This window comes from Porites lutea, chromosome 4, assembly GCF_958299795.1.
Source record: "Porites lutea chromosome 4, jaPorLute2.1, whole genome shotgun sequence".
Classification (NCBI taxonomy): domain Eukaryota; kingdom Metazoa; phylum Cnidaria; class Anthozoa; order Scleractinia; family Poritidae; genus Porites; species Porites lutea.
The window spans coordinates 5,448,039-5,678,038 of NC_133204.1; the positions used below are offsets into that span (position 1 = coordinate 5,448,039).

General features: G+C 39.0%; 9 protein-coding genes and 1 pseudogene across 14 annotated transcripts in view; 2 read left to right on the forward strand and 8 right to left on the reverse strand.

Moving 5' to 3' along the window:
* The window catches only part of LOC140935411 (transient receptor potential cation channel subfamily M member 7-like), a 6,924-nt gene extending 5,259 nt beyond the window's left edge, over positions 1 to 1,665 (reverse strand). Inside the window, exons 1-3 of the mRNA XM_073384963.1 lie at positions 1,054 to 1,665; positions 924 to 950; positions 386 to 575 (exon numbers count right to left, since the gene is read on the reverse strand). Of these exons, the coding sequence (XP_073241064.1) occupies positions 386 to 575; positions 924 to 950; positions 1,054 to 1,262 (426 nt within the window). The 5' untranslated portion in view covers positions 1,263 to 1,665. The remainder of the gene's footprint in view (positions 1 to 385; positions 576 to 923; positions 951 to 1,053) is intronic.
* A 968-nt stretch (positions 1,666 to 2,633) lies between these two features.
* Positions 2,634 to 8,760, reverse strand: LOC140934064 (uncharacterized). The gene is made up of 5 exons (XM_073383747.1): positions 8,569 to 8,760; positions 7,780 to 7,980; positions 6,316 to 6,526; positions 5,499 to 5,522; positions 2,634 to 3,046 (listed from the first exon to the last, which is right to left on the reverse strand). Exons 1-5 carry the CDS (start codon positions 8,758 to 8,760, stop codon positions 2,769 to 2,771), a joined length of 906 nt encoding a protein of 301 aa, XP_073239848.1. The 3' UTR covers positions 2,634 to 2,768.
* A 7,399-nt stretch (positions 8,761 to 16,159) lies between these two features.
* Positions 16,160 to 28,203, reverse strand: LOC140934065 (uncharacterized). Its single transcript, XM_073383748.1, has 3 exons — positions 28,196 to 28,203; positions 18,118 to 18,497; positions 16,160 to 16,573 (listed from the first exon to the last, which is right to left on the reverse strand). Exons 1-3 carry the CDS (start codon positions 28,201 to 28,203, stop codon positions 16,185 to 16,187), a joined length of 777 nt encoding a protein of 258 aa, XP_073239849.1. The 3' UTR covers positions 16,160 to 16,184.
* Positions 28,204 to 40,549: 12,346 nt separating this feature from the next.
* Positions 40,550 to 47,531, forward strand: LOC140934066 (gamma-aminobutyric acid receptor subunit beta-like). Its single transcript, XM_073383749.1, has 10 exons — positions 40,550 to 40,554; positions 40,876 to 40,938; positions 41,569 to 41,658; positions 41,764 to 41,906; positions 42,742 to 42,809; positions 42,997 to 43,217; positions 43,792 to 43,874; positions 44,704 to 44,844; positions 45,590 to 46,002; positions 46,594 to 47,531. Exons 1-10 carry the CDS (start codon positions 40,550 to 40,552, stop codon positions 46,963 to 46,965), a joined length of 1,599 nt encoding a protein of 532 aa, XP_073239850.1. The 3' UTR covers positions 46,966 to 47,531.
* Positions 47,532 to 56,261: 8,730 nt separating this feature from the next.
* Positions 56,262 to 77,039, reverse strand: LOC140935416 (uncharacterized). Of its 2 annotated transcripts, none has more exons than XM_073384967.1 (22): positions 76,716 to 77,039; positions 74,482 to 74,547; positions 71,822 to 71,953; positions 70,418 to 70,453; positions 69,375 to 69,469; positions 68,770 to 69,030; positions 68,300 to 68,372; positions 67,498 to 67,600; positions 66,657 to 66,739; positions 66,298 to 66,396; positions 66,129 to 66,201; positions 65,258 to 65,375; positions 64,199 to 64,261; positions 63,411 to 63,462; positions 63,008 to 63,079; positions 62,389 to 62,420; positions 60,595 to 60,676; positions 60,195 to 60,317; positions 59,163 to 59,261; positions 58,472 to 58,563; positions 57,854 to 57,961; positions 56,262 to 56,988 (listed from the first exon to the last, which is right to left on the reverse strand). In XM_073384967.1, exons 1-22 carry the CDS (start codon positions 76,899 to 76,901, stop codon positions 56,865 to 56,867), a joined length of 2,172 nt encoding a protein of 723 aa, XP_073241068.1. In that variant the 5' UTR covers positions 76,902 to 77,039; the 3' UTR covers positions 56,262 to 56,864. The 2 variants fall into 2 exon arrangements, with proteins under 2 accessions (XP_073241068.1, XP_073241067.1); XM_073384966.1 differs by having other exon boundaries at positions 70,418 to 70,462.
* Positions 77,040 to 88,245: 11,206 nt separating this feature from the next.
* LOC140934068 (uncharacterized) lies at positions 88,246 to 92,222 on the reverse strand. Its single transcript, XM_073383750.1, has 5 exons — positions 92,147 to 92,222; positions 90,737 to 90,904; positions 89,934 to 90,119; positions 89,157 to 89,204; positions 88,246 to 88,325 (listed from the first exon to the last, which is right to left on the reverse strand). Exons 1-5 carry the CDS (start codon positions 92,220 to 92,222, stop codon positions 88,246 to 88,248), a joined length of 558 nt encoding a protein of 185 aa, XP_073239851.1.
* A 1,481-nt stretch (positions 92,223 to 93,703) lies between these two features.
* LOC140934000 (probable methyltransferase-like protein 25) lies at positions 93,704 to 101,317 on the forward strand. 2 transcript variants are annotated; one of them, XM_073383688.1, is made up of 10 exons: positions 93,704 to 94,158; positions 94,976 to 95,870; positions 96,579 to 96,685; positions 97,669 to 97,698; positions 98,355 to 98,393; positions 98,774 to 98,808; positions 99,186 to 99,285; positions 99,506 to 99,580; positions 100,376 to 100,447; positions 100,736 to 101,317. In XM_073383688.1, exons 1-10 carry the CDS (start codon positions 93,709 to 93,711, stop codon positions 100,817 to 100,819), a joined length of 1,887 nt encoding a protein of 628 aa, XP_073239789.1. In that variant the 5' UTR covers positions 93,704 to 93,708; the 3' UTR covers positions 100,820 to 101,317. The 2 variants fall into 2 exon arrangements, 1 of the variants encoding a protein (XP_073239789.1); XR_012165103.1 differs by lacking the exons at positions 98,774 to 98,808; positions 100,376 to 100,447; positions 100,736 to 101,317.
* A 2,612-nt stretch (positions 101,318 to 103,929) lies between these two features.
* On the reverse strand, positions 103,930 to 166,566 carry LOC140935419 (acetyl-CoA carboxylase-like). 4 transcript variants are annotated; one of them, XM_073384969.1, is made up of 72 exons: positions 166,438 to 166,566; positions 166,227 to 166,317; positions 164,526 to 164,711; positions 163,550 to 163,669; positions 161,630 to 161,711; positions 159,878 to 159,976; positions 159,232 to 159,341; positions 158,738 to 158,848; positions 158,560 to 158,612; positions 157,941 to 158,097; positions 157,654 to 157,767; positions 157,112 to 157,171; positions 156,921 to 157,012; positions 155,681 to 155,750; positions 150,023 to 150,186; positions 149,525 to 149,675; positions 147,212 to 147,315; positions 146,295 to 146,376; positions 145,540 to 145,610; positions 144,893 to 144,967; positions 144,485 to 144,550; positions 143,621 to 143,705; positions 143,463 to 143,506; positions 143,131 to 143,221; positions 142,661 to 142,729; positions 141,386 to 141,532; positions 140,662 to 140,781; positions 139,528 to 139,628; positions 138,561 to 138,649; positions 137,760 to 137,887; positions 136,906 to 137,019; positions 135,987 to 136,100; positions 135,354 to 135,443; positions 135,068 to 135,124; positions 134,840 to 134,901; positions 134,216 to 134,264; positions 133,706 to 133,815; positions 132,518 to 132,635; positions 126,091 to 126,210; positions 125,492 to 125,551; positions 125,047 to 125,088; positions 123,315 to 123,455; positions 122,110 to 122,187; positions 121,201 to 121,287; positions 120,902 to 120,970; positions 120,712 to 120,803; positions 119,863 to 119,974; positions 118,811 to 118,897; positions 117,857 to 117,925; positions 117,241 to 117,309; positions 116,694 to 116,768; positions 115,679 to 115,738; positions 115,371 to 115,442; positions 114,439 to 114,576; positions 113,846 to 113,887; positions 113,632 to 113,710; positions 113,384 to 113,481; positions 112,357 to 112,467; positions 111,814 to 111,880; positions 111,100 to 111,176; positions 110,484 to 110,604; positions 110,274 to 110,370; positions 109,993 to 110,089; positions 109,776 to 109,902; positions 108,752 to 108,938; positions 108,372 to 108,493; positions 107,954 to 108,033; positions 107,507 to 107,572; positions 107,292 to 107,392; positions 106,419 to 106,488; positions 106,037 to 106,164; positions 103,930 to 105,266 (listed from the first exon to the last, which is right to left on the reverse strand). In XM_073384969.1, exons 2-72 carry the CDS (start codon positions 166,308 to 166,310, stop codon positions 105,113 to 105,115), a joined length of 6,834 nt encoding a protein of 2,277 aa, XP_073241070.1. In that variant the 5' UTR covers positions 166,311 to 166,317; positions 166,438 to 166,566; the 3' UTR covers positions 103,930 to 105,112. The 4 variants fall into 4 exon arrangements, 3 of the variants coding, with proteins under 3 accessions (XP_073241070.1, XP_073241072.1, XP_073241071.1); XM_073384971.1 differs by lacking the exon at positions 164,526 to 164,711; XM_073384970.1 differs by lacking the exon at positions 159,878 to 159,976.
* Positions 166,567 to 204,695: 38,129 nt separating this feature from the next.
* On the reverse strand, positions 204,696 to 205,696 carry LOC140935142 (uncharacterized; annotated as a pseudogene).
* A 10,084-nt stretch (positions 205,697 to 215,780) lies between these two features.
* Positions 215,781 to 225,287, reverse strand: LOC140935420 (short transient receptor potential channel 5-like). The gene is made up of 11 exons (XM_073384972.1): positions 224,949 to 225,287; positions 224,093 to 224,314; positions 223,079 to 223,307; positions 221,672 to 221,885; positions 220,575 to 220,943; positions 220,396 to 220,422; positions 219,726 to 219,915; positions 218,987 to 219,133; positions 217,300 to 217,408; positions 216,877 to 216,974; positions 215,781 to 216,730 (listed from the first exon to the last, which is right to left on the reverse strand). Exons 1-11 carry the CDS (start codon positions 225,162 to 225,164, stop codon positions 216,662 to 216,664), a joined length of 1,890 nt encoding a protein of 629 aa, XP_073241073.1. The 5' UTR covers positions 225,165 to 225,287; the 3' UTR covers positions 215,781 to 216,661.
* Positions 225,288 to 230,000: the final 4,713 nt, after the last annotated feature.

Sequence of the window (230,000 nt, forward strand, 5' to 3'; positions counted from 1 at the left end):
TTGGGACTTGAAGGGTTAAATAATGGAGACACGGAATATAATTCTAATTTTTACGTCTCTGGCCAAAGCCCTTCGAGGTAACCACACAAATAGAAGCTTATTACGCTGAAAGGCGGTTTTAACTTTCAACCCTGTGACCAATTCCTATGGTGTGACCATTCAGCAGTAAACATTTCACATGAAACTATTTTATTAGTTTGTAGCTCTAACTGCTGAGTGTGTTGATGAGATCCTACGGTGTTGCCATTCAAATTAAACCTCTTCAGCAGTACTGTTACACTATTATATGGTCCTGTATGTTTTTCAGCGTTTTCCAAAACGAATTTTGGATTCGTCCGTGAATTTTGACTGGGTCTACTGACGGTTAATAACGGTTTATACTTACCTCCACTCTTTGGTAAGTGTTTGATAACAGGGCAATCATCATGTTCATAAGTAGAACACCAGCCACCACCAGATATATAGCATATAAGACTTTACATAATGTTACTGTTGCCTCGTCAACGGAGTTCAATGAATCTACTTCCGCCACTCCAAGTAAGGACCAACAAAGGTGTTTTGCTGTCAACCACCAGCTGAAATGTGTAAGGAACAAAAAAGATTTGTATTTTCGCCAGACCTACTTTTTTAAAGAAATTTTATTTTGGCTTAAAACTCGATCAGTCTTAACAGGTTTTCTAACTCCCCTGTCCAAAGCGGTTTAGTTTAATTATATTAACTTCGCGTCTTTGCATAGTATTTGCTCAAAACGTTATATAAACATTCTTCAAATAATTCGTTACCTTGTTACATAAATTCAATATTTCCTGTTCACTCCTCGCAGCCGATGACTGTTTTGTCCGAAGATTTATCTCGCAAAAAAGAGGCCAAAATATCTACTTCGGAATACACAATTTATTTGATAGGGAAGGAAAGCAACTTACCAAGATTGTCCAGAAGTTTTGCAGACCCTGAAAATAAAACGATGAGATAAGTGTGGATTATTACCGAACAATACAATTTCTTTATTGTCAGACGAAGGATAAAATGTTTAATTTTCAAAAGCATACTTACGGGTCTGTCCCATTAAATCTCGTCTGAATAAAAGAAATTTCCGTCATGTAAACTTTAGTTATGGCGAATGAAAATGCCAATATTGCTGCTGCAAACTGCCAAAATATTGTGGCAACGTCACTGATGATGCTGAACAAAGCTATTTGAATAGTTCCAAGTCCTTTGACTGTCTCCATCACCTGTCCAAATACTCTGAAGGTAAGAATCATTGTATTGAGGCCGTAAAGGTAACCACTAACGGTGAGAGCTCGATTGTTCACCACTGTCGTAGTAGATGACGACCACACGGCAATCTTAAGGAAAAATGCGCAGCTGTACACAATAAGAGTGGCGAGGTCCAAACAGTTCCAGCTACTCCTGTTGTGAGGATTGAGAGAAAAGTAAATTAATAAGTTTCTCTGAGGTTTTTGTGCATCAACTGAAAAGATAGCGTTGCTTGCTATTTCCGGGGCCGACTAGGAGAGAAGCTTGGGAACGAGGTTGGGTTGCTGGTTACTTGCTATTCGTCAATAGACTGAATATGCTCGGTTTGATATTGCTTCAAGTCCCAACTTGTCTTAAAATCATGCAACATAATTATCTCTGAAGAAATACAAAAGACAACACAAGATAGGTCACCCAGAACATAACATGACTCTTTAAAAAGGAAATATCATTTTATTTCTCAAAATTTATTTCCTTATCGACCTTAGTTTTTCCGACAAAAATTTTTGCATCTTCTTCGCTTGAAAAAGGGAATATCCAGCTTTTGGATATGGGGACGGGATCCAGGAATTTTTTTTAGGAGGGGGTGCACTCGTCTCTTGCTCTACTTCAACACCAATAAACCACATAGTTTTTTTTTGCAGAATACCAGTTGTATTAGAAAACCACAGGTCATCTCGAGGAGGGGGGGGGGGGGAGGTGCGCACCCCCTGCACCCTCCCCCTAGATCCGCCCCTGTTTTAATTGAGAGTTATTTATTTTTATGTAAGTAATTTGTTTTTGCTGTGAGGAATTAGTTTTAATGTGAGTAGTTTGCGTTTGAAAAGTGTGATTTCATAAGTGAGCTTACGTTTTTTACAAGCGCAAAGAAAAAAAATCTTGAGCAACAAGGAGAAACGATATTCCTTTTTTAGCGAGTGAAAGTGTCATTGAGAAGAGATGTTGTGCGTTTTACCACCAACGTTTAAACCTGTCTTGCAAAAAAATCTTACCAGCCCAAGGTTAACTTGTTTTGAAGCAAATGACATAATTCCTGTGTATGGCATGACTCCCGCGTTATTTTATCCAATCAGAAGTCAGTTTTCACGCAACTTGCAGCATTAACCTTTACATGGTGCAAAACAGATTTGAACATGGGTGGTAAAACGCGCAACATATCGTCGCTTTTCAACACGTTCCGCAGCAATGCTGCAAAGCAGGTTACACGTTTTTGTTGCCCCTGTTGCTGTAGCTTTACTTGTTGTGTGTGATTTGCTTCTGGCGCCATCGATTTGTTTTTTTTGTGCCCTCATGGGTAGTAGAACGAGGAAACTAATTTGTTTCGTCTACTATCATTAACGGCAAATGTTTAGATCATGCAAACAACATTTGATTCAGACTGGCAGTCTCTTTTGTAAATTGCAAAAGAAAATGAAAACTCTGCTAGCGGGAACTTGAAGATAACTCTCGAACATACGACAAAACTACACAGATTAAAACAGTCTTTCTTTTCAAGCGCCGTTTGAATTTACTTACCTGGTGTAAACCTCAAAACTTTCTTTCAGTCTTTGATTCATCTTCAACTCGCGTTGTTTGTACCGTTTCATGTTTATGTATATGGCACGTAACTGTTGAATCTCCAGTAAGGTTCGACCCATAAAAAAGACCATGATGGCCCACTCTAGGCCAGTCATCTCGATACTGCTTGGGCTCAGACAGACGGCGAAATGGAGTCCTAGTAACGCCAGATAGCTCAAAGTGTCACGGACGAAGATGAAGTAAGGTGTTGTAAAGTAATCGCGATAATTCTCTGAAAAAAAGTAAATATTAATATTAAGGTGTCTCTCTGTAATGTATTAATTTCTTGTTTCTTCAGTTAAACTTAACATGAGGTAAATGTGGAGAAACTGGCCTTAAATTTGACCAATTAGTTCATAACAATGTTACAAAAATATTGCTGGCATTCCACACCAAATACAGTGGAACCTCTCCTTTGGGAGACCGCTATTCAATGGACACGTACCCCCGTTCAGGGGACACAAAATTTGGTCCTGCAAAAATGTTCACATAATCTTTATATTTGTTACCTCTACTGAAGGGACACCTCCATTCAAGGGAAAGGGACACTTTTTCTGGGTCCTGAAACCCGGCTTTAACCTCTGTTCAGGGGACACCTTAGCAATCAAAAAGTGACTAGCCACAAAAGCCGTTGATAAGTTTAAGTGTTCATTAGTCACAATGGCGACAGCTTTCAAAACATAAATTAACTCACTTAAGGTGTTTCTATACAGTTTTTCAAAGGCCATACCGATATTTTTCAATCGCCTTAAAAGTAGTTTTTTCCTTGTCCGATCGCTATAAAATTTTCACCAGTAATTGGCTATGGATTGAAATTTGTGAAAATGTAGTTTTAAGTAAAATCGATATTACTATGACAACAGTAAACAAAAAACTTTGAAATTGATAAAAGCCGAATTTTGTGTGAACTAGACCTGCTACTGAAAATCCAACACTAGGAACTTAAAGTTTGGTGTTTAGCAAACAATCTCCGTAAGAAGTAAAAAATTCTGTATGTTTGAATTCGAATAAAACGAAAATATATTTCAAGCCTTAAATTTTCAATAGCCGTGATAGGTTATGTAATAAAAACGTTATAAATGACTCAAATTATTCTTAAGTAGCGTCAGAATGATGCTTACTATCATATTTTGATGCTAGGAAATTTTGGTGTACTTTCGTTCACGCGATATTGAAATCTAACCTGTTTTCTCACCACCTGTATAAGTGCAACTTCATTCAGAATTTGGACTTTTAGCGCTTTCTTGTATATCTCCGAAACGACTGGAACGAATTTTTTCAAAATCTCTTCACATAATCTTCATAATGTATATAAAAATGTTCGAAACTTTCATTAAGATTGATTCACTGCAACACCTTCAAATTTCAAGACAAACCTATCCGACGAACCGGTCAAAAATCTGCGCTACAACATTCACTGTTTTGACGTTATGGTAATTTTTCCAAATTAATGCGGACAATACATATATCCATGACTAGTACATTTCAGTGTGAGTATTGCCAATGTTTTACATTCAAAAGATGCGATAAATTCAAACTAAAATGTACTAGTCATGGAGGTATGTATAGTGCGCATTATTCTGGAAAAATTAGCATAATGTCAAAACAGTGAATGTTGTAACGCAGATTTTTGACCAGTTGGTAGGACAGGTTTGTCTTGAAATTTCAAGGTGTTGCAGTGAATCAATCTTAATGAAAGTTTCGGACATCTTTATATACATTATGAAGATTATGTGAAGAGATTTGAAAAAAATTCGTTTGAGTAGTTTCGGAGATATAAAAGAAAGCGCTAAAAGTCCAAATTCTGAATGAAGTTGCACTTATACAGATGGTGAGAAAATGGGTTCGTTTTCAAGATCGCATGAACGAAAGTACACCAAAATTTCCTAGTATCAAAACATGATATTAAGCATCATTCTTACGCTACGTAAGAATAATTTGAGTCATTTATAACGTTTTTATTACATAACCAATCACGGCTATTGAAAATTTAAGGTTTGAAATATATTTTCGTTTTATTCGAATTCAAACATACAGAATTTTTTACTTCTTACGGAGATTGTTTGCTAAACACCAAACTTTAAGTTCCTAGTGTTGGACTTTCGGCAGCAGGTCTAGATCACACAAAATTCGGCTTTTATCAATTTCAAAGTTTTTTGTTTACTGTTGTCATAGTAATATCGATTTTACTTAAAACTACATTTTCACAAATTTCAATCCATAGCCAATAACTGGTGAAAATTTTATAGCGATCGGACAAGGTAAAAACTACTTTTAAGGCGATTGAAAAATATCGGTATGGCCTCTGAAAAACTGTATCGAAACACCTTAAATCAACGAACTGCAGTTGTGGGAATTCAACAACTTATACATTATCTAGCTGCTTGAAATATAGACTGCTGGAGATTCCCTGGCCTGGGGGAGCAGACGCCTTTTTGCGCTCTAATAAAAACATTTTCTTTGTTGGTTAATTATCAACAAATCCCAGCCCAACCTCCATTCAGGGGCTACTTTTCTTGGTCCCAAAGGTGTCTCCTGAATAGAGGTTTGAATGTATTCAAAAGCGAAAGGCTCTTCATTTACATCTCAAGTGGGCTTTAATTTTCTTCCCTCAATCACAACTAAACAATCGGCAAAACTATATAGTCGGCTAGAACTTACATATATTGAGAAATGCATCTTACCATACAAATCCTTTTGCCTTGGTTCTAAAACATTCAAAGTAAAAAAACAAACAAACAAACAAAATAGGGTAAGACCTTTTGACTCCTTTTCGCATCATACATGTATCCTTATGGCTCCAATTGTTCAAACTTTGGATAACACTATCCATTTGTTCAAAAGGTGGATAGCTCTATCCACCGGATAAATCACTATCCACTGGATAGCGCAATTGGTTTCCCTTACACTTATCAGAAGGCCCCAGTTGTTCAAAAGTTGGATAGCTCTATCCACCGGGTAAATCTCTATCCACTGGATAGCGCAATTGGTTTCCCTAATATTTATCCAATGGATAGTGATTTATCCGGTGGATAGCGCAATCTAGCTTTTAAACAACTGGGGGCCTGATAAACTGTCACTAACGTTTTAGGGAACCGGAAACCAATTGCATTATCCACTGGATAGAGGTGGATAGTGCATCTAGCTTATTCACCTTTGAACAACTAAGGCTTGAACTCGTTACCCAGCCCTTGGTTCCCCCTGAATGACCTTGGCGAAGTGATGACGCCATGGCCAATAAACGGAGTACACAAGAATTTCGGTGTGGGGGGGAGGGGGGGGGCGGGGGGGGGGTCTCCAAAAATATTTTTTTCGGCCCGTCAGTCCTCAGTTTGGTCTAAAAATAAGGGGGGGGGGCAGGCCCCCGGGCCCCCTCCCCTAGATCTGCCACTGGTAATTCTCGGTAACCAAGTTTGCAAGACATGAAAATCATGCTTTATTATTTTATGTGATCTATGAAGAGCCTTAAGACTAACAGGGAAAAATGAATAGAAAACTCACCCGGGGGATGTGAGCTTCTTCCTCTCGCAATATGAGCAATAAATAGCACAGTGAAAACAACTGGAAATAACACCAAGTCAAACAAGCACCAGACGTCAAGAAATATCCATATCCATCGGGCAACAGTGAAATAAGAACGGGTCCAGATTTTACCAATATCACCATACCATCTGTTGTTTTTCATATTATTAATGACTGGATGGGTAAAAAACTGCAAAAAGTGGTCAAAAACAACTTTTAATGTCTAGTCCTTGCACGGCACTTGACACTACAGCTGCCCCCGCTCTGTATATTGTCGGTCAATAGTATTCTTAGTCGTTGTGTAGCTCTTTGAAATATACCGATTCATAATGAAGATTTTCACACATATTCCATACAATAGGTGAGAGAAAAACAGGAAACGTCCCATGCATTGATTCAGTTCAATTTACACAGCTTTGATCAAAGAGAATAGTTTACTGTAAGCCATAAGAAAAGATTTAATTAGAAGTTGGAATTTTTCGCTATTTCTCTTTTACTTTTTACATACAGTTCATTTTATTTGCCGGAAAGTAAGCCTTAGAAATTCAAAGGTTTGATCAATTCACGCTCACGCGTTTCCAATCAAAGATTTGTGAACTTGTGTCTGGCAAACTCTCCAAGTTTTCAGATATATACACAGTTATACCCACCGCACTTAACCAGTGTCTTTTGTTCTTTCAAAACAGCTGCTCCACAGAATGTCACCGATAACACGTAACGGAAAAGAATATCGAAGTATGACTGTAGAATAAATGTCACAAAATCTACCTAAGCGGTCTCTTCGATATTTTCTGTTTTACGTCACCCTAACCATCTCTTACTTGCGGGCGCGAAGAATAGAAACGTCATCATAACCCAACGATGCCATGCGGCCCCTGTTCAAGCAAATCGAGAGTTTTTCTGGCATAGTCTGACTGTATATTTCAACTGTAAGTACTTTCCTTTAATATACGCGCGAACTACTAGTCAGAGTGCCTCCTCAGGATTTTGCCTTCTGGGCGAAATCCCTGCGGGGGCAATAATACTTATCATCATTATCATTATCATCACGTTCCCCAAAGGCGAAGAGCCAATTACGATTAATCTGAGCAGAGTTGATGCCAATTTACCATAATCATATTCAAAAGCTGGTGGTTCGCACCCTAGCACTTGGTCAGAGCCACTATCAGAGCAAAAACCCGCAACTTTTTGCCTTAAATTACTCCTACATGTCTGATTATGATGGATTCGCTCCAACGAAGAGCCGGGAATCAAAAGGTCAACCTTAAAAAAACCTTGAAAAAAGACAATGGAGGAGTTTTGTGTGAATAGATAGCACAACAGATCGAAAGAGATGATCAGGCTTCCCAGAACAAAAGATTCGCTAACTCATCAAATTCTACACCACCTCGCGGTGAGGTATTTAGTGGAATACAGTTTAAAAAACCTTGCTTTAGTGCGCACCTTTTTTTGCTCAAATGCTATAGCATTCTCCATCACATCATCAAAACACCTTTCGAAACGCCCACGGAGCCCGAGGTTGATATCAGACTTCAGAGGATCGATCAGACGGTTGGTGAACTCTTCAACTGAAGACGCCATATTGGCTACATCATCTACATTTGGTAGATTTCTACTTTCTAAACGACGAAGTTCATAGCTCACCTTGGAAAAAAAAGCAGGTAGCCGGTGTAAACAAACAAACTAAGCAAACAAACAAGCAAGTATACTTTCTTGCAGCTCTATAATATGGGTCTTTTAACGTAGAGTGCATACAGTGTTTCGTCAAGGGTTCATTTTAATTCAAATTAAAGCGGTCGACTGCATAAACGTTCTCAGACTCGTTACTAATAATTCCCTTTGAAAAACAGTACCTTGAAGGTAGTTTGGAAATTGTACGCCATTTTGGCACACGTTTGTTCAACGAAATTCAAGATTTTTTGAACGGTTTGTCTCGCGATGAAAAACACTTCTTAAAGTGATGATTTCTTTGCTGAAAAAGTTTATATGTTACTTCAGCGCTTTAAATCAGTTTGTTTTTAATCTCTGAGCGTCTTGTGTTATCTCTATCTTGGTGAGAGACGAAAGAAACAACAAGAACAGCAAAACAAAAACAAAAACGTGACGAAGAGGTTACTACTAAGATAGACTTGTTCACAAGTCAGAGAGAGCATAAAAGGGGTCTCATTGTCTTGGGACACCAATATGGCCGCCGTTACGTCATGTGAAAACACTCTATATCGATAAACTCACCTCCATTGACATAAACAAACAGTTCTTCTTACATTGTGTCAGTGCTTTGGCTGTTATCTTTTTGTTGATTTTTGTAAAGTCCTCTTGTTTTAATGCATCTCTTAAAGATTTCTCAAAATCTGAGTTAAATTCGGGTAAAAAGACAATGATCAATATCATTATCAACCGAATAACGTTCCTACCATAAGCCATCCTCGGAGACCCAGGGGCAGATAGTGGGGGCGAGAGAAAGTCTAAACGGGCGGGAAAATATGGCACGAAGAAAAGTAAAGAACGGCGAGAAGAGCCCCTGGGGACAATGTCTTACCAGACCAGTTCCAAACTATCGCGGTCGTTCTGGCTTCTGTTGGAACTGGTCTGGTAAGACACTGTCCCCAGGGGCTCTTCTCGCCGTTCTTTACTTTTCTTCGTGCCATATTTTCCCGCCCGTTTAGGCTTTCTCTCGCCTCCAGTATCTGCCCCTGGGTCTCCGAGGATGACCATAAGCCCGCGTTGGATTCGAGGTAGGCAAATTACCAACAAGGCGTAAAGCGCAGAGTAGGCTACAACCAATTTCTTATCCTTCGAGCGTTTTCACTCAAGTGGCCAGCATCTATGCAAATTCTTTGGAACAAAAAAAAGTGTTTACACAAGAAAATAGTCTAACTCACAGGAGTGGGAACTGTTTCTCGAAGGTCCCGGTAACTTTTCGGCCAGCCCGAAAAGCTGTTTTGTCTTTGTTGTGTTTGCATTCAGGATCAAAGTTTCAATTATTTTGAAAATATTACAATGAAACTATCAGTTAAAGAAGCAAATTTGACTGGTTTGAGCTAGGGACTGTGCTACTATTCAAATGTGGTTAGGTTTAACCCAGGATTAAGCCCAGTTTTAAGCAAGGTTTTATTGTCTAAGAACATGCATCTCGAGCTTGCAAAAAACTGTTCAGCTTTCACTCCCAGATACGCTAATGATAACACAAATATTACTCTGAGCAATACATAGGAAGGTAAAATACAAAACCTGAACAAAATTTTAATCCTGAATTTGCGCTTATCGACCTTGGTTTTCATTTTAAAACTTGTTTGCCTTCCGGCCCGAAAAGTTTCCGGGTCTTTCGAGTAACGGGCCCCTGGTTTGGGACACCCAGGACCGACCTTTCATCACGTCATGTCGTGTAAACACGCGCGCTCTATAGAATAGTTTTTGTGTTTATGTAATTTTCAACCTTCGCTTTCTGGCAATTTCATTTAAATTTACAAAACATCCTCTGTAACGGCCAACGTTCGATATATTTTAATTCTAACATGACTCCGAGGCTTTAGGGACAAAATTGCCAATATAATTTTTCACGACTCCATTGTCTTGAAATTCCCATAGGCCAGTAGAGACTTGAGAACAAAGAAAACCTTATCAAATATAGAAAAATGACAAGAAAACCTTGGAGTCATGTTAGAATACTCGGGTTGACACTTGGTGCGGGAGGTCGGCGCACTTATTTTGATTGAATTTCCATATAAGGTCAAAAGTAGGTATAATGGCTATTATTAAAAACTGAATCATTGGATAATGCAATTCTAGCATTTTCATTGGCTTAACCGTTCTGGTATATGAGCTATTATACCATGCTCTCCATATATGGTCGGTGTACGCGTCAGTTTAAAATTGGAAGCTAGCTGAGATTTTTCTTCGCGAAGGATAGAACGGCGCCCGAAGCAAATCGTTTTAATTCATTTCTTAGAATACTAGAAATGCAATTTCATCGAAAGAAAAAAGACAAAAACAAACAAAAAAGCCACAAGAGCTTGTTTGAAAGTTTGTCGAAAAACACATGAAAACACATGGAACTAAAGTACTTTGACAAGCTACGAAAGAAGACAAGTGTTGTTTCTTCATGATCGCGAAGCCATTCGCCGATCGAGTCACTCGCCGATAGTTAACTGCGGCTTGTTTATCCGACATCAAGAATATAAGTCACAAGTAACCAGCTACAAATACAGGCTATGCAGCCATTCACTAGAGCAATCGAGGCGGCAGTATAGCTTCTTTTCTCGTTCAGCAAAACCAGCTTGTGGCTTCAAACAACTTCATAACAAGCGACCGAGGTAATAGTTTTTCTCCGTTGTTCTTACTTTTATAACTGCACCGAAAATCCAAATCACAGTAATTTCGACGGCTGTCACTTAAAAACTCTTTTCCTTCACATTATCTGCCAGGTTTTTTAGCTGTTCTGCTGTGTAAAATCCTAGAATCCCGATGAGTTGTTAAAAAACTAATGTTCATCGCTACAATGTTGTGATTTTTCATTCATGCAGTCCAGGCGAATCCGTTCGCGCGTTGACAGTTTTGATAGACGTGTGACTGATGTGAATAGCCGAAGTCCCTTGTCTTTTCCGTTTTGTTCTAGTCGGGGAGATTCAACGAGATTTTGTGGGCGTTTTTCATAAAACAATTATTCCACTCGCGCTTGTTGGATTAGACTTTCTCAAAGTCGTTCGCATAGATTTCTGGTCTGGTGTGGTAGGACCCGGCACGAGCTTTCGCTCGCTCGCGCTTCGCGCTCACTGTCGCGCTACGCGCTCAAAAGCTCGACTTGTGAGCAAGTCTATTGTTGGATATGAGATGATTATAGCCAACGAGGCGCGTAGCGCCGAGTTGGCTATCTATCATCTCATATCCAACGCGCCCTCGTTGAATAATTGTTAAATAACTGGGATTCAGAGAACCAATGAGAAAGCTAGAAATTCATTATCCGGCCGAAATTAAGAATATCAATAATCACTGTGATACCTGGTATATATTTAATCGATTTACATGAAAAAAGATCAAATTGTAAAAATTAATCAGCCTGAGTCGTTTACTTCATTGAGAAAAAGGGTCAGTTTTGAAGAATAACACAGAAAGTGACATTTCCTCAAGATGAAGCTTTAGACAGAGCATTTAGCTTGTTAATAACTGACTTTTTAATTTTTTTTTCCTCGTTTTTGTTTTTTCTTTCTTTCTCTTTTTCTCCCGTAATTGTAAATTGTAGTGCATTATTTCTCTCTCACATACCTTCAATTTCAGTCAGTCCCAGTTCAATTCCTGATTCTGCCATCATCATGCATCAGTTCAATCGTTAGCCTTTAAAACAGCAAAGGAATATCAACAAATCCATTAAGGTGTTCTTTGCAATCATCAGTGTACCGTTTTAAACCAGATATTTGTTGCGGTATGGACCGAATTATCAAAGCAAACAAGCTCGCCTAAAGCAACACTCCGGCTCCAGCTGAAAACGTTAAATGTTCGCCACTTGCACATCTCCCATAATACACCTTGTTTATCTCCCAAAATTTTGCATAACCTTTGCTCTTAGGTATTGGAGTTGTTCCAGGAGAAATTGAAGACAATACTTGCGTAAAAGTTTAGAAGCAAACAAGGTGTATTATGGGAGTTGTGCAAATGACGAATTGGCGAGTAGCAATGTCACCTCCTGCTGGAAGGGATTGGGGTTTTTCGCTAACACTTGGCTATGCTGACATTTATTGTTGTTTAAATTTATTCAGTTTGCTTTTAGTTGTATTCTGTTCTCTATAATTCCTCGCGAAGCCCCACGCCGCGAGGTTTATAATCTCGTCTCGCGAGAAGTGGGCGTGTTTCCCACGAGCGTCACAAGGCCAGCGTTATTTTCTCTTATCGAGTTTGGTTGGTGTCCGCCTTGACGTCATCCAGAGTAGTGGCGTCAAAGTGCATCATGGGTTTCCAGGCAACCGATTGCCATCAATGACAAGTGCAGACAGCACTGACATGTTTTATTCATGAAGAGCTGACGGGGTTTTTTTCATCTGTGAATTATAACAATGTTAGCCTGAGAAAACAGCCGACATTTGGCGACGCTACCACTGGTTTCCTTACCAAATGACGTCTGAGAAACGAGTGCTGAAATTCCATACTGATGATGCGTCACTACCCAGATCTGGGTAATGCTTCTGATCTGATTGGTCGTGCCGCATCACAAATTTATTTCAACCAACCCGCGCAGGCGGCTCCTGACCCGCGTCATCAGTATGGAATTTCTGCGCTCGTTTCTCAGACGTCATTTGGTGGCGAAACAAGTGGTAGCGTCGCCAATTGTCGGCTTTTTTCTCAGGCTAATTACCAGCATTTAGTTGTTGTTTACACTGCAGCATTATCTCCCACCATTGCCATCCACCCACTACTACTGACACATTTCACAATTAAGCAAATGCAACTGCATATTAACCAGCAGTTATCAACTATCACCCCCAATTCCTTTTGACCATAATTACACATGTAGGAGGGTAAAATGGGATGAACACGGGAAAGGACCTATGCAGCATTCACTACCTGCTTCCTTAACAAGTCTTACAACAGCAACCCTACATATTTAATTTTTAAAGCCAGAGCAATGGGTTCAAATTTAATCCACAGGAGATTAAGTACATGTCAGCTTTCAATATTAGACCCGCCCTTCCCAGTTACATAATTTACTCCATTTCTCTGCCTCCCCCGCGTTACGCGAGGTTCTGCGATACGTGTATTTCTAGTCTAAGTTAGGTGTAAACAATTCTTGAAAACAGAAAATGTTTGAAAAATTTATTCTTTGTTAGTTAACCTTTTTAGTTTCCGTTTTAGACTTAATTGCCAGTTCAATTTTAATTTTGCTATGGCAATCCATCACACTTGTGTTATTAAATAAACGATAGCTTATGGTAATGATATGACGGTCACGCACCGAGAATCAGACAGAATTTGTCAATCGTCCGATGTTTATGTCTGAATAAAATGTAAAGCCAGCAACGTATGAACAATAATGAAATCTTACTTAGTAATAATTTCGCGTCGAAAATAAGGTCGACTACCAGGACTCTGATCGATTGGAAAATTGCGGTACAAATCAAGCCTAAAATTTTCGACGTCGTGAAATGAGCCACGTTTGCAAATCGAGTCATGCCTCAAAAGTGTAGGCCTAATTCCTACTTATCATAAAATCTAACGTTAGTTCTTATCTTCAAAATTAGCAGCAATAGCTGGCCAGGTTTGCGTTTTCCAGTCTGTTACCTTGTCTGTATGGGATCGTCTGCTAGTCTTTTGATTGCTTGTTCATGAAGACTCTCACGATTTCACATCTGTTGTATAAGATCCCGTTTAACGCGTAGACGGAAGCAACAAAAGATATTCCTTAAAATTTTCTCCATAAAGTTGAACTAAATTGTTCAAATCGACATGAAAATCCGGGCTTGAATTGAAATCAGCCACGCAAGACAATTTAATTGTCGATTCAGCGTGGCAAAGGGGTTTTCCGTGACGCGCGATGGGTTCTAAATTATCAGAGGGTGTTTCGTGATCGGGCCCAAATTAGAAGCTTGAGGCGTGATTGGGCATAGTGGGGAGGTGCGTGATTTACTGTTTCCATAAAGCGTGACGCGTGGATTTCGGTGATTGGTGAAAACCAGAAGGAGATATTACAGTCATGACATCATTTTCTGGTTCTTTTTCTAGTTCCTCAAGCTCGCCTGGTCTCCTGTCAAAATCATATTATAACCTCTATTCTCTAGCCTGTTCCTGCTCAATAGCTAAACGGATGGCAAAAAAAAAAAAATAGTGCGAAAAACCGCCGTTTTTCGCTCGCTTTTTCGCTGCTTAGTCGCTTTTTTCACTTCTCGTTTGCTTTTTTCGCTCATCTACACTGAACGAGAGCCCGGCACAGGCTATCTATTCTCACACCAGAAAATAATGGATAAAATCGTTGATATTTGAACAACACCAGATTTCAGAGAACCCTTTTGTAAAATTAAGGTCATTCAATTAACCGTTAGGGCGCAATTCTACCAAAAAAGACGCTGAAAACATTTATGAGAGCTGAATCATTCAATGGGTTGAGATATTACAGTGTTAACGAATACTTATTGTCTCCCTCACAGAGACGTGCGTGGTGGCCTGAAAAAAGTCACCTTGATGCGTGATAGGTACTTCCTTTTGCCACCCTGTCGATTATGTACTATGCCAATACAACTTATCCTCAAAACTTAATATATGTTTATCCTGATTAATAGCTTTTATAGGTCAAGATCAAATGTCTTTTAATTGATTGCTGCGTACCACAGGTAGCCCAAGCCCGAGTCTATTGATCTCGGTAACGGTACGTAATTACAGAGGGTCGTGATGGCACCCAAAGACCCAATGTATCGAGATATGTAAAAGGTTTTCTCTATGCTTTAAAAGTCTGTTTGGTTAATTTGGAGCTGCCCTAAGAAATATTCGTCTTTTCGGATGTCTTAGGGGAACTTTAGTGGTCTGGAAAAGTTTTAGTTTTTTTCGTCTCATACGAAACTGTTAGCTACCCTGTCAGATGGCTCCGAATGAAAGTTGGAGGAAATGGAGTAGCTGTACTTTCATAAGATATTTCTAGGAGACGGATTCTCTTTATACCGAAATTTTCAGGAGGCCTTTTTCAGGCTTAGCAAACGTGGCAGTATCTTGGTTATACTTTTTTTTCTGAAATCACCCATAACCCCCTCCCCCCTCAAAAGTCAAATGGTCGGTCCCTTAGGGCTTCGTCGTTCGTTCCTTCCCTACGTTGGGGAGGATTGCGTGACGAGCCGAAAGAACGTCTGCGTGGGAGGCTGGCTATAACTGCGTGGCAGTAGCCTCCTACGCAGGCGTTTTTAGGGGAGCTCGTTTTAAGGGAGGAAAGAAATACGAGCTCCCCTAAAAAGGCCTGCGTAGGGGACTAGCGTGGCAGGCGTTCGAAAGGGAAGGGGAAGGAAATTTGGGCGCGACACCGCGCGCCTTTCGCGCTTCTCGTGCGCCCGGAATCTCCTTCCCGTTCCCTTTCAAACGCCTGAAAAGGTGCTTGGCCTAACGTGGTACAGAGTCAAAGTAGCCGCGAAATTAGAAACGCGCAGCCTCAGTCAAAACTTAGTGTAGCACCTTCTTTAAAATTAACAAACCTAGGGAAAATTTTTTTTACGGTTAACTCTTTTTACCCTTTTTACTGCTAACGGTTGGAATTTTTCAATTTTTAAGGCTATCGACTAAATTTTAGGCCGTTTTACGCTTATGGTTAACCCCATGGAGACCATCTTCTAGTAATTTGTTTGATGTTTTGTGTTTTTCATAGGTTTCGGGTCGATCTGGGGCCATTTCATAAGGTTATATTTCCAACAGTTGTTACATTCAGCTGTACGTTAACTGCTGTTGGAACCGAAACCTCAGAGCAACGGCAGTACTAAAACTCGTTAGGATCGCGCTGAGACGGCCAGAAATGCTAAGAACACCATGAATAAAACAAGGAGACAACCGTAAGAAGTTTTAATGTATTTTTAATGCTATTTCTTACCCCTAAATAACGATAGCTAATATCCCCATACAAACCCTAATTTTTGTAATATTTCTGTGAAACAACAACGATTCGCGAGTTTGGGGTATACCTGTGGCATGGCCTTATTACGTCAAATCATGAAAGACCTACGTAAATAACTGATGTTTTATTACAGCAAATACAAAAACCATGATTACAAGCCAATCACACTTATTATCTAATGATTAGGTACATAACAAAACTAGAGTATTATTTCTAATATTTTCATGAATACACTGATGTCCAAGTTTTATTTTCAAAGACTTTCTTTATAACATTACCCTGATTGATTGGTATATGTTTCCGTAGTCATGCATGGAATGATGCGGATCTGATTAAAATCCTGCATTCGCCGATCTCCATCATCAAAAACCACGTAGTATACAGCCTTCTGATAGCAATTGGCAAGGCCTGTTGGTCTTTTGTAGGTCACCACACCAGGGTAGTACCGTGTCCTCCCCGGCCAAAAACCAATGACGCGCTGCCCAGGCTTGATATGAGAGTAACATGGAAGTTTATCAAGGATCACTGCCGTGCGGTCTATCTTGTAAAGGGTGATGGTATCTCCATCATCGTATCTGATAAAGACAGTCGAAGAGTTTGCCCGTGCAACAAATCCACGATAGTAAAGACCATTTGTCCAGCGAGCAAACACTCTGGCGCCGACTGAAAGTATCAGAGCAATCGAATTAGAACCTTGATAAGAAGCGCAGCTGTTTATTGGGTCGGTATGCAGCTTAATAAACTTAAAGGCAAATATTCACCTCACTATGCATGTAAAGTACTGTTTTTAACTTGTTCTTACGCAAAGAAAAAAGTGGTAAAGCAGTCTCTGAAAAACAGCTTGAAAGTGGCGAAAAAAAAAAGCAAGACTGGAACTTACAAAAATTCATCATTCTCATTTGATGCTTTCATAGTGTTTATTTACCTTTCGGGGGTCTCGAAACTGAAACTCACTGAGGGAAAATATTAAGTAATAAAATTACGAAGATAGATTATTAATTCGAGTTTATCTCTGGGCAAGGACAACCATTTGGTCAAGGAGGAATTCACGATTCACGAAAAATAAAAATAGGTAATCACGTATCACGAAAACCGTGACCCCGGTACGACCTTCTTATTCAATACTCCAGTCGTCAGTCCAGTTGTGAAAGGGGCTGTGACACGGCTGTCTAGTTCATTTGTTTATAATAATCAATGCCAACAACGCCTCTTTTTTGTCATGGAACTTGAGACAATAGATTACAAACAACAAAAATTACTGTTATGCTAACAAGTTTTCCGAAAAACCAGAATTGCAGTCCGTTTCAATCTTCTTCAAAATTGTCGATCTGTGCCTTCTTTTGTATTTGCCGTGTTATTTATACCTTCTTTTCATGTTTTGAACAGTTTATTTAAATGTTTGACTCCATCTGGTGACGGTTTCCACTGTTTGAAAAAAAATACGTGACACAGCTCCTTTAAATCCTTTTCGGAAGGCTAGGGTCGAATACGACCCATATGGAACGATATTAATACATTCCTCCCTGAATACATTTAGCTTTCAGTTTAAGTTAATAAATTGGTAAGCAACAATGTCAGCTGAGATATATCTTTCCAGTGATACCTCGTTTTGGATATTCTGACCAATCCTGACAGAGTTACGCGCACAAAAGAGGTAACATTTTGAGGAAAATCCACTGCCAATTTCGCTGCTTACATACTACTCTTTGAAAATTAAATTTGTCCCTTCCCTAAAAAGTTAGCCAGCCACAATTCCATGCAAAAGAAGGAAGATAAAGCGAGCATCAAAACTACCAATAAAGAAGAAAAAGAAGGAAAAAAGAGAGCGAGAGAGAAAGATGGAAATAGAGTCGGAAAAAAGTCCAAATTTTGGCTTTTGCGCATGCGTGAACAACAAAAAAGCTGTTTAATTACGTCGGGTTAGTCGGAAAATATGCCTTTTTTCTTGCAAAACTCTTTTTAGCCATTCCTATGCTAATTAGCCGAAAACCAGTCCAAAAAAGAGGAATTGGTGAAAAATAAGGTTTTTTTCGCTACTCGCCGGCTTTCCGAAAAGGGTTAACACTCAAGTCAAGATGGCCGTAAAATCAGACGGCTTTTCCTTCACCTTTCAGTCATTTTCTGTGCTGCTCAGTTGAAGGGAAAACTGACAAAATTCAGCGGTTTTTTAACCCAACAATATTCTTAAACCTTGCCTCTCCCCTTACCCTCATGAGCTGTCTGATGATCCGGAAATTTCCTCAGCTGATGTGCCTGGTAGTAATCTTCATCGTTGTCATCAAAGGTAACCTTGAAGGGCCGGGAGCCAGAAACTATTTGAGACACATATCCTATGTAGTATTTATGACCCCCTTTCCACGTGGCAACCACATGTTGCCCTAATTTCACGCGACTGGGTTGTTGATCAGGAATTACTGCTGAAATATCCCGGACGGTGTGAGTGATCCTGTCTCCGTCATCGAACAAAACATGTATCAGTCCATTTCCGGTTGCCGAAACCTTGCCAGGATAATAAAGGTTATTTGTCCAACGCGCAATGATTCGATCATTGACTGAAATGAATAGCCAAGGACAAATAAGATTTTGTCTTTAAAAATCACATGGTTCTTACTTAATTAAGGTGGCCCGATATGGTTTTCAAGGTCAGTACCTCCTCAGTTTGGGCATGAACTAAATCGTCATTAACAAAGATTTGGAAAAAATACCCCCACAGCTGTATTACCGTAGAATTCCGAAAGTAACGGCCTCCGTTACTTTCGAATCTAGCAGGTAAAGGGGGCCGCTACTTTAGGGTAGCCGTTACTTTCGGCGGGTAGTCGTTACTTTCGGATGGTTAAAAAACTAATTACTAATATAAAGTCGTTTCAGAAACGTAACATGAACTTAAAGGTCATTCCGTTTATGTATGTTACTACCCACATGAACAAAGCGACAATATTAACATACAAGAGGCCCTAAATGTTGGTACTATGGGGCGAAAGGTCAGTTATAGGTGCATTAAATCCCGGTTTAACTCAATCATTTGACTCTTTTGACATAAATACAGCTTTTAAATCATGCATAATTTAAGGAAGGATTCAGATAATTTTGAGATCGAATCACAAATAACTCTTCATGTTGTTTAGTTCACACACTTTCGCATATACGCATATACGGTACCAGCCAGAGTTCAAAGATTTTTTACTCGTTCTTGTTAAATCATGATCCGTTATTATGAATGGCAAAGGCTGATAGTTGACTTTCACCAAAAATAACAAAACGGAGACATTTTTTCTCGTTCCGGTTACGACATATGTTACGTTAAACACTCTTTAATGGTCCATGGTCCCTTCCGCTTCGTCACCAGTCACTGGCATGTCACTCGCGTTTCGCAGTCGCCTCTGTGTAAAAAACGAAGCGCCTGAGGGGGAGGCTGGTAACTGACCGATAGAACATTAAACACTTAATGACTGGTCCCGAGGGAAACAAAATTGACTGTTTCCCGAAGGACCAGTCTTTAAGTGATTCGTTATATAGCTGGAAATTTTGAGGCTGGAAATTCATTAAACCTCACTGTATCGACGGCCGTCGGTCAACATTCGCGGGTAATAGTGCACTGTTACCCTCTGACGTCATAGATGCAACCACGATGTAACCAAAGAAACTCCTACAAAGCACTCGTATTTAAGCCTAAGCTAGTGTAGCCTCCCACGCAAGCGTTTTTAGTAGAACTCGTGTATCGTCTCTCCCCACAATCGCCTGCTCAACCGAGAACAACATTCCTTTCCAAAGCTTAGCCAATCACATCGTACTTTCCAAATTCTGGAAAGTTGACCTTGACCGCAGGGTAACCCGATAATTACTCGATCGATCTGCATGAAACACTGGGAAAGCTTTACAACCTCTAAAAAATGTTAGACTCAGAGCAGCAAAAGTAAGATTTAGTCAGATTTTAGAATACTTCGTGCACTGCATAACCTTAGCGTAAGAAAGAAAAGAAGGAAAAAGGTAACTCTAGGGTCACGTTTTTACATTACCACGTGGTTATGAGTCGTGTTTAGCCTGTCGACACTTTATTTCACAACTGTTGATTGGTCACTTACCACGCGAATAAAACAATGGGAAAGGAATGTTGTTTCCGGTTGAGCAGCCGTTTGTGGGGAGGGACGAAATACAAGCTCCCCTATTAAAAAACGCTTGCGTGGGAGGCTAAAGCAAGTGAACCAACACAGATTGCATAATAACTCAACGAGTCAAATTACAGAGCACAACAATCATTTCTAAATGGCTATTGGTGGAAACGTAAGCTTATTTTAAAACATTAATTACTTTCAAAAGCTTCACATAACGGCCTCTTACAGGTTGACTAATTACAACTTGAAGACTAAATACAATTATGACCTGACAAATAAGTTTACGCTCAATAATTCAACAGGCCGCCTACGGCTTAGAAAAGTTAAGTCTAAAGAATAAAGGATTTCTATATTGGCTTTTTATATCTCAATCAGCGAAAGCAGAATTGAACAATTAAACAACAAGAATAGATCCTTTCTTTACAAAATGAGCGTGTGCCTTGTTTTTTTTTTGGTCTTTGACTAATCATATTATTTGCTGAAACGATTTTCTCCACAAGAAAAAGAAGCCGGAGGAAATGTAATTTGCCTTAGGCCTTTTACTACCCACCTGTTGTTTGCATCCATAAAAAAGGAACTGTTAAGTGGTTGTGGACATTAAGCTTCCCTTGCAGAACAAAACTTGACGACAGCGTAACGGCTTTCCTCGTAGCGTCAGTTTTTAACAGGACCATAATACATCAACATGAACAGAGTAAGTATACATCGCTTAGTAGGGTAGGCAACGCCGATTTTATAATTAAGGCTGGGCTTGGTTCTTAAAAGGCCGATTAGCGATAAACCATGGGATTAAAATTTTTGTTTCGTTTTTGCATTTAGTCAGTGTTTAGGTCTTTCTATGTATTACTTAGAGTAACATTTTGTGTTATTATTACTGTATCTCGGAGTTAGGGGAGTAAGCTCGAGTTGCATGAGCTTAGGAGAAAACCTTCGGCTTAATCCTGGGTTCAACGCTACAGTTCTGTGCGATGTGCAGCCGAGAAAACTAAAAGTAACCAGACGAATTAGCAGCACTAGGATATAGCGTACTTTTCCAAAAAAAAAAAATCATTTTAAGATAAGAAATTAAAACGATCCGTTTTCAATTGAAATGAATGTCATGGTTCAGGTGGATTACCTTTAGTTTCAGTTTTCTACTTTACTCAATTTTGAACACACATATTTTTTCAATTTCAGCAATTGTTCCTTTCTTTTATTATTATACTGTGTGGTCCCAGCCTGTCATTTACCAAACCGTTTTCGCAAGTGTCATTTCGTCAAAACCACCCCTTAGTTCATCAATTACAACACGAAGATTCTCAAAGCGATGTCCTTCAACCCGAAGAGGACATTGACGAAAACATTCAGGAATCTCCTATCAGACACGCTTCACACAATAGAACCAATGGGGACGCTAGTAACCCGTGCTTCCACTTCACAGAGAGAACGTGGGATAGCTGCAGGCAGAAATATGTCTACAAGGCCCATTGTCATGGTTCGCACGTTGCCTGTTATAGAGCGATGGATCGAGGTTATAGTTACCCCGCCTGTCAAGAAGTGTTTGGCTTTCCACAAGCCAAATACAAATCAAAATGTGCTAAATTGCCTATAGACTGCCAATGTGCTGCCTGAAACGATTACCACATACCATTAGATATTTTTGTACTGATGGATAACTGTCGTGGTTGTTAGTATTTTCTTGTTTCATGCTGTCATTGTTATTTTAACCGTTGGCTGGTTTAAAAGAATGCTAAATATGTGAAAATAAAGAAAAATATATTTTATGGTTATCAGAGACGATTGTCGCTCTAAAACTAAAATCGGTTGCTGAATAAATATGAATAAGCTTGTATTATCATCGTTATTATTATTATAAACGAAATGCTTTAGCTCTGGTGGACTTGTTGTACCGACATCACACCAAGGGAGCGAGCCACACCCAATGGCCAAAAGTCCCTTGGGTTAATTCTCCAGTCCTCCATCAACTCTCCAACTGCTGGTTTTCGGTGTCATGCCATTCAAAATAGATCCAAATAAAAATCAAAACCGTTCAATAGATAAAGTCCAGAATCTGGGAAACGAAAGGAGGTAAATATGCAAAGACCCTCGCCAAGATTCAGGTCAGAGGAATATTTCGTATACGAGATACCCAAAGAAATGTTTTCACAACATTAATAGAGATTTGTATGGAGACGCCATGTTGGTGCCCATCCGGATGGGCACCAACATAGCGGAAAGAAACCAACAGAAACATTACTGTTACCGAGTTTTGGTACAAAGGGTGAATTTATTCTTCGAGGAACTCATAAACATTAAAGTAATAATTTTTCTAATACATGAACTGTTTAGATAGCAAAATTCCCTGAAATAAGTGAGTTTTTTAACCTACATGACAGCTCTCTTGGCCGTCATGTAAATGCCGCGTCACGCAGAAGCTTAGAAATTCAATCGTACTCTATCAGAAAACCAAGAACCCTTTTGAAGCGAAAATTTGTATGAAATTAGTTTTCAGCTGCTCTAATACATCGTGAAAGTGAAATCTCGGATAGCCTGTAAACAGACGTTGTTTTATTTTTCTCTTGAATTCGTTCTTTTCAAAAACATCGGCGAGCTCGCGAGCGAAGAGTGCGCGCGAGAAAGAAAAATAAAGAAGGTCTGTAGACATCTTTGGGAAAAAAGAGGTTTATTAAGCCCCTCCACCATGTCAACGCCTCATCATTATCACCTCCGCGTTCACAGTTTCAATTAAATTGGACCAATGGATTTGGAGATATAAATTGCTTATGTAATTGGTTAAGTATTTACAGTCAAACAACAACATGAATGACACTCCGGGTCGCGTGTTTATTGAAGCATGTCTTCTTAGACCCTTCTTAGATTGCTTCTCCGCTTCTACGCCGAAAAAGCCGGCTAAAAGAGGTTGCTTTTCCTGGGAAAAGCAAGTTTCAGTTGCTCCCAAAGATGTCTACAGACCGTCTATTTTCTTCTTCCCCAACCACTACCCTCTTGCGCTGGCGGTCAATAAATCCCCTGCGGTTTATATTTTATCACCCTCGCTCGACGGACTTAGCAATTGTGCGAGTTTTGAAATTACGAGCCCGATGTGTACTACACAAACTCCCGTATTAAAAATTAATCGTATCAATAACAGAAAGCGAGAATCTCGAGACTGGAGTATTTATTGGCTTAAGTTTTTATCACTTCAGTAACAGCTTCAAAGCAAAAACATGGCTCTCAGTTTTTAGAGAAACCATCAATCTTTATAATAGAGCTCAATCTGCTTGGACTCTTTCATTCATAAGTACATTTTCTTAAAATTTAAGCTGGAAGCTTATTTAAGGCTGGAAAACTTACTCACCGAAGTTCAGTTTTTTTCTTGGTTTTGATTTGCTAGCATGGACTTATTAGCTAGCAACATTTGATACTCATTTTTTATTGGCAGTTCAACTTTCCAACAATTTAACCTGTCTGATTACCAGCAGCTTCTAATCAGAGAGATCAAATTTATTGGACAGTTCTGATGCTGCATCAGCCAAATTTAGCCATATAAAGAAGGGCTATTGAGAACCAATCAGATGCGACAATTTCGTTATTGACACAATTATTACATTTTTATCACTCCGCACTACCGAGCTTAAAATTCATGATTTGTATCAGTATGCAGTTCGCATATCACACATGATACATATGAACCCAGTAAATGATCTTGCTTTTTATGAGTCAGCTCTTCGTAGCTTAATCAATAGAGCACCCATCCGGGTGTTTTGGAGGCCATAGTTTCAAATCCTGTCTAGCTGAGATTAAAGATTTTTTAATCGACGCGGTTATAAAACAAAAACGTTTCCGGAAAAAAGTCTTAAAGCGGAGCTCTCGCGCGCAGCAGAGCACCATGGGTAAGAAAAAATGGCAACCTATAGTTCCGAGAAATTTTGGTTATCACGTTACCATCCGTCATCCGTCCGTCAACCCCTACATGTAAGCCGATGTTAGATGTCACATTTACTACTTGCACGGCCACCCGGACTTTTAGAGAGAAAAGACAATAGCAAAGCCGAGTCTTCTCGACTAAACTTTGATGTCTACGCTGACAGAGAAAGAGCTAGCGGGAGAGATAAAAACAAAGGGGACGAATTTCGCTCGAAGAACAACATGAAAATTTTATGGCGGCGGTGAGAAAATGAGATATGCTAGCTAGCAAGGTGAAAAACGAGCAGCGGTGAAAAAAAGGAAACGAAAACGAAACGACAACAACAACAACAATAAAGCAAACAGGAATACAAGCAACAAACTTTTTTGTGAGCCAATACGACACCCCTTTCACATGGACCACTGAATGCACTGTGTTTACCACCCTCCTCCTCCCCCCCCCCCCCCCCAAAAAAAAAAATTGTTAGTAACCATTCTTTCCAGTTTCTCCTGGATATTACAGTCTCCCCAGGAGAAATCGAAGACAATGGTTATGCACAAGGTGCATTATGTTCTATGTAAAAATGGTGAATTTACTCATTTATGCTTGAAAATTTCGGGTTTTTTGTCTTTCCAAAGTGACATAAAATTCAACCTTTTACTGTAGCAACTTGACGTGACATTCAAAAATGCCTCTAACGTTACTTGGCTTACTTGAACCATCGCTTTAAGAAACGGATTTTCTGGACTGGAACTTGGCTTCGCTCTAGATTGTTAATTTACACATTTAATATTTTTTCTCTTTTTACATCCGGCAGGATCTCTAAACGTCAAAGCTATGGTGACGTGCGTGGCTAAAATTTTTTTAGGGCCTGAAAGATTTTCTTGTTTTAGTTTTGACTGGTCACAGCTATGTTCGGAGGTTTCTCCTCACTGGTTCATTGCACAATTGTGTGAAAATCTTACCTTCATGATATTTCTTCCAAGACGCCCACCTGTAGCCGTTTTGGCGGAGAAAGCTTCATTATATGTCGTCGTATTGTCTACTTGTTTACTCAGCTAACTTCCGACCCAGTCGTTGTACGACCCCGAGTATTGGTCAGGCTCCGGGAATCGAACCCACGACCTCCCGCACTATGAACTCTATTTTGGATTTAAGAATGTTGTTCTTTGCGGCCCAGGCTGAATGTCCTAATTTTTCTGACGATTTTAGGCTGAAAATATTCTCGAAGTAGTCTTGATTATAAATCATAGCTTATGGCATTTCCGCTTTGGAATGTATTTGGGTTTCAATTACTAGTGTTTTTGCGTTTAGTTAAAGGAATAATTTTCTTCGGTTAAGTTACTAACATAAACTGTACGTACTATATTTACACTGTCAGATTTTCAAACACAAATTTAATAGAGTCCTTTTCAAACTCTCAGCTCTCAGGTTTATTTTAAAACTTCCGCAAATTTCAGCCTCGACATTCCTATAAAATAGATTCTTGTAGGAACTGAAAAGAGTGTAGTCAAGCACTCTACCGACTGAGCTAATCCTACCGCGGTCAATTAGAAGTGAAGTTAAGATGGCGCCGCGAAGTCTGCGCACGCGCGAGGAACAAAGCCTTTCGTACATCATGTCTATTACTTGTCGCACTACTCTAAAACGGCGTATAGAAATCACTTTCACAGAAATTCAATAACATTGGATTGTTTTAGTTTGCTACATATTTTAAAATGTTTTTAAATCTGTTTTATTCGGCAAGAACTAAAACAGGTAATAATATGCTAATATTTTCGGTTACAAATTAGGAACTTTTGATCACTTTTGCATTTTGTATTTTCAATTTGTAACCTTAACAACACTGTTCGGTGCTGTAATCAAACTTTTCAGCTATCTAAAAGACATCAGTTGTTAGTTATTCTAGCATGTGCAGAGTATTTTTCGGTGCTCAAAGATAAAAATGAGATAAATATAAGACGTGAATGAAGATTTTTAAACAAAAACTGGAACTTGTCATATGTCGTATTCGAACTATATTTACAATTTAAACGAAAAACAAACGGAATTCATTGTCATCACAATTAGGATGATTTATTTAGTGTCAGTGTCTAAAAGTGAAGAACAAATTAAAGGTCTGGGGTAGTTATAATTATGTTATCTGCGTACCCTCAATTTAAGTAGTCTTTTTATCGTATCGGTAGGTTTTTTAATTCTTACCATCCAGATGAACACATGCAGCGGCAGTAATTTCTTAAAAGGACTATTGTAAAATTTATAACGGCATTGGAGAATTTCATCAATCAGTTAGACGCTGAGTTAGACGAAACAGTGAACAAGGTAAATAGATAAATACGTTTATATTTGCTTAAATACGAACTGTAGAAGGTCTTTATTTCCAGTGCTGACGGTCTCCGGCCGCGTCATTGAAAAGAGCAATGGATTGAAGAGACTTTCTCTCAAACGTACCTCAGATGAGGTAACAAACAAACAAAGTAATGAATGAATGACCGCAAGTGAATAGCCAACATGTACACAAGTTACTGCCCAGCATCGTTGTTAACTGAATCCATTTAAAATTCAGAAGCTTCAGTCAGCTAATAGACCAAGGTGCTTTATAGAAAAAACAAACTGAACGTTTTGCCTTTCAATAATCAGGGAAGTGTCTGTTATGTCTCAAACAGGATAATAAGTTCGTAATCTCTGCGTTGTCAAAATTAGTGAATTTGTTTCCTCTAAATCCAAACAAGCCAACAAGCCATACTACTTACATAGAGACGTCCGCGTATTAAATAAAATCGTACTTCTTTAGCATTGCAATATGATTATAACCCTGAATTGATTATGTTGCTCATTTGTCTCTTTATTCTTTCTTTTACCCATTCATTTATTACTATTTATTTATAAATTCAACCGTCAATTTTGCGCTCATTAAAGTTATTCAATTTCAAGAGCAATTCCAGTCACTCGGATGTGCCTCGGAAAGAATCGTCTCTCCGTTGCTACTTACGACTATTGTACTATATGTTTTCTTGTCACTAAAATAAAAGTCAGGGATTGGACATCATCGCCATACTAGTTCAGTTTCGTCAAGCTTACAGGTTGAAACAAGTTACAAGTTAGTCTATACGTTTTTAAACAACCGACTTTTTAAAGTGCGTGGGTTAAAAACATTTCCCGCTAATTTTCTAATTAAAATTCACCACACTCATTCAAAAAGGCTAGCTGGATGAGGCCTCGCTAATATTGTTTTGACAAATTTCTTACAAATTCTAAGTTTAAACACAGCATGTTACTGATAGACTTTATCATGAAAACATGTCTTAAATTCTTTGTTCTTTGTCCACAAGGCTTCTTCCTTGGAGATCAAAACACCTTTTGTTTTCTTCACTCACTTCGCCACCTCTGTACGAAACAGCCTTTCAAAGGAGTTAAGCTAATGATTGTTGTCCCTCTGCCGATCTGGGATTAACTACACAACGAGTAAAAATCGGGTATGGAGAAAATTTAATATGTTTTCATTGAAAAAGTGTTTCATGAGATGCATATGTTAAGTAAAACGAAGAGAACCAAATGATTGTAACAAACAAAGGATGCAAGTCGCTGAAAAGTAACGTTATGTGCAACTTATTATAATTATTCATCCAACACACTCTGAGTAAGTATAGTTTTGTTTTTAAACACTTAGCGTACAAAACTTTCTTTGCAACCTCTTCAGTTCTTTGAATCTGTATGTTACGCAGACCAAAACAACTGGCCTAAAAATTAACTAATTGAAACGCCGGCATGCAAGATCCTTCCTTAAGCCTTTAAAAATGTTTTATGTTTTAGATGCAAATTTGGATACAATGGGAATTCTTTGCTGCCAGTGAGCAGAAAACGCCACTCGATGATTCTTCAAACACTGAAAAATACCACATTAATTTACACAACCGAGTTTGGCCTTCTGGCTGTGGTCTGCTAAATGGCAAACTTTTCTTCCAGACTTGTCCCTCAAATGACAGCATTCTAATTTTCTTTTAGAAATTACAAGCGTAGTGCTTCTGTGTTATACATGAAGCGCGGGTTTCATTTGACAAAGGGATAGTTTTCGCACGAAAAAAAATACCTTCAGTGGCTATTTTATTTCGTTTAACTTCTCTTCAACCGTGAATTTAACATAACGCCATTGTAATGCTTGATTAAACTTTAAAAAGTCTGTTAAGTTCGAATGTGCAAAATTTTGTTTGATTTAGATCTAGCATAATTGTTCTAATCCACAGCATAATTTTATGAAATTCAATAGCGTCTGCGTTAAATACTCACCTCGCCATTGTAATACTTTTCAAGGAAAATCAAAGTGCAAATTACCAGTAATTTAAACTTCATCATCCTCAAAACAAAAATAAATTGTGATTTTTATTTTCCTTCATTGGTATAAATAAACAGATACGAACCTGGCTGACTACTTTACACTAAAACGATTGAACAATAATAGCAAGACGTTCTCATCAGCTGACCATCGCGGAAGTCTTTTTATTACATTTGTACAATTCACTAGTTTGAGTTTTTTGGTAGTGGTGTGTATGTGTGTGATACCGAAGAGTACAGTGTCGATGTTAAGTTCGTATTAACAAAATTAATACATTTCGATGGCAATTTCGCGAGTGTTATAAACATTTCGGACCGACCACTGATGGAGTTTAATGTACTGAAACCTTCACAATACCTTCTCCTGCTGGTCTATTCTGAAACTTTCTAGGCCAAAGGATTAGAAGCACAACCCCTTCAAAATAGCAAACACGAAAACCTTACTTCCATTTTATATTGAACACATTGAGTGCTGATTCTTTACTTGAGGCAGTCACACCATATTCTTTTTGATATTGGATGGTTAATTTTATACAATCAGCTGAAACTCGAACTCGTCATTAGCCTCTTGCCTTGTTTAAATTGCTTTTAACTACTTAACACATTCCTCCTAAGTGTAAGGAAAACGCATTCTTTCTGTAATATTTAGCCGTCTAAATATAACAAACTTAAAGATCAGTTAGCTTGCCATCTAAAAAAAACATAGATTTGTTAACTAACATGATAATAAGAAATGTCTTTCAAGTTCTTGCAAGAATTTCCACCTAATATTCTTAAAGGAAACAAAAGATATTCACTAGTGTATAACATCTCTCAAATTGCATTATAAGCTTTTCAGGGTTATACGGCTGTCTGGTAAATATTTAATTTAAACAGTACAAAAGGATTGTATTAAGTATGAAGTTGTGTGAAAATCCTATTAGCAAATCACAGCAGACAATGGAAAGAACGTATGTCATATTGTACCATTGTTGTCAGTCAACTCAGCAGGGGGCAGCCTTGTATACCGCTTGAATGCAAGCCTGGCTTGAATGGAGTTTATTTTAAACTCCACCTCCTTTCAGCAAAACGTTCAGTGTACCTGAAATATCATTAACCTCTGCCAGTTCTAGACTGCGAGCAGTCTGTTATTTTTCTTTCCAAAGATACTCCACGAGTAACCCATAAACGCGAGTCGAGAGAGGCGAAGCCGCGAGCCGCGCGATAAATTAAAAGAAGGCGTAAGCCCCGGGGGGGGGGGGGGTACTGCCATATATGGGCTATATAGGTATGTGCCGCTGTGAAGGGTATGGTTTTCAAGCAGTTTACTCTAGGATAGGGTATATAAATCAGAGCGTTTGGCTCTAGAATAGGGTATCATTTTTCAGGAAACTGATCAGTTGGTTGAAGATTTTATCTAGACTAGGTACACAGCTACTCTAGGATACGGGGATTTGGGGAGTTTACTCTAGTATAGGGTATCATTTTTCAGGAAACTGATCAGTTGGTTGAAGATTTTATCTAGACTAGGTACACAGCTACTCTAGGATAGGGGGATTTGGGGAGTTTACTCTAGTATAGGGTAGCAAAATTCAGCTGAACTAGCTCTGGTAAAGGTTAAGGGTTCCAGGCTCCCAGCGGCACATCCCCACCCAGAAATTCCTAAAGTGCCCCCCCCCGGGGCGTAAGCCCGGGAAGATAAAATAAGAGACTGTCTTTTCTCGCATGCTCGTCCTAAAAATCTCTTACTGTGACGTCATTATTTGCAATCGCGCTGGCTGGGATAAGAACTGGAGGTATTTTTAAAGAAAAGTCTAGTCTGTTCGAACAGTATTTCATTGCTTCTCTAATATAGCATATGGGAATCATCGATTTTAAATCTCAGTTTGAAGTAATTCATCAGTTGACTGTGCGTTGCGCTGTTATTTGATGTCTGAAGTTTGACAGCTTTCTCATTTGTCATAAATCGGTTAATATATAAATAATTGGGTTTGTTTTGACACCTTTGATTGATTCTACATCATGCGTACTCTTGGTGCTGTGCCCCAGGGAGTCAGCCTATGTTTTCCTATGCTCACAAATGGTGTGGGCCGGGTGGGTAGGGGTGATTCTGACAAAGCCTGTCAAAGGTCAGGGCCGTAGCCAGGAAGAAACTACAACCGAGGCGAACACACGGTCCGTTGTACGAAATCAGCCGTATGAAATCTTCTAATATTATCAGTCTGATAAAAAAAATAAAAATCGACAGTATTTGGTAAAATTTTACCGAGGCGAGTGCCTCGGTTCGCCTCATACTGGCTACGGCGGTGAAGGTGCTAAGGAGAGCAAGTAAACTAAAGGTAAACAAATTACAGGTCACTTCTCTTTTTAATCTGGACAACTAGAGATTTTCCTTGATGTTTTTTCTTGCCTTTTCTCTGCCAGCTCTAATATTGAACACTCAGTGCAGGAACCTGTAAATATTTCGTGAAAAAAAAGCTGCGTCATGAATTTTTGGTATTGCCGCAAAACCCTAAAAACACATTGGAATTCAAGAAACCCAAATTCAAATCAGATCTCAGCTATCACAACTGTTTTTCTTTTACTTTCGATGGCCAGGATGCATATGAAAACGGATGACAACTAGCAAAAATATATAGGGCCAACGTTTTCAAGTTAAACTCCTAGCGGTCGAAAAATGTGCACTAACAGACCATGTTTTGTCTTTCCTGACGCCCTCTTCCCTTTGTTAGAATCATTTGGTATCTTTCTTTTAGACTTCTAAGATCTTCTAAGTAGGAGAAACCATGACTGAAAATACTTAGTTTACATAGCTCCATCAATAAGCTAGTTGCTCCATTAATAAGCACTGCCGACTCAAGTGTACTATCGATGAGCACAACTTTATTAATAAACTGTAAACTGCATATCTTATCGTTTAACAGGTTAGATGGTCCAGAAAGTCAGTAACGTACATCGGGCTTGTTTGACCTTGACACAGACTTTGTATGTAATTGGCTTCAGGTATGTTGACATGCACTATCACGCTATTTATATATCGTCAATTAAGTATCTTTTCTGATTAATATCTCCTAAATTTCAAAAAAGCAAATATATATTATCATGATTATATTATCGTTGCAAACCATATGGTTTCTAATTTTCACAGCTTTTGCAAGTTATACTCTTGACTTACTTTCCCTTCACGACAGCTGACAAAAATCAGCTCCTACAAACTTGGCTTTTTTTGCACGGCCAACAGTGTGTTGCAGAGAGGCAAATGTTTTAGGGCGGCTTTTAATGCAGGAATTTGAGTTAAGAAATAATAGAAGTCAAAACAAGAAAAAGTCTCTGTTTTAGGGAGTGTCTGTTATGGGTCCCTTTTCAATTAGAGATGTTAAAAGAAATAAGACTTTAGAGTTAAGAAGAAAACATCGTCATAATGGGGTTGGAGAGGGATTTGTTATCTGATCGGGTTGAATTCAGTAAGAAAATTTGTACACGAAATGGAAACTTGGTACTAGAAGACATCGTTGCTCTAGAGAGATTTATTTTATCTAAGGGTTTAAGTTTTGGAATGTAGTTTGGCCCTCGCCGGAACCTCTATATGGACCTCAGAGAGTTGGTCACTGGTTACTGGGTTTGCCGCGGTCAACACTGAGACTTCTACCTGTAGGGCTCTTTAGCTGCAATAAGAATTGTCACTTAACATTTCCAGTTAGGGATCTATTAAGAAGTTGAAAGTACTATTTCCGACTTAGTTTTAACTGCCTTGCAGGTTCCAAAACGTTTGACTTTAAATAAGTGGTTGATGAGCATTGTTTTAACTTAAAGTTACAAGAAGCGGGTCTCTGTGTCTAAAACAAATTATAGTCTCAATTGGCGAAAAGGAATCCTTCCTACAAAAGTACTGGCCATTATACTCCACTGCATACCATATACTACTTCATTATACTCCACTTCATACCATACTTGACATAAATGTTCCCAATAAGCGTGGGCAACTATTAAATAAATGATATTTTCTTTAATTCAATTGTTAACGCTTGTAAAACTTTGGTTTCGATTATTCGTTAAAAGTCATTTTGAATCACTATTTCTTTTGTTCCTTTGTTTTTCGTTCGTTTATTTCCATTTTAAATATGTTTGAAAAGAACGATGGATATTCAGAGTCCAGTATTCAGTGTGTAACCAAAGAGCAAGACACTGATCTCAAAACCATTGGCTAGAGTTTCGTCCCTGAACGAAATATGAGTGAATGTTATAAAGCTAATCGCAAAGTAACAAGAAACATTTCGTCTCATCTGCAAAAAAATGAGAAGGAAAAAAGAATGAAGCATATCGTATTGAAAATTTATATTATGCCAAGTATGATTTTTTGACACAGGTGTTTGTATGACTTTGCAATCACTGAAGGATATACAACTTATTGTAAGCTGAGATTGCTGGCAACTCCTAGAGAATACCTATTGATTTCACTTTTTTTTAGTGAAGAATCGGAGAATCATATGCAGTCTGTAAAATTTTATTTCGTGAATTTTAGTGTAAAGTTAGACCAGCGTATTCAAAGTCTGTTCGAGAAAAATTAATGCAGTTAGCCACAATAAAACTTTAGCTCTGCGTTGTTTGTTCACGTTTCTAGTTTCCTGCAAATATAATATTATGGCTCTCACAAGGCGGGTTTTTCTAACGTTTGAGCGACTGTAGAGCAACGAAGCAAGTCAGTGACTACATGCACTATTTGAACATGTTTTTGTGAGGATCTTAAAACGTCTGAAATAATTCCTTTTAACGAACCATTGTGTCTTGTAATATACGGCCACATGTGATCCCTCAGAAATCGCCGTTTTCCAGAGAGAGTAATTTGTGAAATTGTTTTTTTTTTTTTGAGAAAGAAATACCAAGATGCAGGCTCAACGTACAGAACTTGATATAGGGAATAAGTTTGTCCTCTCACCCGATAGCTGAACGTGATGTTTTAAGACGTCTTTCCACAAAAAGTTAAAGAACAACAACTCCCAAAATATAAACGAATTTCCTTTGCACCAAGGTCTTATCAATATTTTAGATGTGTTTATACTTTTAGTTTATTTGACTGGAAGCATTTTATCTTGGTAAAAAGATATGTTATATTTCAACATCCAATTCATGGAAATGACTTCAATCGATCTTGATGACAAAATATGTGTAACTTCAAAGGCAGCCATGCTGTTACAAATTTGCACTAGGAAAGACCCGTTTCTCCTTCTAAAATTAAAAAGAATTCGAACCACCTTATCTTTTCCACTTAAACGTTATAAGTATTTCTAGACTTGCACCATGTATCTTGGGCAATCTTAAAGCAGAGTTGTGATAATGAAATTTTCATCATAACTTTGTGTTGCGGTGTCTTTTGAAAAGATTATCGTCAATTTTGAGAACAATGCGTCAGTCGAGCTTCAATGCAGAACCATAACTCTTCAAAACAACATAACAGCCTTAAGGTATACAGAACAAAAAAGGTTTAAACATAGTAAACTATTTTCGAATTTGCTTATCTGTCTCTTGATGCTTTTCAGTAAGTTCTCTATACATGTGGAAATATTTACAGACATTAAAGTTGAAAGGAAGGTCAAGCTCGAGCTATTCAGTTAAATTGCAACTTTTCTTAAGCAATTGTTGAAATCTTTGAAATGATACTTCACGGATCAAATAGTTTCGAGAAAGCGCAGAAATTTAATTAACAATGGCATTATCTCCACTTGATATCTCCGCAACCCGTGTTTTCCTTCGGCTGAGAAAATATATTATTGTTCTTCTCGCTAAACCTATGGTGTGTAAGCGTGTACAGAACATCCAATTCACATTTATCATAATTTCGCGTTAATCTTCACTTATAAAGAGAACCTAATCAGATCATTCTTTTTGTAATTAAGTGTAATCTAATTAAACTCGTATAAACACAGTTTATGACTTAATTTGAGGGAAACGTGCCGCAGGCAAGCTGGCAAAAAACCTGCACTCTTAATTTCTGTGTTGAAATCTGTCGAAGTTTTCTTCTATAAGCGTTTGTCTGGACGTCCGTTTGGGACGGAATTCAGATGGCTGGTAGCACCGTACCCTTGAACCTGTTCCAGGTATGTCATGTCTTTGTTAAATTTGGCTTTTAAACTGCTATGGATTTTTCAACGAAACAATTTTGTCTAGTTTTATTGCTGGCGCTGACCACCGATACGTCGAGCGTAGCTCAAACTTGGGCAAAACAGTCATAAACCAAACCACTCCGAAACGCGCCCTTTAATCGATTCACATGCGCCTTAGGTGAAAAATATTCTTTATCCACAAGCAAGAAAAGAATAGTTTAACTATCTTAACCCAAGCCATTTTAAACTTAATATACTGCTTTTTAAAAATGTAAATTCATCGTGTTCGATTGACCCATATGTGGTAGTTGTTTCGTGTTTTGTGTGACCCTTCTTTCCAGTTAAATCCAGTTTCTCTTTCTTTGGACACCTCAGTTTATAAATGAGATCAGTATTTTAGGTGATTTTAACTAAATCGCTCATAGTAGGCCATGGCATTCCGACGTACCGGCTTTTAAATCAATCTCTCAGAAACGTATGCTGTTTAGATGTGGAATCCACAGAAACCAACATAAGAAGGATTTGATTATCGTCGAACTGCTAACGAAGTTATATTCGGAATTGTATATTAGAAGATTTTAACTTGCCATAATCTTTTTTTAAAGTCTCGAGCACGTATTTCTCATGAAATTTTAAACCAGGGACTGAAACTGTGATCGTCAACATATCTGTCAGCAGTTCAAGTTAAATAAAACACACACTGAGTTGCGACTGGAACAGATTATAGTGGCCGCAGTAAAAAGAGCTTGCTTCTTCTTTTCCAGGATATTCTGTTGCATGACCTTTAGTCGGGCACTCAAATATTCACCTAAAATATCCAAAACGTACCTAATCAAATAAAGATTTCCCATAAACACGTACTAAAAGAGAAGTATTGGTAATTCTTGGGGCTGTGTTTGTTGACAATATTTCTGTAAACATTTAAATTAAACAATTTACGATGTAAATTTTGTGTCGTATACCAGCATTATTCTAAGGACAAGCATAAGCTGTAATGTACTTTTTTTGGCAGGGTTTGTTTTAAAGTTGAGTAGATTTATACTGAGCACACAGTTTTAACCAGAATGCGAAGTTATAGAAGCAAAATGCTACATTTAACAAGTAAGATTATTTTCTTTCACAGATTAGTTCGGAATGTTATTTTATTTTGTCGTATCTTCTCGTCTGCGGCTACTCTCAGAACACCCGGCCACTGAGCTGAAACGTTAATGTGCCTGTTGTAAGTAAGGTGAATTGAGAATCTTCCTTTTGTTATAAAAAAATCGCTTTCGTAGAAGTAAAAGGACTAGTAGTTAATAATTATAATAATAATAATAATATTTAAAAATACTGTGGTTACAGCAATAATAATTGCAAAAATGTAGTGTATATTGCTTATGGAATATGCTAGAGGTACAGAGGACAAGCGATACAATGGAACCTCGCTACATCGAAACCACAAAACGAATACTCCAGTTAAACGAATGATTTTCTCTGCAATGTTACTACACAATGTATGCCATAAGACCTCAATATTTTCATGAGATCATGGGCGCGCTGTATTTTGTGAAGACGTAATAAAGAGGAGAAGTGTGACGTCACGTTACCATGGTGGCAAAATTTCTCGATCTCTGCAATCTTTCTTGACAGAAACGGCCATTTGCATTGTCGAACGATGGAAGAAAAGTTTGGGCTACCGTTTTGCTTCTGAGTGCAATCATCACAGGAAAGTCATACTTGTCAATGTTGTCCCCGTATTTGCGGGACCACGGTTTGTTGAGGTCCAGACATTCTGCTGCCATGGCAACGGGATGTAGCGACTTCTCCGCTCTATTGCAGTTTTGCAATAGGGAGTTGAAAATACGGAGACTACGCAGCCTCGTTCCCAGTCGTCCTCGGCGATTTCGGATGTGACGTCACCTGTCAAGCTTGTCGGGAAAATTCGCATATCGCGCTCGGTTCCAAGCCTCCTCTGGTCACTCGGATAGCTCGAACAGGCCTGGGTACGAGGCTGGGAGGCTACGGACTACGAACTACGGCTGGACGAGCGTTGTCCTTTGTTTGTAGCACTGGATTGAGTCGTGCAAATATAGAACGTTAAGATTGCGCTACAAACAGTAGATTACGAGAGAAGAGGCGGAGAGGGAAACAACACGCAAAGATTTTCTTGTTTTCATCACAGTTCACAAAAATACAAGTCAGTTTTGCATGTGATCTTATCTTTAGAACAATGAACAAATTCTTCCATACTTGAAGGAAGCAATTACGTCGGGTGAAATTGGTGAACAAAGTTTTGGTTACACAGGTTTTATTTTTTTCGCAACTGAATACTTATGTCAAATATTAAAGAAATAGACGGAAATAGTAATAGCTCATTTATTAGATTTAGAAGATGGACTTCTCCGACTACTGATCTGATGTAGTTTGAAGTATTGAAATACCGAGTTTCGATTGTTTCGAAGATGTTTACATCATTTTCATTCAGCAAATGCTATACAAAAACTCGCATAAACAAAGGTTACACAAGTAGAAAGACACGCCAATCAGTTCGACCAAACATTGACACTTTTCAAGTACGAAGAGAAAGTAAATTGGAAATGAAGAAATGATCATCGCAGTGAACGCAATTTATGCAATTGCGTAAAGAAGCCTAAAAAAAAAATTCAGGACTTCAACGGGGTTTGAACCCGTGACCTCGCGATACCGGTGCGATGCTCTACCAACTGAGCTATGAAGCCACTGACGTTGGGAGCAGGTCAATTGTGGGTTCATATGTTCCCGTGAAAGAAATGAGTGTTAATGATATATGAATGATTTATCTGCATATAATTACCTCATGATTTCTCTTCTCCTCGGCCGTCAATCTGAATTCTGCGTATAAACAGCTAAGCTTATTTAAATATGAGGTTGAGCTTAGCTAGATAAAAATGTAGTCACAACAGTGGATTTAAAGCGTACATCTGAGCAGAAATTAGACACAACTTACATATTTCGCTTCCCTCTCACTTAAAGCAGGTGAATTGAAAACTTTTTAACGAAAAGACGAGATTCTTGAATTACCGAGACGGCAAAATACGTGCAAGATGTTCTCCGCAGTCCCTGCTACGCGAAACGGTTCAACAACTCACCGTAGCCGCAGCACTACGCGGGAAAAATGAACAGTCACGTGGTTTTGATCATGCTTAGTAGCATGTTTAACCGTAGTCGTAGTCCGTAGTAGCCGTATAATAAACTCCCTAATGTTTAGGCAACGTTCACCGTAGGTGCCCTCGAGGAAGAAGGCACTAGAGAACCAATTTTAGTGACCACGGGTTTCAGTGAAAACATTGGTTGGTTTCAGTCGAGTGCAGAAACTCGCCATCACATTAATGTGAAAGAGGGCTTAACATTGTTTTACATTTCTTAAGTTACAGTGAAAAACCACTCAGCCCCAAAATGTATTATGTCAGTTCCCTGATTTTCTATTTACCTAAATTCAGGCAGGATCTACGAGATACATAAAGCTACTTTAAAGGTTGTTTTCAATTTTTACAGCTCATCTGGGTGAAAGTAAAACAAATTTTATCGTGAAGGTGTATGTTTTAAAAATAGAGCAATAACACGACTTCTAAACTCATCATAGTTGCTCCGTTATCAAAAACGTCTTGATGAATGTAAGAAAAAAGTCAGAAAAAGCCACAGTTGTGCTGAATTACGTCAAAGTCTTAAAAAACACCCTTGTAAATTTTGACGGATCGGTTATTGATCAGTGTAACCAGATTCCGGTTAATGAATGCGATCTGACCATGGCTGAAGTACGCACAAAGCTTTTCTCTTGCTTTTTTAAGTCTCTATTCGCTTGTGATCATAATAATACATTGGTACTGATTAGAATGATTCTGGTGTCTGGGATTTCAGTCAGTTTAATATTAATAGTTAAGTCTGCAGACGAGGAAAACCCTGGAAAGCTTTTAATCCAAAAGAGTAATTAGTGTATAAATTAATTGTTTTCTTATCTAGATATTAACCTGTGCATGCATGTAGTTCATGTTTTCACAGGTCGTTTGCATCATTTTTTTACACAGTGCATTCAGAGCTTGTCCAGTTAACTGTCAGAGATAACCTTTAGATAAAAATAGTTTCAGAAATATTTATCTTTAAAAGAAACTTTACATGTAACGAGTCCTTGGAAAACATTTGTGAAACACACCGGTAGGCAATCAATCAAGTAGGAAAACAGGGTATATATGTATGGCTCCTTTACAAATGATTGTCTCTAGAGATAAGAAAGATAATTATGCCCAAATCCTTTCTTTTGAAATGCCTGCTTATTGCGATAGGGATACTTTAAAATCAAATGGCCTGTTAGCCAATGACAAACCAAACACGACACTGGGGGTTTGACTGTAGTAAACTCTTTTAGTCATGGTTGGGATGCCATTATTCGGGACTTTCACGAAAGCCAAGCTATCTTGTATTCTTCGGTTAGCCGGTCTCCACGCTTTCCTTGGGCTCTTGTTGACCCTGGTAAGTTTCTGCTTGCATTAAATGAAGTAAACATAGGCCAGCAGAAGTGAGTTCTGTGGTTATCATTAAACATCCCCGATTTGCCCACACGAAAACGTCGTCTTTTTTCTTGATTTCTCTTGGCCGCACAAAAGAGAGCAACTCCAGTCTGGACATCAAAATGATAACTTCATGAATGTTTTCAGTTTGGTTTGTGAATGTCTGATCTGTGAGTGGCTAGCTCTTTTGCAACTTAAAACAAATTCGCCGAACCGATCAGTGATATCATTATGATAGTAATCCGGCGTAAAAGTAAGAAGAAACGTAAGTCTTTCTCTCATTATTGGCACTATTTACGCATCTGGGTTTTGCTTTTAATACTAAGGCCTGATTCCATATACTAAATTGATGTATCTTCGCACATTGTAGAAGTAGAGCTGAAGATACTTTAGATTCAAAAGGGAGGATTCATTCTCTATAAGTAAAATCCTTGTAGAAATGCATGTGCAGTAACATTCCTTGTTATGATAATTCGATGACAAATATGCCTAGCCACCTATAGTAAATCACTCCCTTGCAGGGCTAGTTTCATTTTTCTTTAGCTCATTTCTCTAGTGAATTGTTTATAGTAGCCTCAAGCGCAGAACCTTTTTTATTTTTTGACTGAAATATGTCAAGTTGCGCTTCTCTTTTTAACTGCTGTAGGATAAGAAGTGGAACTATCCAATAGTTGACTCTTTTTTATGGCGATAATGGTCTCTAGTCAGTCCCCGGCATGTGTTTTGTGACACTCAAATTAGATTGTTAGGAAACAATGAACTTTTAAGCCAAAATTTTCGTCCTAGATAGTGGAGCGGAAAAAAATTATGCTAGCTGATTTGCAGCTCATGGGGCTTGTTCTTGAACCCCAATATATACGGAACACTAAATTGTTATTATTCTCTTAAAGTGTTAAATAGGCTTCAATTGCCTTGAAACCCCGTATTAAGCGGACACCCGTCCATGTACCCATATACCAAGCCCAACATATTTGTGAAAAGCAAACCTGTATGGGCGGCCTATCAGCAAAGTTGACGTAGGAGGTCAGCTTAATGCATTTCACAGTCATCATCATCTTTCTACTGAAAGGCAGGTGACCAAACACTTTTTTCATTTCAATCCGCCCGGTCTGAGGTCATGATCGGCTGTTATTTTAATTTAGGCACTTGAAGGTTCTCTTCGTATCTCCCAGTTGACGTTGCACGTGTAGATAGGAAGCTACGGGGCTTGCCGTCCCCTTTTTCCTACTATGTTTAGGTTTACGCAAAGCAATACGTTTTAGCATTTTCGTCATTGCACATAATAGTTGAACTTGAGCGCTTGGTGTGCGAAGGTTTAAATCTTCTTGTTTCTAAACCTCTTCATCACTTTTCTTGAGCTTTCCTGTTTGTCACTGAATTAAGTACTAAATGGTATGTTTAAAACCTCATTAACGCTTTTAATTTTTTATTTGTATTTAGCTTCTGATGTAAGCTTCGAGTAAAAGACCAACTGTGAAGATGTGGCGGACGCAGACTTTCATTCAGGTGTTATTTCTTCTCCAAGTTTTCTTTTGGAATTCGTTGGTGGGAGGCAGGTAAAATGTTTTTGTACTCATATCCGCACATGGAAGAGCTAACGGCAATCGTTAATTAGAAACCACAAAAAGCCATAAGACGATGTTTTTCAGAACCTAAAAGTATCGGATTGTGGTCCTATAGAGAACTTAAAATATTCTGCATTCAACATGCTGTATTGCTTATAGATGGTAAAAGTCATGTGTAGTTCGATACTATCGCTTAAAACAACAATCATATGGGACGATTATCCAAGACTTAATTGTTGCCATGCAAGCTTTGTGAGAAAAGATAAGAAATAGGTATCTTACTGAGCACAGCGTTGAGTAATTTTTGTTTTGCTGCTTGTGAGTTTAGTATCACTTTTTTTTACGAAAATATACCATTTAAGCCGATGCTAAAACTAAAAAGTGTAGGTGTTTGCTTATGTTGTTATAACTTGCGTTTTTTTCTGTCTATCGTGTTTGCAATATTGTTTTTTTAACCGTTTTTGCAGCTCCGTACACGAAAATCACCAAAACAACACAAATCATGAATTTGACGTCCATTTAAGAACCAGGTACATAGGACTAACATTTGAATTTAAAAGGAAGCTTTGTAACTCTTTTAGAAAATATTCAACGTAATATTCACTGATTTTAGTGGCCTTCATTGAAGAAGTGTTATATTGACAACAGCCAATAAACTTAACCCAGATCAATTTAGGTTTATGGGAAACTGCCCACCTCCCCCCCCTAACTCAACGTTAACATTTTGTGTCTCTCTTGGGGCAAAATGTTAGGTTTCGGGAGGGGTAGGTGGGCAGTTTCCTAGAAACCTAAATTGATCCCTTAACCCCTCACGTCCTAAGAGTGGCCAAAATTCAGCCTCGTACCCAGGCCTGTTCGTGCTATCCGAGTGACCAGAGGGGGCTTGGAACTTCAGCGAATTTTCCCGACGAGCTTGACAGGTGACGTCACATCCGAAATCGCCGAGGACGACTGGGAACGAGGCTGGCCAAAGTTAATTTTCTCCTTGGAATATCCATACATTTTGAACAGAAAAGGCTATGAGAATAAACAAAACGATCACCTCAGGGAAAATGCTTTGTTCTTTTACAAATTCTCTCGTCAACCAGTTTTTTAAGGGAATGAATGGAGATCAGTCTGGAGAATTATTTGCTTACAAAACATAGCGCACACTTTTCCAGGAAGATCAACCGAAGTATCCACCCAAATTCTAACCTGACAAGAATAATTCTAGGAGATGTAGCCCCGCCTTCTGATGTCTTAGAGTTTTCGTAAGTTTTTTCAATTTGTATGATGTTTCTTCATTTTTCGCTATTTTCTCATTTTATTCTTAATATACATTAATAAAATTATCCTTTCGTTTTTAAATATTCCAGTGACGACACGGATTTTTCCGAAGCAGATTTTCCAGTTCTTCATCGCCTTTACGGAAACTACACCGCGGCTGGCAGGAACGTGTCGCGCCTGTTGGACGCGGTTTTTAAAAATTATGACAAGAGAATTAGGCCTTTTTACGAAGGTAAGCGCCTTTCCGTCCTGATTTTTTCATAGCTCATCTTTGTGGATCGACGCTTTTGTGAACCATCTTACGGGTAAAAGATCTACGGAGTAGACGAGTAACCGCTTTGGGACAGTAAAGCAGTTGGAGCATGACAGACCGGCCTGCCAAGAGCTAGAGTGACCTGCCTCTAATCATTTTAAAACAGGCAAGCGTAAAGAAAAGGACATACTCAATGAAAGTGTGTGTACTATTACCACTAGTAGTAGCAAGAGAAAATAATGTTACAAAGAGGGAAACGCCCAGTCTAGCCCTTGGGATATGGGAATTTCACCAAAGCTATTTTTAGACCAATTAAACGGCTGAAATTAATCGGAAGTTGGTTACGAAGAGGTCCACAAACTTTTATGAAGTGTTGTCAAGAGAGGATAATGGGAAATTACCCTATTTGTGTGTCGCCATAGAGTTCTAAAGCCGGATGACGTCATAAAACTTAAATCTGTGAAACTTGGGTCATAGCGTTTAGACCCAAGCCAAATTTAGAAGGATTTGTACGGAGTTGTCAGAGCATAACTGGGCTATTGCTAGTTTTTGGCAAGTAGGCCTCTTGGGTGTTTTTCTTTCAGAATATCGTGACGAATCCCATAATTTCACAAATTTAAGTTTTATGACGTCACGCTCAAGTACTCTATTACAATATTCTGCATTGTTTTCTTTAAGGAAGTCGCGCCCAGACTTGGTGACGTTAAAATGTGCGGACTTCCCAGGAATTAGATTTCCGTTTAATTACAACCTCTATTCACACATCCTGGCTAACGCCCTGGGTCTCAAATCTAATACACACATTTCATTTCAGTGAAACCACTGGAACTTGGAATAAACTTGCTTATTCTTTCATTTGGAGAACTGAGTGAAACGAAAATGGTAAGTTCTGCTAGTATTAAAAGATGCAATCTGAATTATAAATTAAAATATTTCTTTGATGTCACGATTTTGACAATTGCCCAGAAGTGCCTGGTCAGCACAAGTATCAGATCGGGGCTACACTATAACTACCTAACTATAATACTATTTAGTACTGTAATTTTACCATTAATATTTTTCTGTTTAGGAGTTCTCGGTTGATTTGTACATGGGGCAGTTCTGGCAGGATCCTCGACTTGGCTTTGGTCTTAACAAGACCATAATTCTCAGTGGAGAGGCAACAGAGAAGCTATGGGTCCCAGACACCTTCATTGTAAACTCTATCGACACTAAAATTCACAAGTTGATAGCAATTAACAAAAAAGCCTGGATACATTTAGGAAATGGGACCATTATGTTAGTCTTGCGGTGAGTTTGTAGCGCAGTACAGACGTACTGATGTAACCAAGTAACTTAACGTTTTTGATCGTTCAGATATCGCATCACTGTTTTAGAAGTTTTATTATTACTTGCAGGTAGGCAGATTTCTAGACTCTTATGCTGAATCCAAAATGAGTTTTAAAAAGGAGTAAAAAACATGTAAAAAAGAACAACAACAACAAAACTAAACGCAAGACAACAACCAGTACCGGATCCAGACCTTGAGATAAGGTGGGGCCCGGTCTCCGAAAAAGTTTTTTTCGGCCCTTCGGACCTCAGTTTGGTCTAAAAATATGGGAGGGGGGGGGGGGGGGTGGGTGGGCCCCCGGGCCCCTCCTCTGGATCCGCCAATGACAACCACAACAAACAGAACTTTTTTCGTCGTTGTTTTTTTGTAAAATTTGATGAACGGTAGCAATCTTAGCTTTAAAGCATTTTGGTTAGCTTTTGCAATTTTTTTTTGCTGGATCTAACATTCAGGAGGCCTTCTTTAATGCTCCATCCCTATGGTTACGAAAAAGAACATTTCACCTTTTTTTTCTAATTTTGGTCTGGTTTGCAGATACACTGCTCGAAGCTCTTGTAAAGTGGACTTGAGGGATTATCCCTTAGATGAACAAATTTGCCACTTGGCCTTTGAGAGTTGTAAGTACAATTTATCTAAAATACAGTCAAACCTGTATATAAGGGCCCTGTACTGATAGCGGTCACTATGTATATCAGTTGCCTTATATTTTCTGCAAAGTTGACCTATATATATATATATCGGTCACCCTGTATATAACGGTCACCTTGCCATTTCCCAAGGGTAACCGTTGTACACAGGTTTAATGGTAAACAGTTCTTGATCTTTGAACTAAATACTGTCATTTCACTAACTACCAGAAATATACTGTTTCTTGCGCAGGAAATAGACCTTGCATAATTACGTTACCACTGAGTGTTTTTAAGTCCACGTCCAGACGAGTCCGGATATATTTTGTACACGATGTCGGCCTTTCGTCTACTCGAACTCCAGTGAATACTCTAAGCAAAACCGCATGGGAGTGGCTTATGGCCCAATCCACAAGAATCCGGGTAAAAGAAATCATGCGGTTTCAAATATGTCCGATTCCTATGGAAAGGGCCTTAACGTCACAGGCGAAAAACCGTAGGTCCCGTCTAACAGCACTTTCTCTGATTGGTTCTTGTGGGACGTAAAAAAACCCATTCGAAAAGAGTAGGGGTCGTAGACCCCGGTGGTGTGGCCCACCTTTACGGGTTGTGGGATTGGGTAGAGATAGCACCTCGCATGGGACCTGAGTCCCGTTCGTGCACATTCTCTCTGTGAGCAGGCCTGTGTCCAGAAAAGCTAGAGAATAAATAAATAAATAATCCTGCCCATACAATGGAGGAGTAACCGGTCCTTACCATACTCCTCCCGAAAAACCTATTGGAGACCCTCTCTTCCGGCTAATATACTTTCCTGTTTCAGTTTCGTTCGAAGAAAAGGATTTAAACCTCACCTGGCACAGATCAGAGGTCGGAAGTGACATTTTCATTTATGACCAAGAAATGGCACAGTTTGATATTTTGTCTGCCAAACGGTATCAAAAACATAAACTTTATCATTCTGGTGAGTATTACGTGAAAAAACTCAGGTAACTATCAGCGCGCGAAACATAGAAAAGTATCATTCACTGGCTTAGATCCAAGAGGGTTGAGGGAAAAGGTACTTCATTTGGTTTAAGAAAAGGCTTAGCTGATGTGATATGTAAATGGTTAAAAACCATAGCAGCTATGAAATCTCTGAAAAGTCTGAAAGAAAATGCATATTACACAAACTACACGATTCTCAGCCACATAAAGTTTTTTTTTACAAAGTTTTTGTACATAAAATATTGTTTATATGCGTCTATAAAAATTTTGACCCCTTATAAAACTTGCACACAAGGGTTCTGAAGTAACGCCGAATGTTCCCTTAATTTGTAAAACCCATATCTAGTCGCTACTGGTACACTGATGAAATCAATACGTATGAAATGCTTTCGCGCCAACCTTATCTTAGGCGTTCATTGTTTACTCTTCCTTAGCTGGATTGAATTAAGCTTTTCAGTTTCCTTGATATTCGAGGCCACTTGGCCAGTGACTTCCACGGATGGTTGATGATTACCCTGCGAGCAGGCACTCCATTTAGGGGATATCGAGAGAGGTCACTCGCGAGCGGCACGTGCGAGATGAGACGCGAGAGATCTTGCTCGCAGGCTAGGTGATGATGCGTCATACGCCCAAAATGTTATCGATTGTTGCTAACGGTGCGCGAAGGCATTTATAAAAGATTATCTAATCCTTACCACTTAGATTTTTTCTTGCCTCTTTAGAAGCGTTCGCTGGTGTGACGGCAACAATCCGTTTCAGACGTCGCACGATGTACTACATTTTCCAAATGTACATTCCCTGTATCTGTGTTGTTATTCTATCCTGGGTCAGTTTCTGGGTCGACGAAACAGACGGATCTGACCGCGTGGGACTAGGCATAGCTACAGTGTTGACTATCAGCTTCATGCAAGGCGCACTGAATGATAACGTGCCTCGCGTGTCCTACCTCAAGTCAATCGATTACTTCTTGCTGGGCTCCTTCGTATTCGTTTTTATGACTTTGATTGAATATGTGCTGGTGTTAAAGCATTCGAGGAAAAAGAAGAGGAGGAAGAAGGAACTAGAGATAAAAACGCTAGAACGTGAAAGGAAGCGGCAAGAAGCTCTCATGATTACCGAGGATGAGGATGAGAAGGTAGGATGTGTAACTATCTGTGCTGTAAAAAAAGCTTCCGTTGCATATGTCCCCTCAATATTTCTCGATTTTCTGTTTGTTAAATTGAAAAAAATAATCAGGCGAGAGAAAATTAAACCGTCAATAGCAACGGTATCTAATTTTCTGGTTCCGTGGATCGCTCAGTTCTTTTACCTTTGACGCGATGAGGAGTTTATAGCATGAGATAGGGTATCAGATCAACATTTGTGAAATACTGTACGTGTTTTCTGGTTAGTTTGACACTAAGTAAGCAAAAACTTCCTAAGGTTCTATGACGGTATATTAACTGACTTATTTCGTATTGATTTTTCAGATACGTAAAACCACTAGTCTAATAGATACCAGACCTTCGCGCCTCTGATGGTAAACTGCACGATTCGCAACGACGATTTTTAGCACAACACAGCCGGCGTTGCAATGCTGGAACAGTGTTGCAACCAGTTGAAACGATGTAGCAACCGATGTTGCTACGCTGTGTTGCGCTAAAAATCGCCTCTGTAAATTGCCTTGGTAACATCATTAAGATCCTCTAGATTTCATGTTCTTTTAAATACTCTTTCTTTTTTCAAGGTGACTGTAACAGTGTCCATTGGTGACAAAACATATGACTTTTGTAGCGGAAGAGAGAAAAAGATCACTGGTGAACCAATCAACTGCGCGAATCACAACAGTAATGCGCGCACAGTGAGGATAAAAGAACCAGATGACAACATGAAAGAGAATCGGCGAAAACCTGACAGAACACATTTGAAAAAGCTTCAAAGAAGACCGTCTATGATTAAGATTATTAAAAAGACCATCGAACCGGACGGTGAAGAGGAGATAAATTATCTGGATCGCTATTGCCGGGTCGTGTTTCCCATCTCATACGCAATTTTTCTGGGAGTCTACTTTGGGATTTATACAGTTCGATGGGAAAATCTAATGAGTTCAGGAGACTAAACTAAAAGTTGATGAAGAATTGCGAGTATGTATTGAACGAAATTTGTCATTGGGTCAGAGCAGATCAGTATTTTCCTCTCTAAAAAAAATGTCAAACTCCGCACGCGCCAAACATTGTCCGCAACAACTGAACATGAACAAAACAACTGTTTCCTCTAGTACGCCAGGAGCCGATAACTAGTAATCGGCGTCCTGACTGCGCGTGAGCAAACCATTGTCCGTTATGTAGTTTTCTGCCAATCTCGTACCCAGATCTCTTGTCGACAAGAGATCAGGATATGAGATTAGTTTTCTGCTGGTGACGTAATGATTTCTAGTTCAATCAAAACTTCATTTGAAAAATTATGCAGCTTTTGGGCCAGGGCAATGTTTTTAGTTGATTCAGTTTAGTTTCCTAAGCTCTAAAATCTTTTGTAGACAAGTCGCGTCCCATCCGCTTAAGCAACTATATAATGATTTCAAAATACCAATTTTAAACTTAATTGGCTAAATTTTCTTTGACCCATGAAAATCCAGTAGGAAATGTTTTTCCCACTTTCTTTTCCTACATATTTCGATAGAAATGCCTCCATGCTCAAAGCCACATTTTACAAGCTTAACCCTGCAAAAAATTTTTCCTTTCAATCATGCTCTTAATTTGTTTAGTTCAACGCCGGGTAGGTCCGGGTAGACTACACACTTTAGTATTTAGCTGAAGATTTTTTTTTTTGTCCTTGAAAAGTAGTGTAGAGAATCTTGTTGCCGACTGTGAATTAAGCAAATAAAGGAAAACAAATTACAGTTTGTGTCTTCGACACCTAAAGAACGCTGTTTATAAATTAAAGGAGATAGCTAGTACTGCGGCATTACGGAGTAACATGGGATTATTAAATTCCTTGCTATCCATTTGCATGAAAGACTTGAAAGAAACCTATAGCAATCACCTTTATCTAAATTACCGTATTACCCTCATGCCCAGTACGCATTATGCAGTATTAGGGGTTAAGAGGCCTTTGATGGGGTTTGGCAAGACAGGATAAAGCTTTATCCCCTCTTGGCTTTTGAAGAACTGCAGCCACTTTTCTGAGCTCAGTAGTTAATAACTGTTGACAATTATCAAAAAAAAGACAAGAACATGTTTATAAATCTTAGTTTAAAGCGTAATATGAATAAATTTTATTTCTCGGAATGACTGATGTCAGTCGTACTGATCGCTCTTTAGTCCTGCGACTATAAGTAATCACTGATTGAGGATCCGCGTTCGTCTCTTACGCAAACGAAATCAAGTCGAAAGGAGTCCAGCTTCCGACGGCCGAGAAGCCCCTGATAGAATTAATAGGGGCGGCTAATTTGCAGTCACCTGTGATAGCTCGAAAATTTCTGCCTTAGTGCCACAGGAACACCAGATTAGGATGCGCTCTGACGAACGCGACAACTGAGGAGGAAAATGCGTTAAAAATTCTTTTACCGTTGATGCGATTGTCTTGACAAGCAAGTTCAAAGAGGGGCCTGGTTAGAGGCAATTTGAATTCTACTCAAGTCGGCTGAAGACTCCAGTGACTGAGAAAAAATTCCAATAACTTTAGGCCTAGGCCAAACCTCGAACTTTTCTTGAGACGAACCATACACTAATTTGGATCGACCTAGTTAAGTTAAGGTTGTCTCAGTGTTGGGTCAGACGTGGAACTTAAGACTTCTAAGGCGCGTCGATCCGGAACAATCAACAGAATCAGACCAAAAAGCAATTTTAATAAATTTTCTCCCGAACGAGGCTAAATATACAACAAATCTCAATTTATTAGTTTAGTCCGTCGCATGTAAAGGTCGACGTTCGTTCCGGAGACGACCTTCAGACGTTCTATCCGTCTGAAGCAAACGATCCAAACTCATTCAGACGCGGAACTTAACTGAGCCAGACGTGGTCGCACTAGAGCGAATTCTATTTGTTTTACCAAGAATTGGGTCAACATTGGAGTTTTTGCTAATGCGACCGCTGCGGGCAAATTTTGGAAAAATTTGCCAGAGGACTGAAAAGATCGAAGATGCCGACAACCTCGTTAGCGAGAGACGGAACAGGTAGGAGAGGACCCGGGAAACGAGGTTGAGATGCCGAAGTGTATTGGTGGGGCAGGCAGATTTTTCCGATATCGCCCCCCAAAAAACAAAAATCCATAACATGTAAAAGAGTCAACTGCGTGTTTATTTAAGGAATTTGATGCACTGCTATACTTTCCGGGAAAGCGAGCAAAAACCTAGAAAAAGTAATGAGGTGCATTCGGAGCTGCTTTCGGAATATAAAATCCTTCGGAATAGTGTGATCGTAGTAATGTACTTCAAACCACGATTCAGCAAAGCGAGGTGGTGTCCAAAAGAGTAAATGGGCTCTGAAATTGTCGTTTTTCGGCGCCTTCTTCGTTCGGCAAAGCGCAGAATGACTTCTCGGCTGTATCAGTAAGCCATACAGATGCAAAAGTATCAAAACAATTTCAGTTTATTGTCGATAATTGAGGTACGAGATAAAAAACATCGAAAGAGCTCGAAAGCGCAGAGAGAACAGCAATGTTTTTCAGGCCGCCAATTAGGTTGCTGAAATCGTGCGGAACGAAATCAAATCATTTCATAATGTAGACGTTTTATCAATGTCTACACGAGAACTTAGCCTTGTATGTAGCTTCATGAGCGGAACACAAACCAAAATAAATTGGTCGGTGCCATTTTTTTGGGTCTAATCGCACCGACCAAAAAAACAAACAAAATAAAAATTCGCTCTAGTAGTGCGAGCCCCTTGCCTAAGTTTGGTTCGTGTCATAAAAAGTTCGACGTTTGGCATAGCTAGACCTTAGACTCGAGAAGTCACAAATGCATTCATGTATGACTGTTCATTGCCGAACCTAGGGTCTATTATTTTCCGTAAATTTGACTAAAGGTTGACTGATAACTGGGCTGCAACGTCCTCCACTTTCTCACCTGGTAGGTACAAAACGCAGGTCACAGCTCACAAGGGTAAATTAAAGGTCACCGTGCTTCGAAATATAAACAACACTAAAAGTGTCTCCTAGCCCTGCTATGCTGAGCGAGGTGGCGAAGAAGGAATACACGCCCGACTCCATTTTTTTTACTGCCAAGAATAGGCCACTTCCGAACTCCAAAAACCCTCACTTTCAAAATGAGGCTAGGTGCACAACCTTTCTTCTGAAAATGAGTTTTATTTGCATGAGAATGAAAAATGATTTCCAGATCAAAGGCTGAGCACCTACCCTCGTTTTGAAACAGAGGCCCGGGGGAACTCTGGAATAGCCTACCGTAAAATTCCGAAAATAAGCCCCTCCATGTATAAGCCCCTCCAAATATAAGACCCCCAAACCGGTAACGCAAAAAACCCTCCGTTAAGGTGACTCGACCCAGTTTTTTTTGGGGGGGGTACCATCCTACTTTGAAGCTCTCTGGTATCCCCACCTTTACTTTTATCGTAAGTCTAACACATAGAATGGATAACATATAGATCAATCTACAATATAACGTAAAATGTTTGGCGATCGGAGTAAATGTCACGTGGTTATAATGCCACGCCCCTTTGAGGTCTGAGTCGAAAATCTGCTTTTGCCGGCATTTTTTCGTGAAAATCTCTCGGCTACACATAGTGCGCATTAGTGCCTTGCGCTGAACAGAGATTCACCAAAATCGCAAAGACCCAATTCGAGAAATTCAGCGGTTTCCAAATTTAGGTCATAATTTATGCGAAAATGATAAGCAAACTTTACACGGATTATATCTAATAAACTATGAGATTCATCTCTTTATTTTGGGCATCGTTATAACAGATGGGTCCTTGCAAGTCAGCAAAACGCTTTAGGGCCTTGTAAATGCGCGCGATTTCAAGCAAAGCAAACATATAGAAATTATAGTTTTCGCTATTTGTTGACGTTTGTCAGCGTTTAAGAGTCCTTCTCACGAAAAAAGCATTTTCTTAAAAATTCGTAGTTTTTTTTCCTTCAAATTTTTTCAGGGCCACAATTGATTAACTAACTACCCGGACTCTGAATTTCATGGTCATTGAAAAACTGTGACATTATCTTCTATAAGCCCAAACTTGAGTAAACATTGAAGATTTTTAGCGTTTTGGCTGAGTTTGTGCTTTGGGAGTTGTCTATTATTTCTAGTCTGTCATTATACAGCATTCTTGTTCAGCACGCGTGCAAAGACCGCGCTTGGCTGACTTCCGAATGCTCACCATCCTTCGGGGGGATGAGTGCGGGCTCATTTTCCCGAACAGCGGCTGGTAATCGAGCCTAGATTTTGGTGAAACTCTGTTCAGCGCAAGGCACTAATGCGCACTATGTGTAGCCGAGAGATTTTCACGAAAAAATGCCGGCAAAAGCAGATTTTCGACTCAGACCTCAAAGGGGCGTGGCATTATAACCACGTGACATTTACTCCGATCGCCAAAAATTTTATATTATATTGTAGATTGATCTATATGTTATCCATTCTATGTGTTAGACTTACGATAAAGTAAAGGTGGGGATACCAGAGAGCTTCAAAGTAGGATGGTACCCTCCCAAAAAAACTGGGTCGAGTCACCTTAAATCGCCCCTCCAAATATAAGCCCCACGGGGGCTTGTACTTGGAAAATTGCCATCAAATACAAAGTATAACAAAGCAAAAACGGTAAATTTACTTCCAACTATACGGTTAGCCCAATTGATATTGAAACACAAATTTCCCTCCGTAGATAAGCCCCTCCGAATATGAGCCCCTCCAAAAATAAGCCCCTCAAAAAGGGCCTTTGAAAAATATAAGCCCCGGGGCTTATTTTCGGAATTTTACGGTATTACAAAAGCACACTGTCATCCGGGAACCCCCGAATACATGACGAAAATACATAGATCATAATCCGAAATAGAGTTTGACCTGTGTTTTGTACCTGCCATTTCTCTGCCCTAGATCTTTCCGTCTTTCACTTCATGCAACTTGAGTGGAATCATTGACAGCCAGCGCACCCTGCAACAGACAACGAAACAGCCGTCCACGTCCGTTTTTACGGCAGGATTAAGATCTCGAGTTAGTGTCCATCCTGACAGGGAGGTACGAGAAGAATTTGCATTAGAATAGTATATGTGTTTTACATTTACCTAACCAGAGCATCAGGCTTGTTTAGTGGTGGGAGAAAGGGAGAAAACAGCGAAAGGAGGAGAGATCAGAAGGCCATAGGACACCTCCTCTTCCCTCCTCGTCTTTTCAAATTTTCTCGCGATAACCCCTAAGCCTGCGTTGGACGCCTTATGAACGGCGGTAGCGCTCCCATATTTCTTATCCACCTGCAACGCAGGTTCAATCACCCCTAACCCCTAGGGATAACCTGGTACTACCCGACATAGTTTAGCTTTACGAGCAATTAGCCTGCACAACAGGCGCTTTATGAACGCAGCATTTCACGTGAAATGCTACGTTTGCATCACTTGGCTCATAAGGCGCCTATTCTTTGTACATTTATCTTTGTTTTTAAATGCTTTGAATAAACATATGTATGTATGTCATGTATTTATGTATGTAAGACTAAATGATGGTAAAACTGAAACGGGTAGACATATTTCACAAAAAAGAGGATAGATCAAGTATTCCATGATGCTCCATGTCCATTTCAAAATGAGGGGATCATGTGTTCTCGCCACCTTGATAATGTATTTGGAAACATTGCATTGTGGGATATGTGATTTACCCTCCTTTATTTTATGTTTACACTTGTCTTAACCAGATGGCTCTTGCGCATGCACAAAAAATATATCTGAGAGGGCCTCTGTTTACACTGATTTTGGGGCGGTTTCTTTAAGGGGGCAAATCTGCACTGCGCGGATGCTCAAAGTGAATTGTCACATATTGCTTGGGTGTCTGCACCACTCTTTGGAAGGTGTTCCTACTATATTGGATAGCTTCTCAAGTCAACATAAAAACCTATCTGAAATAGTGTAGGTAAAGTCTTCATGTTCAGAAATGGTGGTGAATTCTCAACCTTGTTCCCAGGGTTCTCTCCTACCCGCTCCGTAGGGCGGGTAGGAGAGAACCCTGGGAATGAAGTTGAGTGAATTCTATTCAAAGGTTATTTTCTTAATGCTCCAGTTCGGCTAGATTACAGAATACCCAGCCCACTAAACATCTAACTTAAAAAAACTGCTCAAGCAAATTCAGCCATCCACATTCCTACATTGAGGGAGTGTGGGACTGCGGGAGGTGCACTAGTATATCTCGCTCTATAAGCACACTTGTTACTTGAAATTGACTGTGGGAGCACTAGTTGTATACCCACATCATATTCACTTTTAAGCAACTGTGGGAGCGGGGGACTGCAAAAGCACATGTTTTACTCACTTAGCCATTATCGAACATGACTGTGGGACTGTGGGAGCAGTTTTTCAAGTAAGAGAGTTAGTGTACCAGGTATTCTATCATAATTCTGAAATCTGCAGGGTAGGCATTGATCGTGCTTACTATTCAAAGGTTATTTATAAAGACTCTACAAAGTGGATATCCAGACACCAAGTCACTTAATACGGTATCTGCCTATCCAACCACTAGTTGACCACCACAGTGTTGGTTGAAAATAATAAATTGGTTATTCTACAATTCAGGTCGCATTTATCCTTAATCTATTTACTTATGATTGCTACATGACCCTACATAATATTCGAATTTTGTCATAGTAATTGCGTGACGAATTCATTAATTGATTGCAAGACTGCGTGACCAAAGTTCACTAGCGCGGGAAGAACAACCCACCAAATTAGGGCGGTGAGAACAATAAACACGGCTGACGAAATACTATATCCCGCCTGATCCACAAATCCTCTCACTGTTCGATTAATCAAACTCCCTGCTATCAGAATGAGTTGAAGAAGAATATATAGCACAGCTTCAATTATCTTTTCTACGATATGGGCCGCACCGTAGCAGATATCAGAAAACACGCGGGCAACTAACATCAGTATAATCTTGATTACATCGCGAATCGTCTCAAATAACACCTGTAGTATAGTATGCATTGCTTTTCCAATGTACTGCACTACGAGTAGATAGAAATTGCAGATCATGTGAGAAATGATTCTAAAGATGACGCGTGATAATTGCAAATGAGTTGTCGGACTTTCTTGTGACTCTTTCGATTTCTTTGGCGCCATGTTAGCTTGTAGCAAATAAATTCTCCCTATATATATGTATACGAAGTCTCTCCTTAGTTCTGAGGCGTATTTTGGTACTTCAATTTCTCTTCAACCTCTGCAGCACCCCGCACAACGAAGTCGCCGAATCTAAAACGAGTGCACGCTTCCAATTTCGACGGCAACATCATTTTAACAGTTCTAACGTATCGTTGGTTCCTTGTCTTGAATAATTTGGAAGATAAAGTTGTTTCCAAAGCTTTGTTTTCTTCCTTGGAAAAGTCAGTAGTAGCTTTGTATTAGTAAACACAAACCAAACTTCTAACCAAATACGAGGAACAGAAGACGATCTATTGATGGCGTGACAAAAGTACTGATATGTAAATATTACAATTAAAATATTTATGAAATTTGATCATGGTAGACTCCACGTACGTTTGTCTTACATTTATAATACGCAACAACAGTTAGTTACGACCGAATTTTACCTTTCAGAAAATAAGAAAGAAATTATCCGATGAAAAAGATAGGCCACCGCAAAGCTCGCGATAATGAACAAGTAACCTACAACTCCAATGATTTGCTGCAATCCACGAACTAGCACTCTACCTCCATTGTTTATGATCTGAAGAATAACACCAAATAAAAGGTTAAATAATTCTTCAACACTACGCATTGTTACCCTCACAATAGTTAGTAATATTTCCTCTGTGAATCGAATAACAAAGTTGACAAACCATCGTAGAGTTTCACTTAGGAGTCGCACGACTCCAAACAATATAACGCAAGCCAAGTCTTTGACGATGAAAAGGACGGCAAGAGATCCTCCGACGATGATTCTCACCGCGGACAAAATAAAAGAGTTCCTTTGATCCTGTTTGTCATCAACAAAAACTTTAACTTTTCTCTCAGGCTTTCTTGCTGATTGCATTGATCCTGTGTAACTACTCAGACGTGCTTTTCCGTTGCAAAGCATTTTTCTATCTTCGGATTAAATTCGCCACGTATTAAACGTCGCGGCGTCTGCTTGAAAAGAACCAACAATCAGTTTCGAGTGACGTAATTTATGACTTCATATACATGTGGAAGAACAGAGAAGAAGAAGAATTAAACTAACGTTTTAGGGAAGAATGCCTTCGTGAAAGGTCTAGACGGAAAGAGGAAGCTTAATTTTGTAGTCTCCTCCGCAGCCCTTAGGGCCGAAGTCACGCAATGCTCCAAGCCCTCACGCGGCTCGTGACTGATAAGCTGTCACGACACCCCCATATGACGTCATTATAAATAATAATGTGATCATTTATCAAAAATCCGATATAATCCAGAAAAAAGGCAAACTCGGCGAAGCGGGAGCACTTCCTCGCTTCAAAAAGTATACACTTTTATGAGGGTTATATTAAACAACTTAGACATGATCTTGAGAAGGCTATAATCAGGAACGGGGAAACGGGAAAACGAACTATGGAAACGAAACGTAGCTTCAACTCTAGCCCTATCAAACCAAGCCAATTACCCATTCTCTGTTGTTTCGTTTTTTTTTTTAATTGTTCCGTTCCCCGTGCTCGATGCCTGCTAAAGTAACATTGTGGGTGGCTCCTTCTAAAATCAAGGGCACTCAACGTCAATTTTAGGAAAATATCTGTTCGGAATACGATTTGAAATCTAGAATTTTCGGAACATTTGTTGTCAAATTTCTTGCTTGCCTCCCTCTCCTAAGATTTTAGAACATCTAAAAAATGGTACAATTGCCCATTTTTAACGGATTTTTACCCTAAAAAGGTCACCTAGAATTTTCGGGAGCCTTTTTTCTGGTTGAAATTTTCGAAAAGGTAAGTTTTTATCCCTATAATTTTCAGATCACTAGAATTTCAGCTAGAAAATCCTAACAGATAAAAAATTTATAGGGGATAAAAATATGCCTATATCTACCATTTAAATAATAAAATACGTTCAATAATGCTTTGTTTAAGTGGTTTTGAACTATATTCTCGTTGAGTGCCCCTACTAAAATGTTCTACAATTGGTATAGGATTTAATGGAGCAGAAACCAATCGTAGAATTGCACACATTTTAGGCATCCTACTGTAGCAACTACTATAATTTGCAGGCTGTCCACTTTGAATTCACCATTATACGTAAACCAAGACAATACACGTATTAACAGTGGCATTCCATTGATAAACACGATTTTTTCATTCGAACATCTCCTATTTACAATTTTTACAATTTAAATATATTCTCTTTACAACCAGAAAAGACAATTCTAGCTACAAAAATTTGAATTTTAACTAGTGCATTTTTGCTTTAAGAGCATGTCACTATTTCATACTCGGCACAGTATTTCACACTTCTCTACAGTAAGACAGTGGAGTAAAACTGTCGTCGCGCTCTCAGTTGTTGGAAGATGATGATGTTGATGATGATGATGATGACGATGATGAGGGAGATGATAATTATGCCAACAATGATAAAAAGGCCCGAACTGTTACTAACTGCCTATTCTCTCATTTCTAAGGACGCAGGATAAAACACGTGCATTTAGTGTGCAGAAAACATTGTCGTCGACCACTGCCGTTGTATGTGTTGTTCAGTCCAGTGTCTTCACAAGCTTCTGTACAGTCGAAGCTCTTGACAATGCCAGCCATCTTGCATTGTGGGCAGAGGTAAGTGGCCGCCAGTTCGACTGTGTTAGGTTATTTCGTAGATGCAACTGCTAAAATGAAGCAAGACATGGCAACTGACGTTCATAGGTAAGCGATCCATAGAAAAGACTCATGAGTTAAAATCCCAAATTCGAACTCTGTGATCAAAAGAAACGCTGATTATTCTAGTGGAATCCACGTGAATGCAGTTTACATTATCCCTGTGGCCTTTCAAGGTCTGAATGCAAGAAGCTCTGGAAATAAAAACAACAGATATTTTGTCAGTCCATCCATGATTTCCTCACAGAATTAGAAAGATGTTTCCTGTCACCTATTCGTCTACTTATCCATTCACCCATCCATCAACCGTAAAACCAGTCAATTAATGACAAAATATATCGTCAGTCGACACATCACGACGGTGGAGAGTGTTTTCTACAGACTGTATTTCATTTTTTTTCAGTGCGATGCACTATTAACCTTTATGCATTTTTACGTCAGACAAACAAATTTCAACACCACGCTTTGTTTTACAATTGTAAATTTTCAAAGTCTTTACGTAAATGAATTCCCACAGCAGTAGATCTGAAAGAATAACTATGCACGAAGAGTGATAATGCAAAGAATGCTGTTCACAAAAGAGGCGTTGTGGTGAAACGTGCTCGTCTGACGTAATAATGCATAAGGGCTACTGAGAAGACACAAGACAGTCTACGTCAAATAAAGTGTTAGAAAAACCCAAAGGAGTATACTTCATTAAACAGGAACTGATTCATTAGTATCCATGATTCTCTTTGGCCACAAATGAAGACTAGGAAAATGACTGCAATCGTCTCCAAAAAGGGCCCATTGCTTTAAAAAACTGGGATCATACGCTAAATCCGCCAGCATCTTAGCGTCTGTATCATGGAAGATCCATTTTTCCTCAGGGGAGGGGTGAGTGTACACAGACTTGTGAACATTTTCGAGAAAGGTAGCGGGGTGGGGGGGGGGGGGGGGCTGATAGGCACTTAACAAGACTTGTGGAAATGGCTTTTTTACGTCATAGAGTTTCTCCAACCGCATTACAAATAACTTTAAAATAATTTTAATTAAGAAAGATAAAAATCATGTACTTACTGTTCAATATCCCAGTACTTTATCAAGCCGTCTTTTCCAGCACTCACAATTAATCCCGCCTCTTTCCTTCCATTCACCATCATAAACTTTAACTTCACAGATTCAACCCTAAAGAGAGCAAATGTTTTCACGACCCATGACTTCAGCGCTATTTGATCATAATCCTAAAATTCTTTTAAATCAAGTTGAACACTACAGCTTGAATTAAGTTAGACAATACAGTCAACTCGGCTCTCAAGACGAACACCTTTGGGGCAGTGTCTTTCTTAGAGAGATGTCCACTGATCTAGACAGTCAAATAGAAGGCGGATAAAGAACTGTCGGGAACCAATGTTAGGTGGCCGTCTTATTTCATTGCCCGTCTTAATTTAAGAGAGACTTCTCTGTATAATCTAATTCAATAAAGGCTGCTTTGGCAATTGGGCATACAGAACTCACTACCATGATTTGCTTGAGTAAGCATTATAGAGCGACCGCAAAATAATAGCTTACCAGTGAGCAACTGCCCAATACCCAAATCAACCTTTATTGTTGAATCAGGTATTTTATATGTTCTGTCGGCATTCTCTTGCACCATAACCTTTCATCTTTCTATGAGCAAAAAGCACAGGTTTCTACCTGTTTTTGTGTCCACTGAACTCGTTTATACAGGAACCAGTTTCTAAATTCCAAAGCGACACCATGGTTCCCGATCCCACTGCCAGGTGTCCCTGATGGAAAACATACATTAAAACAAATGAGCAAAGAAGTCAAGGAAGTTTAAACCAAAAAACCTTAACTCACTTACTAGCCAGTTTAAAGCTTACCATCTTTGCATGTAATCTATATCGCCACGTTTAAACCAATCTGTTCTGCTCATTTCATCAAACACCACAGCACCTAGTCAGGTCTGCATCAGCAAGCCTTCGCAATTTTGACAGTTCTGGTCGATGCCTTTACAATAATTCACCCAGGTTTGAGCAAGGACCTTGATAAGTCGCAATATCATTACAGTAACCAAGAGAAACTCACAGAAAATTACGAAATATTTGTAAAATCTGGATTGTAGAGGAAGGCGAATTATAATAAGGACGTCCCAGGACTCCCGGTTTCTGAAAAATCGTTTCTCTCAGCTATTTTACAAATGAAAAAGTTCATGGACTGTACAAAAGTATATTCACTCCCGGACGTACCGTGTATGTATATGACTGTCGTTATCCAAAGGGGGTACAAAAGGTGACCGGCTCAGTGGTTAAACCCAAGAGGCGTTTTCTTAGGATTGAATTCAATTCCTTGTAACGGTCCTAACGAATCCCTTACGGTCTCTCACCTGATCATAGCTAACAGTAGTCACCGTCGAGGCGGATGACTGCCCGATATTAAATGACGAAAGACAAGAGCCCGTGGAAACATCCCAAACACGTACAGTCTGAAAGAGACAAATCATTAGATCCAAGAGACCATGAGATGCTTGTCCAACCGATTTCGTTCCCAGGGTGCCTCTTCTTTCTGACCCTGGGGCGAGAAAGAGGGAACAGGAAATGACTCATCCACGGTCGACTTTCATAGTCCCCCTTCTCTCTTCGTGCGGTTGGGTATAGAACTGGACACGAGGCAGGGACGGAAACAAGAAGACCCTGGAAAAGAGCTTTCAGCTTGTCTTCGAATGGTGTTTGGAAACGTCCTAACAACTGAACTACTGTCAACTAAACTTCTCTAAATGAAAAAAAGACTGGCGAAATTGTTCTTATGATAAAGTGGCATTTTTCCAAGAACTGCTAACATAAAGAAACAACGTTTTCTGCTTAGAAAATAAATATCTTGTCTGGTTACCACGTTGAAGGTTGAAAATCTAAAGAATTTTGATGAAGGCACCATGAAAGGCCCAATCAGGGCAACAGAAAGACTGGTAAAAGTGTTGTGGCGCTGCCGCCACGTTACAGTCTTAAATACATTAGAGAAATTAAGATTCACGGTTACGCCAAACGGCAAACGCGAATTTGTACCACGTGACCAAGTTTTTCCCTTAATTGTCGTTAACTGTTTATTACTTCAACTAAAAAATGAGTAGTTTCACGCCAGTTTTATGCGTAGGAATTGTTCTGGACAGTTTTTATCTGCTTATTTTCTATTTTGAGAAATTCTCAACTTAGATCTGACGTTGGCCGTTTGGCCTAAACGTTAATCTTAATCGCTCTATGAACTATGAACGCGTTTGAATCCCATTTTTTCCACGGCTTATGCACTCTCCATCCACATTTGAAGGTGCAGGTCTAAATAACTCCCGCAATCCCTGAGCGGATTTATATCTAACCTACTACATTTGACAACTACTACGTTAATAACAACAAAATACACATACTCTATCGCCAGATCCAGTGAATGCTCGTTTGCACTCGTCATCCAAATCAACGCAGAAAACACAGCCATTGTGTCCCACCAAAGAGAAGAGAGGTTTGCATTGACGAATGTTCCAGATTTTACCCTGGAAGAGATGATGAATGAAATAAAAAGTTCAACGTGGACTTATTTATTCCAACTAAAGTCAGTCAACAAAGAAAAACGTTTGACAAAACGTTGGCATCTTGTTTACGATTAGCGGTGTGCCTTCGTTCTCAAAAATTGCGCTCAAATGCCAAGATGCAAAATATGGGCAAGAAGTGTCGGGATGTTAAGGTTATCAAAGAGAGTGGGTTACGTTTTTATGAAAACCTGCGAATTTGCAAGTGTTTTTTCGAGCTAAAAAGTAACTTTATCCTGACCGTTTTGTCGCTTGATCCGCTGACAAGAAAATCCCCTTTTCGTTCGATTGCCCAGACTGGACCTTCGTGCCCTATTAGTATTCTGTGAACAAAAAAGCACAAAATTCACAGACTGTTATAATCACAACATCTCGTTTAAGCTTCTTCTCCTTTGCACCCTTTAGTCTTACTCCTTCCACCTGAAGTCAAAATGTAATAGTTAATTTTTCCTATTTGTCTCGCTATATTTCCAAGGTTGTATTTCAGTACTTAGTATCTCGACAATGTGTGATGATGGGAACTGACAAATAAACACAACTTTAAACTCTCTGGGTTACAAAGAACCTTTACGTCATTCTTCCGGCCTCCGTTGAGCAAGCGCGAGACAGGGACAGGGTACAACTTGGGCACACGAGATGGGAAAAGTGTGAGGGCAACGCGTAATTCATTCACTCGAGCTGTGGAAACAGCCTCCAATTTTCTTCCAGGGCTGACGCTGTTACGCCGCAAAATGTAACAATTGACGCAAAATGTAACATTAACGCGAAATGTAACAACTTTTGACGCGAAATGTAACATTAACCCGAAATGTAACAACTTTGGACGCAAAATGTAACAACTTTTTAACGCGAAATGTAACAACTTTTTGACGCAAAATGAAACAATATTTTTAACGCGAAATGTAACAAGCAAAATGTTACAGCCTTGAAATAACTGAGAAGCTAGGACATGAACCTTGTAGATAATGTGTAAATTGTCTGGTGGTTACAAAAACAGTTATTCATAAAGTTTTCTTATGTCAAATAAACTTACGAAAGGTCGTAAAACAGGTGATAAAGTTACAAGTCATGTATAACCTTGGAATAGTAGTATGGACAATAACAACAACGCTAACTTATTGAACATAACGTAAGTCAAAAGAAAATTTTGAACGTAGTGAATAACATAGATATGAAATTTCTCATTTCTTACCGGACTTCCATGGCCAGTAAATGTGAGAAATTTCATACCAACCCAGTCTTGCTGTCTCAAAACTTAACCATGCCAACGCCCATTTAACATTGTTGATTATCTCACGCAGTCGGATGACTCCTCCACTACACTTTCCTTTTAGGGAAAAGGGGAGGAGGTGGGTAAACAGACAACGTCGGATAAAAACAGAAAGCATCTTCACTCGATGAAAGTGTGAAAAGAATGATCAGTAATCGATATTCGCCTCGATTTCATACGGGCTCAACTCCCTAGAGGGAGTATGCTAAAAATGTACCATCCTAACCCATCTAATCCGTCATGGATTATGTAACGCCAACTTTCTTTTAAGCGTCACCCATAAGTACAGAAAGATATACTAAACAACAATTCGTTGAACTGTTTCAGGATTTAGTTACTATTATCGAAAAACGTTTTGTAAGTTTATTTGACATAAGAAAACTTTATAAATAAACTGTTTTTGTAACCACCAGACAATTTGCACATTATCTACAAGGCTCATGTCCAAGCTTCTCAGTTATTTCAAGGCTGTAACATTTTGCTTGTTACATTTCGCGTTAAAAATATTGTTTCATTGTGCGTCAAAACGTTGTTACATTTCGCGTCAAAAAGTTGTTACATTTTGCGCCAAAAGTTGTTGCATTTCGGGTTAATGTTACATTTCGCGTCAAAGGTTGTTACATTACGCGTTAATGTTACATTTTGCGTCAATTGTTACATTTTGCGGCGTAACAGACGCCCTTGCTTCTCGCTTCTCGCGTCTCACGCCGTTCTCACGTTAAGCGTACGTCATTGGTCACCACTGTCCACACTTAGATGACTTACCTCACACACATATTTGTCCGCAGACTCCAAAGCTTAAAAGGAAACACAACTTTGAATTATTGAACAGCTATTGGCTCTAACGCCTAATTGCCTAATTGTCATTGTCCCTATATACATCGGCTGCATTTTAGTAACCACTTTTGGGGAAGAAAGATTGAGACTGTTCCTCAACTACTTCTTTGGAAACCAAAACACGGCAAACGCTTAAGGGGTCGCCCATGCAGCAACAACATTCACTGACCAACTAGAGAGGCTAATACCGGTCTTTGGAGTTTCAATTATGGAAAGGTAAGATAGAAACCTATTTAAACGATATAGCCCTACCATGGAAAAGCGCGCACACACACACACACACAAGAAAGAAATCTCTCTACATGGCTAAAAGCATATCACTGTTCTAGATAAACTCCCTTCTCAGGTTAAACCAGAATTTCGTTTGTCTCCTCAGTATGAGTAATTAGGGGTAGGAAACAACAGAAAATTCTGATTCAAACTAGGTTGAACTCTGGTTTAACCTGAGAACAAATTTCACCTATGCAACCACTGGCCCGATCACTGTTATAGTTCTGCTTAGCTAGAACACCAGGCAGCAATGTCCGTTATAAACTGAAATCCTTACCCTGATCGTTTTGTCGTATGAACTGCTTATTACAATTGTACTAGACAGGAACCGTAGACTCCAGATACCGCGCTACAAAACCAAAAAAACATCAGTGATGCTTACCATCTGAAAACATAAAAAAACTGACCAACCAGCCGGGGTCAATCCAAGAAAACGTTAATACGAGTAATGTACAGGTTTGGCTATTGTTTCAGACTCTAAAATAATAGTTACACTTGTGATTGTAATTGCAGAAAGTTTATACGAATTGATTACAGATTTTTTTTTCTCTCGCAGTGAGCGTAAAGATCAGTCCATAAATCATTTATACGTAGGCAATACGATCCCTAAAACAGTGATACAGTAAGAAAAGTGTATGTGGGTCTCATGTATAGTCAGTAGGTGCAGCAAAATGTCCTACCGTATGACCTTGAAATGTCTGGACCAAAGCTCCGGTATTGGCAGACCAGATTCTGTTAAAAATATAATTTAACAGTTACATATAACTAATTTTGACCTAAAATGTAACCATACTGTCATTAGACAATTATATATCATTTTAAAGAAACGTTTGTCAAACAAAAGACCCATCAAGTACAGAGTAGAAAGCCTTTTCGGTCCGAAGCTCAGCGGCAATAAACGCACTTGGCAAAGGGTTGATGTTCGAAAAAGAAAAGCCGAACTAAGCTTTATAAGTAATATTATACCAGTGACAAAGAGTGTAAAAAGATGAAAAATAAAGTAAAATAAAATAAATACACAAGTGATCCGTTATAGCCTTATTTGACTCTACTGTTGTAAGGTATAAAATGTCTGATCATTATAATATACTCATCTTAACTCTTGAACTTTCACCTTTAATAAAATCGCTTTGCCCACATTTCGTTCTTATCTTTAACCCACAGAGGGTTTGTGCGACTGCACTGGTTTGGAGATTCGTTCCCACGGTTTTTTTAGGAGGGAGGGGGGTGGGTTAGGGCTTAGTCAGGAAGCGCAAACTGATAGATTAGCTTGACTTACTTCCTTTTTTCATTTTTTCCTTACTTCATTTTTGTCATTATAGATTCGTTAGTTACCATATCGATCTATGTAAGGTATTCTGACGGCAATGAACACGCAGCCGGGTTCATATTAAGAGCTGCACCCCTCAGCCAGCTCACTCCTGTCACGTCGAGTCATGAAAATAAATAGGAATGTTAGTTTGCTTACTTTATTGTTCTGTCGAGGCTTCCAGTTGCAATGTAGTTCTTGTAAGCGCACACGCAAAGGACACTACAGAGAAACGAGACAACTAAAAATTTTACAACTCAGATAGCGCTCAAACGTCACATAGCGCTATCCAACAGATATATCACTTTCCAGTGGACAAGTACTAAGGGAATCAATTGTGTTTTCCACTAGGTAAAGATTTATCCAGTGCATGGATAGATTTATCCACCTTTTAAACACTTGGGGCCTGATCTACCTTTCCTTCGCGAACATAGCTGTCAGCTTGCTTCTCTCATAGTGCAAAATACAGGTCACAGGTCACAAGTGCAGGTCACTGTTCTATTGATAAATAACTCAACTAAACCGTTTTCCCTTAAGCAAAAACTTTATTTCAGATTGTGATTAAGGTTAGGAGACAATTTTAGTGTTGTTTATTTACCGGAGCACGGTTACCGGTACTCTAACTCCTGACTTGTGACCCAACTTACTTGTGACCTGTGACCTGCGTTTTGTACCTGCCGTCTGTTATATCATCAACGGAAAGCCTAAATTTTCGTCAGTGCATATTCTACAAAGATGTAACACAAGGTAATAATTAAAAAATAAATAAATGATTGTAGTGGTCGACTGCAGGGCTGTCACGGCTTCCTCTCAAGAAAGGGGTGGTGGATTCGTCAGTCTTACTACCGTTCAGTCGTTTCACACGGAAAGAAACAAAAGGCAACCAATGATAGTTATCAAATGATTGTTCAAAGAGTGCGTTTGAGTAACTGGAAATGACTACCTTGAGGTAGTTTTTCTCCGTGGCAATGAAATACATTTTCAAGCGATCAGAAGACTGGGACACTGTACACTTCAAATTGATAACAAACAGTTGTGTTGGTTCTTAAGCGTCTCGACGGCTCATCTCCACGTCCTTGTTTACATCCTCAGCCCAAACCCACCATATCCCCTTCATTTTTCATGGTAAAACAACCACCTTCATTCTTTTAGTTAACAGTTTCTTTTTAGATTTAAACAAAAGCTTTACATGTAGGCTCCCTAGAACAGTTTACTCACTTGTGCTTATGACCGGCCATGTCAGTGACTTTACAGCGGCCATTCGCCCAGTTTCGCTTCAAGGTCAAATTATCTCTGAATATGTCCTTCCATACTGCAGGCATGCTCAGAGGTACACCTTTAATTTTGTGCAAACAAATTCATATTTATATGCATTCTTCAAAGCATCTAACAAAAGCTAATCGACTGTAACTTTGTAGCTAACATGGCGAGAGAAACGATTGTTCTATTTTTCCTCGAAATATGACCAATATTCAAAGCACGGTTTGGGGGCGAGATCATCGCTCATCGCTTCACAGATTTCAGCCAAAGATGAAAAATAAAAGTTGTCAACGACACGCAGTCTACGTGTAACATTTTACACTCAGTTTTCGAAAATTCGCGTTTATCTTCTCGTATATTTTTGCGTGTAGTTTTTACACGCGTTTCGCGCGTGTATTAATCCTGTGATTCGCGTGTAATACAGCAGATTTACACGGAAGAAAATGCATTCGTGTGATGCTGCAATTCCCGTGGCCTGTACTGCAAATTATCATTTATTCAGACATCCCGCCTGAATGAATTTCCCACTCCAGAAACTATAAGGGGAATGGGCACAAGCCTTCGGCGCAAATGATTTCTGGAATCGTTTAGGTGGACTTGAGCGTTACTTATGATTGGTCGATAGTATTCAAGGCGACCATTAACCAAATATAAGTAACGATTGTCAACTCAAACGATCACATGTATCGTTGCGTTGAAAGCTTGTAGCCAATCTCCTTAAAGGTTCTGAAATGGGGAAGTGAACATTTTTTATCTCTCGGCAAATTGTTCATTACAAGCTTCGAAACAAAACAGAACAAAACAAACTGACACTTTATTCAAAACTCACCAACGTAGGTTTCTTGACATTTGGCCTGCCACAGCTCATCTCTTGATGCAAGGCGACGCCAAGTTTTACTCACCTGAAACAAATCAAGTGTAACTCACGCTACTATTTTTTTTTCACTGAAAACATCTGGGAAATTTCAAGATGCGTTAAATACATGTACTATCTTTACCTGGCAAACTATCAGAAGTTCCTTGGGAACTAGATAAGACAAAATGCGGATAGCTAACGGCTCCGGGAGCAGTGAAATGAAATCTCGATACTGTTTAACCTGCAAAGTAAGTACAAAATATAAAACAGTGTAAGTTACACAAAAATAATTCATTTATTCATTCAAAGAGTTAAAAAAGTCGCGGGAATAAAATAGGTGATCAGGTTCATGTAACGATGAGAAGAGTAACCGCTACCGCGGGTAATCCAATTCAAGCTCTGACTTACTGAGCAGATGGTCTCTGAAAGAGACTGAGGATCTTAAAGAAAAACACGACTACCAGTATTATTGATGTAACTTTAATGTACTGTAAAACTTACAGCAAGAAGTCCAGAAAGAAAGTAAAGTTCGCTTGGCTCAAGAACCCTCAAGAAAAGCTGAAGGAACTCGTTTTTCTGCCAACCTAGAAGAAAAGTGAAGATTACTTCGGAAAATCATGGCGCTAAACAGCTAAACGTATTTAGAAAGCAAAAACAGCTGAATTCCACTCATAAGAAACGTATTTTCCTTTTTGAAGGTGACTTTTTCAACCACGAATTATAACAGCTGCGGAGTTCACTTTCAACCGTGTAGTTTGATTGTACTTTTAAAGGCAGGACTTTATGGCAAAAAAATGGACAGAGGTAAACATGATAATACAGCATAAATAGCTGTTACGTAAGGAAAAGAAATTTGGGGAGCTTGTGCCTTTATTTCTTGAAAATGGAGCAGTATGACCACTTAGCTAGCATCCATTGGTCCAATATTGGAGAGATTAAGCTTCACGTATGCGCGAAGCTGACGAACGTCAGATTCAAGTTGAGAATTTCTCAAAATAGAATATGAGTAGATCAAAACAGATCGAAACAATTCTTATATTATGGATAAAAAAATGTGTGAAACTACTGATTTATGTGTAGAAATAATGAACAGTGAGCGACAAGTAAAGGGGAAAATTGGTCACCTGGTACACATTCGCGTTCGCCGTTTGACGTAAACCGTGATGCTTAATCTCTTTATTCTTGCGTCTGACTTTTAAACTTCTCAATTAATCATAATAAGCGTGAAGTGTGCAAACTGGCTGTGCTAATTTATGACTTGCTGAATGCAAAAGTCGTTTAATTCTTTAATATAAGAAAATCAATGAATTCAATCTGAATCAGAAATTTTACAGGTGCTTACCGCTCCACTGCTGTTCAAACCACTGAACAAGACACTGAGCGTTCTCCGGAAACGAACCCGAATACAAAGCGGAGCTAGAATACTGCTCGGTTTTAGTTCGAACCTGGAGGACAAAAAAGTACGTGTAAATAGACTAATACGCACTTCACAGCGGGCAATTCTTCTAGTTCTCAGAGCGACCAGTTCAGTTAGCTCGCTCATGGACTTCACCACACTAGATAACCTGTTCCAGGCGTTCAGATAGTAGAGCGCGGCGGTCAGATGGTGGGGAGCAAACGCAAACTCATCCTTGATTCAACTGCGCCGTGGCAAAGTATTAAAACGTACATTTTTCACGTATTCATTCCTTGTTAATTGATAAAAATTCGAAGTAGGAGCAGCAAAACAAATTTTTTATGTCCTTCAAAGAGTCACTTTTAACACCATTTTACATGTACCGGTTTCCCGGTACAGGAAGATCTACCATGCCGTTTGAATAGTGGAATACACAACCAATTACGTGGATCAGAGTAACTAGCTTCGTGACCAGTAAACACATAATTACATCTGTACGGCGAAGCCAAACGTCGAACTTTTCATGAGACAAACCAGAGTCTAATTTGGGTCGATTTAAATTAAGTTAAGATCGTCTGATGCGTCAGACGTCGAACTTAGGACGCGTCCAACCAATCAACTGAAACAGACCAAAAAAAAAATTCATAAATTTTATCCCGAGTGACACTAAAATTAGAGTTTGCTTCGTCTCAGGAAAAGTTGTTCGTTTGGACTAGGCCTTATATACATAAACATGAATGAAACTTACATGCCTACGTTGACTCCACGTTGATTTTGTGAAAGATACGCTGGGACATGACTTAGATTTATACAATCTTTTCCTGTAAAAAAAAAAAAAGGAGTCAGACCAAGGCGTGATTTTCCAGGTTGAGTTGGTTCAAAACATGTTAGCCAGAGGATTTGAATTTCACAGTGTCTGACGCTGCAGGTGTACTTGGGTGCTCTCTAAACACTGTAGTTAAAAGCCAATTTCTTCTTGGCAATTTTAAACTAGGGACAAAAATTTATTGCTATTAGTTTACTTCAAGCCAGGTTTTTATTCAGTGTCGCTCAACACAGCCCGAGATCCGAGACCGGACAGAATCATTCGTAAGGTGAACAAAAAACTACTTTTGAGAAGACTTGCTAGGGAATTCCAGGTCCTCCAATCACCACAGGATAAGCTTTAAATGCAATCGGCCCCCTGAGCCTGTTGTGTCCGCTGGGCGACATGCTTACCATGACGTCACATCCTCTGCTTTCTCGCTGGTAGTAGTTGCGGGGTTTAGCACGTCTTTTCTGTATTCATTCTGCATGTGGCGTCTCACAGCATGGTGGTAAGATGTTTTGGTAGCCCCACCGGGTGGGGCTGATCGACTGCCAGCAAGTCGCCCAAAGGACCTCTTTTGGCTACCAACACTAGAAATACCAGGCAACTTGACGCCAAAATATGTTGTCTTTGACTTCCACGATCCCCTAGATTCTACTCTTTCAGGAGAACTGTGAATCAAGAAACAATCGTTAGAAGGCAGTAAAATAAAGTAGACGCGAATGTCTGTACTCATTTGGTATATTTATACATGTACGCATATTCACTGTGTAGGAAGACTACAGCAAAGACTACAGCAACAAATCTGTTGACGTAAGGCGTTAAATAGCTAAGGCTTGATCTTGAATTTCTTAATTTTGCTCGATTTTTTGAAACCATATACGTTTGAATTACAGGCAAAAGAGCGTTGAGGACAATGGAAGGGAAGAAAGGAGAGTTCGAGCCTTTTCTTTTTTTCCCATCGTCCCCCCGCGCGCTAAATACTTCTTTAAAGCTACTTAAAGCATATACTTACATTGTTCCCTTGATGGTTTCTCGAGATGGAGCAGCGCGGGAGGGAGATTTAACGATTGGTAAAACAGCTTCACACGTCCAGTTCTTCACTTCACCCTATTCGACAAACAAGAAATTTATTTTGGGCCTTTTTTAAATAGATCGAGAAAACGTTATCAACATTGTGCATTTCAACTTCAAATCTATAGGCACTAAAATAACTCAGGTGAATAACTAGAGTTCGGAATGGCTAAAACACCGCCGTGCAGCGTAGGTCACTTGGGAAAGGGCTGGTTTGCACAGCGGAAGGCCAAGGGTTCAATTCCAGGGCTTTTATACAGAGACTTCTAGGAAACTTGTACATGTGGTATTTTTTTCTCTCTGAAACGATTAGAGCTTCCTGGCGTTGACCAAGTAATACTGAATGGCGTTCCGGTCTGTAGCTGGGTTTCGCGGGATACTACAACTTACCATAAATCAAGTAACAGTCGGCACCAAGGCGGCTGAAAATGGCGGGAACGTTCGTGCCTTCTACTTAACTTTTCGAAGTCGAAGAAAGAATTGAAGGTAATATGATTGTGTTAAGTTATTAACAGAAGCAAATAACCCCGATCGGGGTTATATGCTTCTGGTTACTGAATGTTTCTACATTTTTTTTTGAAATTTTGTTGTGCATAATGTAAAATGTGAAATGTATTTTGCGCCAAATGGTCAAGAGTGCAGCACTCAATAAACTCTAAAAAAAAGAAAAAAACCGTGAAGAACATGAAAACAAAACAAAGCAAAAACAAGTTGTAAAAAACAGGCTTCATAGATTCCTGTAGTGTTAGACAAGTTATAAACTAAATAAAAATGAACATTATAAACTACATGTATATTTATCTGGGACGACGGTCATGGATTTAGGGTATACGGTATATTGGGGTGTAGAATTTCCTTCGAATATGTAACCTTCTCCCACAAAATAATTTAATTGGTAAAAATGTTGAAAAGATGTGTTAAGCATTATGCATGAGAACTATTATCAAAATATATTGGTTAATAATATTTATGCATGTATCTGACCTCATCATGTAGGATAGCACTTTCAACTCTGTGCAGCTTCCAGGCCTGACAGAAAACCAAAAAAAAGGTAATTTAAGCATAAATTCTTACAATGTAGGTCTGGAACTTTAACAGTGTCTCACTGTCTACACACACACCCTGTACCTGCCTACTTCCTACCGGCCCTACTTGTAGTGAGGTTGTTTTCTACATGTATAACATGTACATGTGTGGTTCAGCTTTATACTCTTTGGTTTAAGCTAAATTTTATTAATTCCCTTAATTCCCCTTACAGGGCTGTCATTTAGAGGTGGGGGCTGGGATTTCCCCCGGTTACTATGAACAAGGACCCTGGCTACTTTCATAGGCAAATAGAAGAAAAATAGAAACAAAAAAAAACTCCCTAGCTGTTTGATTCCCTGCCTAATTGTCGTATTTATCCAGCAACTTGAAATCTTGGTGACAGCGTTGACCTTAACTGATACGTCCACATTTTAAAATATTATACAGCTATTTCGAGAAAGGTTGTCGGAAAAAGTGCACGCGACAATCCCGAAAGGCATTGTGGGTGGTTTTAAGTTCACTGTTCGTTAAAGAAATTTGAAAGAATTGGTACGAAAGGCCTTGGAAATGTGTTTGCGTGTGCTAAAGGAAAGCAACAAAAGTAGGTTCGACAGCTACAGTCATCAGAAACAGTGTATTGATCATATCCCATATTACCTTTCGGGATTGTCGCGTGCACATTTTTCCAACAACCTTTCTCAAAATACCTGTAAGCAATTATTATATTATGTATTAAAGGAAAATCAACTCAAACCAATGTAAGAGAAGAAGAGTCCACTTGAATGATCATGCTCTCCCCAATCTCTGATTTTAAAAGAATTTTATATAGTACTAGCACTGATCTTTTAGAAATGTCTTTACAAAATGGGATATGATCAGGTCTTCACTGAAAAATCCTGGCTGCCTCAATCAGGATAGAAATCTCGTGCCTTTTTGACCCAAAAAAACCTTGGCAGGTAATTCAATGATCATTTTTCTTACAGCATATGCGTAACTAGTCATGTAGGGTTAAAAGTCTGGACAATACAAAACATCATTGCTTTTAAAGAAATTTGGAATCATTATACGTTTCCGGGACCTGCCCACCTACCCCTCCCTTAAGCCAACATTAACACTTGCCTCTCACTTAACATTATGTTGGCTTAGGGGAAGGGTAGGTGGGCAGTTTCCCAGAGACGTATAATGATCCACAGTTTATCCCTCATGTATGTTACAGGTTAAAATTAAATTCAGGTTAAAATTTTTTAATCTAAAAGTATCTGGATTCTCAATTTCCTTCCTTTTGCTAGCCCTAATTCATGGATAATTTAAATTAGGGCTAGGAGACAAAGGAAGACCTACATGTATAACACCTATACTTACCCTGTATCGAGGCTTTCCAAGCTTCTTATGAACTTCTCTGCAGAGGGGTGTTGACACAGGACTAAATGAGCTTCTTGGAAATGCATTAAGGGAGCTGTACATAAAGTCTCTGTGTAATGTTGGTTCAACCACCTAAATGGATGAAACATGTGAAAATGTAATGTACACTAATGATTGCATTTTGATTGAATGTCTTGCAACAACTCATTATAAAGAAATTATAATGATAATTATGCATCTTACATGTCATAAAAAAGACATCAGTTTGGGCTCAATTCCAGTCACTCACTCAAGTCCAATTTTCCTCCCTGAGAAAAGCTAACACTGGGGACATTAAGTATCCAAAACTATTGTCTAACAATCACTTCTACCAGTATAACTAATATGGGAGTGATCAAAGGTCTGCATGTTGTATGTGCATCAGCTTAATCTTCCCCTTCAGTCCAGACTCACATTCTTGTTATTGGGTTGCAAAACTATATTTTGACATTGCTTCTCTCTGTCATAATTACCTGATCATTGTAAGTAAACAGTAATTTTAACTTTCACTAAGTTGTCTTTCACGTTGACAATGTATTTTAAGCAACATTAATTGTTAAAACAAGAACTAACAGAAAAAGCAAGTTTTACCGCAAACATGATTGACAGTTTAGATTCTGTCAATCAGTCAATCAATAATCTTTATTTATACACGATAAGTATTAAAGCGACGCTTCGCTTGTGGGGTCGTGTCTAAATAATTAAATAAGATAACTAATGAATTAGAAAATAAATAGGATATACACCAGCTAAAATCATATAGCTACTTACTACATACAAGTCTAAAACGATAAAAGCTTAAAATTCTAAAGTACAAGGTGGTACTCTAGTATCGACTAATTATTAACACTAATTATACTTAAAATCTTCCTCCCTTCTGGTTAATGTTTGAGGGGAGATACAGTCGAAATCTAGGTGTAGCAGAGTCTTTGACCGTCTTGCCATAATCGCATATTTCTTAACATTCTCTATATCTTCATTGAGTTGAGGAACCAACGTGTTCCAAACTATTGCTCCTCTACGAGCTACAGAGTTCCTCATGTAGTTGGTGTTAAAACGAGGGACATCAATTTTCAGTTTCTTCCTAAGTTGATATCGCTTGATGTTATCTGTATGGGAAAGGGAGTTGAGTGGAATCTACTTAAGCAATAGACCACACTTTCTATGGGTTTACCGACGTGATAACCCACGCGGGATGTTGGGAGAACACGAGAAAAGCTTGTAAATCATGAGCCGAAGGCGAGTGATTTACAAGCTTTTCAAGTGTTCTCCCAACATCCCAAGTGGGTTATCACGCCGGTAACCCATAGAAAGTGTGGTCTATTGCTTTTATAAAATAACGTTTAGTAGAATGGAGTATTTTAGGTAAAAAATATGGTTCTAGTACCGTGATCAAGTCACTTCTTCTCTGTAAAGTCATCATAAGCCAATCATGACTCACGACTTTAATAATAGCGTTGAACTTTCTCAAAACTCAGTTCAGTCAAACAACAAACAGCAGCACTTCAAAACAAGACTTTTTGCACTCATTACATGATAACTTATGAAAGCTGTTTTACAGGAAAAGTCAACACATATTCATGCGAACGTACAATGAAAGAATACGTTCATGGTTTGTTTACTACAGAAGCAGAAATTAATTGAACATCAGACTGTACGCAGCTGTATTTTGTTGAGTCGATCCGTAAGAATTTCGTTGTTACAGACGGAACTGGCAGCTATTGTAATAGAGGACTTCATTCACTTTTAACAAGCCGCAGTGGTTTAAGATCTGTTTTCTGGACTTTATTATGATCAAGAAATGCTGCGGTAACGACGTGGCTGCATTTGCGAAGTTGTCACATGTAACTTTATACGCACATACAGCGACCGATGGAAATATGTCAGTGGTGGAGTAAGGTTTCTTTGCCGTAGCCACATATTCACGTTAATATTTGTCGATTCGTGAAGTGAGGTGGTTTGAGGTAGGTTATGGCATCGATATCACCGAATAATTTGTGCAAATGTTGGAAAAAACCAGCCCAAAACTCTGATATCTTTCATCATCGTTGGCAGCTTGGTACAACTTACAGCGGCTGATTTTGTACCATATCTTGATCATAGATCTTTTTTTGGAACAATTTTTTTCATTAAGAAATTTAAGTTTGAGATAAAATAAATCAAGAATGCTAAAACTATCCATTTTGTAGCTTGTTGGCACATGGTTAAGTTTTCCTAGAGACTTTCTACACCAGAAATTCACACAGTTGTTGTCTTTCTCTGCGATTTGGCATCGTCGTGAAATGTAAACTGTTTTCCAGCTTTGTACTTTATAACTTCTAAAGCTATGGCAGTAGCGAATTGTGACGCTCAGTAATAAAATGTGGAAACCAACGCTTTTAATATTAAGAAGGGCTGGGTAAGTAACTTGTTCTATTTTTTTGCCTTTCTAAAATCTTTGTTTGCAGATCAATAGCCGGTTTTGTTTATGGCTCGGGGTCCGGATGCCTTTTTCTATGGGTTTACCGGAATAATAAACCATAGGTTTTTGACCAATCAGATCACGCGTACTATCTCAGTTATTTTATAACGCCAAATGGTCATTGCAGAAAAATTACTGCAGCCACTGTCTCTCAACTCACCGTCCACAGGAAAGTGATTTGTTCTTGATCACATCGGGGAAGAAGAAGATCAATCAAATTTCGTCTCTGAAAACCACAAAAGAGCAAAGTGAAATTACTGTATGTAAGTGATGCTGTTTACCCTTTCACAATATTTGAGCATGTACAATGCTGGTTCAACCTGCATTGTCCATTAAAATTTCTGGTATGTAAATGTACATACCAGGTTAATTCTTTTTTAAGGGAGGCGGCATGGTCAAGCGGTTAGAACATTAGACTTGCAATTCGGAGGCCCCAAGTTCAATTTCTGCCCTGACAGCTATTTAACAATTATTCCTCAAGCCCGAATGGGCTCTGACTCAATAGCCCATGAGACCAAAGGCTGAATGGGCTATGGACTTAGAGGCTATGAGGGCGAGAGGAATAATTGTTTTAGTAAAATCCAACTAGTTGGTCAAAAATATCGAGACACAACAACTTTAGCTAGCAAAAATGTGATTCAGCCGCCATTGTTTTGGTTTTCAAAGCCGCCACTTTTCGCTACTAGTGGGCTATAACATATAGCCTAGTAGTAGCTCAACCAATCAGAATGCAGCATTGATAATAGACCACTAGCTGGATTTTACTAATGTAGGTTGATTTGTTCTTGGTCCACCACGCTTGTAAATAGCCAGCTGGTTTGCCCTCGGCCAGTTGGGATTCTTAATCCGATTATGTTTAATTTAAATTTTTTGTCTCAGGCTTCTGCTCAGCCTACTAGCATTAGTGCTATAAATACTGCCAAGGGTAAATAACAGAATTTTTTTAAAAATTTATTTATTATTGATATTAAAAGTTGTCACATGAGCGCTGTCAGTAAGGGCTGGTAGCCGGCCAAAACCACTGGCTAGTTACCCATTCTTAGCCAGCTATACTTTCATCTCCTTCAACCGTAACTGCTAACAAAAAAAAGCACCATTGAGTAAAACTGAAAAGCATCTGTTTCCTAGATTTGAATGACATTGAACGCATACTTGGAAGGTTTAGGTCTGCGAAACATTCGAACCCTGCAATTTAGTTGTGGAATGCCTGGGACATTTTGATGGTATTGTTCCCAGTCTTGCCTGTATTATGACAAAAAAACATGGTGCAAGTTTCAAAGCTGCCTACTATTTATTATAAGCCTGCTACTTAAAACTTTTTGAAAGCCCTGCAGATGTCAGGCACACGAATTCACAGTATCTGACATTAGGGTCAAATTGTGCCAGGGGTAACATTTACTTTATTAACCCAGTCATTAGATAAAATTTGTATGTAAATCATTATGAAAAGAAACCGTAGCATCTCTCCAAGTGGTACCTGCAGTTTCCATGGAAACAGAATATGTCAGTTAAATTTCAAGTGCCCTTTTAATATTCTAGACTGATGAACATCAAAGATAAAAAATTGTGTCATTTTGCTATTACTGCAGTGTTATTAACAGTACCAAATTGTCTGTTTGTGGAAATGATGAAAGAGAGAGATAAGAAAGATTTGAGCCATCGTGCTCAAAATCCTTTAATCCTTCTTTTGAATTAAGATGTTGAACTGACCAAGGACAAACAAACCCTAAAGACAGCTGGCTTTCTGAATTCTCTGTCACGGGTATTCCTTGATGGTTATTGAAATACTTAGGCAACACTTATAAACAAAGTGGTATGAAGAAACGTCCCAATTGTAACACTAGTTATATAAGTTAGAATAATAGAAAAGGTCAGGAAACCCCATTTAGACCGGCTTATTACTGAGGTGTAAGAAATTAAATTTTTGTGAGCATTACCTTGAGTACAGAATAGTGCTTTTTAAAGCCTTTTTGAAAGCATTGAAGTCGACATACATATTGAATAGTTTAAGTTTTTAAGATAAAGGATCCAAGCGAAAACTACAGCTGTGAATCCATAGCAAACTGCAGAAGCTAACCGTGTAAAACTAACATTAACAGTGTCTGATATCTGTAATTAGCTTCCCTTTCTTCAGAAAAAAATAGAGGTTTTGCAAAATCAACTTCCTCAAAATTCAAATTAAAAAGGTTTAAGAGTGCTATGCAGCTAAGAAAAGCTGCTTAAACATAAGTATAAAAGTAAACGCAAAAGTCAATGAGGGCATAATTTACTGTAAACAAATACTCGCAGTCGGTCGGCATGTAAAATAAATAGCGAACTTCAAAAAGTTTTCGGCATGGCTGCAAGGTCGACGAGTCAATCTTTGTTAATTAACACAGTTTTATCTTAACTTACCACTTGGTCGCTCCATTTTTCCATCCATTGACAGAGATAATCCAACTGCTGTTCAAACTCGATCGTACTAAGAGGTCTGTGCTTACTAAAACCGTTCAGCATCGTCAGTGATTCCGCCAAGTCCGCGGTGTCGACTCGCGCTCTGAGATGCCGATGTCCTCCTCCATTTTGCGACTTTTTAGTCATAGATTTCTCCAAAAGGTCCTTTCTTTAAGACTTTTTTCATTAAATTGGTCATAATATTCAAAAAATGGAATGAAGGATGCCAATTTTTAAGGGAATTACACCAATTTACGAAGAGGTGCTTGGTTGGCAACCACGATTGTTTCCGTTCAAGTCGAAAAAAATTATGCTAATATATGCATCGGCATGTTTCTGCCGGAAGTAGTAACTCATAGGCACGCAATACTTGCAAAAACAATATTCCTGAAAACGGGAAGGTGTCCTTTCGCCTGAAAGTCGACTAGTCCGAAGTTGTTTAGCCCGGACGTAAGTCGATTCGCTCATGTTTATTTGTCGTTCTTTAAACCTGAAAAAAAAGAATATGCGTGTAAAGATAGCGACTGCACATGTGGATCAAAAATTTTTTCCTCTGAAACTTCTCCCCAAACATATAAAAGACTTACGTACTGGCGAAAACAACTTCGGCCGAATCGAACGACCACAATTCCCTACAAACCCTGCAGTATGGATAAACTCAGAAAAAAATTAATTGAGAGAGATTAGAGATTGGTTATAGGTGTGCAGAAAATTAGTCACAGCCTTTATTCTATTCACATCAGGTGTCCTCATATGAATGGAAATCTACTTGTAAATTAAAACAACACAAACATTTTGTTAAATGTGAGCTCAAAGACTGAGGCCTTAGCTCGTTTTCGGTCAGCAAATGATGAGAAACTTGTTGATCTAAATGACTTATTTATTTAACGGGCGTTATTCAAAAAAAATATATAAAAAATAAAACACCTTTGTTGTGAACGGAGAAATCACAACATTAGATCTAAGCCTTTCATGCAATTTAGTGTTTCTAAAGAACAATTACTCTCAATACCAATCAGAACTGAATACACTTCAAATAAAGCTTACTAATCAGGTCAAGTTATTTTGGATACGAAGTCGCGGACTGATGTCTACAGAATTGTCACTGATCCATTTTATGATAGCAGGCTAATTTTATGAATGAGGGATTGGAAACTTGTCAAAGCAAATGGGAGGCTTGTTCTTTGAAATTCGGTTGAACAATGAATCACCCATATTTTGCAAGTCTTCTTGAAAATTATCGCCGACGAATGGGCATGGATTCGAGTGTGTTGTCAATTCGAAAGGCTTTGTTGGAAAGTTACCAAAACGAATCGTATAAATTGAGAGAGCGACAAAGACATGCTATGGCCAAACAACGCAGAGAACAAATAGAAAGTGACAGGATCTTCAGAAATAGGATGAAGGAAATAAAAGAAAAGGAAAGAGAAATTAGCAAACGGTATGAGAATTTGAGAAAACGCAACGCGAGAAATACTTCAGGGCGGCAGAATAATGACTTCACGAAGTACTATCACAACTATTTTGACGTAATGGAAGGAGCAACTTTGGCTCGTAAACCAAGCGTTTATCTGGAAACCGACAGCGAAGTTTTTGGAAAAAATCTTGCTAACCAAGAGGCTGCAAACATGGTTACCAAAGAGGACACAGATTCATTCTCGGCTGTTATTACAGGTTGGAGGACCGAACGTTCAAAAGCCGCAAAAAATCGCCGAGGTGAACATCACATACAGATACCTCTTGAAAAAGATACGCTGACAAAACCAGCACTCGAAAACTTCAGCTTGGAAACCGGCAGATTTTTATCCCATGTACAGAAAAGCGAAATGCAACATTCGAAACCACCTTCTCCCAGGGGCAGCATTTTTGCAAACAGACTAATTGAATATTATCGAAATGGAGAGAGTTTCGAAAGCCACCAGAAATTTCATCCAGTGGTTGAGAAAACAACTAGAACCTCTACGAATGCGAAACGAAATGGGTCGTCTAATGTTACCTCGCCAGGCTACGACATCTTGGTCATAGATAATGAAGACGATCGTGTCTAACTCCGCAAGGATACTGACTGAAAAAAAAAAAAAAAAAAAAAAAAACTCTGGTCGTACCGTTACTTTATGCAAATTCACTTTGCTGACAGAGATATGCCAGTTTTTGTAAGGAATTTATCGTAATCCGAACATTCGTTATAAAACCTCACAAAAAGATGACTTCGTCTGAGATAGCAAGTAGTGGAATGTTTTACATCATTAAAGCCCAGGAAAAACTTATCTTCACACTGTAATAGCGAGCCTTGAATGTGTCTCTAGGAACTAACTCACGCAGATCATGTTTTTACCAAACGGAATTATCGAAAATTAATTCCTGCTGCTTTAACTATATATTACTCAATTTTTTGGGGAATTTTTCATAAACAAAGGTCATGTTTCAACTTCCTTTTTGAAAAGCATTTCGCATTCCTTTTTTTTCTAACCTCAGTGAAATGCATACTGGAGCATGCCTGTCAGTATCAGCGCTTTGTCGACCAAAAGCTGTTGTTGTATTAAAATAGCACTAAATTTAATAATTCAACGCTATCGTCTCATTTAATATGATTGCGCTCCGCAAATAAACGAAACCCTAAACTGGTTTTTCATTCCATTGCACCAATGTTAGCTGATTTTTTGCGTGAGTTTAAAGAACCCAATGACACGCTTCAGAAAGAGAATATCTGGAAACGTAAAATTCATTGAAAACAAATCGACCAAAAGCAAAGGTAACATTTTTCTTTATTTGCTTCTCATTTTCTTATGAACAGACCGCCGTCTCGGCTCAAGAGCGCAAAGGCATCGGACTCATAAAGCTTATTAAATACATTATACTTTGGCGAGTCTCAGTCAAACGCTTTGAAATCACACTGAAACAAAACAAGAACAAAAAGCTCTCCATCTTTGGTCTTTGGTTTCTGAAGCCTATGACCACGCTACGTATTCCTGAATGCTGCATTCTGGCTTTAAGAACTGCAGTATTTCCAGTGGTGATCATGTTTTTCTTTTGCGGTCATCGAAAATATCTACCGTTGCCATGCTAACAACCTCTATCTCTAAACTCTTGCCATGTTGCATTTTATCATGAGTATACATGTATAAGACGATAGTGCGCTGGTCCGGAAAGTCTTGTCGGAGATTAGTAGAGTCCAGTAACTATGGTAGAACTGACACTCCTGAAACGTAGAACATCATAAATGAATATGTCACTTAAGTTATTTCCATGCAAAGCACATTTAGTCCCCCGAGCAGGAAGAAAAATTTCTATAGTTGTAACTACCCATTTGTTACGTTTTAATTAAAACCAACGACTTGGCAAGCGACCTCGAAAGGATCACCAAAATTAGCATGTTTAAAAAAAAAAACGAAACCGAATGACTTTGTTTTATAAATGCATTTGCTTCGCTATGGTCTTCTCTCTGAGTTTGTTTTTTAAAGTTATAGATAATATTTAAATGCAAACTAATTTTATCTCGATTTTATTATAATAAATCATTTTTATTTGGGTCAAATTATTCTGAAATTATATTTCTGTTGTGACCAAAAAGACCAGTTTTGATTGAATAGGTCTACCACGCAGTTAGAACGGGACAAAAGCCACGTTAATGATCGTTCATTGTAACCTAGCCTCGAGACCTATTAGTATTTCTTGTATAATAATCAGATATTTGTTTGTTCGGACGAGTCTTAAACAAAGCTGGAGAAGTAAATACAACCACCGGCCGGTGGTCCATACTTGACGTAAACTGCTAAAACAAAACCTGGATTTGCATGTCATTTAATAAACCAAACAAATATTGATGTACATATCGGCAATATGTGGAAATGCGTTTTCATTTCTCCGAACACTCTATTCTACTCGTCCTCGGAACCATTATGCTGTGCTATCTAATTAGATGTCGGGATTTTAAAAAGCTGTTTCTATGTGAAAAGAGTTTTATCTGCCGATGATAGAAATTGCTTCTGCGAGCGTCGCATACTCGTTGGTGATATTTCTTGTTTGTTTTGTCCTGATGGTACTTTATTTTTGTGAATGTGGCCGTAATCGTGGTGAGATGCCAACAAGCTCTGGACGCATATTAATGGTTGTATCGGTTGATGGTTATAAATCGAAGTTACTGACTCGAAGCGAAGTGCCTTGGCCAATTAAACAGGGTTTCTGTAAAGGCCAACTGAAAGCATCGGTAACAGGAAAATCAGAGGAAAGGACTCAATGTACAGAGTTTAGAAACTGTCAGATAGAAAACACTGGTGATAATGAGTCAGAAGTCAGTCAGCCTGACAAAATATATGCGAGGAGCTTACGGTAAAACTGTGATACACAACTTATTTACCGACTTGGAGAGTGCGTTAATCAAACTAAGATCTGAGCAATACTATTGTAATGGTCATCAAGGACACCACGGTTTGCTACGATTACGTATACCCCAGTCACCTGATCATGAACAAAAAAGATCGGTGCTTATAATTACTTTTAGCAATGCAACGGAGACTTTTGCCTGAATTTATATACGATTTATTCATCTGTGTAATTAGTATTTCGGTCAAGGATGCAAAGAGCATAATTATATTGGCCTGTACACATCTATACATCAGTAGACGCAGAAAATAAGAAAAAAGTATCACGAGAAGAACTGATTTACGTGCCAGGCCAACTTGCTTATTGAATGAAGAGAGTTGGGATATTTAAGATGAAAAAATGTACTGAAGGTATTGTTATCAAGTACGGCAGAAAAAAGAAACACAACCGGAGCTCTTTGAAGCCAAGCGTAATATATAATGGAGAGAACAATGGATTGTACAGCCTTTAACAACCTAAAGACAATAGTGAGAGACTTTAATTTTCTGTACATGCTTCATATGCCAGTGCATGTTGTACGGACGCAAATAAGGATGTAACATTGCAACAATTACAATGGTGTCCGGGCCTCCTCTAAGAAAGGTCGCCCTGTGGATCGATTCTCGTAAGCGACCCCGGGCCTCCTGTAAGGGACCACTGAACCTTCGCATTTCGGGTGGTCGCTTATGGGAGGTTTGACTGTATTTTAATACAGTCAAAAAACTAAAAGACAAAGAAAAGTGCCACTCGATGGATGACAGTTGCTATTGGAAGAACACTACTATATGTTAGAATTGACTTTCCTTAACACTGAAACAAGGAAACTGCCGAGGAAAACTCAGATCAATGTACGTTTGAGGTTTTAAATGTTTTGAATGAATAAAAAAGCAATCATCAGATTGGGCTTTCGAATGATATGAAAAATTATACAGATAATGGATGGTCTTATTCTTCATTTCATACTCTGCCTCATCAAATTATATTTAATAAGAATCTGCGAACAGGCTGTACGTAGGCCCTAAAAAGAAATTATTCTTCCAGACAGATGAAAAGCGAAATAAGAGTATAGAGTTCAAAATTAATAAAAAATGTTAATTACTTTGTACAAAATTTCGCTAAGTTATTGATACACCTTCGCTTAGGACATCGAAAGTGAAAGAGGTTGTTCTTAGATCGACCAATGTCTAAAACGTAACGGGCCCGCTTAGTCTCTGATCGACTCGGCAGTTGCCTAACGATAACTTGGTTGACAGGCGAGATAATAATCGACTGGTCTCAGTTTCAAATAGAAACATAACAACTATATACATTTAGAGCTGATTTAATTTCCTCGCGATATACTGTCAAGGAAAAAGAGATTGAACTATGTAGAGCAAACTATTGTCCAGTCTATGATTGTCTAATAGCCGTATGTAAGCTAGTACGCTTGCAAGGTTCACGTGCGCAAATGGAATAGCGGCAATGTATGAAAGGTCGCGATTTTTACGTGACAGTGGAAATCCATCCTAGACTTTTAGATCCTCATGTTAATAAACGTCTATTAACATTAGAACATTTCTAAAGGTAGTGCAAGAATCCTTTGAAAAAAAAAATGAACAGAAACAACAACAACAACAACAAAAAACAAGACACAAACCACTATATCTAAGACCGTTGACTTCTAAGGGAATGGCGTTAAAAATTAATCGTTTATGTATGAAACAGGGTATAAACTGTTTTTTTGCACTCTGGAAATAGGGTATTGTTTTTTATCGTTCTTTCTCACCATTGAGAGAGCGATTCAGAGAAAGTCACACAGTTTGGTCTGAAAAAGGGTATAAAGAATGTCGCACATCTCTAACCGAATTTTCTAGGGGTTAACCTCACAGTTTTATCAACTGATCTAATGAAGTAAATTTGCCACCGTGAAATGATTCAAAAGCTTAGATTTTTGCAGCGTCTTTCGTCAGCTTTTGAAATTTTTACTACGATGGAAATTTGCTTGTAATCAGTTCAGTTAAAAAACCTAATTTGTTGTGTTTTACTTCCCCCGGACACTGTACCACACTTTCATTTGAAACTAATCCTTCTATCACTGAAAAATTCTCGTTTTAATTAATTGCTACGGCAGTATTTGTCCATTGTATATGTAATAAGACAGAAAGATACCTTTGGGACCAGTCAAATTCGTTGTCAAGGGTGACCCCCATTAAGTCCAGATCAGAATATTTAACAGATAATTCAGGCGAGATTGTTGTCAAAGGAGTTACAACGATATTGAAAATGATTTCATAAAAAATCAGTACGGAACTCTTTCATTGGTGAACTTAAAGAATATTTAGGTGGGTCGTTTTATTTATCATCATATAATCCAAGGCATTACGGCAAAATTTTTCAGGCGATACGGGTTTTAGTCTATTAAATCTCTCCATCTGACCACTTTCGTAAGTTTCTGCTGTCCGATCAAGTACGACCATCTTAAGCTGAGACGTTTTGTTTAAAGCTGGATACATCACTCAAAAACCAAGTGTATCTTACACAATCAATCATTTTCCCTGATCAACATGCTGGACGGTTACAAGGGAACCGATCGCTCAAAAGTAAATTGTAAAGTCTGCGAGAGGCCATTTGTTTCTTAAATACTCACGAAACCTTTGTTTTCTATTATTTTAGGTTGACTGAACTAAACAAGCTGCGTTTCCACGCTAAACTACGATGTAAAACGCCGTTTCTGTCCACTATATATACCACTGAAGAGTTGCATTGGATTGATGCGATAATTTAAAGCTCGATGCAGTTCAATTCAAAATGGCTTCTCGGTGGACAGCGATGTATTTTCTGTTTGGATTTGTGGGATTTGTGAGTTTATACGTCTTTTGTTTCATTCGTTCCATTCTTTACCGAAGCTTACGCGCATATTGTGGGAAGTGTTGTGGGCATGAAGATGATGACTTTGAACGTTACGTGAAGCTTCAAGAACAGATTTCCCAAGACAAGCAAAATACTTCCAAATCTAAAAGAAATCACCAAGTTCCCCAAGGAGCCCAGCAACTGATCTGATATGTTAATCAAGCTACAAGTTGCTTTCTTGTTTCTGCGTTGTAAACACTCAATAGAATTTGTCACCAAATGACTGCAAATGTGGCTATCCCGATTAATTAGAAAACCAGCAAAAACGCAACCTTGTTGGAAACTTAAAAAAAGTGAGCATTTGGCTGGCCTTCTTCGCGACAAGTATGTTGCCAAGAATTTCCACAAAACTGCAGCGCCATCTTCAAGTTCTGTACTTGATGACATGTAGATAATGCAATTTATTCAAATGTTTTATCTTGTGCTTTTTTTTATTCATAAGTGTACTGGCGTAAAGTAGTGTGCATGCCAAGATCTAATTGGAAAAAGTATTGGTATCGATGCATGCATTATAGTCACTATACCGTAGTTTAGTCTTTCAATCGCGGTTGTCAGCAGTTGCACCCATTTGTGCCATTCATAGTGTGATGTTTCACCCTTCGAAAGAGCTCTCATTCAACCGATGTTTTAGGCTTAATTTAAGGATCTGGACAAAATCCTCGTTTTGACAATTCATGCAACCTCTTCGGCTATACTCACTCATGAGTTATTTTAGTTTCAGTATTGAAAAGAAAGCAAAATTTGAAATAACTTTTTTCAGTTTTGTTAGTGTACGCCATGCCGGTTGAAACGCAGACTTAGAGCAATTACCTTATGTTACTTTAAAGTAAATCCTAGTCGATTCTTTCCTCGTTATACGGTACTACTTTATGTCCTCTGGGGGCAGAGTGTTTTAACCTTATTCCAGGAGCCGAGTATTTTCTTGTTCTTGGTCATGATTATAGATATTCAAGTCTGCCAAAAATAGTGAAAGTGGCTTTTTGAGCTAATTTATACCCCCATGTAACTGACTGAGTTTTACAAGGGGTGACCCACTAGATCCGAAGAGCACGAAGTTGCTTATTTTTGTGCCCTGTTGTTGATTCTGTCACTACTATAACTCGTCATTTTAAAAGTCTACTGCAACTAACTGTGAGGGATGTTGAACGATCCTCGCACTGTCAATCAGTCGAGGATCAAGCAACATAAAAGCTAATTTCCATCCGCAAACTTTAACATCTTTGTCAGCAACAAACACTCAGGTGAACACGTTTTGGCGCTACGTGGCGCTCTTTGCTAAAGCCAACAGAAGACCCGTAATTTACTGTTCTCCCTTTACAACGATTTTTTTGTGTTATTGATCTGTGACAAAGTAAACAACGAAAAAATAAATTTGGTTAAGGTTGACTAGCTATTGACGTCAGTGCGTGTTTTTGTTCTTCTTATAATTAACAAGTAGTTGATAAGGGTAACTACGAACTCTTTTATTACTTTAGATTCCATTGTAATAAAAGGTGTTAAAGCGATATTGACTTTTATTTCATGGAAAGTCAACACAGCCGGTGCTAACTAGGTTTCCGTATTCACCCAGTGACAGAGGAAAGATGAACTGTTGAGAATACGACTCTTCAAGGCTTTGACAGCGGGGACAAAAACCGAAAGAGAAGGTTTGCGCTGACAAATTTTCACATCCTCAAGATACTAGATTTCCACCTACATTGTGTGTAAATGTGCATCATTTTTATTTCAGCCTCAAAATCCATTCAGCTTTTACCTCAAGAAACCCACAGAGTAATTGACCGCTTTCAGATTGTAATTGACATCATCTTTAAAGTCAGTGTTTAGATAATTGGATGCAATTGGATGTGAATTCAAGATGGCGTCCCGCGAGACCTCGATTTATTTTCTAATTGCATGTTTAGGATTTGTGAGCTTATATGTTTTCTTTATGCTCTGCTCGGTGGTTTGCCCATACTCAAGGATACGTGTTTTTTGCCTGGAAAGATGCTGTGGCTATGAAGAAACTGAGATTGAACGTTACAAGAAATTACAAAAGCAACGCGAGGAGATGAGAGAGATGGAGTGCAACGCTAGAAGAGAATATCCAGTTTGACACGGAAGTTATTTGATGTGATTTGCAAAGCAAAGGCTCTGGTCACTTGGAAATAACGAGCTTAAAGATATTGGATTTTTTAAAACATATTAAAAATTAAAAAGCTATGAACATGAAAAACTTCAAACCTACTATCATGTGCTAACGTAAACTTCAAGTATTCTTCGACAAGTCTCACGGCAAGACGTTCTTTTTACTGTCTTTCACCGCGACGCCGCCATTCTGTATTGGTACTCATCATACATTGGCTGTTGTCAATACTTCTCCTGGACTGTACTTGAAGGTGCATCTTTTAAAAATAACTCTGGCTGTAGCCGAGCCAATGAATAAAAAAGGTCGGCTCTGAATATTTACCACGATTCTCCTAGTATTCGATGAAGTTTATGTCACATATGGTTCAATTTGTTCAATTTTTCACCTCATTTGCACGCTCATGTGCAAGTTCATTACCGCTGGAAAAACCCTTTTCATCACGGCTTCGACCTAATTTCTCTAGGAGAAATCTTTTGCTTTACATATATACATATATACATATATACATAAAATGAAATGACGAAATTCATATTGATCATCAACTAAAAAGTGCTCAATGGGTTGACCAGAGCTTTGAATAGATACGTATACTTGAACTAGGTCAAAACCATTTACCATATATACATATATATATTTCAGCAAATACACCAAAGTCAATTCATGATGTGTGATAACACCTAAACTTGTCCGTTGTGCATAGTGGGAAAGAGCCCAATGTTTTTCTTCAGGGTAACCTTTTCAAGAGCTATAAAAGTAACAGTTAAAAGCCGTCTGTTTGAGTGTCATAGGTTATGTAGCTATACTTGGAGGCAGCGTGGCTGAGTTGTCAGGGAGCAGACTCGTACGACAGCTGGGGACGCTAAGCACTTACTAGTTAAAGCCTTTCTAGCTCTGCCTACATAGCTTTGTTCATGTTACCCTGCGAGCAGAGTTTGCCTTCTGGCATGGCTTTTAGCATTATTTTGTAAAGTCGTTCGCGTCGCTTCGTCAACCGCGTAGTCGACAAGCGGCGCGAGAGAGTTCGTAAACGCTAAAAGCCATGCCAGAAAGATACCTCTACACGCAGGATAGTTTCACGGTTGTCTCTAGCTCAAATTATTACACGTGGTCGGCGATATTAAGTCAAGAAGTAGGCAAAGCTAATAACACTTTATTAAAAATGCTTATTGCAATATATCAACATGACAATTAACGACCGAGTTCAACTGATTACTGTACAAGATTATATGGAACAACCAGTATCCTGTATCCCTCTCATCATGTTTCCTTATTTTCCGGCGTCAATCGAAATCGCATTTTTTTCAAACTTCTTACCGTTTACTTAATCAACCTACGCCAGTTAAGTTGTGCATTGAAAGCTATTAATTCAAGCTAATTCAGGAAAGCCGGACCTTATCTAAGTACAAAGAGTGAAAGACAAATAGTCGTCCGCAAATAAAGAGTCTTTATTTACGTCATTCGTAATTTAAAAATGAAAATGGCCGATTCGGAAATTTTCCGTCACGTCGTAGTCGTGTATACGTAGTGACGAAAAAGCGTGATGGGCGTGCAGGTAGTTACAAAAACTCGGTCGTTTCTCAGTTGACGTTCTCCCGTCACCGTCGCCATCGTGACAGGCTGCTCCAGGCGTTCAGATAGTAGAGAAAGGCGGAAAATGAAGAGCAGAGAGGAAAACAATGCAAAATAGAGGGATGGGGAAAAGGTGGTTTACTTCACCCTCCCTTCCTACCACCCTCGCTATTTTCCTGCTCATGATTCTTTGAGCCGTCCCCTCTATCTGGTCGTCTGGAACAGGCTACCATCGTACAATTGCAATTGTTTTAAGTGCTGAGTAATACAAGATTGATAAAGTTGTTTCTTTTTTCATAGTTATAATATAATGTAGCGCCATTTTCCTCTACACATTGATAAACACCCTGGAAGAAGGAAAAGAAAGCACTCGTAAAATAGTTCCTGTCTTGGTAACTTAAATCTAGGAAAACTACTATACGCACTCTCGTTTGCTTTATTCAAACTCAATTTAATTTAATACTGGTCTACAGCAGTGGAAATACCGGGTGAATATTTCAATATTTTTTCGCCAAAATAATTCTCATTTTTCTGATGGCAAACAATTCAGTAATCGTCATCCAGATAGTAATCAGTGGCGTCTTCTGCTTCGACAGTCTGTGGAGTTGGAGTGGAAGAAAACGGCCCTTTGAAAAAACAAACAAACAAACAAACAAACAATAAAGGAGACAATGTCAGAACAAGTAAAAACCATTTCCCACTGACATTCTACCCAATCGGATGGAATTTATTCCCGGAGACCCAGGGGCCGAGTTAATTGGGACGGAACATTCAGAATCGAGAGCAAAATCATTGCAGACCAAGTTTACTTGTGGAGTTGTGGAGTGAGAGAGCTTGGACACTCTAACTAGTTCCAGGTCTTCCAGGGCGATTTGCAATGCTCGCTTTTGATTGGCCAGAAAATATCTTAGAGACTTTAGGGCTAATTAGAAATGCATACGGGGAATTTTAAGTTTCTGGAACTGTCTCTGCCCAGGGAGACTCCCAGTTTTGTCCCACTACGTCGTGGACTAAACGATTGAGAAAACTAGTTTTTTCATACATGTCGTTAACTCTATGAGATATAAATATGTAGCCTGTGCCAGGCTCTCAGATAGTATAGTGGGGACGTATTGAACGAGCAAAGCGAAAATAAGACGCGCGCGACTTGGGGTCGGAGGCGGCGGGAAAAATGACGCCGCCCCGTCTCTCCCCAGCCCCCGCGCGTTTTCTTATTTTTGAACGACTTTTCACTTTCACCACCATCTCGGAGCCTGGAACAGGCTAATAAATATGAGAATAATGAATATGGTCAAACAAGGGAAACTTTATGAGGAAATAAGATGAACCCAAGAACCTGCAGTACACCAGGATTCTAGATCTATTTTGGTTAGTTTGGCACCCGATATCATACCGTGGGGGAGTCGGTACACACGTGAATATAACAATGACATACAACTTTTCCCCATCATGCGTACCTGTCGAATTAGGAGGCTGTTTGGTTGTCCCAGATCCACTGCACGAGGCTAAAAAAATCGAATAATACAGTTAGTACAGTAAACAGACATATTTTTCTCGCAATTGCTTTTAGGAATAATTTCAAAGAACTAAATGCCTAAGAAAAAAAAAATTTACTTTTGAGTACATGAAAATGGACGGAAATGCCTTTTTTTCAGTCTTGGTTCTCCAAGGAGGAGCTTAATTAAAGAGGTCAAAAAGTGGGGAGATACAGGTAAGCCTTTTGTTTGCGCCCAACAATACCTTGTAATTGCTGCTGGTAATAGCTGTATGTCGTAACTGTTTATCAGTAAGCATTTGTTCTTGGCTTATTAATAGAAGAAGGGTGTAAAACCAACTTAGACTGTAAAATGAAAGCTTTTTTCTGTAAATATTCAATTAATTTTATAATTCAGAAGAAACATAAACATAAAAACACCGTCTGTATTGTACTGTTATTTAAGCGGTAAAGGCGGTTCCTTATATCTCATGATTATCTTTAAGAGGGTCTGAATGGGGTTTTGTTTTTAGTGTTATTTGCCCATTACTTTTAGCGTTTGCTGTTAAATTGGTCAATTTTTTAATGAGTACTGTTTCCGTAGAAAATACTGATAAGTATTTGAAGGGTTTTTCGTGATATGGGCATCCCCTTCTCATATTACCCTAGTGATTTGGGTTAGGGTCACGGGGGATACCCGAAACTGTAAAATGGCAAGGCTTCCTCATTACCTGAACGTGTGGAAAAAGCTAAGCCATACCTTGCGAAGTATTGCAGACTTGAAGCCCGCTAACCGGCTCCACACATGACGTGCATGCTCCATCACAGACGTTACTAAAACCAAAAATGTTTTCGGACATCAGGCGTAGAGCAAAGCCGTCAATGCAATTCTTGCAAGATCCGCTGGCGAGGCACTCTTGGCAGTTGGAAGAAGGTGTTCCACAATCTAAAATGACAAGCGATGATATGATTGAAATGTTCTTTCGAAGAAGAGTGAGAGGGGTCTAACTCAACTGAGGCCAAATTATAATCGTAAACGACAACAACATCGACAAAAATAATTTGAACGTTCAAAATATACGCTTTGACTCGCTAGGAGAAGAACGAAGCCCGCCCGGCGGTTAGTTCAGTCGGAACAGCGTCAGTCTGATGAGTGGAAAGTCGCCAGACCATTAACCAGGGTCTTTGAATATCTTTGCCCCATTGTAAGGTAATCCAAGGCATTCTTGGGTTCTATATATAGATTCCCCGCTGTGAATTCCGGATTCCAAAGTGCAGGAATCCGGATTCCATAAGCAAAAATTTTCCGGATTACGGAATCCGGATTATCTGGTAAGATAATGTTGGTGTGATTTAGACCTTGCCTCTGCGGTTCAGTTTGACGTCACTGACGTAAACCCCTTGACCCTGTCTCCATCACACCTTCGTTATCAATTCGAAAGGGACGCAAAAGCACCCACACTTCAGCATACTAGTTCTACGCCGCATGTCACAACTAATATAAGGTGCACACCTAACCCAAACCTCTTTAGTTTTCTCCTCGTCAATCTAATTCAAACCTACCTTGTATTAAATCACAAGCGTCAGTCCTGAGGACTGGGTCCCAGACCTGGACTCCATTTCCTGGACACGTACTCACACAGAAGCGCCGGGAGTAAATTCTGCTTAAAGCGTAACCATCTGCACATCTTCGACATTTGTTATCCGCGCAATCCACGCAGTTTTCACAGTCTGTAGAGAAAGAAAAAAATGGTAAAGAGGTGCGCGCGTTGCTCTCTCGGCTGGTAAAATAGAAGATCAACGCCATTAAGGTCGAGAGCCACGAATTTATTAGTGCAAACTGGCCAATGTAACCCTCATCAAATAATGCTTATTTACTGATTTATTTTTAAAATGTCCGGCTGTTTCAAATGCGTGTGGTATGTATCATCAGGCACGGACAAACTTGGGTTGTTTTCAAAGAAGTATCAAGGTTTGAATTTTTCAAAAGATAGGTAATTTATTCTCTGCGTGCACCGAAGAGTTGCTGCGTCACTTCCTTTCTGACACATTTTCAGACATACAAGATAAAGCTTTTTAATATGGATTTTGCTTTCGGTTGGAACTATTCGAATTTCAAAATCCAAATCTGCATTTCCCAATCGAAAGCACCCGGCCCTATAAAGAGTTGTTTTTGATACTGAAGAGTAAATTATACCAGCGTTAAGTGTGTTTCGAATGTTTTAATGAAGTCTTCTTTGTCCATCAGAACTAAAATTTTTTGCTCAGACATATCCTATTGTGAGGGTCCATGCATCGCGTTTTCAGGCAAGTTTCATTAACTACGGGGAACTCTTTCTCTGCCTTTTTAAATTCAACATTCCCTAAGCAACCACTTGATCGTATGATGACGTCAAACCTCGAATTTTGAGTATCGAGAGAACTCGAAGACGCAAAAAGAAACACAAGGAAAAAACTGTAAATAACTTGATTCAAGAGAGAATAATTGCTTGTCAAGAAAGGAGTTTTTGAAGACTTTCATATTGGTCAAGGAACATCAACTTCCATTTGACTGAGATTTTTACTTTTAGCCTGTGCAAAGGATTTTTTGGCGAAAGTCTGAGCGAAGCAGACTGGCTTAAGAAAAAAATCTAGCAAAAGAAGCGAGCCGAAGGGAAATTGGCTCTTGCTTGCCTTCTCTTCATAGTGTATATCACTAAATCAGGTAAATTACTAAGTGTATCTGACGGTGACCTTGTTTATCGGGAGATCGTACTATTTCGAAAATGAAAGACTCTAGACATGCCTATTGCGGCAATACTCGGATCCAACAAGGACTGCAAGGATATATCCTGGCATAAAACAATTAGAAGACTTTGTTTGTTGCATTCCAGCGAAGAAGCTGATTTCGTGAGAAGGGCATGGTAATCTCTTAATTTAAAATAAGCACTCATTGTCTGTGATCGCGCAAACATTCCCCTGAAAACTACTCACCTTTTGTACTCACTGATGCAGCCCATATCATGCTTACCATAAAAGCTAAGTCAACAGTCAACAGCACAGCCTTCATGATGTGATTATTGAGGGTGTTTTCTGAAGTGTCCAAAAGCCCTTGTGGAATATATGATCGGCTGTGTGTAGTCTAGACGACATTAGATATGTAATGTCTGGAAATCGCGGCTCTGAGCGGGAAGTCCAACGGTAAAGGATTAAATTTAATGAGTGTGAAAATCTTTTCTGGATTATCACAACTGCGCGTGCAGGCTAAAAATAAAGACAAGAGGATTTTGGTTGATGCTTGCGAACTTTCCTGTTATGTCGAGTACATTAGCCGTTGAGTTTGGATTGATTTGACAGCAACTTTGATTTGTGCCCCTTTTTGCCTACCATACCATAATTCTTTCATGTTTCAAAGCAGGCTGAGCAGGTGGCCGGGCTACGAAGCTAGTCTTGGATAGATTGTCGGCTACCACAAATTTATGGCATCATGGTCATTCATCATTACTAGCGTATCAATTGTTGATGTTGTTTTTTTTTTTTTTCAAAAAAAAAAAGAAGGTTCTTGCATAATTTGCATTTTTGGCTTGTTTTGAAGTAAAGAGGTCATTTTATCATCCTTTGGCACAAGATAATTGTTACATCGAGTAAGTGTTAAGAAAAGATCAGTTTTTGGAAAATTTTTTGCTCTTTTGCACTCTGATGTGATAGGATAGGATCCCATTCAGGATCCCACAGGAACTACCATATAAGGAAAAATAATTGGAAGTGATCCAGGACTCCACGCACACGCTTCGCTATTTTGGTTTCTCAATCAAACTGCGTGTGCATACAGTGACGATACAAATGATTTAGAGCTGTGTCTGATATTTTAGTGGATTCGTTTTCGTTTTCATACATCATTGCAATAACATCTGGTATTTAGAATGTCCCTTTCTCTTCCTCTTTTAACACTGCCACACAGGCTATGATCACAAGTGTTTGCCATTTATTTGTTTCCGAGGTTGCTTAGTGTGGCTTTTTTGAAAAATTTAAAGAAAAGTTATTTGGCACATGATCTGTACATACAAGCTAAAGAGGTCTATTCATGACAACCAGAAGCATGCTTCTGTGACCATAGTGACAACTCATCAAAGCTCTGCCTGCAGGAGTCTGCAATCGTCTTGTCCAGAGGTTCGAGGTTCTGGGCAAAAAGCGGTCGTCACTCGATTCCATCCACCAAACTGACATCCTCCTCTCACAAGACATTTCACTTTTCTTATATGAAGTTTCTTGATGAAATGTTCATAAAAGTCAAAGTGTCTTCAATTTTTAAGGAAAAAAACAATTCAGGATAGAATGAGTAGGATGCGAAGTCGGAGCATCCGATCTGGAGTGCATCACTCTAACCCCTACACCACCAAGGAGTTGGTGACAAATAGTGGTTTGATTTAAATATACAACCCTAACCCTAACCCTACTTTGTGTACGAATCATTAATGTGTCAACGTCAGTTTGGCGGATGGAATTTAGTGTAGGCCGCAAAAAGCATAGGCCCTGGAGACAAGTAAAATTCCAACATGGCGGCCGAGGATGACAGTGAATCAATGAAGTTTGAACTCTTTTTAAGGGATTTTCAACACGTTATAGACTACTTGGGAACTCAAAGAAAGTTAATGGATGCTCATATGGTGGACTACTTCACATCAAACCACTGGGAAACTCTTCTACCGCCACAGATTAGGAGAGATTTGGAATCGCTTTCACCGCTAGAACTCGCATCTTTGCCAACAGCTTGTAATGATGAATCCGAAAATTTTGATAATGTTGGACACCATCTAAAGAATTTCCTCAACGAGGCAAAAATGGCGCAGCTTAAAAGCTTTTCTTGGTTAAAAGACGCAAAGGAGTTTTCAAGTGAGCTCAAGGTTGATTTTATTTCACACATCATGAGTCCAAAGAAATCATATGAAGTGGAAGTTATGTCAGATGTAGTTCACAGGATGGCCACGCAGTCTAACGTTCGTAAGGTCAGTTTCAGCCTAGTAAGAAGCAACAGATAGAATACATTGACACTAATTGTATCTCACTGAATTGCAAGAATGCTCTTACTTCAGAGATGCCAACCTCTGAAGACCTAAAATCTGGCATTGTCACCGTTTGGTAAAACACATACCGAGAGATGCCAACCTCTGGAAATCTAAAATCTGGAGACTCTCTCATTTGCTGCCCGCCCCCCCCACTTTGAGTATCAGTGACTAATGCCCCCTGAGCCCGACCCCGACCCCCGATAAGCACGACTCAATCCAGTCCCTAATTTATCACATGGGAATGGCTTAGGACATTACATGAAGTCTTACATGATGTACAGACCCTCATAATTGGCTTTTATGATTCACGTAATGCCAAAATAATCTTTGTTAGTGATGAAATATGTGCCAAAATGCCCCAGGAACCAAACTATGAGTCAAAGAAAATTGGAATTTTGGGAAAAAATTGGATAAATTCCAAATTAAAGCACAGACCGGGAGATTGAATCGGAATTGAATTGGTGTTGAATCCGGGAGACTCCCAGATAATCTGGGAGAGTTGGCATATCTGCATACCTGTCTAAGGAATATGCAAGTATATGTTAATGTACCACATTTGCATATACCAGTCACGTCTCTAATCATTTTAAAACAAAACTGAAAAACAAACCACAACAAAAAAAGTAGCAACAAAGAAAAAAATGATCACATAAAAATTCCTTTGTCACCATAAAATGGTACATTATTATAAATGTACTGTAAATGATAAAATGTAGGCTTCATTAATGGTCTGAGTGTTATTATTTTAATTTCCTAGATTTTAGATCTTGGCAGTGGGAAAGGCTATCTCAGTCAGAACTTAGCATTGCAGTATGGATTAAAAGTTGTAGGAGTTGATTCTTCACTAAGCAATACACAGAATGCAGTGAAAAGAAATGAGAAGCTTTTAAAAGCATGGAATGGGCTTGTGAAGAAATCATGTGGTGAAAAATTAAAAATGTCAAACAGCCAATCTGACAAGGAAATTATGTTGGGAAACAGTAACTTGGACTCTTGCTCAAAATGTCCTTGCAGTTTATCAGTTAGTATTGGCAATGATAAAAACTCTGGTGGTTTGGAACAGAAAAGTGACATTTACAACAAACAAGATCTGTATTTTAATAAACTGAAGAACAATTTCACTGATAATGGACAAATTCTACCATTATGCTCAAAACATGAAACTGATCATAAAGATAGTACAATTTCTGTTGATTCTTCAATACCCTTGTCTTCTGAATGTTGTGACATGGATACAACTTGTGACCCTTTAGTATTTTCAAAATGTGGACAACATCAACACAAGAATGTACTTGTGAGAAATATTTCTAGGGATGAAAACTACTGTGAGAAGAAACAGAGTTCAGATCTACCTGCTAATGGAGCGGTAACCAGTTGTGAACAGTCACAGAGTGCAAACTCCAATTCTTTCCTACCTGTAACTGGGTTTGTTGATCAGTCATTTGTTGCCAGTGGAGAACTGAAAAGGCTCTTTGATGAGCTGCTGTATTCTCATGGAAACTCTTCTGCAGTATCAAATGGACTATTCTTGGTTGGATTGCACACATGTGGTGACTTAGTTCCAATGGCTTTGAGAATCTTTGTCAATGAACCATCGGTGAAGTTGATTTGTGTAGTTGGATGCTGTTATCATCTTGTGTCACAACAATTTGGTAAGAATTAATCCTGTGTGCAGTTTACAGTAAAATTAACAATTTGTTTAGTAACTATTATCAGTTCCAATCTTGAGTACTTTCACTTTTAATTACTATATTTTCTTTAATTATGATTGGTTAAATCTCTCCAGCTAATTTCTTGTAACCATATGATTGGCAGAGCCACTGAATAATTATTATAATAAAGATAAATAATAATAATAATAATAATAATAATAATAATAATAAATTATTGAATGATTGATGTCATACAAACACAGTGGCAGCCAGCTGTTTTGGCAGTACACAGCTTGGGAAGATGGTAGAATATTGTATTTTAAGATTGTTATATCGTGAGTTTGTTTCCTGATAGTTGTGTTACATTATGTGGAGTTATGTCACAGCCGTGTTACATGTACATCACTGCGCTTGTGCAGAATGAGTACGGGGAATAAAAGAACTAGAGTTGTTATGTTCAGTGTGGTTCGTTTTATTTAATAATTTTGTCCCTGGACTTCCAAGTTACAACAAAGATGAAATAGCAATATTTTTGCAGACTCAAAAAAGAGAATACAGACAAAATACCCCCTGCAGGTGTCCACTGCTTATTCTTGTCCTGTAAATGCCAAGGAACTGGCAAATGTTTTTTCTATGAGGAGGTAGAGATGTTGTGAGCAGGATGTAAGGATGTAACATCTCAATTTCTTGATAATATATTCTCTGCAGGATCTGATGCTAACTGTGTCTTAGATGATCCAGGTTTTCCAATGAGCCAGTTCTTAAAGCCCTTCAAACTTCATGTGAGCAGAAATGCTACCATGGTAGCTCAGCAGGTAAACAATGGGTACCATTTTATACCATTGATCTCAAATGTCCCTTGAAATCATGCAAGTTGATAGTTTTTAGCCTGTGTAGCAAGCGTTTCTGCTTGAGTTGATGCACAAAAGCTGGAACTACTAGAGCAGTAACTCAAGCACAAATGCTTGCTGTGCAGGCTAGATCATTTTAGGTGTTGCATTAACCTATATCATGATATTGTAGTTTGTAAATTTTCATATTATCCTGGCTTTTAAGTTGTTAGCATTTGTTTTTCCGATAGTTAGTATTATATAGTATTTGTAGTTCCGATAGTTTTAGTCTGATTGTATTTTTATTACTTTTTTTTTTGCCTTTTTTAGTTGTCTAGCCTTTTTAGCCTTTTAACGTTATAACCACTAGTTTTTTAGATTTGATTGTTATTAGTAGTTTTAATATTATTTAATCTCAGTCAGAGGACCTCCCTGAAAACCACTTTATGTGATGGGAATTTCCTCTATAAAGATTATTTTATTATTATATTATTATGATTTATTGAATGCAATTGATTTTGAGTGGCTTACAATGTAGTTTTGATTCTAATTAGCTTAGTGTTTGTAAAGTATAGTTCCCCTGTTGGTATAAATGTAAGCCTTTTATGGAAAAACAATTTAAGAAAGCGCTAGATACTTACCAGTACGGAAATTTGTCTTACTTGATTGTTTGTATGTGACAGTTACACAACCATGTTAGTATGATTAGCTGATAATCAACTACACTTCAAAATGTACAGAATTTAAATGAGAAATAATTATTAAATAGGTTTACTTAAAATAATAATTGAAGTCATTAGGTGAATGAGATATACAGCAAGAGAACTTTTAACAAAGAATATTTGAATAAACTATTAAAATATTTCTTCTTCTGCATTAACAATTTTTTAACGTCATTTTCTTTTGTTACGAGACTTGTTTGTTTAATACAGTGAGCAGTCTTAAGCAGGCCATTGTTTGTCTTTCAGGCAGCAGATAGAATTTCTTCTGAATCAAAGGTACGTTTTTTTAAAATTAAATTAACACTGGGGTTTAACTTTCAAGCAAAAGTATGTCTTGTACTCACTTAATTTGTGCCAAAAGCTATTGTCTGAGTTAGAGTGAATGAAATAGGTCACACATACAATATTTTTAACACAATATTGCACATTGAATTTACACATTTATGAGCCTTGCTCTCCATCCACAGAGTGCCCACCCATACAGTGTTTGAAGGCCATAGCCGAGATTGTGTTGGGGTGGGCGGGGGAGGGGGGGCATCTCTTATCTGACCTAATAGGGTGTGTGATGCTGATCAGGGTATGGAGTTTAGGATCTTGAGTCTTACAACAGAGTATTCAGTTGCATCATTTACATTTAGCATCTTGAACAGGGTGTCTTTTTGGACTGGAAGGCAGTGTAAAGAGGTGATGACCTGTATTTATTTGTGGTGCCAAGTATTTTTTTTACAGAAAAAAAAATTAATGCCATGATTTCATTTTGAAAAAAAAAACACCTAATTCTGTATGCAAAGCAAAATGAATCAAGGTCACAGAATAAGGCATCCAAGTATTTTAAACAGGGTATATACCTAGACACTATGTCTATGATGGTTGCATTTCTCTCATGCAGATTTAGTATCAGGATAACTTTTGTTTCATTTTCTGGTCTTTAGGTTCCTCCTCCTAGTGTTCTGTTCAGAGCAATCTTACAGGTGAATAAAGTCAACATTAATTTGTTTTTGGTTTGTCTTAAAACTTTAATCACTTTAATTACTGTAGTCTTTGTTCTACCTCCCCTGAAGCAGACAGTTGACACCCATACCCTTAAATGAATGCTCTCTGGTTTCAATAAGTGTCTGCTTACTGTATGCAGAAAAAAAAATGGTTAAACTACCTTAATACAGTAAGCATATATTAATTATTTAAACCAGCCAGCTGTTGCTTAAAAATGTGTGATGTATGAGGTCATACAAATCATCCTTAGTGTTTATTTATCAGAGGAAAATGTAACTTTATACAAACCAGAGAAACAAACGTGTACACTGTACCTGATAATGTAAAACTTCATTAGCATTCTATTTGATCTTTAAAGGTTATTTTAAAGGAAAAGTTTGGCTTGGATGGCAGGTTTGTAAGCTTCATATTGTACTTAAACACTTTTTTGTTAAAAAGCTAAGAGTACGTGTATACTAGATTAAACATTTAACAGAACTGTTTGACACATGAAAATAAGCACTCTTTCATCATGTTATTATTATCATTATAAGTAGTATCATTGTCCTTGTCATTTTTATTGTCCTCCTCATCATCGTCATTATTAGATTACCCAATGGGCGGCATCGTTAGCGTGAGCAAAGTTTGGCAGAGGAGCTGCGAAGCCGTGCAGAGAATAATTATCTCGGGAGACTTCACCACCAAAACTCTCACACGTGAAAAAACAATTCCTCTAGCTATGTAGGCTACTATATTGTATAACTTTCCTTCTGTGATTAAACTATTTTCAGGGGATTGCATGTTGGTAAAGCTGGCTCAAAATGCAAAACCTTTAAGGAGTATGTACATAAATGCTTGAACAAGCTTGGTTTGCAGGACCGCATTTGCGAGGTTTGAACTTCCCTTTAGATTGTTTGTTTGTCACCTATATCTAAATGTTTTGCCATTGTGATAGTTAATGTGTTCTAGTGATGATTATGCGCCATACATTAATTTGGTGGTTTTTGATCGTAACTCTGTAGAAAAGTAAAAATAATTGTCACATACGGTAACAAACAGTACATATTACCGGTGCTGCACACTGTTTAACTCTCTTTGCCTGAATTTATAGCTGTCAGATGAAGAAGTTGAACTATATGACGAAAGATTTAAAAGTCACGAAAACCAGCTGCATGCTTTTCACCAGGTTAGTTCTCTTGATATTTTACCTACCGTTTGACTAGCATGAGTTCCTCTTTCGAAAAAGGGAGTCTGTTCGTAGGTCAGCAACTAAATTAACCAGTTTGTGACAAGCAACAGTTGTCACCTGGGACATGTACTCTACGACAAAAGAATTTGGCCGCTTCAAATTCGCCCCGTGTAAGGGAATCTGGGAAATTTTTTCTTGCTGAATTTGAAATCCTGGGCTTTGGAATCCGGAATACAGCTCAAGGAATCCGGAATACCCCTAACGATTAGAATCCGTAGTCCAAGTTCCACTAAATAAGACTGGAATCCAGAATCCACAGCATGGAATCCAGAATCCAGTTCTATCAAATGGTGATTTTTATTACAATTGTTACCAATAGCGGGCCTGTTTTAATCGAGATGAAACATAATATTCCAGGAATCTTTTCCTCTTGATGGCGTCTCTTCATCTAGTTTTTAAGACATCCTATGAACTTGTGGTGGAGTAGCCTGAGAAAACAGCCAACATTTCATGACGCCATCACGAGTACAGAAATTCCATACCGATGACGTGTTACTACCCAGATCTGGGTAGTGCTTCTGATAGGTTGAAGTAAATTTCTCATGCAGCATGACCAATCAGAAGTACTATCCAGAACTGGATAGTGACGCATCATCAGTATGGAGATTCTGCGCTCGTTTCTCAGAAGCCATATCGCGGGGAAACCAGTAGTGGTGTCGCGAATTGTCGGCTTTTTTGTCAGGCTTAAGTGGTGGAGTGTTGTGTAAATTCTCCATCTTTTCTATTTGACAGCTGAGGGCGGCAATTGCCCCGTGCATTGAGAGTGTGTTTCTCCTGGACAGGTTGTGCTACTTACACGAAGAGGTACTTTTTTACATCCGTCATCTGGATTCTCTGTATTTGTTTATGTCATGACATAACGTCTTTTTTTATGAGATTTTGTTGCGTTTTTTTGTGAAAACAAATTTTGAAATTATTTCCCTTCATTCATATTTTGTTTGTTTGCCTTTATTATGCGTTTATTTTTCTGTTAGAATCACAACATTATACATGTAGCAGGAGCTATAATCGCTTATGGCTCTTGACTATGGTTGACACACTTACGTTTTTGTGGCTTTTACTTATCGTCTCTTGAAATATCTTTCTCATCAGGGTTTCAAGTCAGCGTCTATTGTCAGGTTATTTGATCCTGTCAAGTCTCCAAGATGCTACGCAATCATTGCAACTAAGGAATAAAAAAACACAAGACTTGTGTCATGACGTCATAAATCCATGATTGGCTTTGGGTGCGCCAATAGCAGTTTCGTGCTGTTGCTCATTATTGTATATAATGACACAACAAAAAAGTTTGAAAAGACGAGGAACAATTCCAGTCCAATAAAAATACCAGGAAGTGCCCTCCTTCTCGGGCTGTTAAACAAGATCGGTTTTATTTAGTTGACATGGAGCTCATGCTGTAATGAATAACAAAACTGTGGCAGAAGAGTGGTGTGCGTTATTTTTATTGTAACATTTATGATTAAATGCCTGCTTTGTCAAGTGATGTACTGTTTACAGTAACTTACGAGTTGCGCTCCTTAGAGTGGAGCTATTGTTAAGAATACACGGCTGTTTTGAAATAAATTCAATGTTTTGGACTGCAGTACACTTTTTGTTTTGATTTGTACACTTATAGAAAAGGATCTGAAGAGAAACGAAAGTTTCTTCAAGTTAGGGCGAGGTTCCAGTTATTATTGTAACATAAAGATTTAGCCAGGGCTAAAAGCGAAGCTCTCGTTAGTATCTATAATTTACTCAAACAAAATATAAAATCGTGTAATGCAAAGCGGCGACAGCAACAAATACAGCCAAAAAAATCAGTAGGTCTAATTAGCAAAAAAAAAAAAATAATAATAATAAAAAGAAACCACTTTGCACGTGCAGTACACTTTTTATGTATATTTCTTTGCCGTCTGTTCACTTTTTTTTCACTGCCGCTCTTTTTCACCTTGGTGGCCGCTAGCATTTCTCATATTCTCACCACCGCCATAAAATTTTCATGTTTCCAACAAAATTGGTCTCTTTTGTTTTTTATCTCTCTGTCTCTAGCCCTTTCTCTGTTATCCACGTCAATGTAGACATTAAAATTAAGTCGAAAAAAAAGAATGGCTTTTTTGTAGTTTTTTATCTCTAAAGGTCCCGGTGGCTGTGCGATTTACCGTCGAAATGCGCGGGTGGTTGAAATGCCAAATTTCAGCCCGGCTTACATGAAGGGGTGGACGTACGTACGGACCATTTTCTCAGGCCCAAAATTTATTGGATGCATTGGAAACCAAATTTTCTCACTGATGGTGCTCCGCTGCGTGCGCTTCTCGCGCCGAGAGCCCCGCTAAATCCGAGTTACTGGGAGTCGACTGTCAATTCAATGGAAAATTTCCACACAGACCGAGACCATATTTGGGCTTAATAGAAAGCTCGCAATAAATTTTAATACGTCGGTCATTAAAGATTCCTATCACGTCATTGACATAGCCCTGAAAACCTTTTGGTGTCTCTTGTTATTGCGGACAGAAACCTCGTCCATTATCTAGGAATGACGATTAACTGTTGTCTTTTGAAACGCTCTTAGCTCATAATAAAAGAGAGGCGAACAAGATCAGGCTGCAGAAAGCATCTGTAAAAATCGGGAGAGAGTCCGGTCGTTTCGCTGCAAAGCATTTTTTGTTTTCCTACATCAAAGGCTCTAATAAGAGCAGAGTCACCTGAAAGACGTACTGTAAACATTTTGTCAATTCTTCGTACTACTTACTCGTAAAGCTTCTCCGCCGTGAAGCCTAGTTGAATCAATTTAAGGTGATTCTCTGGTTTTGCACTGCGCATCTCTTACTGCGCATAACAAGATGGCCGCCGTAAAAAAGAGCATGTAAAGTAACATAATTAAAATGAAGTTGACTGAAGAGAAACGCTCTTGGAATTTTTGCTTGCGGTTGTTTCTTGCCGAGGTGAGACTCAATGTGTTGGGAATGTACATAACGTAAGCAGTACGCGTGTTGCTGAGTTCGACTTCCTCATGGCCCGGAGAACCTCGATAGTGGATGTTTAAATTGTACTTACTCACTTTGATTTTCGTTTTAACGCTTTCCTTATCACATTGTGTCCTAAATGTGATATCTCGTTGTAAATTCTGTAAAAACGGATTTTTTAATGCTTTCTTCCGACTTTCACATACATTCTATTTTGAAACTCGCCCCAGTCCTCTCTCAAAAATCGGAGAAAATGCATTTGGTGCGCACTTTCTGCAGCTCTACCGCAAAAACGAGTACGGTGACCCCCTTTTTTTATTTCATGATTTTAATAGGGACAGTGGTTCCTTTCGATGAGAAAAAAATTGGCACAAATCTATGTTCAGTTTTTTGGCAATTTTACTAAATTGTACGGATTGAGCTATCACGGGTCGAATAGCGCGTGTCCAATTCAATTCTACTTTGGAGCGTAAAGTAAAAACAGAGCATTAAAAGGCATTTTTCTGGTACATAAGTGGATAAACAATACATTTAAGTCAAATTCTGTGCAATACCACATGCATCATCAAAAACATCTCTCCTTTTTGTGTTTTGGGCTGCGCGCGGTTTTTGTCAAAGGGTCCAAAATAGCCGTATTTGTCAGCATTGTGACGTCAAAACGAGCACGGTGACCCCCTCCTTTTATTACTTTTTTATCATCTTCTTGACTTGTTACATCAGTTTACCAAGTTTCATCTACAATCTATGTTAGGTTCTTTTACTAGGGAATCACCTTAATAAAACTTTAAAAAGTGTAGCTTTTGTTAACCAAGAATTAGTATCGATAAGGAGGGAAGAACTCAGGAATGGAGTAAACAGCGCAAGCAGACTACGCTGAAGGCTGTTTTATATATCCTTGATTCCTAAGAATGAAGATTTCCATTGCACCTCTGTAGACGGTAAACTCGGTCTTGAGAAGTTCGATGTCGCGCAATGAATACAAACTTCAGCCTATATATTACGTATAGTTAACAACATCGCTGAAACCAATTTTTTTTTTTTAACTGAAACGACAAGACTCTTCCGCGAAACAACGTGTAGTGAAACGACAAGTAACCGTTGGGAGGAAATGTCTACCCTGCAGAACAGCCGTTCATTTTTCGCGTTTTTCAGGCTAGCCAAGGCAAGCGTGTAGCGGGCAAGGAACGTCGTGAAGCGCGGAAAAAAATGACGCCTGCATGAACAATGTTGTAGATGTTTGACACCCCTGCACATACCTCCAAACGACCAACAAATTGAAAAAAAAGTAAGACACAAGGCAAAGGACACTCAGACTAGTTACACCGAATAAACAATACTCACAACTCAACTCGAATATTTTTATTCATTCAAATATAATATTACATTCTGCTTTTTAGTTCAACATAATTTGTCAATACATAAATTATTTAGGTAAGGGTTATGTGGAAAAGTACAAAATTGTTTAAAAGATTAACAAATTAAATAAAAACGATTGTGTTCATTGACGTTTGTTTTCGAAAAAGTAGCGAACATTTATTCCTGTCAGTACCATGTACAAACAGAAAAAAAGGTAAAAAATATAGTACCTACGAAATGTGGTTATGACAGATATTTTTGAATAGCTACTTCAACCGATGTCTGGAAAAAATTGTTTTCATTTACGTTTATGCCCGGTATCATTCCAATGAAATATTGTCAATATCCCTTCATTTATCTAGACGAGTTGCCTTTGTTCACTTTTTTATAAACCCTCCCAATATACCTTAAATACGAAATGACTGTGTCAAAGGAATTCCTTAATACACCTCCCCTAGGGGGAAGGGGAGGATTGGGGGCGTCGCTCGAAAATCCCCTGCTTTATGTTTGCATGTTGACATTTAAGATCTAAGTAATAGAATAAAACTATCTGTTAATAATGCAAAGTGGACTAGATTGTGAGCTCGGACCCACAACTCTAATGTTTATGTTCTGCTGCGAAAATTTCCCTTTGGGCCCGTAAAGGCATCGGGGACTTTCGAGAGACGGTCTCACTTCAAAGGATACAAAACACGTTACCCACATCAAAAATGGAGAATGGGAATAAAGACATGAAGATGCATTTTTGAGTTAGTTTTTAACAAAATCGCTGTACGGTCCTCATAAATATTTCCCTTAGTTTAGTGAAAACCCTTACATTCCCCGATTTACCCAATCAAAACGATAAACGTCACACGTACACAGGGCCGCCTACAAACTTAGTTTGACGGGAGATGAGAATCTATGACGTTGGTGAAAGACGTCCGAAGACTTCCGTCGTACATATCAGTGATATGGCGACCCGACTTAGTGCATTTACAGCAGAATTAATAGGATTCTTTTTCTACTGTCTCCAGTGTAAGCTAACGGTTCTCGTGTCCTCCACGAGGGCGTTTTCACTAATGATTGGATTCCGGCGTTGCACATCAATTACTGCCGCAGATCAATATCCCACCATGATGAGATGTACAGCCTGAGACAAAAGCTAGCTCTCCTCATTCCAGCATTCACTTTAACTCGCAGAGTCACCATTAGAGTTCTCTACGGCATTACCAGAATCCATTGCAGCCAGAATCTTGGAGACTTGGGCCCGTTTTGCAGCAGTCATTTGCTGGGTGATATGCACAATAGAGTCCATGGCAACCTCAGGATTTTCCTGGACAAGTCTGCATTGGATGAAACGGTAACAACCTCTTAGCAACTGATCCAATACGTCTAACACAGTGAGTAAAGTATAACTAACTATAGTTGGAATAAAACTAAGCCTTTTACGAAGTAGGGGCAAAGTGCAACACAGTTACATTCTTGAATAAAAGACGGCTCACACCAGATATATTTTACGACGAGAAATGCCCTAGAGGAACCTCTGCTAATGGACACTGCCGTAAGAGGGGCACTTTTTCATGGTTTCAATGACAGACGAATATAACAACCTCGCTTATCTGAACACCTCTACGTAGACACTTTAAGATTGATCCCAATGGTGTGTGTCCACGTAACGTTAAATAAAACAAATTTATTTCTCATAAAAAAGGTGTTTTCTTTTCATTCGCGTAAAGATAAAATTCTCATCATGATCATCACATGACTTTCAAATTTCGCTTAATTCAATGAATAGACGAAATAAATAGTCCAAAGGACAATGAAATTACCATCATCAGCTGGAGCCTACAACCAAAAGTGTCCGTTTATTACAGGTCTTCAACAGGAGACAAGAACGACGACTTTATTCATCTAATACATCCCCGCGTTTGCTTATTGAAGTACATATTTTCACACTCAACATGGGAGTACAAAGTACGGACTATTAGTACTGTCCACCTGGCAACCGTTTTCCCAGTACAAGCTCGCTTGGTTCTATTCACAGACTTGTTATGTCAACAGAAGTAGCTACGGGGCCTTCACATATAGTCTCCACTTTGTCTGTGACACTTACGTTTTAACCTGTCTAAGGACCCAGTCTCTCCTGATCCACTTCACATTCTCGTCAATAACAGAGTGTTCTTCTTTCAACTCTTTCTCCAGCCACTCCACGACTGCCTTGTTGTCGTTCCACAGGTAGGACTTCGACAGAAGAGACAGAGATCAGTTTGAACACCTCATTCGTTTATCAAAACCTAACACCCTCTTGCACAATAGTAAGTCCAGCCTGTAAAAGCTTCTCTATATCCCCTTGTTTTATTGTGCACATCAACGGCTAACGTATTAACTTTAAACTCTTCAAAATAAATAGCCAGAAATACTATTGCAAGATTTGCCAAGCCATCACAATCTGTCCCGTTTAATTCCGATACAGCGTATTATCCTATTTAAAATACCTTGGTATTTCCATGTCCTTCCAAGAACAGTCTTTCCAGCATAGAACACAGCTGAGCACTTGAAATATCTCTGGAACACAAGAAACAGTTTAGTTAGTGTTACCTTGGCGATAATAGTCAATCCGTCTTGAGAACACACTACCTCAACAAGAAGTTGTACCATGGTGATCCTACCCTCATATGTGATCAAAATCCTTTAAGTAGTATACACCGTATGCCTATCTCCCATTCTTTACAAGCAAGGATTCCTATCAGTTTAGGGAAGTAAACATTGAAACTGATGACGTCATGGCTATTGGCTCTGTCCCGGGGATAAAATACCTGGAAGCACATCAACAGGTGTTGGGCCACGACAACATTGGCGTTAATTTTTCCTCCTAAACCAAGAAGTCTCATAGGAAAGAAACCAGAATAAAACACGCGCCCTATACTACTTTACACGATAGTCTGCAGACTAAAAATACCCTGATAAGCCCTTCTAATAGGTATTTTTCTGTCGCACAGTGCAATGCTGACGCGAAAGTCGAAGAGAGAAATAGATGACCTATTGCTGGTTTGCAAGTGACGTCACGTTTGCTATGTTGGCGGGGAAGAACAAAAGCATTTCTCTCCCCTGGGAAATAAACTCCATTGTTAGGTAAATTCTTCGAGAAAAAAGTGTCTTGTATTGACCCCCAACATGGCTGCCTTGTTGCATGGTTGTGAACCGAGAATTCCCTGCTATTCGAGACGGGACAAGAGCTTACTATTTACTCCGCTAACAGAAACCATGGAAATAACATCCTCGTGTATTCATAATGACGATGAAGATAATACATACTGTACACATCTATTAAAGAAATCTTAGCTGGGTATCAATGAAAGTATTCTTACGGGTTAGCTTTCCTGATCTTGTTCTTTGCATCTCTCGTCATTAAGATCCGCCTTAAACGCCAATAAAAGAACTGACGCGACTCCTTCCATTTGAGTACCTCCTAAAAACGATACAATCAAGAAACGTACGAGGTACCCCTCAGCATAAAAACTCACACGGGTTTCAGTTGTTATTTAAAGAAAACTGACAAAAACTTGTAACAGCAGATACTCACAGAAATAACTCCTTTCTCCTGCATACGTCCTGGGGTATCATGGAGGTCTGCAAACTCTACCGACACCTGGAAAAAAGAAACATTTGCCGACGGTTAAAATTCTTGCAGAGAAAAAAAAACGTTTACTATATACAATCCGCGTTCCATTTTTTAAGAGTTCTGGAAAATGATATTTGCTAACAAAAGGCTTCGAATGTCTAAATATATAAAAATAAGCAACATAAGACTTCTTTTACATCAGATGGAGGTAGAAATTGTGGTAAAAAAAAAAAAAAACACTTGTAGAAAAAAACAAAAACCAGCTAAAAGGGAAGCAAAGAAACGGAACACCACACACACGCATCCTACTGATTGTCTGGCCCACCTATATAAAACCGATTTATTTCTGCAAGCAGGACTAAGGCGTACCATTCAGAGCCCGCAAAGGTACAGAAAACGTTGAATTACCTGTTGATAAATGGGCGAAAGTTGCTCCTCTCTTTCCTTCTGCTGTCTTTCCAGGGTTTTGCGTTCTTTTACGGGCAATTCTAAAGTAAAAGACAATTCATAGGTCAAATAAAGGTCAGATTAAACGAGGTCCTAAAAGGTAAAAGTTGACATCCACAGAGTTATGAGAGCAAGGAAAATGGTTCCTCTCCTCAAGAGCTTTGGGAAAACGTTCAAGGGAAAGTTAAATATTGGGCTAAGGAAACCAAAAGACGCTAATTCTATCATGATTGATGATATTAAGATAAATGTTACACAACCTAAGACTAAGAATCTGACTTTCTTTAGGAAGAAGCGTTTTACTAAGAGACTTAAACAAATGAGCAACCAGACAAAAGTTGTTGACGTCATTATCAAAACCAACATGTTCGTTTAATACCTGATGACGCTAGAGCCTTTGCAATTTCCTGGCACTTGCTATCCAGTCTGTGCATGGCTTTCACCAAATCCTTGCGACGGAACTTGATTTCCACTGTACCAGCAGGTTCAAGGACTCCACCCCTAAGAAATAAACACCAGATGTAGTAAGATTACAAATCAAACCTTTTGGTTTGTCTTCTGTTCTACTAGTGGCCTAAACAATTATTTTGTTGGTGTAATCCGTATACAGCAGGACCCTTATTATAAGATCTATACAGAGGCTAGTTCGTCTTTAAACAGTTTGACAGTTTTGCTGAGTACATTTAAGAGACCATTAGACAACGAGGCTGAGCGACTGAGACCGGTCGAGCCGTCGAAAAATGAGACGCTTGTCCTTACCTACTCTCCTGGTCAGCGTACATCTCCATGGCATCAGGATTGATAGTCGGGTCCACTACAACCCAGGCCCCTCCTCTTAGCTCTCCATTTGGGAGAATGTAAATGAACACAGGCTGTTCATATTCTCTCAAAGCATCAACAATGTACGCGCCATACTTCAAAACGCTTTCGTACATGTCTTTCATTCCTGATGGTGGAACAAAAGTTATTAATTTTCGTAATTACTGAGTTTTTTTGCGACCTACTTTTACTCAGGGGCGGAATTACAAAGATATTTTGGCCCCCAGTAAAGTTAATGCTAAATTCGAGCCAATGGGGCGATAGGCTAAGAGTTCAACATTTTGCACAAATAATCAGCGTTAAAAGTTCAGTCAGAAGTGAGAGTAAAAGACTACACCCACCATTGTTAGTTTAAAATTGTCTGAAGAGATTTATTATGAGCCTAACATCATCTACATCTATGCCCTTTGTAGGTTATAAAATCAGTATTAAAATTACAGAATATTACATCTCTTATACTACTACATGAAAAATTACTGCAATTTGATTGGCTTAGAGCAGTGGTATTTCAGCTTAATTTGAAATACCTACATGTAAAAATTACAAACCTTTTGCGGGTAGTGGTATAAACAAATAATAGCATGATTTGTACGTGATATTTGGCATAAATACCACTCGTGATATTTCAAAATTGTCTCAAATTTCACTCGCCAAGCGGCTCGTGAAATTACATATAACAATTTCGAAATATTACTCGTGGTATTTATGCCGAATATCACTACAAATCATGCTATTACCTATACCCATCTGGTGTGGTCTATTAATTGATCTTGATGGGAAAAAGACGTCGAAGAAATCTCTGGCCACAATTGCTTTAAGGCTCTGAATGGCTAAAAGATTGGGGATAAGTTAAACCGCTGATTCTTAGCTTCAACGCGCACGCTTAGGAATTTTCTATTGTGTATCCCCACTCACTACTTAAATGTTAGCACAGTATCCATGTTCAGTAACGAATTCTTCTCACCTCCCGAAAAACCTCTCCAGTTTGCAAAGATCATCAGTGGCAGCTGCTCTTTGTTGAAATCATTGATGGCTTGAGCCGTTTTAAAAGCGGAGTCTGGGTACCATACTTGACCTGCCTGCGTGATTATCTACAACAAACGCAAAGCAAGTTAACGAGCGTCAATGTACCAACAACAAGGCCTTTTTAGGAATAATATGAAGGAATTATAATTTCCTACCTTGGTATCAGACTCAGGGTTTCCTGGATCAGCAGGAATAACAACTTCAACCGCTCTGGTTTCCACAGCAATCACTCCCATTGGAATACCACCCAGTCTTAGATAACAAGAAACAAGCAAACATATGAAAAAAAAAAAAGTAAAACACAAGAGATGTACTATCGGTTCGAAAACTCCTGAGTTAGAAGGAGAAAAAGCGACTAAGAAGGAATTCTATTCTCATTTAACTTTATCGGGATCTGACACTTCTTTTTGTAATATTTCGCTAAACGGGTCCCTACCTTGCACGTCCACACACAACTGTCTTCGCCCATCCATCTAATGTCTCAACAAAAGAACCGCGGTCAAAAAAGCCGTTCAGCCACACACCTTTGTTTTCTGCAAAGAAAAAAAAACTCAGTCCATGACAATCTTAGCATTACACAATGAATCAACTGCTGTGGAGTCATAACTCAAGCTATAATGATGAAAATCTAATTAGAAGTTCTTACCAGGATGTACGGTCCCGCAGATGAAATGTCGGGGATCGTGCGGCGCTTTTGGAGGAACAAAGTCCACTTCCCGGTCAACAGGATCACTGGATTCAATGATTGGCAGAGGACCGTTTCTGCACTGCAAAGAGATAGAAGCACGAATTATAAGCATATTATCCAAGTATAAACAAATAATTCAAGTTTGTGAGATGACATTTGTACATTCCTTAGTTTTTCAACGTGATTTGACACTTTCAGCAAGTTTGCTTTGATGCTTATTTCATGTTTGTTTAAGGCGAGCCTCACAGTCTTATGGTCTTCACAGTCCTTCAGTCTTACAGGTTGTGCCGCACTTATCTCGGGGAACTATGAACAAAATCGTTGTAGCCTGTTTCCTATTGGCAGTAAACCGCGATGAACAACAATTTGGCGCGTATCTGCATCTGTTACGTAAACCTCCCGTAAATCAGATTACCTCAAAACATATTCTATACCGCCTGCGCGTCATAATTAATCTACGTTATTAAATAATCACTTCAGTATTTTCGTGGCTAACCTACACCTTCTGCTGTTTTCTTGGTGGAAGACGTGAAATAGATGCGTTACATCACTTCTCAAACCTCATAGTTCTTACCTTTGGAACGTACGACAGCCACTGCATCATTGCGCAAATTCCTCCGAAATCATCCGGGACTACCATGTGCGTCACCCCTAGAATAATTACCAGCATTAAAGTTTTTAACCTCAGCTGCCACGAATATTAGGAAAAGCCTTTAATTTTTGATATTTGGTTTCGTTGTTTCAGTTAATGGATCTTACTTTGCCAAGTAAACGTCACGTTTGGTTAGTCAACGCATTGGGACGTTTTGTCTATCGTAATACGAATCGGAATTAGTAAATACTTCAGTTTCCAGATACTTTCTCAGTTAGTACGACGGGCGACTCGGAAAGAACATCTGACTTCTCCCTGCAGGAGACAAACCTATGACCTTCTGGTTACTAGTCTAGATTGCTCCACCTCTCACCTATGGGACCCCCATGGGAATTGAGGCCTTTAAAATAAGCTCACGTGAGCATATATTGCATACTGCTATGGCTGGTTTTGTTTTTTGCGACTCTCAAAGTGCAAATTGATCTTTGTTAGCCTGTTCAAGGCGTTCCAGCGTGGGGACAGCGCGAAGAGATGTGGGCACAAAAAGACAGCGAGGGCGTGGGGTAGGGGGTGAGAGCCCCTCTCCTTCTCTTCCTTCTTATTTTTCCGCGCTTTCTTACTTAGCGCCGCATTCCACTATGTGAACGCCTGGAAAAGGCTAGTTGTTCTTTGTTTAGTTGCCTATCTTCATCGTACCATTATTGTGCATAATCTGCGGTCCTCCAAGCTGAAGATTTGATGTGTACACTTGTCGACCAAGAACCTAAGCTCAAAAAGACGCGCAATAATTAGGCTAATAATCCGCTCAGTTTAACAGGTAAAAATTGTACAAGCTTGAAATAAATAGTCGTGGCTATATCATAGCATAACTGGATTACTCTCTGGTTGACAAGAGTTACTTGTGGAAAGCTATTTTCTCGATAGTGTATTACTCCCAAATCAAAGGGGTTCGAAGAGAATGAACGAGTGTTCGTGAGAGTTTAAGGAAGATGGTACGGTTCCTTTGGAAGGTCGTAGGGTCATCGCAGGTTACTTCACCACTTATAACAACGCATATCGACACAATTATGGCCTGCCCTACCATGACCTGACTTTTCTGGGGACCTTATTAAGCCATTTATTTTAACTTCCAAATCGAAGCGATACTTAAAGTAGGACAACACCCACACAGTTTAAGACTAAACGTAACAACACTTCTACTACCTACAAGCAAAACAACACGATGTTAAGTTCATTCACCTTGTTGAGAGCCCCTGCACCGGTAAGAATCAAATGTGCATTCTCAACTTGGATAACTCTCTGACCCAAACGAACCAGATACGAACCAATACCTACTGCTCGACACGTCACCTGTAATGACAAACCAAAGGGTGATTTCTCAATTTAAGTTTCACTGATAACTCCCAGGTGAGACGTTACCTTCTAAACGGCAAGAAATGCTCTAAGAGCCAAAGAACGGCCTTAGAATCTGCTAGAGCTAATGGCTTCAGTGCTTAAAGGGACTATGTATGGATATCAGATAGGATATTGCGTGACGTATTGGTTAATTTAGCGCTGAAGTTGTTACTTAATGCCTTTACACATACACAAAATGCTCCTGCAGAGTTATGAAGAGGATATTAAACAGGTAAAGCTAACCATACTACTTTTTGGCGATTTTTGTACGCACGGCATTTACAGTTGGCCCAATTTTTTCAAGCTCCATTCCATGTCCGCCCTTGTCTTCCGTGGCAACAGACGACAGGAGACAGTTTCAATTCTTAACTTTAGTCTCAACTAACAAAAGTCACCATTTTTTTATTTTTAAAAAAGATAACAAAGAGCGTGACACAGCCACTTTAAACAGATTTCAAAAGACGCTTTTTATAAAGTAACTAAGATAGTACGCGCGTTGTGATTGGTTAAAAACCTATGGGTCATTGTGCTAGTAAACTTATAGTTTACTTAAAGTTATTTTATAAAAGCAATAGACCACATTTTCTATGGGTTTACCGGCGTGATAACCACTTAGGATGTTGGGAGAACACTTGAAAAGCTTGTAAATCACTCCCCTTCGGCCCGTGATTTACAAGCTTTTCTCGTGTTCTCCCAACATCTCACGCGGGTTATCACGCCGGTAAAACCATAGAAAGTGTGGTCTCTTGCTTAAATATAACTCTAAGAAAAGTACAAAAACTGTTGAGAATTACAGTTGACCTGTTCTGACTAAACTGTGTTCAAAGTGACAAGAGGTCTATTGACTTAAAAAAATGTATAGTTTACTAACAAGACTAATTGTGACAATGTCATCATAAGCTGCAGACATTTCTCCTGCAATCATTCCAGAACCTTTCAGATTTTCCACTCCAATACCATCATCACGACCTTGAAGAACAAGCATTACGCACCAAATGAGAGAAGAAGCGCAACTTTAATCTTGTTAAAACTAAACTATCAGAAGTACAAGGGTAAATTTTGAATTATTTACAAAACTGCAAGAAACACAAGGGGAATGTAAGGTTACAATTCACTCACCAATGATATCGGTGACTTTATATCGTGACTCTCCGTCGTCTTCAATCAATTCTGCGTGCATGGAGTTAGAGGCACTTAACTGGAAGAAACAGGACACAAATGAAGCAACAAGGCAAGCACTGCAGCGGAAAAAGGCTGATTGCTTGAAGATGGGCGCACAATAGTTTCAGTGGCTGATACGGTCTGCTAGAAAGATCTTAAGAATCACTCTTACCTTTTTGAAGTCACTGGGAGTAACGTACAGGTACTTGAAACCCTATGATAACAAATGTTAAAAGAACATTAAAACCGAATCACTCACAGAATCGTCTCAGGAGCTGATGTCCTACAGAAATCATTTACAGCGTTTCAGTGAAATACACCATTCATGTTTAGCTTATGATTGCTAACAATTTGTTCAATTACACGTCTGCCTTGTCCCAAAAGACAAGAGACATAGTTAGGGTTTACAATGCCTCCAAATACTACGAACGTGTAGGGCTTATGACTCAGCATTCATGTTCAAAACAATCGTCCAGTTCTTAGGTCGGTCGACTTACCAACCAGAGGCCCTCTCTGACCAGTATATGCATTTGCAACGAAGTTGCGGATACACCCTCGTTCAAATTTGCGACCACGAAGTTGATAACTAACAACTTGGCCAGCTGCCCAGAAGTTGTGACGTGTATGTGGCTGTATCCCTTTTATAGGGCCCAAATAAGCACTTCCCAGCGAATACACTGACACTACTTTCGTTCCCATTTTTGCATTGTGGCATAAAGCATTAATTTTTAACCATAACAATCAATGAAATACTACTTATCGGACCTTCTCTGGAGCAAGAGGATCATTCCAGGCCACTTTAAAGTGATGCTTCACCTCCTCAGCCAGACCAATACGAGCTCCACTGTTGGCTGAGAGGTACAGAAATGGAAGACCTTGAGATCTCGCCAATTCAGAAGCTCTCTGAAATTACAACGATAGTAAAATCGACGTGTTAAAACAAATAATGCATCGCGCCATTAGTATTTGAGAGGTTACCTCCGCACGAATGTTAGACTGATTTTCAAAAAGGTATGAGATGAGTATCTTAGAAAACTTGACTCTTTCTTTGCCCATTCTTGTAAAAGACTATTGTATCTTTCTTCAGGAATAAAAGCGGCTCCCAAAAATAGTTTTTACAACTTTCTCTTTGAACCTCAAATAGGCTGTATCATTAGATTTTCGCTGTTGGCTTTCAACCAATGTGGACAACTGACTGTTAAAGTTGTGAATATAGATATGGGAACCATCTGCTCACTCGTAAGAAAACGTTGAATGATCTTTAAGCAGGGCTAGTTAGACCGCTCCCACACTCTTAAGAATAAAGACAGCAACTCGAGGTTCGGGTGACAAAATACAGTGATTTGTGTAAAACTATCCACCCAAGACTTGACCTCGTATCATTGGGTGTGCTCACTGAAGCGAAATGCGAGGGGCAAGCTGAAATAGAAACGCTCAAATAGGGACCTAAAAGAACGCTGATTTCAAGACGAGTCGCGCTCATCATGACACTGTTTACTTTTAAGGTCTTCGCGAAGATAGACAGCCAACAAATGGTTTCCAAAAGTCTCCGACTAAGCTAGAATTTGTAATGCTGTCTGTGAATAAAGTACATACATGTAACCGATCAAGCGAAAGGCACATTTGTCAAGTGGCGTTTGATCTAAGACACCTCGCGTGGGTGTTAGCATAAAAGATCAAACATAAATGAAGAGTACCTTGAACAGCATATCTTCTTGTGGTGCAAATGAGCCAATCATAACAGTGATGTCATTAGCTACCACAATGATCTAAAGAAGCGAACGAAAACAAACGACGTCAATCTAGCCTGCGTGTCAGGCTGAAAAAAGGGGAAGTGGGGGGAGGGCGAAAAAGCGAAGGAGAAAAGGGAGACGAAGTCCGATTACCTATCGGTACAGAAAGATACGGAAAGAAACAAGAGATAACAAAACAAAACAGATTGGATATTTTGCAGTTGAATGTAACATCTGGTGTTTGTCCAAGTTAAAACTGATGTCACGCTTACCTGTCGTCCTTTTGGGCATTCTGGTGTCACGCACTCCATTTTCCACGCTATCATGCCGATCTAAATAAACCAGAAAGAGACGTTGTATGCAAACAGACGCGTTGTATGCTTACGTGTCTTAGGCAAACGACAAATAGGGTGGAAATTGACTCAACGTAAAGCCCGACGTTTTCAGATTTGATATTAGAGAGCTTACGAAACAGGACTGGAGAGGATCGAAGACGGCAAACCTTGTGTGACAAGCGTGACAATAATTTTGTCTGAAATAAATTTTCGCCAAACTTCATTTTCCTTTACACGGATCTTTTTGTAAAGACCAGAAAATTAATTTTAATTGAAGATCACGCCAAAACACGCAAGTAATAGCTCTGTCACGTTTGTCACACAAAAGCGTTTTGCCGTCCCCTTCTTCCTGCCGTCGTGTTGCGTAAAATCGTTTACAAACCTCAGCGCCGAGTTGCTCAAAGCTGTGTTAAGATAACCTAGGATTAGTGCCAAATTAAAACTCAGAAATGAAAGCTATAGAAGTAAATTTAGTTTAATTCTTTTTTGTCTATAATTGAATGACAGGATGCTCTAAAGAGAAAAAAAAAAAAGGGAAAGAAACCCGGATTTCGGCTTTCAAACAACATGGCCCAGATTATCGTTTGCAGACATCTCGTTGCATTCCCCTCGTTGCTCAAAGCGCCATTTTGTAAACAGACGGGTGCCATCTTTATAACTAAAGTATCTCATTCAGACAAAAACTTGGGGGAGCTGATCACTTAAGAAACGAAAAGGAACCTGGGCCGAGTTAACTTTCGCAAAGACCTCTGGGACTGTTACTGGGGCCAATAGCTGAGCTGTGCGTCCTCAGTAACAATCCCAGAAGTCGTTACGACAGTTAAGTCGGCCCAGTTTCCTTCTCGTTTCTAAATGGGTCATGTGATGTGTTATTGCTTTCTGCGACCAATGAGGAAACACCTTACCAGCTCCTACATTACTGTTCTAAAGTGAAGATGTTGCCAATACTTACAGTGTTCTCTCCATGCAGTCGGTTCATTGGCATCAGTTGATCGTTCTCATCCAAAACATACTCTGTCACTTTTAGCTGAAATTGAAAACAAACAAACGAAAATTTGCCTTCAGAAGCAACTAGTAAACATTCAATCAAGACCGCTTAATCAACACTAACAATCAATACATTCTGCCTTCAAAAATGTTTTTGATGCTTGTCCATCGGAATTTGGCTTGTGCGCGTTTTGACGAGGGGGCAAGTTTACAACAATTAACAATATTTTGTATAAAGCGTGAGACGACGTTAACAACTAGACACCTCAGTACAACGGAGAAAAAAGAACAGTAATATAAATTACAGTAGAAAAAAAAAGATTTCACCGGAATTATTTAAGCAATAGCTATGAAACTAACTGTAAAAGGTAAATACCAACAGACACTGAATCAGACAATGATCAAAGGTTGTGAAAAGAAACGTTAACAAGACCATGTCAACATGATACGCAAAACATCTTAGTTTAACTAAGGTTAGGGTGATGTCAGAAAACAATGAAGATCAAGCTTACGACATCTTTGGACTGATTAAATTTTTCCTTGTGTTCGGTGCACCATTGCTTCCATTGCCTCAGAATGGCCTGAAAAATAAAAATTAACAACAACAGACACATTACGAACCCTCCAAACAGAAACGTGAATACGTCCGTGTAACAAATCGAGGTACAAAACTATGTAGAAAACATCACAAGCCGCTAGTGCTGCAATTATTTTTTAATATTATCACTGTGTTGTACACGGTAGCGTTAGTCGGTACGAACAAGTGTTGTGGTTCAGTTGTGTACTTGTTTGAACTTTGTCTGGATATGGTAAGAGGGAAAAAGGACAACAAAAATTGAATCAAGAGAGATAATTGCAGCAAGACACTAAAACATCTGTTACAGGTAAAAAGTATATTCAGGTTAAAACTTTTAACCTAGCTTGATTCTCATTTTCCTTTGTCTCCTAGTCCTCATTTTTTCATGAATTGGGAGACAAAGGAAATTGAGAATCAAACTAGGTTAAAAATTTTAACCTGAATATAATTTTGACCTGTAAGGGATCCCTTAAACAGCTTTCTTTCTTGGTAGCAATCTTTTACTATCCAGTTTTAAACAAAGCAAAGTTTTTCTTTAAACCACTTCTCACCTGTTTAAAGAGCTCGGGAAAATCGTACACGTAGGTAGTACCAAGTGATTGAGCTGCAAAGCGTTTTAGCTAAAAGACAAAATTCACCATTAATCACACTAATGAAATGACTCAAATTTTTGCGCTGCGCAAGGAAGCTTATACGGACGTGATGGGTCAACTTAACTCCCCAAAATAGGATTAAATCTAATAATAATGAACTGTCGCATCGACGTGATCGTGAGCGGAGTCTTTTAGTATACAACACTTAAGGACTTACGCTCATCTCGCCACCAAGACGTCGACTCGCCACCAACGAATAACTCTGAAATAATTGACACAGTTTAATACCTAGGAGTACTTATTTGTACGATTTTTACTGTTTCATCAAACTTATTCGAATTTAAAGTCGACCCAAATACAAATATGTCGATCCTTATTGACGATCTTTGCGTTGATAATGGCAATACTAAAAATACATGTATACTAATAGGTTCTGTGAATGTAAACTTTGACATTTGAGAGATTAAAAAACTGGCAGAAACGTTTCACAACCACTAGTTATTTCCGTTCGTGAAGGTTCAAAACAACGCTACGCTAAGTTCTATTCTTTGCGGTGATTTTGTTGGTGGCGAGATGGTTTAATGGCGAGGTGACCAGATACCCATTTAAGTTCCCTGCATTACTGTAAACTTCAAAAATAAATGCAACGCGGTGTCGCGATGGATTCCTCAAAAATAATAAAACCGGGGGAGTTAAAGATAAAGATCCTGTGAACATCCTACAAGTTTGTTTCAATGTTTCCCAAAGGGAAAGAGTTTAGGACAACGATAATCAACGATTTTTAGGCCAGCTTGTTTCGCTTTGTTTGCGAAAACCACTCGTTTTTAATTTTTCATATCCAGTGTTTAACTGCTTCTCTTTGTAAATACAACAGTAAAAAAGGATTTTAACACAATCCTTGAACGTGAATACCTGTAAATGATCTTTTGTGACGTATGGCGTGTTGACTGGAAGTCCATGGTGAGGCCCCTGTTTCTGGCCATAGGACTCGAACACCATCTGTTAAAAATTACAAAGGACCTCGCTATAGGACAACGCCACGCCAACTAAGGCTGTGTCTACACTTGCCTAGTCCCTGGGCCTCATTATTGCGCGTGGCCGATGCGTTTCGGGTCACGTGGTCCGAGCGCGTTTTCGTCTCCGAAATGCACTGACCGAGAGACGCCTTACGGGGACTAGACAACGTCCGGGTAGTACTATACCGGGTAGTTTTGCGTGTCGAAATGAAAGCTATTCGGTATTCTTGGTTTGCAACCACGTGACAAGGCGGCCATGTTGGGGGTCAAAACAAAAGAATATTTCCTCGAAGAATTTACATGAAAATAAATTTTAGTTCCCAGAGGAGAGAAATGCTTTTGTTCTTGACCACCAACATGGCCGCCGTGACGTCACGTGTAAACCAGCAATAGTATGAACACTCTGAGAGTGGCACAGAAACCTACCCGATATGTGACGATCCACTCTGAGGATCGGCGTGGCCTAGCTAATTCGCTCCGTTGCAGGAACCGTGCCGAAATCACCGTTCTCATATGTGAACCGAAGCCCTAACCAATACGGTGTTAGTACCAGCGCAAGAGCTATCCAGTATAGCCCAAACATGTTTACAAGCTGCTTAGTTAACAAAATTTACAATTGTTTCCTTCATATGAGCTGCGTACTGACTTAAGTTGATTGCAAATTTAGCGCAAATTACAAAAGATGTTGAATTTATTTGAATCCTGTGTGAAAACCTGTGTTTCAGTTTGCCGTGTCTGTATTTCTTTTAACTTTTAGAGCCTGGTTTAATCAAACATGTTTCGTTGGTGTGAATGGGAGATGCAAGACGGTTCCTGTACATGGTATATGAAAACGATTTACAGGAATTTCAATTCTAAGGGAACAGACCACGAATAATTGTTGTTGCGTGTAAAATTATATAAAGGCAGTAACTGTTCATCATTGGATGCCTAATTTTATTTTAATACCTGTCCTGTTCTTGAGTCCACTACCTCCCTGTAAATATTGAAGTCCAGGTAGTACCCAGACTCATTCGAAATAAACATACGAAGAGGAATCTTCTTTCCAGTGGGAGTGAGCCTTGAACGTTCAAATAAAATAACAGAGTTAATGTTAGCCATGCTTGTCTACTAAAAATGTGTGTATGTACGTAATTATGCTAGCGTTACGTTAGACATAAGACTCTGAGGCTTCAAACTATTTTTCTCGTACAGAAACACCATACAGAGGGCTTTTTCCATAAGTATAGAAGGACAATGTAAAGATGGTCTACTACTGACTCTTAGCATAGAAATGTTAGGTTATCTTGAAGACCGATTTACAAGTAGTTTCCTTGTAGCTATTTTAATTGTTAAAAGAGGCAACCGCATGCAACGCAGAGTTGACGAGGGTCGTGCCGTACCTTGGGTACCAAAGATCTTTTCCTCGCGTTCGGGTTCATGTCGGTCGTGTGCCGACTATAAAGCCTTACCGCAATCGGAAACCGCGCATGAAAAGTCTCTGGCACCCAAGGTAGTCGTGCCGAAAGAACAGCGAAAAATCGTAGATTTGCATTGTGAATTTCCAGAATGAAAACCACCTCCTCACCCAAGTTCCCCTCAGTCTACGATAACAATTTTTCTTCCTTCGAAATTGCTCTAATACCAGCAACATGACTTTCTTGAAAACAGTTCTGCATGCATCTATCAAGCCAAAGCAAGTTTCTCTCTAGCAAGTTTATCCAACGTCTTTTTTAGGCAAAATAGCACCTAACAGGCCTTTTAGACAAGCAGCAAGGAATTTCTTGACTGTCAAAACCAGTCTGGCGTTATTATTACCTGATCGTGACTTTCATTTCAGCTTGAAGGACACGCAGTTTCCACAATCGTCTTCCATACCGGGTAACAATATGGCGGATACTTTCCTCAATCTAAAGGGAAAAAAAAGCAACAACAACAACACCGTTGCATTTCTGTAGCATTTCTAATGAATGTTTTGAGAACATTTGAGTCGTCTTCATTTATTTACCCTGTTTGGTTCAATGATGACACAGGGACCAAAGTTCAGGAAAATGTGATTGCAGTCTGTTCTCTTGGCCTGTGAACGAATAACATCGAGTTAATAGTAATCGAAGTATCGATATCAAAGTTTATAAAGAGACAAACTGCCAATACACTCGTGGAACTAATGAACGGCGACAGCTTTCCTTGGCAATCTTGGAAAATTTCAAGGCATTTTAGCCCCACTGATATATAATCTGAGCTTGACAGATCTTCACTAAACAAAAGGTTTAACTAATAAAAAAGACAATGCATAGTGAAACTTACGGTTTCTGAAAAACAAACTTCCAGCTGATCTAGAGATTCTAGCAACTGGATCTCACTCTCCTTCTCCATGTATTCAAATGACGCCTCCTAAAAAGTAAGAGAACAGTTAGTAAGTACTTAGGGACGGACCATTATAAAACTTATGGGGGGGAGGGCGAACTGGTACAAAAAATTTTCGCGCAAGGGAAAATTAAATGAAAAAAAATTCATGTACGCCAATTAACCCTAAAAAAAATTCATGCCATGGGCTAAAAAAAATTCATACAAGGAATTTGATAACGAAAAAATATTCCTGCGGCTCGAAAATTCCCCTCCCCCACCATAACGTTTCTAATGGTCCGTCGCTTATTCTGACTCTTCACCGACAAGAGACATCTATTCAGTGCGAGTAAGTAATTAAGGATTAGCCATTCAGTCACCTGATGTAGATGTATACATTAATTGTAACAAAAACTACAACTTAAAAGGTTCTTGGAGTGGCAAAGAAAAACCACTACAAACCCACCCTGGGGTTGAAGCCAACTCAGTGAAAAAAGCGTGGAAATTTATTTATAATCCAACGTGGCACTACATCCTGGCGGCCGGAAAAGGTTTAACAGACGTATACAACACTATATAAAACTACACAGCACGCCGAAATAAAACAAAAGGTATAAGAAAAATAAAATGCCGGTAAGTGAAAGTAGACTGACCGATGTATAATGAGAAAAATTTGCCGCCAACAAAATCTAAATAGCCTGTAAACGTCCTATGACAATTCACGCAGCCCTAGACCGTGCATCTTCATACGTTCTCATATGTTTCGATCGTCAGAAATTAATGTTTTTACATTCAAGCTTAGAGTTCCCATAATCCACCTAAAGAAGGCATAAACAGGTATCCAAAAGACATCGTGGAAATTAATGTCACCTTGGTGATGAAATCCGAATGTCGCACAATGCTTCTGATAAAAAACCTGTAGTCAGTCACTTCTGAATGTGCCGAAACCTGAAGAAACGAGGAAAAAAAATAATATTAAACTTCTAGGTTGCACATTACGGAATCGTTAAAGTTTTTTATCGTCTTTTGGTGAGATAGTTAATTAGTTTGCCACAAAAAAGACCATTATTCAGGGACCGCGGAGGGGGAGGGGCTGGTAGGGCCGCGGCCCCACCATTTTTTTGCGCCCCCGCCCCCACTTCTAGCGCTAAAAAGAAAAATAACAATAGTACAAGTTTTTTTCCGTCTATATTCCGCTATATTCTCTGTATTTTCTTTAATTTCAAACGCCAGGCATTTTGTGGGGCTCCTGTGCTTTTCGCGGTAATTGTGCCCTGGGGCCGACTTGCCCCTTGATCAAACGCCATGCCTTGGCCACCCCTTCGCTTCGTTCGGCAGCGTGTTTTGTACTTCCAGCTCCGGCAGAGTTTTTTTTTGGTCAGATTTATCAGACGAAATAAAGAAAATTACTAGCTTTTTCAGGCCAAACGAAGCTGAGTAGTTGTTTTGAGTTGATAAAAGTTTTATATTTTGTCTTTCTCCTTTCGAATCAATGAAATATTCGATGGCAAGAAGAATTACATTACTTGAACGGTGAACACTAAACGGCCATAGTTAGAAATTTTTGAGATCACTTCAGTGTAGTATTTTCTATACTAAAATTGTAATCGCGTCTTTTCTTGCATTGAATCTGAACTGACCGTGTATGTTGGTCGTTTATTGAAATAGTATTTTCAATTTGTCAGCCCTCCCACTTTTCACCTTGCTCCGCGGTCCCTGTTATTTGTCCGCCAATGTTTTAAGATCAAAGTACCTATGACAAACCACTCTTCGCGTCTATTTCTCGCGACATGGCCCATGAGGCGTTGCGCGACATGGCCCATGAGGATCGTTATTTAAGCTATATTCAAACTATACCGAACAGCTTTTCGTGCCGACACGAAAAGCTATCTGATATGTGACTCTCGAGATAGGCGCGGGGCAGCTTCGCTTCCTTACAGAAATCGCACCGAAATCACCGTTCTTATGGGTGAAGAGAAGGTCTTCGTGCCGGGACAAAAGCTGTGCCGTATTGTGTGAACAGAGCATTAGAAGAATCCATACGGAACATGTAACAACAACTACAAGGAACTTACCTTTTTGGCAGAGCCAAGGTACAGATGAATGTTGTGATTCGTGGTTGGTATTGTCTCCAGATCGAAGTTTCTTAGGCGGTTCATTTCCAACTGGAAAGCAAGCGCAGGCTCCAAATGACGATAAATGGAATCCTCTTCAAACTGGAAACAAAGGAAAAACATAAGCAGAGATCAACTTTACACGAACACAATTTCACCTTACGGGAAGAATTCACTTAAAGCAGTAAAGCTGCGTTTAAACACAGGCAATCCAAGCCCGTGTGCATTTATAAGCTTACCTTAGCTTACTGTGGAGAAAAGACACAAAATAAACTTACTGTTGTCCCATTTTGAGACTCCTATTTAAAAAAAGAAAGTTCGACAACACGTCAAACTCATGTAATTTTAATTCTAAATTATAACTCTAACCTGTATGGCAAATGCTATTGTGTGAAGTTCGTGTCAAGATGGCTTATACAACAGAATAGAAACAAGACTGAACTAATGGCAACGCATACTGACGTTCGAATATTGGAGTGAAATTTAAAGCCAAAGGAGCTGTGTCACGAAATTTATCGAATTCTTACAGCAGGAACTGCCACCAAATTGAGTGCATGGAACGTAGCAGAGGCACCCAACGACAATATTCGGAAAATATCTGTTCGGAAGACGATTTGTGATCTAGAATTTTCGGAACATTTGTTGTTAAATTTCTTGCCCGCCTCTCCTAGGATTTTCGAACAGCTAAAAAATGGTATAATTGCCCACTTTTAACGGATTTTTACCCTTAAAAGGTCACCTCGAATTTTCGGGAGCCTATATTCTGGCTGAAATTTTCGAAAGGTAAGTTTTGATCCCTATAATCTTCGGATCACTAGACTTTCAGCTAGGTAATCCGAACAGATGAAAAATTTCTTGGGGATAAAAATATGCCTATATCTACCGTACTAAAATACGTTTAACAATGCTATGTTTAAGTGGTTTTGAACTATCTTCTCGTTGGGTGCCCCTGACGTAGAAAAACCGCTCAAAACATGACAAGAAAGTATAAAGAACGCAGCAATAAATACAAAAGAAGGCAAGGATGAACAAACTTGAAGCAAATTACAACTAATTGCCATTGTGGGTTTTTTTAACACTTGTTAGCCTAACAGTTTCGCAAAGTTCATTTTTACTGTTTGTTACGTTTGATATCATGCTTAACAGGCAAATTTGTTGGACAATAACCTGTGATTTTGTTAAGGGAGCTTAAGCAACGATGGCGGCGATGGTAACGAGAACGGCAAAAAAGCAATAGGTTTAGATTGGCATGACAATAACTCTGCACTTGCGTCACGCTTTTTTGTACATTTCTTTGCCGTCGCTGCACGATCACAACGTGAAAGTGCCAAATTTCACATTTTGTCGAGGACGTGAACACAAGACAACTTCTTTTTCTTTTCCTGAACTTTGATACAAAAAATTTGCCAACATTTGAAAAATTGAACGAGATGGAATAAGCGCGATAAAGTTTGAAGCAGCGCGAATTCACTTTGTAAGTGACGTTTTCGTAGCCGTCGCCGTCGCCGTCGTTGTTCCTTAACGTCCCTATTTAAATGTAATTTATTCTCTCTCGTCCCATAACCCATAAGGAAGCTTAATTGGCAATATAAACAAAAAGAACCACACAGCCGTGACAAAGCCCCTTTACGTTACGAAATAGAGGAACTGCTCATTTCTCCAGCAGCTTACTAAAAACAGGTGTAATACTTACATCATCTCGCGCTCGGAAAGTGAAATACCACGGGAGCATACCCTGCGGAAGAAATTATTGCTCAGTGGTTTTCTATACAAATCCTTGACAATTTTGAAATGTTTTCATTTTCGTAAAAATCTCTCCCTAACGCATTTGAGGGCTCAAGTTTTCTGTTATGAACAAAAGAAAACTTGAGACCTGTAATTTTCAAGGATTTGTATGCTCTTTCAGTTCCTGCTAAAATCATTTTACAAAAACGAATTGTTTTCGTGTTTTTAGAAAAGGAAGTTGATCACATGACCAATTATTGCAAAGTGCCTAACGTTTTTACGATCGCGAAACAATCTCTCCTTTAAGCTGTTATTGAACTGACAGAGATGTTGTTGTATCAAACATGATACAAGAAATGGATGTTAATTAATTTTAATCTCCAAAACCTCCAAATCAGTGTTACCGGCCATACCTTGCAATCGCTCATCAAGTAAGTTATTCTTCTTATCCCCTTGTCCTTAAGAATCTCTTTCTGAAACGACAAAGGAAGAAAAGAAACACTACAGCACTGCACACAGTGACTGGTCTACAACAATCGACTAAGGGCACACAAAAACAATATTTTTCTTTCCGAGGTCCTGTGAATATGGCAGCAAAAAAAGAGAAAAAATTGACATGTGTGACTTTCCTGTGCATGATTGCACTCAGGAACAAAACGTTAGCATAATTTGCTTACATCGTTCGACAATACAAATGGCCGTCTCGGTCGAGAAAGATTGTTGAGATTCAGAAATTTTGTTCCCGAGAAATATAAAGTGAAAGACCATGTTTCTAATACTAAACTAGAAAAAGGCGATCATTATTACATCCAAACACGGCATAAGAATCTTTTTTCCCATTATAAGCTTATTCTAAGAAAACTTTAAGAAAAAATGTCCCGAAAAGCGCTCGAAAATACAAACGAAATGTGCTCATGCCCCCTGGGCATCCTATAATACTCCTTAAATCCAATTAATTCAATATGGCCGCCGTATCGGTAAAAAGGTCTATTGATATAGACCAGCGCATTACCTTGGACTGCGTAAACTCGTACACCATCTTGCGACAGATTTGCACATCTTTGCAGTTCTTTTCGATTTTCAAGGCGACATTAATAATGTGAACCGGCTCTTCTTCCTTTGCAGCGTCAGGCTAAAGAGAGAAAGAAAACATATAAACGCAAATCTGAATTTACTTCGCTCAATACGGAAGAAGATTCAGAATGGTATTTGGCATAAGTTACCTAGGATGTAGCTAAGGAAAAGCTAAGCAGGCTTTCTTCATTACTTAAACCTAGGACTTTTACTCAACTACACCTTTGAAATTACCCATGGTTTTGTTTTCCAGGGCAATTTGAATCATGGTTGGGTCAGCTGGTGAAATAAGAAGGCAGCCGGCTCTTAGGGACAGCTCTGAGTTGAAAGCTTCCGTACAACATAAAACTCCTCCTAAGATGGCTGCTGGGAAACGACCTGATCCACAAATCTGCCTGGATGGCAACATAAGTTTCGGAAAAAACGAAAGGTGTTTTTTTAGTGGGGACTAAAATATTCTATCTTCTTCTTCGAGACGATCTCGAATTGACGAATTTCGTTATATTAAAATTCCTACTTGGCTGCGAGGATTGGGGGAATAAAACAAGAGGAATAACTTCAGCGATGACTGAATAACTAAATTTTTTGCTCAATTCATTGTAATCACCAATTATTATAGGCAAATTAGAAATGGCAAATTCCCCCAACGTTGGGAGCCACGTATCAGAATTTTTAATACAATAAACTTGTTCTATTGCTTATTAAGAAATTTGCGAGTGTATTTGAGAGTGCAGTGGGGCAACGTTAATTGCCTGTTTCAGTGTGTGAACCAATTAGAAAAGTGGGCGTCGGACGGTACGTATAGGCAAAACGAAAATAGAGCCAGCTGCTCTAGGTTTGGTTTCCTCTAACATAACGTACGTGCCATTAAACCTTTTGATTTTAGACTGAGCTATAGTGAGACGATTAGTCATGCTAACCTCGGCATCTATAGACGAAATCCTATGCTGTTACCATTCAAATAAAACCTCTTCAGCAGTACTTTCACATGAAACTATTCATTCAGTATGTTGTTGTAACTTCTGAGTCTATGGACGAGATACTATGGTGTTACCATTCAAATAAACCTCTTCAGCAGTACTTTCACATGGAACTATTCATTCAGTTGCCACCGTCGTCACCGTTGTCACTGTTGTCATCGTTGTCTCCGTTGTCACTGTCGTCATGGTTGTCACTGTTGTCACCGTTGTCACCGTTATAACCGTTGTCACTGTTGTCACTGTTGTCACCGTTGTCACCGTGGTCACTGTTGTCACTGTTGTCATCGTTTTCACTGTTGTCACCGTTGTCACCGTTGTCACTGTTCTCATCGTTGTCACCGTTGTCACCGTTGCCACTGTTGTCACCGTTGTCACTGTTGTCACCGTGGTCATCGTTGTCAGTGTTGTCACCGTTGTCACTGTTGTCACCGTTGTCATCGTTGTCACTGTTGTCACCGTTGTCATTGTTGTCACTGTTGTCATCGTTGTCACTGTTGTCACCGTTGTCACTGTTGTCACCGTTGTCACCGTTGTCATTGTTGTCACTGTTGTCATCGTTGTCACCGTTGTCACTGTTGTCACTGTTGTCACCGTGGTAATCGTTGTCCGTGTTGTCACCCTTGTCACTGTTGTCACCGTGGTCATCCTTGTCAGTGTTGTCACTGTTGTCACTGTTGTCATCGTTGTCACCGTTGTCACTGTTGTCACCGTCATCACCGTTGTCACTCTTGTCACCGTTGTCACTGTTGTCACTGTTGTCACCGTTGTCACTGTTGTCACTGTTGTCATCGTTGTCACCGTTGTCACTGTTGTCACTGTTGTCAACGTTGTCACCGTTGTCACCAATGTCACTGTTGTCACTGTTGTCACTGTTGTCACCGTGGTCATCCTTGTCAGTGTCGTCACCGTTGTCACTGTTGTCACTGTTGTCATCCTTGTCAGTGTTGTCACTGTTGTCATCATTGTCACTGTGTCACCGTTGTCACTGTTGTCACCGTCATCACCGTTGTCACTGTTGTCACCGTTGTCACTGTTGTCACTGTTGTCACTGTTGTCACCGTTGTCACCGTCATCACCGTTGTCACTGTTGTCACTGTTGTCACTGTTGTCAACGTTGTAACAGTTGTCACCAATGTCACTGTTGTCATCGTTGTCACTGTTGTCACTGTTGTCACCGTGGTCATCCTTGTCAGTGTTGTCAGTGTTGTCACTGTTGTCACCGTTGTCAGTGTTGTCACCGTGGTCATCGTTGTCAGTGTTGTCACCGTTGTCACTGTTGTCACTGTTGTCATCGTGGTCATCGTTGTCAGCCTTGTCACTGTTGTCACTGTTGTCACTGTTGTCATCGTTGTCACTGTTGTCACCGTTGTCACTGTTGTCATCGTTGTCACCGTTGTCAATGTTGTCATCGTTGTCCCTGTTGTCACTGTTGTCACTGTTGTCACCGTTGTCACTGTTGTCACCGTCATCACCGTTGTCACTGTTGTCACCGTTGTCAACGTTGTCACCGTTGTCACTGTTGTCACTGTTATCACCGTTGTCACCGTCATCACCGTTGTCACTGTTGTCACGGTTCTCAACGTTGTAACCGTTGTCACCGTTGTCACCAATGTCACTGTTGTCATCGTTGTCACTGTTGTCACTGTTGTCACCGTTGTCACGGTTGTCACGGTTGTCACTGTTGTCACCGTTGTCACTGTTGTCACTGTTCTCACCGTTGTCACCGTCATCACCGTTGTCACTGTTGTCACTGTTGTCACCGTTCTCAACGTTGTCCCGTTGTCACTGTTGTCACTATTGTCACTGTTGTCACCGTTGTCACCGTCATCACCGTTGTCACTGTTATCACCGTTGTCACCGATGTCACCGTTGTCACCGTGGTCATCGTTGTCACCGTTGTCACTGTTGTCACTATGTGACCCTTGTCACTTTTGTCAGTGTTGTCACCATTGTCACTGTTGTCACCGATGTCACTGTTGTCACTGTTGTCACTGTTGTCACCGTTGTCACTGTTGTCAACGTTGTAACCGTTGTCACCAATATTACTGTTGTCATCTTTGTCACTGTTGTCACCGTGGTCATCCTTGTCAGTGTTGTCACCGTTGTCACTGTTGTCATCGTTGTCACTGTTGTCACCGTTGTCACTGTTATCACCGTTGTCACCGATGTCACCGTTGTCACCGTGGTCATCGTTGTCACCGTTGTCACTGTTGTCACTATGTGACCCTTGTCACTTTTGTCAGTGTTGTCACCATTGTCACTGTTGTCACCGATGTCACCGTTGTCACTGTTGCCACTGTTTTGATCGTTGTCACTGTTGTCGCCAGTGTCACCGTTGTCACCGTTGTCACTGTTGTCACCATTGTGATCGTTGTCACTGTTCTCACCGTTGTCACTGTTGTCACTGTTGTCACAGTTGTCACCGTGGTCATCGTTGTCATTGTTGTCACCGTTGTCACTGTTGTCACTGTTGTCACCGTTGTCACCATTGTCACTGTTGTCACCGTTGTCACTGTTGCCACTATGTGACCCTCGTCACTGTTGTCAGTGTTGTCACCGTGGTCATCGTTGTCAGTGTTGTCACCGTTGTCACCGTTGTCACTGTTGTCACTGTTGTCACCGTGGTCATCGTTGTCAGCCTTGTCACCGTTGTCACTGTTGTCACTGTTGTCATCGTTGTCACTGTTGTCACCATGGTCATCGTTGTCAGTGTTGTCACCGTTGTCACTGTTGTCACCGTGGTCATCATTGTGAGCCTTGTCACCGTTGTCACTGTTGTCACCGTTGTCACTGTTGTCACTGTTGTCACCGTTGTCATCGTTGTCACTGTTGTCACCGTTGTCATTGTGGTCACCGTTGTCACCGTTGTAACTGTTGTCACTGCTGTGATCGTTGTCACTGTTGTCACTGTTGTCACCGTCGTCACTCTTTTCACCGTTGTCACTGTTGTCACTGTTGTGATCGTTGTCACCGTTGTCACTGTTGTCACTGTTGTCACCGTTGTCACCGTTGTCACTGTTGTCACCCTTGTCACTGTTGTCACTATGTGACCCTTGTCACTGTTGTCAGTGTTGTCACTGTTGTCACCGTTATCATTGTTGTCACTGTTGTGATCGTTCTCACTGTTCTCACTGTTGTCACCGTTGTCTCTGTTGTCACCGTTGTCACAGTGGTCACCGTTGTCACTGTTGTCACCGTTGTAACTGTTGTCACCGTTGGCACTGTTGTCACTGTTGTCACCGTTGTCATCGTTGTCACTGTTGTCACTGTTGTCATTGTTGTCACCGTTGTAACTGTTGTCACTGCTGTGATCGTTGTCACTGTTCTCACTGTTGTCACCGTCGTCACTCTTTTCACCGTTGTCACTGTTGTCACTGTTGTCACGGGGTTCACTGTTGTCACTGTTGTGATCGTTGTCACCGTTGTCACTGTTGTCACTGTTGTCACCCTTGTCACTGTTGTCACCCTTGTCACTGTTGTTACTGTTGTTTCACTGTTGTCATTGTTGTCACTGTTGTCAGCGTTGTCACTGTTGTCACCGTTGTAAGTGTTGTCAGTTAGATAGACAGACAGACAGACAGATAGATAGATGTTGTCACCGTTGTCATCGTTGTCACTGTTGTCACCGTTATCACTGTTGTCACTGTGTCACCGTTGTCACTGTTGTCACCGTTGTCACTGTTGTCACCGTTGTCACTGTTATCATCGTTGTCACTGTTGTCACCATAGTCATCGTTGTCAGTGTTGTCACCGTTGTCACTGTTGTCACTGTTTTCACTGTTGTCACCGTGGTCATCATTGTCAGCCTTGTCACCGTTGTCACTGTTGTCACCGTTATCATTGTTGTTACTGTTGTGATCGGTCTCACTGTTCTCACTGTTGTCTCTATTGTCACCGTTGTCACCGTTGTCACAGTGGTCACCGTTGTCACTGTTGTCACCGTTGTCATCGTTGTCACTGTTGTCACCGTTGTCATTGTTGTCACCGTTGTCACCGTTGTAACTGTTGTCACTGCTGTGATCGTTGTCACTGTTGTCACTGTTGTCACCGTCGTCACTCTTTTCACCGTTGTCACTGTTGTCACTGTTGTGATCGTTGTCACTGTTGTCACCGTTGTCACTGTTGTCACCGTTGTCACTGTTGTCACCCTTGTCACTGTTGTCACCATTGTGATCGTTGTCACTGTTGTCACTATGTGACCCTTGTCACTGTTGTCAGTGTTGTCACTGTTGTCACTGTTGTGATCGTTCTCACTGTTCTCACTGTTGTCACCGTTGTCTCTGTTGTCACCGTTGTCACCGTTGTCACAGTGGTCACCGTTGTCACTGTTGTCACTGTTGTCACCGTTGTCATCGTTGTCACTGTTGTCACCGTTGTCACTGTTGTCATTGTTGTCACCGTTGTAACTGTTGTCACTGCTGTGATCGTTGTCACGGTTCTCACTGTTGTCACCGTCGTCACTCTTTTCACCGTTGTCACTGTTGTCACGGGGTTCACTGTTGTCACTGTTGTGATCGTTGTCACCGTTGTCACTGTTGTCACTGTTGTCACCGTTGTCACTGTTGTCACCCTTGTCACTGTTGTCACCATTGTGATCGTTGGCACTGTTCTCACCGTTGTCACTGTTGTCACTGTTGTCACAGTTGTCACCGTGGTCATCGTTGTCAGTGCTGTCACCGTTGTCACTGTTGTCACTGTTGTAATCGTTGTCACTGTTGTCACCGTTGTCACCATTGTCACCGTTGTCACTGTTGTCACCGTTGTAACCGTTGTTACTGTTGTTTCACTGTTGTCATTGTTGTCACTGTTGTCAGCGTTGTCACCGTTGTAAGTGTTGTCAGTTAGATAGACAGACAGACAGACAGATAGATAGATGTTGTCACCGTTGTCATCGTTGTCACTGTTGTCACCGTTATCACTGTTGTCACTGTGTCACCGTTGTCACTGTTGTCACCGTTGTCACCGTTGTCACTGTTGTCACCGTTGTCACTGCTGTCACCGTTGTCACTGTTGTCACCGTTGTCACTCTGGTCACTGTTGTCACCGTTGTCACTGTTGTCAGCGTTGTCACTGCTGTCACTGTTGTCACCGTTGTCACCTGTAACTTCTGAGTCTATGGACGAGATCCTATGGTGTTACCATTCAACTGAAACCTCTTCAGTGGTACTTTCACATAGAACTATTCATTCAGTATGCAGTTGTAACTTCTGAGTCTGTGGACGAGATGCTATGGTGTAACCATTTAAAAGACGCCTCTTCGGGAGAAGATTTGCATGGTACAATTTGTCTTAGGATTTTACAGTTAAGATAGTTGGAATTTTGAAAACTGTCTACATTGCTGACCATAAGGACTCAAAGGGTTGATCCATGCACCGTTCTACTTACTTCTGTTTTATTTTCCATTTCCCAAAGAGGATCTAGGCCAATCCTTCGTGACGTCGGTGATGGAGAAAGGTTCTCAGGGGTTGCTGGTTCAAAACGGTTCATTATTTCATCAAAATTTCTGAAACAAAGTGTTGCAAAATAAACTAAACTTTACACGAAATCACACTCATCCTGGGTAAAATTACTGAACTTTCTTTGACTCGAGAAGGATGGGAAGAGAGTAGTTACTGAAACATCGGCAAGGATTTACGATCAATTGTACAGAGTATGGTTCGGAAAAGAAGGCCAAGGGGTTCCTAACCACTCCTTTACTACACTTTTACCTTTTATTTGCGAAAAACCTGCATTTCAAATTTTTTGGTGTACACTACAGCAACATTTACGTTTTATTTAAGCTCCAACGAATCATCCAGACTCGCTTGGAAAAAAAGAGGAAACGTTACACAATGAACTACAGTGAAACCCCGCTTTACGGACACCTGCTTAATACGGTCACCTCATTATTACGGACAGTTTGCTTTGTCCCTGGGAAAGAAGCCCTTATATTTACTCTGCATTCAATCTGCTTAATACGGCCACTTCATTATTACGGACAGTTTGCTTCGTCCCTAGGGAAAGAAAGCCCTTATATTTTCTCCAAATTCAACCGGCTTAATACGGACACTTTTTTATGCCCCCCCCCCCCCCCCCCCGCATTAACGGGGTTTGACTGTGCGTCACTGTCCTCGTCGACAAAGAATTATTTCTGTGGACTAGAATATTAGAGAGCTTTAGATTCGAGGACGACATTTAATTTTAAGTTTTCTCGCCTATTCTCTAAAAATAGACACCCCGGGAAGCATCATTGTAGTTTTTTTTTAACACAAAAGTTAGTTCGCTTATTTCTGTTAAAGGAGGTAAAGCCCTCTCCCGCTCGCTAAATGATAAGATTCCTAACATTTGATAACTCGTTGTCGCCACTACGATATTTTCGCTAAAACTCGTAGTAGAATGACGATGCCTATCACATTTTCCCGCTAAATTGACGTTGGTTCGCGCGTGCACTACTTAGTATTGGGAAAATCTCGTTCTCTTTTTCGTTTTCGTCTTAGAATCTAAAGTTCTGACTCCAATTACTGTCTAGTAAACTGCTTGAAAATGACATTCTATCAAGAAAAGGATTACGAGACTCGTAAACTGGAATGATACCTTTCAAATTCTAACAAGTTTTGAAACGCTGCCATGACACCAGTTCTCTGACATGGCTTTAATGGCTGCTGGTTGATGAGGTCGAACATGTCTTCACTGAGACTGCGAACCTAGCAAAAAGTACATTAAAAAAATAATTAAATAATAATAATTAAAAAGTTTCAAAAAATCAATAAAGGAATAAAAAATAATAAATATTAAAACTAAGGGAGCTTTTCGAAAGTCAGAATTGGCCGGTCAGACCGGTCATTTTGAAAATGAAATACGGTATTAGTCTTTTCTCGAAAGTTTTGCTAAAACCCATCACTGCCGTGCATACCATTCTAAAGTAAACTGAGATGGCTGGATAGTCCTGATTAATAGTGGAATTCTTCTAACGACCGGACTGGTTTAGCCAACCGGTACTGATCAATGGTAAGTGCCCTAAGATCTACACCTGTAGTGCAATACAACTGACTCAATGGGCGGTAAAATTGAGAGTTGCGTCTTAGAACTTGTATCTCTACCTACCCTTGGCATAGCAAGCACAGTTTTAGTGGAAGGAAATCTCTGTGGCATCCTAAGGAAAATACAAAAGAAATATTGCGAAGAGATGTTTTGCTGTCCTCGATAATGTACAATCTTCGAAGGGAACCACTACCATTTTAACACCAGTGCCTTGCGCCACTAAACTTTTACATGTACCTGGACTCAACCTTACCCAAACTAGCTGAATTAGCTGAACAGTATTTCGCCTTTCGCCCTCGCCTATTTTCAAACAAGCTATGGCGTTTAAGTGGAGCCTTAATAAAACAAACGGCCTAAAGAGTGGCAAAATCTATTTGTTAAAAATGGAATCCGCTATATCGCGGTTGTTTTTCTTAATTTTACAATTACTGGGGCGACGAATATCCTTCGTTACGCCGAGAACTTTGTTAAGAATGGGTTCGTTATATCGATGTTGCTATGTAACTATATTTTAGCTGAGTCATTATGCGGAAAGTTGAAGCTATCCTTACTAACACTTGTAACGCGGTCACTTTCTATAATCCTCTCCTTTGTATGCCTCTCTTTGTATCACAAACACGAAATTTGCACTTCTTCCTTCTAGAATACAGTCAGTGAATTGCGCCTGATGTATCACAACGTACAAACCTGTTTGGATGTGCATTTGGAAGTATAAACTGGAACTGGACGACCAAGACATTATCGTCAATCTGTAGAATACAGTTAAACACATGCAGTCGGTAACTAAGACCTACCCTCATTGGTCCAATACAGATACTCATTAGACGACAGTCACTGGACTTGATGGAAATTGATTGCGAGCATAACTGTACAATAACTATGTGGCGGGGAAGAAAGAAAAGAGAAAGAAGGTACCTTCTCGTGATAAAGAGTAGTCAGCTCGTATGCTTGATAACTACGCCTAATGTAAACCTGCCAAAAAACAAAAAACCACAAATTCAGTGTTGTGTGTAAGATTTCCTTGGCTGTTTGGTTCCAAATTGATTTGCTTGGCAAAATGATGCTTGCATATGTAACATCGTGAAACGACAATGATAAACACGACTCACAACGTATGGGATAGAAAATGTTGGCAAGAAAAATGAGAAATATGAGGTTAAACAGCTGGTATCTTCAGTCACATGTCTTGCTACTTTAATACCTCTATAGCTGCTCTCCTCACTGCTTCATTGGCGTGGTAGAAAAAGCTTGGAAGAATGTCAAATATGGCATTTTCCGAGAGAATCAATTTCTGTTAAACCAAAGAAAAAACCTGTCAAACTGGTTCAACTCGCCATGACCATCATAAAATAAAACAGAAAATGTGACATCATTGCCAAACCTGTCTGTCTTAATGTATTACCCCCGAACCTGCTAATGAGATAATCTTGCATTGTACTGATACCTTAAAAAGAACACTATGACGCCAATGTTGTAATGCATTTTACAGTTTCCCTCAAGAAAAAAACAACCGGCCTAAAGTATCCGTGCTGCCCTACTGCAACCGTTGTAAAGATTATCCTGCTTTGCACCCATGGCCTAGAGATAATACACTATTAAGTCAGACGTGTTATTGCATTTCTTCGCGCGAAAAAAAAAAGAAAAGAAAACGCGTAAAACATTTCCTTTTACTAGTGCTAACCTGTAGAGGGGTGACCATTATAAGGGACATTGGAAGTAAGTTAATTGAAGTCACCGCTGCAGAAAGAGGGTCGTTAGAGGCGTCAAGATTGTATAGAGTCTTCTATAATCCAACTAGAGATATAAAACGCAATCGTGACTATAAGCATTATACCTGGAAACTCTCAGAAGCCATTTGGTTGCCAGACATGTCAATGGCGGAGAGAAACAGAGACTCGATGTGGTTGTGACGAAGCTCATACGAAGGTTGTTGAGCGGCCAGAAGTGCCTAAAAATATAGGAAGTTTCAATGATGGCAGTGACTTCAGTCATACACGACGTACTTCTAAAGAAAACTAATGTACCCGAAACTTTTTCCGAGAGCAGATGAATGTTTCCCAACGGAATTGTTTTGGTTCTGTTTCAAGTTCAAAGTTTTAGCAAAAATTGAACAATTTTATAGGTATACGCTATGTAGTAAGTTACTCTTCAGGCGGAGAGAAGCGACGACCGGAAATAGGTCTACGTTCGCAGGCTAGCTATGTAACAAATATTCAAGAAAACTTGGGTTGGGAATATACATCAGCGTGTTTAAACCGGCCAAAAAAGCGTTTTCCCAGCTCTCACAGATCTTGACCTTGTACCAGGTTATACCCCAGTAATGCTGATGACAAAATGACCTTAAAATGAAACACTGTGGGTCAAATCAATCAATCGGTATCACATCATTAAAAAATGCTCTTTAAGTGAGCTGTTCACATAGCAAATTTTTACGAAAAAAAAAATATGCTAGAAGGACACTAAAACTATAAACTACATGATCCTACATAAGCACTAAAGCTGAAAAAGGAATATACTAGTAGAAACTATTCTAGAATTAAATGCACAGAAAATAATATAAGATATTAAGTATTATCGCAAATCCCTCAAGCCAGAAGACAAAGTCAGAGTTCACTTGAAAGAATTGAGATTCGTCTCATCGAGAAGCTTGTTTTCCAGGCCATTCCACACAAAAAAAGAAGGGGAGAGACGAAAAGCGAGCAAGAAAAAGACAGACGGAGAAGAAAAGAGAAGGAAAAAAAAAACAAACAAACCTGTCTTGCCCTGAGAGCCACCTTTGCATTGTCATGTCTGTTGAGTGTAGTAAGCTCTTGTAGAATATGAGTTAGTTCATCTGACAAACCAGACTGACGGCCACACAGCTGGTCCTAGAAAAACAAATACAACTTTTAGGACCGAGTAATATTTATTAGAAAGCGAAGAAAGCTTGACTTTCGAAACTATCTCCCTGGCTTTGCATTTCGCATTTCTTTAGGCATATTTTGCACACTATCTATATTCTTGACCTCAACGTTTATTCCTTTTGTTTCAAAGGGATTTGGAGAATCACAATCGATTAACAACGAACCGCACATAACGTTCTTTTCGGATAAAACTATAATTTATAATGATTTGTTTGCGAATATTTGTGTTAAGCTAAAAATGAAATTCTTAGTCTTTTCATAAACTTTGCAAAATCAAAGGACTCAGATTTTCCCTGAGTCTTTCCTGACCCTGAAAAACTTTTGTTTCTCCCTGACTTTTCCTGGACCAAGGGAAACCTGAAGAGAATTGTTTTGCCAATGTTCATGGGCTTGTCGATTTCCAATATGGCGGAAGGCCCTGAGGACGAGTTTGTGTAGCCCGCGTAGCAAGCGTTTCCAATCGAGTTATTGCGCGAAAATTAAAGCGGGAGTAAAAAAAAAAGGGTCCCCTCCCCCTCCCCCGTCATTCCTTTTTTTTTGCTCTCGTCCCCGCAACTTTCTCGACGAACTCGCGAGGAAACGCTTGCTACGCAGGCTAGAGTTTGTGCGATTACCGAACAATAAATGATGTCGAGAAATTTACCTATTTATGTGCGTTCAAAGCCATCATTACCTCTTTAAAAAAAATTAAATGTTGTACTTACTATCAACTTTATCGTCAGCTGGTTCTTCTTGACCACAGATTCATGAGAAAATATACTTTGCACAACTGGTGCAAGGTCCTTGCTCTTATGTTTGTCACGCAATAGCGTCACACACTTCTCGAAATTTCCTGAATAAAGGTGAACATTTTATGAAAATAAGTTGCTGGCATGTGAGCAAAATTCCAAAACTTTGGTAATAAGTGGTTTCTTTTTCCAAAACGTACCCTGCGAGCAGAGGTGTCTTTCTGGCATGGCTTTTAGCATTTACAAAGTGGTTCGCGAGGATTGTCAGTCGCTTAGGTGAGACGTTTCCTTCCGGCATGGCTTTTAGCAAACAAACCCACTACGCGAGATAATACGCGCGTTCTGATTGGTTAAAAACCTATGGTTTATTGTGCCGATAAACTCATAGAAAACTGAAACATTTTCCGTTTTACTTCCGTTTTACTCGAAAAGCTTGTAAATGACAAGCCGAATTTTCTCGTGTTCTCCCAACATCGTAAGTGGGTTTTCACGCCGGTAAACCCATAGAAGGTGTGGTCTATTACTTAAATTAGATAGGAAAGGAAAGAAAAACAAAATTAACGAACTTGGCTTGTTAAACAGTGGGAGGATTAGTTCAACTCAAATCTGGTTCTGCTAACTGAGTTGCAAGAGTAAAAAGGGTAAATAAGATGGTTCGAACGATTTGTATAGAGTGCTTGCCACCAAGGAAAACCATCTCACTGGCAAAAAACAAATGTTCAGGTTAGATTAACTCTGTTTATGCTTGCCGGTTTTCCATACAAATAATGATAGTACCTTCATTGAAGAGTACTTCATGGTTCAGGTACTGCCTTAACAAACTCAACACAACTGCCTTCATGTGACCACGGATTCCATTCCGGTATCTAGTATTACAAAGATTAACAAGCTCAACAAAACTTGTAGAGTATCTGTTATCAAATGCGTGCGTATTACGTTGGTGGTGGAGGGAGAACAATAGAATTGTGGTGGTGGTGGTGGTTGAGAGTAACAAAAAAGGCGAAATAATTGAAGTGGGGGTGGCAGGGGGGGTGGGGGGGGAGAGCAGGATGTGTTTCCTGCTAGAAAGTGCTAGTTTTCCTTTGCCCTCAATAAGTCAATGAACCAGAACTAGAGCAATTTGTTTTCCACAATGGACAATGAAAACTTCAGGGAATAGAACTTGCAAAGCAACGTTACCACTCGGTGATTTTACATCACAGACCAGTTAAGGCTTATTCCTTCAACAACATGAATCGACCAATAAATACTTTTCTTAGTTTTAGTCAACCAATAAAGAAACCAAGACATCCATCGACTTAAAAAATAACCATAAAACCTGTCAAAGCGATTAAACCATCCGAAAATAGCACATGCCTCAATGAGATTCCCCCGCATTAGATAATTAAAGACAAACGACTTTGACGTCATCAGCATTAATGTTACTGAGATTTCTCCGCAAAAAAGAATAATTCGGTGCAGCCCATACTACTCAGAATACAGTAAAGGAAGTTGCAGCCATCAAGAAAAGAGAAAATGTTTTCGCACAAGAGCTCAGTCACCGTATGTTAAGTCCAATTACTCTGAGACTAAAAATACTGTAACAACAATTTATAAAAAATTAAGGACAAAGACAAGGGTTAAGAAGGACAAACTTCAAAAATTTTGATATGACTGTTTGAACAGTTTTTCAAGATAAAGAAACCGTTGAGTGGTTCATTGAATACCAAAACGCAATAAAAATAACACTGAAAGTTGTAGGTACCTCTGAACTAGTTGCACAATGCTTTGTGTGTTCAAAAAGAATGCATCCCTTTCAGTTCTCTTGGTCAATGTGGCAGCATGAGCGTCAACAACATTGGCAATCTGTTATAATTAATTAAATACCATTATGTCAGCTCTGTTTAAACATTCTCGGAACAATATTTCGATGGCGAAAAAGAGTCCTAAATGTGAGCCAATTAACTTGCACAAGAATTTCATTGCTGTGTATATTAAGTGTTGGACTTTAGTATAAACATATTAAGGGACGGACAATTAGAAAAGTTAGGGCGGGGGTTGGGGAAATGTTTCCCGTGCATGAAAATGTTTTTATACTTCGCCCGCTCCCCTCTCTCGTGACTTTTTAGCCTGCGCAGCTGGCGGTATTGTGTGATTAAAGTTTTGGCGGCGGAGCCGCGATCCAAGCTCCGCCGCCAACTCTCACTCAACTGGTACAGCGGCGCCGCCGCCAAATCTCACTCGCCTAGTACACAATACCGCCAGCTACGCAGGCTAGTAACTTTTAGAACGGTCAGTCCTATAAAATGGAAATAACGCAGTCAGGTGTATAGATAGAACCGTTCCGTCAAAATAGACGAATAAACAGAAGGATAAAGTCCGACAGATTATTCGTCCAAAATAGTCACCTTATGAAACAAAGCGGAAGAAAAAGGCGACGGCAAAATACCTGTGTGGGACAAAGCTGACACGGGTACCACCGTGATCTTCACTTAACATTACTGGTCTTATAAAAAAGGTCTGTTTAAAGAAAGGTGAAATTTAGCACAATTTTTTTTTAACATAATTTTTGTCACGCTTGTCAATCATGGTTTGCCGTGTTCCTTCCTATTGCGTACGCTCACTGATGAAAACCGTTCTGGATTATCCCAGTAATACGAATTAGTCTCCGGTGTCAAAACGGTTTTTTATTAAGTGGATAAAAACAATCACTATTTAACGAGCCAGGCTAGAACCTTTCTCTTTCTAGAACCTTTATTTGGGTGAGAGAGGCACTATTCAAATGAGACCATCTTTAGGTCCTCATTGAAAATCGATTCGAGAAGTGCTTTTAAATAGCGGCAAGTCAGTCACAGCAAAACTTATTATATAATGTAAAATGATTTGAAACGTTCTTCACCTGTTGGCTGGGAAACTGGCTCAATACTGATGTTATGTTACTGGCATAACTGGAGAGATGTCTCTTGATACTTTCTTCAACTGTTGTCGGAATACGCCCTGAAATGGACGCAAGCATTCCCTACAAAGAAATTAGCAGCGCATAAAACCAAATATAAATCGAACTTTGGCACGTTATTCAGACAAAGGCTTTAAGCTCAAACACTACATTCCAAAACATGATCCTTTCTCTTCGCGACCAAAAATTAGGCCATATTCTACTGGGATGAAATGTTAACGTCACGAGGTTTCAAGGGGAAGCAGCTGTGCTACTAGAAATGAAGTAGACAAGTTACGATGAATGTTAATGTGTCCACGTAAAAATTGACTTGCCCAAGCGAATGTCACTGGGTATCGATATCTCAGGAATATAGTCAACCAAAGCAGCTAAACAGGGAGCCCGACCAAAAGAAAAGGGTTGATACCACCCCACTCGAACTCAGCGAAATGCATAAGGTGTTTACCACATTAAGCCCCAATATCAACAAACAAGTTCTCCACACTGATCTCCATATATTTCCCTAAAACTTAGTTGAGAGAATTTGTAAAAGGATCAAAGCATCTCCTTATGGTGAGCATTTCATGAATTGTCACAACCATTTTTTTTGATTATGTATGGACACTGTTAGGAGAAAATTGATGTTGATCACTATTGGGGCTTAAAGGGTTATGAGATTGTATATCACCTGTAGCTCCAGTAATGGTAATGCAGGATCCTTTAATGCCTTCATTAATAAGTTGACATTTTCCTCCAGTCTCCTTGAAAAGAATGGCTCCCCAACGCTGTATCCATCCATGATGTTTTGCAGATTTTCACGGGCAACTTGAAAAACCTTTTTAATTGTACAACGTTTATCAAACAGAAAGAAGTGTCCTTAACATGGTTGCCACAACAAGAGGTTTCTGAAATTTTCCGAATTTTCCCCTACCAACTGAATCAACAATTTCACAAATTAGCCCAGAAAATGGACTCAGCCCTTCCTTCACAGCCACCCTCTTCACCCATTTATTCATGCTTTCAGCAAGTCACGTGCACTGTGCATGAATTGATTGTTCCTTACCATAACATGCAAAAAGGATTCAGCTTGTCGTTCAATTTCGTGTCCGTAAAATATACAAAAGAAATTTGAATGTCAGAAAACAATAAAAGTAGAGGGAAAAACCTAAACCTACTCTTTTGTTGACGTTTTTCAAAGACTTAAATTTTCCCTGACTTTTCCCTGACCTTGAAGAAATTTTTTCCCTGACCACCTCCTGACATTTCGCAACCATGTTTAACACAGATCAAACACCGAAAAAATTAAAAAAAATACGACGTGTAGCAGAGTGCTAATTAATGAAGAATTACTAGCCAAATTGATGTACAATGGGCGCCTCAAAATCTCATAAAACATAAGCTTTGTTAACGTCTCTCCAAAAAAAAAAAGAAAAAAAAGAAAGAAAAAATCGTATTTTGTGGAGTGAGAAATTCACCCAGTTCTTGCATTAAGCTTTAACCCAAACAAACTAGTCCTGCTCGTTTCTGTACCGACAATAACAGTAATTCTAGCAGCTAGTCATGCAGCGATTCCTCCCGTGATGACCCGTTATCCTTCCACTCACCTCCCCCCTCACCCCCGGGTCCCCCCGGGCCCCACCTCCACAAAGGGAAAAGGAAAACGCTTATATTCTAAACAGCGTTCAGGACGTTCCTGTTCTCCACCAATTCTCTAGTTCTTGTTTATTTTGGCCAAAAATGGGGTCCTCAGTGTTTAAACATCACTTTGATTTCATTTGTCTTGTTTTTCAAGAAATATTTTATTGAGCTGTAGAATTAACAAATACCCTGAGCAATCGTGGCTGCTTTTAGTACCAACCTCGTTTAACATAGCAGCACGTTAACATTTTACTTCCATTCTCCGACATATCAGTACCCTGTTAAAGTTGGCATGAAAGAAAAGAAGTACAACAATTTTGCTTACTTGATGCAGTTTGGTTCCCTTTAGCTTAGGCCCTGGTGTTTCAGGGAACTGGCCAGAATGGAGCTGAGCCTGAAATATAAAATGAAATGAAATGAGAAGCTGAATATTTGTTTATAGTGGAGGTGCTACTAGCCGCTCAAGCTAGTTTGCAGGCACTCTATCAAGCTAATGTAAAACAAATAATCTAAACGATTCATATGGAGAAAACCCCAGCTAAGAGGCAGCCAACTGGCTATTTACAAGCATTTATCGAGAGTTAAATAATGTAAACTTGGGAATGCCGATAAAGAACTCCAAAAAGTGATCAGAAATGAACTCCACCACTTGATCATAGAAAATCTGAGTCAGACCCGCTTAAAACTCGACAACGCTCCCACCCGTCACAAACAGCACGTGAAAACTGAGGAAAACAATACATTTCTATATCTTTTTATCACGTTTCTCAAAACGACAGAAAAAAATAAAATTACCTGAGTAACTTTGCTTGGATCATCAAGCTCCAACTTGGCAACAACTGAACCAGGTTCTAATACAGCTCCTGGGTTCTTGACATAGTGAACACTATTGAAGCAGCAAAAGAGGAAAAAATTAGATGCCTAATGATGTGGGTATTTCTTAAAAGCATCGAAAGCTTACCTAAAGTTGAAGGCTTTCCGGATAATTCTTTCACAATTTTCGAAACATCTTTAAATGATTTCACAAGTTTGTGGTGAACTTTTGAATTTTGTAAAGTTGCCTAAGGTTACGTTAAAGCACCTGCTCGTCTATTCTGCTGAATACAATTTATTTTATTGGGGCTTACCATCCACTTTCACTGACTATCAAAGGCATGACCATTTTCATAACCTACAAAAGGGAACATTCAAGTACGTTTTGACATGACTACAACAGTCAGAAGTTAAGTCATACAAATAATGAGATGACAAAGCAGAAATATTAATAGCCAAATAATTTACTCACCTCGATCTCAGCGTAAGATTCTCCCTGAAAGACATGGCCGCCATCCTCAACAACAAAATGTATGAGCTTGCCGGCAGAAGGCGACCTAGAAACAAAACCCTTACGTTGACATCTGGGCGTTCACTTCGTCGAAAAGGCAGTATCACACATTCTTATGAAACAAATGTAAATAAACAAGAGTCATCTGGTAAATTAAACTGGAGGTAAGTAGTATGGAAAGGGAAGAATTCAACCTTTTTGCAAAGAGAATATCCAGATGTTACCGGGAAATAAGTGACACGGATGATGTGACAGGGTGAAAAATTCAAATGCGGCGGGTTATTTCGCAATCCGTTTAAAGTTTACAAGTGGGTTTGAACCAGTCTGAGAGGTTAAGTTATTTATGGAATTAAGGTTTGACGATTGTATAGTGGTCTTGTGGAGTTCCTGGAGGATATAGTTTCAAAATTAATCCTTTAAGAAAACATGCTTGTCACTTTCCCTCTCTTTTTTGAGTTACTTTTACATTGTGTGTTGTATTGTTCCTAAACAGTGGGGACCTTGGGTGGTGGGGATTTCTTTAGTTAACCTAATATCAAAATTGAGATTCTCATTTACTGTCCCTATACTTTTTCAATAGAAGTAGTGGGGAGAATTGTTAAAATATCAATTAGACTCAGTCATCTTCCCTGACCATGTATTCAATTTTCATGACCTCCCTGTTTTCTAAAGCATTGACATTATAAGGAGAAATTTCATGCTGATCACTCTCAGGGCTAAAGGGTTAATATATTCATTAATTTACTGTGAACAGTGCATTGTGTTTTCCTCTCTTGTATCAACAACTCATCGAACGTGATCTGATGTTTCCGTTCAAGAATTTACCTCAGTACAGTAGGATCATTCTCCTTCTGGAATATGCAAGTTTTTCCACTGATTGTCAACCTATAGCTGCAAAGATATATGTGGTTCATCAGTGATATTTCTTTCTGAACCTAGTTCTTCAATAAACGTTAGTGTACTGGTTACTTGTTTGCGTTTTGGGACGAGATTTACACACTTTGTTTAAAGGTCCGAGAGAACGAAAGGAGTTACTACGAAGGGAAACAAGGGTGGCGCTGAGATGAGGGCACGTGATCGCTACTCCTGTGTACAAGAGGCCACGCCATGTGTGAGTTGAGCTCGTTGTTAGATTTCACGTTCTTGTTCAAAGAGGTTTTTATCTGAGTACTCAAGCCTTCATTTCGCCAGAGAGGAGGAGCCTGTATATTTCGCGGCCTATTTGGCACTAACCTGTCAACCTCTTCTTTCATGTAGGTTGTGTGACTGCTTTCATTCCATGACAAAAGCAATCCACCATCGCTCATTCTGAAAGATAAAAACACGAGAAATTACTGTAAACGTCTCTGCAAGACATGAATTTTAATCAAGAAGAATGCCAAGATCAAGACATCCCTCTTTAAAAACAAAAAGGTACGTCCTCTCTTGGGCTATCTGGAAACAGAATACAGCCACAAAGAGTGACTTTCGTCAAACAGATGACTCCACGAGTTTCTACAATTAACCAATTTGACTACCGGTAGCCCTTCCCTCTCTTGTTCACCAAATCACTAATCTACTCACAAGAATGCTTTCATCATTATTATATGCATTTAGGGATTACCAAGAGCGAGTGGTGTTGACAATCCACTGTTTTGCCTTGTTTCCTTGGCTGACTGAGCATGTGCGTTGTAAACAGACGCGTCAAATGTTTTGAGTTATAAATCTAGGTAACGTTCAAACTTCTTAAAATACCTGACTCGTCCCCAGTCGTCTCTAAGTTGTCTCTACTCATTAATTATTTACTAAAGAGCCCGCTTTAGTCTTCCACGCTGAATACTAATAATGAGAGACGACTGGGGACAAGTCAGTTAAAATACTAGCTGTAATTACTCAAGTACCTGTGAGCTTCCACTTCTGTCCAGGAATCGTTCATAACCAAGAAATAAGTGTTGGGTCCTGACTTGCAAACCTTAAAGGTAAATCAGACACACAATGAATCGTGAGTGAACTGTCTATCAACAACACTTATATAAGACGGACACTTAGACTTGTTCCCTGCCTTTCTTTAGCCATGTTTTTGACTCTCCAAAAGAAGAACACCTCTCACAAGGGGAGCAGTGTCCACTGTCACTTAATATTTACGTGCGCAAGCACGTAGCTTTACGCGTGTAAATGAAGGCAACGTATGCATGGTCGCGCATAAACGTAAAAGTTGAACCTCGCTCAACTTTAACGTTTACGCGCGACCGCATGTAAAAAATAACGCGACCGTGGAAATCTACCCTTAGACGGACACTCTGTGGCGGTCCCAGCAGCGCCCGTCTTGGAAAGATTGGACTCAGCACCTGGAGATAGTCCATGCCCCTGCTTAGCCCTTCATTTTTTACTTTCTCTTAGATTGACACTGATTGTCTCTCCCAACGGTGTCTATCTTCAAGACACAAAGTCAAACAAAAGCTGAAATGTACCTTGGCAGAACAGATACATTTTTTAAAATCACTTAGGAAACAATCCAAACTGTGTACAACGACGGTATGTATTTTCTTTTTCGATTGCCCACTAGTATCAGCTGTAAAAAAGCCAAGGGAACTCTTAAACTTCTGGGGAACTAAATAACCGGACAACCTACTTCACTTCTATGATGAGTCATTACCTCTAAAATATACTTGACACCATCATTAATAAGTTCAACATCTTCGTGGTTTACTAGACAGTCGGTTGATAGGATCTGCCCCCTATAAAATAATGCAAGGAAATGTGTGCTTGAAATGGAGTCCTGCAGCTGTAACAAGTTCATACCATGAACAGCAGTAGCCGAACGAAGGCTTAAAATACGTTTGCGGAGAAGCTGGCATTAACCATCTCACCCCTAGACCAGGTTATGGCGAAATTATTGCTGCCTACATAGGGCACCTACATATTTTTGTCTTGAAAATGTCTGAGATCTCGGTATGTCCGGACGTTTTTTTTGGAAGTCTTTTTTGGAAGTTTGTTTGTTTCGCTGTTTGTTAGCAGTCCCCAGTCCCCGCCGCGTAGCACCCCATGAAGCGAAGGGAAATGGCAGCCAAAATTTTATCAGAGTTTTGTGAGTGCTAAGGAAGTCTATGATTCTTTCTGAACATGCCTTAAAAGGAAATGGCGTTTAAGTTGTTATAGAGTTTCTTAGCACTCTTGAATCTACCACCTCTTGGTTAGACATTCGTGAGTTATGTATGAGGTTGAAGTCGAAATCCGGACGCTAGTGCGAGGGACAGTTAAAAGTTTTCTGTAACGCATGCTTTTGCTGTATCCGCTATCAAAAGTCAAGAAGTTTATAGAAGGACGCATAAGGTTACACAATAGCCCGCGAAGTAGTCGATTCCGTTTCCCTTTAAAGGGCATGCTCATTAATCAAATAACTTCTTTTCAATTTATTATTAATTCTATCGGTTAATAATCCCACTCACATTGGGTAAGAAGGAGCAATTTTACCTCCATTCCCTCGCGCGTTTCGCCCGCTTCTCCCGCAAGGCTACATGTAAGTGGAAACAAAAACGACTGGTAAACAAGCTGCTTACACTAAGATCATACCTCTCCAGCGCAGACTTGAAATTGACATATTTCTTACTGATGGCTGCCTCTGCGACATGAACGGCTCCACATATTACCCCAAGCATTGCATCAGGACGCTCTGCCTGTATAAAATGACAACAGAAAACATGTAAAAAAAGTCTTAAACGTAAAACGGTTTCCATTTTAACGTTGAATGGCCAGAGCGGAAAATACCTTAACTTTCATTCAACTGCCACCTGGGTGGTGCCTAATGTAAACGCGACTTTAAGTGCAGTGTATACACCGTATTCACAAATGGCGGACACGCGGGAAAAAACTGGTGCCTAGTCATGAAAACGAGGCGTTGGAGGATAAACAAAAATTGCAAATGAAGACTTTAAGTGAACTTGCAGAGTGTTTAGCACGGATTCCACCTGAAATAGCTTTGTACGGACTTCTTTTTAAATACAATTATGTGGGATGTCTTCTGCTTTTAATGTTTAGTATTGATTTGCTGTTTGCAATCAAAAGGGACGCGTATATCTTCAAGGAAACAGGATGATTTTGTAGGTTTCCGAAGCATCAGAAGCTCGACAAGTGGGCAATGGCTGGAGAAAAGCGGCAAACATGTTGGCCCAAACTCAGTCACATTGAAACCGAGTACGAAAGCCAGCTCACTACAATTCGGTAAAACAGAAATATAAACAAATATTGGTGGCAGGAAAAAAAGAAATAAGCGACGGATACATGGCCTACTTGTTAACGCAAGAGACGTCTGTCATTGAACAAAACAGTTCAAGTCGAGATGGAAAAAAGGAAGACAGGAAAGAAGCGGTGACGACTGAGGTTTCGATGAAGTTATGTTTGCAAATTGGTTTTTGTTTACCAGGACGTTATTCTCTGGTCTTTATCGATGAAGGACATCAATTAGAACTATTTTTTTAGTCTAAATGCAGGAGCGATCGAATGGAGTACGCTCAAAATTTCAACTTGTTACTCGGCAGACTCGGTAAGCCGGCCACATATCATTTTAGCGAGTAATTTTTGTATTTCTTATCTTCGGCTGCTAAGATTTTTAACTTTATGTTCCATAATATTTTAAAAGTGAAGAATACATAAATAAATAAAATGATGGTCTTCTTAAACGGATCCAGACTCGAATTTAATCATTCGAAACAGAAGCTTGCCGTGTTTAGTCCTGGTAAAAACATTACCTTAAAAGTTTAACCTAGTAAAATGTGAGCTTTATACCACTTTTTTACCAAGAGCTCTCCGAGATAATGCCCTAAAGGAGACCAGGCAAATAACAAGCCATAAGATTCACACACTACAGCTTCTAATTTTGATAAAATTATTTTATTTCGCAATGACAAAGAAATCAAAAGGTTTTTGCTAAGCACTGCCAACGTACCTCTAACAATTCACTCCAAAGCGACGCAATTAATATCATCTAAAGGAAGTTGTAAATACAGACATACATATATACATAGATATGTATAAAATGACACTGACATGAATGAATGAGCCTCGTGAATGAATCTTTCACCAGCTCTCGACTTGACCAGTTTTGTGTAATGGCGGAGGTCTCTTCCGTTGACAAGTAGGTCATATATCCGTCGCTTATTTCTTTTCTTCTTGCCACCAATATCTGCTTTTATTTCTGTTTTACAGAATTGCAGTGAGCTGGCTTTCGTATTCGGTTTCAGTGTGAAGTTTGGGCCAACATGTTTGCCGCTTTTCTCCAGCCATCGTCCACTTGTCGAGCTTCTGAGACTTCTGAAACCTACAAAATGATCCTGTTTCCTTGAAGATATAAGCGTCCCTTTTGATTGCAAACAGCAAATTAGTACTAAACATTAAAAGCAGAAGACGTCCCACGTAATTGTATTTAAAAAGACGTCCATACAAAGTTATTTTAGCTGGAATCCGTGCTAAACACTCTACAAGTTCACTGAAAGTCTTCCTTTGCAATTTTTGTTTATCCTCCAACGCCTCGCTTTCATGACTAGTCACCAGTTTTTTCCCGCGTGTCCGCCATTTGTGAATACGGTGTATGCAGATTTACGAGAAGCTAACGTTTGTACGTGCAAATCGTGCAAGAACAAGATATTGCAAAAGTCAGGTTTACATGAAGCTAGCACCACCCAAGCGGGAATTTATAGAATAATATAGTAGCCTTGGTGAATAAAGGTACTTCTGAGTTTTGAGGTAGTGGAACAAGACTTGATATGTGGTGAGATTTCAAGTACATTCTCTTCACACGTCTTGGTGCCATTTCTTTATTACATTTTGATGTTCACAAGGAGGCAATAATGGGTTAAATATACAACCAGAAAGTTTAAGGTCAATTACCTGATCTTGCTTGGAAATAAGAAAGTCCAACCAGCCTGTGTCGATCTTGTTGTTCGAAAAAAATTCATGTTCCAACAACTTTATCAGGTATTCCACTGTGGTGCGAAAATCCCCACGAATAGAGATTTCCTTTAAGGCTAGCACCATGTTTCTGAATGAGAAATAAAGACCAAGCAATACTCAATAATCACAATAGTGCATGCAGTGGACTTATACGAAATTTATGTTTCTCCTGTCATCGAACACCGCTGAGTATTAGGCTTCAATTTGTTCTTGGCCTATATAGTGCACAAACCAGGGATTTTAGGAAACGTTTTTTGACCAAAAACGAGTTTACAAGCTGGTTTGTTCAGTCCTTTCATTCACGTTAACGTAAAAACCTCTTGTCGGGAACGTTTACAACTACATGTGTCCAATGAGGTGCTCATCTCAGGAAAGTATAAAAAAGGCATCTCGCTCCTACAAGAGGTTGAGTAACATTTTTGCAAATGCACTCACCTTCTTGCTGCATCTCTATCCTCTCCCCAAGCAAAGCAGTGCCCAAACTGAGAGTCAGCATATTCATGAAGGCCACCTTCTGCCCCCACACTGAAATAACCCCAGACATTTTTCATACTGCGGAAATTCAATTCTTTGACTGTGCCACTGCTGGGTTTAAAGCCCTGGAAAGTTAAAAGAAAAGCAAATGAACACCTTGAAGACGTTAATGTAAAGGTCGTTACTTTATGTCAGTAACTCATAACAGCACACATTAGACTGACAAATAGTCCATGGGCCCGACCAGATTTTCTTACCACTTCAAGGGAGAAATAGTGACATGTATAAATTTAAAGACTAACTTAAGTTGTTTAAAATTTTTGATGATAGCAATTTTTAACGGGCAGCTTTATTATATTTTTTTGAAATTAAAAAGGGTGGAAAATAGCTATCTATGAAAAACAGACCTTACAGACAAAATAAAGTGCCAGAGAAGAAACGATAAGCATTAAACCGTCTAAAACAAAGAGAGTGATGAAATATGTTTTCTTTTATTAGAAGCTACCAATAAAGAATAAAAACAACGTAAAAAAATTTTTTTTTAGCGGAGCTCTGGCGCGCGAAGCGCGCCTGCGGAGCACCACGGGTAAGTAAATCTACCCACCCCAGAAAATTTGGTAATCACGTGACCGTACACCGTCCGCCCGCCCGCTGCCCGTCCGTCCGCACCACAGGCATACCAATGTTTACTCTCACACTTTCTAGCTACTTTGGGAGCCTAGGAGAAAGCTGATTGCACATCAATGTTGTCATCAATTGACAGCTGTCAAAACGGGGTATCCGCTGACCAGTATCACCTGACCGTATCGCGGGCTAAGGTGTCGACCCATCAAGGTCGAGTTTTTTTTTGAAGTTATCCGCTGACAATTTACTCGTTTTCAAATGATCGCAGGCTCACGTTTACTTATGTTTTAAATTCATATCAAATATGTTGTGTTTATGTCAGTATCGCCCCGCACTATTACGATTTTGATTTCAAACTGACCTCATACGCAAAAATTCAGCCATTTTTTTTAAATACAGGCGGGTAAGACCTTTTCTAACCATGGTCACGTGTTGGTCACGTTCCACGTCCAATTTTTAAGCTCTGATTGGTTAAAATTTGACAGGTGAGTTCATGCGTAAAATTTATGCAGCATCTTCAAAGTTGTTTACCTTAGTTTCTTGCTTTGACAGCTGAAGCTGACAGAGTTTTGAGTCAACTTGTTATGTTTTTAACTGTCTTTTTCCACTGGATGTAAAAAATGAAATACAGCTGCTATCAAGAGTGTTCTCTTATTCATGGCTGGTTTGTTTATTGGGTTTTTGGTTGAGAAATGCGTCGCTTGTCAAAGCCGATAATCCGATTTCGGATGGCATCGTTTTGTTTTTCACCTTACTGGATGCGTACAAGAATTATAAAGGTTCAAGCGATCCTTGCCTTACTTGATAGCTTTCAGGAGCTGCATCTCGAAATATGGTAAGCCTGAGTAATTATCGTATTTATATCTAATTTCATGAAGTCCAGCGGCGCAGTTTATGAAGCTAGTTTATGCACGTTTGTATTAAGATTTGACTGAGACACTGATCTGACCTAGTATGAGGTTTGATATAAGCTTAAGCTTACAAAACTTTAAAAAGCCTTTATTCGATATTAATTCACCATAAATAGAAAGAAAAAACTTTCCGAAGAATATTTAGTTACAATTTTGGCTGTAGAAAGAAAGCTTTGAGCGATTTTCTTGTCGTGAGTTCATCTTTAAAAAAAGCAAACACGGGAAACCAGCGGCTTAAAACATAAACTTAATCTTTAAGCCTACTAGTAAAGACTTGAGGATTCTTAAAGACACTTAAATACTCATTTGTTTTCGTGAATGAAAAATTGTTATCTCTGTAAATCTTCTACCGAATTATATTTCTTCATTGATTGTTGGTAGTCTCAAAAGTGTAATTTTCATCGCTTTGCCGTTTGTTTTCAGGCGTTCATAAACATTGCTTGCAGGAGTACTCAAAATGCCGAGCGTATCAAACGCTTCTTAAGGTTACACATCGTTATAAAACCATTAAGAAAAAATAGACTCAATAAATTCTTTATCACGTCGAGGCGTAACTCTTAAAATTTCTTCGCAAATTTGGCGCTTGTCAAAAGTTAGAACCGGCTGGCCGTATAGGTGATTTTGGACATTTTTTGAACGGTTTCGCTGATTAAGAGTCCACGCGTGCTTCGATGGTCCTGAGTATTGAATAAATGCAATTTGTCTTGAAAAATTCTGAAATACTGCATTTTGTACGAGGTCTGTATGATAAAAAAAGCGCCTCATAGTACTTTTTGTCCTCAGATGTGGTGTATAAAAATAAATAAATAAATAAATAAATAAAAGAATGGTTTGCGCGCACCCAGATTTATTGGCAAGAATTTGTAAACTTGTCGAACGCAAAAAATTCGGCCTGATTTGTTTTCGCCTTATCTACTGTGATCAAGAGACATTATTGCTCATAAATGTGGCCGAAGACTATTTTTTGGCTGTACATATAAGGCTCTATCAACTCGATACAAGGTTTGTTTCACTCCAAAATCACTTAGCTTTTCCCTCAAAAGTCACATGAATGTGCCCTTAAGTTAACTGATTTGTGGAATACAAAATTATTGTTTGATTAAGTTTAAAATTTATCAATGGGAGCTTCGCTTTTAGCAGTGGCTAAATCTATATATTAGCGATTTTACTTTCAGCTGCCCTTGTAATGCATTATGGGTAATCCAAGATGGCGGACAATCTCTCAGGTAAGTTGTTGGTCAGGTTTTCTGGCTCTTTATAAGGAATATCCTTTATTTCGATGCGCAATAAACAATTTACAATATAATAATTGTATTTGAATTAAACAATTTTTGCAGTAATGTTCGGTAAAAAGTATGCAAAGACTTACCAACCTTCGAGGTGTGGTGAACTAGATTTTTCAAAACTCTAGTTATAAGTCGAACTTAAGTTTTCATTTTCTGATTGCTATCGTTGCAAAAACATTATAAATTACAAATTATTGGATAAACTGGTGTATGAAAGAGGTGACTAGTGCTGTGAGGATTTTAGAAGAAATGCTTGAGATTTGTTTAAGTTCCAGACAGTCAAATGTTGATTTTTTTCTTTTATTGCCCTACTTTCGCGAAAGTCTTGACAAATATAGCCTTGTTATCTAAATTTTTTAGAAAATAAACTTAAGAGGATTATCAGTATAGAATCAGACCTGCATGGTAACAACAGAGTGTTTATTATCCCTGCCAACTTGTCACGCCTTCAGTTGGCTAAAGAAGTAGCACGATTACAGCAACTGCAGTGCGAAACCGTTAAGCATCATTAACGAGTTGCTCTAGAAGTTCGGAAAGCCATATGTTTCAAAGAAAACGAGATGTCGTGGCCTTCTAAGCCTTCCCAGCTCACTGAAGAGGAAGTGAATCTCCCTGGTGAAGTCAGAGTATTTCTAGCAACCTTGTTACCAGGAAATTCAAAGTACCCAGAAGAACTGTGCTCATCGAAAGTCCAGCGCCTTGTCAACTCGTTTGGGCAGGCCATGGTATTCGGAGTGACTGGCGGCCGAAAGAAGCCTCTAAAACACATATTACTTTCCTATGCTGCCAAGGTTCAGGCAAAGACTAACAGGGAAACACCTTTTCACCACGACCGAGGAAAGATGTGTTGAGATTTCAGAAGATAATTTCAGACCAAGAGAAGATCTGACGTCAACTCAAGAGGAAGCAGATACTAGACTTCGTCTTGACGCATCTCATGCAGCAATGAATGCTTTCAAGGCTGTTGTTATAATTATCATCAGAAGATACCGATGTATTTGTACTTTGCCTGGCATTTAAGGACTTTGTTCCAGCTACCATGTATTTGAAATGCAGTACACAGACTCTAACAAGGTTTATCAGCATCACAAATGTCTTCGAACGTCATGGTTCTAGGATTTGCAAATGTCTTCCTGGTCTGCATGCTTTCACTGGATGTGATAGTGTCAGCGCATTTTCTGGAAAAGGAAAACTGGCGGCGTTAAAGTTAGTAAAGCGACGTCCTGTATACCAAAGGTTATTCCAACAGCTTGGCGTGGAATGGGAATTATCGAATGAGCTATTTGTGCGTCTCCAAGAGTTCATGTGCCTGATGTACTCTTCAAATCCTGGAACTAAGGATGTTAACGTGTTGCGTTACCGTCTCTTCTGCGCCAGGAAAGGAGAGTTACAGTCGCACCAGCGTCCTCCATGCTAGGACGCGTTACGAAAGCATTGTGAGAGAGCAAACTATCAGTCAGCAATATGGCGCAGGAGTCTTCAAAGTTCACCCCAAATCCCCTTGCCCATTGGCTCTGGATGGTGTTTAAAGGATGGCAAGTTGACTATTGACTGGATGAGTGGGGAACCGGCACCCAAGGCTGTGCTTGAGCTCCTCTCCTGCCAGTGTAAGAGAGTCTGCCAGTCGCCAAGCTGTACCTGTCTCGCTAACAGATTGCATTGTACTGACATGTGTCGGTTACAAGAGTGTACAAACCAGCTTGAGGAAGCTACAGAGGATTTAACTACAGATGACTCTGATATTGAATGTGAAGATGATTGAGCTGTAGTACTCTAAATATTCTCATGGTGCCTTGAAATAATCTCTTAGTGTTGTAGGGTAGTGGACAAAGTTATTTGCAAAATACCAGACAGGAAAGTAAACATGGTCATTAGGCGTTGAGGTTTTTAGCAATGTTACCGCGTGTCACTAAATAAACGGAAGCTCAAGCACCAGTCTGCTGCTCTTGTAATATTTATTTCGATGGAAATGTGACTAAAACGTTGATTATATAACGCAAATATTCAATGTAAAGTGTACGTTGACACATTAAAGCAAGTATCTGACGAGGTTTCCTGAGAGAGTTCAACATTCCTACGTATGAAAACACTTTTAGCCCACGTGATTGTTGCTATGGCAACCAAGGTATATTAATTCTGGTTAATTTTCTTCGTCAAATGTTATCATAATGTAATTTTGCATTTAAATCAACAGTAGAGCACAAAATATGCATGAAACCACTCTGTTCTCACCAACCACTTTTACATAGTTAGCTCATACGTATTTTGTGTCAGTGATTACGTCAGTTAATCACGTGATTTTGATATCTAAGCTGGCCATATATCATTGCTATCATATATCAAACTAAAGTATAGGAATTGAGGATTAAGAAAATGTGTGATAGCACTGCTCCCTTTAAGTGGTAAGAAATTTCACATTTTTAGGTCTTGGCCCATGGACTAACTGAGGCCAACAGTGCACTCATTATACCCCCGCCCCCCCTCCTCTCTCTCTCTCCATCAGTACTTCGTTTTACGGTTATCTAAAGCTACAAAAAGCTACAAGGAAAGAGAAGAAATTCGAAAAAAGGATTTGAGGTCACACCTGGGAATCGAACTCAACACCACCTTAGCACAGAAGGCCGCGCACCAACTGCCTGTGCTTATCCTTGCTGCTGTTGCCGTTTGGCTTTCTGAATCCTCCTTCTATTTTTCAGTTCCCTTCTGTAATAGCGATATGTTGGTCAAAAACAATTTTTCCAAGGTGTAAAGCTCTTAAGATTTTGAACTAGGTATTGGTGGATTTTTTATGTCCTTACCTCATCTGGATTCTCCGAGGTAATTCGTGTTGCAATGACATGTCCTCTTGGTTTAGGACGGATCTCAGGACTGAAAATTATTTGAAAAAAACATCAAAACGGTTGTACATGTTCCTTACGAAAGTAAACAATATTATAAATTAATCCCCCTCTTTTCCGTTTTCATATCTACCCTGCGTCCCTCTTATGGCCATCTTTTATTAGTCATTTTAAGAAAAACCTCTTGTTGACGTTTGGCTTTTCGAATTCTTCTACCCTTAATTTAGTTCCTTATATAACAGCAGAAAGGGGTCGGGAGAATTTATCTCAATAGTATACATGCCTCTACTCGTCTTGGCTAATGCGCCTTCCCGACTGCTTTTCCTTTCCTTTCCATTATCAAAATAAAATAGACTGATTGTATCTCATTAAAAACTATCAACAACTCGCTGTATTTTGCAATATTTCTACGTAACATTAACCTTTTCCAGTCCTCTTCTGCAATAATTAAAGTAAAAGGGAATATTATTCCTGTACTTTCAACGCTTTTTAGCTTCTTTGTTTACCCATTGCAACTCTCAACGCTTCTCAGACCCTTTCACACAAACGAAGAACATTGTACAGCTATATTTATTTAAGTACTAGCAACGTCTCTTTGTCATTTGGTTTTCTCAATGCACCATTCCATTTTTCCCACCCCTTTCAATAACCAAAATATAATACACTTGACTGTTCTTAATAAAAACTATCAACAACTCTCTGCGTTTTGGCAATTTTTCCACCACAATATTAAACTTTTACCAGCTCCTTCAGGAGTATTATTTTCATACATTCATCACCTCTTTGGATTATTGTTTTCCCAATGCACCTCTCAAGGTTTCTCAGACCCTTTCACACTAACATAGAACAGTGAACAGCTGTATTCATTTAGCATTTCAATGCCTCTTTGCCATTTGGTTTTCTCAATGCACCTTTCAGCTTTTCCTACCCATTTACAAAATCACAATAAAATAGACTTGGTGATGTCTAATTAAAAACTATCAGCATCTCTCTGCATTTAAGCAATTTTTCAACCACAATATTCAACATAACTCCATTCACATACATTGTATGCTTAAATGTGTAAATCTCCAAGTACCACTTTAAGGGAGAAGCCTCACACATTAAGACACTGACACTTTATAATATAATATCAGGAATGACAGTTTCAACGTAAATTTAACTAGTCTCATTTAAGTTATTGTTTTAGTGCTTTTCCTACTTGTCAAAATCTATAGGCTCAGTCCCAGATGGATCCACATCATACATTGTTCTAACATCCTTTATACAGTACAGTGGAATGCCCATAGCAACCTGCAAGAGAATAATTAATTAACAAACGCATACAGATATTGTTTTAGTTGCTTTTGAAAATAGTAACACAAAAAGGGACACATAATGTCTGTTACAAACCTGAAGTTGGGCTGCTGGTAGGTTGATATCAGAAACCATCTCAGTGCATGGATGTTCTACCTGAAAAGAAATTACAAGAAAAATCACAAATAATTAACATGTATTCTTTGTATGGTCATTTAGTAAATGAATTCAGTGGTTAAAAAACACAGGACTACAGTACATACATTAGAGCAAAAAAACATTGTTGGCAATCTCATGTACAATCCAAATTCCACTGTATTTAAATAAAACAAATAAAGGCAGCATAGCTTTTTCATCCGTTTGTCTGTTTATTTGCTTGTTTATTTTCTGTAGAACTAAATCACTGTCCAAGCACATACAATGAGAACAAAAACATCATTAATTTTTTAAGTTTCAGAAGAACCTATCAGCAAATACAATGCAACAACTGTCATAATCATTTTCCTAGTGCTGCAAATGTGTACATTGTACATGCAAGTCAGTCTGATTAATATATTAATATTAAAGCAATTGAATGGAATAAGTAAAATTCGTAAATGAAAACGAATAGCATTGGGGTTGCTTTAGATGAGGAGTACCTGTAGTCTTGGATTGAGCTCAAGAAAGTGAAAAGTGTGATCCTCGGGATGATACAAATATTCCACTGTTCCTGCACTGACATATCCAACAAGACGACCAAGCTTCACTGCATCCTAGACAAAATATAAAGTACATGTAAGAATGTGTAGATGATAAGCAAGAAGACAATTTATCACTCCAACAACATCACCATCATATCTGGATTTTGAAATATATCTTTGCTTTATAAAGTTACACGGTATAAGTATACTCCCTGAAGAGGCAAGACAAATTTCAATACGTGTACCTCTTCCATCTTTCTGAAGACATCAGGTTTAGCAATTGCAGCTGGTGCTTCTTCAATGATCTTTTGATGTCTCCGCTGCACTGAACAATCTCTTCCAAAAATGGACATAGCATTACCATACTCGTCAGCCAAGAGCTGTACCTCTAAATGCCTTGCACTAGAAAAAAAAAAGTAAATTATACAGATTATCATTTAAGTTTCAGTTATTTTCTCCACTGATCATGCTCAATAAGAATGACTGAAGATTTGCAATATAGGGTTTACGAAAAACTTCTCTCGCGGACAGGCAAGGATCATGAGGAAAGCTGACTGTACCATCTATAGGAGTATCTCAATGAAGGGTATACTATTAAGCAAGTTAAGGACCAAAGAATCATTGTAAGAAGGCCTTGGTTTTTGTTCAGCTGGGTATTAAAGCGGTGCCACTCAGCTTCCACAAACAGAGCAAACCCTGCTAGACTGTAAACAGGCACGTGAGGCTCATGCACTTTGCGTGCAAATATTACCCTGGCACTTTGCAAACCTGATTTTGGGAAAAAAACTGACTGTTTTGCAGTCTAAAACCCTGCTGTTGTAATAAGTACAGCTGTACATGCACTTTGTGGCAGGGAAAACTTACTTTTTTGCTAATTTCATAACAAAGACTGGTGAGCCTGGAACCTCAGTTTGGACCTGTAGGTAAAGAAAAACAAAGTGAGTACCCAGTGGTTGTATTTACTATAACTTCACTAATAATTCATTGCTTGAATAATTAAGTTCTTTGACTCATGGCTATAATGATCTACTTAAGAGCAAACCTGTCTGAAGAAATTTGTAAACTCTTCATCATTGGATGCTTTACGGATTCCTTTTCCACCTCCACCTTCAGAGGCTTTGATCATCACAGGGTAACCAATTTCTCTAGCCACCTGAAAGGCAAATTTGCAGGTTGATAAAGTATCCTTAAGCATGTACCCAAAAGTTATAATGTTATAAATGAAGATAAATTAGATGAGAAATCAAAAGAAGACTGACTGTAGGACATTTGCATGTATGTGAATCAGATACATGAGGGGTGGGTAGATGAGGGGGAAGGAAGAGAATATTAATTCTCCTTACAGAGAAAAAGGGAAGACTGCCTGATCGCAGGTGTAAGTGCAATTGATATTGGAATAAGAGATAAAAATACAGTATGCATATGTTTGTCTAAACATAAAACACTGATACATGTAATCTTTTACTTTTCTCCAAATGAATGCCAATTAAATTTGTGATAAATTAAGCTGAAACAAGAAGTAAGTGTTTTAATCACCTTGATTCCATCACTGACTTCCTCTATACACCCTTTCATGTACAGATCAGGAGACACACCTACAACTTTCCCATTCACAAAGTCCCCAGATGATTTTTCAAGAGTAAGACCTGAAACATTGACTTTATTATTATTATGGTTGGATCTGCAATTATAGGTAAAATGAAGAGAGTGTTGTGTTCTAATTTGCTACCGGAGAGGGCAAAATGCGCCTACATGTACGTTACAACTGGTACAAAACACACGCCACAGATCACAGGTCACAAGTCCAGGACAAACTACAGGTCACTGTGCTATGGTAAATAAACAACACTAAAAGTCTCTTCTATAGCCATAATCAAAATCCAAGATAGAGTTTTAGCTTCAGGGGAAACTGCTTATCTCAGTTATTAATCAATAGAGTAGTGACTTGCACTTGTGACCTGTGACCATGTTTTGTACCTGCCACTACGCATCATACACTGTACTTGTATATTGCACACATGGAATTTCATGCAAAAAGGTTCTCTTGGCCATATAACTAATTCTTTTTTTTACTCCTCTTGGTAAGTCAAGATGGCTGAATATAGGCTTGGATTACTTATCCTGATCTGGATCATTCCAAAAAATGCATCCTTAGTCAAATTGAGTCTGATCTGTAACACACCTGATCCACTCCAAGGGAGTGTAGGTACCCCGACAGTTTGAGCCACTATAGTTGATGCAATTTTGTCACCAAGAGCCCACATCGCTGAGGCAGGAGGACCTGTAAAAAAGTCAACCAAAAGGTGGTGATTTAATGGTTTTTAAGTAGTGCAACAAGGCTAGCTTTAGCACTATCTCTCCATAACATATACAGCTGTATGTAGGATAAGTTATTTGCAGCTTTTTACAAGTAATTGCCTGAAAGCTTACAGGCTTGTGTTTTTCCATATTTCCAAAAATTCTTGTAAAGTTGCACCGGTAACTTGCCCATTGCCCATAACTTTTGCAAACCCCCTTCCTTACCTCCAGAAATCAAAGAACAAATTCTTCAACTTTTCAAATTACTTTCAAACTATCTTTAAGTGTCCTACCGGTAAGTACTGGTATGTTGAAACGATCCACTGTCATGTGCTTTACAATTGGAAAAGGATGATGATAACTGCCTATATCATTTGCCTTCAAATAACTATTTAATATGCGGAAAATGTCTAACTTTACCACTGTAATAAATTAATGCATGGAGGATAATTTAAAAAAAAAATCAAAGAAAGACTATCGTCAACTCGTGGGTACGTTGTTTAGAAAATAATCAATTATATATCACCTCTGGTTTTCCCACAGTAAATTTTAGGAAATGATAGAAATTCAGATTGTAAATATACTATCCTTGTTCTGGAAACACAATACTTTTCTTGCTGTTTATTACACTTTATTAACAGTTATTTAGGTATATATTTAAAAACAAAAAAACAAAAAAAACAGCAAAACAAATAAGCAAACAAAACAAATCAAAAAAGAAAAAAAAGGAAGACGGGATAAAGAAGGTCGTTAGCAGAATTTGAACCCGGTACCTTCGAGGTGACCCGACCTCACATAGCCACTACGCCATTAAGGATGATCAGATGAACTTGTGGAAAGTCTCAAATTTAATGCCTTTTCCATGGAACTTCCGCCGGCAAATGATCGAGCCATACTTAACCGATTGAAAAAACGACTCGAAGCAATCGGATGAAATTAAGGCTAATTGAAACCAGGCTACTGACAGTAAAAAACAATGTAAACACATTTCATGGCAATGAAAGAACATATGCGACACAAAGCCGACACAACTCCTCCGCGAAGTAGGACGCAAAACATAAGCTTATGTTTTCTTATCTCGATTTCCGCTGTTATTTTTAATAAAGCTAATGCTCAAAATCACATTCATTCCCCCCGGTGATCTTGGGGAGTCCTTATAAAGAAGAAGAAGAAGAAGCGCCTTTATTTACCATACATTCATTCATACACATAACCTACTACATTACTACAAGGTAGGAGATCAAGCCAGCGTCGAAGTTGAAGGCGTCGAAGAGCAAATGCTCATCTTCTCGTCAAGTTTAACGCCTGGACGAGTCAAAGGCTCTTGAATCGTACTAATTTGAAAGATTCCTTGCGTGTCTTAAACTTGGTAAGACCTCTATCCTCTAACCGTGCTGTAGCGCATGATGCACGCTCTCAGCGAGGAATTTGATGCCACCGAACTTCGGCAAGCGCGTGCTTCTTTGGAAACGATAGATCTTCGCGCCCTCGAGTTCGGACCCGATTAATTACGAAGTCGTCTACTACGAGTGAGCGAGTGACTCATTTGCATATTCCTGTCCCTGCAATAACTCGTGGTATGCTCGCGCGTACCCACGAGTTAAAAATGTTTATGGTACAGTATTGTATAACTAACCAATAAAGGTGATTCCATATTTTGAAAGGAGATCAGGTAGTTTGGGATTCTCTGAGGCATGACCCCAGCCTGCCCAAACAGCCTAACAAAAGAGAAGTACAATGTATAAGTACAGTCAATCGGTGCAGTTTATAGTCACTTGCTATGAATTAAGTCACACTAATACTGTAAATTGTTGCTTATAAGCCTTGGGATTATACAAGTTCATAAGGGGTTTTAGGTGGGCTTATTAACGGGGGGGCTTATATCTGGATGGGCTTATAAGCGGACGAAAAAAAAACGTTTCGAAATGAGCAACAGCACTGTTGATCGACGCATGATTTAAATTTATTACTCTTACAATTGAAGCCTTAAAAAGGCAGCAATAAATCGAATTCAGTTAAATTTCAAAACAAAATCAAAACTGTAACTGGGGCTTATATCCCAATGGGCTTATAATCGGATGTATTTTTTTGTTTGCATGTAGGTAGGCCTATAACCGGGGGGGGCTTAAAGGTGGATGGGCTTATAAGCGGCAGTTTACGGTATTTTTAATACCATAACCATCAACCTGTGTAGACCTTCATCGTGCTGCTAACATTTTCTGTAATTGCATAAAAACAAAACAGTTTGCGCATCTACGATGTAACCTTCCAGTGAAAAAACTTTAGAATGATCACATTTTGAGAAGAACAAAGCTGTTCAACACAACCAGAGACTTAACATGGCTGTGTCTTAAAAGGGTGAATTGAGTAGTCATTTGGCCATTCCCTACGAGTGATCACTTAACACAAGTCCAACAGCATTTTGTTTTTACTGATCCAGATTTTTATTAACTAAAGCAATAATTCACTTTAAGACTTGTAACTTTAAAAGGGCAGCTGACTTCTACATGCACCGTGTTTCCTCGAATAATAGCCAGGGACGATTATTATATTTTTTGCACAAAAAGGGGTGGTTATTCAAGGAAAGGCGATTATTTCAAATATTGGTCACTGGAAGTTGTGCCCTTTATATTTTGTTTTATTATCCCATTAAAACAAGAAAAATCAAGAAAAATGATCACATATGGGCTTTTTAAGACTTCCAAATTTGGTTCCTTGATTAATTTTCAATGTCAATATCCTCAGCATCAGAGCTTGAATTGTCACTGATCAGTTTTGCTGGATCAGACTCTACTTTAACTTGGCAGGGATGGGGTAAACAAAAGAGAAGAAGGCAAGAGGGGTGGGGGTGGGGGGGCGAGTATTCAAGGGAAGCAATTAATTGAGGGACGGCTATTATTCGAGGAAATATGGTATACACTACTAGGGAATTTTGGGCTAAAAATAAATACAATGTGCAGACTAAAGCATATGTTTGTATTTTGAACACATAATTATGTGTACCATTAACATGTGCATGATTACCTCTAGATGAAACACTGTATATTATATCCATTAAATTTTGTTACTCATGCTGCATTTCTGATGGTTTATCCAGCAGTCTTCAAGATTTAACAGTGCAAATCTCAGTCCTGGTTGACAATTTAAATCTCTACTTTGAATTTTCTTTCTGTTGTTTACCAGTAGTTTACCAGTAGTTTGAAAATCAGCCCAAATTTCCAAAAAATTTTTAAAAACATGTTATAATATTATTATGACATAATGATGTCACAATAATAATAATTATTATTAAGATTTGCCCAGCTTTTTTATTTTTATTTCATCACTTACTATCTAAGATTTTCTAATGTCCTGAGCAACAACAACGCTTTGATTTGGGGACTGGGTCAATATGTGCAATTAAAAAAAATTATGTTCTGGGGTGGAGTGGGTTGATTTTAGGGCGGGGGGGGGGGGGGGGGGTACTACAAAAGAGACCATCTCCATGTTTAACTCTAGTTCTCCAGAGGCTGGAATCTTTAAATTTGAGATCAACATTTTACTAACTACAGCTCACCTGTACAGAGACTCTCTTAGCAATATCCAGAATGAGTTCAACATTGGCATAATTATTATTGTTAGTTCCACCAGGCACTGAAACATACTGGTCGGCCATCTTAATATATTCTGCATTGGCCTGGAAAAAACATTTTTGTAGAAAACGTATGATGTATGATGTAAGATGAAAACATGATCCAATGGCTTTTAACCCTTTAAGCCCCAATATCGACATACAAATTCTCCAAACTGATCTCCATACATTTCCTTTAAGAATATTAGTTGAGAGAATTTGATAAAAGATCATGAAATTTTCTCTATGATGATCATTTTATTAATTCTCATAACTTTATCTCTTGACAGTGAATGGATATTGTTAGGAGAAAATTGTTGTTGGTCACTATTGGGACTTGAAGGGTTAAGCAACCTTGTTAAAAGATTCTCCTCAACTGTTATAGGAACAGACTTTAAAGCACTGATCCTTTATGACAAATACCAGGATGACCTTTTCCATTTTCAGCCTGTTTCCTTTAAATACATTTTAAGAAAAAGAGGTTTTTCATGTGAAGATGTTATAGATAACACCCTTATGCTTACATTCTGAAATGTGAACCAAATTCCACATTTCCTTTATCTTCAGTCATGCAAGCAAGCATGTCTGAAAAACCTGGTGGTAAAACATTAGAAAGGATCGCAGGTAGAGGGATTATAGACCTCATAAGGTCTGTCATCCTACAGCTGTAGATACCATGAAATGCAACTCAGGATTTTATTAAAGGTTTCCCTCTTGGAGATCTAACTCCAAATCATTGTCCTGAAAAGCGAAATAAAGTGTTAAACAGTCAACACCAAGTCAGCCAAAAAACTGACAGTTGTTGTTCATGACATCTGGCATGTAAGTATTCTCATTACTTTATAGCCTGTTACATGGATTTTTTTTGGAGGGCAACCAGCTGTAAGCACTATACTAGGCTTTACTGTGTTTAAACATTTACCTTAAGGTCCTCTGGGGTGACCATAGCCACAAACCGTATAGCTCTCTCATTACCAAATAATTCATATGCCCAACGTCGCACAGATCTCATGCATTTCACTGCAGCGATACCATTGTTGGCTATTAAAACTTTTTCTATAACTCTTTTCCCCCCAAATCTTTTAACAAATTCAGCAGGTGTTGCAACCTACAATAAAAAGTACAATGGAAGTTCTCAAAAAACTACAGAGCTAGAATTTGAATATTACTAAGTCTTGTACTACCATAATACCTCGCTATCTCAAACGCTAAAGGTGGCAGAAGGAAATAAAAACAGTTTGATTTTAACAGGGGTTTGTTTGGGGTTAAAATTAACTGACAACTGAGCCAAAGGAAAACTAATTAAGTTTCAGTTAGGAGGGACGTTTGGTTTATAGATGAGTTAGTGTACTTGTGTAGACAAGATAAACATGTGCAGTAGGTATTTATCTCAATGTTTCTGGAAGGGTGGCTTGCTAAATTTACCAGACTTTTTAAGTACTAAATTAAAAGAACATGCATATTATGCTTTCTTTCATCTAGGTAACATAATACAGAACAATCTGTACATTAGTCCAGGATTGTACAAAATAAATTATTACTAGCTTGGAAATATTTGTATATACATTACCATTATAGACAACTTTCCCAAGCATCCAGAAGACATTTATTTCATGATTTATCATCATGTCAATAACAGGAAAAAAACTATGCCTACATTCGGTCAGTATGAAGTCATGAGTGTCTAACCACAAATAATGAACAAGAGTTCTACTTCCTGAGTGTTTTCATCAATTTAACTACAATGCGCAGTTTCTTCCTTACAATGCTCGAGATAAGAAACTTTGAATCAAGAAATTACTCTAGGCATTCTAATGTACAGTGTATAAAAAGTTAGTGTACGATATTTTAATTGTGTATTAGGTCTAGCAATATAGGTGACGTGCATTTTGACACTAAACTTGTAACCATGAAGCGTAAATTATGACCATGATGAGGCTCTTAGGAATATAAATAAAGTGGAAGAGGGAAAATTGGTTTGTAGTGACTTTACACACATGTATAATTATCTGAGGTGGTGCACGGATCTGTCTTCTTCAATCTTAAAAACTTACTGGACGGGCATCGAGCTTTCATCCTGTGAAAAGGTACAGTATTTCACAAATTATCCCTCCCCCAACACACCCCCAGCGTCATTGTCTTGACTCCTCCCTCGCCGGCTTGTCCGTTTAGTCTCGACGTGTAAATAAGACGATTTGCGACAGTTAACTTGGAAATTTGTCTAAACGCTAGATTTATAGCGTTAAATTCACTGCTATTATCAACTGAGTTCCTAAAAGAGTAATCACTCAAGCCTATTTGACATAAAGATGTTAAAATGCATGGTGCAGCTTTCTGTCCATGCAGAGTGTTGACGTAACGGCAAACAACAAGTTTGCCCCGGCTTTCTGCCGCCCGTAAATTTTAGATGCATATGCATATCCAAGCTATGAGACTCTGAGAAGTCTTGCAAGTACCACTTGGACAAATCTTGAAAATAGGCACATCTTTAAAAGCGGTCATCTTTGCATAAGCACTAAAACTGCCTGTTCATCATGTGAAATCCCAAGGTCGAATTGCGCACTCGTGCATGCCGCTCGCTAAAAAAATAAAAGATACATCCGTTTGAAGCACTTGTACTTACGCTGCAGTCTCTAGAACCTTTGGGTTCAATCTTTAACAAAATTCCCTCTTCACTGACATCTGAATCGTTGTCAGAAGCGGACATGGTGGGACTGAAGAAGAAAAACAAAGAAAACACATGATATCAAGTGATAAACAAACCATGCTGCACAGATACACAGCTGAAAGGTTGTTTTGATGATATTATAAAAATAACACAGTAAAATACAAACCGTTAAACCTCCGATTTACGAAATTGTGCCAATGAAGTCACTGTGATGGCTAAAGACCATTGATAATTCCATCAGCCGAGGGGAAGTGTGTGATCTACGGCGGCGCACGGATGGCATGATTTCTTCAATTTCTTAGTCTCTACTGAGCATGTTCACTGCGTGACAGACACGTGAAAGTGAAGTACAACAAACTGTCACGGTAGCCCAACAAAAGGTTGGTTATAAAATGAGAGTATGTTACAGGTAACTTTGAAAAATTTAACTTTTTATACTATCTAGCCGCCTAGGTAACTCCTTTTCGTTATATGTATTACAATTTTTGATATTTTGGATATTAACTTACGCATGGCACTATATTACGTGATGGTACGTGACAAGTGTGAGACTGAAGTCAATTTTCCAAACATGGCTACAATTCATGATCGCTAGTTTGAAACTTTGTCCAACATGGTGAACTTTTAAACGACGATTACGCAACCGAGGGCATTTCCTTAACACGTATAATAAAAACGTCTTCCAACCTACAATGTAGCCTGTGTAAAGCCGCACCCTCCCCTCAAAAAAAAAAAAAAAAAGACGGAAAAAGTTGACAGCTAGACAGGTCGTTTGAGCGCGGCAAAAAAAAAATTGAAATCAATATTATTTATTTTTATTTATTTGTTTATTTATTACAATTTAACGGCCTATGTAATTCTGGCCGTTGATAAGCAATGAAGAAATGCATGCATAAAATCGAGAACATGCCTTTACAAACCTCTTTACTTTTTTCCCGTCCCTGACAGTCTTGTTCTCCCAGTAAAATCCTCTGTGTGGTTATATTCTATTAGGAAACCGCGTGCGTGTCAAAAGCTCTGGGTTGGCGCCGGGGTTGGCAAAGGCCCGGCCCCCGGGCAGCGCAAAATTTGCAAATGCCCTGCAGTTGCCCTGGGTGTAGGGGCGGCGGGGGGAGGGGGCGGCTGGGAGCAGCTGGAATTGACTAACGCATTAGTCGACGATCTCCCTCATTTGCTTTATGCTAAGCGTCGAACTTCTTCTTTGGCTTTAAGCCATTTATCCAGGGGATTTCTAGTTAAAGGTATAACGGTATAAGAGTCTGTTTTCGCGGTAAGTTGGAAAGACTTCCAGCGGAAGTGCTTGAAGATAATTATGCAGATTGTAATAACGATCTCGCCCTTTTTTTGTTAAATTCTTTTTCTTGTAAATTCTTGTTGTCTTTTTTTGCCCATTTTCTTAACTTTCTTGTTTCGTCTTAGTGTTTGTGTCCTTCGTTGATAAAAATACCACTGAACAGGTACAACGGATTTAATTAATACGCTGTTTCGTGACCTTCGACGTTTACAAGTACTTGTAAGGCTGATTTCTCAAAGTCACCGAGGAGCCTACAATTTAAAGCCTAACACCGCATGCATGCGTAAAAAGTACTGTACATGCTTTAACTATTTGTTTCTTGTCTTACTTTAGTCACAACCTATTGGACATATAGCACTAAATGGTAGATTTTGCTATTATGAAAGCAAACAAACAATGATATACCATAATAAACAGATCTTTATTTGTCACCCCAACATTTTGCATAAGCATTGTCTTCACTTTCCCTTGGGAGTTAAAAATGGCCCTAAGAGAAACTGAAAACAATACTTATGCAAAATTCGTTTGGCAGCAAGGTCCACAAAGGCACCTTTTTCCGAAAATCATTACCAAAAATTACTCTTTTTCGTCGTCCTAACTGATTTTGCTATTAAAAATGCTAATACTGACACACTATTCTCCGTTTTCACTAATGTGAGAACGCAGAAATGAAAACGGAAACCTTTTAATACAGAAAGTCTAGAATGTGGGAAATGAAAGAAGATAAATATACAAAAAGCCTTGCCAAGAATCACGTCTAAGCAATTGTTCATATGCGAGATATTTGGAAACACGTTTTACCCAAATTTATTAAGTTTTGTATGGAGACGCCATGTTTGTGTCCCTTGCAGGGGCACAAATATGGCCGCCGGAAACCAACAGAAACATCTGTTTTTGAGTTTTCGTACTTATTCGTGAATTCTTCGCTTGAGGAACTCATAAAGATTAAAGTAATATTCATTCTAAGGCAAGGAATGTTTAGATAGCAAAATCTCCAAAAATCCGAATTGTTTTTAACCCATATAAGAGCTTTCCCGGCCGCCAGCTAAATACCGCGTCATGCAAAAGCGTGGAAATTCAATTCAAGCGTCCTGCATCGCAAAATAAAGAACCCTTTTGAACCGAAATGATTTTTTGTATAAAGGTTTTAAGGTGCTCTAGTATCACATGAAAGTAGAAACTCAGAAGAAGCGATAGTTTCATAGCTTGAATTTTGGTGACGTCATGTGAAAACCAAGAACAACAGCTGATTTTATATATGTTTTGTCATATTTTATTTGTTTACATCGGACCTGTGCACACTAGATAGGTCCAGCTGTCTGCCGCCAGATCTGGCCCCAGTCGCTCAAAACGTGGATAACGCTATTCACTGGCATGATTTCCCAACAGTTATCAAATGGACGATGATTTATCCGATGGATATGGCGTTATCCAACTTTTGAGCAACTGGGCCCGGTCAGAGTCTAACACATTTTATAAAAAAATGTTGTACACACTTATATTAATAAAGAAAATAAACATCTTTGTTGCGCGTCAAAGGTAGAAATGGGCAACTATGGCAAAGATATCAGATGTGCTAGTTCCGAGTGAAAGTCGTAGCGTTTTTCACCTGAAAGGTAACAATATTTTGTTTTTGATTTTTTTTTATTCAAGACATTCATTAGTTTAATTACAAAGAACTAATTAAAAAGAAACTAATTACGATATTCTAAACAACCGCAATAACAGACATACTTACAATTAACTACATTTCACAATTATATACATTACAGCCAAAATTGCTGAATGAGGCTTACTTTACAAAGAATTAATTAATACTGAATTATGTAGATAAAAGAGAAATTAACACTTATTTACAGTATACTCTGAAATAAAACAAAAACACAAAAAAATGTCCAAGGCCCTGTATACATGGAGTTGGGGGACCCCAGGTAGGTGAGGTAACATGTGGCGGGTTACCCTACCTAACATGTAAACGTGATCACATTAAAATGAGAGATTGTATGGACAGGCGGGTTACCCCACCTATAAGCGGGTTACCTCACCTACCTGGGGTCCCCCACCTCCATGTAAACAAGCCCTTACATGCAATCTTACAACCCCGCCATCCCGGGGTGCACTTTCTTAAGATTATTGAATGGTCGCAAAGTACTTAAAGAAAATGCTGGCAAACCACGTGTTTTGGCGATTAATGCACTTCTTCACTCACTTGTTGCTCTTGCTGCAACCTTCAGTGCAATGGCTTTCTATTGTTAACTTTAATAATAATGAAAAGCCACCGCCAAAGTGAATTTTGCGCGAATTTGATGTATCACGAATCCGACCCTGGCCAGGCGGGTTACCCCACCTTGAAACGTTTACATGGCAAAATTTGAACGCGGCTGAGATGGTAACCCGCTCTGGTAGACCGAGCTACCCGCCTTGGCGGGTCACCCCACCTATCATGTAAACGTGATCAAATTAAAATGAGAGATTATATGGACAGGAGGATTACCCCACCTAAGCGAGTTACCTCACCTACCTGGGGTAGCCCACCTCCATGTAAACAGGGCCTAATAAAAGATTACAATTTATTTACCTACACACGAACTTAATTAAAGGGGGAAATGTCTTTTGGTCATTTTTCATAAAAGGTTTCTAATTTATTATTCTTAGTGGAAATATATTTTTCAACTTGGTATTTAATTCTTACTTTAAATTTGAAACCTTCGATGTTTGGAAGTACCTGTTTTTTTCTGCAATCCCATAAATACAATTTACCAATTAATATCAGATAATTTAACAAGGGGCATTTTGCCATCGTTATTCTAATTATAACCTCTCGTAAACACAACCTGTGAAATTCCTTTGTTATTGTTAAATAATATTGTTCAACATTTTTCCACTACATATCTGAGTGCCGACAGTAAAAGAGAAAGTGACATAACGTTTCCTGTTCAGTCTTGCAAAAAGTACATTCGTCATGCTGGAGATATCCAATTTTAAAAAGTTTTGCATTGGTGTAAAGTATTGAATTTAAAACTTTATATTGAAAGGATTTGACGTAAGGCTCCTGTGCTGTCGGATGGGGAAGATTGTAAGCAATTTTTAAGTCATTGTCAGACAACAACATTGATTACAAGTCATAAAAGACGAAAAGACAAACACCCCATTATATAACCAAGGTGGTGCTAATGTGCAATGCTCGATCGATACTTATGCATTGTTTTTAAAGTCCAAGGGTCGTTAAACATAATGTGAAAATTGGGGATTAAACAAATTAGGCGCCTGCGTTTGTTTCAGTATTAATCAATGTAGAATTAGTGATTTATTTGACGGAGTCCTTGGGAGGCTGGTCTTACATGTCTCTCTTCTCTTTTCTGTCACACAGTTGAAAGGTAGCAAATCTCCGCCTCCTGTAAATCTCTTGAATTCTGCGTTGATGTTTGGTCCTACAGTGAGTAGGGAAGAAGATAAGCGATCGTTACAAATATTATTTTCGGGAATGGCCTACTGCAAAGTGTCGGGTGCGAGGACAACAAGGTTTCAGTACAATTAGCCGCGCGTGTATAAGAAAGAGAGAGGAATTTTTCTATAGACTTGCCCGATAGTTAGATAAACCTGGAAACTTCCGCTTACCCGATGTTGGAATTCTCCTCCTAATTCTACATCAAGAACGTCGCCATCAAGCTTCTGTAATATTTTTTGCACGTTCTTTTGCAAAAGATCCACTTTTGCCTCAACTATAAATCAAAAGATTTTAAATAGAAACTTAAACACGTTATAAAACATGCTCAAGTCACAACTTCGTCTATTCAATCTAGAGTCTTCGATGGGCTAGTGTAAAAGAATTTTATTCAGTCACTGGGTGGGGGTAGGGTAGTGTGTGTAAATGAACAGTTACTTCTGGTGCTTTGTACCCTTGGAAACGGGAAACTCAACCTTTTAATTCGCTGTTCGGTGAGAACTGTAAGCAAAGCGAAGGCCGTTAACTTAGGCATAGCATTTCAAAGGAGCATCAATCTGAGCTGAAACGTTTGTTAATGTGATTGTAATCTCCAATTTTTACAACCTTTCAGTTTGATGCATGTGTGCGGATGAAGTATTTTGCTGGACAAGTATAGAATGACTAGACATTTTGAAAATAACTGCTCAGCTTCGCAACGACAAACCGTCAGTCTGAACTGAGTAGAAGTGAAAAAACTAAATTGTAGATCGACTCTTGGGTCACTTTGGTCAGGACTTAGATAGCCTATAAGGCCTTCTAACTGTAACTTAGACAAGGCCTTTTACTAATTGAACGAATGGCGCCCAAAGACAGTTTTTATTCTTCAGTTCTGAATTGGGGTCAAACAATCTTGTCGTGCCTCATGCAAGACAAACAAAGTCATTGCAAGTCATTTTAGAACTTAATATCCTTTCTTGATTTAGAGTAATTTGTTCTTACTTGAAATTGGGAAAGATGCTCCATGTTTTTTCAGGTAACGTGTCGTGATTTTAGGGAAAAGTTCTTCTTTATAAAACCTTTTATAACGTCTTCGGCGGTCCTTAGCTCTCTGAAGGCCGAAAAATAATTTGAGATTAGACAAGCCTTGAGGTACTTTTCCTAAGTTGTACTTCTAAGACGTACACGAAAGATAGAAACGGCTACCAAACTAAACAATAGGACCATTTATAGGAGGAACAATAAGACGCGTCTAACATAAGACGCGAACTGTACCATTTATACGAGCATGTCTTATCTAAGACGAAAACAGCTCGTATAAATGGTTTGCGTCTTATTTCTGTTCTTGACTCATTTTCATGTGAATGTTGCCCGTGGCAACGGCAATCCAACGTCGCGCGCCAAAAATTAACGCATGCGTACTATGCGTTCGCGTCTTATTTAAGACGCGAAGGTCATTTATACGAAGTTTTTCTCGTCTTAGCTAAGACGCGTCTTATCTAAGAACAGGTGTTAAGGGCTGTTCTAAAATAAGAAGCTTCTTAGCTAAGGCGCGTCTTATCTTAGACGAAATGTGCCGTTTATACGGAAAGTTCGCGTCTTATTTAAGACGCGTCCTATGTAAGATGCGTCTTATTTTTCCTTGTATAAATGGCCCTAATGAGACATACCGCTAAAAGATCTTGAGTTAATTAATGAGTTAACAAAAGGCGGAATAGGTTAACGTCATTAAAGTCTTGAATAAAATGAAATGGATGATGTTTTGTCGGTATGGTAGGTGTGACCATTTTAACACGATTTAAGTTAATGCCCTGTGCATATTAATCTATGGAGATTACAACGGAAGGGGAGCCGTAAAGTAATACACCGAGAGAGGGGGGCAATGTCCAAATTATTCACCGCATGACATAGTTTATTTTAATTGATTTGCCGAACACATGCGTGAAAAGTCGTAAGTAGTACACTTATATGTTGACGAGGATGAAATCAACCAAAAAATTGTTGTTCTCTTCCCTCTTTTCCTAAACCTAAAATTGGTCAAACTATTAACACCAACCGTAACCACTAAAACAGCAAAAAAGCATTATCCTCTTCCTAGTAATTTTCTTCGACCGCATTTTATTATGTCTTAATAGGCGTTAATTTATTCCTCCTCTTCATGATGACATTCAATCCTCTCGCAAAAAGAGAAGCCCAACAGTTACGCTCAAAACTACCATCTCCCACTCAAAACCTTTAAAATTCAACCAGCTGATTCAATGGTCCGAGGTCTGCTTGATATGTCGCTTTGACCAAGCAACGAACAAACAAAACTGCGTTTCGTTTTTCCTTTTCCCATTTGGTAAATTTTAATGAATAGGAGACGCCAAACGACATCACGTGAGAATCGAAATCGCGCGTTTCTTTTTTTCGCATATATTTCGTGAAAGGCAATGACTCGTTGTGCAACATGCTTGAAATTGAATATGTGGACCAATAGTAAGTCATTACCTTAAGTATAATATATAGAATTAGCCAGGGCTAAAAGCGAAGCTCTGGTTAGTAATACTTATAAACAAAAAAATTAAATCGTGTAATGTTAAACGGAGACGACAATGAACATGGCTTCAAGACTAATAGATCTAATTAGTAAAAAAAACAAATTGCACGTGCAGCACACTTTTCTAAGTTCTTCTTATTAGCAAAAAGAAAATTTGCACGTGCAGCATGCTTTTTTGTCTTTCCCTTGCCGTTGTTTTGCACGACTACAACGCTGTTTTCTACTACTAAAACGTCAAACTTCCTAGTTACACATTATTTTTATGGAGGAATTGTCGTATGTGCATGTTTACCCAATATTTTGTTTCCTGTGTTCATGTTCGCGTTTTTTTTTATATTTCTCCGCCGCTCATTTTCACCTTGCTGGCCGCTAGCATTTCTCATTTTCTCACCGCTGCTTTGAATTTCCATGTTTTTCTCCCTACGAAATTCGTCTCCTTTGTTTTCATTAACTCGCTCTAGCTCTTTCTCTGTTATGCACGTTAGTGTAAACATAAAAATAACGCCGAAAAAGACACGACTTTATCGTTGGTTTTTACTGGGCTGCCCGGCAAGCCCAGTCATAAATTCCGTTTTCGGTCGTCTGTGTCGAAAAACCGTCATCCGGGGGAGGGAAAACACGAGGGTCTGGTACCGAGAAACGATGTTCTCACAAATGGTTTCATAGGATTTTCTCTTGCACGAACCCTTGCACGGATACTTTTTGTACCCCGTCTCCGCTCCCCCTGAAAAACCCACAAGGCGTTGCGAACCTGAAGAAGGCTATTTGCGTTGTTCGAAGCGATTCGATCATGGGAGTCACTCTATAATTTTTTTATTGTTCGACTTTAAGTCAGTTAGATAATGTTGGCGCTGGGAAACTCAGAGAAATGCTCGCGTTGCATTCAGACCAACACGCCGTTCACGGACTGTGAGCGTCAGGTTTGGAACGCCGTGGCCGCTTCGTGAACTCAAAGAGAGAATTATCGATCGATGTAGACTGATGACTTATACGACCTTTATTTTCGTAAAGGTGTTTTGAATACGAATGAACGCAGTCAATGTGAGGGACAAAAAGAGCATTAATATAAATGAACCATAGGGTTTTAACTAATATAAGGGTCAATTATTGTGCATTGAGATGAATCGCTTGAATAGAGAGACTTCGCTTGAAGATGTGATCAGAAGTAAACAAAGGCATAATAGTGCGTCACGTTCAGTCTTTTTAATATCCAAGGAGTCACTGTGAATAGTGTTTCCATATTGTTTAGCTGGTACAAAAACTTCGGACGAGTTATAAAGCGGCATAGTTATCTTCCATGAAGAAATGTTAGTCTTGGGTGAGACAAACAGAATTGGAGTGAATTTTTAACTCACATCGGTATCAGGTAAAAAATATGTTATCGATCGTTTCATCTATTTACATTGTTTGAAGTGCGTGCTGGTGAACGCAACATACGAGCGAGAAATCTAAACTTTTTTAGGTCTCAAAATGCAAAGGATTTTATTCCTTTAAGTTAGAGAAAAATACCATGAAGAAAATCTTAAAACTGAATATTTTTCATCTTGTGGAAAAAATAGTGCGTTTTCTTGTAGACTGTGGACCGCAAATTAGGATCGCACTTTTCACAAACATGCGAATTCTGAAGTTCAGAAGCCAACCGACGATTGCGTTTTTCGCTGCAGTCAATCATCTTAACGGACCTCTTAGGAAACAAAACTTTACTTCACGGGTTCAAAATGTCATGGTTTGTGATTTGTGGATTTCGATCCGTTTTGTGTGTTTCTCTGTTTCAAAGTTCGTTGCTTGTGATCGTAATTATGATTGACGGCAGCGATAAACACAATTGTGAAGGTGGCTTTTGAACTTTAGAGTTCGCATGTTTGTGAAAAGCGCAGTAAAGTCTCCGTGCAGTCAGTGAGGCCCCTGGATCAGGCGGGATCAATGGGCAGTTAACTGTCTGTTTTAGTATACTTCTGGTTTTCATACAATACAATATTTCTGTCTAGTGTGAATCAGCTCAGTCTGTCGCATTTTATGCTCGTAGAACGACAACAATTTTTGGAATTTCCGGTTACGTTAAATTAGTCTTATGCTGTCACGCTATATTTTGGGGCACAGAGGGATTGGGGAAGGGGTGGGTGGAAATAATGCAAATTGTTTCCTGCTTAGAATTAATGGCTAACTTGTTTATTTTCATTCATAATGGTGGAATTTAAAAGTTATTATACAGCCCCCACTTAGAAATGGTACTCTTTTTTTGGTTACGAAAGTCTTTCAAAAGGGTACAGTGTTCTGAATGAGTTTATGTTTCAGTCTCACATCAGATTCTGTCGCATGCAATGGTTGCCGACAAGGTTTTATGGTAGCCTGAGTGTGTATAGCCGCCCCCTCCCTTCAGAAAAAGTAGCCCCTTTGCAGCCCAGTTAAAAATCGCCTTTCGGCGATTCTTGTTCTTTTTAAAAGTCTGGGCGGCCATGTGATTTCGTTCCAAATAAAACCTTGAGTTGCATTTGGGTTGCTGTACCTGTTGATTGAGTTATTTTGCATTGGTATGCTTGTGGTGCAGACGGACGGTCGCTCGCTCGGTGTACGGTCACGTGACTACCAAATTTTCTCGGATGGGTAGATTACCACATTTCCTTAGCTATGGCGCTCCTCCCAAGCGCTGCGCTTCGCGCCGCGCGTGGAGCTCCGCTATTAGTAATTTACGAAAATTGTTTCTGTCTCTTTATAAGATATTCAGCCGGTCGATCGAAGGGCCGAAATCAGAGACATTTTCCTCAAACCACTGCACCGTTATTTCCTAAGGCTTGCGATCAAAAGAGAAAGTTTGAAAAAGTGATCATGAAAAAGGGAACGACACTACAGGATGACGTACATCGCATACACAGTATGTTAAAGGTCAATTATATTCAAGTTATATTCATCTGATTCTCAATTTTCTTCGTCTCCTAGCCCTGATTATGAATTAGGGATAGGAGACAAAGGAAATTGAGAATCAACCTAGGTTTAAAAATTTTAAGCTGAATTCAAATTTCGCCTTTAGTAAAACATATGCAACTACATATTCATCAGCTACGACCGTTTCAATATATACTGTGTTTTCAGCTTCTGCAAACCTCTGCTCGGGTATCTCCGGGAATCTTGATGTAACAGTGAGCGACAGGGTATGTGATGATGTTGAAAGGAACAACAATGGGATGATACCTCCTATATTCATCAGCCACTACTGCGCGAGAAAATTTCCATTCCACATCTGCGTTAGTCTAAAAAAAAAAACACACACAGTCACACAGCAAACAAGAAGGGTTCCCTGGAGTAGGCTTCTTCAATACCGTCGTTATCAGAAAAACATTCGCTAATTATAACAATAATAATAAAACCGATCAGCTTAAGCTATCGTAAATGGGTGCCCTAGGCAGCTAAAAAGTTAACAATTAAAGGAGAAAAAAACTATAGCAGATCGACTATCAGAAAAATGTAAAAACTATGTACAATGTCGATGGATAAAAACTAAGAATTATATAACTACGTTTATACTACTACATGAGAAATTCCTGCAATCTGATTGGCTTAGAGCAGTGGTATTTCAGCTTAATTTGAAATACCTACATGTGAAAATTACAAACCTTTTGCGGGTAGTAGTATAAACAAATAATAGCATGAGTTCTACGTGATATTTGGCATAAAAACCACTCGTGATATTTCAAAATTATCTCAAATTTCTTATTACGTATAACAATTTCGAAATATCACTCTGGGTATTTATGCCAAATATCACTACAAATCATGCTACTACCTATACAAATTAAGACTCTAAAAAATAAAAATAAACAAATATTTACAAGAACTCTAAATATAATATCATTAAGAAGTGCTTTAAAAATCACTATGGAGTCAGCTTCCTTCAGATGGCCGGGGTGGCAAGTTATTAAAAGCCTGTTAAGTTATTACGTACCCTACTTAACAAACCAAGTTGACTAGATATCTTGTTATTCATCCGCTAGTAACATGTTCCTTAAAAGACAGGGACTGGTCCCCATTCCCTAAGCCAGCGAAGGGAAAGGTGTATCTACCACAACTGTCTCGATTCAGGGTCGAGGAAAATATATAATTATATAAAATAAAGTGCGTTAAACGTTTTTTTCGATCGATGCTAGGAAAATAAATGTTTAATACAATAGTCTCACTCGAATCTCCCGGCCATCGAAGAATCGACAATTGTTGTGTTCTGTTTTCTCCTAATCCTATTATTAAATAAGCGAACCCCAGTAGTCTATCTTTTTGTCGAGGGTCGAGGGTACCATGTCGAGGGTCGAGGGTAACATTTAAAAAAAATTTTTTTTTTTGTAAAATGGAAAACAAATGGAAAACAAATAAGAAGAATTTAATAAACAAATAGCGCGTGGACATCTCCATCCATATTAGTTCTACTTGTTGGCTGGGGAGGGGGGGTGGGGGGGGGGGGGAACTGAACACGTTACTTGATAACAGGTTTCTCAATATGAGTGACTGCCTAAGAACGTCTTCTGCTCTGTTGACGAGCCACCATATAGTAAAAAATGTCGTGAAAAAGTTTAAAAAACTGATTTAACTGATATATTACTGTCAAAATGAGCTTGGCCACCTGTGGAAGCAGGAATTACAAAATAACAAATAAGGATATGCGGCTAAATTAGCAATAAAGGCTAGGCCCTAACCTAACCCTTCCAACTTTTCCCAGTTTTTGGCTAGGCAGCGGACCGACCCATCCTCATCATGAGATGGAGGCGATGAAAAACGAAACATATTATTATTATTATTTTATTGAAAGTTAGCATAATCGTCTGCTTCGATCTGATCGCTGTTCGCGAATAAAAGCTCCCCTTTTCGTGCAAAATAGGAAATAATCGCTGAAGCCGTTGTGACGAAAGTTTTTTGCACAGACACCTCTGATTTCTGTTTGAAATGCACACTAGGGATAAAGATGTGTACAAACTTAGTTTCGCCACATGACTTCCTATTATCCCACTGCCGCCAACAACTGCGCCGATAGGTGTTGGTTTTGCGTTCCTTTTGTGTTTCAGGGTGTTTCAAATTTTTGCAGTGATATACTTTTTAAGCTGCAGAACATTAACGTTGGTAATTGAAGGAGTTTATTATTGCGGCGCGACTCAGGCGATAGCATCAACCATCTACCGGTATTTACTAGGAGTAATCGGAGCTTAGGAGAGTGCGTTCGATATGTTTGTTGGGGCGGAAGGGTGGTTGCGATGTAGATAAATATGATTATGACATATTTTGAACTTAAGGGTTGCGTACAGCGAAACCTCTATTTAAACTGTGTATCATTTTAAGAACGTTTTCAAAAGATATCGTATGGTTCGGTGTCAAGTGCTTTTAATCGGAGGAGACATTGGCCAGCGTCGGACGTGTAAATGGAACATTTTGTTTTACTGACGCGAGTTACAGGGCGCAGTTTCTCAAAGGCCGATTAGTCCTTAACCCGGGATTCCTTCTCTTTCTTCAAAAACATTTCTTCGAATAATTTTCTCTGTTATTTTTAACAGGATCCAATCGTCAACTTGTTGACAAAATGAATTACATTGAATTTACTGGTTTAAAAGCTTTCACATCTGAATTCGAACTTCGCACTAACCCTATCAAAGCCTTCAATGGAACGTGTGTGCGGCTCACGTCAATAACTTTTCCAGTAATTTGGTCGAGCGTGTTGATTTCAGTGACTCGAGAAAAGAGTGGCGCTACTGTGGGCTGATTTATAAGTTTTTCCTAATAAATAACATAGAGTTAAAGTGTTCGTTTGTCCGGTGCCAAAAATATCACAAGTCATGGTCAAATGGCGCCGCCGAGCTTCACATCTCGGTAGGTTTACTTTGTGGCACAACGGCTGCCGAGCTACACAACTCGTAAATTTACTTTGTGACAAAACGGCCGCCGAACTACACAACTCGGTAAATTTACTTTGTGGCATAACGGCCGCCAAACTAAACCCGGTTTGATGCATGCACCAGTAGTCGCAGACATTTTCCAAAGACAGTGACGAATGCTGAAAAATATGAAGGCTTAATCAAAAGTAAAATTTAACAGCAAACTCCTGAAAGATGAAAGTTTTGGACGATTCAGCAATCACAGATCGATGTACGCTTTACGAAGATTCAGCAAACTTTTTAAAAGATGAACGCTTTACGAAGAATATCAGACCTTAGCAAACCTTTGAAAGATGAACGCCGTGGACACAAGAATCACCACATGAGTTAGCGCGTCAAAGTGAGGCAAAACTTAAGCAAGCGCCTCAAAGTGAGGCAAATGTGTGTCGACGACGACGACGAACGAAAATGAAATCTCAAAAAAACCTCCCTTATTAATTGCACAGGTCACCCAATAATGCACAGAACACCCAACACAAATTAGGGTTGCGTTCTCGTACCTCGAACGCAAAAATTATCACTCTAGCTACGCGCCTACGTACCTACCACCGATTTCCGGTGTCGGTGATTGTCGATGACTTGTATTTTAAAATTTCATGGCGAGTTTCTACTTCATTGAAAGCACGACAATTCCGTCGCATACAGTGGGATAGCTTAAAAAAACAAGAATCGGTGAAATATCCAAATTCAAACTACCCCACTGAACAGCCAAGCAAGGCAGAGAAGACGTAGGGGCACCCAACGACGGTTTCCTCCTAAATGCATTGAAAACACTTTTTCGCTATCCAGAGTACTTTTAAATCTCTACAAATGCATTCTAAGCGGCGCTATAAAAGTTGTATCTGTTCGGTTGTCCTAGGGCAACTTGAATCTTTTCGAAATTGCTTAGGGCCTCAGTATTATCTTCCCGAAAATTTTAGATGCAATTTTAGGTTTTACGAAAGTGAGAATTTTTCTGATTCCTCTCGAGCTCTCCATCGCATTTTCGAATCCGAAAATTTTAGAATTTCCTTTTTTCTACGAAAAATAGGCTAACTTGGGGACTGAAATGCGAAAAACTAAACTTTAGAAAATCGCAGGGAATTTATTAGATAAGCTACGAAAGCTGTACATGAATGGAACGGCCATCTAGAAATTTTTAGCCTTCCTCAAGTAATAGAAAATTGTAGGGAATTTTTGCGTCTCCGAACAGATATTTTACAGAAAACAGTCGTTGGGTACCCCTGCCTAAGCTCTATGATATTTTTTTTAGGCACAACCTGTCTACCTTCACAGGAACTGAGAGAAGGTTATTTGCTTTTAAGCGAATTCGAATGTCCACGTACTATTTTAATTAAAGAACAATTTTCTTCATAAAAAATTTGAAAAAAAAAAATTACCCTCGACATGGAACCCTCCACCCTCGACAAAAAGATAGACTCAGGTCAGTGCAGAGAAAACTCCTGGGGAAACCGAGGCAGGAATATTACAAAATAATGGAGGTTACCTTCTGACTACATGGTCAAAAAGGCACAGCAAAATCATTTACCTCCACTTTATTATACGTGTTGGTGAGCAAAGCGACTAGCATGTTGATCAGCATAATGACAGATAAAATCAGAAACATTACATAGAGGACATCAACGATTGTACTTGACCAGGTGTCATGAGATTCCATTATCTCCAGATTTGTCAAGCCAAAGACGGACCATACAAGATGGGCAGCTGTTTTGAATAAGCTATGCAATAGAAAAAAGTAAAAAATTAGGTTCCAAGTTTGAGAGAACTCTCAAAGAGAACTTTATATATATACTTGTATTCTGGGTAGAACGTATTTCGTAGAGCGCTAAATTCATTTAATAGAAGTTGCCTGATGAGTGTTGTCCTACAATTTCGGATAAACAAAATCACTGCCGAAACCACAAAGTGGCTCTAAATGAAAAACCTACCGATTCTCCCCAATGATTCTTCATTCACAGTTCAATTTAGCATTTCAGTTTCGAAGACGAGGGCAATTTTGCTGTTTACGATAAAGATTATCGAAATGTTTGAACTCCACGCAAACATACGTACCAAGGATGTGATCCGCTGAATATCAAGCGACAATCCTGCTAAAATTTCTCATAATTATGCATAATTATGCGAATGTTTAGACAATCAAACAATCAAAATCACTACCCGGTTTTCGGGTAGTGATGACGTCACTGGACCGCATTAACCCCGCCAGACGTTGCTGAGAGGAGAAAACGACTCGAAGCGATCGGATGAAATTCAGAAATCAGAAATTTTGCTTCCATGGTAACTTGACGTCCCACTTGTCTTCTCTATACCCGACTCTTCAGCGTCCTGAGGACCTGAACATCATACACTAATAGACGTATTGCGGACAATGCTAAGTTAGTTTTTATGTATAGTAGCATTAAAAAGGAACATCAATTGTGATAAGGAACATTTTTTATTTTTTTAGGCGGACCAAAGGCGAGTGTATGGTAGGCTTAAATCTAGCCAGTTCCAGGGTCGGAGATAGCGAGAACACGAAAATAAAACGGGATCAAGTGCTCATACTTTCGCGTGTCTTTCACTTACACATTATCCCTACTATCTGAGAGCCTGGAACAGGCTAGCTTTAAACAAAAAGTAACGCCTGATCTGCAGGTTAGTGAATTGCGGAGGCCTAAAATTAAAAATAAGTATTGTGTATTATGACACTGTATCAAGCAGGTAAAGAACTTACCAAGATAATGACCCACTCGCACAAAAGCTAAAAGCATAAGATTTAGAAACTTAGTTAGGAAACTAAAATTAAATTTTTAAAAAGTAAATTATACATCTGTTAATTTTTTCCATTAAAAAATGAATCAGACGAAAGCCGCGAGGGATAAAGGAATAAAATAAAATAAACATGCGCTGGCCTTACTTTTTTACTTGGGTCCCGTTGCTTCTGTTGCTTTCCAGTTCTCGCGTTGGTGTCAAATAAGACATCTCGGCAGTGTAGATCATTGTGATGGCCGCAGAAAAAGCCATAATTACAAAAGCAAACTGTACCAATATGGTAATCAGGTCGACGATCATTTTGAACAACGCCAGCTGAAGTGGTCCAGCAGTTTTGTTTAGTTCCATTATGCTTGAAAACCTCAAGACTAGGAACAGAGTGTTGACACCGTAAAAAAAGTTAACCACCTCGAGTAGTCTGTTATGGTACTCAGCTCCACCTTTAATGACGGTTGCAACTCTGAGGACAAATATGAGGGTGTGACACGAAAGGGTAATGAGATCCACATAGTTCCACATATTTCTGAAAAGGAAAGTCAAGAGACTTAAGAATTAGGTTGCAAAGATCTACAAAGAACACGAATATCTACCATTTTATCATAAACAAAGTAGAAATTTGAACAACCAACAAATCATGGAACATTACAAAATGTCAAAGAACTACCTTCGTAAACAAATCAGTATAGAATCCAAATCATTACGTTGCACATATTTGTGTAATTCAAATAATGATGCTAATACAGGACTGGTCTTAATAGGCCATGAAACTGTTATATATCTATATTAATTGAATCATGTATCAAAATGAAACATTAGTGCTATTTGAGTTATGTTAATTGCTGAAGAAAGTTGTTGCAATTGCTGAATATTTGCACCTCCACTGTCCTTTACAAACCGGACATGTAGGCTCCCCTGGGTAGACAATTACAGTCAGAATTAGATTAACACTGGCAGTAATATAAGTCCGGTTCCAAGAGCTAACTTCTCTTGGGAAAGTGTGAAGAATTATAACTATTTGCTACTTTACGGAAGAGTTACCCGAGAAAGTAATTTGGATACAAATCTTATAATATGTACATCTTACCGCAAATAAACTCTGGACTTGGAAGTACGATACTGCTGAACCTCAGAGATTAATAGTCCGATGTAAAATACAAGAACTAGATATTCCTCGATTCGTGGCGACACAGAAGAGCTCAATATACATATTCTGAAGTGCAAAGCCATGAAAACAACTTGCTGTAGTTTGTCCTTTAAAAAGATGATGATTGGGGTTTTTGTGTAGTCCAGGTACATATCTGTAAGACAAACTTTTTGATTAGTTGAAACGATGAAAATGTTATGAGGATCGACATTATGCCTTGGCCAAAAAGATTTCCTTTTCCACATTTTTTATGCAGTTACACTACGTTCATGAATGAAGTTTAAATCAGGTAATAAAGGGAATATTTCCTCATCACGAGTCATACAAGCCTCCTGATCCTTGTACAAACCTCTAAGCGTTTTCTTCTTTCCTTTTCCCTGTACGACAGTTTCCCTACGTCGAGCTTCCTGATCCTTGTAGAACGCATAAGTGATTAGTGGCAGAAACACTGGAGTGAAAATGGTGTCGAGTATGGTAAATACATAGACAAGAACCCTGAATTTTTTCCCTGGACGACAGTGAAACGGCAAACCATAGTTCCACCTTTGGTTCAGCAGTCTGTACACCAGCGGATGAGATACAAACTAGGGAGGAATAAAGCCACGGGGAAAGGTATTTTTGGAAAGTTAAACATTCTACCATAAAATGATCACTTCCTTCAAATTTACATCTTAGACTCGATCGCCTCTCGCATCTTCAAACAACACGCTTCTACAGAACCCTTTTGTTCTCATCCCCTACTAAAATAGGCTGGTTTAAAACTTTTTACAAGTTCCATTTCATTTCCTTATCGTCGTCTCCCCACTCCCACGCTTTGGCTCGCAATTACAGGCGCGTAGGAGGGTGGGTTCGAGGGTTCGAACGAACCCCCTTTGCAGGCCAATGATGGATGACTAAAGACACTCAAAGTTTGTTTTCCCTACATAGTGACACATACCGGCTAAGTACACGAAATGTTTGCAAACATGCAAAACTCGACGTGTGCTGCAAAGTATCTCGGAGCAAAGGCTTAAGCCCCCCACAAGCCCCCCAGTTTCCCGGCTCTGCTGTCTTTGTACTGAAAGCAGCGTCAAACGTCAATTTGTATTAAACACCTAGGTCCCCCCAAAATCGTATTCCCCGCCTTTCGTCTTTCGAGACTCCATTTATCAAATACGGAACGTCTGTTAAGAAAAATATCTTCAATGTTGGAATTATTTTGTCTACATAATAATAGGATATAGTGCGGCCACATCATGGGCTACTTAATTATCAACTCCCAACAGGACTATTCCGCTTCGTTCATCCTTGGGTGGAGGCCTTCAAATAAGTTGACAGCTTCGTCCAGATCGATGGGCATATCGTACTTGATATGCATGATAGCTAGTGAGGGTCAGTAAGCTGCTCGGGTTAGTGCCGTCTGTAAGTCAGGAAAGCCAAATCACTGCTCAGCAGCTAACTGACTTAGTAGATCAGTACAAAGATGATCTGCCTTCGCGACAGCTCTTCTTTGCCGAATTTGAGCGTTGGAAGATGAAGGTGCAAGCTAGGATAATTACGCCTGATTCATGCGCTGCGTCCTTGAGAGCACGTGATCTTTATGATTTCTCTAACCTGTACATTCTTCTCAAGATTGCGGCTACTCTTCCAGTGATATCGTGCAAGTGCGAGTGTTCAATTAGCACAATTTGAAGGCTAAACAATTACATGAGATGTACCATGGGCGAGAGTAGGCTTTCCTCACTGGCTATCATGCATATCAAGTACGAAGAGAGCGGAGCCGGGGAACTGGGGCGCTTAAGCTTTTGCTCCGAGATGCCTTGTAGCACATGTTGAGTTTTGTAAAACGTTTCATGTACTTAGCCGGTATGTATCATCATGTATGCGTAGTTCCAAGTCAAACGGAAGTATATTTGTTATGGCTAAAAATACCAGTTATTTTAGACTTGATCGAGTTTGAAATATTCACGTGGAGACTACTGAAAATAGCATTTCCAGTACTCTAGATTTCAAAATTTTTTGGGGAAGTAATTGCCCCCCAAAACTCCTAGAGACTCGCGCCTTTGGCGCTCGTAGTATTCATCCGCTATTAAGAAATATTCGTATCAGTACGAACACCCCTTCTCAAACCCCAGCTACGCGCCTGAATTGGCCCTGTAGCTGACTCTTTGTCTTTACTTCGAATTCTCCAACAGTTTGCAATATTCTGGTAAGAGTTTACCCTGCTAGCAGAGTCGCTTCGATCTTTCCTAGATAAGTCGGGAAAGAGGAAGCGACTCTACCGACATCTTCAAGTTCCTTCGATCTGCCGATCATCCAGCTTTTTGGATGAGTAAGACAATAGAGAATACTTCATGGAAAGTGCTGGCGTACGGTATTTACGCACGAGTTGTTGACGTATCAGAAATCGAACGAGTGAGCGCAGCGAACGAGTAAGATTTCTGATACAAAAACAACGAGTGCGTAAATACCATACAAAGCACTTTCCATGTGGTATTGTGTTTATTACATACATACTGAAACATTCATCATTTTGGCGGCCTTTTTATTTTAAATCTTTCAAAAATGCTAAAATTTGTCGCTACACACTGACCGCAAAATGGCAACGAAAACGAAGTATCAGCTTTTTAGTAAAAACGTTTGTTAAAAACATAAATGACGGTGAGGATATGAGGTAATCCAAGAACTATAAGTAATCTTAGCTGTTTGTTCTCAATGCACAATTGAAAATGAGTGAATTTAAGTAAAATGGCCGGTTTCAATATAAGCTTAAGCTTAAATGAAATGCAAAGTGCTCCGACAAAAAGCACAACAAAAGCTTACGTCTCGTTCTGTTTATCCCTTTCCGCTGTTGTTTCGCCGGCTCTTTACCCTTTTCTTTATCGATAGCGAAACAAACGAAACTATTCCACTCCATTTCCGAAATGTTTTGCACTTTTTTAGCGAGAAAAACTCTTTGAGTAAAACTTTTCTCGTTGAATGTGTGCGAAGCGGCGCTGCAAGCTGCAATAAAAGGCGGGAATTTTGGCGCCAAACTTACACACCTCTGTGGCTTCTGATTGGACGTATCATTTTTCTCACACGTGAAAAAACAACGTTGGCGATTCTGATTGGACGTATCATTTTTTTCACGTGTGAAAACCATCGTTCGCTTCTCCGATTGGCTAGAACTAATTTGCGTACGAAAATTTACGACAAAGTAGCTTTTTGGTGAGTACTTCTCAGTATGTATATAATAAAGTTTTATACTGGATAAACCAGTTTTATCTGTGCACGCACGCATATTCTGGAATTTTGCTGACTCTTTCTGCGCGCACGCTCCATAGAAAAACAAATAGCTGCCGCTTCAATTTCATGCGGGAATTTTGAGAAAATTATAGATTGAACACTGTTGAGCGCTCAGTTTTAGAAAACTGGAAAACGTACCCAGGTTCGAGATGGATTTTGTACCATGTACTTAGCCGATTTTGCTGGGTGAACGGATTCACAATCCAGTAAGTGTTACGCGAAGTTTTTGGAAGAATAATCAAATGGGTTTTGAATAAAAATAATAATATTTAAGAAACAATATCTATGCTTATTCTTCTGTGTTTGCGATAACATCAATTCAAAATAAGATCATGAGGCTACAGAATCCATGTTGCATTTAAATGATCGATGCTTTTACAGCTGTTTGTGGATAACACCCGACTTGCGATGCCAAAAACGTCTTTGGATTTTGTGTTTTTCTACAACGTCAATCAAAATCTTAAGAAGCGGTGCTTTCTTCGCTTTCTCGCGTTTTATTCACCTTTGCGAACCTCTTAGGAAACAAATGTTGTCGTTCGTGATTTGTGATTGGTGGATTTCGATCCGTGTTGTGTGTTTCTGTGTTTGAAGGCTAGATGCTTTGTTTTTGAAAAGCATCGTAAGTTTTACCTTAGCTCTAAGATTTTTTTATCTTCTTTACACTGAAACATAGCAAGTTTAGATTCCAAAGGTGAAATTGTTCCTATACAGCTTCCAAATCCAGAGGAAACACAGCTACGGAAGGGTACGAACCGGTACGTTCCCGCTGATATTTACATTTGCTGACAAACACGGTGGGTGCTACGGTAACGGTTTGATTGACGTCGCAGAAAAATTTGAATTTGGAGCATGCAAAAATGTCGGCAGAGCATCCTTCGTCTTCCCGACTTATCTAGGAAGATCGAAGGAGACTCTGTTCGCAGGGTAGTAAGAGTTATACTGCTGCAGAAAACTAATGTATCAGCTCGGGTATGTGAATTACATGTTTTGAATGTCTTTGACTTTGAAATGCCGATAGACCATCATACGATTAATACCTTTTTCTGTTTAAAGCGAATAGCTGATTCGGTAATACGATCAAGTAAGGACGCGTAAGTATCCATATCATTGCTTTCATCATGCTTAAATGATTTTTCCTCTTTCCTGCTGATCTGATCCATAAGAGTAACAGAAAAATCCTCAACCTGCTCCGCTAGCCTAGTAAAGAATACTTTACTCTCGTCTCGAAAATATGACTGTTCCCTAAGTTTCGTTGAAATCTGGAAAGTAAAAAAAAAAGAAGAAAAAAGAAAACAGACATCAAAGGGGCTGTGTCACGGCAGTCCAGTTCATTTTTGTTTAATTTTGCCAATTATTCGCTCTCAATCGCTATGGAGCTTATAGTAAGCAAAGAAATTAGAAATACATGTAAATGACAAAATCGGAGATCCGAGACGAAGAAATATGTCTCCCGAGCATTATTTTTGAAGTTGCAAGCAGCAGGGATCAACTTTGAAAAACTGTTAGGCTGAACAGTTTTAAAAAATCCTAATTTCAGTCCGTTTTAATCTTCTTCAGTTTTGCCCATCCGTTAAATCTGTTGTTTCTGTTACGTTATTTTAACCTTCCTTTAAAGTTTTAAGCGGTTATTTTTATGTTTTTCTTAATTTAACGGCACTTTGTAATTTTCTAATTTGGCTGAATTTCGCGACACATCTCCTTAAACAAGTGTCCGATATTAGGCCGTGAAAACGAATGTTGGATTTGCCTGAACGCCTTGTTGAGTCGGCCGCCTTAAAAATGTTGAATAGTGATGAATCCAGTTTAAATGAGTTAAAAATGTTTCGTTCTTTCAAACAGATTTGATCCTCACAGGTCTCCTGATAAGCAGGACAACATTGATAAAGAGAAGAGGGGGCAGTGAGGGGCCAGTGTCGGAAGGGGGGGGGGGGGGGGGGGGGGGGGGCAGGGAGGAGGAGGAGGAGGAGGCGGTCATCCAGACTCTGAGATAAGGGGGAAGTCTTCAAAATGTTTTTTTTGGGGCCCTTTGGGCCTCAGTTTGGTCTAAAAATAAGGGTTTCCGGCCTAAGTGTCTCACCTAATTTTATAAGTCTTATAAGCATCTATATAAGAGGAGTGATACTGACTAACCTCAAAAGATATTGTAACTGGATTTTTACAGCAGCACAAATTAGCGGCGGTGATAACCTCTTCTATTTCGTCTTCAGAAGCGGTTTCAATGTTTATAAGAATGCCTCTAATTTTCGACTCGGCTGCAATGTTGCAAACAAAATTTTTCCTGCAGATTAGCGAAGCTCAGGATAGGAGATGACTCTGGGCCAGGTTCCATAAAGCCTTCTTAAGATAAGAGAGCTCTTAACTTTTGTTCTGGAACAATAACCTGTTGTTTTGAAATAATAGTTACGAGTTCCCTTAATCTTAAGATGCTTTTTGCAACCCGACCCTGGCCATTTCAACACTTAAACTCTTATGTTGGTAGCCGGGGGCACTCTCTCTCCTTATTTGGCCTAACGCGTATGTGCCGCCAAACCGTCGGTAGGAAGCTACTAGGAACGAGAGCACGCGCGGGGCGTACTTGAGCGGATGCAGAAGTCGGTCATCTCAAACACTTTGAATATTGCCAGAACATTTAAGAGAAATACTTCGTTAGGGTGCAAAGGACGTCAGATTTTAGGGTATTTTTTCTCCAGAAATCCAGAAACACAAGTGTCGCAAAACCTGTATTTTACTGATGTTTTTACGTAGATTTTAAGAGTTTAATATTATTCTGAACAGGCTTTATAGTAGAGATAACCCCATTATGATGGCCTCGTTTAGGTTTATAAGAGATAATGAGAGTACAAAAACAGAATAATTTTTTAAATGGGCTTCCAGTGGAGATAATTATATCATCATGTCTTTACGTAGGTTTTACAGAGTATAAGAATTTAATGATATTCTAAATTGGCTTTTTAAGAAGAGAGATTCATATCATTATGTATATTAGGATTGTACTAGGTTTCGTATCGAACTTTTTTTACTTCTAAGTATAGCTTCTCAAGTGCTGTAGGTTACGTTATGCGCCCTATACTACTCATAATGTGGACAGCATTCCAAAGTTTTATACGGCGAGATAATAATAACAATAATAATAATTTTTAATTTCAAAATAATAATAATTTTTTGACAACAATGCTAACTATTAAAATCCTATTTACAATTAATTCGCTTGAAAAAAGAAAAAAACTGTTCATACAAAACACTATTTACAATTCCTGTCGATTTAAAAAGCACTTAATTTAGCTTATTTAATAATAATAATAATAATAATAATAATAATAATAATGATAATAATAATGATAATGATAATGATAATGATAATAGTAGTGACTGTACTCTGTGATATACCAGTCCAGATAGACAAAGAGATCAAGCCATCAGGCCAGACATAGTATTCATAGCCTGCTCATTGATATGTCTATCCCCAATGAAAAAAAAAACTTCTTTAAAAACGATAGAAAAACTTTGGAAGTACAAGGATCTCGAAATAGAAATCGAGGAAACATGCAAACTGACTAAAAACAACAGCTGTCCTAGTCGGGTCATTGGTGCTCTCGAGTTTGTCAAGAAGGAGACTGAAAACTACATCAGCAAGATCTCAGGAAATATCGGAATAACAGAGCTTCAGAAGAATGTCCTCCTTGGGACTGCTCACATACTCAGGAGGTCAGTATCCAACAAGTAATTCACGAGACTTATGCCTGCCCTTAATTCAATAAGCTAACGCTATCCAATAACCTAACGCTCATAAGAGCCCCTTCGACTTTTCATACAAAAGACTCTTTTTGAATGTTTTTTTTTATTTGCTTGTTTATGTGGGATTGCTATTTGAAAATTCGAAAGTCGAATTTGGAATTCAGAAATTTCAGCCTTAAGAGGTTGTTAATCAGCTCGTTACTAATAGTTTCTAGCTATTATTCTGAGTAGTTTTTTTTTCTGATCGGCATGCGGTTAATTCATTTTGTTGTTGTAAACTCTTTTATTTAGCAAATAAATGGTTGGCTGGAGTATTGTTGTTGTCGTTAAGTGAAAGCAACAAAATAATCGAGACATAGAAACCTTCATCCTCCTTTGAATGAACATGCTTTCTCTAAAACTTGGGGAAGTTTATTACTTTAACGGCACCTGTTGTTGGGATGCAAGGTTAAGGAAGGGTTGTATTAGCATCGCTTCTCTTCTTCAAATTGATAATCATATAACTTTATAGGATAGGATGCGCCGAGCTTTAAAGGGACAGGTTCACGGTTCAGCGCATGCTCATTAATTTAATTACTTTTTCCAACTTATTATTAATTCTATCGGTTAATAGTCCCACTCACATGTATCTCAGCGATCTCAGAGTGTATTTCAAAGTAGAAATGTATTTCAGAGAAAACTGAAGTAGGAGGGAGGAGTGCTAACATCGCGGAACAAATTAGTGGAATATGCGCACACTACCAACGTTGAATTTATTGTTGACCCAAAGGTTTTATTCCATGGTTGATGAATTTACAGCTATTTGCGCATAATTTGATCAAATAACTGCCAGGGGAGTGTGCACATTGTTTTTTGACAACATTATGACATGATCATATAGCCTACATAGATGATACAGCTTGTCCCGGCAGAAAACAGCATTTTGATTAATGCGCATACGCTGAACCATGAAACCGTTCCCTTTAATGCGTTTGTGTGAATTATGTCTATGCATGCTTTTGTTATAACTGTCTCCGTAAACTCATTCATTTTGATATTGCCACAGACTGTTCGGTTTGTAAGGGGAAATTTTCCGCCCCAAAGCGCGTTGGACAGTTTAAACTTCTAATCATGGAAAAGATTCACGCCTCTCCTTGAAAAACAGGGATAACTAGATCCCAATTATCGATCGCTAGTTTCATAAGATAAGAACTTAATGAAGAAGTATTGAACACCTCATGGTTCGAAGTCAAATTGTGTTATGTTTTTCGAATAATGCCTTCACACGGCAAAACGTCTATCCATTCGGTTGGATAAAATCATATACTGTGATTTTTGCTTTATAGATTTTCGTCTCCAAATAGTTGAAGTCTGATCTTAGTTTTTTGTTCTAACTGTGCTCCCTAATTTAGAGAATCGTTAGGATATTTACTCTTAGTCCCTTTAAGTTTAAGTTTAAGTTTAATAATACTTTGTCATGCTAAATACAAGTAAATAAATTACAGAAAATACAAAAAGTGCATGACTGGAGAATAATTGGGAAAAACTAAATTCCCATACCAAGAATATTCTCCAATATTTAATAAACATACTAAAAATTAAGAAGTAAAATTTAAATACGGCCCAAAGCTAACCTAATTGAATTGCATACTTGTCACTCACGCGTAACACCTGATTTAAAATTGACACAAATGATCTAATAGATAGGACTTAATTAAACTGCTCAATGAAGGTGCATTCATAACGTTCAATGGAATACTATTTCAGTCTGTTATGAAGCGATTGAAAAATCAAAATTTAAAGTAATTTGTACGTGTCGTCTTAGGATTTATCTTAAAATTATGGTTCATAATTATTAGCTTAGACCAGCTTTCGTTCTTGCCAGTTACCTTTTTGAACCCGCTTGTCGATCCTTGGTATTTTAGTGACGACTTGCTCCTCGTCTTCGCTTGAGTCATCCGATTCATTCATTGGTATAATATTCATCCGGACCTACGATTAAAAGTAATGTTAAAAATGACTGCTAAATGCGAGTAAGGACACTCTTACTTCAAAATAAAGAAAATAGACTTGAATTTGGTCAGGCTTAACGTGAATCCAACGTCAAATTTAGTGGTAAAAGGTCGATGGTTGCATAATATATAAAATTTGCGTATTTAAATAACTAAACCCACCTTATAATGTGTTATCTTTAGGCCAGTGTTAGAACAAATTTGTAAAAGGTCTTGTCTTCAATACAACCGTTTGCAACTGATTATATGTGAAGTCATTCGTCAGTTACGGCGGAAGTTGCAGCCATGCGTTGAAGGGCCTTTGTCAAAAGGATATGTGTTTTTGGTCAATTTAAGATCGAAGTTTGTCCACGAGACGATCTTTAGCCTTTCTAACCTTCAGGCCACGGTTGTTCAAAAGTTGTATAGCGCTATCCACCGTGGGATAAATCGCAATCCAGCGGATAAGTAGTACGAAAACCAGTTGATTTATCCAGTGGATAGCCCTATACACCTTTTGAACAACCAGAAGTAGACGGATAGAACGTGTTGGTCGATCCAAACTCATATGCTCGCCCTAAGGCGTAGTCTCTTTCATACCATCTAGGCGCCTAGATAACTCCTTTTCCTTGACTAGCCAAACCTATATTTGAGATTTTGTATTTTGACTTACGGGTACTATGATGTACGTGAAAAGTGGGAAACTTTGATGTCAGTTTTTCAATCAAGGCTACAATTTATGATCGCTTATTTAAAACTATATCCAAGTGATGAACTTTTAAAGACGATTACGTAAACCGAGGAAATTTCCTTAACACAAATAATAAAAACGTCTTCCAAGCTAGCCTGTGTACAGCCACCCTCCCCCCCCCCCCCCCAAAAAAAAAGAAAAAAAAAAACTGAAAAAGTTGATACGCCGTTTGGGCGCGACATAAATAAATTGGTATCAATATTATTTATTTTATTTATTCGTTTATTTATTACAATTTAATGGCCTGTTACAAACGAGAAACAAACATACGAAAAAATTGCTATAAGAATGGTCGGCAAAAAGAATCATAGACCCCATGCAACACTGATCATCTTGAATTTAGTTTCCTGTAAATGTTAGAACACTAGGTAACCGACGGCAGAATGAGTTGTCGTTCATTCGTTTCCTTTAATTCTTGTGTCTTTTGGTATAATGTAATATCAACGTTCATTTTTAAAAAGAAAAAAGTAATCCATAGTAGACTACGCATTTCCCACATCCCCACACCCCTCCAAAACAGTATATATAGGGCTGTGAAAAATAGAAACGCAAGGAATGGAACAGAAGGTAATAATGGATAGCTCAGTGAAAAAACGGCACAATTGCTTAATTAATGTAACTCCACTTTTTAAAGTCAAAACTTCTTTCAGATAATTCCGTTATTCAGATCAGTTCTACGAATTTGCTACACGAGAACGCCCGTAACTGCCACGAGAACATGCTCCTAAGGCGTAGAGAGATGATAACCTTGCCATTATTGATAATAGCGTGCGTGCCATGCGTTTGAAAGGAAAGAGGAAGGGGATTCCAGGCGCGTAAGAAGCGCCTAAATTCCCTCCCTACTTCCCTTTCGAACGCCTGCCACGTAGGCTACACTGATAAAAAAAAAGAAGGAAATTTAATCAAGACAATTGTGTGAAAAAGATTTGGTATACGGGGAGGGGGTTTTGTTTGAAAACCGTGAAAAAAAAAATGGGAAGGGAGGGGAAGTATACGTTGGAATCGGTTTGTTCCCCAAATGTGCTCAACTGATACCAATCACAATCCTTAAAATAGTCGACGATCGCCATGTTTTGCTTTATGCAAAGTTCCATAATGTTATGTAAAGGAGAGTCAACGTAGTCTTTGCCTTTAAGCCGTTTTCCCAAGGGATTTCTATTTAAAGGTAAAAGAGCCTGTTTTCGCGGTAAGTTGGAGATTCTTCCAGCGGAAGTGCTTGAATTATAATTATGCCAATTGAAATAACGATCTCGCGCTTCCTTTTTTTTGTTAAATTCTTCTTGTCTTTCTTTTTACCCATTTTCTTAACTTTCTTGTTTCTTCTTATAATTTGTGCCCTCCGTTGAAAAAAATATCACTGAACAGGTACAACGGATTTACCAATTGTTGTTTGAAATTTCTTTAAAGTAAAGTGTTTATCTTACGCTCTTCGTTTGTACGCGGGGTGATTTCTCAAAGTCCTCGAGGAGCTTTACACTTGCTTAGTGAGGAAATCGCGGAAGAGCTGAGAACAGCTATGTTGGATAGGGAGACCTGGAAGAGTCGTCCTAACTGACCTTGCTATTAAAAAGTCTAATAAGAACACACTATTTAGTCAACAGCTGATTTTATTTATGTTTTGCCTTTTTTGTTTGTTTACTAGATAGGTCCAGCTGTCTGCTACTTATGGAAATTTTCAAGACATCCACAAGTTTACAGATTTGGCCCCAGTCGCTCAAAACCTGGGAGGAAGCCGTCGTTGGGCGCCCATGTTTGTTTCGCGTCAAAGGTAGTAACTAGTAAAGTTGAACTGAGAACGAACTAATTGGCAAAGGTATCAAATGTGCCGGCTCTGAGTGACAGTCGTAGAGTTTTTCACCTGACTGAGTGTTTCCATGAATTTGGAAGGAAACCGTCGTTGGGCTCCCCTGTTTGTTTGGCGTCAAAGGTAGTAATTACTATTAAAGTTGAACTAAACAGGTAACGAACTAATTGGCAAAGGTATCAGATATGCTGGCCCTGAGTGACGACAGTCCTAGTGTTTTCCCCCAGAAAGGTACAATATGGGTGTTTGATCTAATGCGCGTCAAAGCTACATTTGCACAACCTTTAGCTATGTTTTACAACAACTTCGCTCTAATTTTTTTGCCGAATCAAAGTTGACAATCAAGCAAAACAGAATTAGCAAATGATGTGAACAAGATTAAGAGTGTTATGTCCAGGCAAATATACACCACACCGTAGCCTGCGAAGACATCCGTTTCTCCTCGCTCTTCGCCGATGGGGACGTTTCGCGCGGAGAAATTGGATTGCGTCATCAGTATCTGAATTTCTGCCGCTGAGTCTCAGACGTTCCTCCTCGCGAAACGTCCCCGGCGGCGAAGAGCGAGGAGAAACGGATGTTTTCGCAGGCTAACCACACCGTGAATAAGTAGATATATTGAACGCTGTCAAACGGAAGAAACTGAGGCGCTAAATACTTTTCAATATAACTTGATTCCTGACTGTTATTCAAGTAAGCGCTCTATCACGGCTAGCCTGCGTACTGGCGGGATTAACAAGAAAGTATCCCCGGGCACAAGAATCCCGCCAGTTACGCAGGATAGATCGCGGCGACCCTACGTTATTTGAGAAAAATGGAGTCAATTATTAGACTTGACTAGCTACGTTTGAATTTAAGAGGTCTTCCCTTGTTTCTGCATGCCTGTATAAATAAAATCGCAGTAGGTACAAAGGAAAAACCCTTGAAACGCTCAGGCTATCCCAACATTGATGACAAAAGGCAAATTAAACACCTATACACCCGCTTTTGTAACCAAGGTGATGCTGATGTGCAATACGCGCCCGGAATCGAGATAGATACGTAACTATGCATTCTTTTTAAAGTTTAAGGGGCGTTAAACAAAATGTGAAAATTGGGGATTAAACAAATTGGGCACCTGCGTTTGCTTCTTTATTTTAAATCAATGTTACATTAATTTAGTGATTTATTTGTCAATGGCATCCTTGAGCCTGTTTGTCTTGTATGGTCTACCATGTCTTTCTTCTCTTCTCATTTCCGGTCAAACAGCCGAATGGTAGGAAATCGCAGCCTCCCGTAAATTTCTTTGAAGTTTACATCGATGTCTGGTCCTACAGTAAAATTAGAAAAAAGATATGCGATCGTTAATTACTGCGCAAGGCTTTTAAGGGAATGGCCCACTGCAATTCAGGAACTTCTTCCTCCTTCATCGGAAAAAGGTCTTTCTAGACGGCATGACCTGAAAAACTCTGCTTACCCGAAGTTGGAATTCTCCCCCTACGTTTTTTAGTATTGCATCAAGCTTCACCATGATTTCATTCACGTTCTTTTGCAAATAGTCCACTTTTGATTGAACTATAAATAAACAGGAATTAAACAGAATCTTTAAAGTCTTGCAAAACACTCTCAGTCACAACTATCCAATCTACATCCCAGCCTTCCGATATGCTAAAAGAGTTTCATTTTTACCGAGAGAGGTGCATATTTATCAAAAAATTTAAAATTTTGTTCGCTTAATTGCTTGCTGTCCTGTGTCGATTAGCTTTCTTAGGAACTGACAGAGAGAATCTGAAGGATGAGTTTCCCCTTTGATTTCCAAGGATGCCGGCAAAGTACCAAGAAGCTAAACTGTTCATTTGAGCACACCATGCGAAAACGTATAATAATCGTTATTGTATGTTTGGTGCAAAGACAGTTTCAAAGTCTATAAAATTGATTGAATTGGCGTTAAACAATGTTGTCGTGCCTCGAGCAAGACAAATCCATTGCAGATCAGTTTTTTACAACTTTATTCTTTCTTGATTTGACTTATTTGTTCTCACCTGACATAGGAAAGGCCTGTCCATGTTTCTCTCGGTAACGGTTCGTGATTTTAGGGAAAAGATCTTCAATATAAAATTGTTGATAAGTCCTGTGGCGTTTCTTAGCCCGCTGAAGCCAAAAACAATGATTTGCGGTTAGTCAAGCATTTAAGGCATATTTCCTAATAAAGTTGTATTTCCTGAAAAAATACCCAATCGTTCGAAAAGCTGCAAAAGTAAATACATCAGACATTAAAAAACAGATCTTGAGTCAATATTGTGGGGCAAATGAGTAGGGTCTCCGTTTTGGAGAGGTCAAATCTCATTATCAGTCATTCAGTTTTTTTTTTCCGTTTCTGATTGGCTCAAATCCTCCGGCTAAGGCCCAATTCATTCATCGTGCTTCCGCCGTGCCGAACGTAAGTTTGACAAAAGCAGGGCAGAAGCACAAGGTCTCTAAACGAATTACATTACTTGAGTTCGGCACAGTACAAGCACGACGAATGAACTGACCCTAATTCTTCATAACCAGTTAGCTTTGACCAAATTCGGAAGACATTTGCGACATCCGATAAAATGACATCAATAGTAAAAAATTGCCAGAAAAAGTGACGACAACCGAGAAGCTCTGGGAACGAGGTCGTGTTACCTGAGCTGGGGCCTGTTTCTCGAAAGGCCCGGAAACGTTTCGGCCCCGAAAAAATCAAAACCTGTCGAATAGTAGCACAATTCTTAGCTTACAAACCAGTCATGCAATTTTGATTTGTTAACTGATAGTTTCATGGTATCATTTTCAGAATTATTGAAATTTTGATCTTGAATATAAATGCAAACACGGTAAACATGAAACAGTTTTCCTAGCCCGAAAAGCTATCGCGACTTTCGATAAACGGGCCCAAAGTTTAGTAGAGCTGGAAGAAATGGTGGAAAGGTTCTGAGACTTTTTTTTAGGAAAAAGACAACTCGAAGGGTGACAACTGCTAATTAAAGATCTGCTAGCCAAAGAACATCTCCTTTTATTTGAATTTGCCTCCTACCCTTCATCCCCTAAGCAAACATTTTGCCCTAAGAGAGAAGTAAGTGTCAATGTTAGCTTAGGGGAGGGGTAGGTGGACAGTTTCAGAGTAACAGGCAAATGAAGAGGGAAACTAATCGATAAAGGTAAACATGCCTTTTAAAGTAAGAATTATTTTAAATGAATAATAAAGCAGTTGTGAATTCGGCTTTCATATATTCTCAACAATTATGCGGGCAGAGGTGGATTACACCCTCCCGATCTGCATAATTTCGAATAATTCTTCAGATCATACCCAATAATTGCTAATTAACAAATGGTGGGAAAAAGTCAACGTCGTGGGAGTCTTCATGAATGAAATTCGATGAAACTGATATGTTTTCGGTAACGGTAGGTATAACCAGTTTGTCATGTTAAGGCCTCTGTGCAATAATTACCAGAAGGGAGGTCTTACAACGAAAGGGGCGAAAAGAGTGCGAAGATGTAATACGCCCGGAGAGGAGGAAAATGTCTAAATTATTCACCTTGGGGGCGAGATGTCATGCCACAAGAAGCCGTAAGTATATAGTACATTAATATTAGTGGGGGAGAGGAATAGGATGACATCGTGTATAGACATAGCTACGACCGATTCAGGGTTAGGAAATTTTCTGCAGCCTCTTCAAACCTTTGCTCGGTTGTCTCCGTACTTCTTGATATAACAGTGAGAGATAGGGAAGGTGATGATGTTGAAAGGAACAACAATGGGATGATATCTTCTATATTCATCAGCGACTACTGCGCGAGAAAATTTCCATTCCACATCTGCGTTAGTCTAAAAACAAACATAACCAAAAAGAAATGTTCCCTGATTAAAACATTCACTCAATCCCGTATTCCGTAAACCATTTAAAGAATTTTATCCTGGGAAACGCAACTTCATATGTTTTAAAGAGTGCATATTAGGGGACCCAGATGCTTTAATTATCTCCTGTGGGTTTCAAGTCAATAAAAATAGACATATTTGATTGTTTTTTCGACGTCTTACTTTCACTCTTCTAAGTAACTCGCAGTTCTTTTAAGGTCTTAGAGGGTCTTTGTAACAAGGATATTACTGTCTTAAGTAAAATCTGCTCTTTGTCATCGGCTGCAACAAAGAGCGGGAAACAGTTCTAGTGCCTGCTGAACCACTATTTTTGGAATTCGATTGGTTGGAAAATAGTCTTTAGTAATAGCTTTTTAATTGACGAGATAACAAAAAGTGAGACATAGTCCCTTTAAAATAACACTCACAGTCGAATCTCCCAACGTAGAGTCCACAATTTCTGTGTCCTGTTCAATGGCAAAATTCCTGCTTATCTCGCTTCCAATTTTTTTCTGAAACAGCAGTATAGGACGAAAACGGACAAACCGAATTTTAAAACCTTTTTCGCGGAGGAATACATTAACGATAGGGTCCTGTAAACGCCCGTGAAGTCATGCGGTGGAATCTCATTAATATGAGGTCATGTGTTATTTTTAGGTGGATTAACCCGTTGGGAAGATTTTCTAGTTATTTTTGGGTCAAATAATTAAGGTTCTGCTTCATGAGTAGTTGATGGGTTTTTGATGAATTAATGAGATTCCACACGTGAAAAGGTTAATTCGGCACGCCCTATACTACTTATCAGCACAGGATAAACGCAGATACCGAAACGCCCCTTGGAGGAACAACAGAGACAGCAATAGCCGGCAAAACCTGTACAATAAAAGTTACTTGATCAAAAGTTACGGCAAAGTTGTTTACCTCCACTTTATTGTAGGTGTTAGTCAGCAAAGCGACTAGCATGTTGATCAGCATAATGACAGACAAAACCAGAAACATTACAAAGAGGATACCAACGACTGTATTTGACCAGATGTCATGGGATTCCAGTGTCTCCAGATTCGTCAGGCCAAAGACGGACCATACAAGATGGGTAGATGCTTTAAATAAGCTATGCAATAAAAAATAGCACTGATAAAATATGTTGAAATTGTCAGGGACCTAGTACTTCAGCGGTATTAACCCTTTTTAGGGGAAGTTACTGACATGCATCGTTTAAGAAAGTCAACATTATAACCATAGGAAAGAGGATTTGGGCAAATGCATACTTTCTTTCTATTTTCATCATAGAATTTCTGCAGTTGGTCTTTCGTCCATCGGTCATTCTATATATTTCCACACTAGCTGACAAGTTTTCAAGAAATGACTTATCAACTGATTTTAACAATGATAGGTTAACTGTTATCATATTAAAAGGAAAATCAGTGCTAAGATACACGAAGAGGTAAAAAGGAAATGCCAGTTCCCGGAAGATACTTACGTTCAGTTTTTAAGCTTTTTTTTTTCAGGCGAATAAAGGCAAGCGGGGCAGGATTAAAACTAAAATGCATCGCCTGATCTGCGGGTTAATGAATTCATTCCAGAGGCCTTTAAAAAGCTTAGGTCTAAACTCCGCAATACGTTTTGTGTATTTTTTTATCACGTGATTAAAGAACTTACCAAGACGAGGACCCAGTCGCACAAAAGCTAAAAAAAAAAAGTTTAGAAAGAATAAGTTAATAAAATGACTAGTAAAGATACACATCTGTTAATTTCCGGTTAAAAAAAGAACTAGCTAAAAGCAGCGACAGAAAAAAAGGGAAAAAAAAACATGCGCAAGCCTCACCTTTTAACCTGGGTCCGGTTGCTTTCCTCCTCTCGCGCTGGCGTCAAATAAGACATCTCGGCGGTGTAGATCATTGTGATGGCAACAGAAAAAGCCAAAATTACAAACACAAACTGAACTAAAATGATCATAAGGTCGACGATCATTCTGAACAAAGCCAACTGAAGTGGTCCAACCGTTTTGTTTATTTCCAGTATGCTTGAAAACCTCAAGACTAGGAGCAGAGTGTTTACACCGTAGAGATAGTTAATCGCCTCCAGTAGTCTGTTATGGTAGGGATCTCCACCTTTAATGATGGACGCAACTCTGAGGACAAATATGATAGCGTGACAGGAGAGGGTAATGACATCCACATAGTTCCACATATTTCTGGAAAAGAAAGGCAAGACTCAGAAGTATTTCGTAAAGAACAACTTCAAAAATAAGTAGTATTTTATCATAAGCAAAGTAAAGATTTCACGGTAAGTCGGGCGTCATGCATCAGTCAATTCCAGCTCCCCCCCCCCCCCCGCCGGGCTACCGCGGGGTATTTTCCCCTCTTTTCAGTCCAAGGGGTAGGGCATTTGTAAATTTTGCGCTGCCCGGGGACCGGGCATTTGCCAACCCCGGGGCTATTTCCGAGCTTTTGACACGCACGCAGTTTCCTATCAGAATATAACTACACAGAGGGTATTACTGAAAAAAAAGCAGATTGGCTTATCTGTCTAGGACAGGGGGTTGTAAAGGCATGTTCTCGATATTATGCATGCATTTCTTCATTGCTTATCAAGCCAGAATAACAAAGCGAAAATCGGTAGCTATCGACGTGAATCAACGTTTTTTGGTTAGTCAGTTAAGTCTGAGGAAGGGTTATACGGGAAAGTTAGTTATTTGATTACAGGTCTTAGCCTTGCCATCTTACCGCAAATAAACTTTGGATTCAGACGTATGATATTGTTGAAACTCAGAGATCAACAATCCGATGTAAAATACAAGAATGAGATATTCCTCGGTTCTTGGTGATACAGAAGACCCCAATACACATATTCTGATGTGTAAAGCTATGAACACTGTTTGTTGTAGTTTGTCCTTTAAAAAGATGACGAAGGGGGTTCTTAAGTAGTCCAGGTACTTATCTGCAAGACAAACGTGATAAGTCAAAACGTCGAACACAGCAATTAGACATCGTGGCCCATTCCGTGTTTACATATCATTACTTAGGTACTTACGTTCTGGATTCATAAATATTTCCAGATTTAAGTACATATAGGGTATTAAGGATTTATAGGCGCCAAAAACATATTCGGATATGTTTATAGAGACGATGTTGCTGAACGTTTGGTCAATAGGGAGTTTTATGGTAACCCTATTCAGACCGGGGGGCTTTTGGAGCCCTCTTCCCACGACCGAAAAAGTTGAATAACTTCAAACCCGTTTAAGCTATGACCACCAAACATAGCGAATTTTCCTAAAAATTATCTGGAAACAGTTAAAGTCGTTTTGGCGTGTACATCAAAATTGAAGTTGCCATGGAAACTGCGTTTTGACACCCAAGTTTGTCAAAATTTGTTTTTTTCCATCTTAACTGTTAGCGCAATCCAGGCATTTTAGCGACTGATGTAGACGCAAAATGACGAATTGTACTTTTTGTTATGACGTCAAGATATGTCATCGTGTCAGTCACGTTTTGTCTAAATATTGGAAATAATGAGTACATTATTCTGTGTAATTTTGGTGGACGTATCGTAAGTAATTGTGAAGTTTTAGAAGGAAGCTCCCTCCTTTCGCAGCAAGCGAAAAAAGCCCGGTCCGCGGAAGAAGGTTACGACACCACGACGGCGTCGTAGTATCGTAAACGTCGCCTAAAAAGTGAACTTACGTTTTTTCAATTTTCATCGCGGTTCAGTTTTCCTACTAACTTTCTTTGTCAAATGAAGGCAAACTCTCCTAGAATTAAATTCCTAAGAACTATAACCAAGTGCATAAAAGAGAGAAAATGTTGTTGTCCGTTTGCTTATGCACACCATAAATTGCTTCTGTGACGTTCTCGTTGCCGTCGCTGTCTTAAGTTCCGAGGACGGCGCAGCTGCGGCATCTTTATTGCGATTATTCCAACTTCGTCACTTTGTCAAGTGTAGGAAAGCTCCGACTACTAATGTGGAACTCCCAAGATATGATATCCGAATTCAGAAAAAGAAAGAATATTTCCTCTCGGCTTGTTCACAGTGGGCGTATAGGACGCAAAAAATTGCGAGGTAGAAACTACTTTTTTCACTTTTTATTCGTTTGAGCTCGAACTTTGCAGGAAGTGTACAAATGTGAAAAATTGTCTGGAAAAGCTCAATTGCTTTAGGAGATATAGCATCTTGAAATGTACTTATGTTTCTAAAACTAGTTACAAAATGGCGGGAGATTCAAAAATCAAAGCTTAATAACTCTTTAATCAATTGAGCTTTTCAAAAAAAATTTTTACATTACTGTTTCTATCACGCTTGTCACGCTCCGTCAAAATTATTTATTTGTTTTGACACATTTTGAAAGTTATATTTTGCTCTCAATCATGTGACGCTATTTTCAAGCCAAAAAACGTTAAAATAGAAAAACAAAAAAACATAAGATTTGTTTGGAATACAAAGTTCTACCATCCTGCAAAGTTTGAGCTCAAACGAATAAAAAAATGCAAAAGTAGTTCCTACCTCGCAATTTTTTGCGTCATATACGCCCACCGTGGTTTACGTCCTCCCTTAAAGAGAAAAATTAGCCTCTTTCACATCGTAGTCTTAGTGATGGCAAAGAATTGTACAAAAAAGTGTGATGAACATACAGAGTTGGTGTTTTGTTTATCAAACCTCCGCTTTTTTGATGTTCTCGTTGCCATCGCCGTCGTCGGATCGTGATTAGGGAGCTTACGAATTGACGACTTTCGTACGACGACGCCGTTTGGCCACGTCATAGTCCTGCGTCGCCGTCATCTAGAAATTTGAATTTACGATTTTAAGTAAAGACGACGACGTTGGTGCGCTTGCTGCAAATTTTCCCGCCGTTTCTGAAGTTTGTTTTTTATCACTTCATGATCATAAGCCGGGTTGTTCAAACCAAAATACCTAACTTCAGAGAAACAAGAGCTTGTATTGCTTACGCTTATCGAAACAACTTTTTAAAAGAACAAGAATTTGTACTTTTATACGATGCTCATAAGTAAAAAAACCCAGAGTTTCCGTATTGGAACTACGAAAGGTTGGATTTGGACGAGAAAACAAACGACGAATGCAAGGTTGAGTTTCGTTTCTAGAGAGATGACATTTATAAACTTGCGGAACAGCTGCAGTTACCTGACGAGATAACCACTTAAAATGGTTTAGTAGTACCTTCGGTACCTGCATTATGCATGTATCTCAAGCGCTATGCCTACCCTTGCCGATACGGAGATTTGGTTTACCATTTTGCCAGACCGGTTCTTGAGATTTCTATCATAAATAACCACATAATGGACTTGATTTATGAGCGCTGGCATCATCTGCTTACAAGGTATAATCATCATTTGTTAACCCCTTCCAAGCTTCGCCAGTATGCTGATGCTATCCAACAGGCAGGAGCTGCCCTAGATAACTGCTGGGGATTCATAGATGGAACTGTACGTCCAGTTTGTAGGCCTAACGAAAACCAGCGATCCATCTACAATGGCCATAAACGTGTCCACTCCATTAAGTTTCAGGCTGTCGCTTAGCCTAATGGATTAGTGGGGAATCTATTTGGCCCAGTTGAGGGAAGACGCCATGACAGTTTCATGCTAGCTGCCTCCGGATTCTTGCAGGAACTGCAAAGGTTTTCCAACTGCCCCGTAACTGGCCTTCCCCTCTGCGTGCACGGTGCCCCTGCCTATCCGATACGTGCACACCTACAAAGGCCCTATAAAGGCGCAGTCCTGACCCCAGCTCAACAAGATTTTAACACCTCAATGAGCAAAGTTCGCTCTTCAGTCGAGTGGATATTCGGGGATATTGTCAATTATTTTAAGTTCTTAGATTTTAAAAAGAATCTGAAAATCGGATTGAGTGCTGTAGGAAAGATGTATGTAACATGTGCGTTAATGCAGAATGCACGAAGCATTTTATACGGTTCTGTTACGTCAGAGTATTTTGGTGTTAATCCGCCAACTCTAGAGGAATACTTCATTTGATATAATGTGCTTAAGATACACTTGTGATACTCCAGTTATACAACATAAACACTCTAGTCGCTTGAAGGTTTAATTTGAAATGCAATAGAACTCAAGTTCAAAAAAGAACACATGTAAAGCCAATAGTAGTGTTAACACGCGTGCCAGAACATCTACGTGCAATAAAGTGATGAAAATCAACATCGAATGCTAAGGTTGCTTGTTCATGCTATAATATTACAAAACCAAAAACAACAACGAAAAAATAAGTTGCGTGTTTACAAGAAAACTGAACAATAACTACTCCGATCATAACTACGGTCCCTTTTTTAAGAGTTCAATGACTGCTTGTGTTTGCGCTTGCTGGCTGTTAAGCATCATTTTTATCATTATGCATAAACTGCTGTTGCTGCTGTTGCTGTTGCTGCACCTGTAACTGTTGCTGGTCCCGCAGCTGAGTGAACAATGCTTGCTGGGTAGTAGCTGTAGCTTCGTCTTGCCTCCTCTTCATGTCTAGCTCATCTCGCCTTAACTGAGAGTCCCTCTCCGCTGCCCCCCTTAGATAGATTTCGTGGTTCATCTTTGCCATTTCTCTTCTTAGTCTGAGCTAGCCTCTCCATGGCTCTCTCCCTCATCTCCTCGCCTGCTGCTTTATCTTGATCTGCCTTGTTTCGATCCACATTAGTGCGGGATTCCTTGGTCTTCTCTTCCTCCTCTCTTCTCTCCATATAGTCTTCCATTATTTGATCTATTTCTCGGTATTCGGGGGAAATTCCCGAACCCCTCTCGGCCTCTCTCTTCCTGGCCTTGGAATCCCTTTCCAGGATTTTCAAGCGGTCCCTCAAACCCTTTTGCGAAACGAAAAATTGGGGCTCTTTGATGTTATTCAGAATTTTGATATTTCGTCTAAACAGTTTCCCCGCTCTCTGGTGCCTGAACGGTGCTTCCATAGTTCCCAACTAAGGAGTTCGCGACCAAATATGGTGTCATGTTTAACTGACCACTTCATTTTCGGCATTCTGTGAAAAAAATTATAAAAATATATAAATATAATTTACTGAAGAGTTAAATCACTAACTTACTAAGCTAACTGTTAAGGTAACGTTTCTCCGCTAGCTATTTATCTATGAGATCACACTCGCTGGTTGATTGTCTCACAAGCTTAAGAAAATAACACAATAGAAAATGAAAAACAACAAAATCAGTTCGCCCAGCGAGCAGAAAAGCAAACACAGCTGTAAACCAAGGAAAGTTTGCAATTGCGTGTTTCTACAACACCAAGCTAGCTATAAGATCCCTCTTAACAAGAGAAAAGGAGTAAAAATAAACTTTTCATTGACTTTAAAATTGTTTTGAAAGCTGGCAGGGTAAGAAATCCTTTTTTTGTTCAGCGAAGTATGTAAACTTACCAGCTATAGCCAACTCGGATCTGTTTCTTACTGTTGATGTGACAACTCAAAAAAAAAAAAGATACGCCACTTTTCGGTCCTTTCAAATTTAATGAGCACCAGAAAATGTCTTATACTTTAGTGCAGTGTGATTAAAAAGAAAGATGTCCATACAGCAATCAACTTTTCACTCATACCTTTTCGTGCCTTCGCCAGCGCTTTCATGAGTTGCCATGGCTGTAGAAGGTAGAATTGAATGAAAACAGACAAAAAAAGTCAAAGACATTCGTAAAGAACATGTTACTAATATAATACTTTGATTTTTCTGGCAAAAACACGTGAATTATCGATAGAAAACTTTGAAAACTAACCTCACGTCCTGCTTTCTTTAAGACGCCGGCAAATCGCTCTTACCAACGTCGTTGACTTTTGCTCGACGCCGGCAAGTGCCAAGACAGGCATGCTCAGTAGGTATGTCACGCAATCTAACGGCGTCGTCGTGCGAAAGTCGTCGATTCGTAAGCTCCCTATTCTCTGATAAACTTCTTTTACAAGGAGACAAGGCCTGCATGCGACCGGACGTTCTAGGCCCACAGTCCCTTTGAACACTTGCACGAATATTTCTCACGACTGACTCACTTATTAGCTAACTGCCTATTTGGCTTCTGCCAGTTAGGGTCTTGAGAACTTCTATTTGTTTCTACTAATTATATTAGTGGAGTGCTTGTAAAGAAACTAAATGCAGCTTAATGTACTTCTATCGGTAACGAACCTCTTAATGTTTTCTTCTTCGGTTTAACCACTTTACGAGTCAGACAGGTTACCTGGTCCTTGTAGAAGGCATATGCGATAAGTGGAAGAAACACAGGAGTCAAAATAGTGTCGAGTATGGTAAATACATATACCAGAAACCTCAATTTTTCCCCTGGTTGACAGTCAAGTGGCAAACCATAGTTCCACCTTTGGGTCAGCAGTCTGTACGCCAATGGGTGGGAAACAAACTAGGGAAAAATAAAAGCACGAAAAAGTTGAGTTGTTGGAAAGTAAAACGTGTTTGCTGTTATCACTACTTTCGAATTGAAATCTTGAACTCCTCCTGACTTTTGATACTTTTACTTTACTATTATTTCTTTCTTATTTCTTTCAGGTAATGTATCTCCGACAGAGGCTTCGTTGACAGAGTGTTTTTCCTTTCTTTATCAGATTTTCATATTTTCCTGTTTTTTTCCTTTTGGTTTTGAATTGTTATTCCGTAAGGCCTGTTGTCTGCAAATATTTAATTCAGACAGTAGGCTGATTTACCAGTGGGGGGTTACTCTTGGTGGGGGTGCGCCACCCGGTTCTCCAAATCCTGACCCTGTTTTCAGACCAAAAAAGTCATTATCCACACCCTTTTTCAGACCTGCCCCCTAAAATACATATCCGTCTTCCGACCTGGAGGACTCACAACATACATTTCCTTAGGACACAATTATGTCATCATAACAGGAGCCCATAACCTTTCAATAATAAATCACGTATTACCCTTTCTTGCTTATTCATTTAGAATGGAAACAACAAATAAGTTCATGCACTCCCGTCGTTCCTTCGAAAACCATGCCCGATTCCAGACCAGAATAGGCAAATTCTATATACAATGTACCCGTTGTCAGATCAAACGGCGCAAAAATCATACCCTTTTTCAAACCCTGAAAATCTCAATATTTGTCAGCACCTTGCGATATTCTGTGCCTCAGAAAATGTATAAAAACTTTGTTACGTAATAGCACTGTTGATAGCAACTTTTGTTGAACATTTAAATCCAGCAGCCATATCATTATAAAGTTTGTGTACCTTTTTCTGTGAAAAGCGAATAGCTGATTCGGTAATACTATCAAGTAAAGATGCATATGGGTCCATATCACTGATTTCCTCGTGCCCAATTGAGATTTCCTCTTTCGTGTTGATTTGATCCAGAAGCGTAACAGAGAAGTCCTCAACCTGCTCTGCTAGCGTAGTAAAAAATACTGCCCTCTCGTCTCGATTGTAGGAGAGTTCCCTAAGTTTCGTTGAAACCTGCACGGAGAGTAATAAAAAAGGGTGTCCGACATTAGGTTGTGAAAGCGAATTTTGGATTCCCCTGAACACCGTTGGACGGCCTTGAAGATGATGGAAGGTAGTGAATCCGGCCTAAATGAGTGAAAATATTTTGTTGTTTCAAACGGATACAACACCTTCCAACAACATTGGATCAATGATGTTTTGAACCAATATGCTTGATCTTGAATCCGGAAATGATTATGATGTGTATGAATATGGTGCCCCAAAATAATTCTTGTTGTTGCTGTTTTTTTTTTTGCTGTAAAAACGGTGAGAAAATGGTTGAGACAGATTCATCCAACTGAAACTGCGCCCTTACCCCTACCTGGTTGCCTGGTTAATTGATTCCCACAGGTCTTAATTCTTCCGATCAGAGGTGTACATGTGCGAAGGAAGGCCGTTTGAAGAGAATCACCTTCGCTTATTTTTTTAACGTTTTCTCGTAGAAAATAGAAAAAGATAGCCGTAGGTGGGTTTTCTGCTCAAACTAGTGTCTCACCATGATTTTTTGGTCTCAAAATATGTCCGCTGCCAAATAAGAGGAATGATGCTGATACAGACTAACCTCAAAAGCTGTTGTAACTGGATTTTCACATTGGCACAAATTATTGGCGGTGAAAGCCTCTTCTATTTTGTCTACAGATGCGGCATCAATGTCCTTTAGAATGTGTCTAATTTTCAGCTCGGCTGCAATGTTATAACAAAAAATTTTCCTGCAGATTAGCGCACCTAAGGATGAATTCGCTTAACCAAGAAAAGTATTGATATGACTCCAGCCATTTCAACACAGAACGATTTTGCTGATAGCCCGGGGGGTCTAACGCGTATGTACCGCCAAACAGGGAATTGGTTTTTTAAAAGGTCTCGGTTTCCATATTAAGAGGCATGCATTAAACCCAATGCCTTGAACAGGGTTTGAATCTTGAAGGTAGTGTTTATCACCGAAAAAGCTCCTTAACTCCAGATTAAAGAAACAAAGGAGATGTTCTTTAACCAAGCGTTATGTAGTATTTGGGCACAGAGAAGAGGTCTCTCAGTATTAAACAAATGAAATGAGAGGATTTGTTGGCCTCCACGGCACACCCTTCCATAAATTTCCGTTATGTCCTTCCTCAGCCGGCCTGACACCTAGAATTTTTTCCGCCAAAACATTAACTGACATTTAACAGAATGAAAAATTAAAATACCTTCATTTAATACACAAATTGACTTAATTGATAAAATATTTTCAATTGACTTTTCGACTTTTCAGTTTTGAAATATTAGGAGTGGTATTTATGCCAAACATCACGTACCAATCATGCTATTATTTGTTTATACTACTTAACCCGTAAAGGTTTATTTGTAATTATCACATGTAGGTATTTCAAATTAAGCTGAAATACCACTGCTCTATAGCCAATCACTATTGCAGAAATTTCTCATGTAGTAGTACAATTACATTTATAATATAGGGCAAGATATTTCTGAGATTTGATTGGTTAATAATGGTGGTATTTCTGCGTAATAGAGGTATAACACACAAAAAACGATGTTATAACGAAGTAACCATGACGACAGCATAGTCGCGCATCTTTGTTTTTTTGTTTGCAAAAAAATGGGGGCCAGGTTCCTAGAAATTTCCGGGGACGAAATGCAACAGCTCGCCGGAAAATCCGTCAACAGAAATACAATCAAAACTACGAAGACTTGGATCAAGGTTTGGAAGATGTGGGCGACAACCATGGGATCTTAACGATCTAACGACCTAATTGATTTTAAAGTACAATGCCAAAGAACTGAACGAGCGTCTCTCGTGATTTTTCGCAAAAGTTACCGCCCAGAGTATGAGCAGGATAGTCTAAGGGTCATGTAGGCTGCTCTCAACAGACACCAGAGACAAAATGAAAGTAAAATCTCTATAGCAAAGGAGAGAGAATTAATGGTGTGCAGACAAGTCCTCGGAGGGAAAAGCAAGACAGAGCTATTCGCGAGAAACGCTACGGAAAACGACCAAATGCAAGAAAAGCTTCGCGGCTCGTGGTATTTTAGACAATTTTGAAATATTACTCGCAGTATTATTGCCAAATACCACTACGTCTCATACTATTACCTATATAAATTATAATTTTCTAGCACTGACACTTTTTTTGTTTATGGCTATCACCATTTATGACTATTTACCTTCACTTATGTTAGTTCCATCTGTATCGTCGTTAATTCGTTCTATGGGTAACAATAGCAAGAACAACAAAATCATCATCACTGGCGACCTTTAGCCAATCACTAGTAGTTACGACAATAATCTTCTCACCAGCTCATTACTCCTGTATTTAAGGTGTTTCGATATAATAGTTTTTCAGAGGCCATACCGATATTTTTCAATCACTTTAAAAGTGATTTTATCCTTGTCTGATCACTATAAAATTTTCACCAATAATTGACTATTAAACGAAATTTTTCAAAATGTGGGTTTTAGTAAAATCAATATTACTATGACAACAATAAACAAAATTTTGAAATTGATAAACGCCTAATTTTGCGCAATCTAGACTAGCCTGTTGCAGGCTCCGAGATAGTCGGGTCCGCTGAATTGAGAAAGCGCGAAGACGAAAATAAAACGGGAGGAAACTGGGGAGCGGAGGGGCGACGGAGCCTGTAATCATTTCTTTAAATGGCCCGTTCCGGTATACCAGCTCCTGGTATATCCTCTGATTGGTCAAATTTGACAGATTATATCAACACTCTCAAAGCGGGTCGTTCCTGTCACTAAGATAGCGTGCGGCGTATTATATTATTTAGATGCTAGGCATTTCCTTACGTGTAATGTATTTTTAGTTTTCCTTTTATTACACTGCATGTAATTATAACTAACCGTTAGACTAAAACTACCTTCTGTTACTATAATTATTCTAAATAATAATAACCTAGGAGTAAATTATATTAAATTGGTGTTTTGGACTCGCCAATAACAACCAATTTGATGTTTCAAACTGTAGAGTTCCACATATCTTTAACCAAATAATGCACCTTACAAGTAACGGTACTTTTTGAACTTTCCTAAGGGTTTCCCTCTGTTTCTCGTGCGTTATGTGGGACCATCAGATAACACCGATATGTCATGCATTTAATTTATTCTGTTTTTGTAATTTTTTTTTTTCGATTTAGCAAATAAATGATTGGTTGGAGTCTTCAACAAAACATTCGAGATAGAATTCAAACCTTCATCCTGGTGATCATCCTCTCGTGGAAGAAAATGCTTTCGCCAAAACCTGCGGAAGTTTATTCCACCATCTTCAGCACCTGTTGTTGGGATGGAAGTAAGGCCTATGTAAGCGTATACTTGAACGTTTCAGTGACATGTTATACTCACATAAAGAAGACTCTTGACAGCGTATGCACCGCCGACAACTTGAACCAGAACCTTTCAAAGTACATACCAGTCCCTGAGGAAGTCATACCCATTTTTGATTCGTGATAAAAGCAATATCTACCTTTTCAGACAATCCGCAGAGTTAAAGTGCACTTTTGTAAGCTAAGATCGTAGCAAACAGCGCTTTTAAACCGGAATAGTTGGTATTTCGCCTTTAAAATACTGTGAAAATAGCATGTTTAAATCCTGATTGAAAGAATTTCATTGTGTCCTTTATTTTAAATCACCTTTAAAGTTAAACTGGCCTCTTGAAAGTGCGTTAAACATATTTTAAGTATACTATTTGTGAACTGTTTAAAGTCGTGGTAGTGGAGTTCCTTTCAAAATACTGTTTAAACTTTGTCGTTAAAACCTATGTTTGTATTTTACTTGTAAAAACTACATATTAAATCCCTGATTAAAAGTTATTCTTTTTAAATCACAGTTTAATTATGGTATTTGAAAAAGGTTTTGAGTACTCGTCAGTACCCTTGTTCTAAAAATGTGGTTTAAGTATTCTGTTTAAAATGTAGTTTCAAATACAGGGAAAACCTTTCAAATTATACAAATAGTTAAAATTCAAATAGATCTCAAATACATTTTAAACTCCCATGATTATTTTGGTTTTATTCGTAAAATACAACTGATAAAAAGACCCCAAATTGAGGTAAAAATAGTGAATGTCTTAAATCATTCATGACAAATACATTTTAACTAGTTTTCAAACAGTTTCAAAATACAGTTTGTTTGTTTATGAGGGCTTTTAAGAGGCTGTTATCATCTAATCAGCCCAACTAGTTTCAATTAGCTTCTACTATTCTGTGAGTTTTTGTATGGTCTGTCATGATCAGGCAGTTCATTTGTTATTCTGTTTTTGTAATTTTTTGTTTTGATTTAACAAATAAATGGTTGGTTGAAATATTCAACAAAACAGTCGAGACAGAACTGACCTTCATCCTGGTGATCCGCATCCTCTCGTGAATGAACATGCTTTCGGCAAAACCCACGGAAGCTTACAGCGTCTTCAGCACCTGTTGTTGGGATGCAAGTAAGGACTAGATAAGCGTTGTTTCACTTCTTCAAATAAACAAAGTTTTAAGACAGGGTGAGCCCGAGCTTGAATGTATTTGTTTGAATAGTTGAACCTCCTTAGAGCAACCACCACTAGTAAGCGGCTAGCAGACGTTTTGTCAATTAGTTTGGCTTTGCTCTGAGAGTTAAGCTACGTGCAAACGGACTCAACAACTCCCAACATTGTTGGCCCAACAAAGCTGACATAACCTCACCGCAATATTTCAAGGAAAATTTACTTGATTGTTGCAATACTCTATATTTTTATATAGTTTTGCTCGCTCTATTGAGTTGTCTCTTGTTCTAAAAATACTAGAGAAGCCTCGAAAGGGGTTCAGAATAAAATGACGCTTGCTAATTTTAATTTCCCTAGGAAAGCCTATTTATAATCGGCGTCTCAATCAATTCAGCCGATCTAAATAACTTGGGTTGGCCTTAATTCGAATTCAGGGTTTGGCTGATGAAAAGTTCGGCTTCTGAACCGGGCCTCAGAAGCAGTAAGTTAGACCATGCAGCTTTTCTTGTTACATTACCTTCTTGAATCCTCTTGGTGCCGTTTCTTGACTTAGTGATGACGTTCTCCTCGTCTTCGCTTGTTTCTTGCAATTCATTCATTGGTAAAACATTCATTAGGACGTACGTACCTTTGAAGGTAATGTGCAAAATGTCTGCTAAAGGCGAGTGTCGAACACCCGGCAAATTTAAATAAAGAACGGTAGACCCGAATTTGGTTTCCGCTATTTCCAGTAGGCTTGTTAAGCCAAAGTGTTGACGAAAATGTCCAGTTTAGTAGCAAAAGGTCGAATTTTAGCATAGTGTAGATACAATTTAACTGCACCTACCTTTTAATGTTTTACCTTAAGGGTTGTTGGAAGAAATTTGTAAAAGATTCAGTCTTCAAATTGCAACTGTTAACACACAGGCGGTCCCAAGCTCACATAGCGATCAACATTGGCTCCGCTTTTCGGTACAAAATAGGCTCTTTGCAGGTTTCCTTTCACGTGGTACGAAACCAGCATATTGGGAAGCAAAAGTCGCACTGGGACAAGGCAAACAAAGGAAATTACCATTTAAAATTATGTATGCCTTTTGTTGGTCTTGCCCCAGGGCAACTATTGCGTCCCAATATGCCAGTCTTGTACTACGTGAATGGAAACCTGCAAAGGGCTTATTGCACATTTTGCACGGGTCTATGATCTCGTAATTCTCAGAAGAGACTTGAGCACAAAACCGTGAGCTATTGAAAGTAATTATACGTAGTGGCCGTTACCCATACAGAGGGTGATTTTACTTGAACCGTGAAACGATACTAAACAAATAGTGCCAACTAGCAAGAGGTAAACAAATATGGCGTTATATCCTCGCCAAAATTCAAGGCATTTGATAATGCGACGCAACCAAAAAAACCACATTGGGAGTCCGTGCAGGTCTGTCTTTCACCTCCTTTCGCTTGCGTTACTCCTTGCGCACACGCCCTTTTACTATACAGCGGATTCGCTTCCTGAAAGGTCAACTATTCATCTGTAAAGTTCATTGATTTAAAACTTGGAATGTTGAAACTTGAATGTTGAATGTTGAGACTTGAATGCTACATGGAATTGTGCCATTAAAAATGTGAAACTCGAATAGTGAGTGAAAACTAATAGTAATACTATGCACTATTATGGACTAATTCCATTGCAGTCTTTTGTTTGTATGTGTAATCAAATGGTGACGAGTGAAATTAGGGAATAATTTCACGCGCGTTTTGTCCAAATCCTTATAACTTCCCTCGCCTAAAGGCTTGGGAAGTTATTAGGATTTGGACAAAAAGCAAGTCATTGAGGAGCTCTACACTTGCTTAGTAAGGATCCTAACTGACTTTACTATTCAAAATTCCAATAACACACTATTCAGTCAACAGCTGATTTTATATGTTTTGTCATTTTTTATTTGCTTACGTCGAACCTGAGCACACTAGACAGGTCCAGCTGTCTGCTACTTATGGAAATTCTCAAGACATCCACACGTTTACAGATTTGGCCCCAGTCGCTCAAAACCTGGATAAGGCTATACACTGCTGGATAAATCTTAATCTAGTGGATAGTACAATTGGCTCCCGGCCTTAACAATTATCCCTGACTGGACAATGATTTATCAGGTGGATAGCGCTATCCATCGTTTCAGCAACAGGGCCACATCAGAGTCTTACATACAGTACAAAATGTGTTTATAAACCTATTAAACTCTGTTCAGGAGCACCCAACGACTGTTTCTGTAAATTATCTGTTCGGAGAAGCAAATACTTGCCTATTACTCGATGACCATTCCATCCATGTATAATTTTCGAAGCTTATCTAAAAAATTCTGGGATTTTCAGAAGTTTAATTTTTCAACTTTCACTCTCCAGGTTAGGCTATTTTTTGGAGGAAAAAGGAAACCTAAAATTTCCGGATTCAAAAATGTGATGGAGAGAGGAATTAATTTTTTTTCGTATTGCGCTAAATTGCATCTAAAATTTCAGGGAAAATAGTACTGAAGCCCCTGTAATTTCGAAAAGACTGATAAGTTCCCCTAGGATGACCGAACAGATCTCACAAATTTTATAGCGCCGTTTAGAATGCATTTCTCGAGGTCTGAAAATACTCTGGATAGCCTAAAAAGGCCTTTCATGAATATTAATTTGGGAGGAAACCGTCGTTGGGTGCCCCTGTTTGTTTGGCGTCAAAGGTAGTAATTAGTAAAGTTGAACTGAGAACGAACTAATTGGCAAAGGTATCAGATGTGCTGGCTCTGAGTGACAGTCGTAGAGTTTTTCACCTTAAAGGTACAATATGGGTGTTTCATCTAATGCGCGTCAAAGCTACCTTTGTGCAACTGTTAGCCATATTTGACAACAACTTCGCTCTATTTTTGTTGCAAAATCAAAGTTGACAATCACTCAAAACAGCGTTAGCGAATGATGTTAACAAGATTAATAGTGTTATGTCCAGTCAAATATACACCACAACGTAGCCTGCGAAAACACCCGTTTCTCCTCGCTCTTCGCCGATGGGGACGTTTCGCGCGGAGGAATTGGATTGCGTCATCAGTATGGAATTTCTGCCGCCAAGTCTCAGACGTTCCTCCTCGCCAATCGTCCCCGGCGGCGAAGAGCGAGGAGAAACTGATCTTTTCGCAGGCTAACCACACCGTGAACAAGTAGATCTATTGAACGCTGTTAAACGGAAGAAACTGAGGCGCGAAATGCTTTTCAATATAACTTGATTCCTGACTGTTATTCAAGTAAGCGCTCGATCACGGCTAGCCTGCGTACTCTCGGGATTAGCAAGAAAGTACCCCGGGCACAAGAATCCCGCCAACTACGCAGGATAGATCACGGCGACCCTACGTTATTTGAGGATAATGGAGTCAATTATTAGACTTAACTCTCTACGTTTGAATTTAAGAGCTCTTTGCTTGTTTTTCTCTGCATGCCTGTAGAAATAAAATCGCAGTAGGTACAAAGGAAACACTCTTGAGACGCTCGGGCTATCCCAACATTGATGACAAGTCATAAAAGACGAAAAGACAAAACAGCTATACACCCGGTTATGTAACCAAGGTGATGCTGATGTGCAATGCGCGCCGGGAATGCGAGATAGATACGTATGAATTCTTTTTAAAGTTCAAGGGGTCCGTTTCTCGAAAGTCCCGGTTACTTTTCGGGCCCGAAATCAGATTTTCAAATCGAAATACAAAGAAAAAGAGCGCGGGTCTTGGCTAACAAACTGCTCCTTTTTGTTTCATTAACTGATAGTTTTATCATGTTAAATGCAAAACTATTGAAACCTCTATCTTGCATGTAAACAACAACAGCTTTGCGGGCCTGTTAATTATCGGGACTTTCGAGAAACGAGCCCAAGGGCCGTTAAACATAATGTGAAAATTGGAGATTAAACAAATTGGGCACCTGCGTTTGTTTCATTATTTTAAATCAATGTTATATTAATTTAGTGATTTATTTGTCAATGGCATCCTTGAGCCTCTTTGTCTTGTATGGTCTACCATGTCTTTCTTCTCTTCTCATTTCCGGTCAAACAGCCGAATGGTAGGAAATCGCAGCCTCCTGTAAATTTCTTGAAGTTTGCATCGATGTCTGGTCCTACAGTAAAATTAGAAAAAAGATATTCGATCCTTAATTACTGCGCAACGCTTTTAAGGTAATGGCCCACTGCGTAGGAACGTATTCCTCAGCGTTTATCGGAAAAAGGTCTTTCTAGACGGCATGACCTGAAAAACTCTGCTTACCCGATGTTGGAATTCTCCTCCTACTTGTTTTAGTATTGCATCAAGCTTCACCATTATTTCATTCACGTTCTTTTGCAAATGGTCCACTTTTGCTTGAACTATAAATAAAAAGAATTTAAATAGGATCTTTAAAGCCTTGCAAAACACTCTCAGTCACAACTATCCAATCTACATCCCAGCCTTCGATGTGCTAAAAGAGAATTTCATTCTTACTGAGTGAGGTGCATATTATCAACAAAATGCAAAATTTTGTTCGCTTAATAATAATCGTTATTTGAGGTTTGGTGCAAACACAGTTTCAAAGTCTATAAAATTGATTGAATTGGCGTTAAACAATGTTGTCGTGCCTCGAGCAAGACAAACCATTGCAGATCAGTTTTTTAGAAGTTAAAATTTTCTTTTTGATTGAAATTATTTGCTCACCTGACATAGGAAAGGCCTCTCCGTGTTTCTCTTGGTAACGGTTCGTGATTTTAGGGAAAAGATCTTCAATATAAAATTTTTGATAAATCCTGCGGTGGTCTTTAGCCCGCTGAAGCCAAAAACAATGATTTGCGATTTAGTCAAGCATTTAAGGTACTTTTTCTAATAAAGTTGTATTTCCTGAAAACATACCCAATCGTTCGAAAAAGCTGCAAAAGTACATACATGAGACATTAAAAAAAAAGATCTTGAATCAGCATTGTAGGGCAAATGTGTAGGTCTCATTATCAGTCATTCAGTTTTTTTTTCCGTTTCTGATTGGCTCAAATCCCCGGGCTAAGGCCCAATTCATTTATCGTGCTTTTGCCGTGCCGACCGTAATTCTTGAACAGTAAGTTTGACAAAAGCAGGGCAGAAGCACAAGGTCTCTAAACCAATTACATTACTTGAGTTCGGCACAGTAGAAACACGACGAATGAACTGACCCTAATTCTTTATAACCAGTTAGCTTTGACCAAAATCGGAAGACATTTGCGACGTCCGATAAAATGACATCAATAGTAATGGCTATTGCCAGAAAAAATGACGACAACCGAGAAGCCCTGGGAACGAGGGCGTGTTAGCTGAGCTGGGGCCTGTTTCTCGAAAGGACCGGAAACAATTCGGGCCCGAAAAAAATCAGAACCTTTTGAATAGTAGCAAAGTTCCTAGTTCACAAACCAGTCATGCAATTTTGATTTGTTAACTGATAGTTTCATTGTATCATTTTTAGAATTACCGAAACTTTGATATTGAATGCAAACACGGCAAACAGGAAACAGTTTTCCTAGCCCGAAAAGTTATCGTGATTTTGGCGAAACGGGCCCCTGGTTCGGTGGAGCTAGAGAAAATGGTGGAAAGGTTCGTAGGCTTCTCACGTTTTACGAAGAAGAAATAGCAAGAAACGGAAAATACAACTCGAAGGGTGACAACTGCTAATCGAAGAAGATCTGCTAGTCAAAGGACATCTCCTTTTATTTGAATTTGCTTCCTACCCCTCCCCAAAGCCAACATTTTGCCCTAAGAGAGAAGTGTGAATGTTGGCTTAGGGGAGGGGTAGGTGGACAGTTTCATGATGCCGAGTAACAGGCAAATGAAGACGGAAACTAACCGATCAAGGGCTAGCATGTCTTTTAAAGTAAGAGTTATTTTATAATACATGAATATAATAAAGCAGTTGTGGATTCGGCTTTCATATATTCTCAACAATTTTGCGGGCAGAGGTGGATTACACCCTCCCGATCTGCATAAGTTCGAATAATTCTTCAGATCATACCCAATAATTGCTAATTCACAAAAGGTGGTCTTCATGAATGAAATGAGATGAAACTGATATGTTTTCGGTAACGGTAGGTATAACAAGTTTGTCATGTTAAGGCCTTTGTGCAATAATTATCAGTTGGGGGGCCATACAACGAAAGGGGCGAAAAGACTGTGAAGACGTAATACACTCAGAGAGGGGAGAAATGTCTAAATTATGCACCTTGGGGGCGAGATATCTTATTTTCCACACGAGACAAGACGTCGTAAGTATATAGAACATTAATATTAGTGAGGGAGAGGAATAGGATGACATCGTGTATATACATATTCGTTAGCTAAGACTGATTCCGGGTTAGGAAATTATCTGCAGCTAGCCTCTCCTAACCTCTGCTCGGCTGTCTCCGTACTTCTTGATATAACAGTGAGAGATAGGGAAGGTGATGATGTTGAAAGGAACAACAATGGGATGATGTCTTCTATATTCATCAGCGACTACTGCGCGAGCAAATTTCCATTCCACATCTGCGTTAGTCTAAAAACAAACATGGCCAACAAGAAATGTTCCCTGATTAAAACATTCACTCAATCCCGTATTCCGTAAGCCATTTAAAGAATTTTATCCTGAAACGCAACATTATATGTTTTAGAGAGTGCATATTAGGGGACCCAGATGCTTTAATTATCTCCTGCGGGTGTCGAGTCAATAAAAATAGACATCTTTGATTGTTTTTTCGACGTCTTGCTTTCACTCTTCTAAGTAACTCTCAATTCTTTTAAGGTCTTAGAGGGTCTTTGTCACAAGGATATTACTGTTTTAAGTAAAATCCGCTCTTTGTCATCTGCTGCAATAAAGAGCAGGAAACAGTTCTAGTGCCTGCTGAACCACTATTTTTGGAATTCGATTAGTTGGAAAATAGTCTTTAGTTCGCTTTTTATTTTAATTGACAAGATAGCAAAAAGCGAGACATAGTCCCTTTAAAATAACACTCACAGTCGAACCTCCCAACGTAGATTGTGGCCCGAACCTATTTATATGCGTGTTGGTTATGTTTTTGATTTGTTTTTTTCAGAATGAAAGTTTCAACCGATTTCGATGATCAAAAAGTTACGTCAACGTTATTTACCTCCACTTTATTGTAAGTGTTGTTGAGCAAAGCGACTAGCATGTTGATCAGCATAATGACAGTTAAAACCAGAAACATTACGTAGAGGATTCCAACGACTGTATCTGACCAGGTGTCATGGGATTCCAGGGTCTCCAGATTCGTCAGGCCAAAGACTGACCATACAAGATGGGTAGATGCTTTAAATAAGCTATGCATTGGAAAATAGCACTGATAAAATATGTTGAAATTGCCAGGGAACTAGTACTTCAGCGGTATTAACGCTTTTGGGGGGAAGTTACTGACATGCATCGTTAAAAAAGTCAACGTTATAATCATAGGAAAGTCTTTCGTCCATCCGTCATTCTTTATATTTTGACACTAGCTGACAATTACGCAAGTTTTCAAGAAACGAAATTAGTTATCAACTGATTTTAACAATGACAGGTTAACTGCTATCATATTAAATGGCTTGATTTGTACACCAAGAGGTAAAAAAGAAATGTCAATTCCAGGAAGATACTTACTTTTTTTCCCGGCGAACAGAGGCAAGCGGGGCAGGATTAGAACAAAAATGCAACGCCTGATCTGAGGGTTAATGAATTCCAGAGGCCTTTATAAAGCTTAGGTCTCAGTAAAACTCGGCAAGAAGTTTTATGTTTTTTTTTTATCACGTGAGTAAAGAACTTACCAAGACGATGACCCACTCGCACAAAAGCTAAAAAAAATAAGTTGACAAAGAATTAGCTAAAAAAAATAAAACAAAATAACTAGCAAAGATACACATCTGTTAATTTCCGGTTAAAAAAAGAACTTAAGATGAAAGCAGCGAGAGAAAAAAAAGGAAAAAAAAACATGCGCTAGCCTCACCTTTTAACCTGGGTCCGGTTGGTTTCCACCTCTTGTGCTGGCGTCAAATAAGACATCTCGGCGGTGTAGATCATTGTGATGGCAACAGAAAAAGCCAAAATTACAAACACAAACTGAACTAAAATGATCATAAGGTCGACGATCATTCTGAACAAAGCCAACTGAAGTGGTCCAACTGTTTTGTTTAATTCCAGTATGCTTGAAAACCTCAAGACTAGGAGCAGAGTGTTTACACCGTAGAGATAGTTAATTACCTGCAGTAGTCTGTTATGGTGCGGATCTCCACCTTTAATGATGGACGCAACTCTGAGGACAAATATGATAGCGTGACAGGAGAGGGTAATGACATCCACATAGTTCCACATATTTCTGGAGAAGAAAGACAAGACTCAGAAGTATTTTGTGAAGAACAACTTTACAAATGAGTACCACTTTAACATACGGTAAGCAAAGTAAAAATTTCACGGTAAGTCGGGCGTAAACAGTAAAAAAGAAAACAAAAACTACCTTTCGATCAAAAAAGCATGGAAAACAAAATGTCATTATAATTAACTACAGTATGTTATGTTCATAAATAATTTAAAGCATCCAAATGTTGGACTCATATAACTCTCAATCTTATAATAGAAGTGAAAATTGTTTTTTATTTGTTATTTTCTAGAATAATATATATATTTATTTGTATTGCTGCTTGAGTTTATGTTGCTAAAGAACAGTGTCTAGATGATTTATAGAGGATGAGCAAAAAAAGGGAATACAAATCTCCCTTTAACCACCACTGTAGCTCCTGAAGAGGTAATAGTTTTGTGCTAAAACCCTTTGATCTGCATTAATACAATTTTTTTTTCAGGTCTGTGACAATTGCTGAATATTTGGACCTCTTATGAAAGTTCTTTTCAAACTTACGCTCAGTTGAGGAGCCCACGCGTCATTGGAAGATAGTCAGAATCAGACCCGACAGCTGGACCGAGGAAAACTGATAAGCTTTTCTGACTCGCAATTAATAAACATTCATTGACTAATATAAGGAAGGTCTGAGGAAGGGTTATACGGGAAAGTTAATTACTTTATTAGAGGTCTTAGCCTCGCCATCTTACCGAAAATAAACTTTGGATTGAGATGTATAATATTGCTGAAACTCAGAGATCAACAATCCGATGTAAAATACAAGAATGAGATATTCCTCGATTCTTGGGGATACAAGAGAACCCAATACACATATTCTGATGTGTAAAGCTATGAACACTATTTGTTGTAGTTTTTCCTTTAAAAAGATGACGAAGGGGGTTGTTAAGTAGTCCAGGTACATATCTGCAAGACAAACATGATAAGTTGTAACGTCGAACACAGTAATTAGACATCGTGGCCAATTCCACGTTTACATGTCATTACTTAGGTGCGTACGTACGTACTGGATTCATAAATGTTTCCAGATTTAAGTACATATAGGGTATTAGGATTTATAGGCGCCAAAAACGTATTCGGATATGTTTATAGAGACGATGTTGCTGAACGTTTGGTCAATGGGGAGTTTTATAGTAACCCTATTCAGACCGGGGGGGGGGGGGCTTTATCCCTCTCCCCAAGACGAAAAAAATTGAATAATTTCAAAACAGTTTAAGCTATGACCACCAAGCACAAAGACTTTTCCTAAAACTTGTCTGGAAACGTTTAAACTTCGTTTTGACATGTGCATCAACATTGAAGTTGCCAAGGCAACTGAGTTCTGACACCCAATTTTTTTTCCAAAATTTGTTTTTTCTACTACAATGCCGTTTTGCACGACTAAAACGTGAAACTTCCTCGTTACACATTATTTTTTATGGAGGAATTGTCGTATGAGCTCATCAAAAATTTTGTTGCTTGAATTCCTGTTCGCTTTTATGTTTTTCACTGCCGCTCATTTCAGCTTGGTGGCTGCTAGCATTTCTCATTTTCTCACCGCCGCTATGAAATTTTCATGTTTTTCTTCCAACAAAATTCGTCTCCTTTGTTTTTACAGAGGGTCTTCTAAAGTAGAACTTTTAAGATATGATATCCAAGTTTAGAAAAAGAAAGAAAATTTCCTCGTGGCTTTTTTACGTCCTCCATTAAAGAGATTGAATTAGGCACTTTCACGTCGTAGTCTTACAGTGACGGCAAAGAATTGTACAAAAACATGTGATGCACTTAATTACAGAGTTGGTGTTTTGATTATTTAACCTCTTGCTCAGTTTTTTTTTTATGTTCTCATTGCCATCGCCGCCGTCGGAACTTAAGATCTCTGATAAACTCCTTTTGCAAGGAGACAGGGACAGCAACAGGAAGTTCTAGGTTCACAATTCCTTTGAACAGTTGCTCGAAAATTCCTATAAATTACTACTGACACACTTACACGTCAATTGCCTATTTAGGGTCCTTCTGAAATATATGCAGTTTGAGAATTTCTATTTGTTTCTATGTTAATGGAGTGCTTGTAAAGAATATAATTCGGCTTTAATAATGTTCTTCCATCGGTAACGAACCTCTTAATGTTTTCTTGTTCGGTTTAACCACTTCACGAGTCAGACAGGTTACCTGGTCCTTGTAGAAGGCATATGTGATAAGAGGAAGAAACACAGGAGTCAAAATAGTGTCGAGTACGATAAATACATATACAAGAAACCTCAATTTTTTCCCTGGTTGACAGTCAGGTGGCAAACCATAGTTCCACCTTTGGGTCAGCAGTCTGTACGACAGTGGAAGGGATACAAACTAGGGAAAAAATAAAAGCACAAAAAAGTTGAGTTGATGGAAAGTAAAACATTTTTGCTATTATCGCTACTTTCGAATTAAAATCTTGTACTATTATTAATTCTTTCTTATTTCTTTCACGCAATGTATCGCCGACAGAAGCTTTGTCGACGGAGTGTTTTCCTCTCTCTATCAGATTTTCATTTAAATTTCCCGTTTTTTTGGTTTTGAATGGTTATCCCGTAAGGCCTGCTGTCTGCAAATATTTATTCCCTTACAGACAGTAGGCTGATTTCCCAGTGGGGGGTTACTCTTGGTGGGGGTGTGCCACCCGATTCTCCAAATCCTAACCCCATTTTCAGACCAAAAATGTCATTTCCACACCCCTTTTCAGACCTGCCCCCCAAAATACATATCCGTTTCTCTAGGAAAAATTTTGTCATCATACCAGGAGCCTATAACCTTAAAATCTATTTCGAAATCACATATAACTCTAACTCTCTTTCTTATTCACTTGGAATTGAAACGACAAATACGTTCATGCACTCCTGTCGTTCCCTGGAAAACCATGCCCGTGATTCCAGACCAAAATAGGCAAAGTCTATACAATGTACCCGTTTTCAGATCAAACGGCGCAAAAATCATACCCTTTTTCATACCTTGAAGAATCTCAATATTTTTCGGCACCTTGCGATATTCTGTGCCTCAGGAAACGTAGAAAAACTTTGTTGTATAATAGCACGGTTAATAGCAACTTTTGTTGAACGTTTAAATCCAGCAGCCATATCATTATAAAGTTTGTGTACCTTTTTCTGCGAAAAGCGAATAGCTGATTCGGTAATACTATCAAGTAAAGACGCATATGGGTCCATATCACTGCTTTCCTCGTGCCCAATTGAGATTTCCTCTTTCGTGTTGATTTGATCCATAAGCGTAACAGAGAAGTCCTCAACCTGCTCTGCTAGCGTAGTAAAAAATACTGCATTGTCGTCTCGATAGTAGGAGAGTTGCCTAAGTTTCGATGAAACCTGCATTAAGAGTAATAAAAAACGGGTGTCCGACATTAGGCTGTGAAAGCGAATTTTGGATTCCCCTGAACACCATTGGACGGCCTTGAAGATGATTGATGATGGTGAATCCGGCCTGAATGAGTGAATAATATTTGGTTCTTTCAAAGGGAGGCAACACCTTCCACCAAAATTGGATCAATGATGTGCTGGACCAACATGCTTGATCTTGAATCCAGAAATGATTATGATGTGTATGAATATCGTGACCTAAAATAATTCTTGTCGTTGTTGATTTATTTTTGCTTTATACACAAACGGTGAGAAAATGGTTAACAGATTTTATCCAACTGAAGGGTATGTTTTAGTACGATACAACACTGCGCCCTTACCCCAACCTGGTTGCCTGGTTAATTGATTCCCACAGCTCTTAATTCTTCCGATCAGAGATGTGAGAAGGAAGAGGCCGTTTGAAGGAATCACCTTCGCTGATTTTTTTAAACGCCTTCGCGAAGAAAATAGAAAAAGATGGCCGTAGGTGGGTTTTCTACTCAAACTTAAGTGTCTCGCCATGATTTTTTGCTCTCAAAATATCTTCGCTCCCAAATCACTTGTAAGCATTTATATAAGAGGATTGATGCTGATACAGACTAACCTCAAAAGCTGTTGTAACTGGATTTTTACAGCGGCACAAATTATTGGCGGTGAAAGCCTCTTCTATTTTGTCTAGAGATGTGGTATAAATCTCCTTTAGAGTGTCTCTAATTTTCAGCTCGGCTGCAATGTTATAAAAAAAAATTTCCTGCAGATTAGCGCATCTAAGGATGAATTCGCTTAACCAAGAAAAGTATTGATATCTGACTCCAGCCATTTCAACGCAGAACGATTTTGCTGGTAGCCCGGGGCCTCTAACGCGTATGTGCCGCCAAACAGGGAATTGGTTTTTTAAAAGGTCTCGGTTTCCAAATTAAGGGGCATGCAATTTCGTTGCTTAGCGTCTTAAACAGGACATCTTTCTAGACCCAATGCCTTGAACAGGGTTTGAACCTTGAAGGTAGCAAGAGTCTAAATGCTGTGTACTGTGATCAGTGTTCGGCTGCGCTTTTCACAAACATGCAAACTCTAAAGTTCAAAAGCCGCCTTCACAATTGCGTTTTTCGCTGCCGTCAATCATAATTACGATAACAAGCAACGAGCCTTGAAACACAGAAACACACAAAACGGCTCGAAATTCACCAATCACAAATGACAATCCATGACCTTTTGAACCCATTAAAGTAAAGTTTTGTTTCCTAAGAGGTCCGTTAAGATGATTGACGGCAGCGAAAAACGCAATCGTCAGATGGCTTTTGAACTTCTGTCAGAATTCGCATGTTTGTGAAAAGCGCAGTATAGATCACTGAAAAAGCTCCTTAACTCCAGATTAAAGAAACAAAGGAGATGTTCTTTAACCAAGCGTTATGGAGTATTTGGGCACACAGAAGAGGTCTCTTGTATTAAACAAATGGAATGAGAGGATTTGTTGGCCTCCACGGCACACCCTTCCATAAATTTCCCTTATGTCCTTCCTCAACCCGCCTGACACCTAGAATATTTGTAACAGGCATATTGACTCCCCTATCCCCACATTCCGCCCAAAAATTAACTGACATTTAACAGAGTGAAAAATTAAAATACCTTCATTTAATACATAACTGACTTAAAAAGAAAAAATATTTTGACTTTTCGACTTTTCAGTTTTGAAATATCAGGAGTGGTATTTATGCCAAATATCAGTTACAAATCATGCTATTATTTGTTTATACTACTTAACCAGTAAAGGTTTTGTAATTATCATGTGTAGGTATTTCAAATTAAGCTGAAATACCACAGCTCTATAGCCAATCACTATTGCAGAAATTTCTCATGTAGTAGTACAATTACATTTATAATATAGGGCAAGAAATTTCTGAGATTTGATTGGTTGATAATGGTGGTATTTCTGCGTCATAGAGGTATAACACACAAAAAACGATGTTATAACGAAGTAACCATGCATGACGACAGCATAGTCGCACATCTTTGTTTTTTTGTTTGCAAAAAAATGGGGGCCAGGTTCCTAGAAATTTCCAGGGACGAAATACAACAGCTCGCCGAAAAATCCGTCAACAGAAATACAATAAAAACTACGAAGACTTGGATCAAGGTTTGGAAGATGTGGGCGACAACCATGGGATCTTAACGACGACATAATTGATTTTAAAATACTATGCCAAAGAACTGAACGAGCAATAATCTTCTCACCAGCTCATTACTCATGTATTTAAGGTGTTTTGATAAAATAGTTTTTCATAGGCCATACCGATATTTTTCAATCACTTTAAAAGTGATTTTATCCTTGTCTGATCGCTATAAAATTTTCACCAATATCATTGATTATTGAATTGAAATTTGTCAAAATGTGGGTTTTAGTAAAATCAATATTACTATGACAACAATAAACAAAATTTTGAAATTGATAAACGCCTAATTTTGCGCGATCTAGACTAGCCTGTTGCAGGCTCCGAGATAGTCGGGTCCGCTGAATAAAACGGGAGGAAACTGGGGAGAGGAGGGGCGGCGGAGCCTGTAATCATTTCTTTAAACGACCCGTTCCGGTATACCAGCTCCTGGTATTCCCTCTGATTGGTCAAATTTGACAGATTATATCAACACTCTCAAAGCGGGTCGTTCCTGTCACTCACTAAGATAGCGTGCGGCGTATTATATTATTTAGATGCTAGGCATTTCCTTACGTGTAATGTATTTTTAGTTTTCCTTTTATTACACTGCACGTAATTATAACTGACCGTTAGACTAAAACTACCTTCTGTTACTATAATTATTCTAAATAATAATAGCCTAGGAGTAAATTATATTTAATTGGTGTTTTGGACTCGCCAATAACAATCAATTTTATGTTTCAAACTGTAGAGTCCCTTATCTTTAACCAAATAAGGTACCTTACAAGTGACAGTACTTTTTCAACTTTGCTCTAAAGGGTTTCCCTGTTTCTCGTGCGTTATGGGTGATTTTCAGATAACACTGATCTGTTATGCAGTTGATCTATTCTGTTTTTGTAATTTTTTTTTGATTTAGCAAATAAATGATTGGTTGGAGTCTTCAACAAAACATTCGAGAGAGAAACCTTCATCCTGGTGATCATCCTCTCGTGGAAGAACATGCTTCCGCCAAAACCTGCGGAAGTTTATTACAGCATCTTCAGCACCTGTTGTTGGGATGAAAGTAAGGCCTATATAAGCGTTGTTTCTCTCCTTCAACTAAACAATTAAAAGTTTTAAGTTAGGGTGAGCTGAGCTTGAATGTATTTGTGTCAATAGGTGAACTTTCATTGAGCGACCACCACTAGTAAGCGGGCGCGATCCATTGAACCAAAATCCAGACCGGTCCGACCGGGAAAAGAGGACCACCTCAAAAGGTGGACCAGTTTTTTCGAAACTTTTCCGGTTGGACCGAACCGATCCATTCAGTTTTGGACCGAAATTTCCGGAAATTTTGGTTGAATGGATCGCGCCCAGCGTCTAGCAAACGTTTTATGAGTTAGTTTTGGCTTTGCTTTGAGAGTTAAGCTACATGCAAACGGACGCAACAACTCCCAACATTGTTGGCCCAACAAAGCTTGTCAGAGAGAACCGCACCGCAATATTTCAATGAAAATTTGCTTAATTGCTGCAATACTCTATATTTTAGTTTTGCTCAGGCCACTTAAGGCACGACTACCTAATTAAATATTCATATTTTATATTTAGTAAATGCTATTTAGAACGGTTTGCTTCCATCGGTGCTCCTGAAAAGTGAACTACAAATTAGGCTCAACGAAAAAAAACACTTTAGTAAGTATACAAAGACTTTAGTAAGTATACAAACGCTATGTAGTTTTTTCTTCGAAAGATCTGTTCGAAAAGAAAAACGAAGAAAACCGTTTCAAGCCCCACTGTCGATTTCGCAAGTCAAAAATAGGGTTGAAATTCATCATGATTCGCTGGACTCGCGTTCCAATACAACCGCGCTCGAAAAAAAAAACTTATTGTTAAAATTTTAAGTTTAACTCGTCGTTGATATAGCATATAAAGCGTACGGCTACCTGATGTTTACCCACGAAAGGTCGTTATCATGTACCTTTGATCGGAATTTTTTCAGATTGAAGGGAAATACACTACAGGCATCAAACGTTTATGTTATGTAAAAATTATGTTGGGGAAGTCATTTTGAGCTTCTCAGAAATTATTTGAAAATCGTTTTGCCAACAACACAAAGTAACGCCATGTTTAACATATGCGTCACCATCGTCAGTCGACTAGGCAAAGGTCATGAAACGTCTGTCCTAAAAAGTCTTGGCAATATTCACGCACAAAGTTCTAAATGTTAAAGTACTTACCCTATTCTTTTTTTTTCAGGTCTAGGTTTACGGCAAAAGGTTTCCCCTTGCCATCTGTTGAAGTTTGCCGTTCTATATTAAACTCTCTTTGAGACTCATAAACAACACGCATGCTTTCTAACGAAGTTTCGCTTAGTAAACACGTAGTAAACCCTCTCTTCCTTAACTGTCAACAGCTTTTGTCTCAAAATGCTGCTGGACACCGCAGAAGGAAGCGCTAATCTGAAGGATAAAGCGCCGATGCGAACGTTTTGTTACTAAGTATGCAAATTACTTTCAACAGTAATGTCAAGATCCGGGGCCCGGAGTCTGGATCCACTAAAAGCAGGCGAAAAGCAAACGTAAAACATGCGTATAATAGAGTACTAAACTGTGACGTCATAAAAATGAAATTTCTGAAATTATGGGATTTGTTAGGATATTCTGAAAGAACAATGCCCAAGAGGCCTATTTGCCAAAAATGAGCCTTTCTGGGCAAATTGTCCCTGAGATCGTAGCTCAGTTATGCTTAGAAAACTCCATACAAACCCTTCTAAATTTTTTTTGGCTCGACCCAAAAAAAAATTAGAAGGGTTTGTATGGAGTTTTCTGAGTTTAACCGGCTAACATCTCAGAGACAATTTGCCCCGAAATGCTCATTTTAGTAGGCCTCTTGGACATTGTTCTTTCAGAAAATCCTGACAAATCCCATAATTTCAGAAATTTCGTTTTGATAATGATAATGATAATGATAATGATAATGATAATGATAACTTATGGGGGGCTGCGGGCGAAGTACAAAAAAAAAATATTCGCGCAAGGGAAAATTAAATGAAAAAAAATTCATGCACGCCAATTAAACCCTAAAAAATATTCATGCTACGGCCTAAAACTGAAATTCATACAAGGAATTTGATAACGAAAAAAAAAATCCTGCGGCTCAAAAATTCCCCACCTCCCCCCCCCCATAACTTTTCTAATGGACCTTCCCTAATAGATAAGATTTCTCTTCGTGATCCCCAGTGTCCTGTGTTCTTGTAACATTCTGCAAGCGCATCTGCTACTTGTTCTATATATAGAGGCTATACCAGCGTTGTAAACGGAAACCTCAAGTCAAATTGTTGGTGGTGGTCGTGTGACTCATGTGTTGGATGGCGTTATTTTATGTTGTCTGTATCACGAATTTCAAATAATTTCTGAGAAGCTCAAAATGATTTCCCCAAAATAATTTTAACATAACATAATAGTTTGATGCTTGTAGTGTTTTCTCCTTCAATCTTGAAAAATTCTGATCAAAGGCACGTGATGACA

Excerpts from the sequence above, each read along its gene's own strand:
- LOC140934064 (XM_073383747.1), bottom strand. The coding sequence starts at position 8,760 with ATGGCTTATGGTAGGAACGTTATTCGGTTGATAATGATATTGATCATT. Across the intron at positions 5,523-6,315 it reads AAGAAGCTCACATCCCCCGG|AACCAAGGCAAAAGGATTTG; the intron begins GTGAGTTTTCTA and ends TGAATGTTTTAG. Across the intron at positions 3,047-5,498 it reads AAGGCAAAAGGATTTGTATG|AGAATTATCGCGATTACTTT; the intron begins GTAAGATGCATT and ends ACTTTTTTTCAG.
- LOC140934065 (XM_073383748.1), bottom strand. Across the intron at positions 16,574-18,117 it reads TCATCAGACAGCTCATGAGG|TCGGCGCCAGAGTGTTTGCT; the intron begins GTAAGGGGAGAG and ends TGATACTTTCAG.
- LOC140934066 (XM_073383749.1), top strand. Across the intron at positions 40,939-41,568 it reads GACGTCCATTTAAGAACCAG|GAAGATCAACCGAAGTATCC; the intron begins GTACATAGGACT and ends ACACTTTTCCAG. Across the intron at positions 43,875-44,703 it reads CCACTTGGCCTTTGAGAGTT|TTTCGTTCGAAGAAAAGGAT; the intron begins GTAAGTACAATT and ends TTCCTGTTTCAG.
- LOC140935416 (XM_073384966.1), bottom strand. The coding sequence starts at position 76,901 with ATGACTAAAAAGTCGCAAAATGGAGGAGGACATCGGCATCTCAGAGCG. Across the intron at positions 68,373-68,769 it reads GCAGAGGATGTGACGTCATG|GAAAAGATTGTATAAATCTA; the intron begins GTAAGCATGTCG and ends TTTTTTTTACAG. Across the intron at positions 57,962-58,471 it reads TTCAGTGGACACAAAAACAG|GGTTGAATCTGTGAAGTTAA; the intron begins GTAGAAACCTGT and ends TGCTCTCTTTAG.
- LOC140934068 (XM_073383750.1), bottom strand. The coding sequence starts at position 92,222 with ATGAAGGCTGTGCTGTTGACTGTTGACTTAGCTTTTATGGTAAGCATG. Across the intron at positions 90,905-92,146 it reads TGCATCAGTGAGTACAAAAG|ACTGTGAAAACTGCGTGGAT; the intron begins GTGAGTAGTTTT and ends CTTTCTCTACAG. Across the intron at positions 88,326-89,156 it reads ACAGCCTCCTAATTCGACAG|GGCCGTTTTCTTCCACTCCA; the intron begins GTACGCATGATG and ends GTTTTTTCAAAG.
- LOC140934000 (XM_073383688.1), top strand. The coding sequence starts at position 93,709 with ATGGCGGCCGAGGATGACAGTGAATCAATGAAGTTTGAACTCTTTTTA. Across the intron at positions 94,159-94,975 it reads CGCAGTCTAACGTTCGTAAG|ATTTTAGATCTTGGCAGTGG; the intron begins GTCAGTTTCAGC and ends TTAATTTCCTAG. Across the intron at positions 96,686-97,668 it reads CTACCATGGTAGCTCAGCAG|GCAGCAGATAGAATTTCTTC; the intron begins GTAAACAATGGG and ends TTTGTCTTTCAG.
- LOC140935419 (XM_073384969.1), bottom strand. The coding sequence starts at position 166,310 with ATGTCCGCTTCTGACAACGATTCAGATGTCAGTGAAGAGGGAATTTTG. Across the intron at positions 132,636-133,705 it reads AACTTGTTAGAATTTGAAAG|AAATTTTGATGAAATAATGA; the intron begins GTATCATTCCAG and ends ACTTTGTTTCAG. Across the intron at positions 107,393-107,506 it reads AGGAGAAAGGAGTTATTTCT|GAGGTACTCAAATGGAAGGA; the intron begins GTGAGTATCTGC and ends TATCGTTTTTAG.
- LOC140935420 (XM_073384972.1), bottom strand. The coding sequence starts at position 225,164 with ATGGCTGGAGTCAGATATCAATACTTTTCTTGGTTAAGCGAATTCATC. Across the intron at positions 219,916-220,395 it reads GCGAGTGGGTCATCGTCTTG|CTTATTTAAAGCATCTACCC; the intron begins GTAAGTTCTTTA and ends TCCAATGCATAG. Across the intron at positions 216,731-216,876 it reads GAGGAGAATTCCAACATCGG|GACCAGACATCGATGCAAAC; the intron begins GTAAGCAGAGTT and ends ATTTTACTGTAG.